At 37.9% G+C, this 276,557-nt stretch overlaps 36 protein-coding genes, 2 long non-coding RNA genes, 2 other non-coding genes and 1 pseudogene across 68 annotated transcripts in view; 18 read left to right on the plus strand and 23 right to left on the minus strand.

Moving 5' to 3' along the window:
• Positions 1–1,753: 1,753 nt before the first annotated feature.
• Positions 1,754–2,986, minus strand: LOC131320008 (uncharacterized). 2 transcript variants are annotated; one of them, XR_009198089.1, is made up of 2 exons: positions 2,579–2,986; positions 1,754–2,459 (listed from the first exon to the last, which is right to left on the minus strand). XR_009198089.1 is itself a non-coding variant. In XM_058350523.1 (2 exons), the coding sequence occupies exons 1-2, from the start codon at positions 2,701–2,703 to the stop codon at positions 1,970–1,972; spliced, it is 360 nt and encodes a 119-aa protein (XP_058206506.1). In that variant the 5' UTR covers positions 2,704–2,986; the 3' UTR covers positions 1,754–1,969. The 2 variants fall into 2 exon arrangements, 1 of the variants encoding a protein (XP_058206506.1); XM_058350523.1 differs by having other exon boundaries at positions 1,754–2,204.
• Positions 2,987–3,957: 971 nt separating this feature from the next.
• On the minus strand, positions 3,958–90,165 carry LOC131320023 (small ribosomal subunit protein uS14z/uS14y/uS14x-like). Of its 2 annotated transcripts, none has more exons than XM_058350554.1 (4): positions 90,156–90,165; positions 6,456–6,517; positions 4,970–5,069; positions 3,958–4,113 (listed from the first exon to the last, which is right to left on the minus strand). In XM_058350554.1, exons 2-4 carry the CDS (start codon positions 6,515–6,517, stop codon positions 4,105–4,107), a joined length of 171 nt encoding a protein of 56 aa, XP_058206537.1. In that variant the 5' UTR covers positions 90,156–90,165; the 3' UTR covers positions 3,958–4,104. The 2 variants fall into 2 exon arrangements, with proteins under 2 accessions (XP_058206537.1, XP_058206538.1); XM_058350555.1 differs by lacking the exon at positions 90,156–90,165 and adding an exon at positions 35,178–35,184.
• LOC131320024 (ATP-dependent DNA helicase Q-like 3) lies at positions 7,794–17,097 on the plus strand. The gene is made up of 20 exons (XM_058350556.1): positions 7,794–7,884; positions 8,278–8,442; positions 9,192–9,299; positions 9,426–9,433; positions 9,529–9,612; positions 10,290–10,430; positions 10,537–10,571; positions 11,152–11,235; positions 11,601–11,689; positions 12,836–12,988; positions 13,130–13,226; positions 13,745–13,748; positions 13,853–14,002; positions 14,091–14,180; positions 14,270–14,335; positions 14,441–14,574; positions 14,962–15,056; positions 15,183–15,310; positions 16,186–16,292; positions 16,420–17,097. Exons 2-20 carry the CDS (start codon positions 8,292–8,294, stop codon positions 16,871–16,873), a joined length of 2,178 nt encoding a protein of 725 aa, XP_058206539.1. The 5' UTR covers positions 7,794–7,884; positions 8,278–8,291; the 3' UTR covers positions 16,874–17,097.
• Positions 18,151–25,102, plus strand: LOC131320016 (proteasome subunit alpha type-6). Its single transcript, XM_058350540.1, has 9 exons — positions 18,151–18,382; positions 18,520–18,614; positions 19,158–19,239; positions 20,154–20,250; positions 20,660–20,718; positions 20,840–20,922; positions 21,399–21,494; positions 22,256–22,315; positions 24,586–25,102. Exons 1-9 carry the CDS (start codon positions 18,307–18,309, stop codon positions 24,676–24,678), a joined length of 741 nt encoding a protein of 246 aa, XP_058206523.1. The 5' UTR covers positions 18,151–18,306; the 3' UTR covers positions 24,679–25,102.
• Positions 28,189–30,178, plus strand: LOC131320022 (uncharacterized). Of its 2 annotated transcripts, XR_009198092.1 has the most exons (3): positions 28,189–28,669; positions 29,001–29,310; positions 29,811–30,178. XR_009198092.1 is itself a non-coding variant. In XM_058350552.1 (2 exons), exons 1-2 carry the CDS (start codon positions 28,542–28,544, stop codon positions 29,284–29,286), a joined length of 414 nt encoding a protein of 137 aa, XP_058206535.1. In that variant the 5' UTR covers positions 28,201–28,541; the 3' UTR covers positions 29,287–30,178. The 2 variants fall into 2 exon arrangements, 1 of the variants encoding a protein (XP_058206535.1); XM_058350552.1 differs by having other exon boundaries at positions 28,201–28,669; positions 29,001–30,178.
• Positions 39,578–42,903, plus strand: LOC131320020 (guanine nucleotide-binding protein subunit gamma 3-like). Its single transcript, XM_058350550.1, has 5 exons — positions 39,578–40,083; positions 41,914–41,966; positions 42,078–42,122; positions 42,204–42,248; positions 42,375–42,903. The coding sequence occupies exons 1-5, from the start codon at positions 39,949–39,951 to the stop codon at positions 42,715–42,717; spliced, it is 621 nt and encodes a 206-aa protein (XP_058206533.1). The 5' UTR covers positions 39,578–39,948; the 3' UTR covers positions 42,718–42,903.
• On the plus strand, positions 43,966–44,047 carry TRNAS-GCU (transfer RNA serine (anticodon GCU)). Its single transcript has one exon. It is a non-coding gene; the product is annotated as a tRNA-Ser (tRNA).
• On the minus strand, positions 45,249–48,535 carry LOC131320017 (RING-box protein 1a-like). Of its 4 annotated transcripts, XR_009198090.1 has the most exons (6): positions 48,248–48,502; positions 48,084–48,134; positions 47,894–47,953; positions 45,786–45,857; positions 45,392–45,606; positions 45,249–45,358 (listed from the first exon to the last, which is right to left on the minus strand). XR_009198090.1 is itself a non-coding variant. In XM_058350543.1 (5 exons), the coding sequence occupies exons 1-5, from the start codon at positions 48,402–48,404 to the stop codon at positions 45,656–45,658; spliced, it is 378 nt and encodes a 125-aa protein (XP_058206526.1). In that variant the 5' UTR covers positions 48,405–48,535; the 3' UTR covers positions 45,249–45,655. The 4 variants fall into 4 exon arrangements, 3 of the variants coding, with proteins under 3 accessions (XP_058206526.1, XP_058206525.1, XP_058206524.1); XM_058350543.1 differs by having other exon boundaries at positions 45,249–45,693; positions 48,248–48,535; XM_058350542.1 differs by having other exon boundaries at positions 45,249–45,606.
• On the plus strand, positions 52,622–57,766 carry LOC131320011 (thiol protease aleurain-like). Of its 2 annotated transcripts, XM_058350530.1 has the most exons (8): positions 52,622–53,008; positions 53,678–53,799; positions 54,836–54,951; positions 55,544–55,617; positions 55,724–55,988; positions 56,377–56,508; positions 57,155–57,290; positions 57,470–57,766. In XM_058350530.1, the coding sequence occupies exons 1-8, from the start codon at positions 52,818–52,820 to the stop codon at positions 57,505–57,507; spliced, it is 1,074 nt and encodes a 357-aa protein (XP_058206513.1). In that variant the 5' UTR covers positions 52,622–52,817; the 3' UTR covers positions 57,508–57,766. The 2 variants fall into 2 exon arrangements, with proteins under 2 accessions (XP_058206513.1, XP_058206512.1); XM_058350529.1 differs by having other exon boundaries at positions 52,623–53,008; positions 57,155–57,766.
• Positions 59,507–73,221, plus strand: LOC131320012 (protein FIP1). Of its 4 annotated transcripts, none has more exons than XM_058350532.1 (15): positions 59,537–59,745; positions 60,517–60,608; positions 60,724–60,828; positions 61,088–61,137; positions 62,401–62,467; positions 64,215–64,287; positions 65,895–65,950; positions 66,570–66,666; positions 67,179–67,263; positions 67,453–67,515; positions 68,223–68,282; positions 71,017–71,109; positions 72,662–72,724; positions 72,845–72,966; positions 73,026–73,221. In XM_058350532.1, exons 1-14 carry the CDS (start codon positions 59,690–59,692, stop codon positions 72,950–72,952), a joined length of 1,068 nt encoding a protein of 355 aa, XP_058206515.1. In that variant the 5' UTR covers positions 59,537–59,689; the 3' UTR covers positions 72,953–72,966; positions 73,026–73,221. The 4 variants fall into 4 exon arrangements, with proteins under 4 accessions (XP_058206514.1, XP_058206515.1, XP_058206516.1 ...); XM_058350533.1 differs by having other exon boundaries at positions 72,845–72,910; positions 72,970–73,221; XM_058350531.1 differs by having other exon boundaries at positions 59,507–59,745; positions 72,845–73,221.
• On the minus strand, positions 68,810–68,897 carry LOC131321501 (small nucleolar RNA snoR100; annotated as a pseudogene).
• LOC131320010 (uncharacterized) lies at positions 74,206–97,700 on the minus strand. 2 transcript variants are annotated; one of them, XM_058350528.1, is made up of 17 exons: positions 97,651–97,700; positions 81,146–81,464; positions 79,793–80,056; positions 79,162–79,286; positions 78,853–79,069; positions 77,828–77,953; positions 77,499–77,755; positions 77,152–77,259; positions 76,611–76,752; positions 76,343–76,508; positions 75,971–76,128; positions 75,530–75,853; positions 75,295–75,369; positions 75,152–75,221; positions 74,886–75,043; positions 74,421–74,614; positions 74,206–74,382 (listed from the first exon to the last, which is right to left on the minus strand). In XM_058350528.1, exons 1-16 carry the CDS (start codon positions 97,683–97,685, stop codon positions 74,465–74,467), a joined length of 2,694 nt encoding a protein of 897 aa, XP_058206511.1. In that variant the 5' UTR covers positions 97,686–97,700; the 3' UTR covers positions 74,206–74,382; positions 74,421–74,464. The 2 variants fall into 2 exon arrangements, with proteins under 2 accessions (XP_058206511.1, XP_058206510.1); XM_058350527.1 differs by having other exon boundaries at positions 74,206–74,614.
• On the plus strand, positions 86,025–88,487 carry LOC131320015 (protein OXIDATIVE STRESS 3 LIKE 1-like). The gene is made up of 2 exons (XM_058350539.1): positions 86,025–86,526; positions 87,742–88,487. Exons 1-2 carry the CDS (start codon positions 86,207–86,209, stop codon positions 88,283–88,285), a joined length of 864 nt encoding a protein of 287 aa, XP_058206522.1. The 5' UTR covers positions 86,025–86,206; the 3' UTR covers positions 88,286–88,487.
• On the plus strand, positions 95,074–98,585 carry LOC131320021 (uncharacterized). Its single transcript, XM_058350551.1, is given in 7 exon segments — positions 95,074–95,226; positions 95,478–95,604; positions 96,242–96,332; positions 96,335–96,393; positions 96,507–96,682; positions 97,398–97,530; positions 98,151–98,585. Coding segments are annotated over 5 exon segments (549 nt in total). The 5' UTR covers positions 95,074–95,226; positions 95,478–95,481; the 3' UTR covers positions 97,498–97,530; positions 98,151–98,585.
• Positions 98,586–100,029: 1,444 nt separating this feature from the next.
• LOC131320014 (GCN5-related N-acetyltransferase 6, chloroplastic-like) lies at positions 100,030–102,853 on the plus strand. 3 transcript variants are annotated; one of them, XM_058350536.1, is made up of 9 exons: positions 100,030–100,394; positions 100,570–100,795; positions 100,920–100,972; positions 101,215–101,251; positions 101,342–101,401; positions 101,558–101,662; positions 101,946–102,099; positions 102,194–102,270; positions 102,662–102,853. In XM_058350536.1, exons 1-9 carry the CDS (start codon positions 100,303–100,305, stop codon positions 102,725–102,727), a joined length of 870 nt encoding a protein of 289 aa, XP_058206519.1. In that variant the 5' UTR covers positions 100,030–100,302; the 3' UTR covers positions 102,728–102,853. The 3 variants fall into 3 exon arrangements, with proteins under 3 accessions (XP_058206519.1, XP_058206518.1, XP_058206521.1); XM_058350535.1 differs by having other exon boundaries at positions 100,086–100,394; positions 101,558–101,674; XM_058350538.1 differs by having other exon boundaries at positions 100,086–100,394; positions 101,558–101,674; positions 102,180–102,270; positions 102,662–102,734.
• Positions 102,854–102,983: 130 nt separating this feature from the next.
• Positions 102,984–108,930, minus strand: LOC131320009 (uncharacterized). Of its 2 annotated transcripts, XM_058350526.1 has the most exons (7): positions 108,054–108,869; positions 106,596–108,023; positions 105,381–105,814; positions 105,090–105,251; positions 104,438–104,513; positions 104,191–104,346; positions 102,984–103,412 (listed from the first exon to the last, which is right to left on the minus strand). In XM_058350526.1, the coding sequence occupies exons 1-7, from the start codon at positions 108,807–108,809 to the stop codon at positions 103,278–103,280; spliced, it is 3,147 nt and encodes a 1,048-aa protein (XP_058206509.1). In that variant the 5' UTR covers positions 108,810–108,869; the 3' UTR covers positions 102,984–103,277. The 2 variants fall into 2 exon arrangements, with proteins under 2 accessions (XP_058206509.1, XP_058206508.1); XM_058350525.1 differs by having other exon boundaries at positions 106,596–108,930.
• Positions 108,931–110,133: 1,203 nt separating this feature from the next.
• LOC131320018 (MOB kinase activator-like 1A) lies at positions 110,134–132,461 on the minus strand. 4 transcript variants are annotated; one of them, XM_058350546.1, is made up of 8 exons: positions 132,429–132,461; positions 114,170–114,221; positions 112,414–112,462; positions 112,146–112,254; positions 111,213–111,306; positions 110,848–110,981; positions 110,604–110,767; positions 110,134–110,387 (listed from the first exon to the last, which is right to left on the minus strand). In XM_058350546.1, exons 2-8 carry the CDS (start codon positions 114,193–114,195, stop codon positions 110,316–110,318), a joined length of 648 nt encoding a protein of 215 aa, XP_058206529.1. In that variant the 5' UTR covers positions 114,196–114,221; positions 132,429–132,461; the 3' UTR covers positions 110,134–110,315. The 4 variants fall into 4 exon arrangements, with proteins under 4 accessions (XP_058206529.1, XP_058206530.1, XP_058206527.1 ...); XM_058350547.1 differs by lacking the exons at positions 114,170–114,221; positions 132,429–132,461 and adding an exon at positions 132,352–132,421; XM_058350544.1 differs by lacking the exon at positions 132,429–132,461 and having other exon boundaries at positions 114,170–114,492.
• LOC131319318 (auxin-binding protein ABP19a-like) lies at positions 124,780–125,813 on the minus strand (the record flags this gene model as incomplete). Its single annotated transcript, XM_058349523.1, has 1 exon — positions 124,780–125,813. A coding segment is annotated over one exon (777 nt), but the record flags the coding sequence as incomplete, so codon positions are not given.
• On the minus strand, positions 130,254–132,154 carry LOC131320025 (uncharacterized). Its single transcript, XR_009198093.1, has 2 exons — positions 131,781–132,154; positions 130,254–131,719 (listed from the first exon to the last, which is right to left on the minus strand). It is a non-coding gene; the product is annotated as an uncharacterized LOC131320025 (long non-coding RNA).
• A 2,304-nt stretch (positions 132,462–134,765) lies between the features above and the next one.
• LOC131320019 (auxin-binding protein ABP19a-like) lies at positions 134,766–135,885 on the minus strand. Its single transcript, XM_058350549.1, has one exon. The coding sequence runs from the start codon at positions 135,635–135,637 to the stop codon at positions 135,005–135,007; it is 633 nt and encodes a 210-aa protein (XP_058206532.1). The 5' UTR covers positions 135,638–135,885; the 3' UTR covers positions 134,766–135,004.
• A 4,111-nt stretch (positions 135,886–139,996) lies between these two features.
• Positions 139,997–142,076, plus strand: LOC131320027 (probable glucan endo-1,3-beta-glucosidase BG4). The gene is made up of 2 exons (XM_058350558.1): positions 139,997–140,089; positions 140,633–142,076. The coding sequence occupies exons 1-2, from the start codon at positions 140,022–140,024 to the stop codon at positions 141,666–141,668; spliced, it is 1,104 nt and encodes a 367-aa protein (XP_058206541.1). The 5' UTR covers positions 139,997–140,021; the 3' UTR covers positions 141,669–142,076.
• Positions 141,767–146,920, minus strand: LOC131320026 (12-oxophytodienoate reductase 3). Its single transcript, XM_058350557.1, has 5 exons — positions 146,747–146,920; positions 145,048–145,188; positions 143,978–144,108; positions 143,647–143,829; positions 141,767–142,566 (listed from the first exon to the last, which is right to left on the minus strand). The coding sequence occupies exons 1-5, from the start codon at positions 146,827–146,829 to the stop codon at positions 141,920–141,922; spliced, it is 1,185 nt and encodes a 394-aa protein (XP_058206540.1). The 5' UTR covers positions 146,830–146,920; the 3' UTR covers positions 141,767–141,919.
• Positions 146,921–153,112: 6,192 nt separating this feature from the next.
• LOC131320028 (protein CTR9 homolog) lies at positions 153,113–170,236 on the minus strand. Of its 3 annotated transcripts, XM_058350560.1 has the most exons (25): positions 169,950–170,236; positions 169,163–169,229; positions 168,818–169,012; positions 167,891–167,991; positions 167,461–167,514; positions 167,147–167,263; positions 166,978–167,041; positions 166,368–166,582; positions 166,118–166,202; positions 165,452–165,552; positions 165,217–165,309; positions 164,489–164,557; positions 164,044–164,136; positions 163,638–163,904; positions 162,532–162,612; positions 162,289–162,447; positions 161,952–162,047; positions 160,872–160,973; positions 160,690–160,797; positions 160,364–160,588; positions 158,958–159,224; positions 158,802–158,873; positions 158,232–158,555; positions 157,321–157,539; positions 153,113–153,667 (listed from the first exon to the last, which is right to left on the minus strand). In XM_058350560.1, the coding sequence occupies exons 1-24, from the start codon at positions 170,088–170,090 to the stop codon at positions 157,348–157,350; spliced, it is 3,288 nt and encodes a 1,095-aa protein (XP_058206543.1). In that variant the 5' UTR covers positions 170,091–170,236; the 3' UTR covers positions 153,113–153,667; positions 157,321–157,347. The 3 variants fall into 3 exon arrangements, with proteins under 3 accessions (XP_058206543.1, XP_058206542.1, XP_058206545.1); XM_058350559.1 differs by lacking the exon at positions 153,113–153,667 and having other exon boundaries at positions 157,090–157,539; XM_058350562.1 differs by lacking the exon at positions 153,113–153,667 and having other exon boundaries at positions 157,090–157,539; positions 166,978–167,037; positions 167,143–167,263.
• LOC131320029 (growth-regulating factor 1-like) lies at positions 153,503–155,238 on the plus strand. The gene is made up of 3 exons (XM_058350563.1): positions 153,503–153,686; positions 153,825–154,275; positions 154,375–155,238. The coding sequence occupies exons 1-3, from the start codon at positions 153,503–153,505 to the stop codon at positions 154,781–154,783; spliced, it is 1,044 nt and encodes a 347-aa protein (XP_058206546.1). The 3' UTR covers positions 154,784–155,238.
• Positions 160,136–160,243, minus strand: LOC131321490 (small nucleolar RNA snoR100). The gene has a single exon (XR_009198534.1). It is a non-coding gene; the product is annotated as a small nucleolar RNA snoR100 (small nucleolar RNA).
• On the plus strand, positions 164,300–184,429 carry LOC131320030 (mediator of RNA polymerase II transcription subunit 20a-like). 6 transcript variants are annotated; one of them, XM_058350568.1, is made up of 6 exons: positions 164,300–164,304; positions 171,678–171,765; positions 180,820–180,962; positions 182,067–182,245; positions 182,623–182,712; positions 183,956–184,429. In XM_058350568.1, the coding sequence occupies exons 2-6, from the start codon at positions 171,752–171,754 to the stop codon at positions 184,196–184,198; spliced, it is 669 nt and encodes a 222-aa protein (XP_058206551.1). In that variant the 5' UTR covers positions 164,300–164,304; positions 171,678–171,751; the 3' UTR covers positions 184,199–184,429. The 6 variants fall into 6 exon arrangements, with proteins under 6 accessions (XP_058206551.1, XP_058206547.1, XP_058206549.1 ...); XM_058350565.1 differs by lacking the exons at positions 164,300–164,304; positions 171,678–171,765 and adding exons at positions 177,574–177,673; positions 180,613–180,728; XM_058350564.1 differs by lacking the exons at positions 164,300–164,304; positions 180,820–180,962; positions 182,067–182,245 and adding exons at positions 171,861–172,003; positions 173,111–173,298 and having other exon boundaries at positions 171,635–171,765.
• LOC131320031 (protein CTR9 homolog) lies at positions 177,343–179,112 on the minus strand. The gene is made up of 3 exons (XM_058350570.1): positions 178,732–179,112; positions 177,950–178,016; positions 177,343–177,799 (listed from the first exon to the last, which is right to left on the minus strand). Exons 1-3 carry the CDS (start codon positions 178,870–178,872, stop codon positions 177,573–177,575), a joined length of 435 nt encoding a protein of 144 aa, XP_058206553.1. The 5' UTR covers positions 178,873–179,112; the 3' UTR covers positions 177,343–177,572.
• Positions 184,369–184,678, minus strand: LOC131320033 (uncharacterized). Its single transcript, XR_009198094.1, has 2 exons — positions 184,538–184,678; positions 184,369–184,476 (listed from the first exon to the last, which is right to left on the minus strand). It is a non-coding gene; the product is annotated as an uncharacterized LOC131320033 (long non-coding RNA).
• Positions 184,679–193,086: 8,408 nt separating this feature from the next.
• LOC131320034 (uncharacterized) lies at positions 193,087–197,010 on the plus strand. 2 transcript variants are annotated; one of them, XM_058350572.1, is made up of 11 exons: positions 193,087–193,575; positions 193,996–194,080; positions 194,171–194,226; positions 194,308–194,371; positions 194,453–194,492; positions 195,136–195,240; positions 195,311–195,366; positions 195,489–195,549; positions 195,704–195,795; positions 195,888–196,124; positions 196,625–197,010. In XM_058350572.1, exons 2-11 carry the CDS (start codon positions 194,033–194,035, stop codon positions 196,775–196,777), a joined length of 912 nt encoding a protein of 303 aa, XP_058206555.1. In that variant the 5' UTR covers positions 193,087–193,575; positions 193,996–194,032; the 3' UTR covers positions 196,778–197,010. The 2 variants fall into 2 exon arrangements, with proteins under 2 accessions (XP_058206555.1, XP_058206554.1); XM_058350571.1 differs by having other exon boundaries at positions 193,088–193,575; positions 194,009–194,080.
• Positions 197,011–203,414: 6,404 nt separating this feature from the next.
• On the minus strand, positions 203,415–206,138 carry LOC131320035 (transcription factor MYB123-like). The gene is made up of 3 exons (XM_058350573.1): positions 205,756–206,138; positions 204,997–205,126; positions 203,415–204,214 (listed from the first exon to the last, which is right to left on the minus strand). Exons 1-3 carry the CDS (start codon positions 205,886–205,888, stop codon positions 203,647–203,649), a joined length of 831 nt encoding a protein of 276 aa, XP_058206556.1. The 5' UTR covers positions 205,889–206,138; the 3' UTR covers positions 203,415–203,646.
• A 14,766-nt stretch (positions 206,139–220,904) lies between these two features.
• Positions 220,905–221,873, minus strand: LOC131320036 (stress-response A/B barrel domain-containing protein UP3). Its single transcript, XM_058350575.1, has one exon. It carries the CDS (start codon positions 221,804–221,806, stop codon positions 221,018–221,020), a length of 789 nt encoding a protein of 262 aa, XP_058206558.1. The 5' UTR covers positions 221,807–221,873; the 3' UTR covers positions 220,905–221,017.
• An 8,484-nt stretch (positions 221,874–230,357) lies between these two features.
• LOC131320037 (protein ELF4-LIKE 4-like) lies at positions 230,358–232,274 on the plus strand. The gene is made up of 2 exons (XM_058350576.1): positions 230,358–230,563; positions 231,651–232,274. The coding sequence occupies exon 2, from the start codon at positions 231,701–231,703 to the stop codon at positions 232,040–232,042; it is 342 nt and encodes a 113-aa protein (XP_058206559.1). The 5' UTR covers positions 230,358–230,563; positions 231,651–231,700; the 3' UTR covers positions 232,043–232,274.
• An 8,655-nt stretch (positions 232,275–240,929) lies between these two features.
• Positions 240,930–244,645, plus strand: LOC131320038 (small ribosomal subunit protein uS3x). The gene is made up of 6 exons (XM_058350577.1): positions 240,930–241,077; positions 241,151–241,298; positions 241,911–242,082; positions 242,569–242,623; positions 242,708–242,839; positions 243,147–244,645. The coding sequence occupies exons 1-6, from the start codon at positions 241,048–241,050 to the stop codon at positions 243,327–243,329; spliced, it is 720 nt and encodes a 239-aa protein (XP_058206560.1). The 5' UTR covers positions 240,930–241,047; the 3' UTR covers positions 243,330–244,645.
• LOC131320039 (uncharacterized) lies at positions 244,035–244,542 on the minus strand. Its single transcript, XM_058350578.1, has one exon. It carries the CDS (start codon positions 244,540–244,542, stop codon positions 244,225–244,227), a length of 318 nt encoding a protein of 105 aa, XP_058206561.1. The 3' UTR covers positions 244,035–244,224.
• Positions 244,646–246,422: 1,777 nt separating the features above from the next.
• LOC131320040 (mechanosensitive ion channel protein 10-like) lies at positions 246,423–253,036 on the minus strand. Of its 3 annotated transcripts, XR_009198095.1 has the most exons (8): positions 252,509–252,667; positions 250,134–251,548; positions 249,928–250,051; positions 248,763–249,056; positions 248,473–248,675; positions 247,332–247,638; positions 246,915–247,222; positions 246,423–246,764 (listed from the first exon to the last, which is right to left on the minus strand). XR_009198095.1 is itself a non-coding variant. In XM_058350579.1 (7 exons), exons 2-6 carry the CDS (start codon positions 251,519–251,521, stop codon positions 247,365–247,367), a joined length of 2,283 nt encoding a protein of 760 aa, XP_058206562.1. In that variant the 5' UTR covers positions 251,522–251,548; positions 252,509–253,036; the 3' UTR covers positions 246,423–246,764; positions 247,332–247,364. The 3 variants fall into 3 exon arrangements, 2 of the variants coding, with proteins under 2 accessions (XP_058206562.1, XP_058206563.1); XM_058350579.1 differs by lacking the exon at positions 246,915–247,222 and having other exon boundaries at positions 252,509–253,036; XM_058350580.1 differs by having other exon boundaries at positions 246,423–247,222.
• A 466-nt stretch (positions 253,037–253,502) lies between these two features.
• LOC131320041 (protein ALP1-like) lies at positions 253,503–255,588 on the plus strand. Its single transcript, XM_058350582.1, has one exon. The coding sequence runs from the start codon at positions 254,120–254,122 to the stop codon at positions 255,416–255,418; it is 1,299 nt and encodes a 432-aa protein (XP_058206565.1). The 5' UTR covers positions 253,503–254,119; the 3' UTR covers positions 255,419–255,588.
• Positions 255,561–256,982, minus strand: LOC131320042 (uncharacterized). The gene is made up of 2 exons (XM_058350583.1): positions 256,461–256,982; positions 255,561–256,343 (listed from the first exon to the last, which is right to left on the minus strand). The coding sequence occupies exons 1-2, from the start codon at positions 256,836–256,838 to the stop codon at positions 255,675–255,677; spliced, it is 1,047 nt and encodes a 348-aa protein (XP_058206566.1). The 5' UTR covers positions 256,839–256,982; the 3' UTR covers positions 255,561–255,674.
• A 1,334-nt stretch (positions 256,983–258,316) lies between these two features.
• Positions 258,317–262,550, minus strand: LOC131320043 (vacuolar protein sorting-associated protein 2 homolog 1). The gene is made up of 5 exons (XM_058350584.1): positions 262,198–262,550; positions 261,276–261,406; positions 259,599–259,703; positions 258,704–258,964; positions 258,317–258,607 (listed from the first exon to the last, which is right to left on the minus strand). The coding sequence occupies exons 1-5, from the start codon at positions 262,232–262,234 to the stop codon at positions 258,470–258,472; spliced, it is 672 nt and encodes a 223-aa protein (XP_058206567.1). The 5' UTR covers positions 262,235–262,550; the 3' UTR covers positions 258,317–258,469.
• Positions 262,551–263,732: 1,182 nt separating this feature from the next.
• Positions 263,733–269,267, minus strand: LOC131320044 (omega-amidase, chloroplastic). 2 transcript variants are annotated; one of them, XM_058350586.1, is made up of 11 exons: positions 268,922–269,267; positions 267,729–267,845; positions 266,895–267,119; positions 266,668–266,761; positions 266,482–266,556; positions 265,919–265,997; positions 265,019–265,034; positions 264,623–264,703; positions 264,451–264,533; positions 264,020–264,128; positions 263,733–263,929 (listed from the first exon to the last, which is right to left on the minus strand). In XM_058350586.1, exons 1-10 carry the CDS (start codon positions 269,213–269,215, stop codon positions 264,041–264,043), a joined length of 1,152 nt encoding a protein of 383 aa, XP_058206569.1. In that variant the 5' UTR covers positions 269,216–269,267; the 3' UTR covers positions 263,733–263,929; positions 264,020–264,040. The 2 variants fall into 2 exon arrangements, with proteins under 2 accessions (XP_058206569.1, XP_058206568.1); XM_058350585.1 differs by having other exon boundaries at positions 263,733–264,128.
• A 1,070-nt stretch (positions 269,268–270,337) lies between these two features.
• Positions 270,338–275,426, minus strand: LOC131320046 (protein Brevis radix-like 4). The gene is made up of 5 exons (XM_058350588.1): positions 275,274–275,426; positions 274,600–275,000; positions 272,066–272,204; positions 271,578–271,909; positions 270,338–270,912 (listed from the first exon to the last, which is right to left on the minus strand). The coding sequence occupies exons 1-5, from the start codon at positions 275,379–275,381 to the stop codon at positions 270,834–270,836; spliced, it is 1,059 nt and encodes a 352-aa protein (XP_058206571.1). The 5' UTR covers positions 275,382–275,426; the 3' UTR covers positions 270,338–270,833.
• A 121-nt stretch (positions 275,427–275,547) lies between these two features.
• The window catches only part of LOC131320045 (vacuolar protein-sorting-associated protein 33 homolog), a 15,446-nt gene continuing 14,436 nt past the window's right edge, over positions 275,548–276,557 (plus strand). The window contains exon 1 of the mRNA XM_058350587.1: positions 275,548–276,557. This exon is cut by the window's right edge and continues 654 nt beyond it. The gene's annotated coding sequence lies outside the window, so the exon portion shown is untranslated.

Below are 276,557 nucleotides of genomic sequence, written 5' to 3' on the forward strand. Positions count from 1 at the left end.
ATCTTGTTTTTGTCCTTTTTTTTTGGTTGCTTGTATGTCTTTTTTTTATACTTAACACTAGTGGGCAACGAGCCATGTTATTCGCAATAAACATTTGCAGATAACCACATAAGAAAAATCTCGTTTGGGCCCATTCCAGGTCCCATAAAAATCTAGAAATATATCCATAAATTTTTTAATATTATTTTATGGGACCCTGAGTAAGTGTGGAGTACATTTGAATTCATATAGGTGAATTGAGCAGTTTCGCTCAACGAATCCAAAAGTAATATTTACTGATTGATATCCCTTGATCCGATTTTTTACATGGCCCCATAAAATAATATTCAAAATTTTTTTGATATTTTTTAAGATTTTTGTGAGACCCGGAATGAGCCCAAACGCATTTTTCCTTGCGTGGTTCCTTGCAAATCTTCCTTGCGATTAGAATTTTCGAGTGGGCAACTAATCGAGTGGACAACCAAGCGAAAGATCGGGCTTGAGCAACCCAAATGTCGGGGCCGGCACTGCTCTCTATTCATATACCTATCGTTGCTGGTGTCATCAAATTTGTTTCCACCATCGTCGATTTTGATTTCGATTACGAAATCCGTCGTTGTCGATCTGGACCAGAGAGAGAGAGAGAGAGAGAGAGAGAGAGGGGCAAGCGAGGCTGGAAAACCTTGCCCCATTCGGCGAGCTACTGTAGCTCCCAAGCAAATAAGTGAGGTTGGAACGAGCCTTCTGATTCTGTGATTTCACTGTTTTCTCGTCATTTTTGTTGAGATTTGAGCTGAGGCGAGTCTCTCGGAGAGGCTCCAAGTAAATTCTTACGAGTATTTCCCTTGTTTCATTTTCTTTCCCTGACAAATCTAAAAGCAAAACGGGTCCTACTATAACTGACCGACAGCAGGCCGACACGGAGAGTGGAAACCGAGGGGAAGTCGGGGACGATCAAGTATTACACCGACGAATATGGACGCAAGTTAAAGCCTAGTTTAGTGTTTGAGTTTAGCTTGTAAGCCTAAAACTCGAACCCGAGTTGAGGTTCAACTGAGCCGAGCACTTAAAGAGCTAAGTCAGGTTTATTTACTAGTAATGCTTTGTTCGGTTAATGTGTTAAATTTTTTTGGATTTTATTTTGGGTAAAGAGTTGAGAGAGAAATTAGAGTAATAATTGGAGATAGAGATAATGAGTAGAAAAAGATAGAGAGAGAAATGAGAATTATAATTGAAGATAATGGTAATAAGTGAAAAGAGAAATAAGAATAGTGAATGGATATATGGCTAATGAGTGGATTTGGAATTGAAATTTTATTTCTCCAAAACATGAACTAAACAAAGGCTTAGTGAGTCAGACTGAGCCGAGTTTTAAAGTGTTAAACTTGATTCATTTATTCAACGAGCCTGCTCGAGCTTGGCCTAATTACTATTAAACAAGTTGAGCCGAGCCAAGCCCCAATCTGCAGCAGCTCCATGTGTTCGCCTTGCTCGCGAATTGAGCATTGGGCTTGGCGAGAATTCATCTGCAGGCCCAACGGGCTGGTACAGAGATGGGCGGGCAATCTAGAAATATGAAAATTGAGTCGATCGACCATGGGCACAACATTTTGCACAACTATTCTAATGTAGCATTGTTTCATTAGCTATTGAGTGCAATGCTACGTTACAACAATCAACGAGACAAAGCCACATTAGCAGTTTTTTATTGGTAAAACTAGCAGATTCCGTTCCGCTAAGTTTCTTATTTTTTGAGTACTCATTTTCCTTATTCCATCAACAGAGGACGACAAGATGTACTAGCAGTGGGTTTAACATAATAGCTATACAGTAAGTGCTCCTTGTGATGCACCTTTCACCTAGCTTTGGATCTCAGCTTCCTTCAGTGCAAACATAATCACAAACACAGTTAAACAGCACTTAACCGGCCGATACAGAGAGAAATTGGAATACAGTTCTAACCAGGAAAGGAAACAAAGGTCAGGCTGTCTCAGAAATTACAGCAGCATGCGCAATTAAAAATAACCCCTGCACCACGAGAATGCAGAGAAAATTCATTACCATGATTGTGTAAGAATTCCGATGCAAAACCGGACTGCAAATAGCCTGGGTGAACTTGATAGCCCACACTATGTCTGATGAGAGCCATGTAGGCATGGCCAACATAGTATGAGACAGGATGTGAATCTACTGCAGACGGAACCAGTCCAAAGCTTCCTTTGTTCCTATAAAAAGAAAAATGGAACGAAAGCATGACCTAGTGGAGACGACATTTGAAGTCCGTAAGCAGAAAACATGAGTAAAGGGAGAGGGGGGTTCGAGCAGTTAGGCACAGATGGTAAGACCACTGTAGCAACAGCTCCAAGGAAGGAAGGAAGGAATGTAACGGCACAGATAATAACCAGTAGATCACTGTAGCAACAGCTCCAAGCAAGGAACGCATGATGTAAAACAAACAAGACTGATAATGCCAATAAAATCTGCAGAATTCATGCAAGAGGAGGGGAGAAAAATGATAAAAATAGTGACTCGGAATCTCTGATTTATTCCAATACTTTTACATAGAAACATAAATTACAGTTATCAGAAACTTGCATACTCGAGTGCTTTTAAGCAACTGGCATTGAAAGAGATTAAAAAAGCATCAAAACCTACATACAAGAGTATGAAAAATCTTATTACGACCTCATAATACACCGGGAAAGAAGAAAAATTAAAGCTCATGACAGATAGTACTACAGCTGTGGCATGAAAAAGAAGACCATACTACCACAAGTTCAAGTCCAGCTACAACCACCCACAGACACAAGGGAATGCTAACTTCATACCCATCTCCAAAGCATGTTCATGTGTCTTACTCAAGTCGAGTTTCCAAAATGCAAATCAAACCAAACCATAAATCGAACACATTCATAAAAGATCTGACTGAATCTTTTTACGTGATGATTGTAAGCCTACCAAATGTACAACCCTCCTCCTTTCTCCGAGCTTGGGATCGGCTGTGTAAAAGAATTTAGGCGGAGTTAAAATATTGATACAACGAGAAAAACTTTCTCTCACAATACATCATATTTAATTCAAAAAATAAAAATAAGTACTTATTTTCCCTTGGCGGAACGGAGCCTGACAGTTTGTTGCTCACATTGTTGTACAATTTTTTTTACTTAGGCTATATTTGGTAAAGTTGTCAATTTTTTATTTTTCGTTTATGAAAAACAAGAAATGAATTTTTGTTTATTTATTAAAAAATAAAAACAAATAACATGTTTGGTAACCATAATAATTTTTGCTTGTTTGTTTTTTGGGCTGCCGAAAGTGTTTTCAAAACAAATGAAAACGCAATTTTTGTGTTTCTAGAATTTCCATAAAGTAGTGAAATTTGATTATGTATTTCGTAAACGAAAACAATAACGCAAACATGTTTATGGTGTCTATTTCAAAAAATATTGGAAACGAAAATAAAAAACTATGAATTTTTAAACTAAGAGAGCTTAAAAATTCATCTTGGAATTTGGGTTGATATTCAACAGAAGCAACCACCAGGGATTTATGTAGAATTGCAGTCTCCTCAGTGCAGGAAAACATTCACACGAGACAGAGATTTCACCCCAATGGCCGGGAAAATACAAAATAGTTTTCTCCCTTACTATATAGTATAATTAGCGGAGAAGTCAAGTGCAATCTGTGATAGAAATCAGAAACCGTTGACACCAAAATCTGTATTCAAATAATGCAAAGAGAAGTTAACCGTCAGAAAAGCTACGTGCACAGCAGCTTTTACACAGCAGCTGTGCACAGATCTCATTTTCTCCCGGCTCGGGTCGCACAAAGATGATCGGAGCCGCTCATGTTATTCTAAATATGTTATTTAAGGTCTCTGTAAAAAATGAGCTTCGTTCGATATCGTTAGAGACGTTAACAAAACACCTAAAATCACTTCAGAATTTAGGCCCTGTGCACGTAGCACAGCTCGTTAACCGTGGCTATGCCAACACATCGCAATATCCACAACATTCGACAAAAGATCCGAGGGACAAAAGGGCAGTTCTAAAGACCGAATACATCCTTCTAGAAGTGAAAATGTTCTCCAAAGCAGCAGCTCCATACGAGTGGTTTCACACCCATTTAGCGGTACTGTACCAGAGAGAGAAAAAGAGAGCCAAAAAAAAAAAGATAAACAGGAGAAAATAATAAGATTTAAAAAAAAAAAAAAAAACCCCGGATATATTATAATCACAAATGACGAAATGAACATCATCCTATATTATGAGGTACCCCACGGAGCCCAGACATCCCAAATCAACATACTACAAAGCTGATGCATTTGGAACTTCAAAACACGAGCTGTAACCAGGCTTGGGAAATTTGGTTATTTTACGTGTACAACCTTCTCTACAGGTAGGTCAAAGGAAAAGTAGCTATGGTGCATGCTGAGCATGTGTCATAACCTAAGAGACACGTGAATAGTGCCTCATCAAAACATATCCAATCAATACAGGTGAAGAAAGTAAATATGAAAACCGCGTGACTGGGCATTTGAGACACTATATTGTAGGAAGGAACAAAAACTGGCCATTTAAGTTATCAAGAAGTTAACAACGATTGAAGTGCGACTTTTCTACCGAGTTATTGCAGAATTAAGGTTACGATTCAACCCTAATCCGTTGGTGTAGGGGCGGGGGAGGAGGACTGAAGACAAATCTAGTCATTGGTCACAAATGCACAATGGCTTCTCTCAAATAGTTTTTTTTACCACTGAATATATAGTAACCCCCGATACCTCCAAACATCGAGAAACTAAGGAACGTATGTATGCTTGCTGTGAAACCAACCCCAAACTGATACAAAGCATATTTTACAGAAGAGATTTGGAATAATGTAGCTGTTTCAAGCTGCTAATGCAGTAGAAATCTTTCCATGCAATTGGTAAAAGAAATTGTATTTAACATGCATAGTCAAGGCGTCATTTCCTACAAGTATGCAAACTAACCTTGACGAAGCCAATCTCCTTAGCGTTGCTGCGGAAGCATTGCCTGCAACACATGAGAGCATACTTCCTGATCAACCCATGAGGGTTTCCGCAGACCCGGCTGACAGGCACAAGAAAATTACCATGGGATCAATTCTGGCAAAAGCCCGAAACTAAATGTAAACAGTAGTAGTTTAGAAAGCAGATGCCTAACAAAAACTAAATGTAAACAGTAGTTTAGACAGCAGATACCCAACAAAAATCTCAGTACAGGCAAGATGCGAGAATTTTTGCAAGCGTCAGTTAAGAAACCAAAAGTATGCCCCGACTAGGAGTCAATTAGGACTTTAAGTCCATTCTTGTGTTAATGCATGTTTTATATTGTAAACTACACCTCACTGTTAAGCACACACGTGAGCTGCATCCATGCATTTGATGATCGGCATTCCCGATTTCAGTTATACGTTGTATTAACTGTAGAAATGCTCGTCCGGCCTACACACAAACTACACAACCAGAAACAACTAATGGGTCAATGCCTGCGAACTGTTATATATCCTTTCCTTCAAAAACTACGCCAAAAGGAAAAAAGTCAATCGATCGCTCAATCAAGACCAAGCCAAATTAACAATGTAACGCTTAAAGACAAAAGGACATGAATTTCGCATGCTTTGACAAGGAATTATGGATCCAGATTAGGCATCAGATTCCGCTTCCCCGCGCATTTTCAACAAATTTCACCACGAAGTCCAATTAGCTAAATATTGTCATGTCAAGCAAACAAATATTGTCATGTCAAGCAAACAGCATTACTACAAAAGCATCACCTAAAGGACTTTTAAAAAAATGACCGAATCAAATACACTAATAAGAAAAATATTTTCAGCTACATTGAGCTGCAATGGAACAAATACTTAACCAGATCAGAAACGGACACACAAACCCATGGGAAATGTACATCTGGCATCTGAATGAAACAACTAGAGCATGGAATCTCGGATTGCAAAACCATTGGAAAACAAACCTCACGCGGTACTACATATCCCCTCACCATTTGTCCAGAGGCATTACTCATCTAATTGACTCCATGTCCAGTAATCAGTCCGACCAATACAACATATAGAAATGTTTCCATCACCAGTCCACACACACAGATACTCTCACACCAACACAAATCATCGCCAATCCCATTGAATATAAAATTTAAACATTCCGTAAACTGGTAAAGATCTACGTGTTGAGCTTGTGAAGCCCAATTCGATTCGGGTTGCGCTCCTCTGGCGGTTCGACGTTCGGTAATTGGCGATGGGAACCTAGCTTGTACTCTCTCCATTCGAATTACATACTAAACCTAGTGTGGTCGTGGATGTACTCAACTACCCAGTTGAGAACCACGTAAAAAATCTGTGCCTGGCCTTCTTGTTTTCCATTCTTGGTAATCTACCACTATGTAATCTGAAAACAGAAGGAAAAGTGAATATCGAAATCAAAGAATGGAAAATCACACCAGGTACGTGATCCGGGGTCGTAGTTCTTGGGATGCGCGTTCCAGATGTTCGAGTGACCCATCTTGATAGAGAATAAATTGCCGGCTGTCCTTGCAAAGCTGAGAAAAACTAAGTTGTTTATTTTTAATTGGTTGGGCGGACCCTCCCGTGTACACGGAGGGTCCGTGTAAAATTTATTCTCATCTTGATAACGTAAATGCACGCTGATTTGGGGGCATTTTGTCTAAATAATTTATTTGGATTTTTTTTAATTTTTATTCAAATTTTATTATTACTGTGTTTGTTGGCTGAGACTTGAGAGGGAAAAGGATCATGCTGTTGAGGAGGGTATTGTGGGCATTTTCAGAACCCATTTTAATGAACAAATTTTATTTTATTTTTTTCTAAATAAACGACTTCTGATTAATGTGCTAAGTATTTAAGATAAATGTGTTCTAAAATCATATTTATCAAAATTCGATTACTTTTACGTATGATTAATGTTCTCTATAAACTCTAACATATGAATGATTCCAAACATTTAAATAGACAAGTAGTAGCCAAAATACCACATTTGTTTCATCAATTATCTGTTATATTCTAGTATATCTTGATAGGAAATTAGTAGTTTATACTAGTACTTAATTAATTGAATAGTTTATACTAGATTAGTATTTGCGGTCTTGCTATTATCAGCTTATTGGGCTAAAATTAGTACAATAGAAGACAAAGAAAACACGTATTTTGTGTATTTTTTACACCCTTTAATATACAGTCACACACTTATTATTGTTAGCCCATTGGGCTGATTTTAGAATTTTCGTAGTATTTAATTGATAATAAATTTTATGTGCAATGTAAAATTTGTTCAATAAATCTCATTTTGTTCTATTAAATTAAGTTTTTTAAATCACATAAAAAGACTACAGAACATAAACAGTGTAAAATTTCTTTGGAACCTATACATAAGAAATAAAATTTTAACTTCTCTCGCTTGGTTTGAGAGGGAAAACAATACACCTGAAAATAGAACATAATAATTTTACGCTGACAAAAAAAATCACCCGAAAAATATATTTTACGCTGAAACAAACAGAGCATTATTATTACAGTATGATGTTATTATGAGTTATTTAGTAGTTACAACAGGAGTCGAACAACTTTTTCATGAAGATTCGAACTCAAGAGTAAAGAACCAACCACATTACATTAGGAGGTGTTCTCGTAGCATTGCTTTTCTCATATTCATTTTTTTTATTGACGTAATAAAAAAAAATCTGCTTTATATATTTTTGTTCAAAGTGTTCGGATCAACCGTTCAATTTTGGCATCAGCAAAACATAAAAACAAAAAAAAATTGTAAATAGAAGGTTGTCAAATTCTACCAAATTGGTCCCGCTTCCCTCCCGGCGAAAGCTTCTCCCTCGCGATTCCCGCCGGCGATTTCAGGTTCTCTCTCTCTCTCTCTCTCTCTCTCTCTCTCTCTCTCTCTCTCTCTCTCATATACAGACCTTTGATCTATCTATCATGTGTTTGGTGGTCTCTCGTACCTATTATCTACAAAAAAACGTTCTCTCTTTTGATCTCCCATCTTGTCTTCTCTCTCACACAACCCCCCCCCCCATCTAATTTCCCACCAAATTACTGAATTAAAAATATTAGTAACAGAATTCGGGACATTTTATGATCAACTATTCAGTGTCATTTTAACTTGTAGCAATGCATTTACAATGGTTTGTTCGGGTAAGGGATTACTTGTTCTTTGCCCTTCCACTGCATCTTAAAACAAAATCTTTATATGTGTTTTGTTGGTTTTGAAAACTCTGTTTTTTGGGTCCATAGGTTAAGCAGTGGGAATGAAGAAGTCAGCATTGCCAGTGGAAAGTGTAAGTGCGATTGAGAAGAAGAAATGTGGGAAGGAAGCTTTGGTGAAGATTTTAAGATGGCATTTCGGTCATTCTGAATTCCGTGGGAAACAGTTGGAAGCTATTGAAGCGGTTCTATCAGGTCCTATTGATTTTGCCTTGCTTGTGTGATTATAATGAGTGGTTCAAGTGATACAAACTTTTGCTTTAGTAGTCCTTTTGGAATTTGTTTCGGGTAATCGGGCACAATGTCCAACAAAATTAACGAAAACCTGGAAACGAGAGGACACAATAAACATAATCTTATATTTCTTTGATGAAAGGCTTCATAGAGAGGTTAGCCATTGCTTTCTCTCTAAAAGCCCAAGTTTTCCAATTTTTGCGAAGAGGTTCTTCTTGTTCTCATGTCTTGAAGATTATGTCTTCCACGGACCATTAAACTCTCCATTTGGAAGGGTCTTTAGAGGCCCCTTGGCACTTGGTGGTTGATGGAGAGCTAATTTGGGATAATCCTTGGATGAGTTTGGTGGTGCCTTGAAGTTGAGGTTTTCCCTCTCTTGCTTATATCTCCTTGCCTCCCGTGGGACTAGAATCATGAAGAGCGTCTAGCTTCTGTCCATGAACCCCTTAACATTTTGCGAGGACTAGAGGATACACTTAATTTATTCAAATCATATGACAACCAGTCCTTTGTAGATGTAGAACACGAAAAAGATGGTAAAAGCTCACTCTGCAGAGTGATTCCCTTAGCTTTCTCCCTCTTTAGCTCTACCCATTCCCTTTTGGATTTCTTTCATCTACATTTTTGTATACTTGGGTCTGTGCCCTTCGGGGTAGTTGGTTGTTATATTGGCATTTGAATTCTGTTAACGACACAATTTTCCCTTGCAGGAAGAGATTGCTTTTGTCTGATGCCAACTGGTGGAGGGAAGTCAATGTGCTATCAGATCCCTGCGTTGGCAAGAACAGGGATTGTGCTTGTTGTTTGTCCTTTGATAGGTGAATTCCATTGGTCTTCTATGACTTCTGCATTATAGAGCAAACTTAGGCTATGCAAGATTTTGGTTGGTTTTGCAAATTGAACACAACTTTGATTGCTCCTATTGGTTTCCATTTTTCTTGCAGCTTTGATGGTGAGCATATTCGATCTTCCTTGGAACATTTATGCTCAAGTATCTATGTACTCAGGAATCATGACGTTTACTTTTCTCCTTTCTTTTATAATCAGGAAAACCAAGTGATGGCATTGAAGGAAAAAGGGATAGCTGCTGAATTTCTGTCTTCAACCCAGACTTCACAAGTTAGAAATAAGGTGATTCAATGAATTCTGACAAGATTGTGGATCTAACTCTAGTGTCAGATGTAAGATACGAGCCATTCCATGGATAGTAGGTGAAAATGAAAGTAGCATTATGTCTCCATCGTTCATTTAGGATCTGCCATTTAGGTGAATGCATACTTTAATTCATTGTTCATTGTGGTTTTACACCACAAAGTCCAAGCATCACCATCCTCTTCTTAAAATTATTGTGCTTTTCAATCATGTAAAGCGTGGGCAAATGGAGACAGGTATGAATCCCATATCAAAATAATGGAATGATAGCTTCCCTTGATATATTGTTGTGTGAAATTATACCGCACTCAAATTTTTTTTGTCTTGTTGATTTCATGATGGCTTATAATTTCTAGTACACTTCTTTGAGCAAAACTATGGCTTACTACTATTTGATCTTGACTTCGTTGAGTTCGTTCGTCAATATCGAGAAAAAAAAAAGAAGACCTTGTTCATCAATTTCTAAACTTAAGCAAGATTTAGTTTTCCTTTTGGGTTTCAATGTTTTTTAATATCATGTTCTGACTACTATTATCAATGACTAGCTGTGGTCTAAATTTGGAAACTTGGTTAGTGTGGTTTCTTGGTGGAAGTACAAAGCAATCATGTGGACATGTCAGGTTTTCATAATTCGAATTCTTTATTCTCAAATTTAGATCCATGAAGACCTTGAATCCGGAAAGCCATCGTTAAGGTTGCTTTATGTGACTCCAGAATTGATCGCAACACCTGGATTTATGTCGAAGCTGTCAAAGATTCATGCTAGAGGGTTGTTGAACCTGATTGCCATAGATGAGGTTTGAATTTACATGGCTGGAACATATTCATAGGATAAGTTGTTCGTTTTAGCCAGGAGCTTCAGAATTTGCCTCAACGTTTCTACTCTTTTGTCCAAATTTCTAGGCACATTGCATCTCAAGTTGGGGCCATGACTTCAGGTAATAATAGAGGTTACTTCTTTTTAGTCTTCTGAACATAACAGTGTCACCTCAACTATGGCTTTTTCCCTTCCATATGCGACCATTTTATCCTCTTGTGACCCACTTATTATGCTTTTACGTTTATTAAAGACTAAGAGGTCCTCTCTCTTTCGTTAACTATTTGCGTTGATCACTTGGATAAGAAATTAAGTTTCTCGGATAATGCTTTCCTCATGAGACAAAATAAGCTTCTTGGAACCTAGTTAATGCTTTCCTCGGCTCTCACCTAAGTCACCATTGGTGACCTAGCATTATCTTAGCTTCTGTCGTACTTTCTCTAGGCTCCTCCAATTCTCTACTTCCCCTACATTGCCCACAGGCCACAGATTTTAGGTAATCTGTCACTGCCTCCAGTTCCATATAGCTGGTTGAAAATGTTTGAGAGGTGAGGTTATGGCTCACCAATTAAACTGCGGTCACTAAGATGATGGGCTTTATAGGCTATGCATGTGGTCTGCACAATGAGTTTAACTTACTACTGAAGCTCTTATTTTCTGACAATAGCGTGCCATAATTTACAGTTCTCCTTACATTCCAGGCCTAGCTACCGGAAGCTTTCTTCCTTGAGGAACCGCCTACCAGGCATACCAATATTGGCTTTGACTGCTACTGCTGTTCCTAAGTGAGTTGCCTAATTTATTCCATTTGGGAAACTGCATAGTTCCATACTTTCCATGATCGTACAAATGGCTACAAAGTCTTTGGTGTTCACTCACAAAGTCTTCACTCTTTTTGTGGAATAAGAAGCTAGCGGTGCTCGTATTTTGTTTTTCATTTTTCATAGATAACTCAAAGTATTGTTCAGCTGATTTTTTTGTAATATTAATCCTCCTGCAATGAATTTGATTAACTTTACGCGCTCTTGGAATCTTACATATAAAGTATAATAATGTTTGTCATGATGATAAAAGGTTACTGGAGTGAGTGAGATTCTGAATGCTCCTTTTTGCTACACGAAAGTGCTTAGTATCTCTACTGATTTTGCAGAGTTCAGAAGGACGTGATGGAATCCTTGTGCTTGCAAAACCCCTTACTCCTGAAGTCATCATTTAATCGTCCTAATATACATTATGAAGGTCAGGTCTTGCTTGCTTGATTTGATGCATTTATTTTGCATTTTAAACAAAAGTATTGCTGCTCGTACACTTGCAGTTCGTTATGTGATGTTTTCTTATACATTTTAAAGTGATGGATTTCTGGCTGTGCTTGACTTATGGGGCGAAGATTAAATGTTGAAGAATAATTTTGTCATCGCCAATTTCGTAAAATGAAGCTAGGTTTTTTTCAATACTATTATTATTACTTCTGTATGCTCTAACTATCTCTAACTCTGTTACCTGCTAGGTTGGTGCTTCCAACTGTCAACAGATTACCCTTTCACATTGTAGAATGTTTAAGATTATCAAAGCATCAAGTGGAAATTTGGAGATCACATTTCTGTGAGCAGGGAACACCACATGGACTATGTTCCTGCTTTCAATATAGATTTTCTCTTGCAAATTCTTGCAAATTTTATAGGAAGATTAAATTTACGGAAGTTAAATTAGATTGATTGCATGCAGTAATCCATTATGCTTGTCGTGAAATAGTTTCCTGGGGATTGTTACTTAGACAGTTCTTTATGTTCTAACATGGCAAATTTCCCCAAGTTTAAGAATGTGTTTATCATACTTTGGATTTGAGAGTATTTAGCTTTTTTTGAATGGAAATTATCTTTAACATGAAGGATTTCAGTTGAGGATTACTTCGATTGTCATGGTAAATTTTTTGGAGCCAGTTACCGATTGTAAGAGGACTAAATAATAGAAACTTCTAAATCGAGTAAAGAACTGAACAGCCAGATTTACTGATTGATATGTGATCTAAGCATACGAATCCATAATGCAAATAACTAGAAGTACGGAACGGAGTAAAGCATGGAAAAGTAGATCAGAACGGAAGCATGGATGGTTTGGAGCTCTCTTTCAAGTAGAAGTTCTTCATAAGTCTATATTATGTTAATTTCTGGTCTTCCAGTTGACTGGTTAGGTTCTGTTAGCTCTTTTCCATGTCTTGTGGACCGTGGAGTGTAGTTCCTGATGCCTATGGAAGATGACATGGTTTGAGTATATATGTTCATCATCACCGTTTGTGAATTTTTGAGACACAAGCTTTGTATCATTGAGCCCCCTTGACAAAAGTCACCACTTCTGAGTAACTGACTACATTTTTGTATAGTGCAGTGCGATATAAGGATCTGATGGACCACCCATATGCAGATTTAGCTAATCTCCTCAAATCTTGTGGAAATGTCTGTGCAATTGTTTACTGCCTTGAACGCACAACTTGTGATGACCTGGCTGGACATCTAGTGAACAATGGTATCTCCTGTGCTGGTAATTGAACGGTCCCCTACCCCCTTGCCTTTTTTCCCCCTTCGTGATAGGTTCTCGTGTAGCCGACCCCAAGTAATTGGGACATAAGGCTCGGTTTGGTTTGCTTTGGTTTGGTCCTGTCCTTACTTTGGTGCACTTCAGCTTATCATGCAGGGTTAAACAACAAACTGCGGAGTTCTGTGTTGGATGATTGGATTTCTTGCAAGAAACAAGTTGTTGTGGCCACAGTTGCTTTCGGGTATTATAGAATTCAAATTCAACACATACAGCCCTTCCTGTCCCTGTTACTTTGCTTCTTTCTTTTTTTTTGGGCAATATTTGCTTTAATGACACAAGGCTCAGTTTGGTTTGGTTTGGCTATATTTTCTTTAATGGACTAAAACTTGTTCCAAAACACGTCATTGAATGCCAAGATGCTGCTTTCCATTTAATCACTCAATTTTCTCTACCATCTAGGGAAGAATGTTCTTTATCCGAACCTAAGGTATTAGTTGTGTTTTTAATTTTTCAGTTCAGACAACTGTTTCTTTTCATAATGGACTAATCAGGTTTTGTATCCAACATCCTGGATTGTTGAGACCACCAGCATAAATTATTCTTCCTTCTTAGTCTAGATGATTTTAAAATCTTCAAATTTTAAAGGAAAATTCTTTTTCGTGATTAACCTGAGATTGTAGCATATGTTTTTTTGCTGGATTCGTGGTGGGAGCAATTCTGGTGGCATTGACAGCTGTTGACCTGGTGGTATTTCTTCAGGATGGTATGCAAAATATTACCATCGAATTTTAAGAAGCTCTCAATATTGAATTTTTTTTCTTTTCTAGTTTAATCAAGCAACTAATTCCTTGAGCTCTATATGTCCAGGGCATAGATCGGAAGGACGTCAGGGTTGTCTGCCATTTTAATATTCCCAAGTCAATGGAAGCCTTCTACCAAGAGTCAGGTAGAGCTGGTCGTGATCAATTGCCTTCTAGAAGTGTGTTGTACTATGGAATGGATGACAGCAAAAAAATGGTTGGATTACATTATCAACGCTACATCTTTATTTTCTCTTATTTCTATGGTTATTTCTAGAGTTTAGGTATATGTTTGTTTATTGCAGCATTTTATTCTAAGCACATCTAAGAGCAAGGAGCAGTCCTCAAGCTCAGCGGATGGGGCCTCAAAGAAATCCCTTGCTGCCTTCAATCAGGTAACTTATCAACCCATCCACAAGCTTGCTTGAACTCTCTTTTCCTATAATCTTTTTTTTTTTTGCTTGTGCACTATGCATGCATGCAGATGGTTGAGTACTGTCAGGAGTCTGGTTGCCGCAGGAAAAGAATTCTTGAGAGTTTTGGGGAACAGGTACTTAGAACCTGTGATTTTGTACAGTTCTCACTTACATGTGTATTTTTAATGTTGGAGATATTCCTGGTTTAACCACATGTTCTATTTTATCTTCTGAAGTAGGTAACTGCAACACTATGTAACAAATCATGTGATGCATGCAAACATCCAAATTTAGTTGCCAAGTATTTGGAGGAGCTCAGAAATACTTGTGCCGTTCGCCATTTAAGTGGATCCTCTCGAATATATGTGAGCAGGTTCGTTATTTGTAGTGAGTTGTATCAGTCTGCTGTTATACCAATTTGTGTTGTAGTTTTACTCCTCTTGTTGATGTTTCTCGGACTCTGTTTTAGTTGAATAGACCTAACGGGATGGTAAATATCTAGTTTCTATGTTTGGTGGGATCCTTGGAATAGGGACATTTTGACATGACATGGAAGTCAAGTTTTCAACTAATAAGTAAAAGTGAGAGGAGTGTAAAAGTTGTCGTCAGGACTGTTTATGTAATTTTGAGCCACCTCATCTTCGTTCAGTGTGAACACTTCAAATCAACAGAGACCAATAGAAACGTCGATGTGATGAAGTTAATGATAGTGCATGATATGGTTGGAAAATGCTGATCAATTCATAGATTTCTGTTTCAGCTCCTCAAATATGATTGATGAAGAACAAGTATCAGAGTTTTGGAACCGTGAGGATGAAGCAAGTGGCTCTGATGAGGATATTTCTGATTCTGATGGTAAACCAGTGGCCTTATTTTGCAATTAAGAGCGTTGTTCTGCCACATTGAGCATTAGAGCTGTAATTGTTTGTGCGATTCTTAACATCTGATTGTTCTAGTAACATGATGTCTTTTGACTGGCAGATGCAATTGATGTTGCAAAGAGCCTAAGTCAGTCAAGCTTACCATCAAAGTCGAAACAAAATGACAGGATTCAGTTATTGGAACGTGCAGAAGATAATTATTATCGGAATAAATCTCCTGACAAACAGGTAAGTTTTGATATACTTTTATTTCTTATCATGGTGGAAAACGGAGTGAATTCTTGCAAGCAACAAGATAGGAGCACTATCACGTAAAGAATGTATTGTGATTGCATTTTGGACATTTCGTGATATCTTAGAACTGGTATCTTTTAGCTCATGCCTCATAGTGATGTTTAATTAGACGGCATATGTGAATAGTTACGGACTATTTATAATATAACAAGATACATGGTACTGGGTAATGACTGTAATCCAACTTTTTCAATTTTCTAGAGATCATTTTCTCTACCTTCTCCTATAAATAGTGTCTCTAAAGAATATGTCCAATCCGTTTTCTAATTGACATTTAGCATCTTATCCCAGGTTTTGGTGCTTTTAGTTTCCCCATAAAGCAGTTTGAATGTTTGTCAACTTCTTGATATAGTTTCCTCGCCACAAATATGATGGGCTTTGCAACTCCATTCTTTCTTGATACACAAGTATTTGCTTCGAACTTCTGCTGTTAGATGTTTTCTACTCAAACTACTGGTTTGTAATTCTACGCACAGAGCTTGGTTGTCCACTCTTTAATACTCTTATGTTTTGTACATTCTGAGGTTTGCCCCCCTTAATTTAGTTAAATCCACTTTGCTTCACCACTATTGTACTTTTAGCCATTCGTAACTTTTGCTCGTAGGGCCACTAGATGTTTTCTACTCAAACTACTGGTTTGTAATTCTACGCACAGAGCCTGGTTGTCCACTCTTTAATACTCTTATGTTTTGTACATTCTGAGGTTTGCCCCCCTTAATTTAGCTAAATCCACTTTGCTGCACCACTATTGTACTTTTAGCCATTCGTAACTTTTGCTCTTAGGGCCGCTAACTTAAGGTTTCTAACAGAGTAACAAACTCAACAAGAATGTCGTCTCTGAATCTCTCAGAGAAACAAGCAAGCAACGATTATCAAATGCCCTTCTGCAAACCCAGCAGCGGCTTGCCAACTTACAGTATGCACACTTTATCTGTCCTGCTTTAATAAGAATGTAAATTGAGTTCCTTAATGAATGTGATTTTAGTTTCTTGTCATAAACAACAGGAGCATCCCAAATTTGTGTTTGCCCTTCTCTTTTGCAGGATTGATTTGGAAACATCTGCCTCCTTCCTTGAAACTGAGTGCTACAAGAAATACGGGAAGTCTGGGAAATCATTCTATTGTTCACAAGTAGCAAGTACAGTGAGGTGGCTTTCAACCACAAATTCCACCGACTTAATGAATAGGATCGGAATGAGTACCAGTTCCAATGCCGAAAACCCGACAGTCAAAGAAAACTTATGTCCAACATCATTGGCTTTGTTGGAACAGAACCCGATAGAAACTAGCAAGGAAGAAATCCTTTTGGACGTTAGATCAGAACCTTCTCCCACTGTATTGCAAAGAGATTCTGAAGGTATAAGCTTGCTGCCAATTCCATCGTTTGCGGAGTTCATCAGCAGCAGAAAAGCTAAGGACAACCGACTGTCGAAGTCAGAAAAGCAGACACCTGAAAAAGATCGCAAGAATCTTGAGAAAAGGACGAGACTGCAGTAAATTGGTTCTTTTTTGGTGCATTTAGTTTGTTCAGTTAGTTGCTACTGCACACACCAGAATGAATCATTTTTTTTTTTTTTGATCAGAACCAGAATGAATCACTTGACAGTAGTTTTTTTTTTTGCTTCGATCTTTAAAGTTTCATGTATTTTGTTTTTAGTTGACTTTTGATATGAGAACCTAAGGTTCAGTCTCTATTGGATTTCGATTTTGTTGTCGCCGCCTGAATTTGAATAAACTTCTCGGCTGCTTATTTGTTTCCCGCCTAAAAATCGATAAAGAATAAGGGTTGTTGCCTTGACAGAATCGATGTGAAGACAGTCTCTATAATCTTGCCAGATATGCTCCAATAAAATACCACCTGATTAATAAATACGGCGTACACAATAATACTATGTGATTTCTTTCTTGGGAAATGATATTGGCACTCCAAAAATTGATGCAGGCACTCCAAAAAACAAAGGAAAGTGGCTTTGGAGTTACACTGATTTAAAGAATAAGGGTTATTTCTTTTCCTGTTTTTTTCCCCTATTAATACCTTCGTAATGGCGTTATTTAAATGGCCTTGCAGCTCAATACATAATGGCATTCCAAGAGTAATCCATAAACTTCTATATATGGCTGTTTGGTCCCTTCCAGAATCCATCGCGGGTCTGGAGTCCCTATGGTCATGCTCAGGGGAGGGTTGCTATGTCCGGTGGCCCTCTCCTCCACCCTTTTTAGCTCAGCAAAAAAATAAGATGACACATTTTCTAATCTCAATACACTAAACTAATACACTAATACACTGCTTGGGTTTAGTCAAATGATTTTCTAAATCTTTTGCTCAGTAACTAATTTCCTAATCTACTACTCTATTGCATAACCCTAGTCCTTCACTAATTACTGCTATTCTTCCCTTCTTTAATTGGTTAATGTTGGTGAGTTTTACTGATTAATTTTAATAGAAGTATGTTTAAGTTTTGGTTGAACTTATCTCTGCAACTTTAAGAACTTTAAATAGTTTATGGGAATGATATCTCAATTTCCAGCGAACTGAGGTTTTAAACCGAAATCGAATCATATTTTAATGATTTGGATTGATTTGTTTTATGAATTTTATGGGTTGATTTGGTTCTTCAAATTCAAAAGCTGTAGGTAATGTTTTGATTCTTAATTTACTATAAAACCAGACCAATTCAGTCTCGTCTATCTATCCTTCCTCTTTTTCTTTTTCTTTAATCCGATCTATCCCCCATGTACATTACCCCAAAACCAAACCGAACAGAAACCAAAAGGGTACTTTGGACAATTTCCTCTTCTGCAAGTACCCGGCGCAGTTTCACACTCCTGTCTTGCAGACAAAGCTAGCATCTCGCTCTATATAAAATCTCAATCTCGTTCCTGCATAGCAGTTTACGAATCAAAGATCCCCTCAAACCCGTACCGAAACAATGAGTCGTGGAAGCGGAGCCGGATACGATCGCCACATCACCATCTTCTCCCCCGAAGGCCGCCTCTTCCAAGTCGGTAAGTCCTCACAAATTTCTCCACACCGAATCACAACTCAATCGATTATTATTATTTTTTGTTTCCTCGTTGCTATAACTACTTGCTGTGATTTGTAATTACTGGGGTTTTTGATGGGGTTTTGTGCGGACGGACAGAATACGCTTTCAAGGCTGTGAAATCGGCCGGAGTGACCTCGATTGGTGTGCGTGGGAAGGACTCCGTCTGCGTCGTCACGCAGAAGAAAGTCCCGGTTCGTCCAATTATGAGTTTTTTTTTTTTTTGATATCTTATTTGTGGAAAAGATTTTGTGCTTGAACTAGGGTTTTGAAGTGATTGAAATTTGGGATTGTGAAATGTCTGCAGGTCAAACTTTTGAATCAGACTAGTGTTACCCATTTGTAACCTGTTGGAGTTCTATGAGTGTTTTTGTGTATCTTATTTGTAGAAACAATATTGTGCTGGAACTAGGGTTTTGGAGAGATTAAATTGGGGTTCCGAAATGTATTCAGGACAAACTTTTGAATCAGACTAGTGTTACCCATTTGTAAGCTATTGCAGTTCTATGAGTTCTTTTTGTGTATCTTATTTTTAGAAAGGATATTGTGCTTGAACTAGGGTTTTTGAAGAGATCAAATTTGGCATTCCGAAATCTGTGAAGGACAAGCTTTTGAATCAGACTAGTGTCACCCATTTGTTTCCTATTGCAGTTCTGTGCATCTTATTTGAAGAATTGATATTGTGCTTGAACTAGGGTTTTGCAGTGATTGAAATTGGAGTTCTGAAATGTGTGCAGGATAAGCTTTTGGATCAGACTAGTGTTACCCATTTGTTTCCTATTACCAAGTACCTCGGGCTTTTGGCCACTGGCATCACAGGTTAGTACTCAATTTTCTGAGCTCTGTTGCCCAAGTAAAAGCATCAAATTAAAGCTTAGGGATTGAGAAGTTTAAAGAATCAATGGACGTTGAGAGCATGTCCAGCCCTTAGTCATATTTTTGGTTCAACACTCCAACGGGCAAAGTGGCAAACCCAAATCTTAGCAGAATTTGAGTACAAGCTTCATCAATGGCACGATTGTACATTTGAGAGGGAGAAAATAGCTGTACAATATTTGAGTAAAAGTTTGAGTTTCCCTTGATAACTTGATTTGAGTAAAAAACTGAGTGAAACTCAGTTGTTGTAGGTTTGAGTCAAGTGGGATGGGTTTAGGGGGGTTTTACTCAAATTTTGAGTTGGAATGAAAAACAAGGGCAAGAACTGGAGATGCTCTGAGAAGTCTAATTCTGAGTTACGGGATATCGTTTTGGTCAACATTGTATTCTTTGGTTATAACGGTTGAGTTTTTATCTTTATGGTCAAGTGGATATTTTTAGTGGAATATGATTGTGTGGGGGATTGGACGAATCTTTATGCTATGAATGTGAACCGAGTTATGTCCGCATTTTCTTTATGGGTGCGCATGTGGAATATGCTGGGCTTGTTATCGAAAATGAAGAAATTGTCACAAGGTTGTGCAAGGCTAATTTCATCAGATTAGAGATCAGATTAGAGCACTTTTAAGTATTCTTATGCGATTGATATCTCTCTGGAATTCCCTAATTAGCTCTTCGACCTTCAAACTGATGGTGTAACTTCAGGGTTTGTTGTTCTTCTCTTGCTATTATCCTCAAGTTGCATAGTAACATCCCCTAGCGCCATTCTTCTGGATCTCAAACTCCATTGAGCTCTTTCCACTTTTGGTATGTAGGTTAGAGATGTTTTAATGATGTTTTCTTTTGATATTTTTTAGCTGACGCGAGGTCATTGGTGCAACAAGCAAGGAATGAAGCAGCCGAGTTCCGTTTCAAATATGGATATGAAATTCCTGTGGATGCCATGGCCAGATGGTGAGTTAATTATGCTTAGTACAATGATTTAAGATGTTGTATTGCCTTAATTTTGTTTCTCGTAACATTGCGTGAGCCTTGAAGCATCCGATTGCATATATGTCTAGGGCCTCATGACTACGCGTGGGCCTTGTGTCATATTTAACGGTTCTCAGTTTGTTAGACTTGCAGGCTTGGATTTTAAGTTCGGTAATATTACAAATTCTGTAGTACTCTCTGTTATGTTTTTTGCTCCTGGCTGTAGTGAAATTTACAATTGGTGTGTAGTTACTAAAATAAAGTCATAGTTTTGAAGCCACTTACCTGTAAATTTTATTTGGATGTTGATGTTATCTTCCTCTTTGATACAAAAGATATTTCAAAATTCCAGAAAAGCTCCCTATAGTTTGATGCATTTCTCTGCTTTCAGGATTGCAGACAAGTCTCAAATATATACTCAACATGCCTATATGAGGCCCCTTGGAGTAGGTTTGTGCATGTTCTCTTGAAACACTTTGTAGAGGATCTCTATTGCATATCGGTTATCTTTGGATTAGTTTTTAATGTTATTTTTTTCCTTTCCATATCTTTCCTGTTTTCCATTGTGAAGTTGCCATGGTTCTGGGTATTGATGAGGAAAAGGGGCCTCAACTCTTCAAGTGTGATCCAGCTGGCCATTTTTTCGGGCATAAGGTATATGGCAGCGTCATTCTCCATTCAAGTGTTAATAGCTTTTCTCTTTTGGTGCCTTGTTGGTTGTCTAAATTTTGTTCTAGATCCCCCTTACTTTGGACTGTGATACCTTAGCACGGTATGAGTATTGTACCAATTTTTTCCCAAAGTCTTTCTGTCTTGATTTACTGTACTGAAGGTGAAAAATGGAATTTGGTGCTGTCCTTGTGTACTTGTGTTGATTAGTTATCTATAATGTAGCTTTAGATTATTAACTGAGGATTGAGGAGGAACAATAGTAGTATGTACTCCATACATCCGTATTTGATGGACTGAACAATGAAGTTTGAATATTCTTGTCTGAAGATTGCAGTGAATCGAAAAGTTGCTTCACTTGCGCTTTACTTGGTATTTGTTGGCCTTGTGTTTGAGTAACTTTGGATGTGTTGAAACTTATCTTTCAACCAGTTATTTCACCCAATGAGTAACTTTTGCAGGCAACAAGTGCCGGATTAAAAGAACAAGAGGCTATTAATTTTTTGGAGAAGAAAATGAAGAATGATCCTTCTTTCTCATATGAGGAAACAGTACAGGTACGGTTATCCAGATTTCTCGATAGGCTAGTAAAGGAAGTTTTATGCGCTAGCAGCCCCTGCATTCTTTTCTCTTCTTGTTGCAATTAGTTTTCTGTTCTGTCCCGTGACTCCTGTCTGGGCATTATCATTAGCTTTTTTTACTTATTTGACTTCTGCTTGAGTAGCGTCTGTGTGCAACAATTTTAGCTGCAATCTGCACCACGAAGCGGCTTGGATTAGCCTGTGCAAATAAATCTTTCAAGGGGTTAACTTGGCTTTTCACGATATGTCAGCTAGTTGGAGAGATTCCTTGTGGCTGGGATCTTATTTTTGTTCAGGAGATCTGGCTGCATTGAAATTTGAAACTCTTTCTTTCTATGTGCGAATAAAATCAAGGCTCCTTCATTATTATTTGGCTCCCCTCCCCCAAAGTGATGAATCATTATCAGTAGGAGAAATGGCATATTGAAACAGGGAAGGGACGAGAGTAATCTTGGTTGACATTATCCTTATTATTAGTTTACTTTTTTCATTTGGTACTTTCGTCTGAAGTTTAATACATACTCCCTCTGCCCAGTTTAAGTGTCACCTACAAAAAGACGTGCGATTTTTGGATGAATTTTTTCTTTAATTTGGTGCAAAGAAATTGAAAACATTATGCACCGAAGTACTTTATTTTTTTTATCTGTTTGCGGGCACTTAAAAAGGGACAGAGCTAGTACAATGTTAGCTTTTCCATTATATCAGAGTCCTAATATTACTAAGTTGCTGTTCTGTAGACTGCGATTTCTGCTCTGCAATCTGTTTTACAAGAGGATTTCAAGGCTACCGAGATAGAGGTAGGGCTTTAACTGTTTCTGTTTACTACTACAGCTATCCAACTGCTTGTTTTGCTTCAATGGTCTGGTTTTACTTGCACAATTCTAATCTTCGGACTAAGAAGGTTGAATTATATAACTATTTGATCCCTATTCAGTGCACAATTTGGTATATAAAATGGGAGGTCAGTAAATATTTGCACTCCAGAAATAGTAACTTATTCCGTTTCTTAAGTTTCTCCTCCCATTAGGGTCCCTACATGTGATAAGCCTTCCATCATTTTTTCCTGATAAGTACTCTTTCTATTATTACTCAAACAAAGGTACAAACTCTTAGGGGCATTCCCCCACTGTACAACGCCAACTAACTACTTTGCAAAAGAACACAAGGCAAATGATGAAGCAACGTCAAACCAAACAAAAGCAAACCTCTACACTACCAGTACTCAAGAAAATATACTTACAGACAAACCCCAACTAGCACATAAATCCTTATTCAACTGGGTTTGTTTCACACCCCTTTAAGAACTCAAAAAGGTATTAATGTAGTTCACAATGGTAAGAACAATTTGGTCTTTATCAGAAGCACGTTGTTGAAAAATTCGGTGGTTCCTTTTCATCCGTAGACAATACACAGTTGCAGCCACCACAATCACATTTCCCCTGCACATTCTGAATACACCATCGACAATTGATGATAGGCTAGAAGTCAGATGTGTAATAGAAGACCTGCTCCACTCAGCATTCCAAATAAAACATGGGACACTGGAAAATTAAGCGCTGGTGGGATTCCTTTCCATTGTCACATAGGATGCAACCCTCTTCCACCCTCATTCCCCAGCTCAAAATGTCTCTGGTACGCTCAGCCAGCCACAAAATAAATGACTAACATGGAACATTCCTACCATACCATACCATACTGGAGGTGTTTGAGACAGAATCCTCCTCCTCCAAGTCAAGCTTGAAATCTGGAGGTGTTTGAGACATGATGGACCTAGTGAACCCTATTCCTTTGCCTTGGCCATCGCCAATCCCCATGATGAATGATAGAGGAGTCCTTTGACTAAAGACCTTCGCAGGTTGTATACAACACTATCTCCAAACCTCTCATGCAAGGGGCCCAAAGGATATGCCAATTTCAAGCCATGAAAATTAATCAGGAATGACAGAATGTTCCGTATGTTGGAGACCTATAATAACATCTTTCATTCATTATTATTCTGACCATTACCAATTCTGTACTCGATCAAAGGTTCCTCATGGTCCAGGATACATCGTTATTCGTTAGCAATATCCATAGACCGCGAACACTGGCCCTTTTCGACCAAGTCTAATGGTTGGCCATTTTGGCTGGAGCCATTTCCATAAAATGGCTATGAATAGTGTCATTTGGCCAAAAAATGGCAATGGTGGGACCAATGGTGCATTGCCATTGCTGGGCCATGTTTTTAAACAATTCCCCTTGTATCCTTTTCCTAACTAACTTTCGCCAACTACTTCCATTTACCATTCTCCCTCCATCTACCCTTCTCCACCTACCATCTCTCATCTCTATGAATAAAAAACTCCAAAAACTTGTTTCTTCTGAATATACTGTTAACATTATCTTATTCTCTACAATGAGTAAGTTAAAAAGAATTATTCTCGCAGAAGAAATTTTTGCATCTTCATCGACATCTTCATCAGATAAAGTCCATCTAAATTAACGACATTTCTTATTTAATTCAATTCTGTTGGCTTTTTCATTTTAATAAATACTCTTTGATTTTAGTAGACTGAAAACAAGAAAATGGGAAAAGGGGGTACTGTCCTTATAGTTGACAATAGCAGCTGAAGGAAAACAAAAACAAGGGAAGGATTTGGTTGCTTTTGGTATGGGCCATTTTTGGGTTAAAATGACTGCACAAATGGCCACCCCATTGGGGGAGGATTTTATGCCGATTGTGACATTTTCTGGGAATGGCTTGACTCTTGAGCCATTTTGGCACCACTGAACTCGCTCTTACTGTATAATCTTTGAGTGAATCCACCTAACCCATAGAGTATCCACCTAAGCCTTAGCCTTCCCACATTGATCAAGCATAAGAGGTGGGCTTAGTACAAGATGAAACATGTGGTCTGCTACTAGTGCTTTAAACTTACGCATTTTGAGACGTCAGGTTCCAACAGGCTATTGGGTTTGGTGGTCTGCCTTTGCTGCAACACGTGCTATGGAATGGTGTTTTTCAATATTACTTTGCATGTGCTGTAAATTTCCGGCAATAAATCGAACAATTCTTGATATTTTGCAGGTCGGGGTTGTGAGGAAAGATAATTCAGTCTTCAGGGTATTGTCGACTGAGGAAATTGACGAGCACTTGGTGGCCATAAGTGAGCGAGACTGATTGACAATCCACCAATCAAACACTTCAGTTGACTTTGATGGCACAAAAAAAGAGATGGGTGTAGAAAGTTCCTTGGATGTGGTTGCAATAACCAAACAATCAAAAATTTGTTTCCTTCTAACTATTTGGTCGAACGGCCAAGATGTCTGTGGGATAGGTCATCTTGGACTGTTCTCTGCAATCCTCTCTGTTTGTTATGGCAATATTTCTGGTAAGCCCCATATTGTGAACTTTTTGAGTTGACGAGAACATTTGCTGTCTTATTACTCTCTCTCTCTCTCTCTCTCTGGTCGAATGGCCAAGATGTCTGTGGGATGGGTCATCTTGGACTGTTCTCTGCAATCCTCTCTGTTTGTTATGGCCATATTTCTGGTAAGCCCCATATTGTGAACTTTTTGAGTAGACGAGAACATTTGCTGTCTTATTACTCTCTCTCTCTCTCTCTCTCTCTCTCTCTCTCGTGAGAGAGAAGAGGGGTTGTCGATGGAGCCTATTAGGGTTGATATAGCTTTCTCCCCTCTCTCAACATTCTTATCTCTCAAAATTCTTATTGTGCTTCCTCCTTAGCTTCGAAATCTTATCCACAAACTGATTCTTGGAAGCATCCATAAGTTTCGGCATCCAAGAATAAAGTCGCAACTAATGGCCGACGGAAAGATGAAAAGAAATTTGAAAGAAAGTCAAAGAGTGCTTGAAATTGTCGGAAGGGGGCGGCCCCATTCGCTGCCCTCCCGACCATTTCAAGCATTCTTTGACTCTCTTTTTCAAAGTCCTTATAATTTCAAGCATTCTTTGACTCTTTTTTCATAGTTCTTTTTATCTTTCCCTTGGCCAGGCCCCCATTCGCTTCCCTCCTGGCAATTTCAAGCACTCTGACTCTCTTTTAAATTTCTTTTCATCTTTCCCTCAGCCGTTAGTTGCGACTTGTATTCTCGGATGCTGAAACTTATGGACGCTTCCAAGAATCAGTTTGTGGACAAGATTTCGAAGCGTAGGAGGAAATACAATAACAACGTTGAGAAAGGGGAGAAAGCTGTATATTGACTGATTAAAAGTTTAAAACCCTAATAGGCTCACCATCGACAGCCCCTCTCTCTTTCTCTGTGTTGTACTTGGATGGACCCATTTGATTGATGTTGATTTACATGCTGGGAAACAACTAGCAAGGCCACTCGTGTTTGTTTGAAATTCTTGTAAGGCGGGTTATATGCCTCGAATATATAATCTCTCGAAGTGTGAAATATGATTAATCCGATCAATGTTAATCTGGTGGTGTTTATCCAGCGAAATTCTACTATCTGAGATGCAAAATTTCATGATTTATCTATCCATCCTTTGCTTCCATGTTTTTCCATTGGAAGTGTGTTTTTGTTTCCCCCACCCCCTTTTTTCAATCAACACAGGAGCAAGCAACCCAACCACAAATCTGCATTCTGCATTTTCATGGGTATAGCAGGAGCAAGCAACCCAAGATTCTCTATATGGTCAACTCATAAAATGTGAAAATCTCACTTCTCAGAGCAATTTCAGTAGACTGAAAATGGCTTGAGCTATTGCCAAAGAAGGGGCAAATTTTGTAAAACAAAGATTGGTGACCCAATGGTGTGCCATTTATGGATTTTGGCTATTTATTTTGCCATTTTGTCAAACCAAGAATGGTTTGTTATTTGTGCCACATCATCAAACCCAACAATTCAAATAGCATTAAACTACTGATTGAAAGTTGATTGAAAAAGTTTTTTTTTTTTTTTGACGAAATTGAAAAAGTTAATATAAAAGAGAATTTCGCGAGAAAAAAAATGGCTTTACTCCATTGCACCAACAATGCTATGTTTAACAAAATGCCACTATTCATTGTTAAAAAAATGACAATATCCGATTAAACAGACTGTTAAATAAAATTATTTCAAAATAATAATTAAATAAATCAAACAGGTTAATTATTTGTCTGAGACCCCGTAGTGAATCCCACACAGTCTCGTGAACATTAGGTACACTTTTTGGCATTCCCATAGTTTCTTGGGCAAGGGTCTTGGTCTCCGATCAGTTCGGTCTAGTTTGGACCATTTGTGGGCCTTTTCCGTCCCACAATAATGATCGGAATTGTTCATTTTTAGAGTTTGTCGAGAACATTAATCACGCCAAAAATCATGTTAATCGGATATCGTTTGATATAATTTCGAAATGCATTAAGTATGGGGGAAAAAGTGTAATACTGAATTGCAATCCATTTGACACAATTATCTGAAGATAAATGCATTTCGAAATCAAATCAAATGATATCCGATCAATGTAATTTTTGGCGTGGTCAACATTCTCGACGAGCTCTAAAAAATAAACGGTTCCGATTATTATCATGAGCCCAGGAAGGGCCCACAAGTGACAAATGGTCCAGTCCAAACTGGACCGAACTGATTGGAGACCAAACTGGTCTGGACCCTGCCCCTAGTTTCTCCGCCTCGCTGCCTCTGTTATTTCAGCTCGTTCGTTTGATTTTCCATGAGAAAACCAGTGATGGTGATTGGACAAAAATTCTGGCCACATCTTCATAACAAGCACATGCACAACTTGCAAAGCTACAACAGCGCCTAGTTTTTTCTTCACACTTAACTACTTTGACCCATAAATGCCAAAATTTGTTCAGTTCCCAAATCCCACTGTTAGTTGGATCGTGGTGCACCTGAACTCTTTGACCAGACAAGGTAGTGTGATTTATGAAAATTTGTCTCAACCCTGTATCGGCCTATCACAATGTGTGATGGAAACCCCGGGGATGCTACTCCGCAGCTACTGCCGAGAGGGTACAGGGTGGTCGATCCGGTCGTTCATCTTGGTATGGACAGCTTGGATCTTGGAGGCGGATCAACCACTTTGCACCGCTCTACAGGGAGATACTGCGAAAGCAAAATCTAGAAAACTTTACTAGCCCATGTTTTTTCATGCCGCTAGCAAGGGGGACAATATCTGGAGCTGTAGCTTGGGGCAAAAGTATATCTAAGGAAATTTCTGATACTCCTATTCTATTCTATTGCCACAACAAACTAGTCATTCCTTCTAAACTATTGATTCAAAGTAACACCAATGAGGACATTTGGGAGGTGAGGGGCCCACCTCGGGCCCGCACGGATGATTCGAGCTGTTCAATAATTTTTAAATAAAAAATTAAATGGACGAGTGAAAAATCAGTTGAATTCGAGATGCGAATAAACTGGTATGATCGTTATAAAAAAGATAAACTCCACTACTCTAGTTTTGTTGTTTCTGTAGGTGTCCCACTCACCCACCCACAAACACACCCTTAAGTGCCCTCCAAACACAATTATTGGTGCTTACAACCTACTGAAGCTCTCTCAAACATGAAAAACACCATTGATTTTGACAACAATTGACACCATTTGGTCATAAAACCTCCACGACCACCGCCCCGCAGACCGCCACGTGTGTCGAGATTTTACAGTCACCAACTGACTCCGCATTAAATCCATCGAACAACCCATGTAACATTATCATTCCTCAGTCATTCCAAGACACTCGATGAACCCCCAGTTTTTCAAAATCCCCTGTTTCTGCCCAAAAAACAGAGTACACAAAAAAACAAAACAAAACAGAGAGCACTACTCACAGGGATACAGAAAAGTTACCACACACACACACATATATACTCTCTCTTTATCCGTGTAAATACACAAATATATACGTACAATTACAACACCCGTGATTGCTGAAAGTGTTCACATGTTGGCTCAATTATGACTTTTTCTCTCATCGTACTAAAGTGAGAAAAAACAAAACAAGGGACTCAAAACAAGATTCTGTAGAGCAGAATTTCATCTCCAGACCCGAATTTCCGTTCGGAACCCAGAATGCAGGAAGTGGAAAGCGTCAATTCGGAAACCCAATTGCACTTTGTTCAGGTGGAGATGGCGAGGTGCGAATCGTGCGGGTTAACGGAGGAGTGCACCTTAGCCTACATATCGCGGATTCGAGAGAGGTCTGCCCATCTCTTTCCCTCTCTTGTCATCGTAATTTGTTTCTTGATCATGTTTTCCTCATTCGTGGTTGTCCATTTGCCATATAATTTGATTTCTCTATGATATTGTCTGTACTTAATCATCATCATTCGTATAAAGCCAGAGTAAATGAAAAGTCACTCGAGTTTGTGAGTAGGTAGATAATATAGCTTAACGAATTAAGTTAAGCAGGCTCGATAAATTTCAACTAACATAAATGTCTTTATTGTTATGAGATATGCAAAACGAAAATTTATACATTTCTGTCACCGTTGAAGTAAAATTCTGCAGCCGCCCCTGATTTGGTATCAGGTATAACGGGAGATGGATATGTGGGTTGTGCATTGAAGCAGTGAAATACGAAGTTTTGAGATCACAAATGCTTATAACGACCGAAGAAGCCTTGAACAGGCACGTGGATTTCTGCAGAAAGTTCCGGTCGTTGAGCGGTGAAACAGAGGATCCGATTTCCGCGATTGGGAGGATTTTGAGGAGGAGTTTGCATTCGCCGAGATCGACGCCAAGTAGTCCGATGAGGGAGAGTCGCCGGATGCCGTTGATTCGATGCGAGAGCTGTTTCTCTTCTATTTCCCGGTGAATTTGAAATGCGGTGAAGGTTGAGGTAAGTCTGTTGAAAACAGAGCATAATTGGGTAAGCGGAAGTGCTGATTTTAGGCCCTCTGTTCTTGGTTCGTTTGTTTCTCTTCCTTTTTCTTTCTAATTTTATCTTTTTGATTTCTAACATAAAAACAAGGTTTTCGAATTTGATACTCCATCATAAAAGGGTTACGGGTATGGAAGTGATGTATATGCTGCACTTGAAGGGCTGCAAACGAATCGAGCTGCTCGCGGCTTGGCTCGGCATGACTCGTTTAGTGAACTAGTTGAGCTCGAGTTTTAAGTTAGTTTATTAAATGAGCCGAGCTCGACACTCAAAAACTCGGTTCGTTTGTATAGACTCGGCTTGTTGAAAGACGAACTGATCTCAAGCTCGAGTTTTAGGCTCATGTTTGAGCTCGGGTCGTTTGTACCCCGCTTGAACAACCCCCCTCTCTCTCTCTCTCATTCTTGTTAGATGATCCAAGGATCCGTCGCTGTAGTAAAATTTCTTCGCTTATGCAGGTGTTCATGGTCAAAGACATGCTAAATAAGGGGAATTTCATAAACCAGGGGTTCGCCTTGCAGTTAAAGAGATTTGAGGAGTTAATACATTTGCTCTCTCCTAATGTTTCATGTTAGAAACCTTTTTGATAAAATCGATCTCTGAGGCGGTCTATAAGGGACTTTGCTTCGAGTTTACTTGCGGCTGCTCTAGCAGGGTGGAATCAGTCAGTACTAAAATTAATTGTGATGTGTTTAAACTGACTCGAACACGTGAATTGTAAATAAATTAGTGGTATTTCACGATAGCTTACAATGTGAATCCTGTGCCCACTAGTTCCATGGTTTTAGTTTTATGTGATGGTGCCATTGGCAGAATCATGTCTAAATCAGTGTGGAGGTTTGTGATTGGCCTTATTTCTGGAACAGAAAGCTGAGATTTTTATTTTTATAAGTATTTATTTTTCGTTTTACAAGACAAATTATTTTTTCATAATATATCATTTTGAATTTTTTTTAAAAAAGTGCTTATTTTATCTTAGCGGAACGAAAAAATGGTTTTGTGTGTGATTCTCACTTTTCTCGTCTTGATGGGTTAAAACCAATTTATTGTGATACACAAAGGCATCCCACAATTTCATCAAAACCAAATCAAAAACCTAGTATTTGGTGCAGCCGCACAATGGGCATGTGCGAGCACAAGCATACAAGCAACTTTTGGAAAAATTCAAATCACTCTCACAAAAATTAAGAACGGGAACGTAGAACGAGAGCAGAAAGTCCTACCGAAAGATTATGTGACCCGAGAACTCTTCCGCTTACTCTTTTATCCTCTTAAAAATGTATAGGTACACTCTTTAGTCAATGGAACAAGTGACCCATTAGGCCAACTAAACGAGGAAATTTAGTGTCAAAGTGGGGGCAGAATGGATAGCCAGACGTATAGGAAGTCATTATATTGGGCCACCAACGGTCCTGCTAATTGATCTTTCATTAAACTGTCCATTAAAACAAAACAAAAATGTCAAAAGTAATATAATTTCAATGTACATATTTTCCACATTTCAATTCACTTATACACACTCTTTTATGCATTTTCAACAAAATATCAAAACAGCTTTTCAATCTTATTGGAAGTAAAACTAGCTTTGGGACGGTGGTTCCCTCTTATTGGTGTGGGACACGTGACCACTTGGTAAATATACCAGAGAAAGTACTCGGGCCCTTGTTCGTTTTGGAGTCTCAAAACTCGTAGATACGGTCTCCAATAAATTTTTTTTATCTCTCTCTATTCATTACTCTCAAACCCAAATCGAACAGAACCATTTGAACGTGCTTTCTGCAAACCGAACATCTTTGTCAACATACTCTCTGTAGTTGAACATGCTCTCTGCTATTGAACATGCTTTCTGCAAATCAAACGTCTTTTTCAACATCACAACTTCTGGGATAAATTCCTCTCCATACCCATCCATACTCCCATTTTTTGCCACATCTCGAGTCTAAAACTATGATATAAATTGTTCGCCTTGTACAACATGCAAAAATTACAAGCCTTCAAAATCTCAATATATATCATCGAGATCGATAGGTATGTGAAAAAGTTATTTTTTCTTCTATAAATTGTAAGGTTAAACTGTAGAATATATTTACCATTAATTTTTATAGAAGTTTGCAACGTTTTCACGTGTCTATCAATCTCCGATCATAATGAGATTTTGCAGGCTTATAGCTTTTTTGCGTGTTCTTGGAGGTGAACGAGTTGGATTATAGTTTAAGATTCGAGATATGGACGAAAAATGAGAGTATGGAGAGGTATGAACGAATTGATCCCTAAACTAAACTTCTTTCTAGTTTAGCCTGACATTAGCATCTATTATCTATAGATTCAGTGCTTCACCCTCGTCGTAATCTCATACTCATGAATTTTCTTTAGAAGTAGTTTACCTAATCTAACCTTGTACTTCTACGGGATGCGACCGGATTAATTTGGGATGGATACAATATGAAAGGAGATATGATAAAAGATCAAATATAGATCTAAGGGAATATGTTGCCGATGGTTTGTTTGAGTAATACATAGAAGAAGATGCATATGTCATATTTGGTTGGTATAGGATGGGTATAGGATTAAAAGGAGACGTGGTATTTTCATAATTAAGAGGTTGGATATGAGGACGATAGGAGGGAGGGATCGATGCTAATATATATCTGGCCATACGCGGATATACGAGTAGTTTGGATATACTAACCGGAGTTTATCATATCCGTCCTCTATATTCGGTCTGTAGAGACAGACCAATAGTCTCCAACTTTTTTTTTTTTTTGGAAAGTTAAGTTTTATAACCAACCAAAGAGGCATACAAAGGCAAAGGCATATACCCTTGTACCTAGAACAGAAACAAACAAACAAAGCCTGCCCATACTAGACAGTGCAATCAACAAGAAAGAAACAAGAAGTTGTGTCATTGCATGTGCCACAAACTTGTGCCTTAAGCTTTAAGTAACTTTTAAAGTTGATTCGAAGAAACGTCAAAAAGACGTTTTTGGATTGAGTGATTTTGATTCTCGAAATTATTTGGTGTAAGGGCCTGTTTGGAAGCAGCAATGTGAAGGGGATATCCCCCTCCTAATACGTGGGCCTATGGATATGACGTGATTTGGAAAGTCCAAAATCAGGGTGGATATCTTTACACGGACTCTTCCGTAATCCCTCCCAATATAGCCTGAGAGGGGATTAGAGATGGCTAGGGTTTGAGCAAGCTATCTCGAATCCGCCCTAATCCCCCCATCATTCGGACCAACTTACCTCTCATAATCCCTTTTTTCCATCCCGAGGTTCAACCAAATATCTTAGGACTAACCAACACGAGCCTTAAAGCCAAAAATTAATTATGACCCTTTAGGATAAAATGATCAGAGAAATATGATTTTTGTACCCGTTCAAACGGATTGAAAATTAGAGCACTTAATTTTTTAACCATATTTTTTAATATACAACTATAGGTTGAAAAATTAAGTGTTCCAAATTTTAATCTGTTTGAATAGGTGGGAAGATTTTATTTTTCTGATCATTTAATTCTAAAGGGTCATAATTAAATTTTGACTCTGGAACTCTCGTTGATTAGCCCTAAGAAAGTCGTACAACCAAATATCTTAAGGCTAACCAACGAGAACCCTAAAACCAAAAATTAATTATGATCCTTTAGAATAAAATGATCAAAGAAATATGATCTTTGTACCCGTTCAAATTGAATGCATTTAAAGGGAGGGGTAAGTTAATCCGGAGGGACGAGGGGGTGATGGGACGTTTTTGGCTTGTGGTTTGACAAATAAAAATCTCCCCTCCATAAATCATTACAAGTCACTGTTGGGACTAAAGGGTACCCTCGGATGGGTTTCAACAAGTTACTAGTATTATTTAGTAAAGGGCGGATTACAAAACAATCTTTTTCTCCATTTTATCTCTCATCTAAACTAAGTATTATATTATCACTTTTTAATATCTCATCCAAACCGACTATTTTTTTATCTACTGTCTTTAAAAGTCACATTAATGTGGGCTCATTCTCCATAAATAATATCTCTACTATCTTATCCCCATTTATAAATAATTCCTCCAAAACTCGGCCTCATCCAATCGGGCCGTAAATGTTTAAAATCCACATGGATGTATGATTTTAAAAGTCTCCAAAACCACTATAAAGTTATAGGGCCAAAGCCCATCACTTTAGACAAAACATGTATTTCTCGGCCCATGGACCACAAGGCCCATGAAAGTGAGAAATTCAAAGTGTCCCTTGAATGCGAATAGCATTCTCCATTCTTTTTATTTGGTTCCATGATCAGGGGTGTCTGGGTCGGTTTACGCGCACCTCAACCATTCATTCTTCTCGGTCCAGTCAAAGGCGAGTTATCCACGTCGTGACTAGAGAATTCACAAGAGATTTATCACTTGTGACCTGATCCAAAAGGTTGCTAAGTTTCGAGCTCGAATAATGGATCATTAACTACTCATCCATGTTGTCGTTTGAGCTATCCTTATGTTCGAAGCAGTAAAGATCACATGCACTTCCGACTGGATACTGCAAATTAAATGTCCTTAATGTCATGGCTTTTATTTCTCCTACCAGTGTCCTTAATGTCATGGCTTTTATTAGTGGCCATACTAAAACCGTGGGCCTTGTACTCATAACACCACTGTAAATGCTCCCTTATCGTTCAAGCAAAACCACCCAAAACAAAAGGATACATACTGCCTTTTCATCTTTGTTTTGGCATAATTAAGGTGTTCGAGCCAACTTAAGTGTGTTGTCCCTAAATTTTGGCGTATCAATCTCATTGTCAGCAAAGCTCCAAATAGACTGGTCCCGAAAGAGTTGGTACAACCTAAAAAGTTTCGAATTTGAGACATCAAGAGAGAACAAACACCTTTTCTCAAGCCATGACTAAAACAGACACATGTGTATCCTCTGAAAGAACCAAATTATTTTTCATACGTATTTCTGATTTTTCTCTCCAATTTAAAGAATTAATTGAGATCTTTAGTTGGGTGCAAAAAGTGCCAACATTGATTCACAGAAGTATTTAATTTTTATCCAAATATTACACTACCTTTCATAGAGTTCGGAAAACTATTTGGTGGAATGTAATTTTTGTTCCAACTAATTCCAACGCAAAGTTAAGGACCTTATCTCTCTCAACCCTAGCCGTCACAAAAATATAATAAAAATCTCTCTTCCCCTCCCTCAAAGGATTTTACTAATCTTATATGGCGACGGGATGGAAAGGCCATGGAATTAGTTACAAACCAATTTTTTAATAATACTTTAGTATTTGTTTTGCTTTCTTTTGTCTTTTCAGGTCAATGACTTGTCGTTTAATCTGTAAAAATTACGTCTCTCATCCTACGAGAGTACTTAGTTTCATCTGCAGATTAGGAGACAATGTTTCTTCACAATAATATATGTTCCAACAATGTTCTTACCCCGCATGATATTTTTGGCGGGACAACTTGTATTGACTTATCAGATCTGTAGCTTTAGAAGTTTATTGGTGCATTTATCCTTAGTTGGGGTCCATTTAATCGTCTGGGTAATTGTTGTCTTTTGCTTTTGGCTAGCAACTTTATCTCTTCTGATATTGCTAGAAAGATAATATGAAGTTTCGGCAAAAACGTGCGTCAAGCTCTGTGTCTGGGTTGGGTGAAGAACATCGATTGCCCAGTACTTTTATAATTTTGCATTAGTTAGATGATTAATTTGAATTTGTTAAAAAAAAAATTATAATAAACTCCGTTGTGTAAATGTCGTTGGCCTTATATCTATATAATCTCACTTATTGAATAGTGCAGGACCTTACTCTCTTGTTGCGCCATGAACGGTCTAGCTTCTCTCTCTCTTTTTTTAAAGGAGAAACAATAGTCTTTTTGATTGTACAAGAGAAACTAATGCGTTATGATGACAATGTTGTACTAATCAAATAGTCCTACAAAAGGCTGAAAAATGCATTGAGGTGTTGCTTTCATGTATGTTTGTCCTTGTTAACAGTAGTTGTATTCGTGCAATGGTCCTTTGTCACGGGTAGAGGTTTAGAGCACAATAATTTTTCGGTAACCTTCGTTCATGCTTTTAATTCTCGCTCTTCCAACTTGAGTAATTCCGAATGTTAGTAAAAGGCGTTTTAATGATCTCACTATCGCCTTTACCTACGAGCATGCATTTGCATTATGCGAATTAGGTCATTGTGCTCCTGGTGAAGCAATTTCACACGTTTTTTTTTTGTTGTTGTTGTTTACTTCAATTCTCTTGACTTTTATAATACTGTATTTTTTTAATTTTTCTTATATATTTACTTCATTGATACAATTAAAACAATTAAAATAGTGTAACTGAAAACTTAAAATAATTAACTAGGAACAAAAACAAATCACGTACTTAAAAATTAAACTTAATCTAATTGAATCGAATCGCACATGGCACTTTAGTACGCACTTTTGTTAGTGATATTAATATCCTTCACACGCTCTTTTCCCCACGAATTACAAGAATAAATTTTTTCTTTTTTCTTTTGTATATTTATTTTATCTCTTCGGTTCCAATATTCGTATTACTGTTGTAATAATAATAATAATACGTATTTGTAACTTAAGAAAAGCATGAGTTGCAATACAATAGTGTGGTGTAATTAGTGGGAATCAAAAGTCAAAACCTACTTGTGCCCATGGCCAAGTTTTAAGTATTTATTTATTCGGTTAATCAACTCGACCTAATACTAATTTTTCATAAACAAGAAACCGGCCTAACTTATGCGTATTTTAACTAGTCCCGATAAATCATACATTCACCGTCCACTAACAAGAACCTCGCTAAAAGCCGGAGAATGCAAACTTGCAAATGCTCCATACGACCCCACTTGACCTAGTTACTCTAACCCAGACCCCGTTTGTTTAAGGTTTTTGGATTTTGAATTATAATTATTATTATATTTTTCTTCTATCAATGCTCTCATTTATCTCTTTATATCTCTCTAATCATTACTTTTATTATCAATCATTACTTTATTTTTTCTACACTTATTATCTACAAATTCAAAATTCCAAAACAAACAGGATCAATCTAAACCACTAATTTCCGTTGCACCAAAATATATATATATATATATTCCTGAACCACTGCGTTAGGCTGCAGGTCTGAATATAGGAGCCATACAGGAGTATGTTGCATCTAGTAGAAAGTAGTAGTACTAGGTTCACTTTAATGGACTTTATTGCCCTGCTCTCTCCCTCTCGTCAATGATAATAGTGTTCGGACGAACTTACGTACATCTCGATTAATTTTTTTAATAGTTCGGTCAAAGACAAATTATTCACACCGAAATTAGGAAATTCACGAGAAATTACTTTTACTTTCTTGCTTTCTATCCAAAAATCGAATTCTGCTCTCGTGCAGTCTGTGATAGATTATCTACATGCAAGCCTAATTGCCAACTCTAAACAACCACAACCACCACAATGGATCTAGTGATGAAATAGATACATACACACAGAAAGAGATATACGTGTGGTGAGTTTTACTTGTTTATTAACTGTGTTATTCACACGGACAAATTATAATATGTAAAAGATCATTCACAGATTTTGTGTGAGGGCCACTTCGGGTCTCGCAAAGATAATCTAAACCACTTATTTTTTCTAAAATATCTTTTTATGCATTCTTGTAAAAAAATCATCTTTATCGGATACCAGTTGAGGCTTTTTCAAAATTCGTAGGGCAAATCAGACAGTTTCACCCTACGAATTTGGAATAAACCCTTGCCGATATCCGATAGAGATAATTAAATGCTTTAAGAATAATGAGTGGTTCGAATCATTTTTGCAAGACCTGTGGTGGGCTCCACACAAAATTTGTGAATGATCTGTTACATATTTGTCCGCGTCAAGAGACATTTCGTTGTTTATTTTAAATTTCAGTCATGCTACTCACACAGCAACTGTGCGCAGATTGTAGTGTGGGGCCCACTCCAAGTCCCACACAAATGGTTCGATCCGTTCATTAAATATAAAATATTTTTTCAAGAGTCCGCATGAAAAATCAGCTCAATTCAATATCTATAAGTGCTCGATCCAAACATCTAACTTTTTATTTAGATTTCAGGATAATGAAAAGTTAGATGATTGGATCGAGTACCTATAGGTATCAGATTGGGCTGATTTTTCACGAGAAACTTTTGAAAAAATATTTCATATTTAATGAACGGGCCGAATTGTTTGTGTGAGACTCGAAGTGAGCCCCACATCACAATTTGTGCACGATTTGTGCACAAAAAATCTGTGTGAGTATCATTTCTGTTTAAATTTGAATATAAACCCCAAAAAGTAGAGCTAGCTAGCGGAGAGGAAAATCACATTCCCGAGTCAATTTGTCTGCAAATCCCGACCTCCATACCATAATCATAACAACTCTTCTACAAATACACATATACACACAAACTCCTCTCACATGAGAAGTGGGACGCATATTCAGCGATACACGTTGAAAATTAATTGTAATCATAATCAACCAAAGTGGTTATCCGAACCGTTCCTCTCGTAGGCAAAGTATACATGTGAAAAAATCAAGTTGATAGTCCGTCAATAGACACTGAATAAATCGTATTTCGTTTCATGAGATAGCCGTCCCAAAATCTTATTAGTTTGTATCAAATTGATTTCTTATATGCATCTTTTTGTTTTTCAAGATTTACAATTATGATTTGATACACCAAATAAAAAAAGGAGTAAAAGTTTAATCGAATGGTGGATAAGAATGCGGACCGGGAGGTGAACTGCAAATGCCCTTGAGTTGTTAGTGTTGTTAGTCTCAGGGCTAGTCCGGTTAATTGATAAATCTACTCAGGCCTATACAATTGATTAGAATTTGATTTTTATGGTCAAGTTGTAAAAAAGTATTCATATATTCCGTCCCTCATTTTAGTTCATTTTTGGGGATTTTCAACTATATAAGGAACATGGTCTTGTTCGGTTTGAATTTCGAGAGAGATTTTTGAAAGAAATGAGTGTAGAGAGATAGATAGAGAAAATTTATTAGAGACTGTGTCCAGAGATTTTCAGACCCCAAAACAAGCAAGGTCTAATCACCACATTTTCCCATTATACCTTTCAATCATTGTTTTTTAAAATTTTATTAAGGGGTGTTTCCGGTAGTGAAAAATTGTAGATTTTTATTTGTGGTTGAGAAGTTATTAGGTGTTTTCCGTAGTGGATAAGTTGTTAAGAAATTTTAAGTTGTTTGCAGTAGTGAATAAATTGTTGATGGGTTTGTGAGTAAAGTTACTGTAGCAAAAAAGTTTTTGTTAAAAACTTTTTTCTTAGTGAAAACAAAATGCTAAAAAAAATTTGTTAGTGAAAACGAAATGATAAAATACGTTAAGTTTTTAGTGTTTTTTTTTATAGTAAAAACACCCCTTAGTACTATTGATTTTAAACTGGAAGGGTAAAATAAAGCTTTCATTATTTTCTGTATAACCCTTTTTGGGTTGAAAGTGGAATAATAATATTTTTAAGATAGCAAAAAGTGATGGCTGGGACTAAAAAATAGGAACGGAGAGAGTAATTTATTGCGTCCCTATTATCGACGTGAGTGGTCTGCTTTTAAACGAACTGAAAAAAGAATTAATTGAGATGCGTGTAAATTGATCCGTGTACCTTCGACCTTGTAACCCAAAAAACAAAAAAATGCCCTTGTTCTTCTTCCGGAAATGTGGCCAACCTCTCGGGTACTCGTACTAACACTTGCAGGCTTTTTCTTTCTCAACCATCGATCTCTGTTTAGTATTCATCACCATCACCATTATTTTACCCCCTCACAGTATCTATCTACAGTATCGTGTTGTATGAATTCTGCTGCTCTGCTTCTTCTGCAGGTTTGTTGTCAGAGCTTTTCTTTGGGTCTGGCCCCAGAGCCATAACTATCCCTCCATTGTCAGTAGCTCTTAAATTATTGCAGTGTGTTGAGACATGATCAGTTCTGTTCGATTTGAGTTTTGAAAGAAATTTATTAGATACCGTGGAGATCATGCTTAGGAGTTTTAAGAATCCAAACGAACAAGCTCAATCAAACCACAAAATGACGCGCGAAAAATAATCAAGAAGGAAAAAAAACATACTACTATGCGTTATTTTATTTGTGGAATTTAGTGAATTTAATTTTAACTACTATCGAATAAAAATAAGAAATACATTCATGTACCCATTACTATTTACGCATATTTATGCAGTGCACTTAGGCGGGTGTGATTAGTGGTGAGACCGCACACGTTTAAAGCCCATCGAGAATATAAGTCAGGCAAAAAAATCACATTTGTTGATGTGATTTCGGAATGCATTGATCTTAAATTATTACCCTCCCCTCGTCTGTCAACCAACTGTTCTTCTCCTCTCTTCTTCTAATTCCTGTATACCCTCGTATCTCTCTCTCTCTCTCTCCTCACTGGCTACTGCTACGACTGCTGTTGCTACAATTGTTTTAATAACCACTGTTATTCTGCTGGCATCATCTGCTGTGTACATATCGAAATAAATACTAACATGTACGGGAAAATGTTCATTTCCATGCTCTGTTGATCAGGAACATTGGAGGCGAGTTCTTCGCTGATTCTAATGGCTGTTTCCGGCGGTTCTTCTTCGGTGCCGTCGCTGCCACCGCCGCGACCGCCGGAGTATCCGGCTTTGTACGGGAAACGGCGGGAGTTGGCTAAGGTCCAGATGTTAGAGAGAGAGATTAGTTTTCTGGAGGTTAGCTTTCCGAATTGAAAGTTTGTTCTTTTTTTGTTCTTTGATTATTTTGCTTCTTATTGATAATTCAGCATTGTTATATGTTTAGCTCGAGATCAACCATGTCAAAAATTAAGTTGATTAGGTATAAAAAAAAAAATGCATGATCAAAATATTTATGTATAACAAGTTTAATGTGTTTGTCTTCTAGCCGGAAGGAAGAAAATAAGTGGTTGTCTTCCATGCAGAGGGAGAAAAGTGACCCCTGGAATTTTATCGTTTGTTCCTGTCTTTTTTTTTATTTTTTTTTATTTTGAAGCCTGCTCAAATCATAGGTGGAATTGGGGATTGGTGCTCAAATTATTTGATTATGGAACCGAATGAACGAGCGATGGTTGAATAGCAGTTTGGTGGTATGCATAAAGCGAGATGTTTTTTATGAGATTAATAACGATGTAATCATGCATAACTTTCAAAAAGATGAAAGCTTGTCGGGATCAATTTTAAAAAAAATTGAGTAATGAATATATAGACTTTTTGTGCTTATGTTTAAAAGCTTTATCTTGCTACAGCTTTTGTGCCGTGCCTAATAGAGAATGTTTAGTATTTTTGGAATTACTTTTCTTTTGATTTTTTTTAGTTTATGGTAAAAAGTTGCCCCCTCTGTATATAATTTTTGGTTCCGCCATTGCCTCCACGAGGTCGCATGTTCAAGTCACACGGAGGCCAAACATTCTAAACTTTGGGTCACTTAAGGGTTTGCCCAATCGTGGACTTTAGGGCCCTGAAATTAGTCAAGTTATGCTCAAGTTGGTCCGGATGTCCATTATAAAAAAAATTAAAAAGATTAATGTGTTCCAATCCGATGTGTCAACCTGATCTTTTTTTTCTCAAGATCTAAAAAATGATCCTTTGTTTGTGTACGTTATGGAGTCTCCTATCCAATCCATGTTGAAAGCTCTTTCAACCATACTAGAGCCTTGGCACAAATCTAACATTATTTTCCCATGGTTTTTGATCTTGACGAAATCAAAAAAATAAACGGTACCAAACTCTTGAAGTGGACCTGAAAAGGACCCACATTTGCTGACCGTTGATCAATGTCTACTAATGAAAAAACATTTGGCCATGTATCGGTATTGGATGTCCGATCAACTTAATTTCGAGGTGATGGGTGATGTTCCCCAGCTCTGTCGACGAAAGGTCCAGCCTTGCAACAGATCCTTAATTCCTTATAGATTTTGAACGTTATTCGCTCGATTAAACCATTTAAACTTGTCAGAGTTTGGATTTTCAGAGAAATAGTAGCACAATGTGCCCAGCTTTTATGGATTAGATAGCTTGATGCTACATTGACACTCTCATTTGGCAAATGTTTCTTGCAACCTGGCTGCAGACTGCCAAGAGGCACATAAAACATGGCTTCTCTTTTTTTGTTTTCTTGAACAAGAACAGAAATGGTATTTGGAAATCTTGATGTTTAGGGAAGGTAATCGAAACGATCTGTAATGCTTTCTGTATAAACTTAATGATTGACTCAAAAAGATAGGTGATCGCCCGTGATTAGGCCTGGGCTGGATATGTAGCTGCTTAAGTCTATGAGCATGCAACTTTTCTCATCGTACATCCGATGTTAAGAACATGGCAATCTGTTTCAATCTTTCCTTCCCTAAAACTTTTTCATGTAATCGTTTTAAGCCCGTTTATATTTGTAAGAACGGTTGCTGCCAATCGGAAGGTATTACCGGCACTACAGTGTTGTTTTAGGGAAAACCATCAAATGGGATCTCTAGCAAATGTGGGAGATTTTCTTCTGGAAATAGACCTACTGATTCTTCTATTGCAAAACAGGAGGAACTAAAGTTTGTTCACGGCCTTCAACCCGCCTCCCGGAGCTGTAAAGAGTATGTGAACGGCTTTGCAAGTCTCTTGTATAGCATGTTGTTGATCTGTTTTCAGGTAGAAGCTAGGGATGATGTTTTACTAAACTTGAACTGGACTTGACAATTTGCCAGGGTTGCTGATTTCGTGGTCGCAAACTCAGATCCTTTGATAACTTCGTAAGAAAGTTGCCAACAACCTTTTCGTCGGAGTTTTAAGTAGAAAACTATACCATTTACGTTTCTGTTTTTGTATATCAGAAATCGGAAGATCCAGAGGTCCTGTCGTTTCTGGAAGTGGCTCTGGTACCTTCTTGCCTCTTTCTTATCTCTTCTATACACGTAGTAATCCACATTTTGATTGGCCTCCATCATGTTCATGTAGGTTAGTCTATCCACGGATTTTGTTCATATACTTCCCTTTGTGTGCAGTAGAGCAACCTGTTTGAACTTCTCATGGATATGCTGTGTCGGCTGCATTCCTCGGCGTGAAAGGCCACGCTGCTGCAGTTGCAATCTACGGGGCTGCTGTTTGTGTTTTAGTTGTTTGGTGCCAAAACGTGGGTGTTGCCCTTGTCCTCGCTCAAGATGCCTTGACAGCTTCTCATGCAGCAGCAGTTGTTGCTTTCCGCGGTGTCCTTCATGCCCGGATTGCTCTTGCAGATGTAGATGCTCTTGTCCCAACTGTCTCAAGGCAAACCCGTGTTTCTGTTGTACCAAGAACTGTTTTCGCTGTATGGAAAACTGTTGCTACCCTTGTTGTCTATGTTCCTAGCAGTGGAGGTTTTCTTCTCGGTTCTCACGGTTTCATTTTACTTCCTTTCGAGTACAGATTCTGCAACTATGGAGTAATTGTGATGTTGATTCTGCTATAAGGGTTGACTTGATGAGTCGATTTTACTACATTTCAATTCCTTCCTGATACCTCCCAAGGAAAATCTCGAATTGGTTTTGGAATTCAGAGTTAGTGTGCGCTTAACCACGTGCTTATGCATTCGAAGAATATGCCTTTTCTGTTCTAAAATGTTCTGGCTTTCGTGCCTTTTTGGGTCCCTTAGATCCTCTCAATAACCTATATTTGTCGAAGGAATATCATATAATCGCGTAAAGCCAGCGGTAGAAACCGAAAAATGTGAAAAAGACATTTCTGTTCTCTCTGCCTCAAGTTCTGAGTCTCATAAAAAATAGGAATTCTCTCTTTTAAATGTGAGCATTTGCTTGAAGGCAAGGCATTCGAACAGTGCAGACAGAAATCTTCAGTTGTCCAATAGCTTGTTATTAACAGGGCATTGAACCAAATTTGCAACGTTTGCGGCATCAAATTGCACCATTATTCGATTGCAGAAGAAGAGAATTTATCGTAATACGATGAACTGCTGCTCCCTGAAACTTTAAAAAAAAAGGTACTAGCATGTATGGTTAACTAGACATTGGCACAAGGACAACCAAACCACAAAAGTCTAGGTTTATGCTACATGCCTTATCCCCATACATTTAAATTTTGGTTACTTTTTGGTTGTAATTTTGGTTGGAGATAGGGGTCAGTCATTACACCATTGCTCTTCTCGGAGGTGCCTATTTTATACTCTCGAAGTGTGTTTTATGTTCCCCTCCATCTTGCTCGCGAGGTCCACACGGCACTAGGTGAACACTCGTCTCTCTCCCAGCAGAAGACAATCTTATTTTCCGAGAGAGGGGAGATTGTGAATTATAGTTGATTCTTAATCTGTACAGAAAAGATGCAAAAAAAAAATGTATGCTTTCTATTTGGTACATGTGGAAAAGAAAGGAAAATTAAAATAAAAAAAAAAAATCCCCCCATTGTTTGGTATTTTATATGGGCTGATGTCGCTGATCTCTCATTGTTTGGTTTGGAAAGAAAGATGGGAGAAAATAACAAATTGGAGTTGTATAAACACTAAATTGTCCTCACATTTTTTTTTCCCCCACTTTCCTCAAGTTCCAAACAGAGGGTAAAGTCATTTAATAAATAGGTTAAAGAGTGTGTCTTGGTAACATGAGAGTCGCTTTGGCCGAGTGGTTAAGGCGTGTGCCTGCTAAGTACATGGGGTTTCCCCGCGAGAGTTCGAATCTCTCAGGCGACGATATATTTTATTCTCTCTTTTTTCGTTTTTATATAAATGCTTTACTTACCCACATTTTTCATTCTTTTTGACAATATATATCTTCTGCTTCTACAAAATTCATGCCATTTGGAGCCACACCGTTGGACCACCAGATCATGAATACTCCATACTGGAGTCTGGACAAAATGCCCCGCAGTCTAGGATCCTGTAGTGCAGGGGTGCATTACACAATCTAACATGTCCAAAAATGTTTTCTGTTGGATACTTTTTAAAATTTGGTCAATTAATTTTAGAGATGGAGGACAACTCGGATCGTACAGAACACCCCTGCACTAAAAGGGGACAGAGGGGCATGCTGTGCACCTATTGCACAGCACGGTGTTGTGCGATCTCAACCATCTAAAAGTGTTATGGATGGTCCAGATTTTAAAGAACTTTTCCGGGGAGGAGTTTAACTCTTTCTCGGGAAAGTTTCATTTTAATCTGGACCATTGATTACCGAGACGGATCGTTCAGATGGTGCACAACACACTGCACAACATGGTCCTCGTTTCCTCTAAAGGGTCTATATTAAGAACAATATTAGCATTCAACTGTAAACTCAAACTCTTAACCATGCGCACTGATTTCTTGTGCTTCAATATACCCTATTTCCATTAATTTTTTGCCCTCCAAATAAAATCAAATAAAAAAAGCCCAAGTCTGTCGATAACTGGTGGGTAGCTATGCGAAGATACAGGGATAACTCCCAGGCTTTGCATTCATGAAGTTCCTACTTCCTTCGAGTTGGATTTGCTATCTCAGGTTGGCCGGCTTGGAATTTTGTTTTACCATGCAATAGCCCCCTTCTTTCGCTTAGTTTTATATGACAGGAATTTAGCGGGTTTGAAACTAGTTAACCTTTCACATTGGACAATCGACAATCCTCAAAGGGTCTCAAGCAAAAGAGACACCTGAAATAAGCAAACATGATATTGTATTCGTACACAGCATTCAGACTGTGGTGAAGAGTATACCAACGTTGCAGCTGTTGCAAATGGATGTCACAAATCCATTTTAACATCCACGAGTAGAACTGAGAACAAATATAAACTATATATATATATATATATATATATATATATATATATATATATATATATATATATATATATATATATATATATATATATATATATATATATATTAAAAAAAGGGAGCATGAAACTAACATCAAACATGATAGTATCAGATAAACGTATTGACATTTAAGAAGAAAACTTGCATCCGTTAAGAATCCAAATGACACCAGATTTAAGGGAATGGTGTTTGAAAGAAAAGATCCTGAAACTACATGGTGTTCGAAAGAAAAGATCCTGAAACTACATATTGCACCTGTTGCATATCCAACTCTGAATACTTCAGTACATATTTCTGGGCCTAAAGTTTGCATCAATGAAGGCAAAAAAAAAAAACATGATAGATCGAGTTTTCAACTTAAAAACGTGCTGAGTTGAAAAGAGGTGGATCCAACTGTTCAAACGCAACAGGCTTCTTGGTTTAGTGGCCATACTTCTGAAACTCCCACTCACTGTTATCTGTGACAACAAGCACAAAGCGAAAATAGGGATCAACAGGCTTCTTGGTTTAGTGGCCATACTTCTGAAACTCCCACTCACTGTTATCTGTGACAACAAGCACAAAGCGAAAATAGGGATCAACATGCAATTGTGATGATGTGAATCCAGGGAGTAATTTTGGAACCCAGATAACTTACCCAATGGACACACTTGGCGTGTTTTGAGCCATCGGCTGATGCAGTGGAAGTGGAATGCATGGTTACAAACCCCTAGAAGAATAGAAACCAACTTCATTTCAGCCAACAGCAAAAATATACAATCTTGGGCTACAACAGTTATCAGTATGGTATTGGAAGAAAGAAATCGAATCGAAGGCAAAGAAAGATCCATGAAATACAGAAAAGAGCCATACATCATGAGTAAATAAGTTATGGAGCTCAAGTTTCATAGAAGTTGAACTCCTAACTTGACGATTTAAGTCCAACAGGGGCAAAATCTTCAGAGTGATCTTTCAGCATTAAATAGATACAAAAAAGGTTCTAAAAAAAACATTCTCTCATTTAAAAGCGGCATTCAGCACTCAAGGGCATGCTGCTTTTAACAGAACAATCAATATATTCTCATAAAATGTCTAGAAGAATCAATAGCGAGGAATAATAGCATTACGTTTTAACCCTCCCGCACTTCCTTTTTCCTTTTAGCTTCTCACATGGGGATTGAGTAGCTAAAAGGGGACTATGAATATCATCTCCCATCAAAAACTACATAAGTATCAGTATATACACATTAACCCGCAACACACAATGTTTGAAAATACATAGCTCACACCAGTTCAAAGAACATACATAAGATACATCAGTCTAAACCACTAACTTGACACCTCGTAGCATACGCCAAATTGTACTCAGGTCCATTGAATGAGTGTATAAGACATGCATAAAATGGAAAGATGTATCCTTAACAAAGTCAACTACGCGCACACTACTAACGAATTTCAGACAGCAGCATCCATTCACTGAGATAAATAACTTTTTCAACTCACACTAATCCTACCCAACATATAGAATGAAAAGGGAAGGAAGCTTGGAAGATGATGGGTTAGAAGAAGGAAATGGGGAAATACCAAATACGGCAATAACAAGTAGAGAATAAAAAACTAATAGAAATAGGATCAGAATTATCATTCGTGTAAGCGCTCAAACTTGCATACCATATTTATCACTAAAATCATCCTCCAAACCATGCTCATGTCAAGCAACAAGCCAACAACTCAATTATCCTCAGATCAACAATCATATTCTTTCGTGCATTGATCCACCATGGCGCGTTTATTTCTATGGACAATTCCAAAACCTCCAAAATAATTTGCAATCGTACATACTACTACCGGGAAACAGTTCACATTCTTTCCATTACCACAACCTATTGATTATATCCTGAGTAACCTTCAAAAGCTTTTCCGTGACAAGAAATCCTGGAAAAGGCAGATTACATGCATGCTATGTAGCATGGACACTTCGTCGGAGCTCACATACCGGTGTCGGACACTAACACTCTCCGGACATGTGTCCGACACTCAATCCGAAGTGTCCTTTTCTCCACGTTTTTGGTTTGGACACTCCGGGGATACTCCAAAAAATGCTTAGGACACTCTTGGGACACTCGCAAAGGCTTAGGAAAGTCTTCCTTCTTTGTGTACCATATGATAGTTTATTGATGACAAAGACACAGAGATGATGAAACGCTTTTTGTTGGAATACTTTTATTAATAATGTGATGATATATAAGATTTAAGCTATATATGGTGTAAGCTATATATGGTGTTACATATATAGAATTAGAGCCTTTGTATACATATAATTGCATAAATATATGTGATTTAAAACGTGTCCCCTAACGTGTCGTGTCTGCCAATTTTTAAACATTGGCGTTCGGAGTGTCAGTGTCATGTCCGTGTTGTGTCGCGTGTCAGTGTCGGTGCTGGTGCTACATAGCATGCATGGATTCACCTCCCATCTGTGGTGAAGCTAGAGGACAAAGGTTCCATGGATAGCCAAACGTATTCAAGCATGCCAACATATCAAGAAACTAGCTTTTGTTGTGTCTTCCGACAATACATACAACAGTCATAGCATTGGTATGATAGTGTGTACATACAAAACAGCAGAATTCTGCATATGAATACATGTTTCGATATCTATAATGCCAAGAGTACCACACCAAAAAAGGAAACATGATGAATAACACTCCGCCATCTTAAATTTACCAGTGCTATATAATTATGAGTTGCAAGGACGATACGTACCCCAAGCAACAGTACACTCCTCGCTTGTGGCACTAGCTTGGTTAGCTTGGCACTCAATGCCTAATCACATCATCCACACACACAGAAAATCCCAACATTACACATCGATAATACAAAAACAACAGAATCAAAAGCTCGAAATATGCTGGTTGATGAAATAAAAAAAAAAATTCAAAAAGCTTAGACTCACAGAGATCCATGATATGGTTCCTGCAAATCGCACAATTGTCCACAACAATATCTGCAAGCATCGGTGAAACGAAAAATCACGGCATGATTCACCTATCTATCACATAGAGCAATACACACAAATATAAAAATAGTAAAAGACGTGATAGGGTTAGGGTTTGGTACCCCAAGCCCAGAGAGAGACGGCGTTCCACTTTTTGATCTCGAATCGCTTGGCCTTCTTGGAGGAGGACGACGTGGATGCGGTGGAAGAAGACGGGACAGCGCCGCCGGAGGCCTCGCCTGCGGGAACCATCGTCACGTCGGTGTCCAGTGAAGCCATCGCTGAACCGGAACCAAAACGCGGGGAACGGCTTATGAAGAGTTGCGTTGACGAGGGAGGGGACTTGGGGGTTGGGACGGTATTTCTTTAATTTATCATGTCGACATGTTTTGACGAAAAACGAATTAAATGCCGACATTATGTTGGTACTTTTTCTTTCAATCCCAATAAGGCCCGTTCCGGAAAAAAAAATAAGTCTTTATTTTTTAAAAAGGTAATTTTAAGTTTAAAAATTATGTGCTTACGTAAATTATTTTTCTATCAATATGAATCTTGTTTGATAGATCTCATTAAGATTTTTAATACGGTGCAAAAAAAATTGAAAAATTAATTTTCATTTACATTATTTTTGAGTTTGAAAATGTGAAATAAGTACTTATTTTTTAAGAAGGTGTTCTGGAACGGGGCCTTAATACGTCCAAGTATTTTTCTAACAAAAAAATGCCTTTGTTTGGTTGTCAAGTTAAGTTTTAATTTTTTTTTGTCTTTAGTTAGTTTTGTAAACACTTTAATAATCTTTTGATTTTTCGACTAAAAGTACGCTATATACTTCTAAAAAGTAAAATATAAGTAAAAAATTTGATTAAAAAAATCACTAAATCCGAAAAAAACACGACTGATAGAAGAGTCAAAAAAATTGCATAATATTTTTGAGATGGGAACCAAAAAAATTTATTTTCCACCTAAGGGGAACCCCTTGTTTTTCACCACCCATTGCAGGCAGGCCCCACCATTCATTTTTTGCAATATAATCTTAAATGATCATCTTGTAAGACTCGCAGAGTAAAAAAAACAGGTTTATCCTGTATCGATAGTTACATTAAAACTTGAATTTTAATTAATAAATAAACGAAAATGGATAGATTAACTTTAAACCGATCTACGGGATATTTTATGAATCAAAATATACAGACAAAATAGTGCAAAAATGGATCACCTTATTCTCTTTTTTAAGGCCTTTCTGTGTGTTGTAGCTTGGACTTTTTATTGGGCTTGGCCCAAAACCCAAATTCCCAGTTTGTAGGAAATGTATGGAGATTGGATTGGACTTGACCCAAATCCAAAGTTCAGCTGTTGCGGAGATTTTTCTGTCTCTCTCAGCCGCAAAAAAATGCCAAAGTCCATTTTTAAATTTTTTGGTAAACTGGGAATTATAATAAAAACTAATTAGAAGAGTACATGAGTCTACGGTATGCAACCCTTTAGGCATCTGCCCTTAATTGAATAGAAATACAACTAGGCATATGGACAGGGGGTGCGTGCTGTGCAGCTTCGTGCTGCACAACGTGCTGCACGGCCTCCGGCGAGGCTTTTCCGGCATCGGTCCGACGATCGGAAACGTTCACCGCGTAGAGCTCGTCGAGTTCTACATGTGCACCAAAAATCAGCTCGATCAAATATCTTTAAGGGTCTCATCGGAACATATATAACTTGAAAAAAAATGAATCCTAATGGATACGAAACACTGGATCAAAACCACTAAATCCATTTTTTTCAAGTTATATATGTTCGGATGAGACCCTTAACGATATTCGATCGAACTGATTTTTGGTTCTCATCTAGAACTCGACGAGCTCTACGCGGTAAACGTCTCCGATCGTCGGACCGATGCCGGAAAAGTCTCGCCGAAGGCCGTGCAACACGTTGTGCAGCACGAAGCTGCACAACACACACCCCCTGTCCCTAAGCATATTATCTAAAACATGAATCCCCACGTCCATTTGCGGTCCGAAATTTGTCAATCGGTCCGCACATACATTGCCCTCCCGAAAACTATATTTCACTTCCATTCCCCTAACTGCTGCAAGAGGTACCTGCAATCATTCAATAGAGCACTCAATTGGTGTGTTTCGTTTTTGTGCCAGCATAGTGGACTTGTTCTTAGATTTTTATTCAAAACATGAGCCTCCCAAAATGACTCATGCATCGAGCCAGAGTCGTTTGTGCTCGTTTGTTTGTTTTTCGGGGACTAAAAATTCATGCGCACGATATCTAATAAATTTTCTCTATCCATCTCTCTATTCATATCTCTCAAAAAATTTCCTCAAAATTCAAAACGAACTAAATCTGATAAAAAAGAAAAAGAAAAAGAAAAAAAGAAGAAGCATCATGTGAATTGACATGAAACTGATCATTGCCTTCTTTTGATTTTTCAAAAGATCCCACCACCACTTTTGTCATGCCTTCCATCACATTTTTTGTTGTTTTCTTAGTAATAATGCATATGCACACCATGTAATTACAATGAGGTCCTCTGTCCTCACCTAATGGCACGTAACATACCAGTATAGAATAATTCGAAAGCCTCCAAAATGATAATAGAAATGGACAAATAGATTGATTGCAGCCATTAAGGTTGGTGATGGTCCTTCTCGTGTGGTTTACAAAAGGATATTTTTCTAGACGGGCCAATCAAACTGTAGGAACCAATGGGCTCATGCTTATGTCCCAGTTGGTAACTCCCGTCCTCTCCATACGGAAGGTCAGTTTTCAAGCCCAGTGGCCGTTTGGGTTTTAGGACTATGGATAACTTTTGAAATTTCTCCAAAAATTAACCTACTAACACTCTGCTAATTCCCATTGAGTATACGATGTTGGCAAAAAAAAAATGTAGGAACAATTCGTGCCAAAAAAAAAAATTATTGTTGTAGGAGCAATAATAAATATCTTCGAACAGGCAAGCATTTCGCGAATAAGCATTCGACGTCATTATCGTCTCCAGTACTACAAATAGTCGCAATTTTTGTCGTACAAGTAATCTCCAGCTAGGTCCATACAGTAGCATTATCTGATACTGATTGGAAGTGGTCACTAAGATTAGTGTTAAAGTTGTTCACGGTGCTAACGTACCGTAAAAAATACTACCTATTTTAATTGAGAATGGTGATAGTTCGAATGCATTTCATGTGTTTTTTTGGGAACAGCATCTCCAGAACTGATAAGTGATCATTCACTATCCTTAGGCTCCGTTCCAGAACACCTTCGTAAAAAATAAGTACTTATTTCACATTTTCAAACTCAAAAATAATATAAATGAAAATTTATTTTTCAATTTTTTTTCACCGTATAAAAGATCTCAATGAGATCTATCAAACAAGATCCATATTTATAGAAAAATTATTTACGTAAACACATGATTTTTTAGCTTAACATTGCTTTCTTAAAAAATAAGTACTTATTTTCGTTTCCGGAACGGGGCCTTAGTCCCTTTATGGAGGTCTGGATCCTTTTCTCATGTCACAACCTCCATGTAGATCCTCGTATGACGCAAAATCGAATTCTCCCGATCATATGATGCAAAATTAAATTCACTGCAATTTTATTGTTATCGATTTTATTTATTATCCATGTAAAAAAGATTAAGTTCATCGGATATTGATAGCTAACCGAAATGGAATAATCTTCGTTCCTAGAGATTGAACGCTTTTATTTCTCTTTCATTAAAATATGATTTGACCCCAAGTTTTCCAGTTTCTACTGCATTGCTTTTGTCCTAATGGGTGTCTTTGGTTAATTCCTTTTCAATCAAGAGTTTAGGTCCCAGACTAGGCACATGAATGTTCTTACTTCTTAATTTTGTTATGAATATGACGTCGTTCCCCTTGTTTTATTAGTTTTTGTAACAAATTCAAAGATTAATAAAAAAAATTTGCCATTCAAAAAATTATACTGCATTGCATTTGATTTTTCATGTTAGAATTTATAAAATAAGCAACTCCACTTTTCAAAAGGGAATTGTGATTTCTAAACTCCCCTTTTGATATACACATATTTTTTTTTTGTCTTTTAAAAAAAATGCATACACTTTTAACACTAAGATCTAAAAAAGAGTGTGTGGTTATCAAAAAATAAAATGTGAAAATCAATTCTCTTTCAAAATGAGAAATTCTCACTTTAAGAATAGCACAAAATAGGTTTATATGGCCTCTTGATCATTTGAGCCTTTGAGGCCTATACGATGCAGAAAAATGCTTCTGATGTCCTGAGAAGTAAATGTGAACCATTCATTTATTATCTCTCCAGTGAATTTGGATCCTAAAAGTGGAGTAGTTATTTCGTAATTTTTTTTGTTATAAAAAAAAGGGAGTAGTATTTTTTTCAACAAAAGCAAGCCAACCCCGTGGGCCTACTACGCATCATCAACGGCTGAGATTAGTCCGAACTGACTCCGGAGCCTCTCAAAAAGTCTCTTTGTTTGAATCAAATCAAAACCACACAGGAGCTGACAACACGATTCCAGTGACAAAAAATCCCCCCAAAGGAATCTCAACCACAGGCCAATCACGAATCTCTCTCTCCTCCTACTGTATTTAAGAAACCCAATCCAATCCTCCGGGATCCCTCCCTCCCTCCCCTCCCGCATTGGAAATTCCACTCACCCAACCGCCATCGTAGAGAGAGAGAGAGAATCACATGGCTCGCTCCCCACTCTCCCTCTCCCTCTCTCTCCTCCTCCTCCTCGCCGTCGCCGGCGCTTCTACCTTCGACGAGGAGAACCCTATCAGAACGGTCGTATCTAACGTTCTTCGCGAATTCGAGACCTCTGTCGTCAACGTCGTCGGTTACAGCCGTCAAGCTCTCTCCTTCGCCCGCTTCGCCCACAGGTAATTTGTTAACCTTTCGTTCTTCGTCCGATCGTCACGGCTGGAGTTCATTTAGACTTGGTTATCTACTCTCAAAGACAGATGCTATTAAGTGTATTTTTAATGAATTTTCTTTTATTTGTTCGTCAATTTTTGTGTGTGGTTAATCATTATTCTCGATGAGACAATAAAAAAAAATACAAGATCGACCCAAGTTGAAAAATAGTTCAGTTTTTTTTATTGATAACTCAGTGTTCGGGTCAGAGACTCAGTTTATGCGTACCTCGACTAATTTTGGGACCCAATCCCATCACCGACTTGCGGGAAGCTCAATTAAATTTGGAAAAAAGCTTCGTATGGACTGGCCCTAAAAAAATTGATATCACCTGAGAGGTTTTGAATCTGAGACGTTAGAAGAGAGCAACCCTAAGTCCCAAGCCTTAAGACCACTAGGCCAACTCCTTGAGACCACTTAAAAGACGGTTATTTCATACTTCTTTGTTGTGTCTTTTGTTTTCATTTTAGTCCTAATTTTTGTTTTTAGATTTTCCTCTCCCGCAAGATGAAATATTAAATCCAAAAAGCTTAACGCAAATCCAATAAAAAAAAACCAGAAAAGACAGAATAAAATACTGAAATGAGGCCAAAGGGAACCTAAATACTGTGGTTCTGTGAACTGTGAATTTTCAGGTATGGGAAGAGCTATGAGACTGAGGAGGAAATGAAGCTGCGGTTCTCGATTTTCTCTGAGAACTTGAAGTTAATCAAATCTCATAACAGAAAGGGCCTTTCCTACACTATGGCTGTTAATAGTCAGTCAAACTCTGCCTTCTCTCTCTATGAACATCTATTCATACTACCAAAAATATGTATATACAAAAACTAAACTGTGTAAATGCTGTTAATGGAATTATCATGTCATTGCTTATGGTCTGTGGTTTCAAACTGCTATTACGTATTGCAACTTGCTGGTTTTTAGTTCTTCAACTATGGCAAATGGTTTCTCAGGAAAAAAAAAATGCTGAAATTCATAGTTCATTACTGTTGGTTATTCTTTGTGGCTATATTCGGTGATTGAGTTACCTTACTTGTCTTCTAGCTAATTATTTTATTTGATCTAGTTGTTAAACTTCTATCTGTTTCCTTATACTAGATGCCTGGGAATATGTGATGCGTGTGCAAATTGTGTTATGCAAAGACGGAAAGATGAAAATATTGAGATTAATTTGCAATGAAATCTGGGTTGAGAATGTAGGTAGGAGGGGAGGAAAAAAACTGTAGAAGCAGTTTTTCCCCCTATTTGGCAGTTTCTGTAGGTAGTTAAAGGGGTATTTTGGGAAAATAGAAGTGTGAGCCGGCTTCATAACTGCCATGCACATCAACAGTGGTGTTCCCTTTATTATAGTAATAGATAGAAATGTGTGTATATGTACCGTTACTTTTAACATTAATAGATAGGCGTATAAGTGTACCCTAACTGTATATACAGATGGGAGCATATGGTCTTCTAGCATGAGTTTTGCATAGTTGATGTCCCTTTTTTTTGGTAACTATTTGATCTTCCTTTTTATTTTGTTATAAACCAGTTTGTGACTCCCGGTTGAGATGACGGTGGAGAAAATACATTCCAATGGGTTTTTTTTTGAACGGCGAAGAAATTTTAATTAATCACCAGGAAAAAAAATGTAAACAGTTCAATAAGAAAAGAAAATACATTCCAATGTTGGTTAACAATTTTAATTAATCACCAGGGGAAAAAAATGAAAACAGTACAATAAGAAATGAAAATACATTCCAATGTTGGTTTTCTACTTTCTTTTGTTGATTCTGTATCTTTTACGGTAACAGAATTTGCTGATTGGACCTGGGAGGAGTTCCACAGACATAGGTTAGGAGCCGCTCAAAACTGTTCTGCCACCAAAAAGGGCAATCACAAGCTCACTGACGATCTCCTTCCTGAAATGGTACGTCCTTCTGCTTTGAAAAACTAATTGGATGCATAGACTGTGAATCACAAAATTTCTTCTGCATAACAAATGGTACCCCCTGAAATGGTGGGTTTAACAAGAAATTCTGTTTGGAAAGTGTGGATCACTCCTCCAAAAATATAATTCATACTGGTCTACTGGTCTACCGTGGAAGGCCTACCTACTTGAGCAGCTGTTATCTTTTTTTTCTCACCAACAAACATTCTATTGTAGTTGTCTATCATTAAGCATCATAGTTCATGTGTAGAGTGTTCACCAGTTAATGACATGCAATTGGAATTTTGAACTGCTTGAATAAGATTGATTTTGAGTACTGCAGCAAAAAAATTTTACACCAATTTTGGGTGGATGCATGTGAGAGAACTTTAGACCAAATATACATGCAGAGCCTCTGTAAATTTTGCCATTTGCCAAGATGTACCCAATGAATGCAGGAGCTTTATAATTATCATGGTGCTTATTAAAAGAACTAACATATAGCCATCTATCACTCAATGAAACTTTATCTCTTGCTTTGTTACTTTGATTATCTGTCCACGTCTTATAAGTTTCTGTTTCTGTACTACAGAAAGATTGGAGAGAGATAGGAATAGTCAGCCCAGTAAAAGATCAAGGCCATTGTGGTTCTTGCTGGACTTTCAGGTTGGATATGTGTATATTGAGTCAGCAGTTTTCGGTGAAATGGGAACACCTAAATTAAGAAGTAACCTTCATCGTGTTTGTAACCCAAATATTTGCTCTCTTGTAGCACCACAGGTGCTCTAGAGGCAGCTTACAGGCAGGCATTTGGGAAGGAAGTCTCTCTATCAGAGCAGCAGCTTGTGGACTGTGCAGGAGCCTTTAATAACTTCGGCTGCAGTGGTGGGTTGCCATCCCAAGCCTTTGAGTACATAAAACACAATGGCGGCCTTGACACTGAGGAAGCTTACCCGTATACTGCAAAAGATGGTGAATGCAAATTTTCTTCTGAAAACGTTGGTGTCCAGGTTCTCGACTCTGTCAACATTACCCTGGTAAGAAAATAGACGGATTTTCTTCTTTCCGATTTCAAGTAGCATAGAACTGGTCAAAAGGTTTCTGGTGGCTGTGGGTAGAGCTACTAGAGATGTAACCATACCCTAGGGTATCATAGCGTCACTTGATCTGACATTTGAGAATGCATGTTAACCAAGCTAGGATTATTATGGTTTTGCCCAATTCAGCTCCACAGGCCTTTTGTGAATAGAATTGTGCAGTTCTTGAGCTGGTCTATCAGTCAAGTTTGATTTAGCGGCCTTATTATCAGTCACTCATGGTTTCTGCATCAACCAAATGTGAAACTCTAAATCCCTGTTCTACTTGATTCAGACATCAGAAGTACCTTAATAATTGAAGATTTATTTATTTATTTGGTAATTACAGGGTGCTGAAGATGAACTAAAGCATGCAGTGGCGTTCGTTCGTCCAGTGAGTGTGGCATTTGAAGTGGTGAATGGTTTCCGATTGTACAAGGATGGAGTTTACACCAGCGATTCATGTGGCACAACTCCGATGGTGAGTGTTTCCAATGAATGTCTCAAAGTGCCCTATTGAGATGTAAAGGTATTTTAGATGAACCTCCAACATATTAGTCAAGTCCCACAGATGTCGAACTACTAGGAGCTTGAACTTCATCTTTTCACCTGACTACAGTACCGCATTGGTGCCCTGCCCCAACAGACACAGAAAAAAGAAAAAAGAGAAGCCTGAAAATAAGTGTAGGAGGGAGAGAGATTATTACAAGGTTATTCAACACTAACGTTTTCACGTTATTTGTAACAAGTAGTCTTGCTTGTTGGTAACTTGGTTAATTGGACGCATTGTGTCCCTGAAATAGCTTACAACATTTTTATTGCAACAGAGTTTTGATGAGTCCTGAAATCAAAGCATCATCCAGAATCTTCTATATATTTCCTTCTTGTTAAGGACATAGGATGCCATGAATTCTCTCATCAAGGATCTATCTCGTACCGAGTTAAAGCTACACTCCGGTGTCACTCATTTTTTCCAACTCCCATGTGATTGTATGATTAATATGTCAATTATATCGACGTGCTTACGTGAATGCTTTTAGGGGTGTGTCATAGCAACTATAAACAAACTGAAGAATACACTTGAAATGTTGAAGTTTGTTCTTACTTTCATTTGCTGTATTTGGCAGGATGTGAATCATGCTGTTCTTGCAGTTGGATATGGAGTTGAAAATGGTGTCTCGTATTGGCTCATTAAGAACTCATGGGGAGAAGACTGGGGTGACAATGGCTACTTTAAGATGGAGATGGGGAAAAACATGTGTGGTAGGTTTTTACTGCTCATTTTGCCTGTACAAATTAACAAAAGCTGCACATGCTAGGTTGGGCCATGTCTTACTATCTTGTAGATAGATGCTAAATATTTCTAGTGGATTTACCGGACAAGAGATGTGCAAAACATATCCATTTTGATAATTGAGACTAATGCTAAAATTCGAATGCAGGCGTTGCAACTTGTGCATCATACCCCATTGTTGGTTGACTGCTGTTTGAGGAAGCGATGTCTTCTTTCACGAGATTTCTGGTTTATGTTGTCTTGCTTCTATCTGGAATGTAGTTTGTCTCCCATCTATAAGCTCAAGGGTCTTGTTGTAGTGTTGATAGTTCAGGCTCAATGTACAAATAAGAACCGGCCAAGTATACCTATTGTTGTATGCACTAGATCCTTGGTAAATTTCCAAGGGTGTCACTGCTGGGTGTAAGAATATTTTGTCTATATTTCATGAATCCTTTATGTTTTACCTCTCGTCAATACGGCTGATATTTTTTACCGGAAAGAAAACGCAAGTTATACGGCTGATATTTTGTGTATCTGGATGTTAATACGGCTGAATATGGTTCAAACGTTTTCATAACACGTACGGTTGAAACATTTACAGAAGGGTAGTGATTTTCAAACTCCCTTTTTTGACAAATGCACTCTATTTTTTGTTCTTTGGTGAAACTTTAATGTGTAAGTTTTTTACTAAAAGACCAGAAGTGGAGTGTATTTATAAAGAAAAAAAAGTGAAAATCACACAAATTGGCTACATGCTAGATGATATTGAGCAACAACAAATAATTTAGTTTTAGTGACAAATGATTTAGAAGAAGAAGAAGACCACTGGTTAGGGATATGGCAATGGGGAGGGTCGGGGGTGGATACCACTATCCCCGAACTCAAATTCCTCCCCATCCCCGCCCCAAACGAGGAACGGGGATCCCCGTGAGGAACCGGGGATCCAAAGATTCCAAAACTTTTTTAAAAAAAAGTCACTTGCCATAAAATACGAACCAAGAAACTAAATTCAAAAAAAAAAATAATAATCTATGCTGCCATTACAAACCAAATGCCAAGGAAAATAGCCACAGTTGCTGTCATAGTGCCATTACAAACCAAATCAAAATGAAAATAGTTACATCTGCTGTCGTAGTGCCATTATAAACCAAATTTAAATTAAAACAGTCACATAGTTGCTGCCACAGTGCATTACAAACCAAATTGAAATAAAAATAGTTTCTAACAAACAAGACGAGTAGGCTAGTGGGGCTGGAGATTGGAGACGTAAGTCTTTAGAGTGGCGACTGGAAAATGAGAAAACCCTAACTTATCTATATATATAGTAGGCTAGTGGGGCGGGGATCAGAAATCCTAAGTCCCTAACTTATGTGTGTGTGTGTATATATATAATTATGTATTATATATAGTAGGCTAGTGGGGCGGGGATGGGATGGGTACTACCTCATATCCACCCCCTACCCGTTCCCCACTTTTTTTTAAAAATTATCTCCATACCCTACCCGATCCCCAAATAATCCCCGAATCCCCTACCCATTTGGGGCGGGGAACGGGACGGGTTGGGTCGGGGCGGCCGGAATTGCCATCCCTGGCACCGGTAGAAAGTGACTTTGAATCCCAAAAATAGATCTCAAATCTTTGCAACTAATATTTCATTTTGGATTCCACAAATATTGTGCATTAGTTTGGCTTAAAATTATTATCATGCATTCTAATGTACTTTGTCATACATTCGAGTAGTTATAAATTTCCCACATATTCATTTTTATTCTTGGTTTTGCTAATTTTTTAAATTTATTCAAACCTTTTATAGATGGTCTCGACGTATAAGGGATTTCGTATGCAAAAAATTATTTCGAGCATTTAGGACTATAAATTGAACCAAATTATTCATTACTAAAAAAATCAAATCGAATTATTACGTGAATTAAAGTATATTTTAACTATAATTTAACTTATCGAGTTGGCTCGCAGTCGGTTTGAGAAATGAAGCTAAAATTGGGCTTGGTTAATTTCAGATTGTGCGCTGTATCAGTCTATTGAGGCCTAGTTTCTTAAAAAAAAAAAAAAAAAAAAAGACAACTTGGCCTTTTGTTTTATTTTTATTCATTTTTTTTTCACATTTATTAATTTTGCATTAATTTTTTTTGTTTTTTTTGTTTTTTTCTCAACGAGAGATTTTTTCTAAGTGGAGTAAAAAATTACTTCTGGTTTGGAAACTAATCGAATCAGACTTGGGGCTCACTGCTCTTCCAAAACTTCAAAACCCTTCCCAAATTCCGATTGCACCGATTCTCCAATGGCTCTTGACCTACGGATTCTCTCGATCGAAGACTGTTAACTGCTTCGAAAAACTCAAACACCCTAGAAGAAGAAGAAGAAGAAGATGGCAACAGAAAGACACGCCTCTACGCACGTCCCATCTGCTGAAGAAAACGCCATGTACGATTTTTGTGCAGTAGAATCTTTTTCAGATATATATACAATACGCTTACGTGCATACGTGTATAATGTACTGCATATTGTTACTGATCGGCGAGTGAACAATTAGCGAATTTATAGGAATCTGCTATTCTCTTGTCAATTCCTGATTCTTTGTTCACTTGATGTTATTAGTATTTGCACGGTTTAGGTTTTTGAGCCAATAATAGGAAAAAATATAGCTTACATTGATTCCTTGTTCACTTGATGTTAATTTTCTCAACTTGTTCAATTTCCTTGGATTTCTAGTGAATTCTACTCATTCTTGTGGTTATTTGGCTTCATACAAGGCAGTTGCGAATAGTTTTAGTTTAGTATGGGCACTGGATGTAGTTTTAATGTGGCAGGGGCACTGAAACTTGCGAAAGACTCGTTTGTTTCTTTGGTTAATTTTTGAAGTACTCTTAGCCTGCTGTGATATCTTCTAATAGAAAACAAATAGTCAGTGGGAACTGACTCCGCGGTAACATCCAACTCAATGGTCGTTGGAGTGTACAGTTAGCCCCTCTCTCTGTCACTTGTTTTTCCCCCCCAAAAAGTTACGTGGTGTTGGATGGAAAGTTGAGTATATCCCGTTATGCAATGGTGCGTTTAAATTATATCTCCACATTGCAGGTATGCGAAATGTAGTAGCTTTTGTCTTCTGCATCTCGTCTCTAAGCACCTTTGCCATCAGAAAGGCTCTGCTAATACTCTACCATGTTACTGATCAATGTGATGGTTGATTTGTAGGTTCCTTGACATACTGCACGAGTCTCCCCTATTTGGTCATCGGAAGCCTACAAGCATTGTCGGAAGTGTTTTATACAGTCTTTTATTGGCAAGTACAGAATCATCTCTGTGGGACTTTATTGGCATGGCATAACAGCATTTCCAGTTTTTATTTCTTATTGGTTGCTAAATTTGTTTTGTGTTTTTGGGTTTCTTTCATCTAGGCAGGTTATGCTATCTTGGCGGCGGCGGCCCCATGGATCTTTCACTCTATACAGTCGTTACTTTCACCATTGCTTTGTAGTTGTGGTGTCATTCTTTTGATTGTCACAGGTTCTCTTTCTTGGAATCCTCCCTATTTACACATGATTATCCATGGGTTTTTTCACTTTCTTAGATGAGTATCTCACCATGTGTTATCCCGCTTGCAGAGAGCCTGTTTCGTGTTATCAGAATTAAATTATATTTGAATTATACTTATATATAATACTTACATAGTGATTTTTTTGTTGTTTTCCATTTTTTGGTGTGGAGTACCTGCGCACTTCTATGGTTCTAATTATTCATGTCCTCGCATTTACTCCGTTTTCAGGCATCTTTCAGCATTATCTGGTGTACCAAGTCCAGAAAATACGGCTGCAGGTACTTTCCCCTACTTTTTCACTATGTTCTAAAAGTCACTAGGCATTAGTCGGGGGGTCGGCCACCTTCGAGCGATTAATCGGTGCATATTTATTAGTAATCGGCTATTAATCGTTAGTCGGACCTAATCGGATAGGCCCTGTCGCTGCCAGTGATTAATCGGCTATTAATCACCGATTAATTCCTTGTTTTAGAACACTGCTTTTTCATCTTCTCCGAAGATACTTATCCTGCATATTCTTTAGTAATTGTCTGTCTTACTCGAGGTTGTGCCTAAAATCCATCAATACTACAACTTCTTTCTTGTGTTCTAGCACTCCAAAATGTTGAATGTGCTCCAAGTGATCATGATATTAGGTTCCTGCCACTTTTATTCCAGTTACTTGTGTCCAAATATTTTACTTTTGCGTGAAATGTAATAATAATGTTTGAGCTGGTGCAATATAATACCTTTCTTTGAATGCAACTTAGAGATTCCTATATTTTTTTCCGAGTGCGAAGTACATGAGAATCCTTGTCGTTTTCGCATGCTTATTATGCTACTGCTTCCTTCTTGTGTTCTAGCACTCCAAAATGCGAAATGTGCTCCATGTGATCATGATATTAGGTTCCTGCCACTTTTATTCCAGTTACTTGTGTCCAAATATTCTACTTTTGCGTTAAATTTAATAGCAATGTTTGAACAGGTGTAATATAATACCTACGTAGTCTACTGGCTACAGCATACTTAGTTTGTTAGAGCTTGTTCCATTATGGTGAAATAAGACCTCCCAGACTAGTAGATGAACCTTGTGGGCCCCTCCAATTAATGCTATTTGGTTTCAAGTTGAATGCTTCACAGAATAACAGTACTCAAAAAGTGCAGGTGACAATTCGCAACTTATGTATAGAAGACTCTGGTCTTTCCATGGTACCTATTGTGGTAATGTCATAGACTATAATCAAATAGAGTACATACAAACTGGATAACAACTAGAACGTTCTTGAGGTTTCTTTATCTTTCGGGTACTATTTCAATGTCATTTACTGCATGCTTCTTCTTCTCTAGATGATGATAGCACTAGTAGGAACATGGTATCCCCTTTGGCTCTTGACCTGAATATATGAGGGCTCAAGTGGCCTGTAAGGTACTTGATGGTAGTAATGCATCCATTAGAAATTGTAACACTATCTATCATATTTGCTTTCGGCTTCTTTGTATTGCTCTTGGAATCTCTAATCCTCCAGGTTTATGTTTGCTTAATTGGATTAGACATTTTGCAGGGTTACTATGTTTTCAGCCAGAAGTTAAAGCATATTGTTCGCCTACCATTTGCCGCCGCTGCTTATGGTACTTATCTTAGTCTTGTATTTTTGCAACCACATAATCTGGTTTTGTTCGAATTCTTTTGTCAGTCACCTGTAATTCTGGTACAGTTGACAATGTAGGGAAACCAACTTCTTTTGGAATTTGGTATTAACTCTAATGCTGCATGCTACTTGTTTGATCATCACAAATTTGATGATCTATTTGAAGATGATCAAATGTTGCAAAGGCTTACTTTGCGGTGTACTTTTTTTTTGTATTATCAGATTTTGTGTTGTACTCTGCTTCAGGAAAGTTCTATTTTTCTTTATCGTGAAGAAGTTTGTACTTGAACGGTGAACAATTAAGATAGTTTGAGTGATTGATGGATTTAAAATTTCTTGCTTTAAAAGAATGGCTTTTTGTTTGCTAGTCCTTTTTTACTAGGGGGAATTGCATTTAAGTGGTAAGAGGGGCAAAAAACTCCCCACTCATGGACTACTTTTTCGGAATTGCCCAGTCATGGAAAGGAGAACAATAATTCCCAAGACATGGTGTTGAAGACAAAAATACCCCTCCGTCCTATCCTGAATCAGGGGCAATTTAGGTTCATACACGGAGCAATTTAGGTTCATACGTGGGGCAACTTAAGTTCATAAATGAGACAACTTCTGGGGCAACTTAGGTTTATAAACAGGGCAACTTAGGTTTATACACGGGACAACTTAGGTTCATAAACGAGACAACTTCTGAGGAAACTTAGGTTTATAAACGGGGCAACTTAGGTTCATGCACAGGACAACTTAGGGACTACTTAGGTTCATACACGAGACAACTTAGGGGGCAACTTAGGTTCATACACAGGACAATTTAAGTTCATACACGGGGCAACTTAGTTGGCAACTCCCAAAAAATCAGTTTGAAGCTCTAATTTTGAACTGTTGGGTACAAACTAGGATCCGTTCAACAGAGCTTCTTTTGTCCAGAGAGAATCCACTATAGTACGACCCCAAACAAATCCATTCGCTTCCGCCCCTTATTAGATCACAGCTTCTCAATCCGGAAGAAGAGATGCTCGCCGATGTTTGCAACGACGTTGTTCCTGCTCTAGAACTAGAAGTTCAAGCGGGCCATCTTGGTGAGTAAGGGTCGGAGATCGAGATCCGGCACCCCGGTTCTGAGCTGGAGAAATATGGTTGCGGCGGAGGAGGAGGCAGCGCTGTTGCGGAGCGGGGGGTGGGAGGGCTTCGGGGGTGGAGGAATCGAACGAATATGTGAATAATGCCTTTGAATACTCCTTTGAAATACTCCTACTGTCACCCATTTTCTTTATGCAAATCAAAGGCAGTACTGTGGGGGTGGAGGAATCGAGCTCAGAGTGGATTCTCTCTGAATAATGCCTTCGATTTGCAGAAAAATAGAGAGAGGAGGTGGGCAACGTACTCATGGGAAAGGGGGAAAGAAAACTGATTTTAGGGGTTTTTTCATGAGGGGCCTAATTGTCTTTTCAGGTGACCCTCTCCATGTATTGGGAAATATTTTTCCTCTTTCCATATTTGGATGAATTTTCTAAAAACTACTCCATGACCTGGGCGGTTTTTGCCCCACTGTCCACTGTTATACAATTACCCCTTTTTAGTAGTCAATAAAGGTACTTATTTCATGCTGTTTTACTTACAGGAGGTCTTACCTTTGTTCTCATGCTTGACTGCACATACAAGTACATAATTAAATATGAACATTGTTTATTGATAGTATTTATTAGAATTCGTAAATGTTGGTTCATCTCTAGGAACTGCTGCAATGCTGCTTGTCATGGTGTGGAAGCCCCATATCAGTATCCTTTCAATCTCCGTCCTGCTCAGGTCCATACACAATATGCCTATTGGTGCTTAATTGTTCTCTTTTTGAATTATGTGCCCATCCAATTCACTCTCTCTCTCTCTCTCACACACACACACACACACATACACTTCTATTTGTTTGTTGAGTTTTCGTAATATTATATTTTTCTGCAGTCGCTGTTTTGCTTTGTCTTGTGAGATAGTGGAAACATTTTTGTCTATTGTTTGAGAATTATCTTCTCATGGTTGCATTAGGTAACCTTTATGGACACCCCAAGGTATAAAAGTGAACCTCTTTCTCCTTTGAAGGTAGGATGAAAATGTCTCTATTTCGTCTGATATTGCAGCCTTTATGGCTTCTCAGATTGAATTTACGTTGAGGTTATTATAGTAGTTCCGTTTGGTGATTCTTATTTATGGATTTGCCTGCGAAATCCATACTTTTGGCGTTTGAGAATCTGTCATTGTGGTATATTTTCCTTAGCCTCCAGTCCCAACTAATTCAAGAGTTGTATTGAGGATTTTGATGTGCTTCCCAGTAACACCCTTACTTTTATCTCATGATGTGAAAACCACCTACCCCTTTGCACATCATGTGTATCTGCATGCACCACATCCAGTAGGAGATAATGTTGATGCCTTGGATAGTGCTTCATCAGCCAGTACCAAGGAATCCATTGGATGCAAAAACGATCTTGTCCATCCTAGATCTGAGAAGGAGCCATTTACGTGAAACAGATATAGGGGGGTATGAAAAAAATTCATTGTGAAAGAGGACATAATAGGCACCTTTCCTGAAGGTATATTGCACCTTACGGGAGATAATCTTGGACATGCTAAGTTTTTCAGTAAATATTTTCTAAGTCTTATTAGGAATGCATATGAAGGCAACACATTCTTTAATAGTTGGAGAAGTTAATCTGCTTTAGTTTTATTGTTTGTTAAAGTCTGAGAATGAGGACCTCTATTTTTTTTCTTCTTCTAAACCCTTTAAGAAAGTTTTCATCTGGGTCTAGCTCAAAGATTCCTGTTGTTTATCGAATAGGAGACAAATCTTTTGATCTCTTTATGAAATTACCTCTGATGCTAATTCTAGTTTTGGTACCAGTTGAGATAATATGGTTTCATTATGGTGGTAGCCCAACACTGGCATGTTGAATTTTTCATTTCATGCCATTTTAGGTGGATGGTGGCCATGCTTGCTTATGAAGAATACATGAAGTTCCTTTAAATGGCCTGAATTTTTCATTACGTGCCATTTAGCCCTACACTGTACGGCATGCATATGCAGTCCTGTACTCCTATTGAAAAGATTGAATCCTCTGCCGGTCACACGATCAGAAATGCAGCCATAGATATCTTAAAGAGGAAAATTAAATAGAGCTGAGACAACAAATATTTGCTTTCAGCCTTTTTCTTTAATGTTACAGATGTCATTGTAAGTTGCAATGTCTGCTGTCATGGAGTTTTGAGAAATTTTGTCAAATCTGTTAAGGTGGTCGTGATTGCATTGGTTTTTCCAAAATTAAAGCTGCTGACAATATGCCGCTCCAGAGCTAAAGTTCACAAGCTTGATTTTTAGGGTTACAGTTAGCTGACTACCTTTTGCTTAACTGCAAAAACTGCAGGATTATAATGCTGATTGAAGTAGTGTGTGCTGGGTTTTTCATGAGTGCATATATAGGTGAGTTACACATAAATACTTGGGAGATTTTTTTGTTTGGAGTCTATATTGTGGAGCTTAAAAGTATTAGACACGTCTCTTATGTTTTCTGAACTAGCTTTTAGTACCTTTGTTTGCCAAGGAAAAGTTCCATCAAGTCTTTTTCCAGAAGTTCGTTCAAGTTCTGCAGCACAAAGTGGCTGCAAAAACAACTGAAAATAAATCTCACAACTGTTCCAACTAAGTTTAAAAAGAAATAAAGAAAAATACCCCCCATTTGAAGCAGAAAGTATTATAAGAGCCGATCCAGTGTCTTGCTTTTGATAGCTACCAGCCAACTTTCGTTTGGCTCTCAATGAAGTTAATCTGGGCCTGTTTTGTTCCTGTAAATTTGTTATTCTTTGTGCTCTTATTTGACACTCTGTAAATCAACATATATCTCATCTCTTCAGCAGTAAAGAAAATTTCCTAAACTTACTCTGCAGTTTGGATGTAATTTGTTGATCTTTGTTGCCAAAGTGGTTCTGAAGATGAGTAATGATCTACGAGGAAAGGGTTTTGCTATGGACTTGGAAAGGACGTTACTTCAGTTTATCTTCTTGCTAGAACATTATTTTAATTAGTACCTTGGTGCTTGCAGGTTACATATACCAGTACAACTCATTGGATTCTCAGCCTGATGTTTTGAAGTCATTATATTCTCCCCTTCAGCCATCAAGTTCTTTGGAAGGCTTGAGGTAGGGATAAATGAGAAACCTCTGTTCTTGTTTGGAATAGTTGTTTTTCAGTGTGTCTACAACTACTTTGGCTTTTGTTTGTAACAATTGACATCAATGAAGAAACTGTACTGCAGTCAAGCTGCTCCATGAACCTGTTACCAATTTGTGTTTTGTGCTGATTGTTTGCGCTATTGTTTTACCTACTTGGATTCCAGTAGGAGTATTTCTCAATTGCATTACCTGTAATTTCGAACCACTCTGTCTTAACTTGTTTGTCGATTTTGGGGAATCAAACCAAATAAGGGAGCTGGGAGCACAATCATTACACTTAAAAACCTTGAACTTTTTAAAAAAATGTCCTTTCCTCCAAGTTGACGTGCCATTCCAACTCTTGAAAGAAGGGTAAATGAGGAAAATTGGACAAACAATTTGGGACATGGAAAAGTCAAAAACAGGACAACCAACATGGGAGGCAGGGAGTATAATTTTTCTTTAGATGATGATATTCATAATTTGTTTTGCAAGTCCAGGTATCATGATGGTGGTCGGCTTGCTGATCAGCAGATGGCTTTGTTGCAATATCAACGAGAAAACCTTCACTTTCTGAGTGAGGAGGTATTGACGATTTCGATTGATGGTAGCTGTATTGTACGTAGCTGCTGTTGATTGTGTTTTGGAATTGATGCTTCAGCTATGGGTCACTGTAGACTCTGAGCAATTACATGCTCCAATATGCATATTGAGTCATGGTAAAAGCTGATTATCCATTAGTTGTAATTTTGTAACCTTGTGTACCATTTTTAGATCCTTCGATTGCAAGAATCCTTGAGCAAATATGAACGGTCAAATGATGGGAACACCCCTCAGGTATTACTGATCCTAGATATATAATTATGTTTTTTGAATTTGCGAAAATGTAAATTGGTACTTGTAGAGAAGTCAGAATATGCAATATCTTGTTCTAGTTTTCCTTCTTCTTTGGTTTTATTTTTTCTGTTTTCGCTATGTTGTAATTCTTTTCTGTTAGTGAAACCACTGTGGAAGCTGGTGCTATATCACATGAAGGCTGGAAGGGGATGGAAAATTTGTCCTATGCCCAGAATTCTTATGATAAGCCACATTTCACGATTCCTGGGAACATCCGAGAGGATCTTATTTGATATGATCTCACCAGAATTTGTCAATTTCTATTTTTAATTTTCCTTTCCCTTTTTTCGCCAAATTATTTAAATCTTGCTGTTGTATTAATCATTACTCGTGTAGTATAGCCATCAGCTGTAGGTGGGTTCAACTATTGGGATATTGTTTTGATGCGAAAGGATATGAACTATAAATGGTGGATTTTCATAATGACTTGCTGAGGTGGCCTGTTTAGCACCATAACAAAGTCTAGATTATAGATTGCAAGCTTTTTCATTCCATGTATATTTCTGCTTTTCAGTTCAAATGTGTGTTTCCTTTGCTTTTTTCTTTCCGTTTCTGTGTTATTCCTCTTTCTTGAGTTTTTCATCTTGTGGAGGAACTGTACTAGTGGAATGGTTAGAATATTATAGTTCCACTGGCTGTGGTTGCAGGTTGATCTTGCTCATCTTTTAGCAGCTCGTGATCAAGAATTACGAACACTTTCAGCTGAGGTAATACTTCATTTTCTACCACAGTAGATGCGTCCTTTTTGTACTATAAGCACTGTTTGCACTGAGGTAGTTACTAACACTGTTTTATGCTATGGAATAGTTCATCATTTTCTAGTTGATTCCTTTTTGTCCTTTCTCTGTTACTTTTGTTAGTTTTTGCGCGCTTCTTATTTATGGCTCTAAACTTGTATGATGGCCTCGCAATACAAATTCATCTCATGCACTTATTCTTGAGTTTTCTGACATCTTAACAGTTGTCAAATTAATTTGGCTGACAACCATAGACTGGAGATCAAAAGTGAAGGATAACTAGGAATAGTTTGGCTCGTTTGTGCGGTAAAAAATGTCAATTAACTAGCAATAGACAGAAAACTGAGAGTTAAGGGAGAGACAACAACAACATAACCCATGTAGTCTCCAATCATTGGGGGTATGGACGGGGGAGGATTGGAGACAGACCTAACCTTTGACAATATGCACAAAGTGGCTGCTCTCAAAATACCACTGAAACAATGCCCCCCTATTCCTGTTTTGCTGCGGAACCATGCTCCTAAATCAAAGCTGAATGGCTGACCCAATTCAATTTATGTGTACATTACCATGCTTCCTTCATTGATAGTCCAGAGCATCGGTATGCACATTATATAGCTGTTCGGTCCGAGTTTTGTTCACTGCTCAACCTAATCCACTGGCCTAAGGAGTCTCTGTTCTACCAATCAATCAACCAGCTTCCGGTGCCGATTAAATCTTACAACTGCAATGAATTCCAAGGAATTAGCTGAACCGCTAGAGTTTATCTCCCAAACTCTATTTTTCTGACTTACCAAACAAAACCCAATTCTATAACTAGACCTCAAACTCACTGAGAATTATGAAATTCTCAATACAACCATTGAAAAGAATTTGTGAAATTGGATAGCTCTCAGAAAGAGTGAATACACAAATTTGCTCTCAAAACTCTCAAAGTGATAATATTTAAATGAAATGTGAGAAGTGAATGTTGCTCTGTATTGCTCTGGAGTTGTGCTTGGTGATTTTCATTTGCAGAAGGTCTTCCTTTTTATAGCTGAACTTATTTGAACGTTGGAACAATTCTTTGTGCTGAAAATCTTCTTTCTGCAAATATTGGTCCTACTTAATTGCAAATATAAACTTTGAGTTGAATCGCCGAATATGTGGATTTGCAACGTTCTTTGAGGAAATCGGGTTTTAAATTCCCAGAAACCACACGATTATATAGCCAAAGGGTATTAACTGTGAAGCTTTAGAATTCTACAATGGCGGAAAGAGCAGTAGATTGGACGACCACATGAGAGACGACATGGGAAACTGGTTGTCCACTTGAAGAAGAGGATGACCACTTTGCAATGTGGATGACCAGTTTCAAAGTGGATGACCAATGACCGCTTGTAAAAAAGATTCGGGCCTATTGGGCTCTGAAGATCTTTGGGCCAAAGGTTTAATTATGAAAGAAATTCTTAGGGGCCATAATCTAAAATGAGTTTTGGGCCAAGTAATATTTGACAAATTGATTATTCATGGGCCAATTTTAAACCATCATAAAGACTAATTTATGTTGAATAAGAACTTCAACAAGATAATCTTAACCATGTATTTAATGAAATCAATTTTGTCAAATACTCAACTACTCAACATCAAACATTTCTAACAATAAGATCAAATATTAAGCACATGAATTACAACTCAATTGTTATTGTAAAAACATTTCAGAGCACAAGATTTAATATATTAATGTAACACTCTCTGAATTCCAATACACTATAAAATTGAATATTTTGTCACAAATATATAATCAAATGATAGGCACATAGAGTTTGTGAATCTAGGTTAATGTAGAGCCTCAAATGTAATACACATATTTTGTGTTAAAGATAATCAACGATAAAATCACAGTGAAGTACAATTATCAAAACACCATCAAAATCACACTTAGTGTAACAGATTTCATGGACACCTGTTGTATTAACAAATGAAGATAGATTCCTGCTAACGTATGCAAGTAACCAATCCCACATTACTACAGTCTATATATCTAGTACGAAGATATACTGTTTTGCACGTAGGTTTAATTAGAATTTTTGGCAATGGTGACAAGATTCTAACCTTTTATTTGCTCATTGCCAAAAGGGATATCGTTATCGAGGACAATCATCATGTAGATCATATTTATGATGAACTCTTCAAGCGTGTTACCCTTCCTTGTTCAGCATCTATAGAGGATTAGTGTAGCCTATCATGCGGTCATAAAATCATGCAGAAAACTGTATTCGTGGTTAGAGATGGCACCAGTTAAGGACTGCGTGTTATCTTTCTGTGTGGAAGGCCTTTTCGCGGATCACAAAAAAAAATAAAAAATCTTTCTGTGTGGAAGAAGTAATGAATCTAGTAGTTAGAGTGATTTATTTTGGAATGTTTTAGGATGTTAGAAAGAATGATGACGTTTTACATATTGATACGTTGCTCGAGAAAGAGTTGAATGTTATACAGTATCCCTGTGTACAAGTATACTGGATGCCTATTAACTGCTCTCTCTCTCTCTCTCTCTGACTTGCAAAAATCCCAACCTAGAAACAAGTCTCATCCCTTATTATTCTCCCATTAATTTGCTCTTTGAAGTGACATTTCCAGTTCTATGGTTGCTTTTTAACTTGAAAGTCTATGCTGCAGCATTCTTGTCTGAGTGTATGTTATTGAGAAATATTTTCACATTCAGATGAATCAACTGCAATCTGAGCTGAGGCTTGCTCGATCTCTAATTGCTGAGAGGGACTCTGAGATCCAGTGTGTTCGGACTACCAATAATCAGGTATCTTGCTAGCATTATTGAGTGACATTTGTTAATGATCTTGCCGTGGTAACCTATAGGATAAAAAAAGGTTCACTCTTGTGCGTTTGAGAAAATAAGAACAAAAGGAGCACAGGCTAGGAGAAATCCCGATCTTCGGGAAGAAAACCTAGAAGAAGAAAAAACAGCCTCTTTCTCACCTTTGTCATTCTTTATTTTTTCGGTCAGAGCTCTGCATTTGAAGACTTTTTCACTTGATTTCCATAGTGGTAAGAAGCTTAATATAGGGCATCAGCCTTGCATCCAAATGCAGTTGGAATATGTTATCCCATCTTCTGCTGTTGGGCTTTTCCATTCTTTTTACTTTGGGGAGAGCACTGAATTGAACTGAAAACTCTTGACAGAAGTACAGAACTAACCCTATAGTTGCAAAATAATTAAGAACCATGTCTTGGAAGTCAACTCTTGGTCATAGCCCCGCAATCATCACGCCTAGAGGCTCCGTTCAGTTGCCAGGAATGTTGTACAGGAAAGTTATTCTCAGGAAAAGTCAAGTAAAGTGAAGTAAAGGAAAAAGAAATCTATTTTCCTGTGAGTGTTCATTTGACAAAAAATTTTTGCAGGAAAATTAAAATTTAGTGGTTCATTTGTCGGAAAAAGACACTTAAGAGAAACTTCTTTATTTTCCATGGCTAAAAGTAACTTTGAGAACTAACACATATCGGAAAATGTATTTTATCTAATGCAAAACCTTAACATGAAGCTTAAAAAATAAGTAGATAATAACTAAATATAACTATGCTTGATTAGTTACCGATACAAAAACTCATTGATAAACTGATGATTAGTAAGTACAAAATAAAACTGAAGACTAATGATAAGATAAATAAATACTTCCAAAAAAAATCAATTACTAATTTTTTCTATAACAATTATCTTAGAAAGCATCACAGTAGTCCAAATTGTTATTGCTCACGTAAATTTCGAAGTCTTTCTAAGAACCTAATTCGTATTTTTTTTGATATTGGCGTCGTTCGTTTTTTTTTTTTTTTGCCCTCCAATTATTTTGGCCCCACAATGCAAAAAATTTTCCCGCAAAATCCTATGCTTTTGGCCGGATCACTTTTGCAAGAAAGTAAATCTTGCAAGAAAACTTAAGAACATTTTTTCACTACTTTCCTGGCAACTAAACACTACAAAAGTTATGAGAAAGTTGATTTTCCCATCATTTCCTACACTTTCCTGACAACTGAACGGAGCCAGAATGTTTCTGCAGTGGAGGGAATCACTATGTGTATAATGATTTAAAGAACCATGTCTTGGAAGTCAACACTTGGCCATAGCCCCGCAATCATTTCGCCAAGAATGGTTCCGCAGTGGAGGGAATCACTATGCATGAATGTATTATGGTTGGAAGAGACCCTAAATTTGCATTTATACAATTTTCACCACCAAAAAATCATCAATGCATTAAGTTCCTACGTGTCATGCTGTTTCCTTTTTTCTTTAAATCATGCTGTTTCCTTTTTTCTTTAAATTATGCTGTTAAACTTCAATGTCATTGCTGGAGCAGTACGTAGAGGAGAATGAGAGGCTGAGAGCTATATTAGGGGAATGGAGTACCAGGGCAGCTAAGGTACTCTCTGTTTTATGCTCTACATTATCTACGATACTAAGCTAGCGTGTAGAATCAATCTAAATTGGATTCTCTATGATATTACTTTGCTAATATGTCACCTGGTGGGTGCTTAAAAAGCTTGAGCGAGCGTTGGAGGCCGAACGGATGTCAAATTTGGAATTACAAAAGAAGGTATTAACAGTAGCGAGAAATCAACCGTCTCATGAATCAGCAGAACCCTCTTGACAAGCGTATTAACAGTGGTGAGAAATCAACCGTCTCATGAATCAGCAGAACCCTCTTGACAAGCGTGGAGCAGGGACAATCGCAAGTATTGTAGAGAGATGTTTACATTTGTTCTCTGTATCGAATGTTGTCTTAACTTTTTCCTTCTTCCCAAAGATGTCACGGTAACAAGAGTAGATGGTAAGTGTACAAATCAATCAGAATCCCTCCCTGAATAACATACGTTGCTACCAGAATTACTGTCAAGTTGCACCCAAATTTCACAGTTCCATAGTTGTCTCCTAGTCTATTGAACTTCTCGCTAGTATATATGTGACATCATGGAATACTCCAAAAGATTGCACTTAGCTGTGTATCTATGGAGCTAAGGCACTGCATTGTTGGCTTATCGAACCTATTTTCTTTTTCTTGTTTCCCTTCAAACGGTGGAAGAAAGTATCTGAATTACATTAGAAGGGACATAAGCTCACAATCATACAAGTTCACTGATAGCCCATTTAAGGAAATAACCCCATTCAGGGAGAAGAAATAATCATTAACTGCTTGGCAAAGATTGACCCTTGACCCCCCAATGGAAGTGCCCAAGGTAACCAACTAAGATCATCTCCAGCATTCACCCTATTTTTCCTCCCCAATTTTGAGTCAAAATTTGTATAAAAACTCAATTTGGGTGAGAGCATCTCCAATGGTAAAAGTCATTTGTTGCCCAATTTCTTTTTTTAAATACTCAATGGCACATATGTAAATAAGAGATAGGAGAAGCTTCGTCTGCAAAGCTCAGCAAATTTATGGCGGAACTCAGATACAAAGCTCCAACAACGTACAAAGAAGAGCTTAAAATTGGAGTTCAATCAGCCAAGTCTATCTCTCTCTCAGCTCGAAGAAAGCTTCGACTGGGATTTAAAATGGAGTTCAATCGCTACTGCGAGAAGAGTCCAAGGAAGTGCTGGTTGGGTGAATACCTCAGTCCCAGGTCCATCTCTCTCTCTCTCTCAAGAGCCGCCGGGAAAAATGGGATGGGTTTGGGTGGGATGGGTTTGGGTTGTCCCTCATTTGGGCAAAGAAATGGGCAAAATCTAAATTGAAGATGGATTTTTGAATTTGGGTCTTAAAATGGATAAGGATTGGAGATGGTCTAAGCTACCCTAATTTGGTTACTGAATCCCACTTTTTCACAGCAGTTAATTGTGTAATATGCGCCTTCGCATTCATAACAAGACACCCCTTGTTCTTCCAACAAAGAGCTCTATGCAAGAGAACAAGAAAAGAGGATAAGAAGCAATACGCCACTAATTTACTTATGTTGTCCATAAAACAAAGAGGGTAAACCCATCCCTGGCCCACTTCTTAAAACCCCCCTAACCAACTTGAAAGCAAGATCCCATTCCCAATTGTTTTTGGTTCAACACACAGAAACTGTATCAGCTAAGCTAAACTGGCTGACAAATTCATTTGGCATCCTCCCAACACACACTTTTGTAATCATTACAAAAGATTTTCATAGCCATTCAGTTACAATGGGGATGTATGATTTGTTTCATCTAGAAAGAGGCAACCAAACACATAGTTGTAGAAGTCGTGACCTTTCACGATTTCTCCTCCCCCGAATATAGGTTCCATATCATATTTGCATGCTCGAGTACAGTCGGGACAGTAGGTCACCTACACAAGCAGAAATAAAATTATGTCAGTTTGGATAAGAATTTGGAAAATTTTCAAAGTTTAACCACCACAACAATAAGATTAAGGGGTTATGGGGCAGATTTTTTAGGAGAAGCAAATAAAGGGCATTTATTTTGAGCAACTTTATCTGCAAAATTTAACCTTGCAGAAAATTTTGGTTCTCTTTGCCGTACATAAATACTTTATGCATGGTAAATATTTGTTGTTTTGCACATCATTTTATGGTGCGACATATGTTCGAGTCACACACCTCCAGTAGCTTTGGCTGGAAATGGCAATCAAGCATTACATCCACGCCATAGATGGCCCTAGATTTTGGAGACTGCATTTCTGGGTGCACTACTCCAGCTGACTCAAAAACTGACTGGATCATCCTTTTGACTCTCATATGGATATCCAACCATTTCACTGCAACAATACACAATCATCTGCATTACTTCCCACATGAGACCACTGTTGCATTTGCATTTCAGTAAACAAGGCTAGCAGGAGTATAAAAGAGACCGGCTTTAATACCTTGATGTTCCTGCTCGAACACCCTAACAAATTCTGGTGTGTTCATGTGATTCAACTTCCCCCTGTAGTTCTGCAGGCCAAAGAAGTGAGTACAAAGGTTAACTGGTCAAGTGCATCAAAATAGTGAAACTATGCCTACTTACCATAACAGTGAAATGAGTCTCATACTCGGAAAAACTGTGCTTGTCTAAAGAATACTGGTTGTTTGCCAACCTAACCTGAAAAAGGAAATGAAACTAAAGTTTACACATGGAGCAATCAGTATTCCTATGTAAAACCACATGAGAACAATCTATAAACAACGGTTCCCCTTTTAAAGTCCACTATCGGAGACATAGCGATGGCACAAAAGTTTAGTCCACAGAGATATGCGCATACCCAGAAAACATCTGCAAGGAATATTTCCAAGGGGTCCATGCTGCGAACCAGAACGATGTAACGGATATCAAATTTCTTCCCTTTGAGCAAAGCTGGGCGTTCTATATACTTCTGACAAATTTTTGGACCAGTCTCCATGAGACGAATAATAGCTGATAAATTACCAGTTATAGTTGTGTCAATAGTTCGTGCCATGTTCCACGGTTTTAAGATCCAAAGATTGTCCAGACCATCCCTTTTGCGTACATAATATTCGCCAATGAGATGAGTAAGATGTGTTTCAAGATTGTAAGTAGGCTGCAACCATGTCGGACTTCCATGTGCCTGTACGGAAAGAAATCCAGAATTAACAACTTCTGCAGAATAATAATAATACCACTCATCAGTTTTTTGCTCCTGACATGTAATTGCTGTCATGCAAAACAAGTGAGGTGTCAAGACCTTCTGAACAGTTTCTGCCAAATGATGTTTCATCACAAGACAAGCCTCGAAAGGAAATTGATTTATGTATTGTTGATCTGTCAGTCCAGCAGCTGCCTTCATATCTTCATCCACCTGCGTACTTGTCCATATAATATCTGCATCTTTTGGGTCAGACGCTGCAATTGAAAAATGTTAAGTGAGATTTACAGAGCAGAATACACTAAAAACGGTATACAAATTATCACCCAGACAATGAAAAAACACCAACATAACAAAACGGGCTAAGATGCCAAAGGGTACTGCAATAATTCAGAAAGTACAACTCCAACAAAACAACATATTAGACAAATCTTAATAAAAGATTACAATGTACTTAATCACTTCACATACTGATCACAAATTCAGGGCGTGTCAAAAGTTCTTCCACTGGAGGTATATCTGTGTAAACCCGTAAAGCACTTCCATCCTTACGCAGCAAACTATTGGTTGTAGATGGCTTCATGGGCGGGGAGACAAAACTTGTTGATTGCAATTTGTGCTTGTGATTTTCATATTGCTGAGGAATTCACTTGAATTAGTACCAGAGTATATTTAAGCAGTTTTTAAGTCCTGATAAAACAGAAGTTCATATTACTCAAGGTACCTATTAAATACTTACTTTAACAAAATAGTTTTGCGGTGTATGGTACCAAGCAGAGAGTCTGGCAGAACGTTGCTTTTCCTCCCCAATACCATATAGAAAATCACGAGTGCACTCATTACCTTTTTGAACTTTCTGGGTCGGCCACAAGATAGAAAAGCTGACAAAAGTATTCAAAATTAACAAATGCACAGAATGGACATTGCTGATTCAACAAAGTTGCATCTATGGACAAGCACAGAACTTGTCAACATGCCCTTGAATTGAGCATAGGATTATAAGGTACTAGATTTGTTGGATGGACGAATCCAGAATTTACATAATGGAAAATTTTGGTTTGCTTACAAAAACTAGTTTGTTTTATTCAGTTATGAGATATATACGTGTTGTAAACATTAAGGGGATTTTGGACCTCTGAGAGCAATGTTTACCAATTAATTGGCCCAAACATAACTGTTGCATAATCCAATACCTCTATTTAAAACAGTGTTTCACAACTTTACTGAACAAGTAAAGAATCTGCTTGAAATTAAGTAAAACAACAGCCAAAAAAGAGAACCTTATAGCCGATGCCAGTTTACCATCTGGCATGTAGAGAAAAGGTGACACTCTGAAATTTGGCTCATCACTATCCCGCAAAGCTGAACCTAGTTCATCCATCACATACCTAGAAGCACAGACATCAAACATGGTTAATTGATTATACTGCACAAATAGAAGCAGCAAAAGAACAAAAAAAACTACAGTACACTTGTTAATTTTTGTTATTATTTATAAATCACGACTTCAATAGTGCAGAGTATAGATAGTTCCCGCTGAGATATTACATTCAATTTTACCCCCCCTTCTCACACAAGTCACAGCCATATAGTACAACTGTCCAGGAAAGAAATCTAGAATATATACCATACAGATGTCTCATCGATCTTTTCTTCATCTGCTAGTCTATAATTCATCAAATACAACCACATTGCATTGATAACACGATCAGCAAGAGGTTCCTCTGAAGACCATTCAGGAAGACGTGGTTGGAGCATTGAGTCAATCACATGCTTGCCAGATTCTAATATCTTTGATCTACTGATGCCATTCAGCAGAGAAAGATTGGGAAGGGATTCAAGAATTTCAACAGCACTTTCTCCAAGTGGCCCAGGAACTTCTACCTGTTTCATTGCCTTTATCAGCTAAGTTTGGGTGATTTATGAATAAAATGAAGCAAGTTTTAAGAAAGATACCTCCAATGCATTTAAGCAAGTAAACCCCTTTAGGAGCTGCAACAACTCGCCAACTGAGTTCTGGTCTAAAGGGTTCCCTCGAAGATTCAAATGCGATAGAGATGGCATTTTAGCAGGCGAAAATGCCTGAAAAAACAGCAATAAAATGAAATCAGTGAAGAGTTTGCTTAAGTAAACACTGGATATCCAAATCACCAGCTCTCGGGTGGAGCTAGGAGCCTAGGATGCTTTATCAATGGGGTCAACATAACTTGAGTCAGACATATGACAGACTGTGCTAAACGAGAAGATACCAGATCGAAAAGGAAAAAAAAAGATACATGAGAAGATATATGTTTACGTAGTTAACATATGAAACCAAAAAGTTGTACTTATGATATGATTCATCCACAAAAGGCATTGACAATTTTCCATGTTTTTAAGACTATGCATAAAAAATGCTGTGGAATGTTTTTGATGATACACCCAAGCAATTTATTATTCATCCACTAAACTAAAGTTCACATCGAAGTCGGTTCTATAGAATTTTCGTAGCAAAAAACTTCTTATGTACCATTTCGAGCGAAAATTGCTGAATTAAATTGTGATGCATCACGTTGAGAAAAACTATTTTCAGTACGACAGGGCAATTCATAACTTTGGTGGAAGTTTTAGGGGCAACTTACATACTTGATGGGGGTGTTTTGGGCAAGTTTAAAATTTTAGTGGGGTTAAATTTCTACATAAAATACCTTTAAAAGCGTTAAGAAATTTACATAAGTGAGTGGGGTCAATTGATCCCACTTGCCCTTACCTCCCTTCATCCGTGCCAGCACTACACCAAACAGGGGGAAAATAATGAGAGGTGTTAAGCAGCCTTAATTACACTTTGGCAAAATAGCTGATGGCTATGACAAGGCACTACCCTAGATCTTTTATATCCTCTATTGCCTAAAATATGAAGTATATGATGAGAAAAAACAGTCTACTGAATTAAATTTGAAAAGGAAAGTCGTTAGGAACTACTAGCGCTGAACAGCTCTGACCTTATTGATTAAGTTGTGGATGAATCTATTTGAAAGGTCAAGAAAGGTCATGCTCCCCAGTGGATGGTCAGTCTTATGGGAACAGCCAGAATTGTCCTTTCCATATATTCCTCCACAAAATCCTAGTGCCCACTCACCAAAATTGCAGGTGAAGCGTGAGTTGTATATCTCCAAACTGGAGCAACCTTCAAAAATAGCATCTGCCCTGTGATCATCGCTAGAACAACAACAAATAAGTTCATTGGAAGCAACTAATCATGACTGCAAAAGGTATATAATAATGATATTTCACAAATCAGGCAAACTTACGAGTTCTGTATGACCGGATTATCATTCAGCCAAAGTGCCTTGAGGTGCTTGAACTTTATAATTTCATGCATAACAGTTTCCACATTCTCGAGCTTGTTCCCACACAAGCTAAGTGCAAGTAAATTCTAATGCAACAAAAACATCAAATTAGTAAATAAACCTTCAAAAAGTAAACCATTAAAAAGGTACTTATCTATGAAATGAGATACCAAAAGACAAACAAGCAGAATTTGATAGAGGAGATGCTCTACAATCAATATAAAAGTAAAGTACTATCATTTTAATCAGAAGGCAATGCTCCTCAACAGTCATTTTCAAAGCGAAATACAGTTAAATGTTAGGCAGAGTTTGAATGGTACAGAAGGAAATGGGCAGTGAGAAAGTATGTAAGACTGTGTACATACGAAACACATAAATGAGACCCCTGTAAATTCCTCTCAAGCATGCATAAGCATAAATAGCTCACTCACCTCCAGAAATCCTCAACAATCCTCACTTACGAAATTTCCAGCCTACTCGAAGAGCACATGCATAGTTCTTCAAATACAGCAATCATGAGAAATGCTCTCAATAGGAAAATGCATTCTTCCATGCATGACAAGTAGTAAAACGCATAATAGAAATGACTTACAGGAAATTTACTAGGCAAGTCAAGTGACAACAGCATGGCATCGTCCATGTCAAGCTCCTCAAGCTCCAACCACCTCACAGTGTCATCGCCTCTCTGTTTCGCAGTACAAATTTCACTCTCCACAATTTCCAAGACATTTTTTTTGCAACCATTCTCATCTGAGACTCCAGCAGAATTGTCTTGCTCCTCATCATCCGGAGTCAAATCAATATCAACACACATCAACGATGCCATCCTTTCAGCCAAACCGGGAACTTCCTCCAACTGCAAAACCTCTCAAAAACATCCAGCTATAAATATACAATGGCCAGTAGATCAAAGCTCCAATCTTTGGCATATTAGTTTCAGCAATCAAAGTTGACAAAGTTGAATTTGTCAGATATTAGTTACCAGTAGATCACAGACAAAATCCTGTATTTGAAAAACAGTAGCCAGTGTTTACAATTTCACTAAGCAGTTCAATCTGGAAGAGTAACACCATCTATTTAGTACTTAAGAAACTGTAATAAAGAATATGCTAAAGCAAAAAAAAAAAAAGTATTCAGGAATACATCTTTTGAATTTTCCAATTAGTTTCCATACACTAAGCAACTCGAACAATATTCTCAAAGGCGTAGTTGAAATTCCAACTTCTTTTCTTTTCCTGAGCCTTTTCTCAAGAAATTACAAAGTGATCTACTGTGCGCTAACGACTCAACGACCCAGCCCATAAGAGATCAAAGCTGCGATCTTTACCACATTAGCTTCACGAAATCAAAAGTTGAATTGTCATAATCAGATAACAATTACCACTTACCATTAGAAAAACAATGCCATCTTAGAGCATCTAAAGCCCTTACCCCTTACCCACTCCTCTCCTTGAATCACACATATACCAAATTGAATTTCACTCAAATCAGGGGGAGACTCAAAATTTTTAACTCAAATTTAACTCATGGGAGTGCTTCATACCAAATGAAGCTTGTACTCATATTTTTACTCGAAATTTGAGAAAAAATAGGAGTAGGGCTGGAGAGGCTCTTATACACTATCACCGCATAAAAGATCAAAGTTCCCTCCCCATGTTGCCACTTTCAATGCGTAGGTCAGTCTCCAAGACCAACACCCTTGATTTGGCAATTAGCAAACCAAAAGAGAAGAAAAAGCTTAACGCAATATACTATTAACTTTTCATGCTTATTACGTTTCTGAGTTTCATTCGAGTAGCATATGTACTTCAAACAACTCAGCTTCGTTGCCTACCAATAACGCTCACTTGAACTTCCAACTCACGTTCATTTTCCAAGCCTTTCACGAGAACCAGACACTTACTGTGCACCAACGAACACACTGGTAGTAATACGAAATGCAAACCTGTTTGCGAGCGTCGTCGAGTCTAAAAGTCCAGGCGTGGTCGACGAGGAAAACACGCGACTCCTTATCCATGGAGTCCGACGTGAGGACGAGACGCCTCTGTCGGCCGTCCTCGACGGCCTCGACCTCGAAGAATTCGCCGCCGTCGAACGTGTCCGTGGAAAGCTTCTCGAACAGTTGGCGGTGCAGCGACGGAGGTACTCCCGACGCCGCCAGTAGGATCCCGTGGACTTTCACGAAGTCGTCGTAGGTTCGGATTACTCCGGCCGCCTCCATTACGGTGGTGTTTTTGAGAGCAGTAACCAGTTGCAGCAGCGGACTGTATTTCGATAAAATGGGTTTTTTATATAGTGTGGACAAATCTATTTTTACAAAAATAATTTCACTCAAATCATCTCCGATTATGCAGCGACCGGTGCTCGATTAATATAATATTCAACACTATATATCTTTTTAACGAGCTTTACAACATGAACGCTTTGGATAAGAGAGATAAATCTGGATGAGATCACAATTTGATGGATTCGCATTGGAGTCTACCCGCGACGTCGTTTCAAAGGAACTCGCTCGTTCACACGCGAGGTTCTAAAAAATTCAGTGTGCCCAATCCTATTTTCGCAAAAACAAATTCACTCCAATTGTCTGCGATCACGTATCAGTAAATATTCGATTCACATAATCTTAAACATGTTATTTTTTCTTTACGAGATCTTCAATATGAACTGTTCAGATCACAGATATGAACAGAAATGAGCACACAATTTGTCAATTATACGTTTCAAGGGACTTCTCAGGTTGAAGATGAGAAGTGTTATTGAGCACGGGCGACGTCGTTTTTGAGAAAGATCGCGTGTTGAAGTTGCAAGCTTAAAACGAAACATGGTCGGCGCTGTTTCGACATAGCTGTCGTCGGGAGGTGGAACTTCTTGGGCTGAGACGGCCCAAATAATTCGGGTCCAGCAGTCTGAATAAATTTCAGGATGGGCTAATTAATTTGGGCTGATAAGGCCCAAATAATCCTGCCCACTCGGGGAAATGTTTTTACAGCCCGAGTAAATTGGAAAGCTAGCCCGTCTGGGACTCTACACTTATTCATCTGAGGGCTCTGTTCGGTTTGGATTTTGAGGGACGTTTTTTAGAGTAATGAGTAAATATGAATAGTTCAGATCACAACAATAGACACTCGGTGTGGCCCATAATAGGCGGTGGTTGAAAAGTATGGTTTTACACCGGCGGTAGATAGAATTTATTCTCTTTTGCACAAGGTCAAAATCAAGTTCTAGTGGTCTACCACCATAACACTCTTATAGGGTTGAGATCCAGAAAACGTCTTTGAAACACATCCCAAACTATTAAAATTTGCGAGAGCGAGAATTAAAAAGTGGAACGCAGAGCGAGAGTTGAAAGCAAGAGCGCAATACGAGAAATGAGCACGAGCACAATGTGTTGAAAGATAAGGTGTAGAGTCGCTGGAGTAAATTGGACAGCCAGCGCGAGCATAATGTGTGTTCGTTTTGGGGTCTCAAAATTTCTGAGCATGGTTTTCAATAAAATTTTCTATGATCGGAAGTCGATAAATATATCAAAATTTGAGTTTTGATTTATAAAATGGACGATCTGATTTCTATAAATAATAATAAAGAGAAACTGTACATTTTACAAAGTAAAATTTAATTTTTGATAATCTTATCAATGTCCGATCAAGTTTATTTTTTGCATGGATACACTACTATTTGGGATTTACAAGATAAACAGTTCAGATCAACAATAAACACACGGTAGGGCCAAAAACGGTGGTGGTGAAAAAGTAGGATTTTCCACCGCCGGTGGAATGAATTTTATCTTTGTGCAAAAATCATATGAATATTGATAAGTGCAAAAGAAGCATACTTAGCAAACATTGGTTATTTTTTGAGAAATTTTGTTTCCACTCCTTTTCACTTCAAAATATTGACTGCACATAAACACATAATCATTCATAAAAAAATATTTTCCAATAATTTTGAAGGAGGGCAATAGGGTAATTTCACATACTAACTCACCTAGACAATTGCTGTATTTTCCAATAGTTACTCTTAGGGGTGAGCATGGATCGGATTGGTCTGGTTTTATAGTAATCCAATAACCAAACCACTACTTACGGATTATGAATTTACAGAACCAAACCAATCCATAAAATTCATAAAACCAAACCAATCCAAACCATTCAAAGGCGGTTTGGTTTCGGTTTTAAACCACGGTTCGTTTAAAATTGAGATATCATTACTATAAACTATTTTAAATTCTTAAAATTGCATAAATAACTTAAACTAAAAGTTATATTGAAATTAATATATTAAAATCATCAAAACTCACTAACATCAATCAACTAAATAAGAATATAATACATTAGAAAGTAAGTTACTGAGATAAAAGAGTAGGAAATCACTTTACTAAGCCCAAACCATGTATGTTTAGCGTAATGAAATTGTAGGAATAGGAAGTTTAGGAAATTAATATTGAAAGTGAAAGAAAAGAATAGGGTGGTGGAATAGAGTATTAGATAAGGAAATTAAGTTTATTAAGTATATCTAAACAAATTATATACTATATGTGTGTGTGTCTATCATACGGTTCGGATTGGTTTGGAACCAGAACCATTAACGTAAATCCATAAACCAAACCATTTAACACGGTTTTTATTTTTTTTAAACCAAGACCTAACCACATCATTAAAAAACCAAACCAAATTATTCGGTTTGGATTGGTTTGGACTGGATTCACGGTTTCATGGTTATTTTGCTCACCCCTAGTTACTCTACGTGGGATTACATTTAAAAATACTTGCAAATAATTACACATAGAAACGGAGTAATTTATCAAAATTCCATTCTATCGCCGATTGCTAGTCTTTTTAGGATAAAAAAGAAGCATATAAACAAACTTACCAAAATTAAAAACAGCAAAAACTAATGTTAGCTCCTGAAAAAATCAATCTGGTTGGGGGTTCCATAGAAGATTTTTTAGGATAACTAAAACACCCAAGTAGACCACTGGCCCAATGCTTTGATTTTGATCCACAAACCACACCACATGGCCCAAAAGCTTAAGCCCAAAGTACTAGTAGTAGCCCACAAGGTTTGTTATATACTCAAGATCATTCATGTAGACTTTCGATGTGGGACGAGGTGTTACAATAACTTTATTCACATATAATATCATTCTGAATATTAAGGAAAAATGACGGCCCAAGACATATTTTGATAATTAATACCCGTCAATGACATAAAAAAATCTCATATTCGTCCTCCATTTTTAGTCCCATTGGGATTAAAAAAAAACTAGTACTGTACTACCTATCAACAATGATGCACGACTACACGTATTTAGGGGAAAATTTTCTCAGTATCTATTGTTTTGGGTTTGATTGTCAAGAGTGTCTGGGTTAATTTATGTGCATCTCAATTAATCTGCTCCCCAGATTAGTCAATAGCAAATCATTTTCGCCGAAATTAGAAAGTCTCAAGAAATTGTTTTATTGCAGCTTGACCATAAGAATCATACCATAGCAAATTATGTGAGGAGCAATTATAGGAACCAATCAGAAACGAGGATGGTGACACCATGTTGTACACTATTCGAGTCGTTTGTTCGGTAATTTAATGATTCAAAAATCAACTCTACTGTGTAGCATTTGAATTGCTTATTGCCAAATAAACAACTCAGATGACACACAAGACAGCACTGTGCACCTCAACACAACACCCATTCTATTTTCAAATTAACCAACCGGATTAACCCACCAATCAACATGACTAAATAGCGCAATCGCATCCATCTTCAGCGGCGCCAAAGACGAAAAAGAAGAGAAAAAACGAGAATTGATGACGCAAAGCGTGACAAAGCATTTCCGAAGACCGACCAACCATATCCATTCTCGGACCAATCTGTGGGCCCTGTCTCTACATAGTAACCGTTGAAAAGAAACCAGAAAACCCTTCACGTTTTGTCACAAAAATATCTGCACACGTGTCACCCTCCTGGCCGACCACCTCGCCAGATCTCTACCCACGTTGGGATTACGTGTCACCATCATCCTGTCGTCATTGAAGACGTGGGGAGTTAATGAGGATGTGTTTGGTTTGAATGGACAGAAATTAGTGACAGAATAAGAATCCAATTTTTACGACAGAAAACGCAAACAACCAAGGCCGTCGATCGCATTTTAGGGACCGGTCATGCTCGGCAATGAACGATTCATATCTCATCTCAAACAAACAACAATGAATTGCCGAGATCTGTTCGGTAGAGTTGCAATATCAACCGTTTATTACCAAGCATAAACTACCCGAATTGGATCAACACACATGCTGCCCCATACTCCTAAGAATCCTAAAACCCGATTCATGTGAGATTACTCGCTGAAAACACCGCCACATGATCCAATAAATTTTTTATACACGACACATTGAAATGGAATGTACAATCTTTTTTGTGTTGATGCATCAATCCCATTTTCCACTACACATCCGTGAGAAACTGTTCCCTGCCCTACCACGTGATGCCCGAGCTCAGTTTTCGCCACATCAATATGTATATTACGCATGCGGTTAAAAAAAAAAAATGTATACTACGCATGTTTTGGGGCCCACATCATGTGGCGAAAAAGATGCTCGGAACATTAAATAAAGTACGTAATTGTTCCAAATTGAACACTACGTGACGGTGAGTCAGACCCACTGAATCAATTTTCCAAAACTCGAAACATTATAAAGTATGTAATTGTTGGCACTACGTGACGGTGACTCAAAATCACTGAATCATTTTCCCGGATGCAGATCAAAACTACTCTGATTTTTTGGGTAATATAAATTAAATGGGGGACGAAGATAAGCTTGATTATATCCAAATTGCAATATTTTAAGGAGTCTATTGGATGAGGATAAGCCCTCCATGTCTTCTCTCTCCTCCCTGTCTGAAACCACTTTCTCTCTCTAACTCCGTAAATCGGATATACCTCCAACGCGTCCATGCTCGTGTAGTTTCTTGCTCTCGTTCTACCGCTTCAGTTGACCGGACGATATGCCGATCGCTCTGGAAAGTAATCAGATCGATAGTCCAGGATTGCGCCGCGGAATGTTCTGCGGATCGGCGTATAATTCTCAGGAGACCGCACGATCTGTTGCCGTGGATCTTCGGTTAACGGCGTTTAATTCAACGTCGGCGGCGAAGAATTTAGCGGATGAGAGTGAGGATCAGGTGGACACGAGTAGCTCGTCGTCGATCGGGAGGAACAGCGACTCGTCGGACGGCGATGGGGATTCCGGCGAGGTCGAGGTTCAGAGCCCGTGCAAAGGGCCGTTGGACTGCTTGGACGCTTTGGAGGAAGTTTTGCCTGTCAAGTATGTTGTGATTTACGACTTCGTTCGTTTAGGGTTTCGAAGTTTTGTACTACTTTTATTCTTTCGAACTGTGCCAATTTTTGTTTGTTTCATTAAAGTTGGGTACTTTGGGCTGGTTTGGTTTTGGTCTTTGTTTTGGTGATTTGACAAGCTGTTTAGGTTTAATTTCCTAAATTTAGTTGGTAGGTTTTAGCGAGATACTCCAGTGAATAGATCTCTCTCTCTCTGTGCAAATATCAGATGTGTTCCATGTACTTGTCATTAGTCAAGGGATCTCTCTATGGGCTGATGTCTGATTTCCTTGGAGTCTTAGAGTGACAGTTTAGAATTGTTTCATTAAATTTCGATGTCTAAAGGTTCCGTCTTGTTGGTTAAGAAGGTTGGTGAAAGGAAAAAAGTTAAATTGTTGATCTGAGTTTTGGTATTGATAACCTGTTGTGATGCACTTTAAAAGCCGCACATAGTTTAGAAACTACCAACTTTGGAGGCTGGCTGTGTTAAAGGACGAAAGGGACAGGGACATTGGGCAGGCTCCGTTGTGCCTGTGCTTGTGCAGCCCCAGGATCTCTTCTTCAAATTCGGATCGATAGTGTTACTCTTTGACTTGTGATCTCATTACTTGAATCCTTAGAACTTCCCTTTATGATTAGCCTATTGAACAGGTAATGGGCTTGTTGAGGCTACATTTTCAGCTAGATAATCCCAGAGAGCAGGGATTATATTCTGGCTATTATCGGGAGAGGGTAGATTAACTATTTGTTGGGTACTGAAAAGGCTGATTTAGTTTTGTATACTCCATGTGTTTATTTTCTTCCCGTTTCTTGGTCGGCAATGTCTATGAATCCTTGCATATAATCCATGGTAGCCGTGGTGTGAACTCCATGATCGTGGCTCTTGCTCTTATGTAGTTTCTGTTGGAGTTACCTGCAAAAGGTGACACATACTTGACTATTGTAGATCAAGGGAAGTATGGAATGTTTGTTCCCTCCCAAGTCCCAAGTTTTCATACTGCAAGATGTTTTTTCAATTCATCACTATTAGGTAGTTTAGTGAGACTTGATGAGCTCTTATGGAGTATAATGACATAAAAAGATAGGAGTATGTGTTATGGCAATTTACATTTTGTATTTAAGAACTATGTCCATTCTAGTAGGTTTATTTCTTATTGTTCTTGGATTTCTTCTAATTTTGTTGTATGGCTTGAACCTTTTTCAGGAGAGGCATGTCCAAATTTTACTGTGGCAAATCGAAGTCCTTTACGAGTCTAGGAGATGCCACCTCTTGTTCCACCATTAAAGAAATCGTGAAGCCTGAAAATGCTTATACCAGGAAACGCAAGAATTTACTTGCTCATCGCACTTTCTGGGACAAGAATTGCAATTTTCCACCGAGAAGTAACAGTGGCGGTATATCAAAGAGACCATTCAACTCCATTAGAAGTACTCTGGCTTTGGGAATGAATATGAGCAGCAGCTATGAGAACATTAACAACATTAGCAATAACAATAGCGACAGCTCCAGCTCCAACTCCAACTCAAACTCATCGTCACCCAAACGATGCCGTCCTCCTCTGTACCCAGATAGTAAAAGACCACCCGTCAATGAATCATCATCACCAGCACCATCGCCGCCTGGACAGAATTTACCTTCGTGGAGGTCTTTCTCTCTCTCTGATCTGCAGTGTGCTGCTGCTGCAACGCCCGGTATCACTGGCTTAGTGATTAACGATGATCGAAATAATAAGGACAAGCTGCAGTGAAATAGTAATGCTAGTGTTGTACTGTGGACCTATGAATGTAGAATAGAGAAGATGCTTGTGGTATTGAGGTGCTTTGAGTGCATTCTTGTTTTTATTTTGATCTTCTGGTTCTCCCTGTTGTATTATTGGGTTGGTACTTGTTCAAGCATACACAATGCCACAGCATTTTCGGAATATATCAACAGCAATGCAGTTTTAACCCCCTCCTTTCCTTTCGCCATTTTTTTTTTTTTTATAAACGGGAAATCTTTCCGTTCATAAAAGCCCAGTGGCACTTACAGACTAAATTTACGGCGTATTCCAACCGAGGGATAGTTCTACCCCTTGAGGTTTTTTTGGAAAAAAAAGGGGACCATTATTGGCCTTTTTATCGTGTGCTATAAGATGTCTCCTCTTCCTTCAGCTCTATCCTGGGCATGGTCAAATGTTTGATGATCTGGAGAGGATAAAAAATCCCGTTGATGATCTGGAAATTGTTTCGCTCTATATAAAATTGCATATGTAAGTATCGCAATCGTAGTTATACAAGAGTTTATAATAGGTATGCTGTTTTGTCTCTTTATACAAGTGCAAGGTCCTTTTCAAAAGGTCCTTCGTCATGTTTATTGGCTAATACAGAGTTTACAAGATCACACACATCACTGAGGTTGATGATCAGTAGTTATATATTCTCCTTTTCTAATCTTATCTTTGCCATTCGTATTTTTTTAATACAAATTTTGTAAAATATCGACTAGGTTAGACGAATCTCTATGTCTCCATTTTCTTCTTCCCCCTGGATAACCTTGTCCATAAGTAGGAGGGTAGGGGGCATCGGTAAGATTTTGTAGGGAGGTGCTACTATAATTCATTTTCAAACATGTTTATTCTGGATGTGCTTTTTCAATATGACCTTTGCCTTCTTGTCATTCGCCAGTGTATGTATCTAATTTCTATCCCTACATTTTTTACGGAGACAATTGTTGGTGTATTTGTGATCTTCTTATGCAATATGTTTGGTTTTTGATGTTGGATTTGTAATAGTTCATGCTGTGGTGTTTTTTACTACTATGATATGATATGATGATTATGTTATTATAATCAATTAGTGGTTAAAATGGGAGTGTGGGCTCTTAATGGACAACTCCCGAATTTTCAATGAACGCTTTTAATGGACTCAACTGGCTCACTACGGTAATAGGTGAAGATACAATTAAAAGCGCTCATTGGAAATTCGGGAGTGGTCCATTAAGAGCCCACCCTCCCATTTTAACGACTAATTAATTATAATAACATAATCATCATATCATATAGTAGTAAAAAACACCACAGCATGAACTATTACAAATTCAACATCAAAAACCAACTGGCTCACTACGGTAATAGGTGAAGGTACAACATTTACAAGCAATGTAAGTTAGAGTGAGTTTTTTTACGGGTGAAGGTACAACATTTACAAGCAATATAAGTTAGAGTGAGTTTTTTTACAGGGCTAAAAGGGTTAAATGGACTTATTTTCCCTTCGTATTTTGTGAAGGAAAACAGCGTGATGGTTGATAGTCATTACTTAAGGTTAGAGCAATTTCATGCATGTTTCAAATCCCATGTCAAAGTTAAAATTATGCAAAAGCTAAGGGTGCGTTTGATAACCTTTTTATTTTTCAGTTTTTGGTTTTTATTTTCACTTTTTTAAAAATTAATATAAAAAACTTGTTTGGTAACATATTTTTACTTTTTTGTTTTTATTTCACTTTTAAGAATTTCTGGAAATTATGAAAACTAGAAAAGGGTGTTTTACCTAGTTTTGAAAACAGAAGTTCGGCCCATCCGATTGTCGATCCCGGCCAATCGTTTCTCTCTCTCGCGATGTTCTCTGGTACGCTCCTCCCTCCTTCTCTCTCTCTCTCATCTCCCTCCCTCCCTCCCTCCCTCCCTCCCTCCCTCGTATCTCTCTTTCCATAACTCTTTCATCTCTCTCTTCCTCTCTCTCTCTCTCATGCAAAACCCTAGATGGATCTCTTTGGGTTTGTGTGTTTGGTCTATTGATATTTGTTCCTCTCTATGAAACTCAAATTCTGCAGTTGTATATCTATAATCTATGTTCTTTCTTGTAGAATAATTGAAGAGTACAAGCTTATTCAACCATTTTGAAGAGAAGGTACGGACTAAATCTATGTTCTTCTATTGTTACTTCTACTAGGTTATGATATTGGTTCTGGGTGGTTCTGCTACTGCTATTATTTTGATAATTTGTGGTTGCCAATTGATGTTGCTGTTGTTATGTATCTACCATTTATTCGCATGTGTTGCTGGACTACGGATTAGGGTGGCAGGTGTTAGTAGTATTTCAGTTGGATTTCTACTTTCTCAGTAGCTTTTGGTCAAATCTTCTTTATGCACGAAAGGTCCCCAATGAAATGAAATAGGAGTATGAACTTTCGTTATCGATGTACTAATTTTTCTTTTTTTCTTTTGGAGAGAAAATGGGTATGAGTCTTATTCTTGTTTTGGACCCCATATCCATTATCCCCCATGAAACATACTTCTAGACTTCTTACTTACCCAGTGTTTGTCCTTATATTTCTAAACAGGCAGTGTAAACCAACAACTTCAAAATTGGACTTCATCTGATTATATTGGACTAGTTCAAAAGGCCTAGCCTTCACCTAAAAGTAATGCTCGTTTTGAAACTCAGCCAAACAAACGATCACAGAGTTCTCTACACAAAAAAAGCCTCTAAAATGGAGTATTTTATAGATCCACCCTTTAAGGAGTTTCAGTCTAGCAGTTGCAACTTCCAAACCTATCTTAAGAGGGAAAGGATGACCAGTGACACAACATTTGCATAGTTCTGCTATGTGACTCCCAAATTACTAGAGTTTAGAAGGCATTTTGCCATTAAATTTAAATTAAAAGACTAACTGACCGACGTATATGGCAGCTTATAAGCATGACCCTTGGAATGGAAACAAGAACAATGGTATCGGTGGGATCCTTTCTATTGATATGTTGAAAATTCTGCTACGACCAATTCAGTAGGTAGACCAAAAACCCAAGGGACAGTGAAGGCTTACATGGTTTTCTGTTTTTTGCTTCTGCCTTGCCTGGTTGATATGAGTTATGTGTTAAACAATGACCTGGGCTTTCATTGAATTGCTTTTATTGGTAGTCATTTGTGTGCTGAAAATATGCTCTGTGACTACTGCGTTTCTGCTGCGTTTAAGACTGTTTTTTGAGTGATATTTGTGTTATATTTATGTTGTTATATTGCTGAAACATAAATTTTTTCAATATGGATCCTATATCTGACTCCGACGACGATTCTGAGGATGAAGAGGTGGTGGTTTTGCTAAGTTTGGCACTATATGAATACTATAACATATACATAGACCATAGACCATGTCGAACATCAATGTTAAGGGGCCATGATTACGTCTTAGAAGTCCTGAATGGTCACGAAGATAGGTGTCATCAAAACTTTAGAAATGAAGCCTCAAGTGTTCATTGCCTTTTGTGAGGCGTTGAAATTACATGCAAACTTGAAACATTCGCGATACTTGACACTCCAAGAGCAAGTCTGCATTTTTTTGCTCACAATAGGGCATAATGAAAAGAATCATGTAGTGCAAGAGAGATTTCAATATTCTGGGCACACCATATCTATTTACTTCCACCGAGTACTGAAGGCTATTTGCAAGCTATGAGTGGTTATAATTCAACCCCCGTCTTTTGATAGCATCCCGCATCAAATCCGATGCAATGCCAAGTACTTCCCTTTTTTCAAGGTATTATGCCACAATTCAGCTCATTTCGTTCCATTTTGTGCTTTCCATCCGACGATTCCTTTCGTTCCCTTTTTTTAAGGTGTTGTGCCACAATTCAACTCTTTTCACATTGATAGTTTTGTTTGTCCGGTTATGTCATTACATATTCTGTTTCTTTAGTTTCTGTTAATCCTACTCTGCATGTAGTTTGTTAGCAATATATATTATGTGATGAAACGACCATGAATGGAAAGCACAAAATGGAATGAAAGGAGCTGAATTGTGGCACAATACCTTTAAAAAAGGGAAGTACTTGGCATTGCACCGGATTTGATGCGGGATGCTATCAAAGGACGGGGGTTGAATTATAACCACTCATAGCTTGCAAACAGCCTTCAGTACTCGGTGGAAGTAAATAGATATGGTGTGCCCAGATTGTTGCACTCCACGATTCCTTTCATTATGCCCTATTGTGAGCAAAAAAATGCAGACTTGCTCTTGGAGTGTCAAGTATCGCGAATGTTTCAAGTTTGCATGTAATTTCAACGCCTCACAAAAGGCAATGAACACTTGAGGCTTCATTCTAAAGTTTTGATGACACCTATCTTCGTGACCATTGAGGACTTCTAAGACGTAGTCATGGCCCCTTAACATTGATGTTCGACATGGTCTATGTTATAGTATTCATATAGTGCCAAACTTAGCAAAACCACCACCTCTTCATCCTCGGAATCGTCATTGGAGTCAAATATAGGATCCATATTGAAAAAATTTCTATTTCAGCAATATAATAGCATAAATATAACACAAATATCACTCAAAAAACAGTCTTAAACGCAGCATAAACGCAATAGTTACAGAGCATATTTTTAGCACACAAATGACTACCAATAAAAGCAATTCAATGAAAGCCCAGGTCATTGTTTAACACATAACTCATATCAACCAGGCAAGGCAGAAGCAAAAAACAGAAAACCATGTAAGCCTTCACTGTCCCTTGGGTTTTTGGTTTACCCACTGAATTGGTCGCAGCAGAATTTTCCACATATCAATAGAAAGGATCCCACCGATCAGGAAGTAAAATTATCTTGACCCAAAGTAATGTGGTTGGCTTTGAGCTAAAACTGTGGTTGCCTACCAGGCTACCATTGTTCTTGTTTCCATTCCAAGGGCCATGCTTATAAGCTGCCATATACGTCGGTCAGTTAGTCTTTTAATTTAAATTTAATGGCAAAATGCCTTCTAAACTCTAGTAATTTGGGAGTCACATAGCACAACTATGCAAATGTTGTGTCACTGATCATCCTTTCCCTCTTAGGATAGGTTTGGAAGTTGCAACTGCTAGACTGAAACTCCTTAAAGGGTGGATCTATAAAAGACTCCATTTTAGAGGCTCTTTTTGTGCAGAGAACGCTGTGATCGGTTGTTTGGCCGAGTTTCAAAACGAGCATTACTTTCAGATGAAGGCTAGGCCATTTGAACTAATCCAGTATAATTAGATGAAGTCCAATTGTGAAGTTGTTGGTTTACACTGCCTGTTTAGACCGTGTTCTCAACTTTTTGTTCACAATATAAGGACAAATATTGGGTAAGTAAGAAGTCTAGATGTACGTTTCATGGGGGGATAATAGATATGGGGTTTAAAACAAGGATAAGACTCATGCCCATTCTCTCAAAAAAAAAAAATAGTACATCGATAACGAAAGTTCATACTCCTATTTCATTTCATCGGGGACCTTTCTTGCATAAAGAAGATTTGACCAAAAGCTACCGAGAAAGTAGAAATCCAACTGAAATACTACTAACACCTGTTACCCTAATCCGTAGTCTAGCAACGCATGCGAAGAATAAATGGTAGATACATAACAATAACAACATCAATTGGCAACCAAAATTATCAGAATAATAGGAGTAGCAGAACCACCCAGAACCAATATCATAACCTAGCAGAAGTAACAATAGAAGAACATAGATTTAGTCCGTACCTTCTCCTCAAAACGGTTGAATAAGCTTGTATTCTTTAATTAATCTACAAGAAGGATATAGATTATACATATACAACTGCAGGATTCAAGTTTCATAAAGAGGATCAAATATCAATGGACCAAACACACAAACCCAAAGGGATCTATCTAGGGTTTTGCAGGAGACTGAGAGAGAGAGAGAGGGGAAGAGAGAGACGAGAGAGTTATGAAGAGAGAGATACGCGAGAGAGAGAGAGAGAGAGAGAGAGAGGGAGGAGCGTACCAGAGAACATCGCGAGAGAGAGAAACGATCGGGATGACAATCGGATGGGCCGAGCTTCTGTTTTCAAAACTGGGTAAAACAACCTTTTCTAGTTTTCATAATTTTCAGAAATTCTTAAAAGTGAAAATAAAAACAAAAAAGTAAAAATATGTTACCAAACAAATTTTTTATATTAATTTTAAAAAAAGTGAAAATAGAAACCAAAAACTTAAAATAAAAAGGTTACCAAACACCCCCAAATTTTGCATCAAGAATGGATCCTCTCTGTCCTTTGTCAAACTCGATGCCAAATTTTGATTATGTCATTCTTGGTACCAAATTTGGCATCCAAATCAGGAATTTAATTTGTACTAAAAAAATGAGATGTGTTTAATAAAATGTTATCAATTTGAAATTTGCTATGCAGCGATTTTTTTGACTTTTTAACAAATCATAACTTTGGCAATGCCATTTTAAGACTTAATTTTTTTTTTTTTTGCAGATTACGTTAGGGACGTTAGGACTAGGGGTTTCAACAAATTTCTTCCTTTGTGGTCAAGCTTCAAGAATTAAAAGTAAAAGAGCAAACTGGCCAACCGAACCACCTGATGGAGGAGTCTATGAAAAGCCGAAGCAAATCTACAAATGGTAGACCTGTCGGCCACGGTCGTGTCCCTAATCTTTTTTTCTTTTCATAACGGAGGAATAAATCCGATTGGATTAGCCACGGTCGTGTCCCTAATCTTTTTTCTTTTCGTAACGGAGGAATAAATCCGATTGTGTAATCCAAACCTACATCAGTTACGATCCCTCGCTTATTTCAGAATACTCACAGGAGAGAATCGAACCCAGACACAGGAGAGAATCGAACCCAGACCTTGAGGAGTACTGTACTCCTCAAGCTGGACATTCGCCCGAACTACGGGGCAACCCGTGTGTCCCTAATCTTTGAAACAACGTTCAGTGTAAAGGGTAAAGTACGCCCCTAGTTCTTATGCAGCCAGGCGCGCGCACACAAAAAAACCCCACTATTTTAGCAGCCGATGCTGGTTTTCCCAACCCATATCGCCGAACTTCGAAAAAACGAGATTATATGACCGAAATTTGATGAGCTTAATGGGTAATGGCTCTAAAATTTTGGGTAATTTGGGTTGTTTCGTTTTGTGAATGACCCAGAAAGAAGGAAACCCATAATTTGATTGAACTTTGTTCTGTGAATCGAGCAAAATGGAATCGGGTCCAAGCGGCGAAGAGGGGGACGAACCTTACAACATCAATTTGATGCCGTCAGAGTTGTTTCTCAAGCTCCGGAGAGAGATTCAAGGGTTTCGTGTTGGTCTCAATTTAGAGGTATATATAAATACACTCTCTTGAGTAATGAGTTGTTGTAGTGTCAATTCAATATTTTGGTTGTTTTTGGAATTCTTAAATTGATTGTTTGATGTTTTGGTTGCTTAAGACGAAATGTTTGTTAGTGAGGAATATCAACACAAATAAAGTATTGTCAATTGTGTAGTGTTGAACTCTACTGGTTGGTTTTTCAATTTTCTCGCATGGGCTGAGTGCACTTTTAAGTCACATAATGCGAGTGTGGGAGAGTGAGCGCGAAAACGTCTTCCGAATACATCAAACAAAGTTCATACGAGTGAGGATTGGGAGCGAAGGGCCCTGCTGAAGGATTATGTGACTAAGAATAACCCTTGTGAATTAGAGACTACCCTTGGGAATTAGTTAAGATTCAGAGACAAAGTAAGAACTGAGATGACAATCTCACTCCTCTCTTGTTTGGGAAATTTTTCTTTGACGTAAATGACATGCAATCATACTGGTTCGTCCGTCGGCTGAGCTGTAGGAATGTTCTTGGTATTGTTTTTACTGTTCGTCTTCTCTTGGCATGGAAATTGTCAAGTTTAATCAGTTATTTGTATACATATACCAAAATTTGAGAAAATACTGTAATTCTTGGGTGTACATGATTTTGGTTCAGTTCTATAATGCTCCAAGTAATGAGTACCAGGCAAAGCTGGTATTGAAGCCTCTATCCTGTGATCGTAATTGGAAGTTCATGTATGAGCCTTTGTTCACGAGGTGCGAGTTCTTTCCAAGAAAATCCCAGTCACAAAGTTTCTAAATCTGCAGGTTTGATACTCTCTCTCTCATGAGTCACGGAAATCGATTATGGTAGTTTTTGTCATCTTGAACCCTGGAATGGATGAAATCTTGTATAAGGGTTCAGTCGTTTAATAATGCAGGTTGGGGTGGGCCATAATTATCAGTTGCACGCAATTGGATGGAAGTGGAAGCTTACTACTTGTTTCGGGGGAGACGGTGTATCTAGAATCCGGAATAAAACATCTCTTGGCTTATGTCCTGGTGTGGATTTCAGGTTTTGTTGGAGAGCAGATTATGTTCTTCCTGAAATTACAGGGCAAGTTCTTGATCCTTATTCTGTTGATTTACTAGAAACAAAATGAGTAAAGAGAAAAATCCACTGCCATTGTTTTCCAAAGCAAACATCACATTCGGTCTATTGTTTTGAGTTTTGAGAAAAGGAGAAGCTGTTGGTTGGTGGTGATTGAGTTTGGTTTATTTTTTGTGGTGTTCTGTGTTGGTTACGCATAACTAATGTACTGTGTTCTGTGTGGTGTTCTGTGTTGGTTTTGTGGTGGTTTCTCTGCGGCTTTAGGGTTTGGGAGTGCGATGGGTTCGGACAGTGTGGGTCTTTGGTCTCCTCTGTGTCTGGTGGTTTTGGATCTCGGCCTTGACAAGGGTGTCTTGTGGTGGTGGTGGGTTGCTTGTTTGGAGGTGGTGGCTATTGGAGGTGTGCGGCGGCAGTGGTGATTCTGTTTTGGATAGGGATTAGGGGCGTGGGTCTGGGCCTGACTTTTTGGGCTGGACCCGGCCCATTAGGGGTGGGCTCGTCCCAATGGGTGATTCCATGATTGGTTTCTTGCCAATCTTGGCTTTGGGTATTGGGTGGACAAAGGATTATTCTTAGATTGATGAATTGTTTTGTTCTTAGATTTAGGGATATGATGTCATCATCCCTTTTCTTGTAATCTTTGTAACAATTTCAAAGATTATAAAATTTATTTGTCGTTCAAAAAAACATGCACATAACTAATGTACTGTTTATTTGACAGGGCTGTGGGTACAGGGGAGCCGTTGTTCAATATGAACTCAGGGCGCTTGCAAGCATCACTTGACCGCATTGAGACAATTTTGACCCAAACAACACCATGAGGACTTGTCAAAAAAAGAAAAAGAAGAAAACAGGTCGGCTTATCCTTTGATTCCTTCGAATTGCTTTCCTTCTTTGCCTTTGTCTTTGTTTAGTTTCTCAAAGATTGTTTAGTTAGTAGATCTGCTGATTTATTTGTTCTCTCAATGATTGACCTTAGTTCTGTCTCTATGACTATTTTGTGGATCATTCAATTTGAATGGGAAGTATGTATCGTTTTGATAGTCGGAAAACAAAGCCGATTCTTTCTCCTCAACGCCTAAGATTGATGGGTGGACTTTATCTGATCGAATTGGACTATTTTCATAATACTCTTCCTTATCCAACATTTGGTAATTGGATAGGACAGGTTTTCAATCCCGACCAACTATCATAATACTACATAGGGAGTATGACAATCCCATTGGAGGCGTTTAGTTTTGGGGGACAACGGTTATTTGCTTTGGATCTAAACATATCATGTTATCAAACAAGGCCAATGCCACATCCAGAATTGCATACGGCTATATTTTGAACAACATTAAAATATCATCGTATCTTTTCAAGCTTTTGATTGATCTAAGTTTGGAAAAAAATAGGAAGCTTTTGATTGATCAACTTTTATGTGAACATCACTATTCTTCTTACAATTGCTTTTGTATCACACAATGAGCAGGAACCTTGCAGGAACTAAGGCATTATCCCGGAAGCTTAACATGCACGCGAGTGGAAGAAGGAGAACGATTGCACTTGGGTTTGTCATTTCATTCCTCTGCAGTCTTTAAGATATGACATTACAACCATTGATGGAATTCACATGAACTAAAGATCGTAATTACGTCAAAACCGTTTCTACACCGAGCGCAGTTCATGAAGTTTAAAGAAAGACACCCTTGTTTGAAATGGGTAAATTGCGAAACTTGCAAGCGTAGTTATGTTATTTTGGTTTAGGTTTTTCTGTCCTATTTTTAACTGCACTTCTGTACTATGGAGAAGTCTCTTGATGAAAGATGGGTTTTCTCCTCTTAAGCTATGCCCAATTGGAAGAATTGTGATACCTTTTGCGATGGTTGAATGTTGATGATGGCTTTGAGATGGATTGACACTGGAATGAGTTCTTGCTCCTTAAATTCAGCAGCTCTTTTATCTACCTACATGTTAAAGTAGCTGGCTAATTGTATATATTTCCGCAATTAATTACTCCTTGGACCATTGGTTTGCGTAATTTTCTGCACAAATGGTACAGCTGCTATTTATAAATGGAGATCCTCGATCACAGGAGAGATTGTTCAATGCCCTAGGAGTACCTCAATGTGGTGCCCCAAGCGGTACCTCAACGCAGTGCCCCAAGCTCCTACACCAGACAATCAAGAGAGATCCGCCCAAATTAGTCTTAGACCACAAATCTATATATGATTGTGTAGTGATGGAGGAGCCTGAGGCACCATGTGGTCGAACAAACTCGTAGAGCTGCGAGCTTGCTTTTTTTATTTGACGCTTAACTCCATCAGAGAGAGAGAGAGAGAATGAGAATGGAGGAGCCCGAGGCACCACGTGGTAGAGCGAACTTGTAGAGTTGCGAGCTTGCTTTTTTTATTTGACGCTTAACTCCATCAGAGAGAGAGAGAGAGAGAGAGAGAGAGAGAGAGAGAGAGAGAGAGAGAGAGAGATTGATTTTTCTTATCGGATCAACTTCAGGAGAGAATGTATATACAGTAAACAGTTTAAAAACTTGCTGAGATCTAAAAGAACAATTTTAAGAGTACTACTTAAAATGGAAATGCAAAAAAATAGTGGGCATTTGTTTTTTTTTTTTGTTTTTTTGTCATTCGTTAATTCTAATCTACTCTATTCTAAGGGATTTCAGGAGAGAGATGGGTGCTTACAGGGATCGAATCCTGCTCATGTGCATAAAAATATTAAAAAGGTACTAACTGCACTCCACCCCACCAACATTTGTTAACATTGAAGACCTAATTATATCCTGGACTACCTAATGCAAAGTAGATGAGTATGGTACCCACAATTTTTGTCCAAAGACGGTGAATTCTTATGAGCATGCAGGCTGATTGATACCTACTTTCTTCGTCCAGATTCAATAGTCTCTAGTTTAATCTTAACCAAATAAAAAAGGAGATATATCTTTAAATTAGTAATGAATTTTATATCAAATATGAATTTGTTTGATAGATCTCAATTAATTCTATAAGACAATATTTTTAAAATTACATAAAATATTATAAGAAATTATAAGATAATAATCAATTGAAAAATGATACAAACTCTCAAAAAGAACTATTAAATCCAGAGGGATGAAGTATTTTTATCAGATAACTTAGTGTATTCGATTACATGCAGGTCAAGTTGTTAATTGATGGGGACTCAATTCCACCATCATGTATATGTGTATGTACGTTTAGAGGAAAAATAGGATCGGAGCTGGCAGCTAAGAACATCATCCTGCTTGGTTTGGATTTTGCGGGAAGTTTTTGGAAGTAATGAGTGAAAAGAAAGACGAAGAAAATTTGTTCGCAACCGGGCAGAAGTTTTGAAACCCAAAACTAAGAAGACATCTACAAGACAATGATATCCCATTATTACCTGATACTCCAGTCATCCCTTCACCAGAGGCCCACTCCAACAAGAGGCAAACCGTTAATGGGAGTAGTACTGTAGTAGTTAATTTTTGTTGACAGTCTTTACTGGAAGTAGTCAAAAAGAAATTGAAACCCAAATCGATTCAGATTATCTCTCTTCCTGTCAAACTATTTCAGGTCATAAGGGTTTCTTCATTTTTTCTGCGCTAGCCGCCCCCCCACCCCTCCAACATGGAGCTCCACAGACCTTGTTTCTTCAGGATTTCAAGCTATGGGATGGAGAAACATCACAAACTTCAACCCTTCTCTTCCTCCTGGAAAATGTAAGTCAAATTCCATTCTGTTCCTTTTGCCTGGTCAAATTTGGGGAATTGGGTTTTCTTTTTCTTGTCATTTTCTACTCCTCCCTTTCACCTAATTTTGATTGTTGAGGTTTTTATGTTCCCAAAATGGGTATATATGCCCGATTGTTGAGTTGAGCTTTTCCTTAACAAACAGGACACTGAATTGCAATGCTCCACTGACAAGAAACACACCAGAATCATCAGTAGAACATCAGAAAATTTCAGTCCCACAATTAAAAACAGCCAGTCCATCAAATCTCCAATTAAACCGACCATTACACCGACCCCGGCCGTCGTATCAAGAATCCTCCATTCAAGGGGATCGAATTGAGTTTGGAGAGTTTGTGGTACGAGAGGCCTTACGGGAGGAAGAACTTTGGGTAAATAGCTTAAACACTCAACCATATATTGTAGCATTTGTAATGGTGCTTGCTTTTAGCTCTCTTCCTAATTTGTGGTGGCAGCTGTTTTCTTTTTCTGTTCTTTTTTTGTTTTTCTGGATAGGCAGTAGCATGGCTTCGAGCGGAAACTTGCTGGGACGATCGGCCAAGTGACCGGTACGGGTTAAATATGAAAATTCTCCTCTCAAGCACACATTTGAGAGTGGCATTATCATATTTTGGTTAGATGGTTTTGGAACTTGTCAACTGGTCAATTTTGTTTCCCTGGCTCGAGCTCCTTCATTAGCGAAGGAACTGATGAGCTTTTTAATGAGCCAAGTTTGAGCTGTTCATGTGTAAATCGATTTGTTTTCAACCGTAATTACCATCACTCATTCTGGATGTGCCTAACAATACAGGTATGTAGAGAATTTAAAGAAGAAACTCGCAGAGAAGGTACGCCTTCGATGACATCATTTCTTGTTTGTCGATAACACATTGCAATATACATGATGCATATGTAAATCTTGGTATTTATCTATGTAGACTTTTGATTCATTAAAACGGGAAAGCAAACAGTTATGCAGCGATTTCTGCATTGTGACGGTATGGATTTCTTCTCCCGAATCACATTTATGCTGCAATTTTTATTTGTTTTCTTTCTATATGTTTCTTGCAAGTATTGGTCTGTTTAATTTCTAACAATCATCTCTGAAAGAATCTATCGAAGAAGTTTCTTATACTGTGTTTCTACGTTGATAGGTAAAGAAGGAAGAGAGTAATGTGACAGATGATGTATTGAAGAGTGTAGTCGGAACCTTAGCTTTGAGCATAGATTACATGTCGAGCGGACAGACCTTTCCTGGGGTAAAACTTTTGGTACTAACGTATGAATCTTGATTTCCTCCATTTAATTGATCAAACCAGAAGAATAACTCGGGGGGGGGGTGGAGCGGGGGGTGAAATTGTTATCTCCAAGTCATTTTCCCATTCGCTTGGTGCCGTTTTTTTGGGTACCGACACAGCCATCTTATAGTGGGACCCAGTAACCCTCACAGACAAAGGGAATGGGCACTCAGCTGACTGGAGAGAAGCCCATCGTTCATTTAGTACTTTTGTTGCCTGAAATTGGAATTATATGGTTTCTCAGGAACAGGTGAAACCTCCTGTCTACCCCGACCTTGTCGAAACGGAACAAATCGGATACGGTCACATTGATGACCTTTGTGTTGCAAAATCAGCTCGCCGCCAGGGGATTGCAAGCAGCATGTTGCTTTTTGCTATTAATCTGGCTAAATCAGATGGTGAGACTGTTAAGCATTAGTCCTTATCCTTGAAGTGTCAATACCATGACAAAACTACACAATTTTTCTTTCTGAATCAGATTTTTCGTGTCAGGAGCAAAACGAGTATATCTGCAGGTTTACAAGAGTAACAAACCAGCCCTAGAACTTTACCGAAAGATGGGATTTGAGGTATTACTGTTATAGTTGCTTTGTGTTTATTGCTTCAGCCGGCAACCTGAGATCTTCTCCCCCCAAGATCTTTGTGTCAATGTCCCAATGCACTTCTAAGGTGCACGATTCTGCCGAATTTGCATGATTCGAGATTTGAGTCATATTTTTTGGTCAGAAGTGCATTGTGACACAAAGCACAAGGATTGTGAAGAAAGGATCTGTGACCATAATTTGGCCACATATTTTTCACGTGGTGGGATTCCAGTCCCCAACACCTGCTCCTTGTGTGTCAGCAATAATGTGGCCAAATCCATCATAAATGCCAAAAGTGCAGTTGACGAATTTTCAAACAGTCAATCTCGATTTGAACCATGAAGAACTAAGCCAAATCTGTACTTATTGCTATCAGGTGGTCGAAAGGGCAACCGCTCAACTTGCAAAAAAGAAAGCTTGCTTGCTTTGCTTCGAATGGTAGAGCTCATTCAGCCAAAATCCCCATGTATTGGTTGTATTTGTAAATATTTATTGTATAGACAGAACGTAACAGTAACCAGACAGCTAGATATTACACAACCAAAAGCTCATACATATTCTTTCCAAATTTTGAGCTCTGCAATTGAATCATTTGTCCAACAGGAATTCTCATGCTCCAAGGCTGGTCTGATCCCCAGTTGACATGATATAATTGTTCATCAAACTTTCCGCATTGAACAAGAAACAAAATATGGGCATTTCTGAATCTTTGCATAAGTTGAAAATAATGGTCCATAATTTCGAGTAATTATCCATTACAAAACAAAATGTTACATGAGCACTATCCAAAAAGCTGCTGTGCCACTGCCACCGAAATATCAAAAGTGCCCAGCTGAACAAAACACATAACATCAGTTTTGCATTTTGCAAGGTTTGCATTTTCCCATTACAAAAAAGAGGGAATACACTAGACTTAGATAGGTCTTCACAAAATGAGGAATTTAGCACTATTCTGCGTGGAATGACAAACACAAGGCCAAAATCCGTGTCACTCAAGAGCGTACAGAAGAATAATGCAATGGTCCACCTAGAAAATCAGGCACCTTGAGATTTTCTAATATCGGGGTCTCCAATCCGATGATCCGCACATGAGGATTTGAGTGACCATCCAGAAATACGTTGGTTATCTGCAATGAATAATGCGCATTACATTACAAACATTGGAAAACATAAAACAAGAGGGAGGAAGAAAACAGTAGCATATAATCCATGATATTGCTAACAATAAGCAACATGGACAGTGGAAAACTGCAGCCTAAGGCCACACACACAGAGAAGTCCTCAACGGATTTATCAGACAATAAATATGATATCAGGTATAATCCATTGGTACTCGGTATTTTTTTACAGCTTCAATCAATCATTATGCATGTTAAAAACATGTTACTATATTCCACCACCATAGAAAACAAGAAACCAGAATATCCAAGTCCAAGAGATACCCATCAAGCTTCTACTTATCAAATGTAAAAGCATAGCTCATCCAACAAATGAGGTAAATGATAATTCTTTGCAACTGTACAATTCCAAAGACACCCCCAATTTTCAACTGCTAAAATTAAAAAAACCAAGAAATGGATCATTGAATGTCACGAATATGGTGCAAAAGACATGCCTTTACTCGATGTTTGATCCTGAAATAGCAGCCATGCTCTTTCATGGCTGGCATATAGATATATAATGCCAGGTGCCAGCACTTGCTTGTGTCAAGAGGAAATTAAACAAGTAATCCACAAATGGATTCAGTTTTGCAGCAAACCTTATTTCCCAACAGGTATACGATTTACAGAAAATGATTCTTCAAGGTGAAATTCATTCATTGAACAAGTCCTAGAATTTATTTGGCAGAACCAAGCAAAACTGCATAAGTAACATGAGTGAGATGGTCCTATTGTGTATGCCTACCTGAGTACATCCAAACAATTTGAGCACTTTCAGCGATAAGCAGCTATCCACTATCAATCCTAGAGCCTCGTCTGGCAGATTACGACACCCTGATAAATCCAAGCTAAGCAACTTAGCCGAACATCTGGCAAGTGATACAGCAGTGTTGTAACTGACCTGCAGGAAATCATATATACCATCGGTCCATAACCAATAATGAAAACAACAGTGAACTGATATGCAAAAACTAGGATGTGGCACTCCTTACCTTGTTAATACGATAGAGTGACAAATCTTCCAAAGCCTCCCCAGATGCTTCAAGGTATGCAGCAATGGCTTCGTCACTGTCAGCATGTCAAACAAAGAATTTTCAACAGTACTTCTATGAGGGAGAAAACTGAGCATGTATGTGCAATCCCAATGTTGGTGGAAATGAAAGTAATGATATCAAAAAGAAGGGCTCCGGAAACTAGATAAACAATGACATTGTAAGACTGTTGCATCTTGTATGTGAGCAGGGCTTCTTTTGCGGAGAAATTTGCACCATTTTCATATGCAATTGCAATTTAGTCTTCTAGGCTAGGAAAAGGACATTAGGCAATGCTACTTACAATCATTTCCTAGAGCTGTCTTCTACGCTAAGAAAGAGGTAACTACTGGAGCATACTTTTGAGCTCGGCAGCCTTTTCTTTTTGTTTCTCATGAGAGAGAGAGAGAGAGAGAGAGAGAGAGAGAGAGAGAGAGAGAGAGAGAGAGAGAGAGAGAGAGAGAGAGAGAATATGCACACATGCAACAAAAAGAAAATGGAACCTAGTACCTAGCGAATACAAGCAACGCCGCAATATTACATTAAGTGCATAGACACGACTACTGATTCTTTTTCTCACGATTATAAGCAGTGTCAAATAACAATGCAAAACCTGAACGAATTCCGGCAGAGTTTTAATGATTGAATTGCCCGACAACCATTTGCCAGATATCCCATTGTGGAATCCGTCAGTCTGTGCAAGTTACCAAGGTCGAGAGCACATAACCCTTTACAATTGTCTGCAATAACTTTCGAGGAAGCATCGGTCAATTTCCTGCAGCACATTCAAAAAACAAAGTGCATTTAATAACTAGAATAATCTGAATCTGATCCCATCGATTGGAAGGGAATCGATATTGCTAATTTTTACTTCCATATGCTTGAACTTGACAAGTATACATACTTGCAGTCAGTCAAAACAAGCTCCTTGATATGGTGACCACGCACCGCAACAAATTTATCAAGAAAATCATCACAAACAGTTTCAATCCCAGCTAGCGAAAGTACTTCCAGATGCTCTAGCTTCAACAATGCAGGTAGAATAAGCACCGCATCTATATTTTCGCAATTATCAAGGTACAACTCTCTCAGAACAGATCCCAATGAATCAGCTATGATTTTGATTCCATCAGAGGTGAGAAGGGAACACTGGCTGAGACTTATAGATCTTAAAGCAGGTGCAGACATGACTAGTGCACTTAACCCAGCATCCAAAAGACGGTATGCACCATTCAATGAAATAGTAGTTAATGCAGGAAGGCTATTTGGTGAGCGAGCTAAGGTGGCTTTCAGAATGTAGTCAGGCATACAGCGTCCGCATAGGTCCAGTTGCAGCACCTAATTCAAACAATCCAAAAAAAATTCAGCTTGAACTGATTTGAGAAACGAGAAGCTGCAACTCATACGCCAATAAATATATTCACCACACTACTTCAAGAACAATAAGCTTGACCATGGGCAATATGATTATCCTTTTTTCAAACTGAAGAAAGGCTTGCAGACTGACAAACTAGGTCAGATATTCTGTCAATCTTTAAATACATATGAAAAACTACCGCATATAGGCCCTATAGGAGTGAGAAACAGAACTCGGGCAGCAGATTTGGTACTTAACTAGAGATATCCTATTGTACAATAAAGTCACGACTGTCCAGCCCAGTATAGAAAAAATCAAGCAAAAATTGACACATATGTCTCAAACATTGTTCTCAAACATGTAAATCATATAGAACAACAGATACGGTACCAAAATGGCATGACCATGCACTAATAAGAGCATCAAAAAGTGTTTGTCGCACTAGTGGTACATAAAAATTATGGGTGACCATTGGTTTGATGCTCCGGCCCAATGCAATGCAAGCTCCAATCAAGCAACATACTTCCTACTTCTGTCTATAGTTATTAGGCTGTATTCTTGTTGCACCATCGGGTGAAGCAGGAGGCAACCATCCAAATAGTGCAGCAGATTGCTGAAGATATCACCAAATTATTGTCCGCTATCATGATCAAAGAGCTCATCGCGACAGATTATTCACAATGGCCAAAATATAATAAAACTAATTATCAGAAACGAACCTAAGCATCATAAATTCACAACCAATTAGATAAGAAATCGCACCGTCAATTTACTGGGTTCGCACCCTTCAAAAGCACTCATTAGCTGTTCCTCAGTCAAACATGAACACTCGCGTATCCTAATCTCTGTAGGTGATCCGTGTACAAGCAGGTCAAGGAAATGACCATTCATTTTCCGAGAATCACAAAGCATCTTACTAAGCTTGTGTCTCAGCATATCAGGGACACTATCAAGTGAAGTGATTGCATCGGCATTTTTAGCGAGAATCGCCAAGCATAAGTCTTGAAGTGAGGGGATCAATATCTTTGGGCGGTCAGGATTATGATCCTTCTTGGGAACCCACACCATAGATGCAGGTTTGCTTTTATCCAAACAGGAGTTCTGCTGTAGCACGTTCATATTCATTTCCCGGTCCCTAATAATCTTCATAGCAGTAGAAAAAGGACCAGGCCAGTCTTCACTGTCCCACTCTGCTTCCATTCCAGGCATTTCCCTATCAACCTCATCAATGGAACCGTTTCCCTCTACCTCTTTGGAAGAGAAATGAGCAAATCGTGATGCATTTTTCTTGGCTATATCCCGGAATCGTGCCTTGGGATCCCTTCCTTGCATGACGTTTGCCCTTATATTAGTCTCTGCCACTTGTTGTCCATCCATAATTGATACATCATCCACCAAAGAGTGCGTACCCGAAACTGCAATTTTAGTTGATTCTCCCATGTTAGGTTCCAGTTCCAAGTCAACCACCGGAATACCATTTGACAACAACCCATCCTCAACTACTTTCCCCTTCCCCTTTTCTTGCCTACTGAGCCTACGTCTGGACTTAACAGCAGGATCCCTATCAGCAGTTGATTCTTTCTCTTCTTTCACATCAATATTTTCTGCCAAATCAGCAGGACCTAAAACATCATTTTGACTTGGTGCCAAATCATCATTGAACACTTTTCCCTTCCCTTTTTTTTCCCTGCCGAGTCTCTGTCGAGCGTCAGTGCCAGAACCATTATCATCACCAATGTGATCTTTGTCCAATCCAATACCAACTGGTATCTCTACTTTGCAACCCAATTTCACTTCCACATTATCCAACACAACTCCCAGGTATCCCTCTGACTTATTCACCATACCACCCTCCCAATTATTGACATGAACTAACTTCCCAACATCACCACCACTTCCCTCCAGTATCCTTTTAGTAACTTTCTTCCCTGAACGCAAACTGAGGATTCCCTTATCAGAACAATCCTCGTTAACCAACTCCAAATTCCTTAAATCAACCACATTACCCAATTTCCGCTTCCCTTCCCCCTTTTCATCACTCACTCCATTTCCTCTAACACAAGTTGACCCAATTTCACTCTTCATAACCTCGTCTACCTTAGTCACAACTTCCTCCCTTCCCTCCTCAGTCTCCAAATCCAACTCTCCCGCGACTATACTCCTCATTCCAACCCTATCCGAAACCCTAACCTTCTTCCCTAGAATATCAGAAACCCTAACCTTCTTCCCTCGAATATCAGAAACCCTAGGCTCTTCATCAATTCCTACGTTCTTGAATCCCACACTTCCCTCCACTATCCTTTTAGTAACTTTCTTCCCCGATCGCAACCTGAGGATTCCCTTGTCTGAACAATCCTCGTTCACCAACTCCAAAGTCCTTAAACCACCCACATTACCTAATTTCCTCTCCCCTTCCCCCTTTTCATCACTCACCCCGTTTCCTCTAACCTCTCTAAAACTTTTCAAATCACTAGTTGACCCGATAACACCCATCGTAACCTCGTCTACCATAACGACTTCATCCCTTCTGTACCCAGTCTCGAAATCCAAATCTCCCTTAACCATATTCCCGTTCCAAACCCTATCAGAAACCCTTACCTTCATAACTCCAACATCAGTAACCCTAGGCTTTTCATCAATCCCTACTACATTCGCCATTAATCCACACTCACTCGTATCCTCCACCGAATTTGCAGCAACTACTACAACCTTTCTTTTACGGTTAGAGACAGTAACACTTCTAGGGTTAACTTCGTCCACGTTCTGAACGGAAACGAGGCGGAGACTCCGTCTAGAAGGTGGAAGTACAGAGGCTGAATCGGAACCTAACCCTCGGTGGGCAGGGGTCGAAGCGATCGAGCCAAGGCTCGAGAGCTCTAGGGTTTTGGCGGGGGTCGTGGGTTCAATCGGCGCCTTCATCTTTGGGATTTTGGGCGGCGGCGGCGAGAGTATCTTTCTAGACCTCAAGACCGTCATCGTGATGATTATATAGAGGGGAGGTAGAGTATCTAGAGAGAGAGAGAGAGAGAGAGAGGGAGACTTACAGTTACAATGGGAAACTGAGGAGTGAGGAGAGAGAGTGGTAAGTGAGAGAAGGGTACTGTGTACGCCTCTAGGGAGGGATGTTTGACTTCTGTAGGCGTCCCGACGATTTCCCGCCAAAAGGCGGAAAGGTGAAAGGTTGCAGCTTCCACCTGTTGACGTGGCGGATTGCCATTGGCTAGTTTTACTCGATAGCTGAGCCGGAACTTCTAGATATATATTTTTTTTCCGGGAAACTTCTAGATACGCCACGTAGATTTTTCACATTAATAATCATGAATCATGATTTTTTTTAACGGTCGTGTTCGAGTAAGTTTACTCGCACCAATCTTCTTTTCGGTCCAGTCGAAATTTGAGCACGACATAATCCAATCTTGATTGCATTACTTCGAGAGGAAGAAGATAGCTCTCGAAGAATACTTTATCCTTCATTCAAATTGAGTTCCGCTTAATTTTTAGGATATATTTTGAATATTGTCATTATTCGAAGAAAAAAAATTCATTTGTTAGTTTTGTGCTAAACTTTTGTAAATTATTAATTCGTGTCGATAAGATGAATCGGAAAAGTAAATTTTTTTACTTTTACCTAAATATTTTGATAAATTTTTTTTTTTAAGCTAAAAAGTGCTACTACTTGTCAACTTTTAATCGGAAATATCACATTTTGAATTACAAGTAATCTATTGTGATAAAACGACTCATTTCTTAAAATGAAAAATAAATACTTAAAAAATTAAAACTTACGCCGAACGGGACCTAATTAGTTCAAAGTGTGATTAAAGCATCATAGACTATAACATTTCTAGTTCGTTAGTATTGGAGTACTGTATTATTAGCATCATGTAATAATTTTAGAGATACTCCTATGATTTATGTAGGAACACCATGCAGCATCTTCCATGGCAATGGAGTACTTAGGTTTGACACTCAGGATTGGGAGATCCTGTGCTTGGCAGGGTGCCGAGCGACCGATCCAACAGCTTATCTCGGCAATCGACGTCTCAGATCTTGATCGAACAATGGATGGTTCAGATCTGTATACGCTTAGATTAAATCCGAGCTGTTTGTGCCGAAATAAACGGCTAAAAGCCGCTCGCTCGGTAGCATCCCCGAGTCCAACATTGACAGGCTCCTCTATATAAACGATTAAATGTCGAAGGAACCTTCCCCCGTTCCCCGTTACCAAAATATAAAAATCGGAAATAAAAACCTTGCAAAGAAGTAAGAGGAGAGATAATTACTTGGAAAAACAAAGAAAGATGGAAAGAGTAGGCGTCATTCAAAGACCGAATTTCATTCAAAACGAGCAAAAACACAGCTCAGCTCAGAAGCGTTAGTTACAAAATTACAAAAAGAGAGAAACTCAAAAGGTTGCATCAAGGAGAAACAACCAAATGCTTGAACCCAAAAAAAAAAACAAGGGACAAAAAATGCACGAGACTATAACTGTAAGATGGACTCAACAAGTTCATAGAGAGGTGCAAGCTCGCCTTTATCGATCAATCGGAATTCCTGCATCACACACAGAGATTTAGACAAAAAAAAGCCCAGAGAGAGAGACAGTTTTCTCGTCGTGAAATTGGAAAATTAGGAAAACAAAAGCTGTAACATATGCTAGAATGTGGGATACTGTGCTGGCATTTCAATTACGATGGAGTCCGTAAAAGAAGGGGGTGAACATGAACTGATGGATTGAACATTGAACCTTTGCTAAAGCTAGAAACTTACCCAGGTGAAAAGAACAAAATGCTTGAAGCAGGTATTGAGATGAGCTTCTTCCTTTAGACTCACAATCTTCTGAAAATGCGTATGATAGATATGGGCATATACACGAAACAATCGCTTGAATATTGTCTTAACAATATCCTGAAAATTTGGTGGAAATGGTGCCCCTGCGTGATATAATAGAAGGTTAAAAGCCAGAGCTTTGATCAAAAACCATTTATTTGCGGCATTAAGGAAAAACACATACCCAATTTTTGAGGGAACATGGATTCATCATCGAGCTGAGATTCAATCCAGTCCATCAGATACTCTACGTACTTGGGAGCAGATACCTCTATAGGTTTCTTTATAGTAACTCCATCAGCCCATCTATACTCGTATCTGTAGGGAAACAAAACTTCGTATAATATTTGTAGTGCATCATCGGTGAAAAAGGCAAAAAGCACAAGCTTAAACTATGCCAGAGAATGATGCACACATCACAAGCGTATTTCTTTCACTCTTAAATGTAGTATTATAATAAGCTTAAAAATATAGATCAGGCGAAGCTATACCATGCATTGAGGGAACAAAACTAGGAAAGCTATTCTCAAGAGAGTTATAGAAAGATACTTCGATCCTGCTGTCATCGCTGGACAGGTTGATGCTGTACAAAACTCTGTAAGAGTTCCATACAGAAGATTCACTTGATTGAAGAAGTCAACCGCTGTACAAAAAACAGAAAGACGTGAAATGAATCAGTGACGTCATACATGTGTAACCACTAACCATGGATAAGAACACAGACCCTTGTATTAATGAGATATTATTGTTTTAGTGGGACTAGAGGGGATGAAATTAATAAAAAGCAGCCCAAATCCTATGAATTAAATGGTTTACTTTTGAGAAACATAAAAGGTGTAATTGTTTCGGGGGGAAATCAGCATCAGATTCTTCATTCTATTGTTTCCTTGCAATATTGGCCTATCTATTTTCAGGGGAGGTACTATAATATGTGAAACTTTGTGGATCAACAAATCGGGGGGATACAAGCAGAAATCTGAATAACAGGAAGTATTCAAATGATACAACTGGTGCTAGAATCTAAAGGGATAAGTTAACTATTCCAAAAGTTGATCTCAAGCTTACAAGTTCATACTCCTTAGGTAGTAACTTGTTTCATGTAAGCCATAAATCAGCAAATACTGCAACAGTTTGTACTAGGTTCCATTCATTACTTGATTTTGCAACCAATTTTTAGAAAAAGTTCAATGAATAGCACTTAGCAGTTAATCTTCAGTCACACAATCGCACTATCAACATCTACACAAATCAGACCAATATACCTAGAATGACAGCTACATGCCCAGGTTTCAAAAAATAAACTAGCAGATATACAGGACCAGGAGTAACCAGGCAAAATTTCTCAAGAGGCAATACGACCGAAACTTGGACATCAGGACAGGGTAGCAGATAATCGTATAGTTAGCAAAGTCATATGGTTTAGATTTCTTACTATTTACAGCTAGCCACTCATTAAGATCTTCTATGGTTTAGATTTCTTACTATTTACAGCTAGCCACTCATTAAGATCTTCTCCAGGGGGCAGTCGGACAGCTTCCCTTAAGTTCCCACTACCTAATGTAGCATCAATGTGCTTTTTAAGCTGAGCACCCTGCATTGGAACACACATATGGAGAAAAATGACCGAAGGTGCTGAGATTAGAGCTATCTTGCGTTGATTCTCAACAGGAGAACAGTAAGAGGAGAAAATTATATCACAATGAAAGCACTTAAAAGTTAAAACTCTATAACCTTAAGGCAGGACACCAACCTTACTTCCTGATGGAGCACTCTTCTTTGGTCGAAATGTCTTCTGATTTCTTCAAATTTTAAGGATATAGTCAGTAGTGGCCCTAATGGGACAATAGAAACAGAAAAGGTATTCCCATTTTGCAGGCATGCATTTCAAAGAGAAAACGAGCAATCAAATTCCACTACGTATAGCAGCAGTAAAAAAGATGGCTAATCCATTACCACATGATTTATGGTTGTTTAGAACAAAGTAAGGTAAACATAACTACTTATTTTGAAATTGGAAGTACATTAAAGGAATCAAGACCTACAAATTCCAGCCACCCACAGAAATTAAACCACAACCGAAATTTTCAACAAGAAAAGCACAAGATGGTACACATTCTCTTGGCCCTGAGCCCTTAATCAGTTTGCAAATGAGTATGAGCCATTTGCCCACCAAATAGACTTGAAACACAGGATTAACAGGACAGTCAAGTGATGATTAAAGGAATGGCCATAGGAATGGGCGCAACATGACATCATAATCTGTCTCGCCCGAATGAATTAGATCAGGTGACCATTCACTTAGATCCAACATCCCATCAAAAAACTTCTTGAAAACCAAAACGCCAAGATAAGTTCTACAAACGATATCAAATCTTACAAAATTTTGAGCAAAATTAAAAACCGTCCTGGGTTTCACTTGTTGAAAATAGAAGTTCAAACTAACTAAATTCACCAAGATTCCTTACTTTCGTGTTTACTAAGTGACTTCGTACTAGTCATTAGTAATAGTAATAGACAACTAGCATAACGCATGATGACAGGTCACCACAAACTAATAACAGACTTGGGAAGATAATCAAAAAGTTTATTAGGAGTACTTGTCATTAGTATTAGTAACAGATAACTAGGACAATGCGCGATGACAGGTCACCACATAATAAAACCTTAGGAATAGTAACAAACAACTAGGACAATGCGCGATGACTAGTCACCACATAATAAAACACTAAGTCTACATACACTGGACATCGTACCAGACCCTGCTTTGGTCATGATCAAATCCACTCTAGGGCTTTGTGTTTGACAAAAAAACCTACACTGTATCAATTTTTCACCCTTTTCGATCAATATTCATTTCCGGCACCCGAATGAGAATCCAATTGTAATGCCACGAACTGGAATTCACTTAAATTGATATTCGGTTAGATTCCAACGCCATGATCAAGAACAGATGAAGGAGCAAAGCTCAAGATTAAAAGCCATGCACATCAAAATCCAAGACAAAAACTTGAATCATTAGGCAATTCATTACCCATGATAGAACACATGCATCACATGCATATATGCAGACAATTTTGCAATATATATATATGTAGAGAGAGAGTCTCTTTCTCTTAAGGACGACCTTAACTTAATAAAATAAAGACTTCCCTTTCCTGATAGAATTTCGATGATCCAAGTCGCTCAATGTGTTCAGAACGTGATTTTAAGGGTACCCAAAAATCAGCAAAAAAAAATGACCGGAAAGGCTTCATCCGAGCAGTTTTTATTTATATTTTATCGAACGGTTCAAATAAAAACTGCTCGGACTTTTTTTTGCTAATTCCTCGCGGGTACTCTTAAAATCACGTTCTGAACACATTGAGCGGCTAAAATGAGAGAAATGAAGAGGTCCTTATTTTAACCTTCTCATTTGAAATGACAATATATATATATATATGATATACAGATTCATATTCATTATTCAAACAGAGAGAACAGAGGACGCGGTAGGAGGAAAGGAATACCTGCTTCCAAGCCCGAAGAGACTCATGATTTCTGCCTCCTAGGGTTTCTATTCTCTCTCTCTGTCTCTCACCTCCTGGGTCTGTCAAATAAGACCAAAAAGACGGAGGGGAGAGAGTTGGACGGTCCAGACGTTGAACAAGAAACGGATGGTGGAGGCATGTACTTGTATATTTATAGGCTGAGAGGAAATGGTGGGAGGAATATGACAGAGTGGCATTGAAGCAGTCAGTCAAGCAAGCAAGCGAGACGAGACGAGACCCTCTCTCTCTCTCTAAACAACAGCCAGGTCGTGGATCGTCTTCTTTGCCATTGCCAACCTGGCTGGATTCTCCCCTTGCAAATTGTCGCATTTAATTATACTTTCCGAGTTTAACCATACGGACAAAATTAGTAATAAATTAACCTAATGCGAATTGCAGAGGCAGTTGAAGCGAACTCTAGGATAGTAGATTTGAAAAACAAATGAAAGCGAGGTGTTTAAGCCAGTGATCAACGTATGTAAAATAATTTTTAGATTTTATTTTTATTTAATTTTATTTATATTTATTAATTTTATGTCAAATTTTTATGTGATATTACTAAGAATTATCTAAAAGAAGCCGGTTTTCTTGTTACTTTTTCACGTTTGAGTTATATATTTTTATTATGTTTTACTGGGACTAATAATTAATTATATAAAATTTAAGGCAAAAATAACGAAAATGCCAAAAACAAGGAAAAAAGCGAAATAAGTTAACCAAACCCCCAAGTGTATTTAAAATTTTAAATTGAAATATACTCGTACAATGCAAGTTTGCAACCAATGACAGTGATTGTTTTGTAATGCAACACTTATTTTACTCCAAAATTCCTAATTGATTCAATTCGAGAATATTTAATTGGAACCTCATTAATAACTATTATATTACACATTGATGGGTCAAAAGTTAACGTCAATTTGTGTGAGAAGTTTTTGGGTGTCGGGTGGGTACCACACATTTGGTATCCGTCGGGGATTCCAACCGTCCAAACATATTTTGTACGGTTCAGATTTTAAAGAGCGAAAAAGAGAAGAGAGAGGTCGGGTGAGGAGAGAGTGAGGGGATAAAAATATGGATAGTTTAAAATGGTCGGGTGAGGAGAGAGTGAGGGGATAAAAATATGAATAGTTTAAAACACATTTGGACAGCTGGATCACTGACGGTATGTGGTCCCTACTCGGCACCCAAAATTTTCTCCAATTTGTGACTGTGGGTACTTGTGATTACTGATTTAGTGGTTCTGTGACACAAGTGGAAAAAAGTAGGGCTGCGCACGGTCCAGATCGGATCAAATTCGTATGAATCCAATTCTAATTTGCGAGTCACGGTTTTTTGAAAATAAAATCCGTGTCTGGACCAAAAATCTCACAGTTCGGTTCCAATCCGAACTGCGAGTAACTGTTTGGTCATAATTTTTTCCACGGATTGCATCAATCAAATACTTCATCACCTGTAAATAAATGATTCTATATTCAAAAAATGTAAAAAAATGATTATACTCCAATGATGTAAAAAGATGATTACAGTAAGCACTTAGCAAGTATTCCATGTTCTAAAACAAATTACATCAACTCATCAACTATCCAAGCAAGAATTCTATTCCACGTTCCAGCAAAGTACTACAATAAAAACAACAACGAAGATCTTCCATTCTCTCGAGCGTGGCAACTAACAAGATATGAAACTCATTCTCTAATAACGCTCCTTCTTCTCTTTACTTTCTCTCTCTAAAAACCACACCCTCTGGTTCTAGATCTGAGGTGGGGCCGCCGCCCCCCCTCTACCTCGTCCCTCCGGTGTATCTCCCTCCGGTCTGGTATGGCGAGCGTTAGTGTGTTTAAGGCGTCAAAGCTTCGGATGATCGGACCTCCGGCCGGTGTTCCATGGGCTTGACTCGTCCGTGCCCTGCCTTGTCTTCTTAGATCCGGTGGTTGGTGGCCGGCGGCGAGGTAATAAAGGTGTGATGGAGTTAGAGTTTTTTCCTATTTTTTTTTCTGCTTTTTTTCGGTTTCCGGCTGGTCTCCCCAGTCCGGAGTAGGTACCGGTCTGATTTTTCAGATCCGGTGTGGAAGGGTTGGTGGGCGAATAATCCGGCGCCTCTTGAGGATCGTCCGACGATGTTGGTTTTTTTGGTCTTGTTCCGTTGGCTGTTTTTCGGGGTTAAGATTGATTTGATGAAAAGAAATCCCCTGTTTTCTTGCTTATTCAGTGATCAGGCTCCGTTCCCGTAGGTGCTTATTCTCTATTACGGTGGACGGCCCTATTGGTCGAATTTCGTGTGTCGACTCTGCTTTGCAGTATGTGCTTATTTCTCGGTGGTAGAGTTTAGGTTCTTGCCTGTTGTGCTTGTTTAGCCTGTATCTCTGTATTTTCGGTGGATTCCTGTATTTGCCCGATGGGCACTTTTATTGAAATGAAACTGATTGACTTGTCAAAAAAAAAAAAAAAACTCATTCTCTAATTGGATTAAGAGAAATCTTTTCTAGAGTTGCAATGCTATGAATGAAGCTAAATTATCCGTAAAATTAATTATTTACTATATGTTACATATATTTTTTATTTTTTATTTTTTAAAATATCTTACGGTCCGGTTAGGATAATCCATGATTTTCAAATAAAAATCCAAACCTAATTAGTATATCACAGTTTTTTAATTTTCGAATCCGTATCCAGACCATTAATTCATGGACAAAATCCAAAAGGTACGGATCGGATCTGTCCAGATCGATTTCATGGTTTACCGGATTTTTTGTGTAGCCCTAGAAAAAAGTGGTGTGCCCATCATTGGGCTATGATTCTTATCTAGTGGAGTAGTTAGAATAGATGCTGTGAGGATTTTCTTATCTAATAGAGCAAATTAGCTGTAGTAGTGACTGATGGGAAACTGGGTATGCTATGCAAGACAACTGAGTTTCTGGTTCTGGATGGCCAAGAACATTTTTCTTATCTTATCTTATGCCATAAAAGAACCTCCTTTTACCTCAACCACATCCCTAACTGCAGATTTTCGATATCAGGTAGGGTGAGGTCGTGGCTTCGTAATCTATAAAGGACAACTAATTTGTATGAATTGCTTAATTGGGGGTAAGGTTGCGGGTTCACCATGAGTGTCAAAAGTTCGCTTATAATCGAAGTCTGAAGACAATGAGCAAAACAAAAAATCTAAGTCAAGACACACTAATTATAGTATTTGGAAAAGAAAATGTTATTCACATTTATCAGAAAAGCAGTACATGATCAACATGGGTTGATGCTCTTCAACCATTTTTTATTCTTAGTATACTCCGTATATTTGATCAGTAAGCAGTACTAGTACATCAACATGGCAACTTGGGTTGGAATTTGGTTGTATTTGATGGTTTCGGTGAGATATGCCTAAGAGCAAATGCTCCTCTGCCTCTATTATGGCAAGATTTTTTTGGCAAAATGGGTGCCACACCCATGAACCTATTTCCCTCTCAAATTTGGCAAATGGCAAAAATTATACGATAAATAGCGGAGAATTTGGCAAAATGCCATTCGGGGAACTCTCTATCTCTCTTGATAGGCATAATAAGTTTTATTAAAAAAACTTTACAAATGATACATCAAATTGAGAGGAGAGGATAGAAGAATCCAACCAAGAGTTGGATAAAAGAAAAAACACTTAATGGGTCGGGCCCAAACACCTATGGGGGCGATGCCCGAAAACGGGACAAGACCGAACGTTAGGGGCCTTAAAATGCCCAAATCATGCAAACAATAAGCTCAATAAAATCAGAAGGCCTAAATGCCCAGATTTGATCAATTCAAAAAGCCCAAAACGGGGAACTCATTTGATGGGGGTGCGGCACATGGCAATGACAAAATATGGGTGCAGGCTGCAGCAAAATTGCATTTTTTCCCCCAAAAGGTAGTGTAATATTGGTATTGAACAAGGAAATTAATGACCACATGCATGAGTTTTAAGAGCCAATATTGGAATATTACTTTTTGTAACTCCTGCATGCACCATAAAATCAACCAGTAAATCAATTCTTTAAACCAAATTCAAAGCACACAACCAAAATCAAATGGTTTATCTCATGCCTTTACTACCCAAAGGCTGGATACTAATTCCAATTGATCAAAGATAGTTTTAATATCAAAGAGAAATCCCAAACGGTACGTAATCATTCAAACTCATGATATTGAACATAAATGTGATAGAATAAAATTCAAGATTCCTCATTACTTTCAAATTATTGATAGAATAAAATTCAAGATTCTCATTATTATTAACAAAGCCTAGGCAGCCTTTGTTAAGGGTTGGTGTATTTCTGATAATATATATTATGGGAAAGTTTACAATACAAATCCCTTAAAAGTCTATATCATATGCATCTATTGTATGGTTCATTCATAACATTTTAGTATGTTTCATAATTTTTGTTCTAGAACTCATAACTTTTCAACCAATACGATTCGTAACATTGTCATTATGATTCATAACATTTTCATTATGATTCATAACATTTTGGTGCAATCGTAACTTTTTAGTAAATACCATTCGTAATATTTTCTCTATAAATCATAACATTTTGGGGGTGCATATGGTACACACTCAAATAAAGGGTGTGTATTGTAACATTTTCCATATATTATTGATGCAAGAGCTGGTTCGAAATTATCAGAAAGACTCTGGTGTAGCTAAGTGTGCTATCAAGATTGATCTTATAAAAGCATATGACTCTGTGGATTGGGAATTCCTGTTTGAGGTAATGACAGCTATGAACTTTCCAACTCAGTTTATTGGTTGGGTGAGAACTTGCATTTCTTCTACCATGTTTTCTGTTGTTAATTGAAGGGTTTCTTTAAAGGGGAAAAGGGTCTCAGACAAGGGGATCCTATCTCCCCCTACTTATTTCTCTTGATTATGGAAGGCTTGTACTCTATTCTTTCAAAAGAGGATCACTGAAGGGCAGATTACTTATCACCCTAGATGTGCCTCTCTGTCTATATCCTACCTGGCTTTTGCTGATGATTTGTTTTTACTTTCTGGAGCTAATTGTCACTCTGTAGCGATTCTTAAGGATACCTTGGATGAGTTCTATCATTCATCTGGGCTGAAACCAAATCTCCAGAAAAGTCAATTTTTCTTCTCAGGGTTGGATATCACAACTAAAGCTGCCATCCTCAATCTCCTCCCCATTCCGGAAGGCCAGTTACTAGTTAAATATTTGCGTGTTCCACTTATTTCCACTAGACTCAGATATGAAGACCGTGTTCAGTTGAAGGAAAGAACACAACAAAGGATTGCTAGTTGGTCAAACAGAGTTTTGTCATATGGAGGTTGTGCTCTTCTCATTCAATCAATTCTCTTTAATATGCAGACTTATTGGTGTTCTTTGTTTATTCTACCCCAAAAGATTTTAAAGGAAATAGAATCTATGTTAGGGGCTTTTTTGTGGTCTGGGGTTGCTCTTAGAAGAGCTGGTGCAAAAGTTAAATGGCTAGAAGTTTGTACCCCTAAGGCTGAAGGAGGTTTAGGCTAGTCTCTTAAGGAGTGGAACATAATTACTATGCTACGACATTTGTGGGCCATCTGTAGCAAGCAGCATACCCTATGGGTGAAGTGGATACATAGCTATTTTATTACTATGCTACGCCATTTGTGGGCCATCTGTAGCAAGCAGCATACCCTATGGGTGAAGTGGATACATAGCTATTTTATAAAAGACCAGAATTTTTGGGGGATGAAAATGCCTCAAGATTGCTCCTGGACTATGAGAAAGTTGTTAAAATTGTGAGTGCTGGGCCAACCTTTTGTGAAGCATATCATTGGTAATGGGGAAAGCACTTCTTTTTGGTTTGATAACTGGCATCCTTGGGGTCCCCTTTACAAGCTGCTAGATAGAAGATCTTCTTCTCTCCTTGGGCGAGCTATTTCGGCTAAGGTTAGTTCAGTTATTTTAAATGGCGAATGGCACTGGCACTGACACCGTCCTAGGAATTCTCTGATCCAACGTATCCAGAATGCTATTCCTCCTACTTTATTGCCCCAAGCTGCCATAGAGGATACCATTGTTTGGACAGTTTCTCCGACTGGGCAGTATCCTACTAAACATACATGGGATACTGTTAGGCATCATAGAATGAAAGTTCCTTGTGCTTCCCTTGTTTGGTTTTCTTTGAATGTCCCTAAATGGGCAGTTATTTTATGGTTGACCTGTTTGAGAAGGCTATCTACTAAGGAAAGGCTACGCAAGTGGGGTGTGGATGTGGATCCAAAGAATATGCTATGTTCTCTTACTGATGAAACCCTTCAACATCTGTTTTTTGACTACCCCTACTCCAAAGTCATATGGGAGCAGTTCTTGGCTAGATTTTCAGTGCATAGAAGGGCTGAATCTTGGGATGCAGAGTTGAGTTGGGCTCTCATGAATTGCAGGAGGAAAAGCTTTAGAACCATGTTGCTTAGACTTGCTTTGGTGGCTGGCGTTTATCACATATGGCTAGAGAGGAATGCTAGGATCTTTGGTGGGAAGGCCAACAGTCCTGCTGCAGTTCTTTCCAACCTTGAAGACAACATCAGATTACGACATTGTTCATGGAGATGCATTACTAATACTGTGGAGAACCAAAGACTAGTGGATCAATGGAATCTCTTACACAGAAATATTGGGGCTACTCATCCTTAGAGTTTTGTTTTGTTACATGTTGATGTAGGACAAAAATGGAGAGTTTTTGTATTTTATTTTTATTGTTTTAGAATAAGAATTTGACTAGGAATATTTTCGTTTATGTTAGAATTATTAACTTTCCGTATTCGGTTTGATTTTGATTTTTGCCTTTATTAGGATTCTTGGTCTACAAGAATTAAGATTTTACTTTAATTAATTAGGAAATATGTTTTATTTAATGCCGCTTGTTTTGGCATGATTTATTATTTCTTTTACAGTAAGATTTCTAGGGTTAGGGTCTTATAAAAAGGGTTGTAACCTATTCAATTATTCAACTTTTTATAACTTTTATCAATAATATTCAGAGATTTTCTCTTTCTTTCTTGTGCGCAAGAATTGCTCGTTGCGACGAGTTGTTTATCTCGTTTGGACTAGTACGCTAACTAGTCTCTCGTGAATTCCGCTGCGTCAAGTGGTAGTTAGCGTACTAGTCCAAACGAGATAAACAACTCGTCGCAACGAGCAATTCTTGCGCACAAGAAAGAAAGAGAAAATCTCTGAATATTATTGATCAAAAAGCTATAAAAGTTGAATAATTGAATAGGTTACAGCCCTTTTTATAAGACCTTAACCTTAGAAATCTTACTGTAAAAGAAATAATAAATCATGCCAAAACAAGCGGCATTAAATAAAACATATTTCCTAATTAATTAAAATAAAATCTTAATTTTTGTAGACCAAGAATCCTAATAAAGGCAAAAATCAAAATCAAACCAAATACGGAAAGTTTATAATTCTAACATAAACGAAAATATTCCTAGTCAAATTCTTATTCTAAAACAATAAAAATAAAATACAAAAACTCTCCATTTTTGTCAACTTGCCATCTGCCTTTCCAAATAAATAAATATTTGGAATACTTCAACTTCTCGCTCGTCTGCCAATAAAAGTACACTTGCCAAGATAGTTTTTCTGCACACTTCAATTGATTGACAATTTTCACAATACGAGAATTGAGTGAAAACTCAAACTGCTCCAACCCAAGAAAATCAATAAATTGAACGTCATGCAGAAATTCCAATTTCTCTTTATGTTGATCCATCGCAGAATTAATTGGTACATCATGTATGAATGATGTAGCATTAGGAGATCTTGTACCAAATTCACCATTGGGACCACTCATACTTCCGTGTGGCTCACAAGGCTCAATATTAGGGAAGACATCATCATGTCGAGAAATTATAGGTCCTGATTTATGACTTTCCTCTTCCTTTGGTTCTCGTACTTGATACAATGTTGCGATATTTTCATCCTTGCTTGCAATTACCTCATTGGTTGCACCTCCATCTAAATCCAACCGATGTTCGAGCATAGGGGCACTCAAACATTCCTCTTCACCAACTTCTTCATCGCCAGCTTCTTCTTCGTCACCAAGTTCAATCCGATCTCCCTCCTCTTTTGCAACTTCTTCAACATCTTTGACAATAATGGTTGTATTCTATTGCTTTGGCCCATATTTTTCCTTCAGTAATTCCTCATAGTTCCAGGGCAAAAATCTCTCCACCAAAAGTCTTTTAATTCTCGACCATGCATGAATTCGACGCTTGCCCAATCGATCTCTTGACGATTGTAATTTTAACCACCATTGTATCGCCGGGCCCGTAAGCTTCAATAATAAAAACCTCCACCTTTGTTCAAAAGGAGTTTTCGTATACTCAAAAAAATCATCAATGTCCAATATCCAATCCAAACGATCTTCAAAAAATTCAAGACCACTACATTTTGGCAACTTATTGTAATACCTGAAATTTGCTTGTCGCTTTATCGACTGATAATCATCATGGCCCTCGAATAACTCGCCTTCAAATTCATTCCTACTATCGTAGTGATAATAAGAATATCCTCCGGAGACGTTTTGGTGAATAGGTTGGTTGCGGGCAAATCCCTCAACGCGGTTCCTATTCTGGTTAGGAGGTTGGCGATGGGCAAATCCCAACGCGCGATCCTTCTCAACCCTTTCTGGCCTTTGGCGAATTTGTAGAGTCAACCCATGCAGTAAATCACAGATCTCTGCGAACTAAATGCGAGTATCTTGACGGATTTCGGCTAACTGAGTTCTTCGATCCTGCAATTGTGTTCGGGTATCCTCCATCATCTTCCTTAGGTCAGCACGCCCACGACCAACGTCAATGGGTGTGTCTTCAACTTTGTTCGGTGACATCGAACCAGGCAAAGCCTTGCTTTGATACCACTTGACGCAGTGAAATTCACGAGAGACTAGTTAGCATACTAGTCCAAACGAGATAAACAACTCGTCGCAACGAGCAATTCTTGCGCACAAGAAAGAAAGAGAAAATCTCTGAATATTATTGATCAAAAAGCTATAAAAGTTGAATAATTGAATAGGTTACGGCCCTTTTCATAAGATCCTAACCCTAGAAATCTTACTGTAAAAGAAATAATAAATCATGCCAAAACAAGCGGCATTAAATAAAACATATTTCCTAATTAATTAAAATAAAATCTTAATTCTTGTAGACCAAGAATCTTAATAAAGGCAAAAATCAAAATCAAACCGAATACGGAAAGTTAATAATTCTAACATAAACGAAAATATTCCTAGTCAAATTCTTATTCTAAAACAATAAAAATAAAATACAAAAACTCTCCATTTTTGTCCTACATCACATGTAGAGTGTTATAGGGTCAGTTGTATATCTTCTGACTTGGTGGGTTTATACCCTTTGTTTTTGGCTTGGTTGGTTATAAATGATCCATTTACCAAAAAAAAAGTGATAATATGTATTTTGTTTAAAAATATTCCGACAGAGAATCCACTGACACCTATGACGAGGCCGAAGTTAAGGTCCCACAACGTACTACGGAGGCGAAAGAGTTTGTTTAATCCCACCAAGAAACTAAAGACTTGAACCCAAATATTGAACAGGTCCTTACTGGTTTGAAAGTTGAAACAACCACTTGGTAGTCTTTCGACTTTCTTCTCTATCTTTCTTTGAGAGAGCCAATTTTAGTTTCAATCGGGCGCTAACAATAAATGTTCAAGAATGGGCATTGTGTCTGCACTACACGGTTCTCGAGTCCGTAATTGCTTCAACATGCTATGGTTAAGGACCATGACAAGAGGGTAAGTCGGGGGTGTGTGAATTAGACAAACATTCTTCAGCTGCATTCACAACCCAGTGGGAAATTCGGACCACACTTTGCAAGTAGATAAGGTTACCTTAATGATATTTACGACTTCTTCAAGTTTTTTGTTTGAAAAATCCTAAAATTAGTTAGTGTGAAATGGTGTAAAAAATACAAAAAAAAAAAAACGTGTTTTTCTTGTCTTCTAGTGTGCTTGAGTTGACAATAGCAAGACCGTAGCAGATGTGTTTTCCCATCAATCTCTTTTAGCACTTTGCCAAAAGATCTCCAGTCTCCAGAGTACTTAGCCAACTACCTTCTACTCTAGGTCTCAGTGTAATGTGAACTTTGAATTCTCTCAAAATAGAAGACATTATTATTAGTAGTGAACTTGAAAATGTTGATAAGAGCATAAAGTAGTTGGCTTAGTACTCTGGAGACTGGAGATCTTTTGACAAAGAGCTAAAAGAGATTGATGGGAAAACGCCTTGCTAAAATGACTGGAATGACAAGTAATCAGGATATTAAATCGTGGTATCGAAAAACGTAACAATATCGGTAATACGGCCTATATTGGACTGTATCGCCGATAAATAAGTAAATAACAATATCGAAGGTCTAAAGTGTTACGTAACGATTTTTATTTAAAACCATGCAGATAACAAAAGTCTCAATATGGAAAGAGGTTTCCTCAGGCTTGGTATTCTGTTTCCCTTCCTGATAATTTGACAACCAAATAATGAAGTAATTCATTTACCTACAAAATCAATAACTTATTCATCCAAATTTTTTTTTGGTAACTTTATTCATCCAATGTTGCTAATTTATTCGGATAAAGGGGCATTTTGCATTCAAAAGGAAATGTTAATTGAAACCACAGACAAACTAATTGGTTACATTGCACTTAGTAACATTTCACATCCAAAAAAAAAAAAGAGCTAAGCCTGAAAAAAAACAACACCACATGACTAGAGACTCTCTTAATCAAATCAAACCAAACCAAACAGGAGACATCAATTTTTTTTATTAGGGACAAATCTTCAAATACTAAGAAGCAATTAACCAGTGCCTCCCAAGACAGCCTTGAGCTTCTTCACCTGAGCATCATCAAGGAAAGTGACCTTCTCCACAATTTCAGAAGGCAAATTGTTTCCGAAAAGAGCGAAATCCAAGAGTTGCGTTCCCGGGTTCGGGCTGTTGAAGCCGAAAATTGCTTGCGCCGGAGTCTTCCCGGAATTAAACAGGAAATGCAGCAACCCCTGAGGGAAAACAATGACATCCCCCTTGTAAAGAGTCTTGAAATAGACAGTGTTGGCAGAGGAAGAAATGAATCCGGCGCTGATTGTTCCTTCCACCACAAAAACAATTTCTGAGACCCCCGGGTGAGTGTGGATTGGCACCACGCCACCCACGGCTAGGTCCAACCGGGCTACGGAAATGCCAAGTCCGTTGACACCCGGGAATTGGGGTGCAAATGCTGGGGTGATCGCTGCTTTTATGAGATTGGAAGTGTTTCCTGGAATGCCCAAGGCATGATAAACGAAATCGTCTACAGTGACTTTAGCGGGCTTCTTGCAAGAGAAGCCCGCTGGTCCATCGGGTAAGGATGGGTCTGCTACGCAGAAGTCCAACACTGAAGCATGGGAGGAGGAGAAGAGGAGGGAAATGGTGAAGAGAATTGGAAGAAACATCTTCACAGGTGTAATGGTTGTGTGTGTGATAGCCCTTTTAGAGTTGGTGCACGTGTTCAATAAGGGGGAAAGTGATACTTTATATACTCGCTTCGTCCCAATTTCGAAAACTTTTTTAGGTAACACAATGATTACACATGAAACGTTTTAACTTTCTGACATTAACCCTTCACTTTTCTTAAAAGATTATTTCGATAGAAAAGGTCAAAAAGGAAATCTGAATTGTCAAAATATCAAATCAAACTCAAATTTCAAATCTATAATACAAATCGATACGGTGTGGAGGCTCACATAAATTCCCTCCACCGTTGGATTTGTAACACATTTTTCTACATAAATCTCGACCCTTGATTCAACCCTTGACAGTTTGGTAAATACTTTGCATTTTCTGGAATAAATGGTTGAGTAATGAATTTTTCAGTTTTGGTAATTATTTTTTCAGTTTTGGTAATGATTTAAGTGGAATATAAGAATTGGCGATAAATGCTGGTAAGTTTGACTAGAAATGACTAATTGATGAAGCGGGAAATTTTAATTTTGAATGCATTTTTCAGTTTTGGTAATTATTTTTTCAGTTTTGGTAATGATTTAAGTCAAATATAAGAATTGGCGTTGAATGCTGGTAAGTTTGACTAGAAACTAATTGATGAAGCGAAAAATAGAAAGTTTGAATGCATTTTTCAGTTTTGGAAAATATTTTTTTCACTTTTGGTAATGATTTAAGTCGAATATAAGAATTGGCGTTGAATGCTGGTAAATTTGACTAGAAATGACTAATTGATGAAGCGGAAAATAGAAAGTTTGAATGCATTTTCCAGTTTTGGTAATAATTATTTTTTCAGTTTTGGTAATGATTTAAGTCGAATATAATAAGAATTGACGTTGAATGCTGTTAACTAAGTTTGACTAGAAATGACTAATTGATGAAGCGGAAAATCGATGGTTTGAATGCACGTACGGTGCCGTGCTTTTGGTAAGTTTGAATTGCTGAATCCATTAATGCTAAGAATTTTTTTTGTAAGGATTGGCGTTAAAATGCATTTTTGGTAAGTTTGAACAAGTAAATGTGGCGTTTTCTTTCCACTTCGACCGCCGACGAAGATCGCGTTGGAAGCGGCGCTGCTGCTATAGACTATTCTGAATTGTCGTTGGAGCCATTTGCCGTTATCGTCTTCCACTCCAACCGGTGGCAGCTTCACTTCAACGATTCTGAAAAATCCCCAATCTGGTAAAAAGTTCTGATCAAATCGTTCTTTTTTATCAAATCATTTGTGAAGCTTTTTTTGTTGAGTTTGTGAAGCTTTTATCAAGGTTGGTAAAAAACTTTGATCAAATTATTTGATTATGTTGGGTTTCTGAATGTGTTTGACAGAATGCCCTCTAGGTGATTATTATTTTCCTTCGATTATCATTCGTTTTTGGGTCTATTGTTAGTGGACGAAGATGGGATTAGGAGGAAGAATGTGATTACACTTTTCTTTTAGTCGATCTGTACTCTATTCTGATTATTCTGAATGTCGTTTTGGTCAACATTAATTATCTCTCTGTTTATTCTAGGGAACTGATTTTCGCGCTCCAAAATTTACTGCAGGCGCTCCACCTTTTTATTTTTATACTGTGATGTTGCTGGCAATATCAGTGTATATTTGGTTTTTACACTGTGATGTTGCTGGCAACATCATAGTGTAAAAACCAAAAATGGAGCGCCTGCAGTAAATCTTGGAACGCGAATATCAATTCCCTTATTCTATACTCTTATTTTAACGAGAAAAGGGAGGAGAAACCTAAGGACGTGGTACATGTTAGAGCAAGAAGAGGCTAAGCTACTGATAGTCACAGTTTAGCACAAAGAGTAAGTTCAATTATTTAAACTTCTTTGGTACGGTGTTATAAATTTTCTGGAATTATCACAATTGTTAGGGAATGCATTTTCTAATTTCCAAGAATTGCTTTCACAACAAATTGAAAAGGTTAATGAGAGATTGAAATGTGATGGGTGAAAATCAAAACGACAACACAAATGTAACTATGAATGAAATATGTTGAAAACTGACTAGAAGAGAAAAAAATTAATGAGAAACTGAAATGCTTTTGTGGGCTCTCTAGGTTGATTATATACGCTGTCTTTTGTGGGCTACTTCAAACTCATCTGAAGTATATCATGCTTGAAATATTTTGGAGATGTAAGCTAAAGTATACGAAATGATATTATAGTTAAAACATTGTGGAAGGTAATACTCCATTTGAAATAAATACTTGAAAAATGTATCAGCTTAGTTGGCAGCCTCTGTTTTTTTAATGATTTTGACAAATCTTGCTTAGTTTTATCACTCACCCGTTTCTATAAGATCAATTGAATGTTATTGTTTGTTTAGTTCTATCTATCTCCTCCCGTTTATTTTCACTTGCCGCCACAAGCCCCACCGCATGTTGCCACTACACAGTGATTGCTTATGCTGCTTCCTCTTCCATGAATTAGGGGGGTTTTGGGGTTCCCATGATCCATAACTTTGGGGTAAATAGAGTTTCGAATCTGAAAGTGACGGCAATGGGTCTATTGGGAGTTTTGGAGTTTTCTCATGAATCTTTTTTATTTTATTTTATATCTTTTTAAGGATTAATTTGTCAATTTTTTTTAGTATAATCTAAACAGAGAAACTATAATATTTTTTTTTTACTTTGCAAGTGTTGCAAAGCTGTTTCAGGGTGATTATCCTCCACCGTTGCCCTTCTCTCTCTCACTCACTCACTCAAAACTAGCATGTCTCTCTCACACACACAATTACTGACTTGGTCAAATTTGGCCTTAAATATGACTTGGTCTCATTGATACCTGGGAATTGGGGTGCAAATGCTGGGGTGACCGCGATTTTTAAGAGATTGGAAGTGTTCCCTGGAATGCCCAAGGCATGATAAACGAAATCGTCTACGGTGACTTTATCAGGCTCCTTGCAAGAGAAGCCCGCAGGTCCATCGGGTACGGATGGGTCTGCTACGCAGAAGTCCAACACTGAAGCATGGGAGGAGGAGAAGAGGAGGGAAATGGTGAAGAGAATTGGAAGAAACATCTTCACAGGTGTAATGGCTGTGTGTGTGTGATAACCCTTTTAGAGTTGGTGCGTTCAATAGGGGGGAAGGTGATATTTATATACTCGCTTTGTCCCGATTTCAAGAACTTTTTTAGGTAACACAATGATTACACGTGAAACGTTTTAACTTTTCAGCTCAACTTTTTTTGAAAGATTATGTTATTCCAATAGAAAAGGGCAAAAAGGAATTTTGAATCGTCAAAAAATCAAATGAACAAACATATTGGGCCATCTAAAAGTCTACAAGTGGACAAATAAATTGGGTCGGTGGGAGTAATGTGGTAGGCTGATAGCATGGATATTCTTTTGGGAATTGCTATTGGTTGGTTACAGATATAGCCAAGCAGAAGTTTTTAAGGAAACTGATTTACAGGTTATATATGAGTTGGGTACTAGGTTGTGAATCTTGACTTGTAAACTTAACAAGCTTGAACAATTAATGTGTTCAAGTTTTGACTCATTTTTCATCGGTGCAAATTTCAAAGAGCTTAAATCAAGTCAATCGCGATCTTTAATTGAGTTTGCTTGAGTTTTTTAGACACAGTATAAGCTTGATGAACTCTAAAATGTGTTCAAGGTCAGCTTATTTACATAATCAAGCGAACTCGAGACAAATTGTTAACAAGTTTAACATGTGTCGAGCTTGAGTAGCTGAGTTTGTGTTATAGGCTTATAATAGCCCTGTCTGAAAAATAAATCAGGGATAAAATAGCAGTGACATTTTGAAACAATACGTCGTAATCGTGGATATTATCTTTCAAAACGAATGGACTATATAAATCGTCACATCGATCACACTACAAAAATCTTGTGAGAAAAGCTCAGATTACAAAAGAATACCCCAACATATATACGACAGATTCTGGGCGGTGATGCAAGTGAGTGTTTGATATTTTTTTCAGACAAAAACAAGAAGACCCTTTTGTTTGAAAATGCAGAATCAAAGAAGCATATCCTGCCCCAGTCAATGGAGATATCAATTCAGGAAAGAAATCATGCCTTGATTTGTGGTTGATAAATGATACTCCCGTAATACGACACTGCTTCTTCAAACTTAGATCTAACAAATTTGTACCAATAGATTCGCCGGGAAAAAGAACAATTTGTACTGATAGGAAGAAGAAGATTGCAAAACTATTGATTCGCCGGGAAAAAGAACAATTTGTACTGATAGGAAGAAGAAGATTGCAAAATTTCCAGGAAGTGCCGTTGGACTACAAACCCGTTGGCATGGACTAGAAGATGTGGATCATAGAAATTCCCCTTTCTCTAGGGTGTTTGGATTTCATAGGACATGGGAAAAGTTTAATCTCTTCCCGTGATTCTATTTCCCCTATCCCCATATGTAAAAGTACTTATTTTTTTCTTTTTGAGAATCATCTGTAAAGTACTTCTATAATTAATCGTAGCTAGAGCATTAAAAAAAAGAGTTCAACTTTTGTCCACGGGTGGTGGAAACCGTGGGGGTTCTGCCACCCTGCGTTTATTGTTGTAATTCAATTAAGTTTTTTTTTTTTTTGTGCATGTAGTATTTTGCAGGCCTTAAATAAAGGTTCAAATTATTATAATAAACGCGCAGTGCGGTTTCCACCATTGGCGAAAAGAATTTAATTAAACGCAAAAAGAGAAATGTTAAGCATGATGAACTGATCAATTATTGCCGTCTAGGTTTCTCCAAAAAGGAACTTTTAGAAAAAGAAGGTAATTTCAAGCTCAAAAATCATGTATTTACGCAAATAATTTTCCTACTAATATGGATCTTGTTTGATTTTAAACGGTGCAAAAAAAATTAAAAAATTATTTTTCATTTTCATTATATTTGAGTTTGAAATTACTTTCTTTTTGAAAAGAATGTTTAAAAAGAAATCGGAACGGAGCCCCGTCTCTCTTTGGGATGTGGGCAAAAAAAAAACTCTTTAAGGCAAGTTTTATTAGTCCCAAGTCGGAAGGAGTTTGTGTTTCACTGACATGGATACTTTTCAATGTACACAACTCATAGGTAAGTTATGAATGTTATGTTATAGTACATGTTTAGTTCAAACATTCACTTGGCATAACCACATTCGTAATTCAAGTTTGTCGTAAAACTTTGGGTACAGATCCCATATTATACGTATGTTACACCACTTAAACACGATCCCTAAGAAATAGATAAAACAAACAAGGAATACGAATATTTTCCTGCGTCTCGATGTAATTGAAAAGAGTTAAAATGAATCCAAGACTTCAAGAATCCCTCATATGTAAGATCAGGAAAGTAACAAAACTTTACAGTAAAGGGTCCAAAACTGAAAAGGATAAATCGTTTATGAAATCTACCTACTTTAGGCTTTCTGTTCATAAGAATTCGAAACGTTATGCACAGGATAAGGCAGTAGTTGCCATCCATTTTCGCAATGCTTCTCTGGGATTTATTTATAAGTTAGTTGCATATAAAAAAAGAAGAAAAAAGAGAAGAAGTTAGTTGATCACTTGCTGCTCTTTCATGTAGCTTTGCGCCTTTTTAATTAATCTTTGATTTCAGTCAATTGAAATTTTATTTTGTCTTCAGGTTGTTGTAAGGAAAATAGTTATTTTAACTACGGATCAAAGTGATTAAGTTGGTGCTTCGAAGATGGAGGAAGTTTTATTATATGGTTGGTGTTTGCTTTGATCACTGTTTGTTTTCTGTATTTCCTTTCATGTACAAATTAAAAAACCGTCATGGGTTTCACTCGTAGAAAATAGAAGTTCAAACTAACTAAATTGATCAAGATTCCTAACTTTCATGTTTACTAAGTGACTTCGTACTTGTCATTAGTAATAGTAACAGAAAACTAGCATTACGCATGATGACTGGTCACCACAAACTGATAAGAGACTTGGGAAGATAATCAAAAAGTTTGTTAGGAGTATTTGTCATCAGTATTAGTAACAGGCAACTAGGACAATGCACGATGACAGGTCACCACATAATAAAACCTTAGTATGAGTAACAGAAAATTAAAACAATGCGCGATGACAGATCACCATATAATAAAACCTTAGTAATAGTAACAGACAACTAGGACAATGTGCAATAACTGGTCATCATACAATAAAACCCTAAGTCTACATACACATAGTGTTCAGGACATTGTACTAAACCCTACTTTGGTCATGATCAAATCCACTCTAGGGCTTTGTGTTTGACTGACCTAAATTGCCCTGATTTCAACAAAAAAGTTCTACTAGAAGGCATTTAAACCAATCACTCCCCAAAAAAAACAGAAAAAAACTCCCTACACTGTATCAATTTTTCACCCTTTTCGATCAATGTTCATTTCCGGCACCCGAATGAGAATCCAATCGTAATCTTACTAGTGCCACGAACTGAAATTCATTTAAATTGATATTCGGTTAGATTTCAACGCCATGATGAAGGAGCAAAAACTTGAATCATCAGGCAATTCATTACCCACGATAGAATAATCACATGCATATATGCAGACAATTTTGCAATATATATATATATATATATATATATATATATATATATATATATATATATGATATACAGATTCATATTCATAATTATAGAGAGAACAGAGGAAACAGTAGGAGGAAAGGAATACCTGCTTCCAGGCCCGAAGAGACTCATGATTTCTGCCTCCTAGGGTTTCTATTCTCTCTCTCTCTCTCTCTCTCTCACCTCATGGGTCTGTCAAATAAGACCAAAGACGGAGGGGAGAGAGTTGGACGGTCCAGACGTTGAAGAAGAAACGGATGGTGGAGGCACACACTTGTAATTGATGGTGGAGGCATATACGCATTTAATTATACTTTCCGAGTTTAACCATTTGGACAAAATTAGTAATAAATTAACCTAATGCGAATTGCAGAGGCGGTTGAAACGAACTCTCGGACAGCAGATTTGAACAACAACGAAGGCTAAGTTTAGGCCCAGTTCTTCTAAGGTTTTAATTTATATGTGATGTAATAGTGAGAGAATGACATGTCTCGTAAAATAAGAAATAAATAATAAAAAAATAAAAATCATAGCGGGATAAGACCTTTGTAATATTTTGCTTAATGAATTTTGTTATTAGGTATTAAAAAGCTTAAATTGTTTACCAAAATATTATAGTACAAAGAATTATCTAAAAGAAGCGGATTTTCTTGGAACTTTTTCACGTGTGAGTTATATATATTTTTATTTTGTTTTACTGAGACTAATAATTAATTATATACTAGAATTTAAGGCAAAAATAACGAAAATGCAAAAACAAGGAAAAAAGCGAAATAAGTTAACCAAACCCCCAAAGTGTATTTAAATTGAAATACTATGCAAGCTTGCAACCAATGAGAGTGATTGTTTTGTAATGCAATACTTATTATTATTATTATTATTATTTTATACTCCTAAATTCCTGATTGAATCAATTCGAGAATATTACAAGTATAATTAATTGGAATCTCATTAACTATTATATTACACATCGATGGGTCAAAAGTTAATGTCAATTTGTGGAGAAGTTTTTGGGTGCCGGGCGGTACCACACATGTGGTATCCGTCGGGGATCTCAGCCGTCCAAATATGTTTTGGATGGTTTGGATTTTAAAAAGAAAAAAAAGAGGAGAGAGAGCCGTCGGGTGAGGAGAGAAAGAGGGAATAAAAATCTAGTCCGTTCAAAAATATTTGGACGGCTAGAATTGCCAACGGTACCAGTCATGTGGTACCCGCTTAGCACCAAAAATATTCCTCCAATTTGTGAGTGTGGGTACCTGTGATTAGTGGTTCTGTAACACAAGTGGAAAAAAGTGGTGTGCAAGCCCATCATTGACTTATGATTCTTATCTAGTAGTTAGAATAGATGACTGAAGGGAAACTGGGTAAGCTATGCAAGACAACTGAGTTTCTGGTTCTGGATGGCCAATAACATTTTTCTTATCTTATCTTATGCCATAAAAGAACCTCCTTTTACCTCAACCACATCCCTAACTGCAGATTTTCGATATCGGGAAGGGTGAGGTCGTGGCTCCATAATCTATAAAGGACAACTAATTTGTATGAATTGCTTAATTGGGGGTAAGGTTGCAAGTTCACTATGAGTGTCAAAAGTTTGCTTATAATCGAAGTCCGAAGACAATGAGCAAAACAAAAAATCTAAATATATGTTATTCACATTTATCAGAAAAGCAGTACATGATCAACATGGGTTGATGCTCTTCAACCATTTTTAATTTTATTCCATTTTTTTTAATAAGTAACCATTTTTTTATTCTTATTTGATCAGAAAGAAGTACATCAACATTGGTAATATTTGAACCCAGATATTGAAGAGGTCCTTACCGGTTTGAAAGTTAAGATCACATAGCGTACTACAGAGACGAAAGAGTTTGTTTAATACTTGAACCTAAATATTGAACAGATCCTTACTGGTTTGAAAGTTGAAACAACCACTTGGTGGTCTTTCAACTTTCTTCTCTATCTTTCTTTGAGAGAACCGATTTTTGTTTTAATTGGGCGCTAACAATAATTGTTCAAGGACGGGCATTGTGTTTGCATTACATGGTTCCCAGGTCCTTAATTGCTTCAACATGCTATTTAAGGACCATGATAAGAGGGTAAGTCGGGAGTGTGTGAATTAGACAAACATTCTTCAGCTCCATTCACAACCCAGTGAGAAATTCGGACCACACTTTTCAAGAAGATAAGGTTACCTAAGTGATATTTACAACTTCATCAAGTTTTTCATTTTTCATTTCTCATCAACATTTTCGAGTTCACTGCTAATAAGTCTTCTATTATGAGAGAATTCAAAGTTCACATTACTCTGAGACCAAGAGCTGAAAGTAGTTGTCTAAGTACTCTGCAGATCTTTTGCCAAAGAGCTAAAAGAGATTGATGGGAAAACACCTCTGCTGAAAGGACTGGAACGACAAGTAACCATGATATTAAATTGTGGTATCGAGAAACGTAACAATATCAGTAATACAGCCTATATCGGACTGTATCGCTGATAAGTAAGCAAATAACAATATCAGAGGTCCAAAGTGTTACATAACGGTTTTTATTTAAAACGATGCAGATACAAAAGTCTCAATAGGGAAGCCTTGAGCTTAATCAAATCACATCCAAAACAAAAAAAAAGAAAAAACACAAAAGCAAAGCCAGAAAGAAAAACACACACATGACTAGAGACTCTCTTAATCAAATCAAAACAAACCAATTAGGAGACATCATATTTTTTTATTAGGGACAAATCTTCAAATACTAAGAAGCAATTAACCAGTGCCTCCCAGGACAGCCTTGAGCTTCTTCACCTGAGCATCATCAAGGAAAGTGACCTTCTCCACAATTACAGAAGGCAAATCGTTTGCGAAAAGAGCGAAATCTAAGAGTTGCAGTCCCGGGCTCGGGCTGTTGAAGCTGGCAGTTGCTAGTGCCGGAGTCTTCCCGGAATTAAACTGGAAATGCAGCAACCCCTGTGGGAAAACCATGACATCACCCTTGTACAGAGTCTTGAAATAGACAGTGTTGGCAGAGGAAGAAATGAATCCAGCGCAGATTATTCCTTCCACCACAAAAAGGATTTCCGAGCCCCCTGGGTGAGTGTGGATTGGCACCACTCCATCCACGGCTAGGTCCAACCGGGCTATGGAAATGCCAAGCCCGTTGACACCCGGGAATTGGGGTGCAAATGCTGGGGTGACCGCGGCTTTTATGAGATTGGAAGTGTTCCCTGGAATGGCCAAGGCATGATAAACGAAATCGTCTACGGTGACTTTAGCAGGCTTCTTGCAAGAGAAGCCCGCTGGTCCATCGGGTAAGGATGGGTCTGCTACGCAGAAGTCCAACACTGAAGCATGGGAGGAGGAGAAGAGGAGGGAAATGGTGAAGAGAATTGGAAGAAACATCTTCACAGGTGTAATGGCTCTGTGTGTGTGTGATAGCCCTTTTAGAGTTGGTGCGTTCAATAGGGGGAAGGTGATATTTATATACTCGCTTTGTCCCGATTTCAATAACTTTTTTTAAATAATACAATGATTACACGGGAAATGTTTTAACTTTTCAGCTCAACTTTTTTTGAAAGATTATGTTATTCCAATAGAAAATGGCAAAAAGGAAATTTGAATCGTCAAAAAATCAAATGAACAAACATATTGGGCCATTTAAAAGTCTATAAGTGGACAAATAAATTGGGTCGGTGGGAGTAATGTGATAGGCTGATAGCATGGATATTCTTTTGGGAACTGCTATTGGTTGGTTACAGATATGGCCATGTAGGATTTTTTAAGAGAACTGATTACATGTTGTAAATGAGTTGGGTACTAGGTTGTGAATCTTGGCTTGTAAACTTAACAAGCTTGAACAATTAATGTGTTCAAGTTTTGACTCATTTGTCATCGGTGCAAATTTCAAAGAGCTTAAATCAGGTCGATCGCAATCTTGAATTGAGTTTGCTTGAATTTTTTAGACACAGTATAAGCCTAATGAACTCTAAAATGTGTTCAAGGTCGGCTTATTTACATAATCAAGCGAACTTGAGACAAATTGTTAACAAGTTTAACATGTGTCGAGCTTGAGTAGCTGAGTTTGTGTTACAGGCTTATAATAGCCCTGTTTGAAAAATAAATAAGAGATAAAGTAGCAGTGACATTTTGAAACAATACGTCGTAATTGTGGATATTATCTTTCAAAATGTACAAATGGACTATAAATCGTCACATCAGTTTATGTTACAGGCCTATAATCACCTTGTCTGAAAAATAAATCAGGGATAAAGTACCAGTGACATTTTGAAACAATACGTCGTAATCGTGGATATTATCTTTCAAAATGTACGAATGGACTATAAATCGTCACATCGATCACACTACGAAATTCTTGTGAGAAAAGATCAGATACAAAAGAACACCTCAACATACGACAGATTCTAGGCTGTGATGCATGTGAGTGTTTGATATTTTTTTCAGACAAAAACAAGAAGACCCTTTTGTTTGAAAATACAGAATCAAAGAAGCATATCCTGCCCCAGTCAATGGAGATATCAATTCTCGAAAGAAATCATGCCTTGATGTGTGGCTGATAAATGATAGTAATACACTGCTTTTTCAAAATTAGATTTAACAAATTTGCACCGATAGATTCACCGGGAAAAAGAATAATTTGTACTGATAGGAAGAAGAAGATTGCAAAATTTCCAGCAAGTTGATGCAATGAGTTTGTCTAACGAAGGTAGAAATATCAGAATGTGGTCCATGAGTGATCACATGCACGTTAATGGATAGATACCATTGCAAATGAAGACATTTTTTGACAGCCAGAACACGGTTTCTGCAAGTTTTCCTTGTCTTTGGTAACCTATGGACTAGAAGAAAATTTTTTTTTTTTTTTCACTCGATAATTGTCTAGCCTATTCTTAAGAGGATGGATGGGGATAGGGTACCACTAAGCGTCAAACGGGTGGGGCAAGCCCAAATTAAAGGGTATCAATTATCACACCAAGCACTCGCACTTCATGCGAAAATCGAACCCTTACCTTCCATGTAAAAAAGGTAAGGAAGTGCTGTTGGGCTACAAATCTGTTGGCATGGACTAGAAGATGTGGATCTTAGAAATTCCCCTTTCTCTAGGGTGTGGATTTCATAGGACATGGGAAAAGTTTGATGTCTTCCAGTGATTCTATTTCCTCATATGTAAAAGTACTTATTTTTTTCTTTTTAGAATCATCTGTAAAGTACTTCTATGACTAATCGTATCTAGAGCATTAAAAAAAAGAGTTCAACTTTTGTCCGCCGGTGGTGGAAACCGTGGGGGGTTCTGCTACCCTTCGTTTATTGTTGTAATCCAATCAATTTTTTTTGCGTGTGCATGTAGTATTCTGCAGGTCTTACATAACGGTTCAAATTACTATAATAAACGTACAGTGGAGTTTCCACCGCCGGCGAAAAGAATTTAATTAAACGCAAAAAGAGAAATGTTAAGCATGATGAACTGATCAATTAAGTCTCTTTGGGATGTGGGGGGGAAGAAAAAAAAAGCTCTTTAAGGCGAGTTTTAGTCCCAAGTCCGAAGGAGTTTGTGTTTCACTATATATGTGACATGGATACTTTTCAATGTACACAGCTCATAGGTAAGTTATGAATGTTATGTTATCGTACATGTTTAGTTCAAACATTCACTTGACATAACCACATTCGTAATTCGAGTTTGTCATAAAACTTTGGGTTCAAATGAATACTTGAGAAATAGAAAAAACAAACAAAAAATACGAATATTTTCCTGCGTCTCGATGTAATTGAAAAGAGTTAAAATGAATACTTCAAGAATCCCTCATATTTAAGATTAGGAAAGTAACAAAACTTTACAGTAAAGGGTCCAAAACTGAAAAGGTTAAATCGTTTATGAAATCTACCAGCTTTAGGCTTTCATAAGAATTCGAAACGTTACGCACAGGATAAGGCAGTAGTTGCCATCCATTTTCGCAGGAAAAAACAAAATATTTTGGTACATAAGTGGACTGGGGGAAGCTGCTGTGCAGCTTCGTGCTGCGGATCCGCCGGCGAGGCCTTGCCGGCATCGGTTCAGCGATCGGAGACGTTCACGGCGTAGAGCTCATCAAGTTCTATGTGTGTGCCAAAAATCAGCTCGATCAAATATCGTTAAGTGCCTCATCTGAACACATATAACTTGAAAAAAATGGATTCAGTGGTTTTGATCCAGTGTTTTGTATTCATTAGGATTTTTTTTTTCAAGTTATATGTATTCCGATGAGGCACTTAACGATATTTGATCGAGCTCATTTTTGGCACACACGTTTAACTCGACGAGCTCTACACGGTGAACGTCTCCGATCGCCGGACCGATGCCGGCAAGGCCTCGCCGGCGGATGCGCAGCACGCTGTGCAGCACGAAGCTGCACAGCAGCTTCCCCCAGTCCTACATAAGTACCAGTACTCCAAAGGCCCACTCATTCGGTTTGGATTTTGAAGGAAGTTTTAAAGTGTAATGAGGAGATAAATAGAAAAAAATTATTGAGAACCGTGCACAGAAATTTTGAACACCAAATGAACAAGTTTGGACTTTATGAGCAACACAATACGATAAAACATACACTTTTCCCTGGTCTAATTCTGCGTACCTTGCATTTCTGCTCAAGCAGTGCTACAGTCACCGCACATGTCTGCCACACGCGTATGGAGCCCACTCCAGGTCCCACAAAATACCGAAAAATACCCATAAATTTTAAAATAATTTTTTATGGAATGCTGTAAAAAATCAGCTCCGACGAATATTAGTAAGTATTTTTTCTAGATTCATAGGGGCGAAATTGAGCTCCTAGTATTTTGACTAAACCGTAATCATCAACATTATATCTTCCTTGGTATTTAGATGGCGCGTGAAAGCGTGTTTCCGTTTTACATGCTCATCAAGAAAAAGGAGAATTGTGTTTCGTTTCTTACTTTATAATCCTATAATATAATGTTGGATTTATATTCTTTTGCCATGTAGTTATGTTGAGGAAAATCGGGATTTAAAAACGTACATGTTAAAATCCTATGATATTATGTTTGATAATTAAATTACCAAGAATATAGACTTCATTCGTAAAAAATGCCTTGCTACGTGCACAACATTTTGAACACACTTCTCAAACACATCGATCACTCGATTGCGTGACGTTTGTTTGTAGCACTAGACGTGTAAATCGTTGATGCAACAAAACACATCGATCATATATTGACAAATGAATTATTCAAACCAATTTATAGTAAAAAGAAGAACTTTAACGATCCATTTTCTCAAGAACTGTCCGATGATTATAAGGAAATTTAAATCAATAGTACTTGGTCGGCCCCAATCGGTACTAAGGCTCGATTTGGTTTGATTACGAAATGTATAGTTGATATATGCTCACAAATGCACTTACATGTGTTAAAAGGAATCGTTTAATGGAAGATTTTGAGTGTGTGAATGAAATTATGATAATTTGAATCATGAGTTTAATTGGGCATGGTTTAACCGGAAAGAATCATGAAAATTAATTTTAGACATAATAATGGTGGGGATCAATTAACGAATTGTATAATGGCATGAATAAAAATTAAAAAGTAATAGTACATGCGTTTCAGGAGTCATTTATTAATGGGAGATTTTGAAATTGAATTTGACAAAAAAACATAGTAATATATGATTTCGGAGTACCTTAAATATCTTTAAATGATTTTCGAAATTGTACATTTAATTTCGGCACTCCGAGGTTGAATGTACAACCTCGGAATACCTTTAAATAAAACCATGATCCTTTCAAACCTTTTATCAGAACAAACTTCTTCCATGGCCTCGACCTCATTCCGGTTCCGGTGGTAAGACTTACTTTCATACTTTTTTTGTTTCTTGGTTCATTTTTTCTTTTTCAGTACATATAGAGAGAGAGTTACTGTTACGATTTTCGTAAAAAGAGTCATGCATCGTCTTAGTTGTCCATCTTGGACATCGTCAACATCCCCGCCTAGGCACAAGCATGGCCCCGAGTCTGATACCATGTTAAAGTTGCGGCCCAGCTCCCGCTTGGAAGTATTGTCTGCTCTAACCCAACTTAACGGCCGGTTTTATGAGTTTGTCCCTCCGAGCCCCAAGTACACCTTCTACATGAAAGCGTCACGCACCACCTTGCATTGCATGTCCATTATGGACATCGTCTGCTTCGATCATATTTTGCACCTACTCCTTCTCTGTAACCTGTTGTAACCGAGAGCGTTTTACACTATGTACGTACGACTAGTAGGCCATGTAGATACCTATATGCATTGACAGAGCCATCTCTTGTGCAAAATTGAATGTTGTCCGACTTTTGAATGCTTCAGGGTGATTACCAATTTGTTCTTTCTTTTGGCATGTGATAACAGGTATTCCACGAATAAGATGGCCTCTTCTTCATTTTGGCTCTCATTGGCTCTCTCAATTACACTAGCCCATGGCCAAGTTTGCACCACAGGAACAGGATCACTTTGCGTAGGTGTTTGCTATGGGATGATGGGGGATAACCTACCTTCTGCTGCTGATGTGATTGCTCTTTACAAAAACGTTGGTATCAGCTCAATGAGGCTCTTCGAACCAAATCCAGACGCACTCCAAGCCCTACGAGGGAGCCAAATCGACATCTCGTTAGGCGTTCGAAACGAGGATTTACCGAGTATAGCCACAAGCCAAGAATTTGCCAATTCATGGTTTTCATCTAATGTGGCACCTTACTTGAACGACATGACAATTGAATATATCACCGTCGGAAACGAAGTTGTTCCAGGGGAGTATGCTAGTTATGTTGCACCGGCAATGCAAAACCTTCAAAACATTCTGGATACTCAAGGCCTAGCCGGTGTTTCGGTGACGACTGTCCTGTCCACAGCAGCCCTAAGCACCTCGTATCCGCCTTCGGCTGGCTCATTCTCAACGGATATTGTCGAAATTCTGAAGTTCTTGTCAGCACAGGCATCACCACTTATGGTCAATGTGTATCCCTACTTTGCCTATGCTGCAGATCCTGCAAACGTACCCTTAGATTATGCACTATTTACTGCAACCAGCCCAGTGGTTCAAGACGGGAACTTGAGTTACCAGAACCTGTTCGATGCTATCATAGACGCGTTTTACTGGGCGATGGAGAGAGAGGGTGTGACGGATGTTAGCTTGGTTGTGTCGGAGACTGGTTGGCCATCTGATGGTAATGGGGATTTCACCACCCCTGAGCTAGCCGCCACCTATAACAGGAACTTCGCGGAACATATTTCCAAGAATGGGACACCAAAAAGGCCTCAGGCTTACATAGAAGGATACATATTCGCTATGTTCAACGAAAATCTCAAACCTCCAGGCGTGGAGCAACATTTCGGACTCTTCCAACCATCGAAGCAACCTGTTTATAGCCTGTTCCCTATCCATTGATCAACCTGTTTATAGGGTTCCCTATCCATTCATCATTATGAAATACATGTCATGTAGTTGGTATTGAATTCACATTCAAACTCATTCAAGAACAAAAATTATAAACTCAATGCAATGCTTTATTTTCTAGAAGATTGTCTAGATTAGTACAAGCAACGAGAAAATTCGAAAGCAGGAATTAACTACTAGATAAGTAAAATTTCTTCTCAAGCAATACATTCAATATTCTTGAAGATACTGGTATCATCAAATTAGAGGCGGCTCTGGCTTCCTTTGTTTAGAAAAGGGTAGTCTGTGTACCCAACAACAGGATCGTGAGTATAGAATGTAGCCCTCACATACCGGTTGAGGGGAGCATTGAGTTTGAACCGCAAGACCAAATCCGGATTCGCGAGAAAAAGCCGCCCATAGGAAATCAAATCGGCATCGCCTTGTTCCACCGCTTCGATTCCGAGTTCCCGAGTGAACCCGCCGCTGCACATGAAAGTTCCCGTATACGCCCTTCGCCACGTCCTCAATAGCCTCGCCTCCTCGTCTGCGCTCCCGTGTCGACCCGACTCTGTTTGCCCGTAAGCCGTGTAACGCGGCTGAGTCACATGGAGATAGGCAAGCTTTGAGCCCGAGTCCAGTTGGAGCTTGTTGAGCCTTTGAATGACCGCGAGCCCTAGGGATTGAGGGTCAGAGTCGGTGGCGTCAAGGTGGTCGATAGCGGGTGAAATTCTGATGCCCACACGATCAATGCCTATCGCGGAAACAACAGCTTGGAGCACTTGGATTATGAATTTGCAGCGGTTGGAAAGCGATCCGCCATATTCATCCATTCGATCATTGATTCCGTCCTTCAGGAATTGGTCGATGAGGTAGCCGTGAGCCCCATGGATCTCAATGCCATCAAAACCTGTACATAGCATGATTATTCTGTGCAAATGGGTAGTATTGAAAATGGTGGTGGTCAAGGGGGAACAAGAAAAACAAAGAGAAGAATAGGATATATGGTGAGCTTAAAGCAACACAAAAATGGAGGAAATATTTGGGATAGTAGAAACTAGATACCATTGTCATACTTCAAAGATGCCGATCGGGAAATACCTATCGGTTGAGTCCAAGTTCAACCAGCCAAAAAAGACTTAGAAAACCTTCTAGTACATGCCAGCAGTTTGAGAAAGAAACATGCATGACTCCCAACCGAACAAGTACCTAAATGCCTTGGTCAAGCTTCTAAGCTCTAAGACACCAGATAAGGGATTTCCATGAAAATGTGTAGAAGTTGTTCCTCTTTTCCCCATAGATGAGCATCAAGTTCACTTTTATTTTAGAGTTAACCAACATAAAGTTTGTGTTTTTATTCCCAAAACTAAGAAAAAGAACCCATCCATAGTCACTCTTCAAGGCCCCATCTAACTAGTGGGGTGGTCGCTCTTCAAGGCCCCATCTAACTAGTGGGGTGGTCGCGTAGCCAGAAGGGACGGCGGTCGAGAGTACATGGTCCAGGGACCCTTCATAACAGGGTTAACCTCCAGGACCAGGGGCCGGCACAGGTTATAATATGGCAACCAAAGGTTTCAGAAAGCTTGGTAAGATATTCATCTTCCTCATACGTGCTATCAATTTTTGTGTGGGCCTTTCCATAAAGGATTTCACACAGGTTTTCATTGGGCACGACTAGTGAACGGTGGAATTGATCCAGGATAAGTCCGTCCATTGGACCAAATACCGAGTTGTTGACAGGAAACCAAATTACCAAAATTGCAAAGTTACTTTTCATAAGAAATGCTCATATTTTGAACAAACATTGAAGCGTCAAAAGTATCCGCAACAATTCTCTAGGCAAAACAGCTCTTAATAGGTACCACCTAACTCAAGCTATTTGCCTATTTCCCAAGTCCGAAACCATTCTAGATTAAAGTGATACATGAATCATATGATTGATGGCACGTATGCATAAAGTGCTTTATCCATAGTATAAAACTAGACTAACCAGCTTCAATAGCATTTAGAGCGGCCTGACGATAATGTCCCACCACCTCCGGTATCTCGGAGGTTTTCAACGGTCGAGGGTTGGGGTAGGTGACATGTGTTCCATCTGGCATGAGTATTCTCCCCCTGTTTGATATGGGCTTGCTAGTAGATGAGATCGGTGCAGCCCCATCCGGTTGATACACTAGTTCATCATTCATGCAAAAGTTAGCAAATACACTAAAAAATGGTCATTACACAAACAAACAATTACTCTGAGCTAAGTTGCACATCTATACTTCACTTGTAAATTATAGCTCTGTATCAAAAGCCGTTGATTTTGGCTTCCATACCTGGGTGTGATGCTCGGCCAACATGCCACAATTGACAGAATATGATGGTTCCCTTGGCGTGAACAGCATCAACCACTTTCTTCCATGCCTCCACTTGTTCCTTGGTATAGATCCCTGGGCAATGTGGAAACCTGATCCCAGGATTTCACCCCCAATTAAAGATAGAAAATGTCAACCAGATGTGATCAATTGATGTTGTGCATTGATAAACATCACATAGCCGGCTCGCGCTTGCATTTATAGGCACCTCCCTTTACCAAGTGAAAAATGATTCTTTACAATCTCACCTCAATGATCACGACCGTTCATGTTGTCTAGCCCGTTGAGAGCACCAAGCGCACCAAAAATTAAGTTGGTCGGATATTATTTGATATGATTTTAGAACACATTCATCTTGCAAAAATAATAACGCAATATTGGATCAAAATCCATTTTAACCATTTCTTGTAATATGAATGTGTTCCAAAATCATATCAAACGATTTGCTATCAACTTGGTAACTAGCATACTTGATGCTCTCGATGAGTTCAAAAAAATGAACGATGCCAATCATTGAAGTGAGCTTGGAAAAAAAAAAAAACTTTTTTGGGCTGAAATTGTACTCTCCGATCCATTTGTCTCCCATCTGACAAATGGCGATGAGAAAATTTTCAACGCAACGGTCATTTGTAACGCCTCTCTCACATGGGGTGGGACCCAGACATACATGGAGCCCACATCCTGTGAGATGTCGTTACAAATAAGAGTTGCGTTGAAGTTTTTGTTGTCGAGTGGATTGGGGAGGAGCTGGACTCTCTAAATCTGCCTTAAAAATAGAGGACTTGATGAATGATAATGAGCTGGGCCTCATTCTTTCTTGTTCAATGACTCAATATCCCACTCATGGTGAGAAGTCCCACTCATAATAAAGTTTGGGCTCCAATTATGCACGGGCCGCTAGTGGGCCCAACAAAGCAGTAGGCCACAAAATGGGGGACACGTGAGTTGGCGTTATTGGGCCTGTTGGGGGAATAAATTATGTTTCCTTTGACTCAAAGACCCTGGACATGAGAAAAGAACTACGAAATTACCCAGCTGCTGTGGGGGAGATCAAGGTGCCTTCAGTGATGAGGAATCCGCCGGGGGTTGATCTCTGAGTGTAGTATTCAACCAGGGCTTGATTTGGAATCTCATTCAGTGCTCTGCATCTAGTCATTGGTGCCAGAACCACCCTGCCAAATATGAAACCCCAAATTCAATATATATTTTTTTATCAAAGTTGGATTCCAAAACCCAATGAAGAAACATTAATTAACTGCTCAGAATTTGTTTAGTTAATCAGACATCTTTCTTTGTTCATGAAATAATATAGAGTAACTACATAACAATAAAACAATTGCCTCAAAAGTCACATCTTCCATATTCGTCAATTTTTTTTTTTTATAGTAGCATTTTTATGAATGGTTATACCCTGCCAATTTTCAATTGGGGGAGGCTTTCCGGCGAAAAATTGTTCAGTGCCCCTCTCTCCTTTATTTGGACGGTGCTCGATCCACTCCAAACTCACCTCGAATGATTCAAGTTGTTCAATTTGCAAGGTGCGTTTAGTGAAAGGTTTAAGGATAAAATTAGGTTCATCGAATGTTGAATATCAACATGATCTAAGCACATTTATTTCGGGAAAAAAGGGGTCATTTTTATCGTTTCATAATTGTTGGTATCATCCAGGCAGATTTTCTTAGATCAGGTAGTTATTAACATTGGATCAAGCAGATTTGTCTTTATACAGAGCCTCTTAGCGAAAGTGCCTTGTAACGCGAACAGCTTGGACTTAAGTCCGAACATTTTAGGTTAGGTAGTTTCAGTTGATCAGGGTCGCTATGTTGGTTCAATCCAGCCCACCCTTTTGGTCTAGCCAAAAAAATTTGCCGGTGGAGTTAGAAGACAAAACTGAGAAGCCTCCTCCTAGGGGTGCAAACAAGCCGAGGTTTATAGTGTTTGAGCTCGGGTCGTGTGTAAACGAGCCGAGCCCTGAACGAGCCAAACCTGGCTAATTTTCTTAACGAGCCTCTTTAAACAAGCCGAGCCTATAATTATGAACCGAGCTTTTACGAGCCTAAAACTCGAGCTCGAGCTCTGCTCGATTACTAAACAAGTCACGTCGAGCCGAGCCGGACCACGAGCTCCTCGCGAGGAGCTCGATTCGTTTGCAGGCTTGCAGCTGTACCTCCTCCCAATCAATTGATCCAAAACCCACTAAACATTTGCTAGAGAAGTCGGAGGATTAAGAAAAAAATTGCTAGAGAAGACACATCTTTCTTTCATTTCTTTATATTTGGACCATAAAGTCACATAATTCTATATTCATGACAAAAACCAATGCCAAGAATAAGAGGGCCAAACAATCGAGTGCAAACACCATGTCCTTAAAATTCGATTGGATGCCTTACTTGTACGCTAATCGACCACTTAATTTAAAGTTCCCTACTAATTGACAACTTAATAATACTCCCCAATTGATCAGAAATACTAATATTCTGAGCAAAATTTCGGCGACGGAAGCAATTATTGACCACCAGCTAAATTTGCAGTGAAAAAAATACAGGCCTTCCATAGATATATTTTTTTCTTTCATTCTGTCGGCCGTCCAATTTCAGAGGATATGAGATTCTAAGAAGGCAGATGGACTAAGATCGGGTGGTGAGAGAAAATCGGGAGCAAAAAGAAGCAGCGAATGTGGTGAAACGAACACACACACACACACACAAGAGGATAATTAGTAGTGATCACCTGTGAGAGAGGCTGAATTTGCCCATCTTGTATGGAGAGAAGAGAGCTGCCGCGGCCCCTTTATCCGACGTCGTCTCAGCCATTTTTTTCGATTCGTTCGAGAATTTGAACTTGATCAGATGATTCAGATCAGAAGTGAGAGAAAATGCAGAGAGAAAGAGAGTAAAGAGGGAAAAGCAATTCGGATTTTTGTAAGGGAAAGGTTTGGTGGGGCAGGGCTGGGATCGGGTGTTGAAGGATACACCGTGGGGGTACCCTTCTTCGGCATGTGATGTTCGTGTTTTTCGTTATAAAATAATAATAGTAGTAATAATAATACGCCGTGTCGGCTTAAGGTGGGCCGCGGTGACGGGTGTCAATCTGTTATTGGAGGATAGTCTCAATTTGACTACTGATCATTGACCTTTCTTTAGTCCACCTTCCCGTTTCCCACATTTTCTTTTGTAAAATGCCAAATTCGTCCGATAAGCATAGGATGGTACTTCCTCGTTCTTTTTCTTTTTCTTTTTTTGTATTTTTTGATATTCGTGCCGTTTTTTAAACTCAAATTTTTAATTTATAATATTTTTCATAATTTAAAAAAAAATTGTATTATAAATATAATCGAAAACTATCAAACAAAATTCATATTGCTTATTTTTTTGAGATTCATATTGGAAGATATAAGAGTTTAAAGAACGACACAAACGTTGAAAAAATCCAAAAAAAAATAAAAAGGAGGGAGTATATAATATATATATATATATATGTGTGTGTGTGTGTGTGTGTGTGTGTGTGTTGATGTCCAAACAAAAAATGTATTGATATTCAAATTTAGTATTCATTATATGCTTGTTATCCTTCACCTAGAAGGAAGAAATTAGCAGGACCGTTTTCTTTTTCGTTTTACTACTAGGATTTTTTTTAGGGGTCGGAAGGACTTACACTACTTTATATGTATAAGAAAAATGGCGAGAGGACGAAGGATACAAACTACTACTGCAATACTATTTCACTTATAGTGAGGTTTGAACTCAAGATCTCTCAATTTTGAGCGTCAATGAAGTGTCAAGTGGGCTAGAGCTCGTTGGCTACTACTACTACTATTTACGTTTTTTGTTTTTTTCGATTCCGCTTTAGTATTTCAAATTTATGTTTCGTAATTATTCTTAACATAAATGTGTCAAATTTATATCAATCAACCTCCAAGAAACATAATTTTTTTTGACATAATTGAGGGTATCGAATATCATCGACGTGTTCTAAAAAGTAAAAAGGAATCAACCATTAGAGTGAATCCAAAAAAAAAACAAAAGGCTTAGATGAATAGATGATGCTTGGTTTAGTCCCACAAGACAAGAGGACCCGAAAGAATCTCAATCCTACTGTATTAGATTTATATTTAATGGTCTAATCTACGTGGATTGTAATCTAACTACATTAATGGTGGATAGACTCACGCTTTGTTTGGTTGAGATAGAGTATAATTTAGTTTAATTTTGATAATTGATGGAAAGAGAAATAAGGTAATAATTGAAGAGATGGATAATGATTGAAAAGAGATAAAAAATAATAATAATTAAAAAAATAAGATAATAATTATAAAAAAAATAAGATAATAATTAAAAAACTAAACTAAACTAAAAACCGAATACAACCAAATACTGTACTTTTCTTCCCCCTATTCCCTTCTTGTACAGAGAGTACGAGGCATGACACTCACAGTGTCACTCACCCCTTGTGGGGCTCTTGCTGCCTTTTTTTTTCTTTTTGTTCTCTCTTTTATTCTCTTTCTTTTGTCTTCCCTGTGTCACATGACACGGAGTAATAAGAGCAAGGGCCCACACCGGGAGAGTTGCATGCCACATACTCCCTCCGTCCCAAATTTTTAGACTCCGTTCCAATTTCTTCCAAAATCTTATTTTTCAAAAAGAAGGTAATTTCAAATTTAAATATAACAAAAATAAAAATTAATTTTCAATTTTTTGCACCGTTTAAAATATCTCAATGAGATCTATCAAACAAGATCTTTATTGATAGAAAAATTATTTGTGTAAATACGTGATTTTTGACCTTGAAATTACCTCTTTTTTTTTAACTTCTTTTTTTGCCCTCTTAGTCTTATACGGTTTTACGTGTAATTTTTAATTACTTATATCTCTTAATGTATATTATTTTTTTATGTTTTTGGAAACATTTACAAAATTCATATTACATATTTTAAACAATATATATTGAGAGATATGAGCCATTGAAAATTACACGTAAAACCGTAGAGGACCAAGAATTTGGAATGGAGGGAGTATTTTTTTTGGATAATTTCATGGATACTCTTTCCTGGTTCGTACGTAGTACATGCCATTTCCCTTTCTTTTGTGGAGGCTAGTGCCTTGTTTGGATCCAAACTCAAAAAAAATTGGGTTTAGTTTTTGAGGTAATGAATAAAGAGAGAAATTTAGGTAATAATTGGAAATATGGGCAATGAGTGGAGAGAGAAAGAGAGAGAAAAAAGAGAGTAATGATTGGAGATGTGGTTAATGAATGGAGAGAAAAATGAGAGTAATGATTGAAAGTAGAGGTAATGAGCGTTTTTGGAAGTTGATTTTTTTTTTTCAAGTTGCCATCCATCCAAGCGCACAATAAGTGGGAGCCCAATCCAAAGTAAACAAAGACTCACTCTCAAAGGGGCGACAGGCCCAAACCAGATCACTCTTTTGCACTTTTGCTAAATGTTGAAGTTCCAAACTGACCTTGAGCTGCTTACTGGGCTGAAATTTTTGAGATGTTCTTCACCCCACAATTTGTAATGGGTTACCACGTATATTGTTTCCCTTAGCCTTTTGGGCCTCGTTCCGGTAAGGAAAATAAGTACTTAAGTACTTAGTTTTCACTTATTTTTTGAATTAAAGGTAAGAGCGGTATTATTAATCTTATTATGAAGAATTTGCTAGGATGGCATATTCCTTCACCAATTTCTCTACTGTCCCTGTTTTCCTTCAAAATGTAGAGTGGATTGGACATGTATCTTGGTATTACTAAATGTAGAGGATGAGATGGTGATCCTCCATATTTAAAGGATGAAAAACATATACAAAATGTGATGTAATATACACATTTATATTATATGAATGTAATGATTCGAAAGATATGCACAACATCTTTACAATAAGATAAACATTGATATGTTGTATATATGGAAGTGTTTAAAAACAGATATAGTATAGCGTTGGAATTGATTTTTAGATAGAGAATTCTCCAAAATCACTTTTTTTTTCATAAAATTTATTGTTCTAATAGTCTAAAAAAAAAATTATAAAAAGAATGTTCGGTTGGAGATAGTCTCGAGTTTCTAGTTCATTGCATCGATTCAAGTAAAATGCCAATACTTATCGGCAAAATGCACGAAATTGAAAAAAAAAAAAAAAAAAAACATTGAAGATGTTCAACTTTTGCTAAGTAATTAGGTGCATTACTATTCACTTGCCGGTGAAATCTTCTGCTATGTGGGTAACAAAATCCAAAAATACTATGAATTCAAAAACCCCCCATTTTTTGGTAGAACCTCAAAAGAATCAGAAAATAGTTGTACAGTGTAAATTCAAAACACTCGGAATGAATATGAGAACATGTTTCACTTTGTTCTTTTAAAAGTTTTGAGAAAAAAAATTTACTCTTTGCACGGTTCTCAGTAAGTTTCTTTAGCTATCTCTCTCCACTTATTGCATCAAAAATAATTCTTTTACTCAATTCTTGCCGCTGATTCTCTTTTACTCAACATTTCAAGAATCTAATCTCATGTGTTTGAGGCCCATAGGCTGCATAGTTTATTTACGATTTCAATCAACATAAACTACATTCTTGTTAAAAAATCACGAATCCTCTCCTAGATATGTTACTCTTGCATGGAAAAACACTTCTATTCTTATCAGTGAAAGTCATTATAAGTTAGACAAATTTTGAACAAGTTTTAAACGAATGAATATGAGCTCAAACACAAATAGCTTGGTCCGTTTAGTATTCATACGAACGATGTAATATAAAAAGTACTCCCCCGATCTAGTAAAAAATAAATAGGGAAAAAAACCGATATGGTCCATGTAGTTATTTTCTAAACCCCTTTTGTGGCCCAAACTACGGCCGGACCTAATTCTTCTTTACCCGGAGATATGTAGGCAGCTTGATGAAAGCTCGGTCTCTTTTTAAAATAAAACCCACTTCAATTTCTAAAATTCAAACATTTTTCAAAAATATCCGAACCCCCTTTTATAGAACACAAAACTCATCATTTTTCCTTTCTTTTCAAGAACCACGTGCAATCCATAGGAACCCGATCGCTTATCCAAGCCCTAATCCCTCTCGCTCCTTTCCCCCGAAGGAGAACGAGACACGTTTTGGTTGAAGGTAAAATCCGGGGCGTGACAAATGGAGAATGGAAGCCATGAAAAAAAAATGGAGAATGGAACAATGAGGCTCTGTGTTTTGGTTCAGAGGTATATTAGGGCAAGAGGAGAATGCCAGATTATGGTTTTAACCCTAGAAAAGGGGCTCATTTGTGTCTAGAGTTAATGGAGTCTAACGACAATTAGTAATTGGACCAAGTTGGAACAAAATGAAAACTACAGAGTGTAAATCGAGCTAATTCAAACTGCAGGGACCAAATTGACACAAACACTAAACTACAAGGATCATTTTGGTTTTTTTCCCAAATAAATATTAGAACAACCCAAAAACCCATGCAAAAAATCGGCAATAATAAAGTAAGGCAAAAGAGAGCAAGTTCACTCATGGACCCCCTAGGCCTCAGAGGGATTAGCTGCTGTGGAGTGAAGAGAGGCAATGATTGTATGTGTAACCCCGCCAAACTACACTTCTTTTGACGACAATCTGCTTCGTTATGACTAATTTTCTCAAATATTGCTATTCTCACCTCCGATAGATTCCAGATAATTTTACTGAACCAAGCAATGGCATAACCAGAAAATTAACCAGTCCTAAGCTGAAATGGATTAGTCTAAAAAATTTTGGGCTAAATTTTACATATTGGATTGAACTGATTCTTGCGAAACCCACTCGATTTTTTTAACTTATGGCCTCCTGTTAGCTCAGACAGGTAAAAAAAAAAAAAAAAGAGCTTATGGCCTTCCGTATAAAAGTTAAGACTCTGGCCAACTTGAACAACCCAATTTGTTTCCCTGCCAAACTAATGCTGTGGGCTGTGGCAAGTTGAACAAAGAAAATGTGTCTTGAGGAACAACAAAGAAATAGGTCTAAAGTTAGGGGTTAGGGTTTGGTCAGAAAAGTAAATACAGGAAGGAAGGTGCTTTGCATGTGTTTGACACTGCCAGGGGATAAGGACAACCCAATGTAGGCATCATTTTATAGTAGTACTAAAAACTTACAGCACGCTTGGTAAAAACTCACAACACGCTTGGCAAATTTGATTGCAACCAAACAAAGTCAGAAAATCTGAGAATGATTCACTTGCCCACTCATTTTACCCAAGTACCCTTTTCCCACAAGGCTGAGGAGAATTCCCAAATCCTATGATGGGGTTTGGCCATTCAACCAATCTAGGGTTGGTAGGACAAGTTCTCCAGGCCCCGGCGGAACCGTATAAAGTGTCCAAGGGTAAAAACAGTGTATGCGATTTGCAGTTACGTGAGTTGAGCGAGTGGCTATCAATATCAAGTTAGCAACCATCGAAGTGATTCCAAGGTCCGAGCACACGATTTCGAACAAAAAGACCCCGACTAACCATTGTGGTGGTTGGGTCTTCTATAATTCTATCTGGTCCATGGGAGAAATTAATAAAAACTTGTAATGTTGTTCCCCCCCGGGTATATAACGGATTGGGAGATGCTGCCTGTGCTTGGTAGCAGTGCTGAGCAGCCCATCCTGCAGCTTGTTTCGGCACAGACAATTTGAATCTAATCCGAGTACATAAAAATCTCGACCGTCTATTACTCGAATTAAGATCTAAACCGTCTATTGCCGAAAAGAACAGTCAGATAGGCCGTTCGACACTACAGCAAAGCGGGTGCTTGGCAGCATATAACTAGGAATTGTAAAAGCAAAGCCCAATCCTGTAAAATTCAGCATTTAAAAAAGGACCGAATCCAAAACAACAGTCACACCCACGTATGCTTCGAGTTTACAACACTGATCAACATGTGCTGGTAGTCCAATTTCTCAGCTTACCCTAAAAATGAAACAAGGTCAAGAAAGGAAATGGGGAGTCAGGTAAAGGAACAAACTCGAAAAAGTAAAAGTGAAACAGAGCAACAGAGAGCAGTAAAAGCTGAAACCGTACAATCTTCTCATCATCCATGCACTTGGGGCTTCAGATACCCACTCTCTGATTACTTGCATAAAATAAAGGAACAATGCTTAACCAAAGCTAAAATCAAATCTAATCAAACACTGTAGTAAAAGACGGTCATCCATTAGTTTAGTTTATGGGTTTCCGAACATATGTCAGAGACAAGAGCTGCCACAAAGGCAGCATAGTTGCAGCAGTAGCAACAGTGTCATAATATGAGCACAGTACCCACTCAGAGGAGAGAGAGAGAGAGAGAGAGTGTGTGTGTGTGTGGCAGGTGCAGCACTATGATCAGAACCATTAGTTTTATCCATGTACAGAAGATTCTGCAAACCCATGGTCCCTGAAATAAATATACCTACCACAGGGCTCATACTGCACAGCCCACTTCTTCTCTTTCTGAAGTTTGAAAGTTGAAATTTTCCAAAGGTGTTAGTAGTAGTATCTCTGTGCTTTCTATGATGAGTGGGAGAAATAGGTTCCCTTTCACTGCAACTCAGTGGCAAGAACTTGAGCACCAAGCTCTCATCTTCAAGTACATGGTCTCTGGTAACCCCATCCCACCTGATCTCCTCTTCACTGTCAAAAGCAGCTTGGAGTCATCTCTCTCCTCAAAGCTCATCCTTCACCAACCTCAACATTGTAAGTCCACTATACAGCTTTATCTTTTAGAAAGACTAGATTCTTTAGTACATCAAAACTATACATGTCTATCTATCTATCTATGCATATATGCTTGTTTGAAGGAAAAATGGGGTTTTGTTTGACTGGTGGGTGCAGTGGGGTGGAACTGTTTTCAGATGGGTTTGGGGAGGAAAATTGATCCAGAGCCAGGGAGGTGCAGGAGAACAGATGGAAAGAAATGGAGATGCTCAAAAGAAGCATACCCAGACTCAAAGTACTGTGAGAGACACATGCACAGAGGCAGAAACCGTTCAAGAAAGCCTGTGGAAACAACTAGTAGCACTACTGATACCAGTGGATCAGTCAACCAAAATCCAACCCCCTCTACTTACACTAACTCCTCCTCTGTCTCTTCCCTCTCACCAGTGGCCTCTGACTCCCACCCTCACCACAACCACCCTAGCTATAACTCTCATCTCCACCACCATTTCCTTTATCCCCATTCATCTTCTTCAAGGCCTCCTGGGCATGATTTTTCTTCCCAAGAAATCAATACCCACTTGCTCCTGGACTCAAGTCCTTGCTCCAATCCTAATAAACATAACAGGTTTGTCTATATCCATGTCTAGCAGTACTTGATTCTTTCTTTTCATGCCTTGAACCTTTTATTGATTATTTAACTTTATTTTGAGCGAAAAAAAAACAGGTATGGCTATGGAATGAAAGAGGAGGTTAATGAGCAGGCTTTCTTCTCTGAAAGTTCTTCAATGGAAGATCCTTGGAAACTGACACCACAGACTACGGGTTCATCTCTTGCCCATTTGAAACAGAGGTCAGGTTTACAGGGTGGTGGGTATCCTTTCTTGCAGCATCAAGGTCTCTCTGATACCTCGAAACAACAAAAGAACTTTTTTGAAATGCCCCTGAAAGTAGAGAGTGAAGATCAACCCAAGAAAGTAATGCACCATTTTTTCGACGAATGGCCAAAAAACAAGGATTCATGGGTTGATTCAGAGGGTAAATCTTCAGATTATGTGCCAGTTTCAACTACCCAGCTCTCGATTTCCATACCAAACTCTTCTTATGACTTCTTCGTGACCCGTAATGGCAACTGAACCCGCTGGGTGAAGGGGGAGAGAAACAGTTACCGACTGTACTTCAGTTTCTGAATTTGAATTCTAGTCAACTCCGGTCATTTTTGGTCTGCATAGTTACACTTTGTTTTGCAGATAAATAAGTTCAGTAGTGGGTTTCCGAGACAAAGGCCAAAGAGTACTTCAGAGTGGTGGGTCAGTGCTTTTACTCCTATGGCTTTCACATCTCTCTCTCTCTCTCTCTCTCTCTCTCTCTGTGTATGTGATGAAAGAAGTAGGGCGCTCTCTCTCTCTGTGTATGGGATGAAAGTAGGGCCTGCTCTCTCTCTCTCTCTCTCGGGTTGTTGGTTTGAATTACATGTATTAAATCTAGGACATGTATGTTTTGTTCCCACTACTTTTTCTCCACATCTTTTCAAAGATGTTTGAATGTTTTGGTTGCAAGATGACATCTTGAACATGTTTTAGATTTTCCCATAGCCTGCTTTCAAGCAAAACTCCAAAAGTGAGGGGCCCATAATTTGGTTGTTTAGTTTTTCCTAATGTAAACGATTTATCCAGCAGGGTAACACACCAACTCATAACAAAAGGTTTAGGAAACAGGCTTGGCGTACCCAAGCACAAGGTCACCTAGGAGGCTTTTTCAGTAATTCCACCAGAAATCCACCCTTGGCCACCCAATAAGGGAGATAAAATATAAAGGCAGAAAATAGGAAAACGTCCTTGAGTTTTTTCTTCCACATCCTCCTACTAGTCGCATGGCTCATTGGAAAAAGGCAGTAAGGTCTCGACTCTTGAGATGCATATAATAAGCGGTTCAACTACTAGTTACCAAGTTTGCTTCACAGCATATCCTAACTTAGAAATACTATAAACATAAAATCACATTGGCAAGTTGTGCAAATAGTTGTGTTTTTAGACTTTTTCTGTGCTAACATGGACAGGGAAATCAAATCTTTTGGCAAATTAAATACATTGAGGATGCAAATGGGTAGTATTTTCCCTCTCTTTTTTTATAGTCACTTCCTTTTTTGTTTTTACGTGATGTAAATTTACAATGTTGTCCTTGAAAGAGTATATAAACGAAAATTTAATTTTCTAAATTCACATCACATAAAAGATAAAAAGAAAGTGGTTATAAAAATTGGAGTGTACCCTATTCGGTTTGAATTTTAAAGAAGATTTGAGAGAAATAGATAAAAAAAATTATTAAAAAATAATTTTAAAAATTTTGAAATTCCAAAACGAACAAAGTTACCTATGCAAATATGTATGCATAATGGTCATGCTGGGGTTTTGTACTGTTTTGGTCATTGTGACTAGGAGAAGGGGATATAATGGTCATTGGGAATGTAGCCAACCCAACCCAGGTGCAATCAGATTGGACAGTGGCAAAAGGACTGTGGTTTTGGTTGTGATGGGTCTAGTCCATGGCAAGGCTATTAAAGGAGGTTGGTTCAGACTTCACCACCAGTCCTTTACAGACTTTTAACACAAACAAACATCAGTACCTATAAAAACTCATTTACCGTACTGTTTCAGACACCACAGTCTGCAGCTGACTCTCTGACTGTCAGGTCAGTCTACAAAAAAACTGACACAGAACATGAACCCCAGCCCCACCAGTTTTAACTCTTTCCCAAAACGCCATCGTTCTCCCTCTGTGATATTCCCAACCTTTCCTCTAACCTTTTTTATGGGTCAAACTTTCATCTTAATGGTCCATTTCGGCGAATCGGGGACACCGTATCGTGCTTTCCTGCAATTTACAGGCACATTCAGACCATCCACGTCCCGACAATTTATAATTCAGATATGTTTGTTAATTCTTACCGATAAGAGTTAATTTTAACCGATAAGAGTATTTCAATAAATTTAAATCATAGATTGCTGAGATGGATGGTCTGAATGCGCAACGCTCTACAAGGGCACTACAAAAAGGCAAAAGCACCCTAGAGTGTCCCCAATTTCCCATTTCGGACCACGCACAATAGAGCTAAAAATGCTCAGCATTTGCAAGGAGATTTACTAAATTCACTTCTTTTGGGGGTTGTATTAACAGTTGCTTATTTCACCTCAGACATCTCTGGGGCAGAGGGAATGCGGTGATATGGGCATTATACCTATGAATTTTAGCACCCTCCAACTTAATACATCACTAACAATTTTCACGTATTCAACCAATATTCCTAGGAAGCAAGGAGAGACAAGGAACAATCATAAGAATGTGTAAAACACTTTTACGTGCGTAAAACACTTTTCATAACATGTGCTTCACAATATAACTTGTAAAATCGAACTATGGGTGATATTAGCAACAAATGGGGGGATCGAAAACAACATCACTAAAAATAATGTAATTTTTTTACCAAGAACAAATGATACAAGATAAGACGAGGGCATATACATATACATAAACAGTTTCATGCAAGGAAAGTAACCATGAAACAGATAATTAACTGAATCATTTCTACACAACAGCTATTAGCAAACCCTAATTTTACAGGCAAAGATACCTCCAAGCCTTGTATGCATGGAATCAGATTGTAATGGCTAACCTGCTAAATTAGTTCCTATGCATGTTTTCATTCGTCTTCATCAGCAGCAACAGCATCTGCATTAAGCTTGTCATCATCTCCCCCAATTTCACCATCACTTAATTGCATCTCAGCCGAAAGCTCTCCATTAGGACTGGATTGTGGCTTCCTCTGTTGAGGCTCATCGTCATCTGATTCTGACCAGGCATGCCTCCTTCGACTGATGTTGGAAGGTGCAGCCTTCACCCAGAAACAAACAGACATAAAAGCATAGGTAAAAAAAAAAAAATCACTTTGAATAGGTAAAAATATTGGTAAAGGCACACCTTTATGTCCTTACTAGGTAGTAATAAAACAATCCTCCTGTTTTATAACGTATTAAGGCAAAATAAAATAAGGAATCAAAATATATAAAATAACAAACTAAAATGTATTAAGGGAACTTCTCTAGCTTTATCTACAGAAAAAAAGAAAAAGAAAAAGGAATGCACTAGGATAGAAGGCGATTGCCAAAATCATTTCTCTAAATATTATACATTTTGAAAAAACTTAGTATTTTCCAATTTAAAAAAAAAAATTCAACGATTTACTAGATATCAACGAGTTATTATGATTCATGAGAAAAATTTGAATTGTTTCTTGAAAAAAACTTAGTATTTTCCACTTCTCATTTTGCGGACGGGATAAACATTTTGGGATGGAGGTATGAATATCTTGGATGGAAAATGATACCATAAAAAACCTTGGAGAAAAAGATGAGTGATGCCAGTTCGCTAGACAAACAATAGCATAGAACCTTTTAAGGTTAGTTCTCTTACTTGGAAAAAATTCTAGCTGACAATAGCGTCCTAGACAAATTAGAATCGGAATGACCAAAATAAATATTCCAAGTATCGCCCAAAATATTATATAGGCAAGTAGAGAAAGATTACCACATCATCCTCAGCGTCAGAATCTTCAAGCCCAGCTGCTGCCAGTAGATCCTGGGCATTTTCTTCCCCTTCATCTTCTTGATCATTCATCGGATTAGAGGGATCCCTGTAATTCATGTTTCCATCTTCATCATCCAATTCTTCATGATCATCCACAATGTCAGCTTCGGCTTCGTTGGTCTCATAACGTGTCTTAGAGCCCTTGTCCCTCTTTCTTTTCTTTCCACCCTTTTTCCTCCTCTTCTCATTATGCCCTCCCTCCTCATCTTCGAAGTGCGACCTATCCTTCCGCTTAGTGGCAGGACTGATACTCTTCCATTGTTCCTGGAGACAAAGCATACTTTATTTCCACAAAATTCAGAGACAAACCAGATCTGCACAAAGATGGAAGCATAATTATCTCAAGCATATCACAAGTCAGACAAGATGCTGGTCAGTACCAGTAAAAAAGAGATGAAGATATGCTGAAACAAATTAAGATAAACACAATACGAAGCGTTACAAAACGTAACAATACAATATAGAACAGAATCATACACAAATAGAATACAAAACGTTAACAACCCTTACCTTTATGCGCTCTAAATTTTTCTCTTGTTGCATCACTTGCTTGAATTCATCTTCTTGTTTCCTTCTATCCATCTGCTTCCCCATGAGTAGAATGAGTGAATAAGTGAATGCATTAATATTTTAAAAGAACTATACTTCAAGTCAACACCAGCTAACCTGGAATTTCCTCTGTTCTTCAGCTTTTCGACGGGCTTCCTCTGCCAAAGAGACCTGGTGTGCAAGTTCTATTCTCTGCCTATTCTGCTGCTCGTCACGCTCAGCTGCCTCACAGTGAACTTTTGCAGCCTCGAGTAAGTGCTTGCAGTAATTAACATGGGTATCAATTTTCTTCTCATCAAACCCATGAAACTGAAGGTTTGAAGCTGAAGACAACTGACTGAATACTCTAACAGCATTCTTAAGCTCCGCCACAGTTGAACGCACCTATTACACCAGAATGATGAGAGATAGCCTCAGAGCTTCAACATAATTCAAAAAGATATCCAGCATTATAACTAGAAGCAGCACAGGTAACCAAAAAAAAAAAACTAAAACTAAAAAATGTATAACACTGATGATTCATGGTGCAACTAGAAGAAGTACAGACCACATAATGAGAATGAAGGAGCTAGCTACATAACACCTGCTATCTCCCTACTCACTATAATAGCCATTACAAAGCTATATGATGGTGGGAGGAGACTGATATCCGTTAATGAGGTCAGTTTCAGTTGGGTTACTTGTGTTACTAGTTATTCTTCTTTACATAAGCGTCATTGAAATCCATTGGTGTGTTTCTATTAGAAAATCTGTTGTTTGTCAATGAAACAGCCATCACAATCTTTTAAGGGATACTATGTAAAGAAGCTCAAAAGCATCAAGTTCATGGAATAAATGGCTGAAATACATGCATGCATGTGAGCAACTACAAAAACGATAAAACCGAAAGTATACACATTGTGAGATAGTAGAAGCGGCACCTCTTTGAATATACCATTGAAAACCGATATGTTTTAGCTAACTAAACCAAGAGATAACAAGACCAGTGACCGATCGACATGTCAACAGTTCAAGGAGAAAGAAAGGAGCCCATGTTCTCAGAATATTAGTATTAAGGACTAAGATGACCCTAATAGAAAGCAAATGAAGTTTTCCGAACAACAATAACGCACCCATGAGATTCCCAATCAAGGGGGTATGGGCAGGAGAATACTAGAGACAGAGTCACAGACCCGACCTTTGGCAATATATGCACAAAGTATTTGCTGTCAGAAAGCCCCCCCCCCCCCCCCCCCCCCCCCCACACACACACACACACACGACATGTACCTCCAAAAATTGAGAAACTCTAGGAACATTATGCCGTTGAACCATGCCCCCAAATCAAAGCCGGAAGGCATCAGAGAGGGTAGGCCTAGAGAACCGATTCAATTTTCATGCTCATTACCTTGCTTTCTTCATTCAGAATCCAGAAGCAAAGATGAGCTTTTCCGAAAAATAACAATTATCAGAGTTCCATGGTACAAGTACCACTAGATGAAATACAAAGAAAACTGCAAGGAAAGGTTTTCATCATTGGTAACCTCATCCACAGTCCTTTTCTGCTTTTGCAATGTTGATGCTGAGAACTTTTGCATTGCAACACCAGCATCAAATTTCAATGTGTAATTTGAAGGTGCCAAGTGAATAGCTCTTAGTAATGTCTTTTTGCAGTCTTGCCATTGTTCAGCTTCATAATGAGTACGAGCTAGGTAGAGAAGAACTTGACTGTCCGTATTATAGTAAAACTTCCGCAAACAATTTTGATACTGCAAATAAGGAAATGCCACCAACAAGTGCATTGAGTTAAATGTTTGAAAAGTGAAAAGATATTTAAATGTATCAAATAAGAAGCCATTCTGTACGGAACCATTTTCACAGCTAATGGAAAATCGCCATGAGCAAAATGCATGTGAGCCACATTTATCCGCACATCTGGCATCTCGTCATAGATGCTTCCACTTGCAGCTTGTTGGACCTTAAACACAGGAATAAGATGTGAGGGAAACAAAAATAGTTTGATCATCGCCCAAAATCAAGCAACTCAGCTACCTGTGTAAAAAGATCCTTTGAAACATCAAATTGACCTTTTTCTGCCAAGACCACTCCAGCACCATTGGCAGCATAAAGATTCGCTTTATGTTCACTCAGAACCTGCAAGCAATAGGATTAGTACAGTTCATTCCCGATCACAATGACATTTATCAGGACGTAAAAAATCTTGTATTCGAAGAGAAATAATCAGAGATCCTTCAGAGGACACCCAAATGAGCATCACTAAACTAGAGGGAACTTTTAAGTCACATGTCTACCAAAAGTATTGATACATGTATACCATAGGCAGACAAACATAATGCACAAAAGCCAACAATCGCTCAACACCAGCCTCTTCTAATCGTATATTTAGGATGGAGGACCCGAGGACACTGCTAAATGGTCATCTTCCTTTTATTGATTTTCTATTGTAAAATAGTATATATGAAGTTATACAGAGCAACTTTGGAAAAACATGCTTTATGGATTATCATAAAGCAGACTTAATCACAAAACATGATCACTAGGTGCATGATCAACCAAGTATGTAGGACACGTGTCCCTTACAGTCTAGTTCCAGTAAGAGCCCAAGCCCATCCTACTGCACATGAACGCATTTTTGTTCTCTGTCTCCTGGCTACCCCAATTTAGCAGCCCATGACAATGGAAGCAAAAAAATAAAAGGTCATTGTGTCTCATTTCCTCCAATTTCATGGTTTTTTTAGCCTTTTTTCTCAAAATTTCCTTCAATGACCAGAATCATAGATTCTTCCACCTTGAATAACAACAATAACAATACCTATGTAATCTCCAATCAAGGGTATGGGCGGGGAAGAACTAGATAACCTTTGGCAATAATGCACAAAGTGGCTGCTCTCAGAAAATTTTATCATTAGGATACAGGCCCCCTATACCTTCAAAAATTTAGGAACTCAAGAGACATGATGTCATAGAACCATGCCCCCAAATCAAAGCAGGAAGGCATCAGAGAGGGCAGCATATTACATCATGTAGCTTTCTAAAGAAAAGCTTTAAAAGCAAAAAGTGCTAATGTAAAAGTCACAGAATCAGATTTTGAAGTAGCGAGGAATACCATACTTTTGTGTACAATTCCTTGGCTTTTTCTAGATGAGTGGCCTCCAACTTAGGAGCTCTTTTCTCTGAGCGGACGGCTGCAAAGTAGTTCCAGTTTCCCTAACGACGACAAAGCAAGTAGATAAGCTACTGATATTTTTAGGTTACCTCAATACCAAAGATACATTGAGGTAATAACAAAATAACTGAAACCACCATCATGACGGTAGATGATTTTGATGCTTTAGTACAATGCCCTCCAGGTACAGACAACATGCTGTAAGAAAAGGTCTATCACCAAACTTAAGCTAAAGCTGGTTTAAGAAACAGAAGATGAGGGCAATCTGAACAATTTATTCACCAGACAAAGAGTAGCATAAGAATCTTTTCCGTCACTTGCGTCCTTAGCAGCCTTGAAGGTATCTTTTGCCTTAACCCAGTCATCATTTTTTAGCTCCAAGTCACCAAGCATCAGTAATGCATTTGGGCACTTATCATCCACCTTCAGAGCATCAGCAATCTATAAAAGGAAAAACCAACAACGATAAACCTTTTGTATGAAATAAAGAGTAACTGATAAGATAGCAAGAAAAGCAATAACAACCAGCTCAAGGCTTATATGGACATTATTTCGAGCTTTTGCAATTGCGGCAAGCCTCAGATAAGCATCAATATAATCTGGATACTGCAAAAATGAACACAGGTTAGACAAATTGGCAAATAGGGAAGTACTCACAAGGCATCAGACAAAAATTGAGAAAAAGATCGAAAACACTTATGCAAAGTGATGTTTGCAACTAAATTTCACAAAAGTTGATGATCTTCAATCATAAAGTCAAGCAAGGACTTGTAAACGCCCCCTTGCCTACCACTAATACACAATTAGAGACAAATGTCCATAACTGCAGATAACCTCCTCAAATCAGCATTAGGACCACATACAGGTCAAATAGTTATCTCAACGTAAATGCCAATGAAAGAACCTAAACCATATAACAGTTCAGAAACAAAAGAGTCCAGGTAAGGCAGCTCAAGGACAATAGGATGGCCGGAAAGAACATAAAGAGAGTGGTGAGCAAACAAGAAGATAACCCTGGCGTCGGGTCCCAAGTAGGTAAATGGTTCATTGATTAAACTTTTTCAAAAAAAAATCTCCAAATGGTTGGGTATTGTTAAAGCATCCAACTCAAACTCAATTGGCAATGAGTGGAGAGGCCGCCCAGGCTCACATACTAGATTTGGAGGCTATAGTTAACCAATGTGGGACAAGCTCTAACACTCCCCCGCACGTGCAACCCCTGACCCATACATGGAGAGATAAACAATAGATCCATAACATAGGGATCACAACGAACAACGAAACAAGGTGCACCTAAGGCATAAACCACGAGGCAATCAATTAAGAATCTTGTCCAAATGCCTCCGAAAACCTAGCTTTGACACCATGTTAAAGCATCCAACTCAAAACCAATTGACAATGAGTGGAGAGGTCGTTGGTTATAATTAACCAATGTGGGAGAAGATCCAACAGGTATCTAGGATTCCAAGCTATGTTGAGCTCAAATTCACCATAAGGCCAAAAATAAGAGCAAGAGGCACGCAAAAATGGCAGAATAAATTACATGAGAGTGCTATGATAACTCCAAGTTTCGTTACTATTGTGATTAGCAAAGCTCGGGTGGATAATTGCATTACAAAAAACAAGTGTACCTTGAACAAGATCAACCGGTATAAAATGCTTGCGCTTTCAGCTTTATTTAACTGCTCGAATAGCCTAGCCAGGTTAAATAATACTGAGATTTTGTTCCATGGTACTTCCATGGTAAAACCATCTTCCTCAAGTCGATGGAAAATTTGTGTGTCCTTGTACTGATAGATGGATGCACTGGCATCAATGGGATAGGGTGGTGATTTATCCTTAATGATGGTGCACCAAATGCCATCACCTAGAGCCTCCCGGTAAGTTTGTTCAGCCAGCTGAAATTGAGGATAACATCAAAGATGATTAGAAATGTAGCACTAAACCCATTATTTGTACAGAAGGGTAAGAGTAACAAAACAGATCATTTACTTTCAAGGAAGTTAAGAAAAAGCTCAAGACAAATATAATTCAAACCTCAAAATCTCCTCTTTCAAATTGTAGGACTCCAATATTGTTGAGCAACTCTACTGGTACTTCTTCACGCCCCTTTTCCAAAAGACCACGGGCCTGTAACAACATCCAAAAGGGAAAAGGAAAAAAATTACATGGAAACCAAGCAGTATGGTGAGAATACAATTTATGTAATCATTTGAAGTAAGACGATGATTCAAGCATGATTGTTTAAGGATTTGCCAGTGAACAGAGGCCATGACCATCCCAAGATTTGCATTCCACAAACAGATATTCAACTATACAAGGTACTGTTAAACATTTTCGGGGATTTCTGAAACCAGCACTAGATAATGGTTGTGATTCAAAGTGCCCATCTGACCCCCCAGTAAAACAGATCAAAACTCTAGTTGTATAGAACAATAGAAAATCTACAACTCAGAAAAGAATAAAAAGCAAATGCCCATACTGTTTTGAAGGCTTCTAAAGCTGCACCTGCATCAGTTGAAATCAGCAATTCTCCAAGATCCAGAAATGCCTGCATTAAGGTGAGAAGAGTGAAAGAATGCATAATGTTTCGTCCAGTAATGAACTTGACAAACATGGAAATCTCAAAGGACAAAAAGTCAAAAGTGGATAAGGCCAAAATGACTTGCGTAGAGTATGAGTAGAGGAAATTGTGCTATCACTATTGTACAGGAGGGGAAAATCCCAGAAATTAACAGAGTGAATGTGGATTAAATATGTCACATAGTAATAAAAATGTAAACAAAAACAGCATCACTTGAAGAATTGGAACATTACCAACATCATCAAAGATATAATCAAAGAATGACCTACAACCGAATGATTTAGAATGATGTAGAAGAATGAACGTTCCCCATTGTCAACGTGTCTCATATGAAATAATCTTGAACATCCATGTTCAACTGCACCTCTTTGGTGGGAAACAGAAGAAAAATGCATTGTTCTCCAAACTAAAGCAGAATTTGTATAAAAACTCAATTGTCGGCTATAGTTAATACTAATATTCTTATTAGTAAGCTGAATACAGTTCCTCATGCATCCATACAAGAGTCAGACAGGTATTTCTATGTAATTTACCTCTTCATCACTCAAATAGAACATGTATTTGCAATTAACATCTTAACAAGGAATTAAAGCATAGAAGAAGAACTAAACAACAAAATAACTAACCTGTGGATCACGTGGATCAATCTTAGTAGCTTTCTTGAGGAACTCGTGGGCCTTCTCAGTTTGCCCAAGTTGAATGTAAATGTACCCAAGAGCCTTCAAAAAGGAAAAATACAATTCAGTCATTGCCAACATATTGCCATCTATATTCATAAAGATGCCATAAAATCAGAAACAGACAAAAAGGATAAAAATTTTAAGCAAGAACTGCCAACATAGTTGCTGTCATTATACTTACTTTCAATGTCTCACAGTTATCAGGGTAAACCTCCAAGACCTTTTCAAAGTTCCCAAGAGAACTTTTAAAATCTCCCAGTTTCAATTGCACTTGTCCCAAACCTGTACCAGAGTAACCAAATGTGTAGAATGAAAGGTAGATGAGAGAGGATGGATCAACTGAAAATACTCAAAACAGACATGAAGTCCACAGAATCAATTCCAAATGATGCACACGGTAAGGTATCTCCAGTAATATCATGGTTACTTCTTATGATATAGATAACGCACTCTTTGAGTGATGCTTCATAACGAATGAATCCCTCTGACAAGCTGTTAAATGGACTTTCTTAAGACATACATTAACCACCGATCCAAACGCATTTGACCACTATACCACATGTTTCAAAATCATTATAACGCACTAAAATACACATTTCAGTCCTTTCATTTTTTTTTAAACCAAAAATATGTTAAAAACATGAAGATCCATAGGCAATAACACAGCTAGTAGATTCTGGGAAGTCAAAAGACCTAAACTGACTGAAACTTGAGTAACATCAAACATTGATAAGGATAGGCCAATACCCCCACGGAAGCTTGGAAAGAAAGAGAATACAGAAAAAAGGACAGTAGAAGAAAAACAGCAAGATGTAACAATGAAACAAGCATCAGAAAATCTACAGACCATAATAAGGTAATACAAACTCCTGAGGCTTATTGCTTTCCTTTACAGATGCCATGTAGTAGAGTCCCGCTTTTTCATAGTCCCCCTGCAGTCGAGAAATAACATTATTTGTTCCATTAGGAGCATTACAACAAGGGGAGAATTGGGGTGGGGGGGGCCTGCAGATTTTTATGCGCAAACAAAAAATGTTCTAAGAATCAGTTAAAAAATTGGTAACTTAACTGTAAAGAGAGAAGAATAATTGACATACCTTGCTATGGTACGACCGAGCCAAATTGTAGTACGAATGTGACTTGGTTGGCCCATGATTAGTTATTGCAAGTGTAGTTTCGGTTAGTTGCTCAACTAGAAAATGTTGACCAGTGAAGAAGAAGTGGTTCGCCAGATAATTCAGTGACATTGCACAGTAAGGGTAAATCTCGAAAGCTCTTTGCATATTTTCCATTCCTCTCCTAATATCACCAGCTGCATAGACAATTGAATCAATCAAGTAAAAGAACAAGGTAGCATGGAACTCATTGAAAAACAAAAACCAAACCCCAAAACAATTTTGCTGCAGGGCTTATATTTGTTGTTCAGTTTACTTTCCGCACTAAGGGTCGTTGTGTAATTCGATCATATCGTTTTAAACAAATATATGAGGTGAAAGGGCAGATAAGGTTCCCAAAAGCCTATTTTTGTCTCTCTTCCTCCTTTTTCCACTTCTTCTCTTCATATACAAACCCTAGTTTCACAATTTGCAATTCAACTAGTTTAAATAGCAACGAACTAATAGGTATATATACATCAATACATGTGAGAATTTTTTACATGATCTATGCACTATGTATGTAAGCACTATTGTACGTGGAGCAGCTGACCTTCGTTTGTATGCAAATCCAAAATTCCAAGTGCCACAAGAGCTTCAACATTTTCTGGGTCTAGCTACAGTTATTAAATTTAACATAATCCGTTATCAACATCAGCCCAAACTTGCAACAGAAAGATGACACTCATTGACAAACTAAGCTGTATGCACTATTGACTTGCCTGCAAAACTCGGTGAAAGGCTTGCTTTGCCTTCTCAAATTGACCCAACTTGTAACGACAGAGACCGATGCCAAGTCTTACAGCTCCGGGACATTGTGGATAGACTTGCAAGGCCCTCTTGAAAAAGAATATTATAAGTAAACAGAAATAAGCCCAAAAAGGATACCATACCCACAGAACAACAATATTCGGATATTCCATGGGAGAAAGAGTTTCTCACAACCGAAACTAAAATAAACTCGGAGATGTAAAGCAACAAGCTAAGAAACTCCACATAGCAGCCAAGGTCCGATTAATGTGGTTAACTAACAAACCTTGTACAACTCCAGTGAATCGGAATATCGACCTCGGTTAAATTGAACACATGCCTGCAAAATAAGGCTAGTCAATTTCTGTAAAATCAAAACATTTGCAGGCAATCAGAAAAATATAAGAGCAAAAGATATTTTGAAGTTGAATTTCCATACATGTGCAAAAATACTAAGCAAAAAGGAAAATTGGAGAATAGGCTATGTTGAATCACCTTAATCTGGAATCATGTCTACCCAAGGAAATATTCTAAGCACTATACATTAAAGGAAACTACCTAAATCAAAAGTGAAGATTTCCATTTTTACTAGATACTATCACTATGTCACCAAAGGACATCATATTGCAAATTTCAGGGGGAATACAAACCAATTATCTGCACTGCCTACCGAAGATATTTTCCGAAATCTGCCTATACAGGAAGATAATGGCTACCTGACCAAGAAGTGCAGAAACATTATCGCGATCGCCATCCAACACAATCTTGAATGCATTAAATGCCTGTTCTATGTCACCCTTAGCCAGTAAAAGCTGACCTGTATCCAGAATCAGTTAGAAGTGTGAGATCTCCTCAGTCTGTGATCTGTAAACACGAAGTTCTACACTGCGCAGAACGAATTGTAACACTGCCACTCCATAATCAAATGAAAGCAGGACAAAACAAAAAACACCTGCTGATGAGAGAAAATCCAGTAACATGAAACTAATTGACATGTAATAAATAAATAAACAATGAATATCAGTTTAGATCCTTCAGAGGTATCATTGCACCTTCTAGGAAAAGCACAATCTTATATGCGACAATAATATTGAATATTTTTATGGTTACTGGTAAGGAAGAATAGACCCAACCAGATATACAAGTTTTTGTCTTGTGCATTAAATTAGCTGTGAAAGTGGAAGCTGAGCCCCATGGTTTTGTCAGGAGTGCACACCAAGACAGAAAATCGGCTATTAGATATTTAATCCTAAAAAAATTATGTCTTTTCGACACGTACGGCCGTTTGATATTCTTAGCTGTCCATTTTCCTCACTTCTCGTGGTCTCTCCTCCGTGTTACCATAATGGCAACCCTCTTAGTGAAACCAATATCTCTCATTTAATGAAAATCTTCATACATTTACTCTTGTCAATCGTCTGGCTGATGCACACAGTATTACAATAATGAACGCCAATTTCAACAACTTAAATAGCAATTCTGGATTCCCAACGGACCGAATTCAAAATAATTCATCTTCGGATTTCATATCCACAAGTTATCGATCTCCATTACATGTGCAGTCCACCGTAATAAATGCACGTACAGAATATGAATATCCGTCAACTAGTTGTCAATAAATAAAGCAGCCAGATGATGCTAACCTTTTCCGACCCAAGTAGAAGGTTCATGCATGTCAATTCTTGATGCTTTGTTGTAGTACTGTGTTGCCATGATAAAATGCTCTTCCTTTTCTCTTTGTTTTGTCTCGATTTTTCCAAGGTAACTATAATAAGCCCCTAAAGCATTTAGGATGGCAATCCTCTCGTATCTCACATCCGCGTAATATTCATCGATTTCTTCAGCACAAGAAACCAAAATCAGAACATTCACCTAAAACCCCAAAAAGGAGACATTTTCTAATCTTGCCCATCAACCACTAAAACAATACATAACGAGTACAGTAAACGGAATGACAAGACACGGAGAGGAACAAAATGACTAAATACCAGGACTAGATCCTTCCTCCAGAATTTGGCGGAATTGCTCAATTTTGCCTTGCTTGAAGTACTCCCTCTGCATCAACGCCAGTAACAAAACCCACTAATAAGCTAAGAGAAGTCGATTTTTTTCAAACCAACGTACTGCTTGGACAGTCAATGGACTAAAATACCCGACACACAGACGACTAACAAGCAGTACAAAATTAACAGTCCAAAGTATCAATAATTAGAAAAAGCCACAATCTAAGTATGAATGAGTGGGTGCAAACAAGCCGACTCAAATACCGTTTTGTTCAAGCTTGGATAGAAAACTTAACAAGCTTAAAAAGCATGTTCCGGCCCACCTTGTTTACCAATCGGCAGCTATTGGTTTATGAGTCCTAACCTAAGTCACATAATGAGCATGAAAGTGACTTTCAAAAATATCCCAAGGACCCAAGCTACTAAAATTGCAAGGAATTGAGAGCACGAGCGCATGGCAATGATGGATTGAGAGTGCGAACGAAAGGGTTCTGCTAAAGAATTATGTGCTAAAGTCCTAACCTAAGTCACATAACACCCATGCGGGAGGGGAACCGTGAAAGCGTAGTAGAATTGCGAGAGAGAGGATTGAGAGCCCGAGAGCAGAGCCAAGATTGAGAGCGTGAATGGATGGCCTATGTTACTAAGGTCCTAAACCCATAACAACTCTATGCACATTGAAATTTTTTAAAACTGAGACTATTCGGAATACAAATACATTCGAGTGGCGTAATTCTGTACATGTGTGAGTATACAGAGTGGAATAACTAACCGCGATGATGAGCCAGAGATCGAGGGGTGCTTGTTCGGCCTTGAGAATGTCGAGTATATCTGAGGCGTCTCTGGGGAGCTGGTCGAGGACGACCCTAACCTCCTCTTCGGAGTTCTGCACCGGAATATACACGCTCGCCATTGGATCTCCCGCGTCGATTTCCGGCCGATATCTCAAGATTCTCTTAGAAAACAAACCCTAATTCTGAAACTCCAGCGGCCCAAACTCATATGACGAACTGAACGGAAGTAACTTGCCGGAGGAGTATCTGGGCCTCCGGTGTGGGGGTGCTGTATTTATATTGTTCTGTTTCGAGGGTGGTATACATCTAACTTTGCGTATTTGTGAAAAGAACCTCCGATTTTTTGGTAATTCTGGTATTGTCCAGGGAAAGAGGGGGAACCGTGTTATTACTCATTAGTTTAAGAGATTTTTTGTTTTTATCCCATACACTATTCATATTTTGTCCCTAAATTACTAATTTGGCGAATTTATCCTCTCAAGTTTCTGATTGATTCTTATTTCGTCCAATCGTTAAAGATTATTAACATTTTGGACAAAAAACCTGTTACATGCCTATCATATGCAATCGAAACCCAGATGAATGGGGCAAAAATGTCAATTCACCCCTCATAGAATATACACATTCTTGTGGGTATGTTCCGTGAAGGGTGGAATGACTTTTTTGCCCCTTTCATTTGGGTTTTGATAGGCATGTGACAGGTTTTTCATCTAAAATTTTAACTACCATTAACGATTAGACGAAATAGGAATCAATCAAAAACTTGAAGGGATAAATTTGTCAAATTAATATTTTACGAACGAAGTAGACAAAATATGGATAGTTTATAAGAGAAGGAAAAAAAAACTTATTGTGGGAACATCTTTAAGAGTTTCGAAATACACTAAATTCATTTAAACCTTAATTCCACAGTACTGTTAAACTTGTTATATTAAACTTCGTGAGAGAGAGAGAGTTGATAGCGTGAACGCATAGTTAGGATTGAGAGAGGGAGCAAAGAATTTCAATGAAGTATCATGTAACTACGTATGTTATCCTCCTCCAACTTTATTCTTAGGGAAAAATAAGAAAATAGTCGAAAAGTTGATATAGTGAGAGGCAAATGGATAGTTTGAGAGCACTTGAAGTATCATGTTCAAATAAAAAGAGAGGAAAAGAAAGGGAACCTCAAGTTTTGAGTTGCGTAACGAAGATAGAATGTTTAGAGTGGCTATGAATGTTTAGGGCCCTTGGGAAAGAATAATTTGGATCGACGCATGTTAACATAAAAAATAGAAACTTCAAATTGAGTCCGAATGGTAAATATAATTTAAATATTCTATTAGTTTAATTAGAACTTATCCATTTTTGTGAATAGGGGGGAATCCGATAGGACAAGAAAAAGTCCATAACTCAACACTCTCTAAGCTAAGAGATTTACTCTTCGGTCAAACAAATGGACAAAAAAACAAAGAATATTTGTTATTTGATCAATTTTGTTTCTTGATCGACATAATATTATTATTATTTTCTCAATTAAATTGGCAGTTGCTTCCAACTTAAGCAATAAGCACGAATCGAGTAGTGTAGCTGTGTAGGGATTGAATTAACAAAAACTGGCACTTTCAGAACTCAAGGGATAAAGGTGAAATTAGCCTTTCAAAAAACTAAAAACATAAATAATCAGAAATCACGGGCTCCTACGGGAACGACGTCGCATTCCACTTTCTCTTCTCCAAAAACCATTGTAGTACGTCACGTCGGAGCTCGTTGCATCTCCGATTGTGTTCTCGTGGAAGCAATGGGCATCAAATGGTAATCTCGAACATGCAATTCCCTCTTTGAAATTTTACGATATGTATCTAATTTACAGATATACACTTATGCTGCTCTCTCATCGTTCGTTCTAGGGTTTTGCATTGGCAACCCAATGCCGGAAACACAATCAACAGCCAAATCCGGAACGAAATCTCTCAGTGTGCCAAAAGCATCAACGGGGTGAAGGAAGGAAGGTGGAAAGCTACCCTCACTTTTTACAAGCCCATGCTTAGAGGTACTTGTCCCCATCCCCTCTTTTCAAATGAGTTGCACACAATCCTGCTTAGGCATTATACAGTACACAAACACACTTGATGTTTATGGGTTTTGTTGTAACAATTACTTGAAAGAATAATCTATATAAGGCCTAGTTTCCCAAAGTGCTAAAAGTTCTAAAGGTTTTTTTTTTCCTTCACAAAATATTAGTACTTTTAGCACTTTTGGAAAACTAAGCCTTAGATGATTCTTTCGAGTAATTGTTATAGCCCCTTTGGATTGAGAGGTTTGGTGAGAAAAGAAAAGAAAGAAGAATCTCACTACTTATTTGGATAAAATAGGTGGGAAATTACTGAGGAATGCGTGTGAATGCAAGGTTTATTTTGTTTCTCACCTTTTCTCACAGCAAATGGTGAGATTTTGCGAGAAATCATAACGCTCTCCTTTCTTATGAATCACCCGATCCAAAGGGGCTGTTAGAGCAATCACGAGAAGCTGAATTTAATGCTCTATTTCTTCGAATCTTCGATGGAAGTACTTTTGAGTGTAGGTTTTTGCGTACACACGTGTATGTTGGATGTGCATGGGGTTGCAATTAGTATGCAAGTTTTGGATTAATTGATAGGCCATGTAGCTGAATTTCCTCATCTATATAGTCAAACGAAGTACACGCAATTGTTCGTATGTGGTTACAAACTTACAATACATTTATATTGGTAACACATCGAATTTATTTGCAATTTTTCGAATGGTGTTAAAATAAGCATCTCCCACTGAATTTCATTACAGTATTTGTCTTCAAATGAAGTACTTTTAAATTATGTGTGCGTGTATACCAAAACAATTGAGCCTTATGTCTCAATCAATTAGGATTGGCTACATGAACATATAAGTTGGTCGCTTATTGGGGTTCATTTATATGCAAGTTTTGATGAAATGTCAGACCGTGCATCAGCAGCTGAATTTCCTTGCCTCTCTCTTCAATTCAAGCATATATAAATGTGTTTGTCTATATATCCATATATGATTGTATACGTTTGATTGGTTATGGGTTATCAATTATCATTTATAGTTTATGGGTTATCAATACTTATCATTTATATGCAAGTTTTCGTTGAATTATTAGAACAAGCATCGGCAGCTGAATTTCCTCGGGAGTTCCTAGGGATATCGGTTCTGGTCCTTCTGGAGCAGCCAAATAAGTACTACTTCGTAATTCGAGGGCAGAAGATAGTTCTTGAGGCGGAGCAGATAATTCAGACAATTATGGAAAAGCTGCAATCTTACAAAACAAGGGTGTCACTCAATTTCGAGGTTTGTTAAGGATGATGACTACGTAAAGGTGCTGATTTGTTCTTCATTTTGAGGTTTATGTTAGGTTTTCTGTTTAGTTGAAGTTGATACCAAATTACGAGGATTATGGCTTTGTGTAATAGTCGTTTTTTAATCGTAGAAGAAAATCACAGTAGTAAATGGCCCGTGGCCTATGAGCTGCGCAATACAGGCTAGGCCCTTTGCTTGTTAGATATGTTCATCGTGTGGTGAATGGTGATAAGTCTCCTCTGATGAAGATAACTTTTTTTTTTTTGATCCGCGATGAAGATAACTTCATCAATAAAACTTGACACTTAGTTCAACTTTTCCTCCGTTTTCTATCATGATATGTCATTGCTTTATTTTTTGACAACTACGAGGTATGTATTACGTAGGGCTGCAAACGAGTCGAGTCGAGTCGAGCTCTACAGTGTTCAAGTTTGTTTATTAAGTTTTTAATGAACACAAGCTCGAGCTCAAGCTCAGTGAAAACTTAACGAGTCGAGCTTGAGCCAAGCGGGCCTTGGCTTGACTCGAGCTCGAGCTTGTTCACGAGCCTCAACGGAACAACTAAAAATGTATATATATCCTCGCATAGGCTTAATACAACCCAAAATATTTTGATTGTGAAGGTATATATCTTTCATTTTCCTATGGAGCGGGGGTGTACTGGTGTACGTGTGCTCTCGCCTTCCTTGGTTGACTGAAAAGTGAAAACGGAAATAACAAATTATGAAATAACAATAAAAATCCTAAACTTAAGCATATATACCCCAGCTCGCGAGCTTATCTTAGCTCAAGCTCAGCTCGTTTACAAAACGAGCTGAAAAAATCGGTTCGAGCTCGCTTTTTTAACTTCCGAATCGAGCTTGAATGAGCCACTAATGAGCCGAGAGCGGCTCGGTTCGTTTGTAGCCCTAGTCTCAGTATCAACTTGGAGACTTGCAGTTGAGAGTTGGGAAAGCAGTTATGATGCAGTCCGAGAGTTTGAGGGGAATAGATATGGAGATATGAAGCGGTTATCTTTACTTCTTGAAAGAAGAGGAGAAAGGGTAAAAAGCTTTTGTTAGATTCCAACCAGTAAACTTGGATGCAATGTGAAGAATGATTAATTTCTCACTGGATGCAATGTCTATATATTTGGAGGTATGCAAAGCTATTTATTCGTCCCGAATTGGAAAAGTTAAATTTTTTTACTTTTATTCAAATATTTTGAGAAATAATCACTTTTTATTTTTTACGCTAAAAAGTGATTACTATTTCTTAAAATACTTGGGTAAAAATGAATTTTTTTACTTTTTCGATTTGTTTTGCCAAGACGAATCAATAACCTACAAAAATTTGACACAAAATTAATAAATGCAAAAAAATTCAAATAAAGACAAAATTTCGGATTTAAATTTGAGTGTAAAAGAACAAGGCCGAATATACTCGCGGGTAGAAACAAGGAGATGGGTCGGGAATTTTGGGCGGGTCACTGGTTATAACAAATCCACGCGGATCCACCACTTTCTCATTTTCGAGACCCCCTTTCGACGGCCCGGATCTCCTGTCCGAAATTCTCTGTCCTACTCCCCTGTCCCAGTCCTCTCCTTCGGCCACGTATCAACTCCTTTTTTCTCTCTAACAGCGTCAACTACTCCTCTTCCTCTTCCATTTTAATTTCAACCTCTTTTTTATATATATTATATAAAAAATATTGTTTAAACATTAAGTGTTCCAAATTTTAATCTGTTTCAATCGGTGAAAAGATTTTAGTTTTTTGATCATTTTATCCTAAATGTTCATAATTAAATTTTTACTCTAGGGCTCTCGTTGATTAATCTTAAGAAAGTTGTAGAATCAAATATCTCTTAGGGCTAATCAACGAGAGTCATAAAGTCAAAATTTAATTATGACCATTTAGGATAAAATGATCAAAAAACTAAAATCTTTTCACCGATTCAAACGGATTGAAATTTGGAAAAATTAATTTTTCAACCTCTTTATACATTATGTATATTGAAAAATATGGTTAAAAAATTAAGTGTTCCAAATTTCAATCCGTTTGAATCGGTGGAAAGATTTTAGTTTTTTGATCATTTTATCCTAAATGTTCATAATTAAATTTTGATTCTAGGGCTCTCGTTGATTAACCCTAAGAAAGTCGTAGAATCAAATATCTCTTATGGCTAATCAACGAAAGCCAAAAAGTCAAAATTTAATTATGACAATTTAGGATAAAATGATCTGAAAACTAAAACCTTTCCAACGATTCAAACGGATTGAAATTTGGAACAATTAATTTTTTAACCATATTTTTAAATATATAAAATGTATAAAGAGGTTGAAAAATTAATTGTTCCAAATTTCAATCCGTTTGAATCAGTGGAAAGATTTCAGTTTTCTGATCATTTTATCCTAAATGGTCATAATTAAATTTTGACTTTATGGTTCTCGTTGATTAGCCTTTAGAGATGTTTGATTCTATGACTTTCTTAGGGTTAATCAACGAGAGCCTTAGAGTCAAAATTTAATTATGAACATTTATGATAAAATGATCAAAAAACTAAAATCTTTTCACCGAATGAAACAAATTAAAATTTGAAACACTTAATGTTGAAACAATATTTTTTATATAATATATATAAAAATGATGTTGAAATTTAAATGGAATAGGAAAGGGAGTAGTTTACGCTGTTAAAGGGAAAAAATGAGTTGATACGTGGCAGAAGTAGAGGACTGGGACAGGGGACTGAGACAGAGAAATTCGGACAGGAGATCCGGGGCCGCATGTCGACAGACGCGTAGACAGAGAGCGAACGACGAACACGACATTCACCAAGGTATCTCTCTCTCTCGCGGTCGATAGAAACCAGACATTAGGGCTTTTTGGATTTTTTTTTTGTTTTGAACCAAAAAAAGGGTTTTTTTAAACGCAAGATCAAATCTCTCTCTCTCGATCTGGAATCTCGAATCTCAGAATTTCTCACAAATTAGGGTTTGTGAACAGTTCGAGGAAGAAGAAGAAGAACGTCGTGACCACCAAATTAGGGCTCTGTGTGTGTATGTCTGTGGTTGTTCTATGTGTGAGCCCTAAACTGAGTTTTTGGTTTACAAAAAGAATTAGGGTTTTGTTTTTCTGTAATATCTGGTTCTAGGGTTTTCAGCGATTTATGAACTTAATCATGTTCTTGTATTTTCAGCGATTTTAAGAAACTGAAAAGTTAGGGTTAGGGTTTGTGACATTTGAAGAAGCTCAAAAGTTACAGAATATGAAAGAAGTTCTAGAGAACATTTTCCCATTTTAGAACTCTGTCAATAATCTGAGGTCATACTGTTTGGGTTCAATTTCGAATTGTGATTGGTTATTTTGTTGAGGAACTGCATTGGTTATTTTCTAGTTTCTATGGAAAACTTGTCCCTGAATCATATATTGTCCTGGTAGATGTAGTTTTTTTTATGGGAATAAGGTTTGTTGAAGTAAAATTTACCTTGAATCCCATCTTAGCAAGTATATAAGACCTTAATACATCTATGTTGAATAGGTGAAATCAGTTTCTGATAAACCCTTTGAACTTTTGAGACCTTCAGCACGACACCATTTACTGTTTAAAGGTATTAATCCTGTTTGGATGTGATGAGTACTATTTCACTCATCTTTATGCTTACCCTGCAATTGCATTGTGCTTGGTTTCATCCAGTCGTAAATCAAACATTTTCCACGTACATCCCCCAGTTGCTTATGTGATGCCTGAACAAAGTTAAACTGACCACTTATGTTTTTGGGTCTGTTGGCGACTTGGCGTTCTTAGGATTGTTTTTAATGGGAACTGGTCTAAACATTTAACCTCCAACTTCTGGGAACACTACCTTCCATTCTTCGTGATTTCATCTTCATCATACTTCATCACCTTTTCACTATTATTGTGATTCTACTACTACAAAATTAGTGACTTTTTTAAACGAGCTTACGTTAACAAAGACAATGTTTCTCTGGTTGCATACTAGTCAAGCTTCAGCTTTACTCCGATACATTTTACCTGAACTATAACGAGTGGCAGCAGTAATGGAACGTTATTTCTGTGATACATGTTATGCCACCTTTTGTTTTAGGAGAACTGTTACAGAAGCTGATCTTTTTGCAGAAGCAAATGCTTATGATACTGAACTATTCTTGCGCTGGCAGCACAAGCAAGAAACACTGCGAACCCTGAAAAAGGCAAGTATACCCTTATTAGTTATTAGAGATGCAGAGGACTTCATATGAAATTTATTCCTCATTTGCTCCATTTTCAGCTACCATGTATACCGGTTGGTAATGTTGTACTGGATTTGGTGGTGATTGGTTGCGGCCCAGCTGGTCTTGCTCTTGCTGCTGAATCGGCTAAGCCAGGTTTAAAATGCTCTTCCTTTTCTCTTTGTTTTGTCTCGATTTTTCCAAGGTAACTATAATAAGCCCCTAAAGCATTTAGGATGGCAATTCTATCGTATCTCACATCCGCGTAATATTCATCGATTTCTTCAACACAAGAAACCAAAATCAGAACGTTCACGTAATACCCCCAAAAGGAGACATTTTCAAATCTTGCCCATCAACCACTAAAACAATACATAACGAGTACGGTAAACGGAATGACAAGACATGGAGAGGAACAAAACAACTAAATACCAGGACTAGATCCTTCCTCCAGAATTTGGCGGAATTGCTCAATTTTGCCTTGCTTGAAGTACTCCCTCTGCATCAACGCCAGTAACAAAACCCACTAATAAGCTAAGAGAAGTCGATTTTTTTTCAAACCAACGTACTGCTTGGACAGTCAATGGACTAAAATACTTGACACACAGACGACTAACAAGCAGTACAAAATTAACAGTCCAAAGTACCAATAATTAGAAAAAAACCACAATCTAAGTATGAATGAGTGGGTGCAAACAAGCCGACTCAAATACCGTTTTGTTCAAGCTCGGATAGAAAACTTAACAAGCTTAAAAAGCATGTTCCGGCCCACCTTGTTTACCAGCTGTTGGTTTATGAGTCCTAACCTAAGTCACATAATGAGCGTGAAAGTGACTTTCAAAAATATCCCAAGGACCCAAGCTACTAAAATTGCGATGAATTGAGAGCAGGAGGGCATGGCAATGATGGATTGAGAGTGCGAACAAAAGGGTTCTACTAAAGAATTATGTGCTAAAGTCATAACCTAAGACACATAACACCCATGCGGGAGGGGAACCGTGAAAGCGTACTAGAATTGCAAGAGAGAGGATTGAGAGCCCAAGAGCAGAGCCAAGATTGAGAGCGTGAACGAATGGCCGATGTGACTAAGGTCCTAAACCCATAACAACTCTATGCACATTGAAAAAATTTAAAAGTGAGACTATTTGGAATACAAACACATTTGAGTGGCGTAATTCTGTACATGTGTGAGTATACAGAGTGGAATAACTAACCGCGATGATGAGCCAGAGATCGAAGGGTGCTTGTTCGGCCTTGAGAATGTCGAGTATATCAGAGGCGTATCTGGGGAGCTGGTCGAGGACGACCTTAACCTCCTCTTTTGAGTTCTGCACCAGAATATACATGCTTGCCATTGGATCTCCGGCGTCGATTTCCGGCCAATATCTCGAGATTCTCTTAGAAAACAAACCCTAATTCTGAAACTCCAGCGGCCCAAACTCTTATGACGAACTGAACGGAAGTAACTGCCGGAGGAGTATCTGGACCTCCGCTGTGGGGGTGCTATATTTATATTGTTCTGTTTCGAGTGTGGAATTCATCTAATTTTGCGTATTTGTGTAAAGAACCTCCGATTTTTTTGGTAATTTTGGTATTATCGAGGGAAAGAGGGGAACCGTGTTGTTACTCATTAGTTTAAGAGTTTTTTTGTTTTTATCTCATAAACTATTTATATAGTCTGTTTTGTCCCTAAACTACTAATTTAGCGAATTTATCCTCTCAAGTTTCTGATTGATTCTTATTTTGTCCAATCATTAAAGATAGTTAACATTTTGGACGAAAAACCTATCACGTGCCTAGCACATGCGACCAAAACCCATATGAAAGGGGAAAAAATATCAATCCACCCCTCATAGAATATACACATTTTTCCTTGTGGGTATATATACCTTGAAGGAATGACTTTTTTGCCCCTTTCGTTTGGGTTTTGATAGGCACGTGACTGGTTTTTCGTCTAAAATGTTAACTACGATTAACGATTGGACGAAATAGGAATCAATCAGAAACTTGAGGGGATAAATTCGTTAAATTAATACTTTACGGATGAAGTAGACAAAATGTGGATAGTTTATGGGAGAAAATCAAAAAAAAAAAAAACTTATTGTGGGAACATCTTTAAGGGTTTCGAAATACACTAAATTCTATTTAAACCTTAATTTCATAGTTCTGTTAAACTTGTTATATTAAACTTTGAGAGAGAGAGAGAGAGAGAGAGAGAATTGATAGCGCGGACTTCGGATTGGTGCTGTGCAGTGAGGTGTTACGCACACGGCACATTCGAGCCGTCGGATCGGGAAACCGGCTGCTCGAATCTCATCTCATCAACCAACAATCGAGAGTCGTTCATTGCCAAAATGAAATCCAAGTCGTCGGATGCTCCTATGGCTCGGAGGTGCGCACACCACCATCCCCCAATTCATTGTTGGGATTGAGAGCGGGAGCGGAGAATTCCAATAAAGTATCACGTAACTACTTATGTTATTCTTCTCCAACTTTGTTCTTAGGGAAAAATAAGAAAATAGTCGAAAACTTGATATAGTAAGAGGCAGATGGACAGTTTGAGAGCACTTGAAGGATCATGTATAAATAAAAAGAGAGGAAAACGAAGGGAACCTCAAGTTTTGAGTTGCATAATGTTCCTCGGGGAAGAATAATTTGGATCTAACATATGTTAACATGAAAAATAGCAACTTCAAATTGAGTCAGAAAGGTAAATATCATTTAAATATTCTATCAGTTTAATTAAAACTTATTCATTTTTGCGATTAAGTAAAAAAGGGGGAGAAAAACCCTGATGGGACAAGATAGAGTCCATAACTTAAACACTATCTTAGTTAAGAGATTTACTCTTTGGTCAAACAAATGGACAAAAAACCAAAGAATATTTGTTACTATTTGATAAATTTTGAATCTTGAGTGACAATTATTATTTTTCTCAATTAAATTGACAGTTGCTTCCATTTTAAGCAGTAAGCATGAATTGAGTAGTGTAGGGATTGAATTAACAATTCAATACTGATGTTTCCAAAACTCAAGGGATAAAGGTGAAAATAGCCTTTCAAAAAACAAAAAACATAAATAATCAGAAATCACAGGCACCCACGGGAACGACGTTGCATTCCACTCTCTTCTCCAAAACCCTTGCAGTACGTCACGGCGGAGCTCGTTGCATCTCGAACTGCGATCCCGCGGAAGCTATGGGCATTAAATGGTAATCTCGAATAATTCCCTCTCTGAAATTTTATGATATGTGTCCAATTTACAGATATACACTTATGCTGCTCTCTCATCGTTCTTTCTAGGGTTTTGCATTGGCAACCCAATGCTGGAAACACAATCAACAGCCAGATCTTGAACGAAATCTCTCAGTGCGCCGAAAGCATCAATGGGGTGAAGGAAGGAAGGTGGAAAGCTACCCTCACTTTTTACAAGCCCATGCTTAGAGGTACTTGTCCCCATCCCCTCTTTTCGAATGAGTTGCGCATAATCTTGCTTAGACATAATACAGTACACAAACACGCTTGATGTTTATGGGTTTTGTTGTAACAATTACTTGAAAGAATAATCTATATAAGGCCAAGTTTCCCAAAAGTGCTAAAAGTTCTCAAGGTTTTTTTTTTTTCCTTCACAAAATACTTGGTACTCTAAACTTTTGGGAAACTAGGCCTTAGATGATTCTGTCGAGTAATTGTTACAGCCCCTTTGGATTGAGAGGTTTGGTGGGAAAAGAAAAGAAAGGAGAATCTCACTACTTCTTTGGATAAAATATGTGGGAAATTACGAGGAATGTGTGTGAATGCAAGGTTTATTTTGTTTCTCACCTTTTCTCACAGCAAATGGTGAGATTTTGCAGAAATCATAACGCTCTCCTTTCTTATGAAATCACCCAATCCGAAGGGGCAGTTAGAGCAAGCATGAGAATCTGAATTTAATGCTCTATTTCTTCGAATCTTCGATGGAAGTACTTTTGAGTGTAGGTTTTTGCGTACACACGTGTATGTTGGATGTGCATTGGGTTGCAATTAGTATGCAAGTTTTGGATTAATTGATAGGCCATGTAGCTGAATTTCCTCATCTATATAGTCAAAGGAAGTACATTGCAGTTGTTCGTATGTGGTTAGAAACTTACAATACATTTATATTGGTTACACATCGTACTTATTTGCAATTTTTCGAATAGTGTTAGAATAAGCATCTCCAGCTAAATTTCATTATTTGTCTTCAAATGAAGTACTTTTAAATTATGTGCGCGTGTATACCAAACCAATTGAGCATTATGTCCCAATCAATTGGGGTTGGCTACATGAACATGTATGTTGGTCGCTTATTGGGGTTCATTTATATGCAAGTTTTGATGAATTGTCAGACCATGCATCAGCAGCTGAATTTCCTCGCCTCTCTCTTCAATTAAAGCACATATAAATGTGTTTGTCTATATATCCATATATGATTGTATACGTTTGATTGGTTATGGGTTATCAATTATCATTTATAGTTTATGGGTTATCAATACTTATCATTTATATGCAAGTTTTCGTTGAATTATTAGAACAAGCATCGGCAGCTGAATTTCCTCGGGAGTTCCTAGGGATATCGGTTCCGGAGCAGCCAAATAAGTACTACTTTGTAATTCGGGGGCAGAAGATAGTTCTTGAGGCGGAGCAGACAATTCAGACAATTATGGAAAAGTTGCAATCTTACAAAACAAGGGTGTCACTCAATTTCGAGGTTTGTTAAGGATGATGACTACGTAAAGGTGTTGGTTTGTTCTTCATTTTGAGGCTTATGTTAGGTTTTCTGTTTAGTTGAAGTTGATGCCAAATTACGAGGGTTATGGCTTTGTGTAATAGTTGTTTTTTAATCATAGAAGAAAATCACAGTAGTAAATGGCCCGTGGCCTATGAGCTGCGCAATACAGGCCAGCCACCTGGCTAGGCCCTTTGCTTGTTAGAAATGTTCATTGTGTGGTGAATGGTGATAAGTCTCCTCTGATGAAGATAACTTCATCAATAAAACTTGACACCTAGTTCAACTTTTCCTCCGTTTTCTATCATGATATGTCATTGCTTTATTTTTTTGACAACTATGAGGTATGTATTATGTAGGGGTCTCAGTATCAACTTGGTGACTTCCAGTTGAGAGTTGGGAAAGCAGTTCTGATGCAGTCTGAGAGTTTGAGGGGAATAGTTATGGAGGTATGAAGCGTTTATCTTTACTTCTTGAAAGAAGAGGAGAAAGGGTAAAAAGCTTTTGTTAGATTCCAACCAGTAAACTTGGATGCATTGTGAAGAATGATTGATTTCTCACTGGATGCAATGTCTATATATTTAAAGATTACTGAGGAACTAATTTATGTGGTTTACCGTTGAACATTTAGGGTTTGCTACTAGCAACCATTTTATTCAGAAAAGCTGCCACACACTTGATAAGTTTCACTATATAGTATATAGGTAGATCAACACATGCTAGAGATTGGTAGTTGTATGGTAAACCAGTAGTTTTTGATGTTTTAAGTTGCTAGGATAATGAAGTGTTGTTTATTTCATGTTACTTTGGTTAAATGCTGGTGCAGATTCAAACCTATATTTGGGCCTTGTTTTGGTGTAATACTTAAACCACCAACGCTTTAGATGAATCAACTGCTAGCCATCATTGTCTTAAGGTGGTATTCTTTAATTGTTGATGTTATTCGTAACCCAAAAATACGTCACCTACAAGAATATCCAGTGTGAGTGGTTTCCCATTCTTAGTATTTCACTTTGTCCCGACTCCCGAATGGACCCTGATGGAGTAGGCCCAGTAAACTCTTTCCTAAAGTAATGAAGTGCTCAAAAGGGTCTTCAATGTTAATAAATTTTGAGGAAAATTTGAAGCTATCTAGAGGCAGGAAGGCTTGTTTCTTACCAATTGTGTGGGGATGGTGAAGCAGATAGAGGCATGAGCTACTGGCTACATGGGTCTAAAATGGTTGATTTGAAATTGATAGCTAGGAAGAGGTATGAAGTAATTCTTGCAAATCTTGGGCAAAATGTAGGTTCTTTGTAGTGTTGAACTGTTGATTGATTGGCTAAAGCTCCGAAGCTCAAATGGATGCAACTTGGCTTTTCCGTTGCGTGATTGACATTGCCTTTTTTTCCACAATAAACATATTCTCTCTCCCAAATGAACATTTACAAGAAGCTTTCACGAAAGCCAGTTTACTTGAAGGGACTTCCTTCTCTCTCATACAAGTTTAGAGGTCAGTCCATCGGTTCATCTGTTTCTTCCCATTGATAGAGCGAAGTCTCTTGAAAAATAAAAATCTATATTCTTGTTGGCTGATTTATTGCAGGAAATTGCGAAAAAAGACATCGTGTTATTTACTTATTGCTTTCCTTTAACACCCTAGTGAATGGCTGGCATTATTAGATCTCAAGAGCTAATTGTTTCCTTTTGCAGATGGAGTATCTTCCCATTTCTTCACTAGATAAATCGCGACAGATCATGGAGGAGTTCTTTGATATATGGCAGGAAGCTCTGTCAAAGAGATCATTGCCAGGTCATTTTACTCATGTAGAACCAAACTTCACGGAGTACGGTCTCTCAGATAACTATACTTCACAACACACGGCTGTTCAGTATGCTATGGTCACGACTCAACTGATAGCATCAGCTCAGGCTATGCAAGTTGCGAGAAATTAGATGATGAGAGATTTCAGAAACCTGGCTCTGTATGATAGTTGTAGGAGCGATCCTGCTCTTTGAAGTGAATGCAACTATGGTTAAGTTAATGCATTGCTTGATTCTGGAGCTTTTTTGGGTCCTTTTATTTTTGTGTGTTTTTGTAAGGCATGTATTGAATATAATGTTGCTGATTTTGGCAGAGGGTATCACTATCTATCAAAGCGATATCAGCAAAACAAGTTTCTGGCATCTGAGTTGTTTTCCAGTATTGGCGATTAGGGTTTTGGAAAAAATGACTGTGTAGCAACACTGTATGTATACTACGAAGCGTATTACTATGAAATTGAAAAAAATGACTCTGTAGCAACACCGTATGTATACTACGAAGCGTATTACTATGAAATTTCACATGTCCCAATTGTCAACTATTTACCCTATGCGGTCCAAATGTTGTGTAAAACTCATGCTGGCATCGTTTAACTTTTACTCGCTTTCTGTGACTGGGTTTTTTAATCATCATGGAAAAACGGTCTTCCTGTTTTCTTTGCCACTAGCTCTTATATTATTGTTTCATGTTTTGGCAAAAAAAGATTCACCACTTCACTTTTTTTAAGAAATATATATTAATTTGAGTATAACTATAATATATTTCCTTTCTCGCAATATAACCAGATTACAGTAATTGGTCAAATGTTACTCTATAAAAAAATGTCCAATAGGAATTGCATACATAAATTTACTAACTTGGTTAAACCGTATTTTGTTCAAACATGTTAAAAAGGAAACATAGAACATTTGGGTGGTGATGTCATGGGAGGAGTGCTAGGGACAAAAAAAAATGGGTAAAGAAAATACCTTTAAAGTGTACATGAATAGTTCAGATTCATTGTGCAGTGCATCTGAGCCGTTCATGTACACTTTAAGGGTATTTTCTTTGCCTAATTTCTTTGCACCTAGCATTTCTCGATGTCATGGACACATATACCTGTGCACAAATTTGGACATAAATTTGTCCGGAATTATCTGATGCACATGAGTCTCATATAGTAAACATGCATCTGTGTCCACATCTTTGCAAGGGTGTCCTTAGCAAAAAATAAAATAAAAATCTTTGCAAGGGCGCTTGTTTGCATCTGTAGCATTTTTGTTTCGAAAATATTACCCGACTAAGAGCATCCGTAATGGTAATAATCAAAATCAATAACCAAAATGTGTCATGTCAGTATTTGATTATTCATTTAGTCCATAATTAAACTTAACAACTTTAGAGCATCCACAGTGGAATAATCAAAAGTAGATAATCAAAAAGTGCCTCATCATCTTTTAGTTATCCATTTAAGGGGTTGTTAAGGTTAACAATGTAGAAGTTTACAGTGGTACAATCAAAATTGAATAACCAAAACTTTTCACATCACCTTTTTAACTTATAAAAGTCTAGAAACTGTGACATATAACACAATTTTTTTTAAATAGTTTTCAAACTAATAAAAATAGGTTATTAGAAAAAGAGAAAATAGTTTTTTGAAAACTTTGATTAAAAAAAATGTTTTCTGGAAAAATTTAAAAAAATAGTTTTTGAATAGAAAAAGTTTTTTCTTTCAAAAGAACAGTTTTTGAAAAAAAAGTTTTAGTAAAAAAATTGTTTAAAAAAATGGGGAAAAATAGTTTTAATAAAAAAAGTGTAAAAAAACTGTTTTTGCAAAAAAATAAAAACTGTTTCTAAAAGTATTTATGTTATAAACATATTGAAAATGAAAGAAAGAAAGTTTTTGTGTAATGATGGTATACTTGATTGAGAAAATTTGAAGACAATTAAATTTGATTATTGACAAAAGGTTGATAGTTTTGATTATCCAATAGTCAAAATTTGATGAGTTGCTAAGATGTTTCTAAGTTTGGTTATTCCAATATGAGCTCTTTTTTAAATAAATGTTACTAACTTTATAAACCTTTTTGTTTTGATTATATCACTGTGGATACTCTACTATCATAGTAGAAGAGGTTTTTTTAGTTATCCATTTAAGGGGTTTAGTAGAAGAGGTTTAAAACTCACAACTGCGAGGGAATTTGTCAAAGACAAGGACAACAGGTCTTTATCCAACTCTCTCTCTCCCAATAAGTTGACCTGTAAAAAGCCAAACAAAACCCTATGCAAAACGTCAAAGTAATAAACAATATAGAGACCCGTAAAAAAATATACATATATAAAAATAAAATAATATAATAATAATAATAGTCAGTTATTTCGATTTATGTCATCCCTCTATGATCTTTGTTGACTGGGTTGGATACGTGGGATACGGACTCTGTGTGAGGGACCTACATGTTTGTTGCAATTGTTAAAATTTTAAGGTTTATTATGTCATCAATGGGTAATGTTAGGGGCCTTAGTGCATCGATTTGTAACATGTGGGAATTGATGGTGTGCCTTGGTAGTTGAGGGGTGTGTGGTGTAATTCACCCTATATCCCTCCTGTATATAGAGAGAGAGATTACGAATTTGGTACGGCGCGATCATATTACCAAACCACCCTTCATCAATTCTATTTTCACAGTGCTTATGTGGCTCAGGGGCTGCAGCTCTCTCTCTCTCTCTCTCTCTCTCTCTCTCTCTCTCTAATAGGGCCACCGATTCAAACCAGCATCACACGCATCTCTCAAACACGTTCATAATGTACCACAGCATATCCCCCTCTCTCTCTCTGCGTAAGCGGTGAAATTTCCAGTTCGCTCCTTCACAAATTTCCAGTTCCCTCTTTACAAAATGCAGAACCACGCATACTAGGCAGAGATGCCATGGTTGTGCCCTCGCTCGAGTGATGTTCTTGAAGGCTGTTTAATGTTCTCTTCTGCTCATTTCTTCTACGCTGCTTGATTTTGCTGGCAAGACTCGCAGGTCAGTTCACTTGCTGCACTCTGGAACTCAAATTCCATATTGAAAACTGCAATTTCCTTCTCTCTTTTTGGGCTTCTATTTGCTTGCATGTACCATTTATATTGTTAAAAGAAAAAAATTTGCGGGTCTTTTTGGATTCCAGTCTCTTAGTTACGAATATTCTTATCCTATAGTAAGAGTGATCAATATCAATGAAGGCTGCTTTGTGTCTTACACTTGGCTTCAATTGGTTTGTTCAATTCATGTTGAAGACTTCAATCTCATGTGTATAAAGAAACGATGGGCACCAGCTGTTTGTTTGATTGCCTCAATGAGTATTACTTTCCAAAATCATCCAAAACTCAGGACGAAATTAAAGCCCAGGTAGTTCAAACTCTAGAGGTGTAAGAGGAACACCATTGGAAGTTTCTCTCTAATGAACTTACAAAGAACCAGCCCTTTTTCCAAGAGAGGACTTCAAGTAATTTTAAAAAAAAAAAAAATGACAGAAAAAAGACATTCAAGAAAACTTTGAATTGTCTTGGTGACAACGATTTAGGTGATAACGTGAACAGCATGATCAGCTACATCTCAACCGCTGTAAGATACTGTCATAATTTACCCACAAAAAAAAAAGGGTCTGTCAAAAATCGAAAGTGCAACATAAAGTGGGGATTTTTAGCGGTCTTTTTTTTTTTGGCAATATGAGTTGTCATTGAAGGCTTCATTGGATCGTTAGACATGTTTTGGTATTCTTATTGCCATGGTCATATTTTTGAAGAGGTCCTTCAATGGATTGTTTTGAAGAGGCACAATGTTGCCCGCCGAAGTATATTCATGAAAATATAGGGTTATTTTTACGGGTGCCATGATCCATTCTAAGTTCAATTTTTTTTTCCCACTGGGAACTCACAAAAGTAGCTCATTGTATAATATGAAACGAAAGGTTAGTCTTGGCACAGGCCACCCCCGATTTTGAATAGTGTTAATTTATACTTATGGATTAGGCACTTATTTGTACTCAAAGAACTTGATTTTTCACTCAACTGATGAAAAAACAGAGATTTAAATGTAGAGTGTTCGAATCATAAAAAAATATCTGAATGGCTTTCAATTAAGGACCACGGGAGGGTTGAATCAAACCTTTGCTTGTTTTTAATAAAAATATCTAAAGGGTTGAATCAAACCGTTGCTTGTTTTTAATAAAATATGACAATACAAGTGAACTTCCATTAAAGCAGCGCCACCTCCAAATTAAAATCCTTGTTCCGCCACTGGACTCATGGGCACCAACTCTTTGTCCAATAACTTCGTCCTTTATCGCATTATACATAACTGGAGTAGGAAGTTCTACGATAAATGGTAAACATGAAACTAAAACTATAAGTAACTCAGTGAGTGCTTTCTAAGAATGGCTTGGAAGAAGAAAATGACATAAGAACAACTGCGCTGGTTGTACTAGATCGACTTTCATGCTGAAGTAAGAACTAGCATGAAAGTTCCATTTCAGGGAAGGACGACATACCATGTGGCGCAGCAAAGCATTCTTCGTAAAGCTACTCATCTTATTGCCATTAGCTTTCTTTAATTTAATGTCATTTCCTTTTGAGCAATATGACCTGCAATTGCTTATTTGTTGGGTTGGAATTTGTTTGTTAAGAATCAGATATTGCATGGGTTGGGGGAAAAAAACATGTTAGCTTATTATCAAAATGTGGTGCATCAAGTTCCAGGGGATACTTATAGCTCTAATTTGTTTAGTAAGCCTTTCCTTGGTGATTGAAAGTTTTATGCACCAATCATGATTGTGGAATTTAATTTGTTTTCCTTTTCCCTCTTTCTGTCACTTGACTTTTATGTCTCTAACGTTGCCAACTTAAGGAGGAAAAAAACTTGCATATAGGGATTGTGTGTGTAGGCTTTCTTTTAACTGTTTTGTATGCTTTGTATTCATTGTCTTATCTTCAATGAAGCACATAGGGATTAGTGGTATTTTTAGAACTGTATCAATGCTATTATTTAAACTCCTTGCGGTTGTAATCGAATGGAAGTCTTTTTGAAGGCTCATACGTGATTTTAAGTATATGAGCTCAACCAAAAGATTGATGCTCTATTATTCTTAAAATGCTTAGAGTTTAGTAGCAGATGCTCTGTGAGGATTGGATGTTGTTAAAAGTTTTTCATTTGTTAGAGTTTAGCAGATTGATTTGGGAGCAATAATATTATGTCGTTTTGCTTGTCCACAAAAAAGAACCCACCAAGTTAATTTTCCATTAGGTAGGTATTTTTTCCGCCTTTTAATCCACTTCCAGTTGCTGAAATGGGATGTGACCAACATCAAGCTTAATTTCAAGCATCATCGTTTGGCCTTATGGAGTTGTTTGTGTCAGTACGTACTAGATTCACCTATATTGAAACTGCCCGGATCGTTCATGTTTATTGATTCGGACAGTCAATAAATCACGATGCTTCTTCTATTTTTTTCCATGGCACACCTGGGCCATCCTGGACTTGAACTAAAGACCTTGCCCGTGAAGTAAATCATCGCATTACACCTACGAACCAACCAATTGGCAGAGAATCAATAGATTCCTTTTAGGAAGCGATTGATCCTTATATCCGCCCAAGAAAGAGACCTAAGTCCTAGCCGAATTTGCGGACAGGCATTGTGCCTTCATTTTGGTAACAAATGTTGTATATATCTAATAACAATAATAATACTTAATTTGTAATAGCAAACTCAAGGCATTGTGCCTTCATTTTGTTACCTAATGGTTCATTTTGTGCCTCCAATTCCTTTCTATTGGGCCTCAATTGCACGCCTCGCACGCAATCGCCTCACTAGTAAATAAAAAATCTGGACCAGGAGAACAACTTTCCCCTTTTCTTCTTCTTTTTCCTCTTCTTCTGTATGCTCCCGTCGCTCTCTCTTTCTCTCTCTCTCTCTCTCTCTCTCTCACCTCTCATCTTGATATCTCTCTCAAGAACCTAGAAACCACAAAGATCTTCTACTTATTCATCACCTTCGAGAGTTCTAGACTTGTAGATCACGTGGGATAGTTCGGAGGAGGCGTTCTTGGCCGACTTCAAGTTTGGAGTCTAGGGCTTGGTTTGAATCTTTTGGGTTTTGCTCAAAACCCTTGAGGTAGGAATCTCTCCCCTCTCTTTATATGTTTATGCGTTGATTGGGTATGTGTTTTTGGTGTTGACCGTCTTTTTTTTTACTTTGTTGAAATCTGAAACTGCTAACAATTTGTTGCTCGAAATTGTCCGGGTATCGATATCCATGAAGGAGGGTATCGATACCCATCAACCTGGATTTTTTTTTTGCTGTCTCGGTATCGACCAAGTCAGGTATCGATACCACTGCTCTGGGTTGTGGCTGTTTGGGTATTGATAACAACCAAGTATTGTTTTAATGATTTCGGAAACGCATACGAGACTATAATTAGCTTCGTTTGAAAGAAAAATCGTTAAGTTGATATTGAGTAAGATCCAGACCTTAGTATGTTACGATTGAGCTTTTTAACACAAATTTGTTATGCGATGGTGTATTAGGGCGATTAGGTGACGAGCTTTAATTGATGAGAGAGGAGCTTACATAATGGAAAGGGATTGGTTGGTTTGTGAAATTGAAACGTGATGTCCAACTATTGTTTCTACCAGGATTAGGAATTGGACACGAACCTAAGGCTACGGTTTGGATAGATGGTACCTCTTATACTTTAACATATAGAATTAGACTCTTGGACACATACTTGATTCGTGATGATAAAATAAAACGGGATTGGTGAAATGTTCAATGCCAATTGAGACTACGAGTTGTGACATGGATATTTCTCTTAAACCTAGATTGTTTGACTTACTTCCATGGGATTGAGTTCTTGTAGGATTGATTGACACATCGCGTTACGTATTGACTAATGATTAGTTTGTTGATGAAATAGAAAATGAGAAGTGTAACAGTTGCTATGTATATACTTATATTGAAACAAGTTGCTATGTATATACTTATATTGAAACAAGAATACGTGAGAACTTGTGGTGTGAAAGGGATATGTATTGTTGGTGTATTAATATGCAAGAAAATGACTTGATAGTGATGTTATTTGGTACTTCGAGAAAAATGAACAGTTTTTCCTCTTTATGTGTTGTATCCATGTGTTGGTTTAGTATGTGTGTTTTGCTATGTGTGGAAATTAGAAAAAAATGTTGGATAATGAAATTGCTTGCTTAACGAGAATACGTGACACTATATGAGTGGCATGGTGGATAATTGAATGGTAATAAGAAAGCCACAGATCCCCCATAAGATGAGATGGCGGAATGAAAGCCACAGATCCATCATAAGGTGAGATGCCAGAATAAAAACCACGGATCGATCCACCATAAGGTGAGATGCCGGAATGAAAGACACAGATCTATCATAAGGTGAGATGCCGGAATGAAAGCCACGGATCCACCATAAGGTGAGATGCCGGAAATGGGGCGCATAGGGTCCTGAACACCTGGAAAATGAAATTGAAAAACGTAACAAAACAGAAACGAAGAATCTTGTTATTGTTTAGTATCATACTAAGATGGGAATGCGTTTGTTTGGTGATGAGATTGTTTGATTGACGAGATTAAATGGATGTAAATTGTGAAATGATGTTGTTCATACTATGGTTGCTTGTTGTTATTACCAAACATGGAGCGTGTGGTTCATGAAGGGAGTTGGGAAAAAAAAAATGGACAGTTTGAATTGAAAATGATTTTTGATCACTGATAATGTCGAACCAAGAAAGAATGGAGTATTCATATGAGAAATTGTGAACTTTGAATTGGAGTTAGTATCTTGGATCGTTTGAGATGTCGATACTTGCCTTCTTTCCTTTCTTATAGACTTTCCAATTATTGTGACTTGCCGCTATAATATTGGTGTGGAAATTTGTTGGTGTGAATGCATTTTTGATACTTGAGGTGTGGTATATGTATGGTGAAAGGTTTGTATTGGTACTTGCATTTTTTTATACTTATAATGGAAACTCAATAAAAAAAAAAAAGAATTCTGGGAAGATAATAAAATCAAGACTAAAATGAGAGGTGTGTGTGTGGGTAAAGGAGGGTGAACCATGACTTGTTGGCATTGAAATGACCGGATGATATAGAGGGACACGATGAAGGATACGATAACTATTAGCTCGAGAATTTAAAAGACTGATCGGGTAGACGTGTGAGTTTCTTTCTTGTTGTGGCGCGGTATTATTCAACGTATCATTGCTTGCTTTAAATTCCTTCTCTATATGCCTAGCGTGTACATTTTCCTATTGTAAAGAAAGTGTTGAATGTAATACTTTTGTCAAACATTTTCCTATTGTAAAGAAAGTGTTGAATGTAATACTTTTGTCAAACGTCTTTGCTTTTATCAAAATATTTTCTTGGCAACTGTCATCCCATTTTCATATAGAGTTAGCGGAGATTTTTCTTACTGGGCAAGTGTAGCTCAACCTTTTCATTTTCAGGTACCAATCAAGTTGTATAGCGTGGAGTGCCGAGGTGCATTTTCGAAGATCTTTAAAAGCTTATATTGAAAGAGTTCTTTTATCATCTTGTAAAATATCTTTTGGGAGATGAATTTGTAACTTCATTTGTCTATCCTTGGACTTTGGAAAAAGAAATGTATTGATACTAAACATTTTCTTCTCTTTCGAATTTCATGTAATATTGATACATAGTAGCTTGGATAATTGTTTGCAAGGATGCTAGTATAAGAAATGGTTTTTGATACGACATTTATGGGCATGTATGTATGGGGAGAAATGGATCATTTATCTATGAAAATTTATATTTATTTATTGTTAAAAATCGAGGGTGTGACAAACAAAATATGGGATACAAAGGGAAAACATCAAAAGTTTGGAAAGTCAATTTGGTAATCAACCACAAACAAGGGAATAGACCAAATCCACCTAGGAAAAGAACCCACGTGACACAAAGGGAAAACATCAAAAGTTTGGGAAGTCAATTCGGTAATCAACGAAATAGACCAAGTGCACCCAGGAAAATAACCTACGCGTACAGATTGGAGGGACATAATTGGAAAAATCGGACCAAAATTGCCCAAATCGAATCGAGAATTTCATGTTCTTATATGCTCTCGGACAATTGATACAGATTTCTGGTCTGGACTACTTAGTGCGGAAACAATATCAAAAGAATTCAAGCAAATTGGCCCATTGATAGCCCAACCCATTTTTATAGACTGAACTTTGGGCTAGGCCCATTTGGAGCCCAGATTGCAACCACGTTGCTCTCGCTCTCTCTCTCTCTCTAAAACCCTGCGTTTCTGTAGGGAGAGAGGGGGCAGTGACGAACCAGCAGCAAATGGCGCTATATAAAACCGTCAGGAGAGAGAAACAGAGAGCCAGCACAAAAACCCTAGATAAGCACAAAGCCATTGAAAGAGGCTGATTCATTCTTCGTAGTTCATCCGCAAACAATCTCGATTGCACTTGTTCGTCAATTATCATCTCTCTGTGTAAGTCCTTCTATCACACTTTGTTTGATTTTTTTAAATACTTGGTATTCATATCATAGCTTTCTGCAATATAAACGGATACGTGCATATGTATCGAGTAGATTTTTAGTCATGCGATGGTTTGGATCATTCAATCTTCAGTTCTTCTTATGCATTGTCAGTTTCTTGCCAATTGGTGGTTAATAAAAGTTAATGAATCACGATCACACAATTATTTTAGCCATAAGCAGCCTAAAATCCTAGCCAAATCTTAGCCTTTCTCTTTTGACACATATAGGTTACTAGGTATGTGTATATCAATTCATCGATGTTAAGTACCATTGTACCAAATTGGCCAAACTTAAGTTTTTCCGATAACCCATTTGGTTTTGCAGTTTGTTGTCTTGTTATGGGTATAGCTATTGATTTATTTTCTTGTAGTATTTGTTAACAGTTGTTTTTAAAGCATTCAACTTTAATGGATTCGGAGTATCCCGGAAATACTACTAATAAAGCTCCTAGGAAGGTTTGGTTCCATTCCCTTCCTTGGTACAAATATTGCAATGACACCCTCCCTGTCTTTTTCTGATGATGTAATTACTCTGAGCTGACGCAGGTTAAATTTGCTCCAAAAGTTCCTCACAAAGTGTCAACGCCTGTTGTGCCAAAAGTGTAAAGTTATTCTATATAATAACTTACATTCTACTGTAATGTGACTTCCTCTAACTTTGGTTGCGCCTTTGCTGTTTGTAGTGAAAAGACTGAAACTATCACTTCTGATGAAGCCCAGGCACAAGAATTGTTGCGACGTTTTAATGTATAACTCATTTTCATATCATCTAGTACTTGGTTTTCTTGTAGTCTTCTTTGTCATTAGACTGTTGGTTTTCGTTCACAGGAAGCTTCTTTGAAAGTACATACCAAAGTTGAGAGGAAAAGTAAGTGATTATTTATAGTCTTGTGCTTATTAAGTCTTGATTCAGAATTTTGTGTAGTTATTATGCTTTGGATCAGCTCTCTCTAAAATAATGCGTCCATTATTATTTTTGGTTAATTTTTTCGGCATCTGTTGTATGCCACGAAGGAAAAGATTATACAACTAATTGCAATGCCGCATGAATTGCTTTTTCGTCTTTCTAATCTATTTCCTTTTGTTAGAGTCTTGATATTGTGGTTGTATGCTGTACTTATCAAACAAAAAAAAAAGATATTCTGGATGTATGCTTCAAATATATATTTGACAAGATGATAGCAGCCTCTACCCAAAAAATTTCTGGTCATATACTTAACAGATCATTATCTTCTTCTTCTTCTTTTTTGTTTCTTGAATTTAACTGGATGGCTAGAGGATACAAATTGTACATGTAGTTCTTTTGGAAATGATATAACTCTACACTGATGAAGCAATCAAACAGTCACATGTCTTGGAATTAGAATCATTGTATTTCTAAGATCTGAGACCTCTACTCTCTGTGATTTCGACTTAAATATACCCGGGATAATGTCTGCTATTGATACGTTTCCATCACTACATCTTGGATAGTTTTCTGGTAGATCATTTTTGCCTTCTACAATTTGCAGCTGCACCAGCACAAGTTGCATTCGGTCATGGAGGTACATCGACCAAAATTAAATCATATGGTTCTCCAAAGGGTAGTAACGGCTATGAAGGTCCATCTTCTGAGGGTAAGTGACCTTCTCACCATGAGCATTTAGCTGCTTCTAAGTGCATTAGTCAGAAAACGTGTTTCTACAGGCAGTGGTGCCTTTTCCTCAGGCATGAGAGTGGACAAGGAATACAAGGAACCATGGGTAGGTTTTAAACCTGATTTTAGTTTGGATTTCCATGTGCTTAATTTCCCACTTCCCTGATTCTGGTTGCTCCTCCTCCCCTTTCCTGTGCTATCATTTTGTTTCTTCGATTGCCACTGCAGGACTATTACAGTTCGTATCCTGTAACTCTTCCGATGAGGAGGCCATATTCAGGAAATCCAGGTACGTCTTCAAGTGCACAACATGGAAGTGAAATCGCTTCCGTCGTGTAGATATGTACTTGCGAGTTTTCAGTTTCTGCTTGACTTTCTTCCGTCGTGTAGATATGTACTTGTGAGTTTTCAGTTTCTGTTGGACTTTCTTCTTTGACTTGTAGAACTTCTTGACGAAGAAGAATTTGGGGAGGCTGCAGAAAGCATAACACATGACGAAAATTCGACAAAAGCCGCAAGAGATCTTGGTCTCATGGTTGGTAGCTGTATTAATGAGTGAAAAAAAAAATTCACTAATGAGCTTGCATCTCAATATTATAATTTTTCATTTTAATGCATGGTTGATAGGATGACAATCCGGAAGCAAGCATGTTCTTTCTCCAATTACCACCTAATATGCCAATGGTAAAGCCATCTCCTAAGACAGAGGGACAGGAGATTGCTAGCAGCTCAAAGCCATCAAAGGGTGCAAGTCCCCCAGAGAAAACCTATACTTTGGATGAGCTTCCAGCAGGCTTTATGGGGAAAATTTTAGTATACAAGAGTGGTGTTGTCAAGCTGAAGCTTGGCAATACCATTTACGATGTGAGTAGGACTCTAGTTGTATGATAAAACCTATTTTTTTCGTGTGATTATACTTGGTGCCAAGCTATATATTATTTCAGTTTATGATTGTGAAATGGAGCGTGTAATGGTCACTTAATGATATTTGACAAGGGGTGTTTCTAAAAACAGTCCACTGGTGATGTCAGTAACGTAAAGAAAATGTTAAGACAAAGGATTTCAATGCATATTACAATTCACTTTCTCATATTTCTGTACACTTTTCATTGACTTCAATCCAATTTGTCATCCTTTTGACAGCCTAGTGAGCTGTCTTTTTTGTATTTTCTCTTGATAAAAATGCTTCCAAGTATGAAAAACCGTTTCTTTGTTTCAAGTTATTTACCATAATAGAAGTGCATAATGTTTTAGTCTTGTCTTCTCAGAACAATATCGAATTTGGGCACTATCGAATTAGTTAAAGAAGGGTATTTGGGTTGTGGATTTCCTATAAGAGTCCTTATATTTCAAATTGGGTGCAGGTTTCTGCTGGCTTGGACTGTGTGTTTGCTCAGGACATCGTTGCCATCAACACAGAAGAGAAGCAATGTTGCGTCCTTGGTGAACTCAGTAAGCGCGCCGTTATAACTCCAGACGTGGACGCCATCTTAAGTAGTATGTCTGATTTGTTGTAGTTTGGTTTCCTTGCCGCAAGAATTTTGATTCACACATGACAAAATCCGATTCATGCTATTTTTTTTCTGCCAACAAAAGGTAAAAGAGAGTGGCAGCTTAGTACACATTCTATTGATTATTATTCATCATGAACATTTAAAGAAAAAAAGTTGAGAAGTTGAAGCGATGTGTACCAATATTTCATTAAGAAATAAAACAAAAGAAACGAAAATGCATTGCTGCAATTTCTTGCAATTTGTTTGCTGAATTTGGTTATTGTTGATTGACTCCTATTTGTTTTCATATTAGACTCCCAACGCGGATCACCCATTGGCGCTTCTTACCACTCGAGCTAGACTGTAGCCTGTTGTAGGCTCCAAATAATTAGGCGTTGTCACTCAATTTTACACATTGTTTCGACACATTTTTACATGAACACACTTTAAAAATTTTAAGTTGTGTACAGTTTCACTTGGTTTAGTATTAGTAGGAAGAATTCTGTCATGAGATTACTAAATTACATGATTAATTACCCTTTTAGTTAATATGATATTACTCCATAGACGATTTGGAATGTAAGTTAACATACATAAGAAAAAGAAAAGAAAAGAAAATCTAAAATACGTACATCCATTGACACGGTTTCGTAATCGATTATGTAGTAAAAAATTGGACCTTTTGTCTGCTTATTTTCTGATTAGAATATAGGATTAGGTTTTAAGTTCATAGATCACGAGTCTTGACATTTTGATTTTGTAGGGTAGAAGCCATGGAATCGAACGAATTTAATAGTGTGGCTAAAATATTGGGGCAGTGGGGGTCCGAGCTCCTCTATTCCGAAAATCCTCATGCCTCTGTGCCGAGGAGTTTTTTGGCCATTGAATTATGTGTTTCTTTTTTCATGTTTCAAATCTAACGGCCGAAAAACACCTCAACACAGAGGCACAATGATTTTCGGAATGAGGATCCTGCCTGAGGACAATGGGTGGCGTTGCCATTGTGGTACATTTACGTACCTCGCAGTCCACATAATTGGCAAAATCTATGGAGTAAATAAACAAGTTCAGAAATGATTAAAACAAAAAACAAATTCAGAGAGAGAGAGAGAGAGAGAGAGGGTAAGCGGAGATTTGGTACTCGACAAGTATGGCCCACTAGTTTTTGGTCCAAAAATCTTAGGTCACCAAAGCTAATCTTGTGATCTTGAGTACTCCAACAATGCATGTGTTGATTAAATAGGAATTATCTCAATGACATGTGTAGTTGAGATGCGCATGAGCTGATTAGGACACTTGAGTTATCAAAAAATAAATCTATCGGGTGCTATCGATATTTGTAGGGTTAATTTTTTTAGGGCTTCGTCTTGATTTTCAATGGATCCTCTTACGGACAGTGACATTAGTCTCTTTAGTCAAGAAGCTTGTAGTTAGATTCGGACCTCCTGTGTCATAAAAAATTAGGAATCAAATGAAATCCTCCAAAAAGATTGAAACGAAAAGGGCAAAAGGGGCGTTTCTGCTTACCATACAACTTTTTGGTTTATGCTTTTATCAAAAAATCCGTGTTTGTTAGTTTTGTGATAAATTTTTATGTATTATTGATTCTCTTCGATGAGAAGAATCGAAAAATATAAATTATAACTTTTATACAAGTATTTTTGAAAATATCCAAGGAAAAAAAGTCAGCATTTTGGACTTTTTCTTAAATATTTTCAAAAATATAGCGTAAAAGTCCTTTTTTTTTTACTTTTTTTATTCCTGCTCGTCGAGACAAATCGATAATACATAAAATATTAGCGCAAAACTAACCAATGCAATTTTTTTTTGAATACTTTTTGATTACCGTAAACGCCCCCTATTTTAAGGTTGTCATTAATTATTTTTTTGACGAACAAGTTCAATGCATTATATTAAAACCAAAACAGAAACAGTACAAAAAGGGGATACTACTGGTCCCAAATACAAAAACTAACAAAAAGAAAAAACAGGAAAAAACAACAGAAAACAAAAGGAAAAACCCGCATGGAACCACGACGCCGGAGCCGAACCCATCGAACACACTCGTGAGAAGGGGTTGGAGAGATCGAAGTTGAGAGGCCTAGATGACCCGCCGCTCCAACTCGAACTCGTCTCGCCGCAGACCGAAGGCAGAAGCCGCTGCAGACGCCGTCTTCGTCGCCGGAACGCTGATTACACATAACAACTAGGAAAAGAGAAGAAATAAGCACACAAAAAAACGCGCCGAGTTTCAATGGCATATGACTTTGTTTATTTTTACTAGATTGGCTTAAGAATTAAGATAAGGTGAAACAAATTCACATGATTTTCCGATTGACCCAAAAAAACAAACAAACTCACACCAATATCGAGGCAAGTTTTATCATATCACCAAATCTAGATCTGCTATGTACAGCATTTAATGCGTTTTCAAATTACATACGAATAAGCATTTGATTAACTATTTTGGTGTTGTAAAATATTATAGTAAATATAAATGCAAAGAGCAGATAATTCTCAAAATATGGAGGATGAAACTAGATTTTTTGGTAGAAAAAGTGTTCCGATGAACCTCTTCGGTCCCTCTCACAGCTCTTTCCACTCGTTTGCGTGAGTTGAGATGACCACAAAGACAAATCGTTGTTGAGGGAAACCGACGTGCGACTTTGGGGTGGTAAGTTCCGCCGAGACAAATCATTTAACCAATGTAACATGGTTGAATAGTAGAAAGCTAATCATGACCTAGAGAGTGTAATTATCCTATTCCTTGTTGTAGCTTCACGTGCATTTTAGGTGAGAAAATTGAGTTAATTATGGGCTTTCAGGGAGAGAAATCAATGTGCATTCAGTTGACTTGGTTGCCAAACAGCTGAAAGCTCTAAATGGTGTCATTTCATGACCCTATAACGTGGTAGACAAGAAGACAATTTTGACAAATTCACCTAGAATTTTTATTTTTTTTTGGGTAATTAAAATTCACCTAGTTAGGCTCCGTTCCGCTAAAGGCAAAGCGATGCCAGTATACAACTGGTGGGATGGGCCAAAAAATTCCAGCTACTTCGATCGGTACTAGAAGTTTGGGGAAGTTTCTCGTTGGTTAGTATATTTGACACCATATAAGAGGTATGAACCCAATTCATGAGAGTTGCACCGATCGAATAATTGTTCCTAAGGTCTGAGAAATTTTCTAGTGTCGGGTGGGCACGGCCACGTGATGCCCGTGCGTGTATTTCGGTCGTTCAAATGTGTTTTGGACGGCCTAGATTTGTTTTGGTTTGGCGGGTTGTTTTGATAATTTTGCTTAAAAAATTACCCAAACAAATCTGAGCCGTCGAAAATATGTTTGGATGGCCGATATACGCGCACGGGCATCACGTTGCCGTGCCCCCCCTCCCTCCCTCCCTCCCCTAGATGCAACTATTAATATGCAAGGGTTATTTGTTTTAAGTTTGAGAAAAATAAGGGCTTATTTGTACGGATGGTCCTCAAAGTATTATCAAAATGTCAATTTGGTCTCCAATATACAGATTGTGTCAATTGCATCCCCAATGTTTATAATGCAAGTTTAAATGGTCCCCTGCACTAACTCGTCCAAATTAACTGTTAAATGCAGGGTTATTTTTGTAACTTAGCTACAATTATCCCTTCTTCAACCTCAAACCCTGACTTTCTAAAAAAAAACCTTAAACCCTCCACCCTGACCCTATTAAACCCCAGCCATGAAAACCCTCAAATCGCCCACTTTCCACTTCCTAGAAAAAGAAATGCAGAGATAGATGTCAACCAAAAAAAAACAGATCAACAAGCCCCCTAAACCACCTCTGTCGTCATCATATTCAACCCACAAAAACTCTTCAATCGCAATAACCTGAACCGGCTTCGCCGTCATTGCCCTGTTCAGTCCAAAAACACTCCGTCGCGGCTCCCAAACGCTCCACCTCACCCCTGAAATACCATAGCAACCTCAATCGAAACCCATCACCAAACCAACACCAAAATCGCAGTGCCAAAACCCAAAAACATCAATGCGCCATTGCTGCCTCTGTACATCGGTACTCACACATTAGTTTGCTAGACATAACAAAAAAACGCATCACACATTAGTTAAACCAACACGACCACCACTACTACTACATGTTACTGCAATTAAAATTAACCATTAAATTGGAAGTTGTAGCATTTCCGAACCACCAGAGCCGGTGGGCGTCCGCCACCGATATAATAGAAAGGCAGTCATCGGCAGATCTTCACCCGCGATGACCGTCGATTCTGAATGGGCTTCTAATGCAGATCAGGAGTTTGCCAAAGTCACGTTGGATCTTCAATATGATAACACCGTTGTCCTTCAGAGCGTCGAGCCGGCCACGTTCGTCGACATTAAGGCCGAGATCGCGATGCCGCCATCTCTGTTGCGGGCAGAATTGACACTCCGGTGAGCGGATCGAGCAAGCTCCTGCACTCCTCACAAGAGTTAAAAGTGGAGGCGATGACATTTTAAGGGAATTTTGTGGGGTTTGAAATGTATTAGTGAAATATAGAATTTTAAGAGCATGAAATGGTGGTCGTGGTGGAGGAGCTTTGACGTATACGGAGGGGTTTGGGTTGAATCGGGAATCGATTTGGTTAGGATAGAGAGTGGGTTTGAGGTTGAAGATGGGATAATTGTAGCTTAATTACAAAAATACCCTTGCATTTAACAGTTAATTTGGACGGAGTTAGTGCAGGGACCATTTAAACATGCATTATAAACATTGGGGATGCAATTGACGTGATTTGTATATTGGGGACCAAATTAACATTTCGATAATACTTTGGGGATTATCCGTACATATAAGCCGAAAAATAAGATTGGAGAAATACGGGAATTGACAAAAAAAATAATAATAATGTACCATTGAGAGTTATATGTATTCATTTATGATTCCACGTTTACCTAAAAGCTAGGTTGATTAATGTAAAACCATTGTTTGAATTTTAAATTCATGATTGACCCCATCGTGCATAATTCCTGAAGTCATCACTGGCTAAGGAAAATAAGTAGTACTTATTTTTTGAATTAAACGTGATGTATTATGAGAGAATTATTTGTCTTGTTTTTGGAATTTGTTTTTTTTTTTTCCACCGATTTGGCCACAGTGTGCCGTTCTTACCAAATTCATAATTCTCACATGAAAAATATCGTAATTTTCCGATCGATTTGGCCACATAACACGCCATTCTTATGCCCAAATTCATAATTCCACGTCAAAAATAGGCATAATTATAATTTGCTTTTCACACAAGAGTGTCTAACTTTCACCATTAGCATCGACGACTAGTGACGATACTAGTAGTCCTTTCTCTCCCACTGTCACCATCAAGACAGAAAACAAGGTTTTATCATCGAACTTAACCAATTTCATACGAAATTTTTACTTCGACTTTAATTGGTCTCCCTGCAATTATATGAGCTGCGGAATTGATTGAAACCCCTGAATTAATCGAGTGCACATAACCTGACCCGGACACACACACCTGAGTTATCGAAACAAAAAATACTTATCCGGATCTCTAGCTAGCCAGTAAAGTCATGTTTAACAATATTTCTAGAGCTGCCATGCATTTATAAACATTCATGGCTTTCCACCAATCCCTTTTACCCAAAGTGGTAGTAATTGTCACACACCTTTCCCAACTGTACCCTGGATTTCTCAGTATTTAAAACCAGGCTGACAGGCAGTAGTAGTAGTAATTGACAACTTGCCAAATTTTTTATACCGCAAAGATAACGTTAGCTAGCTAGCTAGATTACATTTAAAATCACTGGTGATGACCACATGACAAACCCATAATGTAGCCATAATTGATCCATTCAATAGAGTTCCTGCTGTTACTATCATGTCTTTCAGATGTACTGTCTTGTGCCAAGAACAGTAAGGCTACGCCCACCGCTCAACATCTCACCATCTGTCTCGGCAATCAATAGTCCGGAATTTAAAAAAAAAAAAACTCTTACTCTTCCATCGATTCTACATTCGAGTAGGAATTGAAAGAGAATGAATGCGCGAGTCTTGGGCATGTAGAAAACAAAGGGTTTTTTTTGGACTTTCATATGGTGATTGGTAGTACAATTTTATAACTTAGGCAATGTGACATTGGTGCATCCATTTCTTATGCAATGGAATCGAACCTAATTTGCTTACCTTTGGCACTTGGGCTATTCAGGTGAGAACTCATACTTCCATTAGCGAGGTCTTGAGCTCGAACCTTGCTTCATTCAAGGGTGCTCATAACTTTCTTATAGTAGTGGCCGGAAGTCGTGGACTCAGGCTCCATTGAGGCTGTTGGGGGTGATCCTCGTTCCCTTTCTCCCGCAGTGTAGGAGTTAACGGTTGTAGAAAACTAAAAGCACTTAGATTTGTGTCCAGACAAACACAAAAGAGAATCTGTGTTGGAAAAAATAAAAACACGAATCAATGAGCAAAAAGGGTAGTGCTTTTTACACTCCCTTTTTACCGTTGACACTCCCTTTTTTACTACTATGTTTTTATTCACCTGGAATTACCATTTTGCCATTTTATAGCTCACTTTTTCACACATCAATGAATAACGTAGTAAATTCACAAGAATAATAACCAAAAGATGAATTAATGTCGATGGTAAAAGATGAGTGCCACAAAAATGACCGTGAAATTATGTAAATTTATATCCCAGCTCTAGCGATAAAACTAACAGTAAAAATAACCACGCGTGATCACCGCATTACAAGAAAGCACAAAAATACATGCAGCAATTATTCATATTTTCTAATGAGATTCTTCAAACCAAGTACAAAGCCACAGAGAGTTTATTTAGTTTTAACACCACCTAATTAACCTGGGTTTAACTAATTTAATCGACTCGATCATATGGGATTAATTATCTGCTAGCCAATCACCTCCACACTCGAGAAAATAAGTCAAATCATGGGGATTTGAATTCGGTTGATCGAGGAAACTGTTTCCACTCCAATCCTCCATAGTATTCTCCTCATGAGAAATCATTAGAAGTTCCTCAGAATTCAGAAACCCTGACAACCAAACATCCCCTTCCCCTATATCTCCATCCAAACCAAAATCCCTCGAGTTATTATTATTATCCTCTACTTCTCGGACAATCATATCCAGTGGCTGCTTATCCATGGAAGAGTTGGCCATTGGCTGATCGGTTTTCTTGTCTGGCTGTGGAGGAGGATTGCTGATCATGAGGACTTTGGAGGAACACCTTACTGCCTTGGTCCGGACCACATTGGATGATTCTTTCTTGAGCTGTGGGTCCATGTTATTTTTGGACTTGCTGATCTTGTTTTTCTTCTCATGATGATGATCAGAAGAATGCTTTGGGTTTTTTGGGTTGGATAATTTCTTGCATAAGTTGGTGTTCCAGTAGTTTTTTATTTCATTGTCTGTTCGCCCTGGAAGCCTCCCAGCTATCAGAGACCATCTGCATCTCCAAAACAAAAGCGATGATTAGTACGTTTGAAACGGGGAGGATGACTTGTCTCAAAATTCACATTTTTATGGATTTTTCCGTTTAATCCGTTTAACAAGAAGGGAAACTTAGCCTTAGAACAACAATGGTATTGTTTGGTTTTTCTCTTAGAAATAATCTTTCCAAAAATTTTGACTGTTTCGTTATCCGTATTTTTTCGTCTTTAGTGATTTTTTGTCAATTTTTTTTACTTATTTTTTACTTTTTGGATGTATACAGCGTAACTCTATTCAAAAAGTAAAAGAGTTTGTTAGACGAAAAAATATGCAAACCTATAGAACTTTTTTATCTAAAAAATAAATTTCAAAACTGCTGTGTTTGGCAGTTTAGAGAGAGGTTCTGTTGTTGCAATGGCAATTTCGGAATTTTTCTTATAATTAGGTGTCCAGATTAGCTTACGCCCACCTCAACTGATATTGGAGGCCTAGTTTCGGGTACCGGCCACTTGCGGAAGCTCAATTAAAGTTAGAGCTAAGCTCAGTATGGACTGATCACCCCAAATGAATTGATAGCATCTGAAATGTTTCGAACCTAAAACCTCATGAGGGAGCAAATCCCTGAGTCCGAAGCATTAATCACCAGGCCAACTTTATGGTTGCATTGTTGGAATTCTTAGCCACAACAATAATTGGTTTGGTTTGAAAGAAATGATCAAAACAAGCTTTAGTACTGTACAAACTTTTGTATAGCATGACCAATAGGTAGAGAGAGAGAGAGAGAGAGAGAGTACTGGCCTGTTCCCCAAGAGCTTGTGAAGCCTGATGATGAGCTCTTCCTCATCGTGAGAAATGTTCCCTCTCTTAATGTCTGGTCTCAGATAATTCAACCATCTCAGTCTACAACTCTTCCCGCACCTCATTAGCCCTGCAAAATCATATACTACTAATTACATCCATTCTCAATTGATTTCCTCAACTATTTACAGAGATAATTATTTTTTTAAAAAAAACATCATAAAGAAAATTTGAATCGAATTCTCAAAAATTCATTTCTGCTTAAAACGATATGAGACAACGAGGACATATACACTTATGTTGAAAAAACAATTTCTAAAAAGAGTTGTGTCAGTTAAAACATGGTATTCACCAGCAAGTGGAGTGCTAGCCCAGTGATTAGCACCAAGTACTCTTATATATTTGACGGGATTCAATAATTCACCTGCTCTTTTAGGAAGGTTTCGCCACTCGTCTTCGCCATTGAGGGTAATGTAGTCTTTGAGAATTCGAATCAGAATTCTCAAAAACCATTTCAACTAAAAACGAAACGAAACGACACAACGACGACGTACAGTACTTGTGTTGAAAAGCAATTTCTAATTAAAAAGTGCGCGTTTTGTGTTATTCACACGTCTAACTGGAGTGGTAACTCAGCGATCGGCGCCAGGCTCTCCAATGCCATTTGACAGGCATCCGGTGACCTGACTAATTACTATAACTAACCTTACTGACTTCCGCCGATCAAAAAAGAAGAAGATGAAGAACATATATATTCACCTGCTCTCTTAGGAAGGTTTCTCCACTTGCCTTCGCCATGGAGGGTAATGTAGTCTTTGAGAATCTTGTCTTCAGTAGCAGTCCATGCCCCTCTGTTCAACCCCTCCTTTGAGCAACACGGGCTTCTCCCCATCACTAAACCCTCCCTCTCTCTCTCTCTCTCCCCTCGTTTCTCTCTCCTCTTCTCTTTCTCGCGGCTTTTTTATTCATCACTTGAGAGGAGGCTTTGCATAGTGAAATTATGCAAATCTCCACTGATTTTACTAATTGGGGAGAGGGGTGGGAGTCTCGAGTTCTGCTATATAGCTGTTTTTATAATACCGTAGTAGTAGTAGTAGTAGTTGGTTTTCTTAATTTCTGCATTTCTATAATCTATATACAATACAATATCATTAATAGATCTGTCTCTATGATTTTATATATAATGGAAATAGGGATCAGTGTGTCATTCTTATGGACCAGTCGTTTTAATGGTCTTTTTGACAACTCAAATGTTTGGCCTAACTTACGATCTTACGTGCACTTCGATTAATCTTAGAAGATCAATCTTTCGGCTACTTGGCCGTCTCTATAATTTTGTAATGGAAGTAGGAATCAGGGTGATCCATAGGATTTTGTAATGGAAGTAGGGATCAGGGTGTCATTCCTATGGACCAGTGGACCAGTCGTTTTAATGGTCCTTTTGACAACTAGGTGTTCAGCCTAACTTACAAGCTTATGCGTATCTTGACTAATTCTAGGAGATCAATCTTTCGTCAACTTGCTGAGGTTTCAATCAAAGTTAGAGTATGAACTGGTTCCACATGAGTTGATAACATCTGGGAGGTTTCGAATCTGAGAACGTAGGGGAGCCAACCCATTTTGATTGTTTTTATAAGTTATTTTAGTGTACGTCTTGGAGCTCTGTATGGACTAGTTACAAAAGAGTTGATAGTACCTGAGAGGTTTTGAATTTGAGAATTAACGTAGGGGAGCCAACTCATTTTAATTTTTTTTATAAGTTATTTTTAATATATAAGAGTACTGTCTTGGATTATAATTATGTAATCCCTGCTGGTATCAATTTCAAGGGGTATCGCGGGCCTCCGATTAAACGTACGTCCAGCTAACACAAAAATAAATAACGAAACGAACAAAATGAGCTATTAAAATATAGAGCCAGGCCACATAAAGATAATGGTCCAACAATATTAAAACGGGAAAAATAGGAAAAATATGCACCATGTTCTTTTTTGTACAATGAAAAGGACGTAAAATCGCATCTAAGTTATTAATAAACTTGGTCTACATATTTCATCACCTTTTTTTTTTACAAATTTTCGAGGTATTTAAAACTGTTAAGCTACTGTATTAAATACCAAAATAATCCAAGGCAGCCAAAAGAGACGGATACAATTTCCGTTTGACCAAAAAAAAAAAAAAAGAGACGGATACGGCCTTTTGAATGCATGCACGTGCCATGGGGACCATTTGTGGACCCCGGAGACCCTGGAGTGAACAAAGTCATTGCAGGATAGGAGTGAGCATCTTAGCTGTCTATCTCAGCAATCAGCGGTCTGAATTTAAAACAAACCCTTCTAAAGAAGAGTTATGTTCTTCCGTGCCATGGCAGAGGTTTTTTTTTTTAAATTCCGAACTTTGAAAACGCTTTTGGCCAGCTAAAATTACTCACTACAAGAACCCCGGATGCCCGTTTGTGAGGCCATGCATTATGGAAGTACTCCATTAAAACCATACAACGTACTGCACTCTGTCTATATAAATAGATAAACAAATAAACGTTTTGTAGATTAAAAATGCATGTATTTCTTCATAATTTAATAAGATTGCGCTACAACTACAGGTAGTTTATGGAGAATTATTCAACACCGTCCACAACTAGTGGTCTAATTAAAGTCGCGCGGAGCAAAGTCTCGTTTCATACTGATCACATAAATTAAGGTTAATAGTCACTCCGAGTTTTAAAAAGAAGCAAACTCTTGAAATCTTTAGATTTGATCAATAGATCCAGTGGCGGACACAAGGCCGAGGGGTGCCCGGCCCCCTGCACTACTCCAAATATTCGCATTAGTTGTAGTAATTTTTCAGGTTAATTTGGACAAGTTTTATGGAATGTTGGATCCTGTAAGTCCCTTAAGTGCATAAATATACTTTTAAAATTCTCATCTCTATGTGCGTAAAAAAAATTACCTAAAATTTCAAGTTATCAACATTTTTTGGTCACGCGTGTAAAATTAAATAAACAATTACGCATATGCATACAATTTTGTCTCTTTTTCAGACTTAGCAACTGATAATATATATTTGTACAATATACTTTTTGTTACTCCCTCCGTCCGATTTTGATTGCTCATTATGGGAATTCTCCAATTTTATTGACTCAAAGGCTTTTGGTTGAAAAGTGTATACATTTTCAAAAAATACCCTTTAGGACAACATAATTACTTTAATAGTTGTGCTACAATTTCATGGTGAAAGGGTATAATTTAAACTTTACCCTTTTGGTGGTTTTCAATTATGAAAAAATGCAAGCAATTCGAGATAACCCATAAAAAAAATGCGAGCAAATAAAATGGGATCAAAAAAGTATGATTAAAAAGTACACGTGGTTCGGACTCGCCCGTTAACTAACAATTCTGCGTCCCCCACCAAATAGATCTTTCTTTTTTTTTATCCGTCCCCACCAAATCGAAAATTCTAATGGCAAGGAAGATTTGCAGGAAATCACGCAAAGAAGAATGTGTTTGGGCTCATTTTGGGTCCCACAAAAATTTAGAAAAATATCCATAAATTTTTAAATATTATTTTATGGGATTCTGTAAAAAATTAACTCGAACGGATATTGATAAATACTCCATTACTTTTGAATTCGTAAGAACGAAACTGCTCAGAATAGATCCAAACACATTCTTCTTTACGTGGTTTGCTGCGAATTTTCTTTGCCAATGGCAGGACTCCCTACCGAATAGATCAACTCATTATCGTTGATGTGAACTTTTCTGTGATCACTTTCATCAGTGCTGGTTAGTTTCATTTCCCTGATAATAATTGCTACTTTCTCTCTTGAACTAACTTTCTTCCCCTGTCTTGAAAGTTGGTTGCACAAGTCCCCTCTCTCTCTCTCTAAACCTCAAGTTCCACGTGACTTGTCAAAGACAAAGGGCAAGAAGTTTTTAGTGCCAGGCGTGTGTGGTACCTGATAGCGATTTCAGCCGTCCAAACGTGTTTTGAACGGTTTGGATTTTAGAGAAAGAAAAAGAGGAGAGAGTGGTAGGGTGAGGAAGAGAGGGAATAAATCCGAACCGTTCAAAACACATTTAAACGACTGGAATCACCAATAATTACCGCCACGTAATATCCGCTTAGCACCCCAGAATTTCTCTCAGAGACGCCTTGGCCCTTGTACTACACAAGGGACAAATTTCCCATCACCGATGTTTGGCCCCATATAAATTTGGACCCTTCAGTCATAAAATGGAATGGTAGTATTTGACGGAAAAATTAATGGTGGAATAAATTTTTTACACTGCCGGTATAAATATTTATTTTTATCAAATCAATTGCATTGCTACACGTGTCAAAATAGTGGTCCCAATTAATAAAATATGGTGACGCGTCGCAATGCAATTGATTTGAAAGAAACAAATGTTTACACCGACAATGTAAAGAATTTATTCTCAACTTTTAAAAACATTGAGCAAGGGCAATAATATTGCGAGTTCAACCAAAAAAAAAAAGGAAAAAGAAAAGGACAATAATATATTATACTCCAGTGTAGGCCCTCTAATTAGCTATACCACATTTTCTTCTGTGAGACGAGAAGAAAAAGTAAAAGGTGTCACGATTTTATTTATTATTCTCACGTAAATATGTATCTCTCTCCGGTTCCTCAAATCCCAAAATAGAAACCATGAATGTTTTTGTTTAATAAATTAAAGACATGGGGTAACCAAAAATAAATAAAAATTAAAGACATGATTTTTTTCAGTTAGTTTGATAAATAAATTTTGCTTTTGACACAAGGGATATATAGTATGCAAAGAGTCCTTATAGTTCAATCACAGCCATTCATCTTTACATCCAATCGCACCTCTGCAGTCCAAATATGGTCGCAGACAAACCTGGTGTTATATTATTTCTTAACCCTTCACTCGATAAGTTTTTTTTTTTTTTTTATTTCGTGAAACACGTGGTTTAGAGATTAAAGTTTATAGACCCCCCCATCCCCGTATAATTAGGATCAAGGTTTCCCCTATTGGGATCAAACATTTCGAAAACATGCACATGGAATCCGTACCAGAGAATTCGATAATTAAACTTCATTCACACAGAGGTGCACATGGCGCTGCTCTATCGGCATTGACTACCCACCGGCTTCTAGTTCTAGTTTAGGAAGGCTTCTCAATTCATATATTATTTTCCTATTTGGAAACACAATATCCTAGCTAGCTAGCTAGCTACTTGATGTTTGACTATTATCTACCTCTTTTAGATACTTACAGAGAGGGACATGTCCCAATGTTCGGGTCAATTCACGTGCAGCTCGATCGACTGATTTCGGAGCTTTTCTGAAGTTAAGGAGCATATAAATCCTCTGGTGGTCCCGAGATTTCAAATGTTTGGCCTCTGTAGAATTCAAACATGCGCGACCTTATAAATGGCAATTGCTTATTTGCTTTCTCGTGCAGGCCCCTTTGATTTAGTCAAATCCCTTGAGGTTATATACGTCCCAAGACGTTTGTAAAATATATTATATTCTCACTGGATGTATTATGCGTCCAATTTCCAACCACAAGTTTGGCACTAATTTGTACTAATTAGAAAATTGGTATCAAAGAGTAGAACTAAAGTCACCTACCGGGCTAGTTTTACTTGTATGGGTCGGTGTCAGTTTTTCAAACATTGCAACCAAGTGCACGGTCGAGTCCTTTTATGCGTATCTCGATTTATTACACGTTAAAACGTCAAGGCTCTAATTAAATGTTGAATATGCAAAAGCGAAAGCGGTAAAAAAAAGGGAACGAAACACCAAAATGAACTCTCTCTCTCTTTTGGGAATATTTTTTAAGGTTGAGTAAGATATTTATCGATCCCCCAAAATTCCGCATTTAGCTACAAGTCAAAATGAGTATGTACACGTAATTTATTTCCTTAATTTGAACATATTAATAGCTAGGGTCAAAAAATAGTTGGAGACAGATAGTAATGTACTATATCCCCACCATGAATTTGGGAATGGAGCTATGCAATGGTGTGCGCAGCACTATGCTGTGCACTTTCGAGCCGTCGAATTGTGCATCTACCGGCTCGGATCTCATATTGGCAATGAACGACTCTCGATCGTTAGTTGCCGATTGAGATCCGAACTATCGAATACACGATCCAATGGCTAAGAGGTGCGCAGCACAATATTATGCACCTCACTGCACAGCACCAACCCGAAGTCCCACTGCCATATAGTGAATCACGTTGGATCATGGTTTCGTTAAGTGAACCCCACATGCATATAAAATAGAAGTTTTTATTTTCTGATCGAAAACCATAAATACTACTCCACTCCATAATTATTAACTAATATAACAATAACAAGATATGCCTGCAGGTTGCTATTTTCGAATCCTTCTTTTTTATCTCTAGGAATTCGTGATAGATTCACGATCCAATTAACGTATTATTAGGATCAATAATTTTTTTATTATACTCCCTCCGTCCCTTTTTTTGTGTCCAGTATTTCATTTTGGGCTGTCCCTTAATAAGTGTCCATTTTGTAAAGTTAGGGGGGTAAAAGTTGATGTATTGTCTATTTTGTCCCTAAAAGTAGATTTTATTTTGAAAAGTTAGTGAGTAAAAGTGTAATGATGATGGGTAAGTAAGAAAAGTGGAGGAAAAAGTTGATGTGAAAGGTGTAATGATGATGTTTTTTTAATAAGTTGGAATTACGAAGCAGGACACTTAAAAAGGGACGGAGGGAGTAATTACCAGGTGTCCGAGCCAACTTACACGCACGTTAACTAATCTTGACAGTCAATCTGACCGCGCGACAATCCACTAGTAGGCTAGCAGCGACCCCCATTTAAATCTGGAGTTGACAAATTAATTAAACCTCCGTATGGATTAGCCCCAAAAGAGTTGATACTCTCGAGAGGTTGCAAACCTGAGACTTTATCTTAGAATAGAGCAAATTCCTAACTCTTAAGCTTTGACCACCATGCCAATAGCTTGGGATTATAGTAGTACTTACTCTTTCATGATTTTTTTTTTTTTTTTGTGTACTTTGTAATATCGGAAATTCAGCCCGCCTCAATGTCGGCATTTCACACTACTTGTAGAAGAAAAAAGAAGAAGAGAATGAATGTTGGGGCATGCATGGAGCATTACGTAGCTACTAGCTAGCATGGAATAAGAGCAATGCGATATAAATTGCATACATATATACATATTGTCATAATGATTGAGAGATGTTGCCAAGTATCTCCCCGTAGAGCGGTGCAGAGCCGTCGATCCGGCCGCTTATCTCGGTAATTAACGGTTCGGATTTTTAACTGAGCAACGAATGTTTCAGAATTGTATGTGCTAAGATTCAATCTGAGTCGTCCATGCCGAGATTATCGGCTAGATCCGCTCTGCACTCGCTTGCCGGGAAGCTACTCGGCAGCATGCATGGTCGGTTCCAGCCAAACAAGGATTATAGTTACATTTGGTTCCCCACGCTGACTTAATTTGACATTAATTGTGAAAGGAAAAGAAAAGAAAAACTGAAAATCTATTTTCGTCTACAGTTTTTATTAGTGGAGAGATACTGAGTTTTTTTTTTTTTTTTTTATAAAGTTAAAAAACTAGGCCCATACAATTGTCGATGAGAGAGAGATCGAGATCGATCTGGGGCCATATAAATAAATAAAAACTCTCATGCTGTACAAATTAATTGCGCGCGCGTGAATGAAACATCGTTTTTGAAGCGCATTAAGCAACCAAGTGATATTGGGACGACGTAGATGACGAGTACTCAAAACCCAAGTGATCGATATGATATGAATTATTATTGGTGTTTTGTGAGTGCAGCACTAGTATTTCTTTTGCTTTCTACAGTATTTTGGGAGCCTTGTGAGCTTTCTTTGTCCAATCATTAGAGGAGTAATTGTTTTCTTTTGTCCACTCATTACCCTATATGCAAGTACGCGTAACGCTGTTAGAGATAGAGGATAACAGTACTAATTATGGGTTTTAATTAGCATATGCACTTATATAATTACTAGCAGATATATGGGGTCGGATTCAATTAATATATACATATACAGTCATTTTCAAAGAGGATGTCTTTATTTTAGTTAAAATAAGGACCTTTCCATTTATCCCATTTCTCGGTCGAATTTCGATGATCCGAGCCGCTCAATGTGTTTAGAAAGTGATTTTAAGAGTACACGCGTGGAATCAGCAAAAAAAAAGATTGGGAAGGACTTCATCCGAGCAGTTTTTATTTGAACCGTTCGATAAAAAAACAAACAAAAACTGCTCGGATGAAGCCTTTCCGGTCTTTTTTTTTTGCTGATTTCTTATGGATACCCTTAAAATCACGTTTTGAACACATTGAGCTGCTTGGATCATCGAAACTCTATCGGGAAAGGAAGGTCTTTATTTTATTAAGTTAAGGTGGTTCTTAAGAGAAAGAGACTATATATATATATATACACTCCGTATTCCTTAAGGCTAAACCCATGCATCTTCTCAAAATTGTTCGACGGAGTCGACTGGGAGCGGTTTTTGACAAAGTTTTTTGCACACCTTTAGCACGGCAATATGAAACAGTAGGATATCAGTAAATGATATGTGTGTATATATATGGTTGAATATTAGAATTTGGCATCCTCCATGTGATTGTGGCAAATCAAAAAAAAAAAAACTACTGCAACATATGCACAAAATGAGGATCGATCATTCTTTGTCTTTCGCTCTCACTTAATTAACAAAAGTGTGTCGTCGTGTCTTTCCTGCTAAATGTGTCGCTCCGTGATTTGTCAGGAGCACTGCGTATGTGGAGAAGAGAGAACTATAGTATATAGTAAAAAACATGGGATTTTGAGTGATCAGTTCCAACTCCAAAAAGTCAATGAACTCGTGTTCAATTTTCTTAATTTGGAAAAACACAGCTACGAATCTCGACCAAATCTGCACCGTGATTATAGGAAATAATTAAATAAATAAATAAATAAGTAGATTAATATATATATGTATCAGTGAGTAAGATGATGGATACGCATTCAGATATAAACAAAATGCATGCAGTAATGAGGGGTTAGCTAAATATGTAGTCCAAGAAACAGTCACAATAATCCAAGGAAATGCTTAATTGGATGATTTGTACTCTATGATTTTCAACCCCTTCTTCTTCTTCTTCTTCTTCTTCTTCTTCTTGTCTTATTTAGTACTATGTGATGTGAGACAACGGGTGGTGTTATGACATCCAATGCTACTCCATTTTTCCTTAGCAAGAGGTAACATCAGACAAATCACTTCGATGTGACAAATTAATAAGCCCCATACTACTAAACAAGATAGAGGAGCTAGATCCAGTTCAAAAAGAATTAGCTAGGGCTAGATGATAGTGTGAAGATAACCCTACATTAAGAATCTGTCTACAAATTTTGAGAACAATTTTACTTTGATATTGGAGAGCTGCTATTCCCCCCTGACACACCCCCCGGCCCCACCTCCCCTTTTCCGGAATTACCCCCGCCTCTCTCTCTCTCTTCCTTTTCTTTCTTTCTTTCTTTACGGTTTCCTTCTTTCTTTCTTTTTTTTCCTTTTTTTTCCAGTTTGATTTTTTTTTTTCATTTTATTTCTTTTTCTTTCTTTCTAGTTTGAATTTTTTTTTCTCTTTAATAATAGGTTCAAGTCTAATTCTATGCTTTGTAAAGTAATTGAGAGAACAAAAAGTGTTTCAATTGATCATGTTTATACGACTGTTTCATTTTTCTTTTTTTGTCCTTTATAGATTAAAAAATATAGTTACGAAAATAAGTGTTTCAATTTTCAATCCGTTTGAACCAGTGCAAAGATATTATTTTTCTGATCATTTCATCCTAAATGGTAGTAATAAATTTTTTGCTCAAAGGCCTTTCAATGAACATCCTAACCTTAAGAGAAAAGGGAAAGAAAGAGGGAAACTGTAAGGAAAGAAAAAAAGAAAAAGGAGAGAGAGAGAGAGAGAGAGAATGAGTGAGAGAGGGGAGGGGGGGACCCCCCCGGTGTCAGGCCCCCCCCACTGACACGGCCCTCCTTCCCCCTTTTACCCTCTCTCTCTCCCTCCCTCCCTCCCTCCGTCCCAGCACTCTCTTATATTTGATTTTTTTGTTATAAAATTTTAAATACTAATAATTTGTTTTTCACGTATTTTTTTAATAAATTTATATTTTTGAAATCTACTCAACGAAATCTATCAAACAAGCCTAATATTGATGGTAAAATAATATAAAACGGAAAAGTTATATTTTTTACGTAGTCTAAACTATCTAAAGATGTTGAAAAATATGTTCCAAATTTCAATCCGTTTTTACGTAGTTTAATTATGACCATTTAGGATAAAATGAGCAGAAAATTGAAATCTTTCCACCGGTTTAAACAGATTGAAATTTGGAACACTTAATTTTTTTAACATTTTTAGACAGTTTATATATTAAAAAATATAGTTAAAAAATTAAGTGTTCCAAATTTAAATCCGCTTGAACCCGTGGAAAGATTTTAGTTTCCTGATCATTTTATCCTAAATGGCCATAATTAAATTTTGACTCTAGGACTCTCGTTGATAAGCCCTAAGAGATATTTGATTTTAAAAGGCCAAAAATTCATTATGACCATTTAAGATAAAATGAAAAAAAAAACAAGATCTTTCCACCGATTGAATCGGATTGAAAATCGAAACACTAAAATAATTTTAAATAAATAAAAAAAAAAAGATACAGAGTATAAATATTATTAATTAAATAAAAAAATAACAAAAAATAGGTTCTCGGTATTTTTGGAATGGAAAGGTTACAAAATTAAGGTTGAAAGTTGGAAGTTGCAACAGTTGAAAGTTAATTGCACCATTGGTTGAAAGTTGCAATAGTTGGCCAGTTTGAAGTTGGAAAAAAATTAATTGCACCATTGGTTGAAAAGTCCTTCTGAACTCATATCATCTTTTTCAGATCAACAGGATCCTACATTGATAGCGTTGGTTGAAAGTTGGACCTGCAACATTTTTCAATGTTACCCGTTGCAAATTCGACAGTAGCGCATATATATTCAGTTGTCTGTATATTTACTTGTGTATATCTTGACCTATATATTCACACTTACTCTCATTCACTACATCCTTAAAATTTTCTCAACTTTCATTTCATTTTCATAATTCATAGAAGAACATTATGGATCAGTGCAATTTTTCATTTTCGGATAGTTGGTCAGTTGGAAACAATGTTATGAATGATGTTTCCTCAATAGTATCAGCGTTATATTTCCCACTGTGTTGACGTTCGAGCCGATGGTCATTATGGCTTTAGGGCGATAGCCTCGCAACTTTATGATTCTGAAGATGAATGGGCTCAAGTACGATAGGATCTTATCCAAGAGATTGAACAAAATAGGGTCCTATACGATCAGGTTTATCCAGAACGTAATTATGTATCCCAGGTGCTACAAAGACTTTGTTGCTTCCAGCCATCGGCACCAGAGGATCATTGGATATCATTGGGACTTGTCATCGCATCAACGTACAACGTTGTACTACATACATTCGATATGATTGCTTCGAGTTATTTCACTCACTTGCCGTTGAGCTCCCATCCAGTTCCATTAGAAGCGCGCACACATATAGCTATTGGCCGTGTTAATGACAATCACTTCGTGTAAGTTTCCCTATACCGTCATTACCCGTACCACCCATCATCATATGGTGGAGGCCAAATGCATCAAATGAAGCACAAGGATGGGCTCATCCTTATGAAACACGCCTTCAGTTGTTGTACGAAGTGATGCAGATAGATCCGCCGGGATGACAACCACAATTTGGCGAAAATATTGACTAAATTTGTGTATTTATTTATGTTCATGTATTGGTTCTATATACTTAATTATAATTAAATGAATTTCGATTTCAGTTTGCATTATTGATTGTTCAGAGAAATATAAAGTAAATTTAAGTGAATTCAACATACATAATTTATTTGAAAACTCAAATCTAGAAGTTTCAAAAAATGAACGACAAAAAAAAAGAAAGATAATCTATTGGGCCCAAAAAAATTATTTAATATTTCATATTCAATATTAGACTTGTTTGATAGATTTCGTTAAGTAGATTTCAAATATATAAAATTTATTTAAAAAAATAAGTGATTTCAACATTTTCAGACAGTTTATATATTAAAAAATATGATTAAAAAATTAAGTGTTCCAAATTTCAATCCGTTTGAATAGGTGAAAATATTTTATTATTCTGATCATTTTATTCTAAATGGTCATAATTAAATTTTGACTCTATGGCTCTCATTTTTTAACCCTAAGAGATATTTGATTCTACGACTTTCTTAGGGTTAATCAACGTGAGCGCCATATTCAAAATTTAATTATGACAATTTAGGATAAAATAATCAGAAAACTAAAACTTTTCCACTGGTTCAAACAGATTGAAATTTGGAACACTTAATTTTTCAAACTCTATACATTTTAAACTACCATAAAAATATGTTTTTCTGTTTTACATAATTTCACCATCGATATTAGGCTCGTTTGATAGGTTTCGTTGAGTAGATTTTAAAAATATATAATTTATTTTAAAAAAACAGGTGAAAAAAAATTATTAGCATTTACAATTTTATAAAAAATTAAAATACTAAGAGTGAGAGAATGCGGGAAGAGAGAGAGAAAAAGCATGGGTAAAACGGGAAAATCGGCCCGGCCGGTGGTCAGACCCCCCTGACACAGAGGGGGCAATTAACAGCTCTCTTCGGGAAAGAGAGGTGGAGCCGGGGAAAGAGAGGTGGGGCCGGGGGTGTGTCGGGGGATTAGCAATTTACTTGATATTGCTAGAATTTGGTTGAAATTTCCACACAGAGTCAAATTGATACACGTCTTCTTCTCCTTTTCTTCATGTCTTTTTAAAAGTCAAATCGAGAGAAACAATACGTAACGATGCAAGAAAATGTGTCTTTGATATTGTTATAAATATTTTATAGCTATAATAATTGATAATCATTAGAAGCCCCACTAGCTATAGAATTTTTAATTTTGTTACGCAAGAAAATTATGGGGGGTGGAATTGACTCGTGCCCCACTAAAAAAACAACAAGAATTATTGAGTGAAGGCCTAAAGATGTGAGTTATATATAAGTTATGGGGGAGTGCTAATTGCTCATATATATCCAGTTGGAATCTTTTGTGAGGGTATATTCATTATTCATATGGGATATCTAACAATATTTGTTTTCCTCTTAAGTTCTCAGGTTTGAGACCTCTCACGTTCTATCAACTCCTGATTTTAACTGGGACTCTCGCAAGTGAGCGGTGAGATTAGTCTCTCATAATTCGTCGAGGTGCGCGTAAGCTAACCCGAACACCTGAGTAATAAAAAAAAAAGGATTATACAAAAACCAGATTATTTTGATTTGAGTCATAACCTTACTCAACCCAATTATTAGTGACAAGAAAACTGATAGCCTATAGTTAATGGGCATGAACTCCAAAATCCAAAAGTTAACAAAGGGTGGTTACAATGGACCTTGGCCCATTGATGAGGGCTCGTCCGCCCATTGACAATCTCATGAAAAAACAGGCTGTTGTGATTTCTATTCCCTTTTCATTTAACTTTCTTCCTCAACAGTTATATACTAGATATCAGTTATCACAATTGACTTTTTTCTTTTGTTTTTTCAGAATCTCGAAGGTAACCTGCATTTTTATAGTGCCGGCTCATAGCCAAGATTAGCTTCTTTTGTCAGTTTTCCAATTACAAATTGCAGACAGGTTTTTGTTGCTGATACACTACTGTTTAGGGATGAAGTAGCAGTAGATGCACACTGCACGTATAATTTTATCCTTAGGCTTTAGTTTGTTATCCTGTTTGTATTGTCTATGTAAACTGTTTTCACTACTATTATTTTTGAAGTTCTTTCTATCTTCTAAACATTTACTTATAAGATCAAAACATAGCCAATAAACTGCATATTGTAGTCCACAGAATCATCAACTAGCTTGATGTCATTGTCAATACAACCAAGCCTCCTTGACCCCATGTGGGTGGTGGTCTTTATGAACCCAAGTTCAAGGCTTGTCAAGAAGAAGAGTAAAGCTTGATGTAGTATATATTTAACACTAATTTATTTTTTTTGTACCAAAAAAAAATACAGTTAAAAAAAGAAAGAAATTGGTTCCAAGGTAATGGGCTTTCTGAAACGGTCCATTATGTGTAGTGTGGCCTCAAATTGAGAACTGCATCAATGGTCCATTATGGCTCTTATTATTTCTCAGATTTAAATCTTTTCAATTTCATGAATAATCTTTTTCTTTTTTTTGTTATCCAAAATTTCATGAATAATCTGAACAGGTAGTACTTGGTACCATCAATGATACAATATTATTGGTGTTTACTATTGTGTACTGTTGTAAGGAGTATAATTGGTGTTTACTGTTGGTGTAAAGTAGTAGTAGGAAAGTCTGCATAGCAGGAGTGATATAGTCCTTCCTTTATGGGTAGTAAATGTTGTGCATAGTAAAGTCTATGTGTAGTAAATGCTAGCAGAAGATAAATGTCGATAGTTACAATAAATGGTGTCTTGTATTATTGTTAGTAGGATTGCAGATGGATGTAGATTGGAAGACTAAGAACAGTGATGGGTACGATCTGTATTGTCTGGACTTCCCTCCTTATGTCTAGAAAAGGAGGGCTTCCCCGTTGTAAGAAACCAAGCTAATGAAAGTCAGTGTTTTCCTAATATATCTTGTGTCTTGTATTCTCTTTGATCCTAACCTACTTTGTGTTTGTACCCACTTCGTGTCTGCAAACTTGGTAATACAATTCGATGTTCTTTAGGCCTAAACTTGCACCACAAAAAAAAAATCAGTTTACGCATGAAGATTTATCCATTTGCAACGAAAACTAACTCATTCTCTTGCTCTCACATACACATCACCCTCAAATGGTTCTTGTCTCGGCATCCTTGTTCGACGCTTTGCAGTTCCAGTGGTCTCTTTTGTGATTTTTTGTGATCTCTGTTAATGTTCCCTACACATTCTTCTTGGGTTTGGAAGGTCAGGGTTTCTTCCTCACTTCCGGTTTTGGGGGCGATGGCGCATCACCCAGCAAAACAAACAACCAACAGCAATGACAAACAATGCAAAGCTACTCCTAGAACCAGGATCAATTGAATGAAACTAGAAACAACAGACACAGCTATAGCAGCAGCCATACCTAGACCCAAGAAACAAAGGTTTCCACAAATGTTTTACGGAAAATCCTCCATTGGCTACATAGTAATCTATACTCCTCAGTATTCATCTGCCAAGAGGAAATGCATGCTCTGAGTTGGAACTCAAAATTCTGTTACTGATTGTTCTAGCAGCATCAAGGCATAGGTTGTGTAGAGTAGCCATGGACAGCTTTGATCATTGCTGCTTCGGAGGGACAATGTGTTCTTGACTTTCGTGATCCCTACCTCCGTTGCTTCGATCTCGAAGAATGACTTGGGACTTGGGAAATGCTCAAATAAAAAAGAGCACAAAATCCATGGTCCTCTTAAAAGGAAGTGTGACAATATGAGAGCTCGGCAACTATTGTGCGAGTTCATCGGAGTAAGCCAGAAATCAGTCACCAATACAACTCAAACTAGTAAATCTTTCAAGAATCTCATCATGTGGAATTGCGTATTGCAAAAAAAACTTAGAAAAATCACCCCCAAAAAACCTGATTTTTCCTTCCCCTGCCTTCCCAGGTAGACACTAGGAAATCAAGTATATCATGCTTCAAGTAAACAGCATAGTCGATGTAAACACAAACAAAACGGCATAGTCGATAGTAAACACAAACAAAACAGCATAGTCGATAGTAAACACAAACAATAGTCGACTATGCTTTCTGTTTGTGTTTAAACACAAACACAAACAAGACAGTGCAGTCGATGTAAGTGCAATAGCAAGCTGAATTTAAGCATTCAAATACAACTCCATTACACAGCCACCCAACATTTTCTCAAAATTCAATCACTCAAACTAAGAATCACTACTAGACACTCAATCAAAGACTAGCACTCTGCTGCTGCGGAACCACATAATCCAGCACAATCACGCTCTCAATCAAATCCCTAACCTTATCCTTCTCCAAACCCGCCCGCTCCAAATCCGAATCCATCGCCTCCAGCTCACTCAACCCGGGCAAAATTGCAAGCGACCCGATCGAGAACCCCTTCGCCCGCCCCATCGAGAAATTCTCCCCGAAACTAATCTGCTCGATCGCCGGAAAAACCCCCTTGATCCCCCCGATCACGTCCAAGACCCTAGCTTTCTCGTTTTCCCCCACCCCTTCTTTCAACTTCAAAAACGTCACCCTCATGGCCGACCCGGGCGGCGGGGCCACCGGGCCTGGCAAATCACAGGTGGCCCAATCGACGGCCATGATGTCGTCGCAGATGGGCTTGACGTGTTCGGTCACGACGCGGACGTGGCTGGGGTGGGCGGAGTAGGCGTCGAGGTCGTGTTTGGATTTGTATCGGCTGTGGAGGAGGTGGGTGAAGGGGGGGAAGGGGGAGGATCGGGTGCGGAGGAGCGGGCCGGAGGAGAGGTGGGCGACCTGGTCGAGGGAGGAGAGGGCGGCGAGGTTGTCGATCATGGCGGTGATGTTGGATGGGTCGGTGTCGGGTTTGACTTTGAAGAGGACGAAGTGTTCGACGATTTGTGGGGTGGTGGTTGTTGTTGATGACATTTTGAAGGAGGAGCGGCGGAGGAGGGGGAGGTGAGAGAGGGAGGAGAGAGAGAGGTGGGGAGGAGGGGATAAGAAGTGGGTGAGACACAGCTTTGATACCATCATGGTGTGGTGTGATAGTGAAAGGTTTGAGTAAGATGAGAGAGAGAGAGAGAGAGAGAGAGAGAGAGAGTTAACTGTTAAGTGGTTGGGTGGGGAATGGGCTATGGGCCTGGTTGAGGTTCCAGGGTCAGCCCAAGCCTGGTTTAGACTTGTTTTTTAGATCCATACCTAGTTCTAGTATAACGTAATGGGAATAGAAAACAAATTTTGGAGTACATCTATAAAAAAAACGTGGAGTGCAAAAATCATTTTTCTAGTATAAATTCTTCCACACATTTTTCCCCCCGGTTTTCCTGGCGTCAATACTCAGACAAACTACATAGGAGACAAATTTTTATGTTTGCAAATTTCAATCGGGTAGTAATTCGACTCTTTGCAGAATAGTGCAATTACACACGTAATTAAAGGAATTTTTACAAAAGATAGCATCTCTTATTCGATCCCTCTACGAGTTGTCTAATTTTGCTCAACTGTAGACTGTAGACTCTTTGGCAGAATACTTTGATGATCAAAACAATTCATTTTACTAAATTCATATTGATGGGATATCGATCAGCACATGAGCAGTACCAATTTATCATGATAGAGATTAGAGAGTGAATTTGATCTAATGTGGCAAGAGAAATTAAAGTTAAATTCATTCCATACGTAAATCTGTCTATTAATAGTTTTACTTCTCTGATTTCATTTTTGCACGTCCTCTCCAAATCCGGATTTGAGATAGAGCCAACTAATGTTAAACAAACTACTATAATGATCCCCTAAACACGGGCGTACTTTTCTTACTCTCATTCAGACAGACAAATAATCAACCATTAGTTTTGGCAAGAATTGAATTCCCGACCTCCTGACTCCGCGATAAAAATGCACAATGATAACTGACTGAGCTGACTCAAGATATTAGAAGTGGGGTATATAACACAATATTATAATGGGACGAGAACAAGAAAATGCACAGCCGGGATACGGATTATACGACAGGTTTTCCAGATAGAAAAATCGCTTTCTCCCGAGTAAAAAGAACAAACATGGTTCTTGTCGTGTTAGCTGTAGATTGGGACGGCAGGCCTACGAGAGCAACATGGTAGTTGGGTTGGGTCATAGATTCAGCTTCTCAAGTGGGCTAGCATTGGGTCAGAGTTCAGACCCCGTTTGACCTTATACAAAGCTACAACTTGCCCACCAGTTCTAAACAGGGTATTTATTTATTTATTTATTTATTTATTTTTAAGGTTGTGTCTCTGACCCTCTCTCTAATCTCTATCTTAAACAAATGAGTTCACATAAAAGGCAAGCTTCTTTCACGATGTTGCATAACCTACAAAAATATAAAATATGATTAAACTACAAAACGATTTGTTGTAAAAGCATAGGTGTAATAATTTATCTGCGTGAAGTCATTCTTGTCCAATCATTTTCTGCCACCTCTACGAAGCAAGATTCATTCCTACATTTGCATCTGCGGATCCTAAAATCTGAATTAAAAAAATGAAAAATTGGATCGAGCACCTGTACATATTGGATTAAGCTGATTTTTCATGAGCCCACTCAATTTTAATTTTTTAAAAGAATTATTGAACTGTTCTGATCATCTGCACGGGATCCGAAATGGGCCCACGTGACCGCCGATACTGCGATACATTTGGTCGGTTTTTCTGACTAATTAGAGCGACAACATCAGCATAGGTAAAAGGAGAATATCGATAAAGTAACTAAGCAAATTGTAGAAAATTACGCTGCAACAGATTAGGTACTTGGGTATCTATTAGGGGTGTGAACCGAACAAGTAGTAAGAACCGTCCGCAAGCCCAGTTTTTTTACATCGGGTCGGGTCCGGCCAAAACCTAATTAATCTATATGAATTGGTCGGGTAAGAAACACACCACCCCGAACCCTGAACTGAAATCTAATTTTTAACAGAAAATGAACCCATACTCAACCGAACTACATGTTCGGCCCCGCCCGAGACCCTTCGGGTCGGGTTGTGGTTTTTTGCACACCCCTAGACTATCTATTATGCATTTCGCTTCCCTCCTTCGATACTTGTGGCGAACCTCTGTTCGCAAGCCAAAGAGTAAACAAATACTTTTAATCCCTGGACCCACCTTATCACTCATCTCTCCCCACATTAATTATGTCTCTCCTTTTACTTTTCAAATGTGGCATGCATTTAAAAAGCAATATTTTTATGTGATAGAGAAATAGATAGCTATGCTGCTGCGTTGGTGCAAGAAGAAGGGACTAAGTATAAAAGTTACATTATTCACTAGTTATTTTACTTATCATTGGTGTACTTAGGCCCCATTCCAGAATTCAAAAAAAACTTTTATTTTTTAAGAAGTCAATTTCAAGCTCAAAAATAAAAGGCTTATTGAAATCTAAAAATATGCACTATGGATCTTATTTGAAAGATCCCATTCAGATCTTTTATATGATGCAAAAAAAATTAAAAAATTATTTTTCATTTACATTATTTTTGAATTTGAAAATGTGAAATAAACTGCTTATTTTTTAAAAAGGTTTGTGAAACGGGGTCTTACTCTTAGACACAGTTGTGACTCTTGTAAGCATAATTGAAATCTTGGAATAATTGGGGGATGTGAAGTGTGATATAGTTGTAGGGTTCTTACGTAGGTAGGTAGGGTTATTACGTCAGGTGCATAACATCAGGCGTTGGGTAGCGTGTCCACATGCGGCATTTGTTCTTTTGTTTTTGTGTGGGTCCTCACCTTTGACAGCGAATCACTCAGCCTCGGGAATCTATTTTAAGGTTTACCCCGGACCGGAGGAACCGAGCCTCCAGATCTCCCGAACCTCACGCAACACGCGTCTTCACTTTACTGGGTTTAACAACGGACTCCTCCATAAATATTCCCATTTTCGGCCAAAACCAAGATCAGATCCGAGGTACCACCCAATAGTCAATTACCAAAATACTCTTACCTCTCCCTGTGGGTTTATGCTCCGATTTTGATTGGGCTCTCCACTAATAGTTTTTTTTTTTTGATCCGCCGCTAATGGATTGTATTATTGGTTTCTCACAAATAATTGATTGAGATGTGCATAAACTCGCTCGGACATCTAAGTAATTAAGCAAAAAGACAATAAAACAAAAAGGGAAAATGGCAGCCAATGATGTATTTTGATAATTAATACCCGCCAATGATATTTTCAGCATTAACAAATATTCTTAGTTTATCCTTGGCGGGTATTAATTATCAAAATACGTCTTGAACCGTCATTTTTCCAAGTAAAAAAGTGATTAGTGGTCCAATTTGAATTTATTTTGTAGTGAAGGGTAGTCTAGATTTATCATTCTCAAACGCATGTTAACAATAAAAGAGTTATAATAAATGTGTTTGTGATAGCTAATGGATATAGGTTTTAGTTTCAAATTATGTTACGGATTTTAGATTCCGAATTTTAATATAAGTTGAGAAACATGTTTGTTGCAAAAGCGAGATTATGGGAATTTCATTCTTATTTTTGAAAATTTGTGTTGCAGAATTTCAAAAGCTATCAAACTCAGCTTTTGAATTTTGAGAATTTCTTTTCTTTTTCAAATTCTCAGAATCTGCAAATTCTAAAAAACAATTATGTAGAATTTTTGATAAACATTCTAAACTGGTTTTTAGAAGCTAGCATCTAAAAATCTGTCAAATTAATTTTTCGCAAACACCCAAATCTTGATGCGAATCCCTATATTGAGGTTTTTGTTCCCGCCTCTCGGAACTCTTTTTTTGGCACGATTTTCAATAAATTTCATCTCCACTTATTATTCACATCTTTTCCTATCTCTCTCCACTTATTACTCAAAAACTTCTCTCAAAATCTTTACCAAACAACACCTGAGGCCTTGTTCGGTTAAGGTTCTAAAAGACAGGTTGTTATCTCAAAATACATCACATTCAATTCAAAAAACAAGTAATTATTTGAATTTCTCATAGTAGAACGTGGCTTGAGTGTCCATTGTACCCATTATCGAAATCTTACTCGTGCCTCAAGGAGTAAATGTTCAAGCTAAATCGCAACAATGACTACGAATGCAGAATGTAGATAGAGGTCCCTGTAGATAGAACCATCAATATTCAATGGACCAATTTTTTTTCCCATACGTTGAGCTACCCGACGAACCTTACAAAATGAACTTTCCAAAACTACAAATGCAGAATGTAGATAGGGATCCCGATAGATAGACCCACAAGCTACAACCGAAACACAGTGGTTTAGGGAAATATCAACGAACCCTCAATCCTTTAGGTGGCCTCAAACTTTCCTCGGGTTCTTACATATTAACCCAAAAATAAATAAAATGTCACAAAAAATTTCAGGAAATTACCTCATCTGATGGGATTTGTAGATCACTTTTTTCTCCATTAAAGAGAAGCATACACTAACCTGTGAATAAACTGCAATATCATTGGTTTCCACAAAGAGCTGGTAACTACGATGTTGACAACAACTACTCATTTGAAGGAGTAATTAATTTCGGCTTCGCGAGGTTGTTATACATGCATTGATGCCATTTATTACTATGATAATAGTAATGTGGGGTACAGAAATGAATCCGAATCCAAAATGCATCACAATGTTGGATTTGAAAAAAAATTCCAAATCTGCAGCTGTACTTTGTCTGTAAATTGTTTATTGGGAGTTGACTTTCTCATACTCCCTCCAACTGTTAGGGCCAAAAACACATATCAACAAGCTGATGGAAACTAATATAAAAAGTATCAGGATCTCTCCACACCCTTTGATCATGATGGAAAATTAGGTCAAGGTTTTGAGATTAGTTGAGGATGTGTTGTTTGGATAACAAGAAATTTTGGGGAGAAAGTGAGATGATTTGTAACGATCAGCGTTAGCAGATCTGCTAACCCTTAGTCTAACCACGTAACTCAAAAAGTTAACCACACGTCATACAGTAGTTGCTCGCGAATCCTTATATACCATTTAATCCTTTCAAATTTTTCCGATGTGGGATGTGAGACTTCACATGATTACCACGAATACCATCACCACTCACATCATTTATGCGTGAACATACTACAACATCAGGTGGTTGGCATGTCCGGCCCTGCCATTTTGGAGGCTTAAAAATTGTGATATTTAACAAATGAAACAGTAAAAATATAAGTCAAACTTCAAAATAGCAATCGCTTGTTAATTTCCCATTAGAAGGTGAAAAAGTATATTAAGCCCCGTTCCAGAAACCTTCTTAAAAAATAAACAGTTTATTTCATATTTTCAAACTCAAATAATATAAATGAAAAATAATTTTTTAATTTTTTTTGCATCGTATAAAAGATCTCAATGAGATGTTTCAAACAAGATCCATATTGCATATTTTTACATTTCAACAAGCCCATAATTTTTGAGCTTGAAATTGCCTTCTTAAAAAATAAGGGCTTTTTGCCTTCTTAAGAAAAGATCTCTTTTCTTTTCCTTTTTTTGAAGCCCTCGTATGGTTCATATTCCACTAAGAATTTATGATTCTCATGGGAGAGAGCGGGGAACCAAGTGAAGAGTTGATTACGGAATGCGTTTAGTTTAACTCAGTTTCATCATTAGTTCTTGATAATCACAATATTCATATTTGAATCCATCGATAAAAAAAAAAAAATTGATGATCTCGGATTCGTATCTTCAATCGTCCTTAACATTCACCCCGTTGAAACCGTACTTAATTGTGATATAAACTCATGGATAGAACTCGATCATCCTTGAAAACCGACTTACAAGAATAGAGTGCCTAAGAACTTATATACATGAGGCCGAGCCCATGCTGGAAATGTGGGACTTTAAATTGTTACCCAATGAATGTATTTTGTGCTTGATCTGGTATTTTGGGTGGATTAGCATGTTGGCAACATTCTTTTAAAGGCTTTGTTGGCAGGATATAGTTAAATATATGTAAGATTCGTTAGAAGGTTTAGTTAGCGTAGACTCGAGTTTATTATTCTACAATACTAAACTACAGGTAAAGCACACTAATTCAAAAAATGTAATTGGGAAAAAAATATCAATACTAATAATGAACTTACTTACATAATTTTTTGTGCAATATGAATCTTGTTTGACAGATCTCGATGAAATCTTTTGAATGGTGCAAAATAAATCAAAAAATTAAATTCGTAAATACATTATTTTAAAATTTTAAAATTATAAATAAATAGTTATTTTTTAAGAATCCTTAGCTATACAGGCCTAACAAATAGGAGTACTAATTTGCGTTTTTATGAATAGTTTGTAATGCTGCATCTCTTTCTCGACCGAGCCCTTTTATCATTAGTATTCAAAAAGTAATTATGAATTTTCAACTTTTGCGGCTTGAATAGCTTTGATTGGAGTGGGACAGTGAAAATTGTATTTTAGTAGATAAGACGTACTCTTTTAAATAAACTATGGTTGGCTAGATCTCATTATAAAATCCCCAAAAACTAGTTGGTCACACAAAATTATCATGATAATGACATTTTGTTCCAATTTTTTAAAAGGCTTAACTGCTATGGTGACCAACTGAATCATAATATAAAATGGAATAAATGTCGTACCATGATTATCAAACCTCCCATTCCATGAGAAATATATTTCTCTAATAAGAAAGCATGGAAAACAAAAATTCAGTTTGAAAATCATGATAAAATCAGTCTTATCTAATGAGCCAAAACAGATCATTTTTGGGACCTCTATGCATAAATCAGATCAAATAAAAAATTAGATTGATCTGATATCGGTAAAACCTTGGTCACATCTTTTATTATTAAAGCAATGAACAATCACCACCATTAAATGCTACTGAGTTAAATATTGGTTGTTCAAATAAATATTAATGTGCGAGCGATCTAATTTTTCATATTGACGGCGTACATAAAAATACTAACGTAATAGAAACTATTTATCATCGAATAAAATCATAGTAGGTCCTATTTTACGTCATGTGAGAAAATCTTGATTCTGTAATCACTTATTTAGGGAGAATTTTGTTAGCATCACATTCCAAATCAATTGCATGTGTCTACGTGGGGCCCACTTAGCGCATGCGAAAGAATTTGACTAATTGTATATAATTTGCTTGATTATACACGCGATTGAATTTTGGCTTGACCCAAAAAAAGAAAAAATTGCTATTGGGAAAATGTAGAATTCGTATAATAGATTTGGTTGGCCAATTGCCATACTTGACTCTCAGGCCTCGTTCAGGTCCACGGAAAGAATGAAAAAATCAACTTCCTTGTAACTATATATGTGTTCAATTACCAAAAAAGTTCTAAGACCTACAGTAATAAAATTTTTACTGGATAACACTTTTCTGCCTAATAGGTACTTACAAAAGGAAGGATGTATGTGTTCAATTACCAAAAAAAGTTATAGAACCTACAATAATAAAATTTCTACTGAAAAACACTTTCCTGCATAATAAGTACTTACAAAAGGAAAGATTTTTAGTTTTCCTACAATATATTTTATCAAGAGGACATATACAGAAAAATAAGATTCATTTTCATTTACTTCACTTCACTTTTCCTGAAAATCTATTTCTCATACTACAATCCCGACAACTGAATGAAGCTTCAAGCGAGACATAGGCCCCCACTTGCTTGCAAGAAAAAAATAGGAAGCCCCCACTTGCTTGCAAGAAAAAAATAGGAAACCATGGAAAAATCAATTTTACTTCAACTCCCTCACGAGAAAATACTTTACTGCAAATTAGATACTGCCCAAAAAAATGAATTTTAGCTGCAAGATTGCTTGTCAAGAGAATACACACGGAAAATATAAATTTTATTTTGCTTTACTTCACATCACTTCTATTTTCGCAAGAATATACTGTATTTCTCAAGCAATATTACCGAGGACTGAACGGAGCCCAGGGGATTACATTCTGTTGAAGATAAAAATTAGTTATTAGTATTTCTTATTATTAGGCTTTATCTTTGGTTGTTTATTTTTTTTCAGTGTGAAATTTTTTAAAAGTTGTTTATTGAATTCAGTATAATTGTTATGGACTCTCATATACTTGAGGTAGTATTTCAAATTACCGTATTTTATTTTATTTTTGGTTTAAAAATTACCTTATTTATGATAATATGGAGTATATGACAAAGAATTCTTCGACCGTCTGAAAAAAAAAAAATACTACAAAATGTCAGATCATGAACCAAAATGAGATAAAATTATTCACGGAGGCACCGTGAAAAGGCTGTTCATGGAAAAGCGCAACTACAACTGTCCATTCGCATTATTAATAGTTGAAAATTGTTTTCAATTTTAATCGTTCAAAAATATTTTGAATGCGCACAATTGAGCTCCGTAACTTTCGGTTCACGGAGCTCTCCGTACGAAAGATTTTCGCAACCAAAATATAGTACATGAGATCGCCACGATGCGTCCAGTTATTTAAAAAAAATATTCCAGCAGAAGAATCCACTGATTGGATAATGAAACATAAACTACAGAATAAATTGCAAAATAACAGGTGGAAAAAATAAGAGGAGAGAGAAAATATATTTAGACAGGGAGGTGGGTCGGGAGCGTGACTGTCAAATCTACATATTCTCTCTCTCTCTCCCTCCCTCCCTCTCTCTCTCCAATTCGAGAAATCAGAGAGGGTCTCTCTCTCTCTCTCTCTCTCTCTCTCTCTCCCCCACAGATTCGATTCAATCGCCGCTCTTTCCTTACTGTTCCTCGCAAATCCGTCGTCTTCTTCTTTCAACAATCTCTGTCTGTTTCTCTCACTCATGCTCCCAGATTTTTAAGGTACGGACAACAACAAAACACATACATACAAGTTACATACAAATATTTATATACTGATGACTTCACGAGATATTATCTTCTTTAACCCGTCTTTTAGTTCTTGGATTCTCGGTAGATATATACAGTAGTTTGTTAATCTGTCCAAAATTTCTGTACTTGTTTTAATTAATCAAAGAACAGATATCTCACCGATGGATTTATTTTTTTATATCCAATTCCCACAATATCCGAAAGATTTCGATATCATTTTAGTGATATCAGTGCTCTAAAATTACATGGATTTATTTTGTTAATTTCTACCTTTTTTTGAAAGCTACGGTCTCAACGTTTGAATTCCCAATTTCCTTCCTTGATTTCTGTTTTTTTTTTTTTTTTTTTGTCTCTTCTGATTTCGAGTAAAACCCATTTTGATTTCGACATGGGTTTTCTTGCAATGTAATTTATTTTCAAAATTTGAGCTCTTTGTTTTTGTTGATACATATACGTATACATATAGAGTACAGCCATGTTCACGTGTATGTGTCTGTGCAAGAATGGTGCCTTGATAGTACCCAAAGGCCAGATGTTCTCTCCTCTGCATCATTGACTGTTTTCTGGGGTCTTGAGATTCTTCTTTTGAAGCTCTGAGCTTTTTAGGCCTTTAGGTGGGCATTTCTCTTCCTGAGGAGTACAAATTTACAAAGTTTCCTTTTTATAGAAATGGGATCTGCTTTTTACATCTCATCATACCCCATTTAACAATAACCACCACCACAACAATAATAATAATAAGAATAATAATAATTACTATGATAGCAACAATAATAATTTCAATAATTGTAAATTATTTTTCTTAAGATGATGCCTCTGGGAAAAGAAGAACCCAGAATGTCATGATTTTCTAGATCAGACCTTGTCTCTTTACATACTGCAAAATGGCTTAAACAATTTCAAAGCATATCATATCCTGTCTGGGCTTTTTGTTTACAGAAACAAGTACTACAGATGAGAAAGCCATGATTATGGGCTTAAATAAGATTTTGTAGAGGCTGTCTGTCTTGTTTTCTGTTTTTTTCTCCCCATGACCCATCTTCTTGTTCTTGTGCAGTACTGGTTTTGATTTTTGATTCGATTCGAATTCTATCGAAAAACCAGAGAATGGATGGGGACCCATTTTCTGGGTTTGGAAATGGTACACAGCTAGATGGGAAGGTGTTGCAGACGTTTCAGAAGAGCTTTGTTCAAGTTCAGGACATTTTGGATCAAAACAGGCTATTAATCAATGAGATCAACCAAAACCATGAGTCCAAAATCCCAGACAATCTCAGCAGGAACGTGGGCCTGATCAGAGAGCTCAACAACAACATCAGGAGAGTGGTTCACCTCTACTCGGATCTTTCCACTTCTTTCACCAAATCCATGGATAACTCCTCCGAGGGGGACTCGAGCGGTCTGAAATCGGACGGGAAAGCCGGACACAAGAGGAATAGGCCTGGGTAAAATAAAGGTCATGATATTCCCAAATTATATGTGTTCTACTAATTCTTTTGCATATTGTGGTAGTTGAACAATATTAGAGCTTATGTAACCCTCTGCTGTATTAATCACCTGTCTTTAGTGCTTCTGAGGCAAATAATTGTTCCAACTGTATCTCTCTCTCTCTCTCTCTCTCTCACATTAAAAATCTGTGTAGCCCTGGATCTAATGGAAGAATCAGCCTTATTCTGTGCCATATAATCTTTTCCCATTTTTGTTCTTGTCCTTGAAAATGGGTGTCTGCTTCTTTATATGAACAAACATTGTCGATATGCCTCCCGTAGTCCCGTGCAGGTGTTGGGTACGAGTATGTGTTTGATTCTACCAGAAGTATCATACTTCTTTCGATTTCGAATATTAAGTGGTGCTTCCATAGTGTCTTTGATCATTTTGCGTAATCAATTACTACATATTTGATTCCACTAAATATGTTTTTTAGAAGTCTAAAAACGTTATATATCTTTGTGTGTTCAGTGTCCGATACGTGTATTTTGTAGGTTTTAGATGGGTTTGTGGAGCATAAATGATTGTACCCTTAAAAGTTTCTGTTTCTGTTAGAAAGTGATTTATGAGCTGTTATCTTCATTTTCACTTTTTCAGTTCTAAAAAGGCAATAATCTGATATGGTCTTTATGGATTTTCTCCATCACTCTTTTCCTCTGGAGTTTCTTCGTCTTCTTTTAGTGGGAAATCTATGTATTCCCTTTTCACCATCTGGCCAAGCCAAAAACCACGGGTTGGTTGGTAGGTTTGCTTCTTTACGCAATTGATCAGAGCTTAATTCTTGAGATTAGGCCGTAATAAAGCAATTTCATGTGAATTCTCCAGCCCCGACATGAATGTTTTGCTTTTGATCGGATCGGAAAAGAAATTAACTGAGATGTGCGTAAACTAGTTCGAACACCCTCGAATCCAAAAAAAAAGAAAAAAGAAAGCCATTTTCTTTCTTTCTAGGCCTTCTTAGCTGGTAGTAAAACAGAAGTGAGAAGGTGGCAGATACTGTTTTCAGTTCTCTCCCATGAATTCCAATCCCTTGTTTTCTTTCACTTCGATTGGAAACCCACTGTTCAAAATTTTCCTCTGAAAGATGCTCTGAAACAATAGAGGGAGGGAAAAGCAGCAGCTTTTTAGAGATAATCTTATTGGTTCCCAATCACACACCACCACAGGAACAGAATCTCAGATAAGAGAGATGATGGGCTTTTGACCATTTTTTAATCAAATTTGTTTGTTCCAACCAATGATGAAGAATTAGGTCCCGTTTCGCTAAGAGAAATAATTAATAAAATTTTAAATTGATATTTATTTATTTTTGAACTAATAGTAATGTATTATAAGAGAATGACATATTTCAGTAAAATGAAAAAATAAGTATTTAAAAAATAAAAATTTAAACGAAACAGTACCGTAATAAAGAAATCAATTGAGGAATAAAAAGTAGCTTTGGGTAGTTCAAAAACAGAGCACTAGAGTTCCAAACAAAAGACATACAAGTAAACAGCGACCCCCCAACAACAAGACAAGGGGCCCCAAGGGCCTTTTGTTGGGATTGAACTGAACTCCATGCTTATCCCTTGTGCCTAGGTTCTCTCTCTCTCTCTCTCTCTCTCTTTGTTTTCATACTTTTTCTCTCCCCTCTTTTTAGTTTCTTTTTGCAATGAATGTCCTTTTTTTTCTTCTTTTTTTTAATAATTGGCCTCAACTTTACAATAATAAGTCTAGGACCACCAAAATCGAAATTCTTTTTTTCCCGACGATCAGGGTGCCCGGTCTTGTAAAAAAGGAAAATCATCTACGTCAGAATTTGGAGATTCACGATAGATTTGTCTCTTGTGACATGACCTCGATAAGTTGTCAAGTTTCGAATTCAAAATGTTACGTTCCACAGCTGATCCATGTTGCCATCTGAACTACTCATCGTAGAAAATTCAAAAAATCAAGTAGATCACATTAAATATTCGGATCGTACCAAGATTTCTAGACGTGGGCTTCGTTATAAAACCCTGTGAAACCTTGTTCTATTTTCTGCGTCACTTTTGTACTAGCTAATTCTTTTGATCAATTTCTGTGTCCCGTAGATATATTGGTCAACTTTATCATTCTTTCCTCTTTGATTGAACAGGTGCCTTAGTTGGTGGACCCTGTAAATGGCATCATAATTTTCCGGATATTAGGAGAGAGGCCCACATTTGTGAGCTGTTCTGTTCTTGTTTGGATTTGAATGTTGTCGCTGTTTGTGTAAAATTAGGAGCACTATGTTTCCTACTTTTCATTGGGTTTTATGAAAGAAACTTATTCACGGCATACAGCAGTAATCAAGCACGGCTAGCGCCGTAAATTTATTCATGGCAGAACCGTGAAAAAGGTTTTCTCGGGTTTTATAGGGCTAACTCAGTTAACTACTAGGACTCTTGCATCTCATTATAGGAGATCAGAGAGTTCGAATCTCTCTACCAATGTGTGCGTGTTTCTCTTAGAGAGTTCTTCCTTTCTTTCTCTGATTCTACCTTATAATGGTTTATATCTTGTATTAGTTGAATTGTTAGACTTTGTTGTCTCGTGAATTTTCACAATTGATATAATGTTCCGAAGTTGTACTATGTATTTCATATACTATAATGTAAGTGATCGATAGAGAGAAAAAAGTCGAACGGATTTGATAATAGGACGATTACAAGTCCAGTCAAGAACATGAGGTCGGACTCCATTGCACTAAGTTATGCTCCTACCAGCTGTGCAAGACTATCAGTTCTGTTTTGATTGGCTAAAGTAAACATCAAATTCGATTCCCGAATCCACGGGGACGTCTATCTCATCGCTCTGTTTCACTTTCACTGCTCGTGCATTGCTTTCAATTTTACCGGATTTTAAAAGACTTTTTCTAAAAAAGAGCTCTTTTAAAATCCAAACCATTAATTGTCGAGACGGACGAAAAAATTGAACGCTGTAGTGAGGCGAGCGATAAAAACAGAGCAGTGGAATAGCACTGCTCCTATCTACTCAATCCGCAAAAGATACGATAAATAATGGTAGTAGTACTCCTATCTAATGGCAAAAGATAAATAATTCCTTATTATTTTGCCTAGTGGAATCACGCATCTTGTAGGATTACGTAACCCTTTCATTGGGTACTGAGTCATAGGATGCATCAAAAATCTAGAAAATTCCAAACTCCAATGGATCTATATCTCTGCTCTCTACCGAAAGTGAAAAAAAAACAAGTCACTAGATTGGTATCGATTGATCAGATACATGCTTGGTAGGACCGGCTTATAAGTTTTAGAGGTCGAAAGCGAACCTTTTGAATGAGGCCTCAAGAAATTCCGTATGCAAGTATTTGCTGTCTATGGTCGTCGATCGTTGTCTTTCCTTCCCTTCGACTCCTCAAGCGTGAAGCATGAAGCGTTTGCAGCTTGCTGCGTTTCTTTCTTCTATTTTAATCGGCCGCGCAATATATCTTTCTGTCGTTCCTTCTTCTTTTTTTAACACTTAGTGTTTTTAATGAGTAATTCTACTATTTATGACTATTCTGTGGCTCCTATATTTCAATTAGGCCTATTTTGTGTAAATGAGACTAGTGGTTTTTTTTTTTGGGGCCATTATATATTTATATATAGGGATTCTAAAATTTTAAGGGCCCTCGTTTTTAACTTTTTTGGGGAGCCGAAAGCACAGGCTTCTCCTGCCTTGGCCATAAGCCAGCCCTGGTGCTTGGTTCTGGCACTTGACAATCTGACCAATTTATTGTTGGACTTGAATTCTCCATTTGATTTGGATGTGTATTTTGTCTCCCTAGTGTGCAATAGGTCTTTTCCCAATTGTAATAGATTAAATACACGGTAAGTTATATTATTCAGTCGTCGATGAATTTTTATTTGATTTCTCAAAAAAAAAAAAAAAACTATGAACTATGCACGCAAGAGTCTTATGATCAAAAGAATTTCATAATAGGCCCATATCGTGTCTTAGTCAATAATACTGTCAAGTTCTATTTGATTCGCTGAAGTAGACGTAAAATTCTACTATTTTTAATCCATATGTTAGGTAACTCATCCTCAAAGCAACCGATATATATTGGGAAGATGCTGTCAATCACCCGTGCTTCGTAGCGGTGTCGAACGGTCGATCCGGCCTTTTATCTCGACGATCGACGGCTCAGAACTTGATCGAGCAATGAACGGTTCAGATTTATGTGCGCTCAAATTTTGTTCGAATTATTTGTGCCGAAATAAACAACCGCATGCCGCTTGGCACCCGCTTGGTGGTAGCATCCCGGCTATATCTAAGAGCGTAATAATAACTCATCCCATAATACAACCGATATATAGTACTATCTAACAACCGATTGTTCTTGTTTTTTTTTTTTTTTTTAATCCTTGTAATGAATGAATTTTGTTCGCCGTTTCTTGCGATGAATGAATTGTTTTCACCGTTTAAAAAAAAAATTTGAGAGCTTTCTACTAACGATCCCTTAATATCTACCTTGTGAAATTACACATCTTATGAGGTTATTAGTCGACCCTCCTACCAACCGGAACGGGAGGGGCTGTAATGCACCCGCCGCACTACACCCCGATTCGACCGTCCATCCTGACATGGACGATTCGGATTTAATCCAAATTCCAACAAATCTTAGCCGTTCATTGTTCGGATAAAAACTCCAGCTATCCATTATCGAAATGGACGGCTGAATTATCAGCATTACACGTGTAAGTACAAAAGGTGCACTACAGCACTTCGGGTTCTTGCTCCAAATAATTTAATCTTGTGCCCTAATTACTAAAGGTAATCATAAGGGGCTAGAAAGATCAGATTAGGTTGGTCCCCCGAGTACTCGAGCCAAGACAAAAAATATGCTATCAAAACATAACATGTGAAGTGGGAATCTGCTTTTTTTTTTTTTGTTTTCTCCTTCTCCTTTCCTTTTGTTCCTTGCAATTCCAGCAATCAGGTTGGAAAAGAAGGCCCAAGTCTAGTTTGAGCCTCACACCTAATATTCAATAATTGGAGCATAGAGAGGTACCCACATCCTTAGTTGGATCCAAGTACTTTTGTTTTTACTATATTAATCCATGCCCATGAGTGGAATAACCTAAATACTATAGAGAATAAATAAATGATAATGGTGATCAAAAAAGGAAAATAAAACAGGCTTGGAAAAACCTTCAATAAAAAGGGTTCAAAAAAGTTGTGTTGGATATGCCCCCACATCTTCTAAGCAATAATTCTAACACATACATACATACATATATATATATAGACACACACGTGTGTATGTATTATGGAAAGTGATTTTGGCACTTCACATTTAGCCATTGACACTCCACATTTTGTCTTTATCCTTTGTGACACTAACATATTACCCTTTATTTTGTTAGTATCCATCCACTTTAAAGGGTATTATTGTAATTTCAAATAGGAAAAAAAAGACAAAAAGTAGAGTGTCAATGGCTAAAAATGAAGTGCCAAAATCAATTGTCATATATTATCATATGTTAGAACTTAGAAGCATTTATGTTACCCAAACTTCTGCTCAACTCATTAACAATGGGATCGACTTCTTCTCTGGAGAAGTTGAATTCACAATCTCTCAATCCTTTCCCCCATTTGATAATAGTGATAGATGGGTAAGATTCGTAAGGAGATGAGATTAAAATTTGGATTGATAATAAAAAGGGATTGGTAATGAAAATGGATTAATAATGAGTATGTTTGTTTGAGATGGAATTGGATGATGAAATTATTAATATCATGTTTGTTTGAGATGAGATTAGATTGATAGAAGGAATTGATAATGAGAATGGGTTGGGTTGGGTTGGGAATATCATCTCCCCCAGGGTATTCATAATACCTCCTAAAGCCCACCTTACTAATCCCTTGGACTAATAGTCTTAACCTATTTTGGGTTACCAAGCAAAGGGTTGGCAGTCCCTTGGGATCGGTAGTCCAATCCTAAGGGCTAATAAGTTTATCAAACGTTAAGTACAAATACACAACCGTTGAGCTTAAGAGATATTCACAACCAAAAAGTATTAGATTCTCTTTGAATGGGTCTTGAAAGAAGAAGAAAGACTAAAATGAACGCAATGCTATCAATTCTAACCATAGTGAGTGAACTCATTGCTGCAATACTCCAGCCTGAAGACATTTATTTGGTTGTCTTAATTGGTTTACATGATTATTTAGAAACATAAATTGGTCTTTATATATTATTTCTAAGCAACTAATTTTGTAGGTTTTTTTCCTATGGAATTTCAATTGAATTGCATGCACTACAAGAGGTAGACTGTTTAAAGGAAAGAAATTAATAAAAAAAAATTAAATAAAACACAAAAAAAGGTTCAGACACATGATGAGACAAGCAATCCCATGGGATACTCCAATTTCCTTTGTTTGTATTGGACATAGGGAAAAACTACAAAAATCCTCAAGAGAGGTTTTGTTTGAATCATGGGGTCATGATCAGTACAAGAAAAATCTTCACTGTGCATCATGTGTTGGGTCCACCATTGCATCAGATTCAATCCTTCCACTCTAATAAAATGTCTCTTTGAGGTCCCAAAGGAAGAGGAAAAAAGTGTTTCCTCAGATGCAATCATATTGCTGCAATCTACAACAAACCCCAACTTTGTTTTTTTCCTCGCACGCAGGTGTCGCGGCCCATTCTTCGCGCACCTCAGAGTAATCTCCGTAGCCTCCCGCAACCGTTTTCATACGTTGCGCTCACGCGTGCGTGGAGGTGAGGTGGGTCTAAAAGTTGCAACCTGTTAGATTTACAATGGTGGGTTCGGAAATAAACTTGACTTTTTTTCTGCTTGTGTGGATAATTTCTAATCTATTTTACACAATCCTACATCCTTGTCTGGAAAATGGCTACCCACTATATCACTTCTATTTTATTTTCTGTCACAATCTTCTCCACGCCTCAAGTAGTTGGCCATATATATAATTAAATGTGTTACTTATAATAACCGATGACAATAACCAAGTGGTTTCCAACTTTAAGTAACCCTGGACCACAATAAACCTCACGCCGACTGGTTAAGATCTAAGACTTTGGAATTTGCTCACTTCTAATGTTTCACGTTCGAAACCTCGGTGCTATCAACTCTTTTAGGCAGATCTTTGCTCTGACTTTAATTGGAACCCCTGCAAGTGAACGGTGAGATTGGTCTTTGAAATTTGTCGTGTAAGCTTGTCCGGACACCTTTTGTTTATTATTTCCAACAACTGAATTTATTTATTTTTAAAAAGGACCACAGTTGTGCCATCCCTTGGAGAATTGCTGTATGAATACAGAACATAATGTCAGCTATGTCTAAGGAATATTTAGAGTGGAAAAATAAATTAAATGGTAGCTGCATCACCTTATCTAGATGCATAAAATAACTTCTCCCATGCATCAAAGATAATGCCAAAATTAAATGGTAGCTGCATCACCTAATAATTTTTGAGGTTCCTCGTAGCGTTCTTGTTTCGTGTTTCGGTTTAGTTTAGGGATTTTTTGGGTTTTCCCTGTTGGAGGATGCATTTTTTCGTTTTGGGTTCTTTGGTTTTGAGGTGCAGGTTTAGAAGGTTCGGCTTGGGTGCTTTTATGTAGGATCTTTGCTTTTGGTTGGCATCTTGCCTTCCTGATTTTTTCTCTGGGTCTCAGTTGGCACTAGTACTACTCGTTTATGCCATTGGTCCGTTTAATCTTTGTATCTCTTTTTCAAAAATTAATAAAATTTTTTTGCTGAGAAAGAAAAAAACCCGTCACTATAGTCGTCGTTAAAATGAAAAAAGAAAGACTATACCCATGGCCCCATTAGCTACTCTATATCGAACTGTTGGAAAAAGGATGGTAAGGGCTAGTGGCTAGTGGGAGTACCTAATATATATTCTGTTCTGGCCTTATTATCACGCCGAGAGCTAGTTGTATATAGTACTAGTAACAAATCTACTTGTGTTTACTCGCTCAAAATCAGTTTGTTACATAAATAAACGAACTTTCAATTTTGTTTATACTCGAACCGACTAGAATTCGGCTCGTTTTACATATATATATGACACATAAAAAATTAAAAGTTTTCGTGTTTGGCTCGACTAAAACTCGTTTGAAATCAACTTGCTTTGTAATAAAGTTAAAAGCTTAAAATGTATTTCAAACTAAGCTTTACCAATTAACTACTTCTTCGTCTCGTTCATAATAGCCACAATTACTTCCTTCGGTGGCTTATAGGTCATTTGACACAGCTCCCAATTTATAAATCATAGAGCATCTTCGGTGACTCAGGGATATAGTTTCCCAAATTGGCTAAAAGTGCTAAAAAGTGTTTTTTCCTATCACTAAATGAGCTTTTTTCCTTCACAAAATACTAACAAAATTTTTAGAACTTTTAAAAAACTCAAATACTTCTCAAATGTACTTAAAAAATCAGCTTAAATAATCTACCATTCCTCTCGCCAAATTATCTCTTTGGAAATATTTGGCGAAACTCCTTCCATCCAAACTGACTAAAACCCTAAAAGTTGGGTTAAAAGTGCTAAAATTTAGATATTTCCAATATAAATTGGGTAAAAGTCATACTTTTTTTTACTTTTTCGACTCCTCTCGTACGTCGCGATGAATCAACAATCCATAAAAATTTGACGCAAAATGAACAAACGCAAAAAAATTGAATAAGAACAAAAAAAAAAAAAAAAAAGGCCTAGTTTTTTTCTTTGGAAACTAAGACTGGTATGGGGCATATGGCAATTCCAGCCCGCAACGTGGCCCGTTGTATCGCATGGGCCGGGCCGGTTTCTATTGGTCATTCCATCCCGTAAAGTGGCCCATATTGGTCATTCCTTAGACAAGGATGGGCCTTTATAAACCCGTGCAAGTCCAAAAACCCTTTTTATCGAATTAGGGTTTTCCAGACCATAAACTAATCGCTGGATTCATCAGCTACTTCCGTTACTTCTTCTCCCTTCAACAATCCCTGAAAATGGCGACTCAGATCAGCAAAAAGCGAAAGGTCTGTTCTTTAAGCACTTATCAATCTCCATTTGTATACGTGTGTGGAGCTCAGTTGTTAAATCTCGTTGCAGTTTGTGGCTGATGGAGTGTTCTTTGCGGAGCTAAACGAGGTGTTGACGAGAGAGCTGGCGGAGGATGGATACTCTGGGGTCGAGGTCAGGGTCACTCCCATGCGGACCGAGATCATCATTAGGGCCACTCGTACTCAGAACGTTCTCGGTGATTATTCCCCTTCATTTTTTTTTTAGGTTTTTTTTCCCCATCGTTTGATTGTTCGTTCAAAATCGTCATATAGTTAATTTAGGTTCAGAGGATTGTTCTGAGCGTCTCCAATCCTTCACTAAATCTTGCATCCAATTGAATTTTGACTGAAAGTGGGCTGTATCCTTTCATCAATTTGGTAGCAAATGAACTGTAAACGTCGTTTTGTGGCCAATTGTTTAATCTTTTGGTTGATGAGATGTGTTAATAGAGTAAGGACTGAACCTAAGTCACATAATGCGCGAGCTTGAGCGTGAAAGCGTGTTTAAAAAAATACCAAAGCGCAAAGATTGGTGAGAGCGCGAGCCGAAAGTGAAGAAGATTGAGAGCCCGAGCAAAGGGCGATACTAAAGAATTATGTGACTAAGGGTTGAGCCATTCAATTATTGGGTAAAAGATGGTTACAGTGGATTTGTGGGAGAAGTTGGGAAAATATTCGTGAGGGATCGGATGGAAAAACGTTGGAGCAATTCTACATCAAAACATTTGACCATATTTCTTCTAGAGTAAGGAGTGGGGATGGGCTTCAATGTTTCACATAATTATCTTTGATTTCTGGATTGGTTGTAGGTGAGAAGGGAAGGAGGATCAGAGAGCTGACATCTGTTGTACAGAAGCGGTTCAAGTTTCCAGAAGGCAGTGTGGAGTTGTACGCCGAGAAAGTCAACAACAGGGGGCTTTGTGCTGTTGCTCAGGCCGAGTCTCTTCGCTACAAGCTACTCGGTGGACTCGCTGTTCGGAGGTATATATGTGGATCAATTCAGTGGACCATTTCATGTTTTTGTTTTTTCTTCAGGTCTTATTGTCACCAGGCAAATCCCATTTCAGTTGGATTCAATAGACACAAATTTTTATGGAAATAAAGAGATATATTTACGTTGTGGCATTTTCAAAAAATAAAGAGAGTCTACTATTGGTCTATTGATAACTTTATTAAAGTGGTGTTTGCTAGTATTTGCTGTTGCTTGGGAATTTTACTTTACATTATAGTGTCAGCTGAAAAGCAAGTTGGTATTCATGTACAAACTTTGTCTCGCAAGATGACCATTAAGTTCCTCCATGCTATTATTCTCTTGAAGTCACTAGTTTTCATGCAGAAATATTAGATAATGTATCTAATTAGTAAATGATGATGGTTTCTTTCCTTCATAGGATGGTTCATTATTATTAAAAAATTTGGCCTGCCGTATGCTGCTAGTGATTCTTTGGCGCTCATTTCCTATTTCAGGGCTTGCTATGGTGTTTTGAGATTTGTTATGGAGAGCGGGGCAAAGGGATGCGAGGTATGTTTATAGACTTGTCTGTTTGCCTTTTCCTACAATTCTCTTTTGTGTTTCTATACATGAATTTAATTTGTCAATTAACAGGTGATTGTCAGTGGAAAACTGAGGGCGCAGCGTGCCAAGTCCATGAAATTTAAGGATGGTTACATGATCTCTTCTGGTCAACCAGTCAATGAATATATTGATTCAGCCGTCCGACATGTTCTTCTTAGACAGGTTTGTGTTCAATCATTTTGATGAATTCATGGAAAATTCTGGGTTGGTTAGCTTTATTGGCCAGATTCTTGAGGATCTCTGGAAGTTGGATTCTCAGCTGTGTTTGGCTCAGGGATTTGTGGGGCAAACTTACGAAGGAAAACGAAAATGACGGAGAAATAAAGAAAATTACACGTTACTTTATCTCTATTATCTTCTTAACTTTTGCTTTACCTTTTAGTATTTCCCTTACAGACCCTCGTTCCAAACAAAGCCTTTCGTTCTTTACATTCCAAATCCTTATGATTTTGTTGTTGTTCTCGTGAAGGGGGTACTTGGTATAAAGGTCAAGATCATGCTTGATTGGGATCCCAAGGGTAAGCAGGGTCCTACAACACCTCTTCCAGATGTTGTCACAATCCATACTCCTAAAGACGAAGACGAATACATCAGGTCATCAGTGATCCAAACTGCTGAGGTTGAGGCTGCCATGCCCCCAATTATGGTTTAAAGCATCAGTGGTGTTTCGGATGTTGTTTCTCTTTTTGAATGTTTGAGTTTCTGTTACTTTTTCTTTGCAGACTCTTTTGGGTCTATAAAAATGTCGGCCCCAGCGACAGCTTGGTTATTAATTATTATTATTGTTTTGGTGGGGTAACTAGCTTATTTAAATTTTGTCGAATACTTGTAATTGGATTTACGAGAGCAGTTCATCGGAATTGTCTTTTTGTTTTAACATTGTGTGCTGTTTTTTAGTTCAGTTGGCACGTACTAATCTATCTTCCGCCCAGCCCTTCAGAAATCCCAGTTAATTTTGTTAGTACATTGTAGGGCTTTACCTTCGGCCACGACTCCCATAGATTGCTATGTGGTGATGAGAGCAATACTAGCCAAAGATTGACGACTCCCATAGATTGCTATGTGGCGATGAGAGCAATACTAGCCAAAGATATATGGAATTGCCACGGGTAGTGATTTCATGAGTAGCTGTCGGCTGAATGCTTAACCGATTTTACTAAGGTTGATGAGAATTGGGGTTAGTGTAAATTCCTGTGACAATGGGGAAAAAATTCAAATTCATTTCAACATCTCCTCACAATTGAGAGGAGGATGTGTAAATATAGGATTCTGTTTGTAGCATTGTTCTTCCATTATTGCAGCTTACCTTGTGTTAGCATCCTCCATCCATTTTTTTTTCCCTTTCTGACACAGGAAATTTGACCCAACAGAAATGAAATTGCATTTCAGATTTTGCGATTGTGAATTCTGAATGCTTTTGACCGAATTGAAGCCAATACAAGAGGATAGATAGAAACATTAATTAGATAGAGTTACATGATCAAGAAGGAAGGAAATAGAAAGCTAGTATACTATAAACCGTAATCCAAAGCCATTTTCTTCCACTCTCAGCTCCTCTTGACGGGGTCGAAATTAGAAACACCAATCACAGCCCCAAGGATTGCCGCGAGCACCACTCCGCCAGCCCCAATGCTGAGCAAGAAGTTATTCAGTGACGGCGTTAACCCGGACCCCGCCGCCTCAGCCACCTCCGGCACCACCATCGACGCCGCCATTGCCGCCGCCGCTGTCAATCCCACCCCCGCTTTCTCTTTCAGCGAAGCCCTAACTTGGACCACCCTCGATTCCGCCGCCGCCTTGGAAGGCCTCCTCACCGGCAATGGCTTGATGAAGGCTGCGGCCAGAATAGTTGAAGTAGAGGCCATTTTGTGGGTGAGAAATTGGTTTATGTGGATTTTGGTAGGGTTTTAGTGAGAGGAGGAAGATGGGTATTACGTTGAGATATGAGGAGTTGATTTTGAGAGAGATGGAGAATTGAGATTGGGAGGTTGTCAATCATCTATCTTAGTTCCGACGTGGCAGTTTCTCCACTTGGGTGGGTGTATGGTGGATATTGGATTAGGTTATCTATCCAAAGCTATTTCCACATTCATTAGTTTTTCAAGTTTTTGGAACTTTGGTTGGTAGTGGCTTGAGAATGGGAGATGCTTCCGAGCATTTTTTTGCAGCGGTGCATAGCGGTCGATCCGGTCGCTTATTTCGGTAATCGAAAGCTCGGATTTTTTACCAAGTAATGGACAGTTCAGATTTGAATGAGCTCGGATTCGATCCGAACCGTCAGTGCAGAGATGAATGACCGGATCGACCGCTCTACACTCTCTCGGTAGGGAATTGCTCGGCAGTATCCCCAGATAAGCTATTTGAGCAATCAAATGGGGAAAGAACGGGCCCGGCCCTGTTACAAACTCGTCAATTTGTATTACATTATCTTCTTAGGTGGTGTAGTGGTGTTCTGGTTTACCCCATTAAAAAATAAATACTTATTTGTAATTTTCAAGTTTAAAAATAATAGACTTACTGAAATAAATAAAAAATATGTAATATGAACTTTGTTTGATTGCAAAAAAATTAAAAAATTATTTTCGTACGCCATTTTTAAATTTGAAAATATGTCCTTACTTTTTTTACCGTAAATACTTATTTGAGAAAGTAGAACAGAGCCTTGTCAATCTAACATTACTTTATATATAGGGTATGGAAAAATATCAAACTACCATGTCACTAATGAAACAAATCCCACATTGACTAGTTGTGCACGCTACACAGCACCTTCTTCAGATCTGACTCATTGTATGGTCTCTTAAGATAGTGGTAATCAAGTTTTTCATTAAGTTTCGAGTCACGCTCATTGGAATTTGCCGAGCTTTCAATTCAAACTCAAGCAACTAATACTCCATAGACTAATGCTGTGTTTTGTTTGATTTTTGAAATTTTTTTTGATAAATAGTAGGGATAATAAGTGGAGAAAGATAGAAAGAGAAATGTTGGAAGTACGGGGAATCTATAGAGAATTTTTAAAAAAATTCTTTTTGAAAAGTAAAGAGAACAAGGCATAGTCTAAACAGAGCATAATCAGCTCGATAGATAAACAAGAAAGTTTGAACTCAACTTTCATGATTTCATCTATCAAAAAAAAAAAAAAAACCCCCCTCAACTTTTAGGCCCCGTTTGATAACAGTGATAAATGGATGAGATTCGTAAGGATATGTGATTAGGATTAGGATTAGGATTGTGATTGGTAATGAGAATGGATTGGTAATGAGAAATGATTGATAATGAGTATGTTTGTTTGGGATGAAATTCGATGATTGGGATTATTAATATTATGTTTGTTTGAGATGAGATTAGATTGATAGAAGAGATTGGCAATGAGTAGGGATTGATAATAAGATAAGATTGGGATAAGATTACCAATACCATCTCCAAGGGTATTAGCAATACCCCCAAGTTGAGGTCTTAGCAATTCGACCGGATTCGTAGTCCGGACCAATTTTGGAAAACAAACAAGGTAATGATAATATCCTCGCTCTACCAATCCAATATCAAACGGGGCCTTTGTCCCGTTGTGTCTTGAAACCTCATCTTCTCTAGCAACTCAGTACTCGGCTCTTGGTTACAGACCTACTTACGCCTATGTTTTACTCTTGGTATGTTACAAATGAGACAAATTCTTTCACAGATGATCCAAAATAGGAGAACACAAATTTATAGTTCAGCCAATTCACCAATCTGTAGCAGATGCTCACATGAGAAAACCAGAAAAGCTGAAAAGCCATCTTTATTGAGAATCAGTTCGCAAAATAATGTAAAACAAAGGAAACTAATCGTTAAATACTTACAAAATCAATATATGATTATTCAGTTGCTTCAATACATTTGGAAATCAAAGATGAAAGCCTTGCTTAGTTGCCAGTGCGCAATTTGAATATTGCAGCAACATGGTATTTAAGAATTCCAGCTTCCATAATGCACTGGTTGGCAAATACAAAAAGCAACCAAAACCAATCTTTGATGCAGAAGTGGTAGCTTATCGAAGAGAAAAATGCACACCGAAGAACTCCCGTTGTTTCACTGTAAGATCCATTCCCTGGAGAGCACAACAAAAGAGAGATGCAGGAAGTCGATCCACAATTAATAGGATGGGATGGATGGATCATTTTACTTTCTTTTGTCAAGAAAGTGCAAAAATAAATTCGTTCGTTTCATCCATACTTCTATTCAAGCAAAAAGAAAGTACGTAGAGACTGTCCCAAACTCTTCTAGAAGAATCCAGATCTCATGTGATAAACTCTCAAGTGACCCTCACGTGATGCAAAATGGAACTCACTGCAGTCCTACTTGATACTCAAGCCATTCATGTTCAAGTCTACTTTGGCTGTGTTTGGATCGAGGGGGAGAGTTTTACGAGTGGAATTGGAAATGGTAGAGAACCCTTGAAATAATTTTGCCTGTTTCGCTAATCTTCTAATCTTTTTCCTTTCCTTCCATAAATCCTTCCATCACCCAAACAAGTCTTAATAAGTGAACAACTGTGGTTCAGACGTTCTTCGATGTTTGCATAAGCCAGTATCAGGGATCAGGAATCATGATGCAAGCAGTCATGGGAAAATTGGAAATCAATGTGAAATTAATTTCTACAGAGAAAAGGACATACTATTTTTTTTCTTTTGCGCCAAGCACAATGATATCACCGCAAATCAGCTGTAAATGTAGGGGGTGCAGACCCAACATAGCTGAGGTGAACTTCTTGAGGAAGAAGATTATAATTGATACCAAGATCGGCAAAGATTTTCTTCAACTCGAATACTAGATCAGATCTTCGGCTGCTCTTGTCCCCATAATTTTGAAAGTTTATGGTATGTGTGACATAGAGACCCATTGTCAACTTGTTAACATCCACAATCTCCTTAACTTGCACACTGTGGCCGGGACGCCAGTGTTGAGGCTTGCTCTCTATGTACCTGAAAATACCCACAAGTTGTTTACTCAAGATAGTAGTATCTGATTGGGAAATCAAAGTAGAAAAGAAAACAAGAACATTAACCTTGTAACAATAATAGGGAATTTCACAAATTACTATCAGGTTAAACTACGAACACTCGTAAAACAACAACAAAAACGTTAGCCACTCTACAGGTACACATGTACAATGGAGACATGAATAGACTAAAACAATAACCACCACCACCACCACCACCAGGACAACAATAAGGACTGTAAGTGGCCGAAATATTACAACAAAATGGACTAGGAAATTTGGGTTACCCAGACTCTAGGACAACTTTACCAAGCCCGGGTTTGAGTTCCCATAGCCCCTTATTAGGGCTAAACATACTCATAACACCACCCGCATGGTGAGAACCAAGAGGCGGAGGTGATGGGTACCATACCTGCACTTTTCCATTTGATGTACCAAAAAAACTTTACTAAGCCCAAAGATAAGTAGATAAGAAGACCTCAGTTCCATACAAGATGATCCTCAAGCAAATGTTCAGAAGGGCTCATGGACAAGTTTGCAGTCAATTGAAATCTTTTTGTGCAAAAAAACTTAGGAGAGGTGGTTAAGGTTGTTGCTAGATGTAAAGCCAACTCTAAGAGTCTCCAGAAACCAACTTTCCATGCCTCAATCCCGACAAAAAAATATGAAGTATGAGTTTTAAACATTAAACTTCAGCTTCCTCTCAAATAGTACCTCATACAAGTGACGAGTTTATATATTTCAGTCGTTCAGGTTAATTCGGTATTGTGAAAGAGGAATCAATTTCGGAGACTTCAAAGGAACAGAGTTGACATACGTTTTTACTCTAGCTTTTAGGGCTGCAATACTCTCAGCCGAAGTCGAAAAATCAACAGAAAACTCCACAGAATCACCCTGCTCTGGACTTCGATAATAATTGCTGATTGCTTTGGTTGCCAAAACTGAATTTGGATAGATAATCTTTTCATTGTCATATCTCAAGAAGATTGTTGTCAAAATGTTCACCTCTTCGACGACCATCTGTGAAATGTGAACAGAATAAGATAACTGATCCATGTTAACCTTAAATACTAGAAAGCTGCATGTATTACAGGCTGAGTGAGTTACCTGTACCCCATCGATGACACAACGATCACCTACGTCAAAGGGGTGCATCACAAATACAAATATGAGGCCTTCAAATACAGTCTTACAAGTGTTGCCAAATGTAAATGTCACTAGTAAAAGCTGAGACGAAATGAAGACGAGCACTTGGGTTGTTGCAAATCCCATAAGAAGAATCCACACAATAATGATCACCACAAGAATGATTCCAGACAAAATTTTGTTCAACTCCTCAATGGCTGTTTTAGTGTCGTTTAGAGAGAGAGCTAGTGCTTTGCGTTCATTATAGACATTCACCTGCAGGCAAAGACTAATTTTTTATCAGATTTACAGCCAGAAGAGTTCACTGCCTAGTGCCTTATGCAGCTTCCTGTCCCTTGAAAAAGGTACACAGAGATTGAAATTCCTCAGGCAGGTTGTGAACAACTTCCCAAAACAGGCATGTAGCTCATCTCAGCTCTAATCTAAAAGGCATGCAAGCATATGGACCTGTGAGTCTTATGTTACGAGACTAACTCCAAAAAGGAACATTTGCAAACAGGTGTCTTGCGCAATGTTCTAAAAAACGCTAGGCGAAAATCGGGTGGAAGAGGGCGCCTAGCGCTTAGGCGCCGACTAGTTGGCTGCCTAATCTAGCCATTGGACCGCCGCCTAGCACCTAGGTGGGGACTAGTCGGCCTAGGGGGCCGACTTTTACAACACTGGTCTTGTAGATGCAGATGGTCTTCTGATGTGCTGTATACATGCGAGAAGCCTTGGGAAAAAACTAAAAGCAACCCTCAAAACCAAGAGACCTTGTGACTTCTGATTTTAAAAGCAAACCATAAATGGAGTTCATAAAGGACTCTTACGGCACCTATCAAAGAAGAAAAGAAAAGGCCTTCTTGCTTTAAAACCCAAGCTGTCTGCGAAGGATATGAGAATAGCACAATGCTCAATTATGTAAAATACCACCTAAATGGTAGCATAGGTTAATATTGGTGATTGGCATTTTATGGGAATGTTCAAGTGCTATTCAACTTTGCCCTCATTCTTATTTGCTGAGTGATAGCCCAAGTCCAAACTAGTTACAATGTCAATTATTATTACTATGTATGAGAGGAAAGATGAAACTCTAACGACCAATAGAAATGAAAAATACAGGTTAAAAAACAACCAGAAATCTTACCACCCAGTTCCTTAACGATGATTTCTTAATTTTTCCTGTTTCTGCTGCACCCTCAAACAGAGGTAGCACGTCAACCACTTCCTCCTTTCTCATGAAACGCAAGAGGTCCTCCTCGAAAATATACCTAGACCATATCACCATGAAAACAATAAGATGAAGCAAACATATGAAACACTGTTAATGACATTTGAAAGGTAATTTCGTACTTGGATCCAGGCCTTGTTACATTTTGAAAAATTCGAAAAGCAGCAGCCTTTGCTTCCAACTCACTAGTAATCTCTTCTTCAACCCCCTCTTCATCAATGCTCTCGTCAAGGGCATTGGAAATAGTTGAAAGCCCTGAAGTCTGTATCACTTTAACCAATCCTCTCATGGTCCAAGCAGAAATTTTCTCTTGTTTCATCCTATGAAGCTTCTCCATGTCAATCACTTCTTCTTTCTCCACTTTTTTCCCTTTCTTCATACTCTTCACACTCAATTGACCGCTACTCCTAGATCTCCGAACACTTTCTGCATATTCCATCAATGGAGGCCCCGAAAGGGTCTGAAGAACATACTGATGAAATACCGATTCTTGAATCCTGTCAAAGAATCTAGTCACATGAAAAGAAGAAGCTAATAGCTTTACAGCTAATGTCTTCACCATCCACATACATGCTCCAACAAGAGCGCAGGCGATACCCCTTGTGATATAATTCAAAATTCTGGTAGTCTGCTTTGATCGCTTTACCCCCCGGGATATCAACAGACCCCAAGCCAAAAGAACCAAACCCAGCCAAATGGAAACCCTAACACTCTTTTTCAAACCATAGACAAAATACAGAACCTTCTTCTTAAGCAGAAAGTGCCTTTCAATCAAGAAAACCAGAACATTGATAAACCATCCGGTAAACAACCGACCACAAAAAATTACCAACACCAGCACACACCATTTCCATATTCTCAAACTCCAAATTTTATCATTCTGCAATTTACCAATAGTTAAGCTACAAATCAAGATAACCATTATACCCACAAATGTCATCCACTCAAGTAAAACCGAGACCTTGAATTTCTTACTCACTTTCTCACCCAACTGAAGATTCGCGGTTTTATAGACATCTTCATCGTCCTCATCCTCGTCCTCCCCTCCTCCAGGTGAAGCCATCAGTGGTGTTTTTGGCGTTATTGGGGCCGTGCCTGCATTTTCTTTAGGAGTACTGGCACTGGTTTTGGGGGAATTCCTATAAGGAGAGCTTGAAGTGATCAATTTGCCAGTCTCTTTAACCAAAGGAGCATTGATGGGATAAGATGGCTCTGCTAATCTTGACTTGGGTTTCATGTATGCAGACCTTGCAATTGCCCTTCCTTGAGTAACAGCAGATTCTTCTGAGACTTTTGAAGGCCTGTTTGGGGTGGGACTTGGCCTGGTTATCTCTGGAGGAGAAGAAGAGCCTGTAATTGTAGACATTTGGACTCTGGATTTGAGACTCTCAATATTCCTTGTTGGGGTACTCCTAGAAATAGGGGGAGACCCAGATTCTTGGAATCCCAAAATTGAGACCACCACTTCATTGCTTCTTTCCTTCAGCTCCACGCCTTCCCCACCTTCCATGCAAGCGCAGCTACAGGAATTCAGTCACTGGTCACATACAAAACCCTCAGTCTACATGTTATGCTTTGAATTTCAATTGTTCACAACGATTTTTCATACTTGTTGGACTCGATGTATATCACCTTGGAAGCAGATCATTCCAATACAAGGAACGGATACGGGAAAGTGGTACACCAGATGTACTAAATCTTGGTATGATAGAGAGGTAATAGAAAAGTAACTTCTTTCAAAAGACATCCAAATACAAAAATATTTTAATTTTCTTTTTCAACTTATTTACGTCAAAAACTGTTGTAGGAGTCTTTTTGACCAACTTTTTTTTACATTTTGCCTTGATAAAGCTAACAGCATATGACTACAGATTACAGAATCGCCCAAAGTTGATTTCATCAGATTATCCAATCCGAGTCTTTATAAACTTTATGGCTGAAAAAGCTATTATCGCAGTTACAATCACAATATTTGAATAAAAACTACTCCTACAGTATACTATGCAAAGATGCTTTTGCGTCTCTACCAATGTCAAAAGTAACGTCACTAACTTTCTTTGCATTCTGAATTGAAAATTGAATGCTGGAGCAAACTTAAAAATTATAGGTCTAAAGTTGACCACCAAGAGTCATAAGTTCATTCATAGGTCAAAACATAATTAATTTCTCCTGTAAAATCTCCTGGTAGCATTCAGTTGACGCTCAGTTCTTGCAACATTTTTGTTAATCAATTTGTTGAATATTTTTTTTTTGGGAATGGAGGGTGTCCCTACAGCCTCTCTCTACTGTTTTATACGCATAATGTGTAGTGAGGTGGCCCCAAGATTTAGTAGATTTAGTAGTGAGGAGAATCGAACACCACTAAGTCAACGGCCAAGACCACCGGGCCAAGCCCTTTTGGGGTTAATTCGTCAAATACTTGAAACAACAAAGGTTGAGTCATTCAACTTATACAGCGACAGGAGTAAAAAATTGGAGTGAAGTAAATGAAAAATACCGGTTTTAGATGTCCAGATACGTTGGGTTTGCTATTGAAGACCTTGAAAAGTACAGTCCCCTGTTTCTTGAAACAAAACAGAGCTCTGAGCCAATGGCCAAACAAGGATGCAATCAAACGAGAGAGAGAGAGAGAGAGAGAGAGAGAGAGAGAGAGAGAGAGAGAGAGAGAGAGAGATGGGTTTCCAAGCATTGAAGATTGGGTTAAATAATAGCAAGTTGAAGAAAAACTTTGAAAAGTACTCCAGTTAGGTAAGGAATGAAGAGGAGGCTGTTAGAGAATTGATTTCTGCAACGTGGGGCTGCCTTGTGATGCTGAGCCGTCAGTGAAATTAGGAGTAATTGGGTTTGTCACTTGTCAATAATTTTCACTGTGAAAATCTGTGGAATTTGAAAAGTAAGAGCTGGAGGGACCCCAAGGGATTAAATTCTCGAAAGAGTTGGTTTGTAGTTCTTTCTAGGAAATAGGCCTCAAGTTTCTTACGGATTAAGCTTTCTTTACTCATTAACTTGACTTTCCGGGAAAAAAAAAAAAAAACCGAGGCAGAAGCATGCAAACGTTATCCCTTGGTAGATGCGTCGCTGGTTACTCAGCTGTGGTATCGTTGAGTTTTTCCTTGTACTTCGGATTTGAAATCAGGGGGATGATGTTTCGATTGACATGCACGATTATATTCAAACCAATTTTCGAAAGAAATCTTGGAGTCTATGACTCTTTCTCTCATAGACCGTAGGGGGATTTAGGAAGGGAAAGGACAAGGCGAGAGTAATAGACTACTCCCTCCGTCCCTTTTCAAGTGTGTCTTGCTTCGTAACTTCAATTTATTAAAAAGACATTATCATTACACATTTCACATTAACTTTTTTTTCTATTTTTCCTACTTACTCATCATCATTACACTTTTACTCACTAACTTTTCAAAATGAAATATACTTTTAGGAACAAAATAAACAATACACCAACTTTTACCTCCCTAAGAGCATCCCCAATGGGGATGTAAAATAGAAGAGGTTGTATAGTTATTTTAGATGAAAAAAGTGGTTAAAAGTTGGTTAGATGTAAAATAGAACCTATGCCTATCCAATGGTGAGATGTAAAAAAAAGATGGATAATTAACAAACTTTCAATCCTTCTTAATTTTCCTCAACTTTCTTAATTCTAATTTAAGTACTACTTCCGTTGAAAAATAATTTTGGTATCCGGTAATCGAGAACTTAAAAAAAAAAATATTTCCGAAAAAAAAAAAATACTTCCGTCCCATATTTTTGTTTTTACTTCTCATCCACTTCAGTTTCACAATTTACTTCGTCCATTTACTCCCATCAATTCTCAACCACGTCATTTAATTGATCCATTTACTCCCCACTCTCAACTATACCATTTACTATAGTCATTTACTCATATCTACTCTCAACTACATCATTTACTGTCATCTACTCTCACCTACATCATTTACTCTCATCTACTCTCACCTACATCATTTACTTCAGTCATTTATTCTTATCTACTCTCAACTACACCATTTACTTACCTTCTATATATACTATCCTCCCCATTATTCATTCTCACACTCAAATCTATATACAGTCTTCTCTTTCCAAAAAAATCATCATGAGCAATTTAACCCACAGAATATTACTGGGAGAATTTGACGGATCTTCCTCCGATGATGATGAGATTGCAATGGCGCAATTGATCATGGCCAGGCAATACCAAAAATTTCAAAGAAGACGCCAACAAAGAGGTCATGTTGGTTCTACAAGCGGTCGAGCCTGGATCCCCCGTGACAGAGTTGCTGCTGACCAACGACTCAATGATGATTACTTTTGTGAGTATCCGCTCTACGACGAAAAGTTGTTTCAGCAACGTTTTCGAATGAGTCGACCCTTATTTCACAAGATCTTGGGCAAACTCCAACAACATGACGTGACGTTCGTCCAAAGGAATGATGCAACGGGAGCTGCAGGTCTTTCTGGTATCCAAAAGATGACAGCAGCTCTGAGGATGATGGCATATGGGACGCCTGCTGATAGTCTTGATGAGTATCTCAAGATTGGAGAAAGTACAGCAGTTGACTCTCTTCAAAACTTCTGTAGAGGCGTTATCTCTATTTTTGAAGCAGAATACCTGAGAAAACCAAATGAAGCAGATACTGCAAGGCTCTTACATGTGGGCAATCAGCGTGGTTTTCCTGGAATGCTAGGCAGCTTAGATTGTATGCATTGGCAGTGGGACAAATGTCCAACTGCTTACCACGGCTTCTTCAGTGGCCGCAGCGGAAAACCCACTATCGTACTTGAAGCAGTTGCATCGTATGATTTGTGGATTTGGCATGCTTTCTTTGGCATGCCTGGGTCATTCAACGATATCAACGTTCTTGATCAATCTCATCTCTTTGATGATCTCAGTGCCGGTCGTGCCCCTCCAGCCCATTTTGTTGTTAACGGGAGTCAGTATGACATGGGGTACTACCTTGCTGATGGTATCTATCCAAAATGGGCGACTCTCGTCCAAACCATTTCTCAACCACAAGGAAGAAAGAAGCAACACTTTGCGAGGATGCAGGAGGCATGTCGCAAAGATGTTGAAAGGGCATTTGGCGTACTCCAAGCGCGCTGGGCAATTGTGAGAGGACCGGCGCGATTCTGGAATGAGGAGGATCTAGGCTGCATCATGAAAACATGTGTCATTTTGCATAACATGATAATTGAAGACCAACGTGATCACGATGCTAGTGATGAAATTACTGAACTTCTTTCTTCCAATCCAATTCAAGTATCGAGAGATATCACTCCTGCATTGGTTGATTTCTTTAAAAATAACCGCAGGATTCGATCAAATGAGGCACATCATTCGCTCCGCAATGATCTTATTGAACACCTATGGGCCCGTAATGGAGATGAAGAATGAGGTTCCCGTGTCTTGTATTTCATTATCGAGTCTTGTATGTCATTTTCTAGTCTTATATTTCATTATCGAGTCTTGTATTTCATTTTCGAGTCTTGTTTTTTATTATCGAGTCTTGTATTTCATTATCGAGTCTTGTACTTCATTAGCTAAATAAAATGCATTTTATTATCGAATAGTACTCAACGATTACATCAAAGTCAAGATTATTACATAATTGCTAAAGACTATTACATATGACAATAAAAAATTATTACAATCAATAATCAGGAAAATCAGGAAAATAACCGTTCGAACTTGAGCTAGCCGTCCATTTAGCCAAGATTTCACCCTTGCGATACTGGTAATAAGCCTTCATTTGGGGGTCTTGAACCAAATCCAAGTCCATTTGCATAATCCTATCTTCCATCTCTTTTTCCTTTATTGCTGCCTTTCTCTCCTCAAGCGCCACCCTTCTCTCATCATTTGTTGTAGACCTTTCCAAAGCCGCGACTCTTCTTGCTTCCATTTCAGCTCTCCTACTTTCCTTGTCAGATGTAGTTTGGTTGAATTTTTCCATCAAGTTTATCCATTCACGTTCTTCATTTCCTGATTTTTTGGTCTTCAATAATTTTGCCTTCGATGCTTTACATCCGGGAGGCCTCTTTCTTGGAGACTGAACACTACCTCCACTCGTAGGATTGCTATCTTCTAATGTAGTCGCTGTGTTTGGAACTTGAGAGAAATCAGGAGAGTCTAAATTTGGATTTTGAGAGAAATCAGGAGATAGCGGGACCGAACTTGTATCCATTTGTGAAGATCTTGGGTCGGACCTGGGTGGGGTTAAATCCGCCCACTTCATACTGTGTTCTAAGATTGCCCAGCAACAATCCAAATTGGCGAAAGGTTTAGTCTCAGTATCTTTGTAATGTCTCTTCGCTAGATCAATCTATACAAATAATAACAAAATAATTTAATTAATTATCAAAATAATAATATTAACAAATTCTTATGAAAACAAAATAATATTATTAACAAAATAATATTATTAACAAAATAATAATACCTCATTTTGTTCTGTCATTCCACTTTGATGTTGCCTTTGAATTTGCCTTAAATATCCACGATATTTGTTGCAAGCCTGCTGGATGACTTGCCATCGAGACTTGATAGAAGCATCCGATCGTACATCGCCTCCTGTGAATTCAGTGTATTTTTTTGCAATCCGATCCCATAATTTAGATCTTGGTTGGTTGGTACCAATAATCGGGTCTTGACTAATGCACAAGTAAGCATTACAAATTGCTTCATCTTGATCGGAGTTGAACGATTTTCCTCTCGCACTACGACTTCCTTCTGCCATAATTAATACACTATTTTTTTTGGAGAGTGTTTGTGGAGAATGAATAAAAATTTTGTTGTCTAAAATTCTATTAAGACACATTTATAGGCAGGGGAAAAAAATGGACCGTTACAAATTTTTTTCAACACCCAAACAGCCGTTGGGTCACCAACGGTCGGATTTTAATAAAAAAAAAAAAAAAAAAAAAGACCAACGGTCGGATTCCAACCGGTGTCCAACTTTACTCTTTCTCTTCTTTTAATCTTTTATCATCTGTTTTCTCTCTCTCTCTCTCTCTCTCTCTCTCTACGAAGACAGACTCCACCCCTCCTCTCTCCTCTCAAACCAGACGGCTCCTCTCTCTCTCTCTCTCTCTCTCTCTCTCTCTCTCTCTTTCTCTGTAGCAGACTCCCCTCTCTCTCTCTCTCTGGCGTCCAACCCAGCCCTCCTCTCCCTTTCTCTGAACCGAAGGGAGAAATCCTAGACAGAAAGGCACAGCCGGCCAGAGTTTCAGAAGGGTACAGCCGGCGAACAGCCGGCGGCATGCGCCGTCCATGGATCGTCAAGAATCGGGGTACGAGACGGTCATCTCCGGATTCCGGCGTGTTCTACCGGATTCCGGCGTGTTCTTCCAATTTCCGATGCCTTTCCGACGAAATCAGGTAACCTCCGGCTGTCCAAAATTCTGGTATTTCAGTTGGATTGGATGATTTTGGTGACCTGTAATTTATAGCTGCAGCCAAAAGGAGATGTAAATATACATCTCCCTTTCCATTTGTGCTATTTTCCATCTCCAAAATTGCTATTTTACATCCCCATTGGAGCAGTTTTTTTTACATCTGGGTTGTATTATAAGTATAGCACCTGGTTTTACATCCCCATTGGGGATGCTCTAACTTCACAAAATGGACACTTATTAAGGAAGAGCCCAAAATGAAATACTGGACTCTAAATAAGAGACGAAGGGAGTAACAAGTACTTCTATGGTTCCTCGATAAATTTCCTTTTCCTGATAGATAAGAGGGTCACAAAAACACAACCTAACTGATCCTGGAACGAGGATAAGAGGGTCACAAAAATAAATGAAATGGGGCCGCAAACGTACACAGGATTCAATGTTGATACAATCATCCTGCATGCCTCTACAATAGTATTAGACGTACGCCAATACAACAAATAAAGACTGACAAACATATGTGCTATTGAAATGCTAAGAATGGAAACCAACCCAAATCTTGCGTCCCAATCAACAAAAGTATGGAAATTATAACAACAAAGAATTGAACCTGCATTGAGCAGGGTCATGAAAGGGTGGCTCAATCCTTGCTGAAAGCATCGAAACTGAATAGGGAGATACTAAAACAAAGCGAATAGAGATCCCAGATAAGTCATTGATGTGCTGTAGAAAGAGCTGACAGCCTCTGATATTCATGCACACTGCAAATAGGTCGGGCTACGGTTCGTTGAATTCTGCATGCATTGTGAATCAAACTACCATATTGCCTGTGTTTTTGGAAGTAATGTGCAGTATATGAGCATGAGAGTGCTCTCACCTCAATCGATTTCTACCCACGACCATATAAAGCATCTAAAATGGACTTTATATTAAGGTATTACGGAGCACCCAAAAGCAGTTTCATTACAAGACAAACAGTACCAAAGCACTGACTCGACATAGTTTCCACAAATATTACAAGGGCTTACCGGATGTTCATTTTCCTACCACCAGTAGACTACATTTTTCTCAAATTGTCTAACCTTGCCTGTAAATCACTGTCTATCCCAGTGTCGTCATTTCCCGTCGCTTCAGCTTGTGCGACCTTAGTTTTTGCAGCTGGTGCAGCTACAGCGGATGAAGGTGCATTCAAAAGCTGCATATAAAAATTCATACAAAGTTACCATTCAAAAGGTCCTAATTAGCCAACATTCTGAGTAGATAAACGAATCTCGTAGCATAGAAGAAATACCTCAGATTTCATATCAATTCCAATCTCATCAAGAACTTGATTCACTAGTTCTTCCGTTTCTTCTTCTTCCTCGTCCCCTTCCAACGCATCATCAATGGCATCTCCCATGACCTCAGTAACCATTTCCATCTTCTCATTCTGCCTCTCAAATTCTTGCATTATTTTCTGTAGTGCTGGCAAATTCATCTGCCTATTCATCTGGCCCATTGCCTTTGTAACACCTTTCATTGCCTCCCCCATGGCTTGAGTCGACTTCAAAGTCTGGTTTGCAACATACAGAAAATCCAGTGTTTAGTAGCTTGAAATATAACTACCGAAGTTACTACAAGTCTGTCACTGTACGCAATCTTTAGCTGAAAGAATCAAGGTCTTTGACTCTTGGTTTTCATAGCCAATCCAGTACGCGGGCCAAAAAAGTTGTGTCATCGCCAGCAGTCTTTAACTCTTTATAGCTAACATAATTAATGAAATACAAAAGTCGACTAAGTGGATCTAAACTTGTTCTGGAAAACAGATTCAAAATAAAGAATATATTTCTATCTGTCAATATAAAGTCAAAACACATCCAGCTCGAAATGCCATATGAAGCAGAAAAGGGCAGAAGATGAAGGTCTAACTAAAGACGACAAAATAAATGCAAACATCAAGAGCAGCAGACGTGCTCAAAACAAGGTACTAATCTTAGGCTCCATATCAGCAGTACACAAGGATCATGAAGTTCCTCTTATGTTTTCTAAAGTGACTTCTACACATTCTCTCTTGGAAACAGTCAGAAGGACACACATGGGACAGGGCTCAGTTTACCACAAACAAGGGAAAGAAGTAAGTTACAACAGAAAGTTACATCACTGTAAAATATAATGATAACAAATATTTAACCAAAATCAATACATACCTGGATTCTAAGAGCTACACCCTGGAGCTGAGATTTTAGCTTATAAAACTTTTCAATCTGATGTCGCGTTCTAATAAGGTCTTTGGCCATGATTTTAACAGCTCCCTGGAACAACAGTACTTGCAATCATTATTTCATACCAATGTTAAGTGGATACATGACTTGCTCCATCTCTACTAACAAACAATGCTGCAATAATCAAGCAGGAGATGTCTGGATATTAAAAATTTATAAACAATGAAGCAAGCTCCAGAGAATGAGAAGTTATAATGTTAAATTACTCCGGAAAAGGAGAGAGGCAAAGAAAACAAATCTGTTCATCTAAGAAATCATGATTCCCAAGGCAGGTACCTTTATTGACACGAGAGATAAAGGTAGCTCAAATAAAAACTAAATGCAGTTGCAATGGAATCGACAGTACTGAGTCTACTGACAAAGATTTGATGAAAACGGAATCTCATACAAAAGCAAGATATCCAGTTCAGGACTGAGCATATCCAAGGAAGACAGAAGTGGTTGCCTTGCTGACAATATTTTCTCTTAACGACCTTCCTCCGTCAAAGAGCAAGTGGCTAAAAGCAACGAGCTCACTCAAAACCCCAACACAAGGACTGATAGAAAGCAAGTTTGTCCTCAGCGATGGAATATTGCGTCAGGGAAATCTACCAAAGCTAGGCAGATAGATAGACTCCTTTCCCGCTGCTATGGAGAGCAAGATTCTCGGACTGGGAAAAGCAGCACTCGACATCTATTTATTTAAACAACACCAAGAACAAAGCCATACCATGCCCTCCAGACAAAGACCTTCTGATTGCCATGAATGCTGCCCTCGACAACATGTACCAAAAGGACATGCTTAGTGAGGGAGAGGTCAATACTTAAGGACAAGGGGATAAGGTAAGGCCAAAGGGATTGGTGCATCTTTTTTCTAGAGGGGGTCGGGTAGTTTCGGCGCCAGAAAGATTGCCTGAACTTGGATAAAATCCAGAAGAGAGTAATCTGGAAGAGTTTTTTTTTTTCTGAAAGTTTCCCTGTTTGCATGATGCGCATTTCTGTATGGTCGATGCGGGCATCTCAAGGTTGCTTCTATTCTCGGCCCCATGACAGAATAGCAAGATAACCTTTTGGAGGGTGAATCGCTGAATAGGTATAAGATGCAGCAAAGTTATAAACACACACAAAATTTCGATATAGCAAAATGGACGCCCCTCCAATGCTTCATGATAGGGCATCAGAACACTGCACATATGCCCTGACTCAAACACCTCATGTAGTGTTCCAAGTTAATTTTTCTAAATAAACTAATTGTGAAACCTACTTACAAAAGAAATGCTTTCCACACACCCATGAACTCGATACTGAAAATTGAGATAATATCAACAGTTAAGCCACAACAGTGCTTCCTGATCAGGACAATGGCAGCAGCCAATCAATTAGCAACAAACACGTATACTGTACATTCCAAAATGTAGGTCCATTTGTTCACCAACCTTAAAAGGAGATCAGCCAATCATTGTAATGATGTTTGAATTAGTGCAAGTTGCAAATGAAAATAGAGGGGGGAAATGACGCTCATAAGATAACTGAGATCAGAATGAACCCCATGGTACGTTTGGAGTGCAGTTTTTCTAAATATTCTGCAGCATACATGGACGTAGGTATGGGAAAAGTACATACCATCTGTCCCTGCTTAGCATTTTTCTTCATCTCCACAATCAGCTTCTTCTCTTGTGTTTGTAAGCCTTGCCTCTCTCTTTCTATTTCTCTAATTGATTTGTCCAGCATCCTTTTATTTTCCCGTAGGAGTTCTGAAAATTACAATCACAAATTCAAGTTATACATAGAGCCTTCAAAAGTCATAACTCGACGGTGTATGACATAAATCATTGTGTCTTTGACCATATCACCAAAACAGTAGGCACGTGAGCCACAACCTAAAGTAAGCGCCAAACGGAAATTAGAATAGAATTAAAGATACGGAGAGCAAGCCACAGACTGCAACGGTGAATAAGCATACAAAGAGGTAAGTGAGCCAAAACACCCCTGTAAATGCATTGCCCATAACCCACAAGCCAGTGCTATAAGACAATTCAATTTCACAAGTCAACATCATGCACGCTGATAGGCAATTAGATGCACTTCCTAACGCCCAAAAATAGATGTTTGTACACAGGACAAAGTAACGCAACAATTGCAGTCATCTAAAATGGTAATCTATCCTAGACCCAGTAAAATGGGAGCAGAAAAAAAGAAGAAGAAGAAGAAGAAGAAGCTTATTTCCATACTACTGTTGTCTTTGTCATAGGGCAGTTGTCAACATAGAAAGGAGACGTTTTTATGCTCAGCCAAATAATTGCAAATATTGACAACCTGAAACCTAAATTAAGGATCACAGCTTTACGATCCCAATTACGTTACGCGCAAGTAGAGCTCAAAAACCTGCTGCAATTTACGGATGACTCCACTTGTAGTACTGCCCCAATTAGGTATCAAATTCAATTGACATGATCGTAGAAAATCCAACTCGAGATGTCACACGATGATAACAATTAGCGAAACCAATATGTGCGTTTGTGTGTGTACGGATCGAAAAGTGAACCTGCGGGTGTCTTCCTGTTGCCGAAGAGGAAACTCATCTTGATTGATCGACGAAGACTGCGTGTAACTCCGATGAATCTCTGCTTTGCTCTCTCTCTCTCTCTCTCTCTCTCTCTCTAAGAACGAAGACTACACGTCGAATTCGATAAGTGGTTTGCTTCGGGCCCTTGATGATCGAACTACTATTCTATTACTACTATTTAGCAGTAACGCGGTATAGTTATTGAGGAAATACTAGTATTAGACGGGAAACCCCTCGAGAGTCTCTGAGCCGGAAAATTTTGTTTCTATGTGCCGACAGATTTTCCAATCCCTCACCATGGAGGAACTGGCGCCCTCGAGCAATGCTATGGTGATCATTTTTAAGACCATGCGATGAGTCGTCAAAGTATTGGTAGAATGTGCTCATTTATCATGTAATGGAACATGTTTTATTAATTCTTTTTGTTTTTGTGACCGAGGAACAACCCTACAGACGAGCCATTATTTTACCCGACTGCGCAATCCAAACCTCGTAGGAGAATAAGTTTTATTAATACTTTGATGACACATTCAAAATATGGTACTCAAAGATGGTCACCAAAGTACAAAGTACTATTGTTTCTCCTTATCGTGCTTTGGGCATTTTTTCATCCCGCGTTGGCGTGTGAAAACGAAGTATTTCACAATAAAGCTCATACTAAGGAATGACATGAAGAGAGCGGAGCCCATCACGTGACGATGTTTCAAAAAAGCCAGTGATAGATTTTTACCGGTCATGATAGAGAAGACCCAGGCCATGCCTCCACTAAAGTCATTCCCTTTCAGAATTTGGCTTTGCTAATCTGCAAAATTATGTGAAGGCTGGAAATTAAGCCGAAACCGATTACATGGTCGACTGTAATTGTCATGTACGTCTTGATCTAAATTTTTACCACAAGATCCAGAAAAATGTTTTTTACTTTTTCCTAATTGGCAGGAGGGGGATTAGAGAAGTTTAGGGCAAATGAACGAGCTGAATGACTAATGATTCAAGGTAGATTTTAGATATTTAAGCTTGACTAGCTTAAGAGTGAAGATTTTCTCAAACGAATTTGAATCGAGTTTATCCAAAGCCAATATCGAGTACTTTGAGCTTTTTATGCTTAACAAGCCGAATGAGTTCAATGTTAACTTGTTCAGGCATGGTTTCAAAACTTAACGAGCTTCAAAAAAAATATGAAAACTTGTTTATATAACAAACCGATCTCTGAACACACGAAACGTTCTAACACAAGTTAAAACTCCATAGTTCGTTTACTACAAAACATTCACACCCAAAAAGCCAAAGTTACAAACAAATAATTGGTAAAAAAACCTTCCTAACATTTATTAGTTGGTTTGAAACTACTCTTAATTCCTATATTCTCCCGCCGAAACCAAGAGGTATCCAACGTGATAAATGGTAGTACTAGCTTACACCCATGCTCATACAGGGTTCAATCCCTGCCAATCCTCAAATAGATAAGCATATATTCTTAAACTATTTCCAAGAACGTACAAAATCAAACCCACCCAAATCTTAAAAGAAGCAGATTATTCGGATCAATTCGCAACCAAAGCAACAAGCAGTCACAAAATGTCTACAATTATTTTCTTCCATCAAGACAGCATAATATCCAAGAATGAACATCGTTTCCATACCGAGTTCTACTGGGGACAGAATAATCAAGTCAAGCATACACCTCGAAAGGCTTTACTCCTCCATCATTAAGCTGATTGGATCATAATGCATCAAATACCAATTTAACCATCCAGACAAGAGATGGCTGCATAATTTTCCAAGGGGGCAGCGTTCATCCTACCTTCCTAGTTTCTGAAACTTGTCATTTGGTTGATTCCGCTTTCAGCCTCTGGACATCTACCAACTGGTACAAATCCCCTCGCCTCTGCTTCTGAAATGGAAGATTGGTTCTGCATGTTGTAGCACAAGTTTTTAGGGGAATTGATACAGCATTATTTCTAATGTGTTTACATATTCCTGATGTCAAAACACATATAACATCCCCCACAAACTGCAAATTCAGTAATCATTGCTTCAGTCCAGAAAATGTGAATCGGTAACTGTTTCCTGCTATGCTTAAAGTTCAAATTGAAAAAGAGGAACCCTACTAATTATAATGTGATTAAAAAAATTAAAGACCAAAATATAGAGTTCCAGGGATCATAGCATACTGAAGTCACAAACAAGAGGGAGAATGGATAGGAATAAAGAACAGGATGATGACTGGCTCACCTTCTAAGATCAATTAGCGAATAATCTATCTCTGCAACTACTATTGCCTCATCATGCTCTGTTGTTGCCATGACCTCCCCAAACTGCCATGTTCATCCCCTTCAGTGCTCCAACAGAGAAATCACCAACAGCATGGATGTACAAATAATTAGAGACTTAATTGTAGACTCACCGGTCCAACAAGGGTAGAGTGTCCCCAAGCTACATAACCAGCACTAGCATCTCGAGCAGGTGAACAAGTTGCCACAAACAACTGCCAGTTGCGGACACACGACCAAGTGAATACAACCATCAAAACTAAAAACAAGAACTATGTTGAGAAACCTAATGCTCCGTTAAAACGGGACAGTTTATTGATTCATTAAAAACAATGTCAGGTATCTTTTGAAGACATGCTTAATCATCCCAAGCAAAAGGCCATCCCAAAATAGCACAGATAAGCAAGCATTCTCAATTTCTACCATTGCATGTGCAATACGTGATCATGTGATTCAGGATTGTACTAGCTTGCAATAAATCAGTATCATAGTACTAAAGGTGAAACAGAAAGCAGTTGGTAAAAAATTACCTGGCAATCCATTGCCCTGCAGGAGAACAATGGAAGTAAATATTAGAAGGAACAGTTATAAGAGTCAAAGGTATGAGACAACTGAAGCAAATAAGAACCCTTCCATCCACATCCTCACAGGATTTGTGTAAATAAGCCTTTCAAAAAAAAAGAAAAAGGATTTGTGTAAATATGACTGTAGTACCTCCGTAGAAACCATTAGTCATATCTGGCACAGCTCTTGTTGTATGGGACCTGATTATTCCCCTTTATTCCTTTAACTACTGCATTGTCATGTGCCAAGACTCAGGACATGACTCTTATGTCCCATGGTGCACCTTTGTCCTCCATAATCACAAAAGTTTGGGACATAAACTGGGGATACTAGATCATTGAGCATATAAGACAATGAGTTACATGGGCAGGAATAGGTTTTGGCAGCATGCACATGGACACTGAGAGACACAGATGAGCAAAAGAGAGAACAAGAAGTTTCTCTCAACTGCAGTGAAAATTTTGAAGCAAAAAACAACAATTATTAACAAAATGTACACTTCTACTATCACTGTGGTTTGCAGAACAAATTTTACTTTCAAACACATTTAAGCAGCAGCAGGAGTCGTAAGATGAACCCAAAGCATCCAACTTGCAGTTGGCTTCTGCCTTCTGCAATTGACTTTTAACATTTCCCTGTACTCCCAAATTCCGACATATATGGGCAAATGCTTGGGCAATGGTAAAAAGATCAAGTAACAAAAAGTGGGATTGGGGATTCAAGCCACTTTGCCCATAAATAGGTAGATTAAGCCAATACCAGTACTACAAGGTGGCATCCTGAGTCAAATATGAAATGAGGACTTATGATTGCAAATTTTAGTACAGAATATGGAAGGTACAAGGTAGTACTGTCAAATGAGTTACCTCGCTCTCTGCAATAGCTCCCAGTGCAATGGACCAGTCACCATGTTAAATGCCCCAGGATAGCAGATCAAGTGAGCCCCTGATAATAAATGAACAGTTGTAAATGTTAGAAACCATGTTATAACACGAAACTGAGTTCCGCCAAGGAATCCAGGGGGTTAGGACAGCACCCAAATGTCCCTAACATGTGCTCTGTTGTAAAACTGAGAGCAGAAGGAAATTCGTTACAACAAGGTAGCTGATCTTGGAGAATTAGTTAAAAGTCTAATTTTAACCAAGGCATATTGATCAAGGAAAAAGTTACTAAATTTCATCCTATTTTCAGATGATACAGTGAATCAACATATTTTAGGAGTCAACATCTAAAAATCAACTTATGTGCCAGCATGATAACCACCAAATAAATAGTCTTATCGCATCACATACTACGAAGTAGTGGAAAACCCCCCAAATAAAACCAGTAACCAGTTCTTTTTTACTTTTCCGTATTTGTGCAGAACAACTTAATTTTGAAGGGGTAAATAAAGATACCTGTCAAACAAACAGATGTAAGGAGAACATACCTCTTGCTGCATATAGCATAGCTAATTCCTGGAACCGGATATCGTAGCATATGCCGATGCCAATCCGACCGACATCTGCAATAAAAAACTTCTTGTAATTTGTAAGGATCAAATAAAAGGTCAATGACAAGAGTAAAGTCTATGTCCCAGTGATCTTTGCAACTGCTGAACGGAAAACAAGCAAACCTGTATCCACAATAGTTGGGCTCTCCCCTCCTGTAAGAGTCAGTGATTCCTTAAAGGTTATCTGACCTGGAATATCAATGTCAAAAAGATGTACCTGTATTTATGGCCAGAAAGGTTGTTAATCCAGAGCTTTTGCAAAGGAGTCAAAACAGTAGTCAATTATCTATCTTTGGTATCGTCAATATTGTGCTGCCAATTAATAATGTAAGAATAATGGAGGCACATACCTTCCTGTGTTTTGCCTTGAGCTTTCCATCACTACCAAAGACACAGCAGGTATTGTACAACTTATCACCAGAACGTTCTGGTATAGAGCCACCAACAACTGTAATCTGTAGACTCCGGGAGAGTTCAGACAGCATCATAGTTGAAGGAGATGCATCACCACCCGCATCAATATCCTCTGCATATACTGGGAAACTAGCATTTGAGTATGGACTATTCCATATTTCCTGAAATGGGGTAGATACAACCAGAATCTCAGTTGAAGTATCCTTTTCAAACTTAATTAAGATCACAGTATACTGGAGAGAGAAATAATAAAAACACTCACGGAAAGTCCTTTCAAAAGGTCAAATGTGAGTACAGTTAACACTGGCACGTAGTACAGACTACAGAGACTCTCAAATTCAAGAACAAGGCATATCCAATGCCAGTGGTCACATCACCATGCAGTAAAGTTAAACAACACCCCCTATTCATGAAGGGTCAGATTATTTTTCCAAAGTAACCACCATGAAGGGTCACATTAAACCTATAAGAACTGTATGGTAAAGAAATTTGAGTGATTTCTATAAGATACTAAGATTAGAAGTCTTTTGAATGTTAGTGAAACAGATTTTATTTCAGACCATAAAGGGATAGAGACTATATGCTCGCTTTAAATCTTTTGAAGGCCAAAAGCATTTTATTGTGAACATCTAAAAGTATGCATCATCTTCAGATAAAAGCACAATTGCACAACGCGGATATATTTACGGAGATATATTTCTGAAAAAAGCAAGGTATGACAGCGATAGTCTCTTTGCACCCTCAGATCTGCCTGGACACTACAAACTTACAGGAAGAACAACTAACTGGGCACCCTTTTGTGCAGCTTCCTCGATTGCTTTTCGAGCATGAGCAATATTTCTTTCCTTGTCAGCAGTTACCAATAACTGGCAAAGAGCAATCTTGAACTGAAATGGAGGAAACACAAGTGTTATAGAAATGAGTGCAATTTTGTTCACCCTCCTTTAAGGAGGGTGAACATTACCCTCCCTCGTATTGGTTGGAATGGTGTAGGTCTCATCCGTGCAATACACTTTTTGGTAAGCATGACATCACTTTGTGGTGGGATCCACACCATTTCAACCAATAGGAAGGAGGGTAATGTTCACCCTCTTAAGTGGAGGGTAAACAAAACTCAACTCTATAGGAATACAAAACTCCGACACTTCACAACATGATCCCAAGATGAAAAGGAGATGAAGTTGAAACACGTTCATTTAAATCATTTCCAATTTGAAACTCATAAAAGAATTAGCAGCATTCGGAGGCCCAACCCACTCCTTCATCGTGCTACATGGACCTATAAAACTACCAATAACTACTGCATCACACCAATTCGATTCTCCAGCATACAACTTGACGGGATAGGTCCTAGGCCCACTGGTACAGGAATGGGAACAAAACGTGTTACGCCATATGGTTAAATTGTGATGCAATAGAGGTAAGCTTCTATAGATTACAAAAGTAAGAACTCAAAAGACAAGCATCTTCTAATAACAAGAAGTAATATTTTGCCAATTACTCATGTAAAAAAAAAATTCTAGCAGCATTCTATGACTTTGCGTTGCCTTGCTGAAGCGCCACTCCCTCAAGATTTCAAATTCTTAATATAATATTTCTTCTGGGAAAAATTTTCAGGAACTGCATAGGAAAAACTTGCGGAGAATGCTTTGAAAGCTAAATTCAGAGTTTTTTTTCCAAAACTATTAACGTAGGCGTACCGTATTTAAAACACGTTCCAAGACTTAATTTGCTAGACAGACTATTAATTTGCTCTAGCGTTTTTTGTCTTTTCAGGTAACACCTCAGACTTCATAAGTCAAAAAAATTCCTCAATTCATTGCAGGCACTTGAATAGTACAAAACAAAAAACGTGTACAACGAACAGATCAAAGGACAATCAGTAGATGATTAATGTCTGTACACATCTGTATTTGACGATACATGAAACATGAGTCTGTGTAGAGAGAGGATCGAGACTGACCTTGGTGAGGGGAGGGGTGGGCAAGGGAACAGCGGGAGGAACCCTAGATTCCTCGGCGGCTACGGAGGCAGCGGCCATCGTGTTTGTTGTAGCTGAAGAGACTGCTGTGTGTTTCCCCTTGGGATGATTGTTGAGGTTATTGTGACTGAAATTGTGGTTGTGGAAAGGAATTAGGAAGGAAGTTTTGGTGGTGAAGCGAGAGATAGGTTTATAGCGTTTCGACAGACTCCGATTGGATGAGTTGAGCCTGAGGATGGATGACGAGAGGAAGCTAATTGCAGCCATCGTTTTCATTGAGCTTTGTCATTAGGTACCACTACGAAGAACCGTTGCGTTGTAGTGGTCAGGCGTGTTTTCTTGTTTTTAGCGTGAGAAAACCTTTTCAACCGACGGAGTCCTAACAGTTGTTTACGGAATCAATCGAAATTGTTCAAAACTTTTAGACGGTCCGGATGTTAATGATGTTTTTTTGAAAATACTTCATTTAAATTCGAACCGTTTAAAATATTTTTGAATAATTGCAATTAATTGCTACGGTAAAAAACTTGTTGGCGTACCCGTGAATTAGGTTCTCTCTTCTAGCACAGATAATCGTCCGTTCTTTTTTCTTTTCTGATCCGCTACTCGTGTAACTCGTCTGTTCTTTACTTCTTTTATCATTAGCAATTTTGTTCGCACACTAGTATGATGAAGATAATTTTATACACATTTGGTGAAAGCTTTTTATAAAATGATAATAGGAATCATTCATTTTACACGTAAAATTGATGTGTATGCTCTATCCAGTCCCATACCCAAATTACGTTTCTATTTATTTATTTATTTATTAAGGATATAGCGTGTTCGATTGAGCAGATTTTTTGCAGTTCTCGTACCAAATCAATTCATCTAGAATGAACGAGTCTAATCATCGAAGTGGACTCACCCAATGTGGGTGAAGTGACCTTCATCAAGTGAAGGTGAACAAAATTGCTCTTCTTTTTAATGGGCTCGCTATCCCTTTATTAAATGTAATTTTTTTTTATTAAAAAGTCCATTTGCACATACATTAGTCTATAGATCCCAACACAAATGAATTTGTCATTTTGTCCGATGCACGTGAATTCACTAAATAATGAGGGTTTTCTGTGAGTTGAACATATTCAGACATGTGTGCATCTGCATATGTACAATATAAAGGGAAAAACTATAATACACTCCTTATTTGGGTATGTATCACATGTACTCTCCAAAATATTATGAATTATGGAGAAAATGTTACGAATCGTATTTCAAAAAAGTTGCGAATCATATAAAGGTTATGAAATACACCAAAATGTTATGAATCGTAATGAAAATGTTACGAATTGTACTGCTTAAAGGTTATAAATTTTAGAACAAAAGTTACGAAACACACTAGTTTATAGGACACAACTCTTGAACGAGCTTTAGCTCAAGTAAATCAGTGCACTTCAATTTTTTCCAAAGAAATCAGTCTACCCATTACCAGTTTATAGGACACAACTCTTAATAAGCTCCACACAAAAACCGTAGTAGCATTGCTAGCTCCTCTCCAGCTCTACAAAACAAAGGGAACCTAGAAATAGGCCTCTCATTTGTATTTCAAAAGCCGAAGAGTTGTGAAATTTCAACTTCTATACCACCAATATTCCAAGTACAGAACCCAAATCCTTCGGCCATGGATCACAGTTTTACAAAAAGGAGAGAGAGGCCACAACCCACAAGGATGTTGCAGAAGCAGTTGGAAAGCGGCCGGGACTACTCTAATGTGGACGCAAATTAAGAAACAATGTGTGTGCGCATCTTGCCGTTATCGTAAAGAAGACGCTTCATTGGTATGGCAAGAGGACACTATAAATACCCCACCTCCAAAATCAGCAAATAAGATCGCCGGCTGGAACCATTCAGTAATTCACAAGTATTGTTTATGTACCCTGGCTCGATTCTCTTCCCACCACAGTCTAGCATGCATCTCCCCAAACTTTTCTCGACTGCACGTACACCGCATCCATGTACAACAAACAGAGATACCCAATTCAGCTCAAGACAAGAAAATTAGAGAATTAATTGACCAACTAAAAAAAGAGTAAGGTGCAGATTCTTCATTATGATACTCAAATGTTGTTATTATGAACTGTGGGGATAAGCCCACAGGCCCCACGTACACAAGCGTGCAAAACAACCAACGTTGATGCACTATGGGACAATGAAATTAAATAATGCGCATCAAAACACCATTTGCCAATTGATGATCAATCACATACGAAGAAAAGTTTAGAACATCTATTTAGTTCTATATGTTGTCCTATCTATTAGTGTTACTGTGTTAGTGAGATGGCGTCCATCCAGTAGCGTTAGTGTGATGGTGAATAGTGAACGCATAGTTAGCAATTGAACTGATCAGACAATGGCTAGCGAATTCGACACAGCTGAAAAATGGCACTGATAAAGAAAACTGTGTGAGCTGAAAAGACAAAGTGGACCAAGTGGCAGCATTATTCTGTTTTGCGGTTGTTGGCTATGCTGCTATCATTTCTGGTTTGGGGCTGATGGTTGTGCTGCCAGTCCAGCCACCTAAGAATGCTTGTCTAAGAGCAGATGGCCAACAAGAAATTGATTGCACTTGGGCCCTAGAGTTGACACAACAAGAACCAACCTGAATCGGACACGTCTGAGTTCCCTTTTCCGCCCAGGCAGTGCTCTGATGGTAATGTAAACCCCAGGTTCATCCTCTTCAACCCATTCAGTCTCTAGACCGCTACCATTACTGACGGATATCTCCCCAGAGCGATCTGCCTCCCTTGATGAGCTAGTCCTTAAGGAGGCATCTACCGATGATGTTTCAGTCTTAGCTCCACTAATGCTGGAGATTTCTGGGGTTGAGGTGAGACCCGAATCATAGTTATACCGAGATTGCACCGGGTGGTGTTCATTTCGCAGTGGAGGAGTAGCAGGGGTATTATCTTCAGCATGCCCGGTTTTGATGCTCTGTAATAAGCAATAAAATAACATTACCGGCTCAACATTATGAACGGGGAAAAAGTGCAATGCACTTGGTAACAATAAGACCATTTGATAAAAGTTCAACTTTTTCAATTTACACATAAAACTTCAAAAGTGGTGATGATGTGCGACATATTTCACCTCAGCTTCAGATCTGGGAGGGGTTGGAGGAAGTGGGAATGCTTGGCGGTTTAACCTCTGGACGTTATAGAGCTCCATTACTCTATCATAGTTCTCTGTCCACCATCTTTGAGCTTGCCATTTGTTGTACTTCTCTCGGCTAATCCACCAACACAAATAAGCTTTCCATCATAATTCTTCATAAGTTGGTTATAAAAAACTATGGGAACGTCAAATGGCCTCTCCCATGTATGTGGAAAACCAGTGTTGGCATCATGGCATGAAGGCCAGTTCTAAATATATACAGTAAAATTCTGATCATAGTAGATTTTTTGGGGTTTTAATGTTGTAATCAATGACAACACGAGATAGGTACCATATGATCTGAGCTCTAAATTAATTTAGTCTCTGTCACCATACTGGCAAAAAATAAAATTCTAAAAGAGACGTTCAACTCTTTCACAAAGCAAGTGCTTTCATCATTAAAACCACATGGGGGGAACAAGAATCCAATGTGTAGTCCACTCCTTATAAAAGCGAACAGTTCACACAATCAATGTTTCTTGTGTGTGTTGTGTTTTCAAATTTTGAGTACATCTGAAGAAGGGGAAGAAGGTGGGCATGGGAATACACTACGAGAATGATCATAGTTTTGTTGTCCACCACACAAAACATACTAGCCAGGGGAGTCATAAGTCACATAATTATGCGCGAGCATGAAAGCGCCTCTCGAAAGTATTTCAGATTAGTAAAACTCATGACAGTGATAATTGAAAAACGTGAGCGGGGGGTCCTATGTCAAGGGAGCCACGACCCCCTGTAGTCCACCTCTGGTCTGTCTATGTTCCAAATCCCCAACTCATGATGATAGGCAATCTTAAGCATTATACTAGGTAATCTTTCATAAACAGTTCTAATAAGTGTCTCTCCACTAAATTGGCCCCACCCAAACTTTATTGACAAAAGAGGTGCTGACCTACTTCGAGGTTAGTAAAAACTAAAAACCTACAACTTGATTCAGTGCAGTGCAGGTGAGAGATTCCACATGGACTAGGTATTGTGGGTCTCTAGGTCCATGACAAAGTGAAAATTGAAGCTACCGAATTAAATTAATGTCAGTCCTGAAGCATGCTACCAAATCAAATAAGAAAATTATTTAAGAGGGTACAAGTTTTGGGTTATAAACTTATGATACTCCGAGGTGAAGTGGTCGTAAGATGATCAGCTACCGAACCTTTTTCTTGATTATCTATAAACAAGAGTCATTTATTTTTCCCATAGATGCCAAAGGTTCACCATCAGAATACAATTATGTTGGAGTTTGTTTTTGTTTTTCCAAGCAAGCCTGAGTACAAAAACCCACTCAAATCCTCAGCACCCGAACAAAAATGCTTGTGCTAATATGCCGATGCATTTTTGGTCATTAAATCAAGTGAGAGACTCTCTGATTCGATGAGTGGAAACACACGGGAATGAGGTTACAAAAATATTTGAACCCCTATGAAAGTCCTGTGACCCCTTCCCTTTCGTAGCCAATATCGGACCACTTTTTGGCATCACCCCAGCAAACCAACGATTGCAAACAAAATAGCAGTCACAAGATGACAAACAAAGGAATTAGGCGTGGTGAAGATTGAAAAAGAAAGGCAGGCAGAGCCCCCGACAATGGAGCAAGACTTTTAGTTAAAAGTTTCTCAGGAGGCCCCCACTAAATAAGAAGTTGGAATGAGTTCTGCTTTTGGACTTTCAAAAAGGCAACCCTTTGGATTTCCTTTTCCATAATGTCTGCAAAACTTTAGAAATGAACAGCTAGAGGTTTCTACTTTCTCAAGATGAAGGGTAGTGGTGCTCCTAAAATCGATCTTCCCTGCATTCTGCTTGTGAAATTTGGAAGAGCAATAGACTTTGAAAAGAACAGTGAAGACCAAAAGAATTCAAAAAAGATCGTTGTAGATCTCATTTTTCGTCATTTCTCAATTGTTTTTTCAATTTCAATACAGATTTTCGAACTATTCTGATTTTTCTCATCAAATCGAATTCTTAATGTCACTGTTGTCACATAAACCGACGAACAACTAAAAAGTAAACTGATCAACAAATATTGACACCGTTTTCAAAGTAATTACTTAGTTTAAATTGACCCTGAGATTGCGTTTAGGATGAAGAGATTGGTGGAGGATTTTACACTTGGTAGAGAAAGAAAAGAGGAGGAATTAAACAAATACTACTTGTTTAAATTGTTGACCTTATTAAAAATTCTTTTTCTGTCGCAAATCCCTCCCCAAAACAATTAACCACACAAACCCATATGAACAGGGCAAAAGCAATGGCTGCAATGCCATGCCCGTAATTTTAAAACACAGCTCTGAATATAATTGCGTTCAGAATCATTCGATGCATATGATTTCACGTGCATCAAACGATTCGGTACAAGTTGTATAGTTGTATTCAGAATTGTGTGCGTAGAGTTTCTCCAGGGCAAAATCCATTTGACACACATAGCCCAAATAGAATCAGGACCGTCCAGATAGAATCACAGAAACAGTCCCACATACCTGAACCGAATGCGCTTGAGATCGTTCCCACCGCGTGGCATGGACACGAAGGTAATGAGAACACCGGAATCCACCTGCGCAACCCACTCCTTGGGCTCGTGCTCCTCCACGAACACGACCGGGTCGACTCGGCGCCCGCTCGCAGACGCCGCCGGCGTCCCCTCGCCGCTCGACATCCCCTTCAACCTCTCCTCCATTTCCTTCCCCCACTGTCTCGACCCCGCCGTCGATGCCGAGTTCAAGCTCGCCGTCCGCCTGTGCGACCACCGGAATCTCTGATCCAATGCCAAGTTCGACTCGCCGCCACGGCAGCTCTTTTGTCGGTGCTGAGTCGTTATTGCTCCCGTACACGGAGTGCAGTTTCGGTACGCCCCCGATGCCTTCCATGCCATGTCCTTTATCTGCAAAACCAAATCCTAAGCCTTAATTGAGGCACACAACCCAAGAAAATACACACACAGATACTGAGAACCGTGTTGAGTACGGACGCAACGGAATGCCGCGAAATGAGTCAAGTTCACTCTCAAATTGAACAAAAAAATAAAATCTTGATCAAATGCAAACAAAATATATGTAGAATAAATTATCATATCCCAGTCTGTGCATGCATAATTGCATAGTATAAACATACATTCAGAGAGAGAGAGAGAGAGAGAGAGAGGAATTAGTACTACCTGATAGGTGAGAGATTTGAGGGATTGCTTGGTAGTTGGAGTGGCATTGGGATCTTGATTTAGGGAATCATCACCGGGATGCTTCGAACGAGCTATGCACGTCAGCATTTTGGCTCCTTTAGGTCTCTGTGTAGGGATTTGGAATTAAACGAACTGACAGTTTCCGTAGTTTTTTGTGTCTCAAAAGCCCGGAGTATAGAATTTGTCTGGAACTGGAAGGATCGGTTCAGTAGTAATAAGTACAATCCAGTACCAGTTGAAGTGTAGTCAGTGGTAGTTGTGGGTTGAGCTTTAAAGCCCAGATAACGAGTGAGTTTTCGGACCGATATATACTACGAGGTATCCACTCGGCACAACTCGGCACATTTGAGCAGTCCGATACACTTTTGCATGGCTCGGATTAAAACTCTCTCTTTCCTCTCATCCTACAATTTCTTCCTCCAAATCTGAGCCGTTTAAATATGCAATGGACGGCTCGGATGCGCGAGCAGGCACCATGTGGTACCCGCTCGGCACTGAAAATTTTCCCCCAAATAACCAAGCACCAGTGCCCATGGCTAGTGGTAGTTCTTGTCAGTTTGCGCTCATCTCGATTAATTCATTCTGGGTACCTAAAAGTAACAAACCGGCATAACCTCCGGTGGATTAATTTTTCAATAGTGCGGAAGTACCGCCACATGGTGCTCGGTACCACTTTACAATCACACATTCATATGAGGTTCATGTACTTAATGGTAAACCCCACATTGTGTGATTGCAAAGTGGTATGAAGTACTCCTACCACGTAACGGTACTTCGAAACTAATGTATAATTTCACCTTTCAGCGGCCCTAATATTTGAAGTGTTTGGCCTCCTTGTGACACGCGAATTATTTTATTGTTTTCTCATAATCATAACCACTTAGCTAAACTTTTGAGGTTAATGTCACTCCTTAAAATCACGCCATCGGATAACAAATCCGGGAATTGATAATCAAAAGTCAAAAAATAGAAAAATACATGCTCCATGTATATTTTTTGGGTAAAAAATTGAGAAGAATAATCCAGCGGTACTTTCATAACAGAGTTCATTACAAAAATTGTGGATAAATCAAACAAAAATTATGGACAAAATCAAACTAATTAAATAACTATTGTAAACAAGAATAACACAATGCAGTCGATATACATTTTCACTTAGTCGATACTCCCTCCGTCCCCATTCTTTAGTCCCTTTTGGAAGTCTGTGTCATTTTTCAATTGATTATATATTGCAATCTATAATTTTTTTAGGCGATTTTAAAA

The sequence above is a fragment of the Rhododendron vialii genome, chromosome 3a (assembly GCF_030253575.1).
Source record: "Rhododendron vialii isolate Sample 1 chromosome 3a, ASM3025357v1".
In the NCBI taxonomy this organism is placed as follows: Eukaryota; Viridiplantae; Streptophyta; class Magnoliopsida; order Ericales; family Ericaceae; genus Rhododendron; species Rhododendron vialii.

Bases quoted from the DNA above. Each gene is read 5' to 3' on its own strand.
- LOC131320010 (XM_058350528.1), bottom strand. From the start codon at position 97,685: ATGATCCACAAAATAGTCATAGAGACAGAACTAAG. The intron at 75,222-75,294 runs GTAAGTAGGCAT...TTTGGCCTGCAG, and splicing joins AGACTCATTTCACTGTTATG to AACTACAGGGGGAAGTTGAA. The intron at 74,615-74,885 runs GTGTGTGACTCG...CTGCTTGTGTAG, and splicing joins TCCAGCCAAAGCTACTGGAG to GTGACCTACTGTCCCGACTG.
- LOC131320035 (XM_058350573.1), bottom strand. From the start codon at position 205,888: ATGGGGAGAAGCCCGTGTTGCTCAAAGGAGGGGTTGAACAGAGGGGCA. The intron at 205,127-205,755 runs GTGAATATATAT...ATGATTTTGCAG, and splicing joins AAACCTTCCTAAGAGAGCAG to GGCTAATGAGGTGCGGGAAG. The intron at 204,215-204,996 runs GCCAGTACTCTC...TTGGAGATGCAG, and splicing joins CACAAGCTCTTGGGGAACAG to ATGGTCTCTGATAGCTGGGA.
- LOC131320009 (XM_058350525.1), bottom strand. From the start codon at position 108,809: ATGACGGTCTTGAGGTCTAGAAAGATACTCTCGCCGCCGCCGCCCAAA. The intron at 105,815-106,595 runs GTGCGATTTCTT...TGTTTGAATTAG, and splicing joins GCGAACCCAGTAAATTGACG to GTGCTGCAACTGGACCTATG. The intron at 105,252-105,380 runs GTATGTATACTT...AATGTGCTGCAG, and splicing joins CTTGTTTTGACTGACTGCAA to GAAATTGACCGATGCTTCCT.
- LOC131320039 (XM_058350578.1), bottom strand. From the start codon at position 244,542: ATGGCCTCTACTTCAACTATTCTGGCCGCAGCCTTCATCAAGCCATTG.
- LOC131320012 (XM_058350531.1), top strand. From the start codon at position 59,690: ATGGCAACAGAAAGACACGCCTCTACGCACGTCCCATCTGCTGAAGAA. The intron at 62,468-64,214 runs GTACTTATCTTA...GTTCATCTCTAG, and splicing joins ATTTGCCGCCGCTGCTTATG to GAACTGCTGCAATGCTGCTT. The intron at 68,283-71,016 runs GTAATACTTCAT...TTTCACATTCAG, and splicing joins TACGAACACTTTCAGCTGAG to ATGAATCAACTGCAATCTGA.
- LOC131320020 (XM_058350550.1), top strand. From the start codon at position 39,949: ATGGCTGTTTCCGGCGGTTCTTCTTCGGTGCCGTCGCTGCCACCGCCG. The intron at 40,084-41,913 runs GTTAGCTTTCCG...ATTGCAAAACAG, and splicing joins GAGAGATTAGTTTTCTGGAG to GAGGAACTAAAGTTTGTTCA. The intron at 42,123-42,203 runs GTAAGAAAGTTG...TTTGTATATCAG, and splicing joins TCAGATCCTTTGATAACTTC to AAATCGGAAGATCCAGAGGT.
- LOC131320044 (XM_058350586.1), bottom strand. From the start codon at position 269,215: ATGAAAACGATGGCTGCAATTAGCTTCCTCTCGTCATCCATCCTCAGG. The intron at 266,762-266,894 runs GTATGTGCCTCC...CCATAAATACAG, and splicing joins TCAAGGCAAAACACAGGAAG to GTACATCTTTTTGACATTGA. The intron at 264,129-264,450 runs GTGAGCCAGTCA...TACAACATGCAG, and splicing joins TCGCTAATTGATCTTAGAAG to AACCAATCTTCCATTTCAGA.
- LOC131320037 (XM_058350576.1), top strand. From the start codon at position 231,701: ATGGATGGGGACCCATTTTCTGGGTTTGGAAATGGTACACAGCTAGAT.
- LOC131320018 (XM_058350546.1), bottom strand. From the start codon at position 114,195: ATGAGTCTCTTCGGGCTTGGAAGCAG. The intron at 110,982-111,212 runs GTATCTTTCTAT...GTTTCCCTACAG, and splicing joins GCGATGACAGCAGGATCGAA to ATACGAGTATAGATGGGCTG. The intron at 110,768-110,847 runs GTATGTGTTTTT...TATATCACGCAG, and splicing joins CATGTTCCCTCAAAAATTGG to GGGCACCATTTCCACCAAAT.
- LOC131320040 (XM_058350579.1), bottom strand. From the start codon at position 251,521: ATGGAAGGTGGGGAAGGCGTGGAGCTGAAGGAAAGAAGCAATGAAGTG. The intron at 250,052-250,133 runs GTACGAAATTAC...GATATGGTCTAG, and splicing joins GTAACAAGGCCTGGATCCAA to GTATATTTTCGAGGAGGACC. The intron at 247,639-248,472 runs GTATGTCAACTC...GGGTATTTTCAG, and splicing joins CTAAAAGCTAGAGTAAAAAC to GTACATAGAGAGCAAGCCTC.
- LOC131320043 (XM_058350584.1), bottom strand. From the start codon at position 262,234: ATGAGTTTCCTCTTCGGCAACAGGAAGACACCCGCAG. The intron at 258,965-259,598 runs GTATGTATTGAT...GTTGCAAACCAG, and splicing joins GTGTAGCTCTTAGAATCCAG to ACTTTGAAGTCGACTCAAGC. The intron at 258,608-258,703 runs GTATTTCTTCTA...TTTTATATGCAG, and splicing joins GAATTGATATGAAATCTGAG to CTTTTGAATGCACCTTCATC.
- LOC131320019 (XM_058350549.1), bottom strand. From the start codon at position 135,637: ATGTTTCTTCCAATTCTCTTCACCATTTCCCTCCTCTTCTCCTCCTCC.
- LOC131320024 (XM_058350556.1), top strand. From the start codon at position 8,292: ATGAAGAAGTCAGCATTGCCAGTGGAAAGTGTAAGTGCGATTGAGAAG. The intron at 14,003-14,090 runs GTTGGATTACAT...TGTTTATTGCAG, and splicing joins TGGATGACAGCAAAAAAATG to CATTTTATTCTAAGCACATC. The intron at 14,575-14,961 runs GTTCGTTATTTG...TTTCTGTTTCAG, and splicing joins TCTCGAATATATGTGAGCAG to CTCCTCAAATATGATTGATG.
- LOC131320008 (XM_058350523.1), bottom strand. From the start codon at position 2,703: ATGAGCTTTAATTTTTCTTCTTTCCCGGTGTATTATGAGGTCGTAATA. The intron at 2,205-2,578 runs GTATGCAAGTTT...TTCTTTTTATAG, and splicing joins AGTTGCTTAAAAGCACTCGA to GAACAAAGGAAGCTTTGGAC.
- LOC131320036 (XM_058350575.1), bottom strand. From the start codon at position 221,806: ATGATGGTATCAAAGCTGTGTCTCACCCACTTCTTATCCCCTCCTCCC.
- LOC131320016 (XM_058350540.1), top strand. From the start codon at position 18,307: ATGAGTCGTGGAAGCGGAGCCGGATACGATCGCCACATCACCATCTTC. The intron at 18,383-18,519 runs GTAAGTCCTCAC...GCGGACGGACAG, and splicing joins AGGCCGCCTCTTCCAAGTCG to AATACGCTTTCAAGGCTGTG. The intron at 20,251-20,659 runs GTGAGTTAATTA...CTCTGCTTTCAG, and splicing joins GTGGATGCCATGGCCAGATG to GATTGCAGACAAGTCTCAAA.
- LOC131320041 (XM_058350582.1), top strand. From the start codon at position 254,120: ATGAGCAATTTAACCCACAGAATATTACTGGGAGAATTTGACGGATCT.
- LOC131320023 (XM_058350554.1), bottom strand. From the start codon at position 6,517: ATGGGTCACTCGAACATCTGGAACGCGCATCCCAAGAACTACGACCCC. The intron at 5,070-6,455 runs GTGTGATTTTCC...TGTGCCTGTCAG, and splicing joins GACCCCGGATCACGTACCTG to CCGGGTCTGCGGAAACCCTC.
- LOC131320027 (XM_058350558.1), top strand. From the start codon at position 140,022: ATGATCCTTTCAAACCTTTTATCAGAACAAACTTCTTCCATGGCCTCG. The intron at 140,090-140,632 runs GTAAGACTTACT...ATGTGATAACAG, and splicing joins ACCTCATTCCGGTTCCGGTG to GTATTCCACGAATAAGATGG.
- LOC131320028 (XM_058350560.1), bottom strand. From the start codon at position 170,090: ATGGCGAGCGTGTATATTCCGGTGCAGAACTCCGAAGAGGAGGTTAGG. The intron at 164,137-164,488 runs GTATGGGCATTT...ATGTTGTTACAG, and splicing joins CTTTAGAAGCCTTCAAAACA to GCCCGTGGTCTTTTGGAAAA. The intron at 158,874-158,957 runs GTTAGCTGGTGT...ATGGGGAAGCAG, and splicing joins AAGAACAGAGGAAATTCCAG to ATGGATAGAAGGAAACAAGA.
- LOC131320011 (XM_058350529.1), top strand. From the start codon at position 52,818: ATGGCTCGCTCCCCACTCTCCCTCTCCCTCTCTCTCCTCCTCCTCCTC. The intron at 54,952-55,543 runs GTACGTCCTTCT...TCTGTACTACAG, and splicing joins ACGATCTCCTTCCTGAAATG to AAAGATTGGAGAGAGATAGG. The intron at 56,509-57,154 runs GTGAGTGTTTCC...TGTATTTGGCAG, and splicing joins CATGTGGCACAACTCCGATG to GATGTGAATCATGCTGTTCT.
- LOC131320046 (XM_058350588.1), bottom strand. From the start codon at position 275,381: ATGCTGACGTGCATAGCTCGTTCGAAGCATCCCGGTGATGATTCCCTA. The intron at 271,910-272,065 runs GTGAAATATGTC...TGCTTATTACAG, and splicing joins CTCCCAGATCTGAAGCTGAG to AGCATCAAAACCGGGCATGC. The intron at 270,913-271,577 runs GTTGGTTCTTGT...GTGTACGTGCAG, and splicing joins CTCAGACGTGTCCGATTCAG to TCGAGAAAAGTTTGGGGAGA.
- LOC131320026 (XM_058350557.1), bottom strand. From the start codon at position 146,829: ATGGCTGAGACGACGTCGGATAAAGGGGCCGCGGCAGCTCTCTTCTCT. The intron at 145,189-146,746 runs GTGATCACTACT...CATATTTGGCAG, and splicing joins AAATTCAGCCTCTCTCACAG to GGTGGTTCTGGCACCAATGA. The intron at 144,109-145,047 runs GTAATTTCGTAG...TCCTGGGATCAG, and splicing joins ATCTCCCCCACAGCAGCTGG to GTTTCCACATTGCCCAGGGA.
- LOC131320014 (XM_058350535.1), top strand. From the start codon at position 100,303: ATGGAGCTCCACAGACCTTGTTTCTTCAGGATTTCAAGCTATGGGATG. The intron at 101,402-101,557 runs GTATGGATTTCT...CTACGTTGATAG, and splicing joins GCGATTTCTGCATTGTGACG to GTAAAGAAGGAAGAGAGTAA. The intron at 102,271-102,661 runs GTATTACTGTTA...TATTGCTATCAG, and splicing joins ACCGAAAGATGGGATTTGAG to GTGGTCGAAAGGGCAACCGC.
- LOC131320015 (XM_058350539.1), top strand. From the start codon at position 86,207: ATGCCGATCGCTCTGGAAAGTAATCAGATCGATAGTCCAGGATTGCGC. The intron at 86,527-87,741 runs GTATGTTGTGAT...AACCTTTTTCAG, and splicing joins GAGGAAGTTTTGCCTGTCAA to GAGAGGCATGTCCAAATTTT.
- LOC131320029 (XM_058350563.1), top strand. From the start codon at position 153,503: ATGATGAGTGGGAGAAATAGGTTCCCTTTCACTGCAACTCAGTGGCAA. The intron at 153,687-153,824 runs GTAAGTCCACTA...TGGTGGGTGCAG, and splicing joins CCTTCACCAACCTCAACATT to TGGGGTGGAACTGTTTTCAG. The intron at 154,276-154,374 runs GTTTGTCTATAT...AAAAAAAAACAG, and splicing joins AATCCTAATAAACATAACAG to GTATGGCTATGGAATGAAAG.
- LOC131320022 (XM_058350552.1), top strand. From the start codon at position 28,542: ATGCAGGAAGTGGAAAGCGTCAATTCGGAAACCCAATTGCACTTTGTT. The intron at 28,670-29,000 runs GTCTGCCCATCT...ATTTGGTATCAG, and splicing joins ATATCGCGGATTCGAGAGAG to GTATAACGGGAGATGGATAT.
- LOC131320034 (XM_058350572.1), top strand. From the start codon at position 194,033: ATGGATTCGGAGTATCCCGGAAATACTACTAATAAAGCTCCTAGGAAG. The intron at 194,227-194,307 runs GTAAAGTTATTC...TGCTGTTTGTAG, and splicing joins ACGCCTGTTGTGCCAAAAGT to TGAAAAGACTGAAACTATCA. The intron at 194,493-195,135 runs GTAAGTGATTAT...TACAATTTGCAG, and splicing joins TACCAAAGTTGAGAGGAAAA to CTGCACCAGCACAAGTTGCA.
- LOC131320042 (XM_058350583.1), bottom strand. From the start codon at position 256,838: ATGTGTCTTAATAGAATTTTAGACAACAAAATTTTTATTCATTCTCCA. The intron at 256,344-256,460 runs GTATTATTATTT...TTATTTGTATAG, and splicing joins GAATGACAGAACAAAATGAG to ATTGATCTAGCGAAGAGACA.
- LOC131320038 (XM_058350577.1), top strand. From the start codon at position 241,048: ATGGCGACTCAGATCAGCAAAAAGCGAAAG. The intron at 241,299-241,910 runs GTGATTATTCCC...GATTGGTTGTAG, and splicing joins TCGTACTCAGAACGTTCTCG to GTGAGAAGGGAAGGAGGATC. The intron at 242,840-243,146 runs GTTTGTGTTCAA...GTTCTCGTGAAG, and splicing joins GACATGTTCTTCTTAGACAG to GGGGTACTTGGTATAAAGGT.
- LOC131320017 (XM_058350541.1), bottom strand. From the start codon at position 48,404: ATGGCTTCACTGGACACCGACGTGACGATGGTTCCCGCAGGCGAGGCC. The intron at 48,135-48,247 runs GTACCAAACCCT...CGATGCTTGCAG, and splicing joins CGTCTCTCTCTGGGCTTGGG to ATATTGTTGTGGACAATTGT. The intron at 47,954-48,083 runs GTGAGTCTAAGC...TGATGTGATTAG, and splicing joins GAACCATATCATGGATCTCT to GCATTGAGTGCCAAGCTAAC.
- LOC131320030 (XM_058350564.1), top strand. The intron at 172,004-173,110 runs GTACTTGTCCCC...TTGAATTATTAG, and splicing joins TTACAAGCCCATGCTTAGAG to AACAAGCATCGGCAGCTGAA. The intron at 182,713-183,955 runs GTATGAAGCGTT...TTCCTTTTGCAG, and splicing joins TGAGGGGAATAGTTATGGAG to ATGGAGTATCTTCCCATTTC.
- LOC131320031 (XM_058350570.1), bottom strand. From the start codon at position 178,872: ATGGCAAGCATGTATATTCTGGTGCAGAACTCAAAAGAGGAGGTTAAG. The intron at 178,017-178,731 runs GTTAGTTATTCC...GCGTTGATGCAG, and splicing joins ATCTCTGGCTCATCATCGCG to AGGGAGTACTTCAAGCAAGG. The intron at 177,800-177,949 runs GTATTTAGTTGT...CTTGTGTTGAAG, and splicing joins GGAGGAAGGATCTAGTCCTG to AAATCGATGAATATTACGCG.